At 39.3% G+C, this 261,446-nt stretch overlaps 1 protein-coding gene and 2 pseudogenes across 3 annotated transcripts; 2 read left to right on the forward strand and 1 right to left on the reverse strand.

The window, feature by feature from the left end:
* The first annotated feature begins 26,707 nt into the window (after window positions 1-26,707).
* On the forward strand, window positions 26,708-200,311 carry TAF4B (TATA-box binding protein associated factor 4b). 3 transcript variants are annotated; one of them, XR_011645958.1, is made up of 15 exons: window positions 26,708-27,575; window positions 56,780-56,925; window positions 58,147-58,254; window positions 62,474-62,632; window positions 62,727-62,849; window positions 66,486-66,575; window positions 69,770-70,384; window positions 80,916-81,051; window positions 81,390-81,495; window positions 105,403-105,572; window positions 110,697-110,827; window positions 117,529-120,322; window positions 128,029-128,085; window positions 163,899-164,009; window positions 198,459-200,311. XR_011645958.1 is itself a non-coding variant. In XM_004465145.4 (15 exons), the coding sequence occupies exons 1-15, from the start codon at window positions 27,239-27,241 to the stop codon at window positions 198,624-198,626; spliced, it is 2,583 nt and encodes an 860-aa protein (XP_004465202.1). In that variant the 5' UTR covers window positions 26,709-27,238; the 3' UTR covers window positions 198,627-200,311. The 3 variants fall into 3 exon arrangements, 2 of the variants coding, with proteins under 2 accessions (XP_004465202.1, XP_004465203.1); XM_004465145.4 differs by having other exon boundaries at window positions 26,709-27,575; window positions 120,197-120,322; XM_004465146.4 differs by lacking the exon at window positions 58,147-58,254 and having other exon boundaries at window positions 26,722-27,575; window positions 120,197-120,322.
* On the forward strand, window positions 101,991-103,546 carry LOC111765734 (autophagy-related protein 101 pseudogene; annotated as a pseudogene).
* Window positions 200,312-226,632: 26,321 nt separating the features above from the next.
* On the reverse strand, window positions 226,633-228,021 carry LOC101414277 (tropomyosin alpha-4 chain pseudogene; annotated as a pseudogene).
* Window positions 228,022-261,446: the final 33,425 nt, after the last annotated feature.

Below are 261,446 nucleotides of genomic sequence, written 5' to 3' on the forward strand. Positions count from 1 at the left end.
GATCTCCTATACAGTAGACAGGAACCCAGTTGCTTGAACTACATCTGCTTCTTTCAAATTGAATCTTTATGCTCTCCCAGTGTCATGTTCCTTTTTTTTTTTTTTTTTTAATGTTACTAATGCACATTGTCTTTATTTTGTTTTATTTTCAGATTGGGCTTAAAAAAAAGAAAATTATAGTTTAAAAATTTTTCATAATTAGTTATCATGTCTTCATCCTTGTGTAATGTTTTTTCTTTTCTTTTCTTTTCTTTTTTTTTTTTTTTTGAGCACTGCTGCACCATGTGGATAATAGTTTGCTCTGTAGTTCACACTCTCCCCCAGTACATTCAGTGGGTTATGTCAGACTATATAATGTCCATCATCTGACCCTGCAATATCATTTAGGACAACTTCAAAGTCCCAAAAATGCCCCCTCATCACATCTCTTCTTCCCACTCCCTGCCCTCAGCAACTACTGTGGTCAATTTTTCCCCATCAATGATGCAATTTCTTCTATTAGTAGTCACGATAGTTTTATAGTAGAATATCAGTAAGTCCACTCTAATCCATATTTTATTCCTCCATTCTGTGGGCCCTGGGATGGTGATGTCCACTCCTCTATATTGAGAGGGGGCTTAGATTCCACATGGATGATGGATGCAATTCTCCTGCTTGCAGTTGTAGGCATTCTCAGTTCCCTGGTGTGGTGACTGATCATCTTCACCTCCCTGTTAGCAGACCTGTGTAAGTCCAATGAACCAGAGAGTAGGAGATGCAACTCTGCTGAGGCTCAGGGCTCAGCTAGCACATGGACAGTCCAGAGATTCAAGTCTCCTATGTATACAGCAATGCTAGCACCAACCAAAGGTTCATTAAAAGTGACAGAAGAGGCATATGTAGAAAGGTCACATCTGAATCGAAGTCCATCACACTCAGTGACACAAATTCCAAAGTAGGGTCCACTGACATGGTACTGAACTCCAGAGCTGTCTGCCATGACCATATTCCTGTGGGTCTCTGTAGCCCTCAGGAGAACCAGTACCTGGGATTGTATCCACTTTGGCAGTTTCTGGGGTCCTCCTGAGGAGTGTGTAAGCGTGACCCCTCTGATGACCTCCTGACTCTTTTTTTAAGACACTTAGCCATATAAACTCACTTGACTTTGTCATTTCCCCCTTTTATTCAAGGTCAAAAAGCAGTTTTTAACACATGATCCTACATGTGGGCTGACATATTCTGCTGCTCTGAGTTGACCCTTTTATTCAAGGTCTTTTTCTATTTATATCACCAGCTGGTGCTTGCTAGTAATCCCTTGGCACCAGGGAGGCTCATCCCCAGGAGTCATGTCCCATGCTGGGGGGAATGTAATGGATTTACATGCTGAGTTTGGCATAGAGAGTGGCCACATTTGAGCAAAATGGAGGTTCTCAGGCATTATCTCTTAGGAACCCTGCAGCTCTAGGCCTAGTTCATATTTCAGGCACAGAGACTCATAAGCATAGTCATCAGTGACTCCTTAATATCCTTTATTTCTTTAGTCATATTTTGAAATTCTTTGAAGTGATTTAGAAGAGTTATGTGATTATCACTGATTAATTGCATTAAATCCTGTATCTCTTCAGGATATTTGGTTAGTTCTTTTGGCTGGGCCACCTCTTCCTGTTTCCTGTTATGGCTTGTAATTTTTTGCTGATGTCTAAAGTCATCTGGGAAGCAGACTTGGCCCAATGAATAGGGCATCCATTTATCACATGGGAGGTCCACGGTTCAAACCCTGGGCCTCCTTGACCCGTGTGGAGCTGGCCCATGTGCAGTACTGATGCACACAAGGAGTGCTGTGCCATGCAGGGGTGTCCCCACGTAGGGGAGTCCCATGTGCAAGGACTGCACCTCATAAGGAGAGCTGCCCAGCGTGAAAGAAAGTTTGGCCTGCCCAGGAATGGTGCCGCACACACAGAGAGCTGCTGCACAAGATGATGCAACAAAAAGAAACACGATTCCTGTGCCACTGACAACAGAAGCGGACAAAGAAGAACACCTAGCAAATGGACACAGAGAGCAGACAACGGGGGGGGGGGGGGGACGGTGAGGGGGGAAAGGGGAGAGAAATAAAAAAAATAATAAAGTCATCTGAATAAGTTGATGTATTTACTCTGATGGCTAATTTCTCCCTTTTGCCTCCTCCTCCTCCCCCACCCCCCCAGCTCTTTTTTGATATTTGGCTCAACTTATTCTCAGTCTCTAAAATTTCTCAGTTGAATTTCAAAATTGGGCCAGGGACTCACTACTGGGGTGCCGATTTTCCCTCCCAAGCGTTGTATACAGACAGCATGAACAGTTTTTGTCTATGCCATTTCCAGACTGGCCAGCAGATGGCCTAGTCAGTGCATTGTTCTATGGAGGTGTTTCAGTCTCAGCTTTCCTATGTTCCTGTGTTGAATCTCCAGATGGAAGATTCAAATCGGTCTCTGCTGGCCTAATTCACTGAAGAAAAGCACCCCGACCTCCCCTATCTTTTCCTTTGAAACAGCTGACAGGAGGAAGATGTCTGTTCCTCTCTCAGTGAGCTACAGTGACCCAGGTGTTTTATTTACACTAGCTTAATAGCTTGGGAGTGGAGGGGGGAAGGCCTTCCTGGCTGCCACAGAGGCTTAGAAATTCATGTTTGTGGTTTTGGTTTCTTTGTCTCTCTGTCCTTCACCTTACTGGGAGTTCTGTAGCACTGTCTTGGTCTGCTGATCCCCAAAGCAGTCCCTTAGACAACTTTTGGCTCACTCTCTGTAGTTTCTGTGAGAACATTCAGCTCTGCCTATTAGTCTGTCACCATCTTCTGGTTATTTTTAAAGGACTAAGAAATGAATTAGGTATAATTTTCTCAATTTTAATTTCTAACACAGCGAATATCAATAGATATAATCCACATAAATGAAAGGTTTTGGCAGTCCTCAATAAGTTTTAAGAGTGTACAGTTTTAAGAAATAAAAAAGTCTGAGTACCGCTCTTTACTTTCTCACAGTTTTCAATATGCTAATGCACATTGCAAACCAAAATTAAAACCAAATCTAGCTTATTTAAAGCTGTAGGAGACAGTGAATTTAACAATTTTTAGGTCTTTAAAACTTGAAAACTTTTTTTTTCTCATATATATATATGTATGACAGAAGAACTTACCTTATCAGCTAACAATGTAATTAAAATATTGACAGTAAAGAGAAGACACAATGGAAAACTTGTTGAAACTTAGAAATAAGGTAGAGAAGAGCTTTGGAGGAGTGTTTGAGAAAAAGAAAAGAGAAATGATGGTAGTAAGAGGTTTTAGTCCAGTTTTGCCTAGGACCTTGACTTATTTCCTTCCTACAGCAAAACATCCTGATCGTGTGGTCAGAAGTTGAAGGATAACAGTCTTTCCATCAAGGAACTTATACTGGGGCAACAGGGTTAAAGTAAGGGATATACTAGGAGGAAAACAAACACAATGCAGGGTATTTGTTGGAGGGAGAACAAAGGAAGCCTTCCTTGGAGAAAGCTCTCTGCCCCTCACCTTCTCCCAATGCCTCAGTCTGGCAAGAGAAGCATGTAGAGAGATTGAGAAGTAAAGAATTTTCTTGTTTGTTTGTCTAGTTTTCATTTTTATTGTATTATTGAAATAATGAAAATGCTCTAATAATGATTGAAGTGATGAACGCACAACTATGTGATAGTACCAAATACCATTGATTGTACACCTTGGTAGAATTGTATTATTAATCTGTATCAATAAAATAGATTTATTTTAAAAATAAAAATAAAATAAAATGAAAAAGAGTAGCATGGCATTGCAAGGAGGTCAATATGGGGAAAGAGGAATAGCTAGAAATGATGCCAAGCAAATGCTGTGCCACAGTGGGACTCCTATGTTTGGGTTTTACTCTTGAAGCATTGGAGGAGAGGGATGCGGGTGAGGAACACTATGGAAAGTTTTTAAGTATGGAAGTAACATCAGATTTTTGTCTTAGAGAAGCAAGCATTGAACAATTAAATAACTTGAGAAATATTATATCAAGAACAAGACTAGAAAGCATACCATTATTATTGTTCAACATTTTCCAGAGGTTATAGCTAGTCAATGTAATAACACCACAAAAATTCATGAGCTACAAATCAGCTCAGTTAACAAATATTTATTAAGCACCTAGTATAGGCCAGGCACTGTTCCAGGCTAGAGGGATACAGCAATGAACAATGACAAGAACAAAAAAAAACCTCCCAAAACCTATCTAGTTTTCTTTCCTCTTTCCCCTCTGCAAGAATGCAAGTTACTCAGAAAATTATGGAGATACATCAAAATGGCACAGGAGTGAGCCATCCAAATCATGTCAGAGTAAGAAGCTCTTAGAGTCAGCTCCTGCTACAGGGCAGTTAGTAAACACCGAGAGCTACCTGGAGCTAGCTAGCTAAAGCACCTGTTTGGGGGTTCAGAAGAGCATCCTACCTCATCCTTGAAGAAATGGAAGGAGGAGACTGTCCATATGCAGAGAAGACTGGTAAGTAGACTGCTCCACACCACGGGGGATAGTGCCCATCCTTCACTGGAGGCACAAGCCGTTCCATGGCTGGAATTTTCAGCTCCACTTCCCAAAAACGGGGGAGGAAGAAACGGTTGGGCACCAACTGCAGCTACTGATGAGTAAATTCAGATAGCTAAAGTATAATCCTGAGAACAGCTGAAGTTTGAGCCTGTCCATGTCAGAAAGAGGCCAGTAAACGCCATCTTAACTCTGCACCTGGCACAAGGGGAAGCAGGGCAGACTGAAAATCCCAGTGCTGGTGGGACCGGCTTCTTTTCATCCAGATCAGATTGCAGCTCTAGCCTAGGCTCCAGCCCCACCCCCCGCAAAGAGGAAACTGCAGGGACCTATGCCAGCCTCTCTGGGAAATTACCAATCAAGTGACAGAGGCCGGTGATCATCGAACTGGTGGTTCAAGCCGCACTAGGAGCTATTCTGTGGCCATAATTGGAAGCTCCATTTCCCAAAAACAGGGGAGGAGGAGATGGTCAGCTGCTGATTTTGACTATTGATTGGTAGAGTCAGCAGGCTAAGGTATAACCCTGGGAACAGCTGGGAGGTGAATCTGCCCAAGTCGGAAAGAGGCTGGTGACCGCCATTTTGACTCCACCCCCAGCCTGAGGGAAAGCCAGGACCAAAAATCGCAGCGAAGGTAGAAACCAGTTTCTTTCACCCAGATCGGCCTGCAGCCTTAGACTAGGCTTCAGTGCCCTTCTGGCAGGGAGGAGGCTGGCAGGCCCTGCACCAGCCTATCCAGGTCACTGCAGGTACATTTGGCTGCACAGACTGAAAACTGGAAGTCTACTGGGGCAACTGCAGTCATCTTGGACCTGCACTGCATAGATTTCTGCACACACCTGCAGCTCCATCCCTGTTCCAGGCAGGGAAGAAGGGGGCATGAAGCTTCATCAGTCTCTCTGGGCAACAATAGTCTAGGTCTGCACAACTTGGATTATTCCACACAGCTGTGACTCTGTCCCTACCCCTGGCAAAGGAGAAAGTTGAGAGATGCTTCATTGGTCCCTGGCACAATGAGGGAACCTTGAACCTCCACAGCTTATAGCACCAATTATATCCTTGGCTCCTACTGCATATCCAGCAAGGCAGAAAGGACAGAAAGCCCTAAACTAAAGAGAAAAATTGCACCCAGAATACTCTAGTAAGCCAGATGTCAAGACACCAACAAAAAATTACAATCCACACCAAGAAACAGGAAGCTATGGCCCAGTTAAAGGAACAAGATAAGCCTCCAGATGACATAAAGGACTTGAGACAACTAATCATAGATGTTCAAACAAATCTCCTTAATAAATTCAATGAGATGACTAAAGAGATTAAGGATATTAAGAAGACACTGGGGAAGCAGATTTGGCTCAACTGATAGAGCATCTGCCTACCATATGGGAGACTGAGGGTTTAAATCCAGTACCTCCTGATCTGTGTGGTGAGCTGGCTCATGCATAGTGCTGATGTGCGCAAGGAGTGCCATGCAACGCAGGGGTGTCCCCTGCATAGGGGAGCCCCATGTACAAGGAGTGCACCCCTTCAAGGAGAGCTTCCCTGCATGATAAAAGTGCAACCTGCCCAGGAGTGGCACCACATACATGGAGAGCTGACATAGCAAGATGATGCAACAAAAAGAGACACAGATTCCTGGTGCTGCTGACAAGAATGCAAGTGGACACAGAAGAACACACAGCAAATGGACACAGAGAGCAGACAATAGGGGCCAGGGGGAGGGAAGGGGGGAGAAATAAATAAAAAATAAAAATAAAAAAAAGAAGACACAGCATGAGTACAAAGAAGAATTTGAAAGCATACATATAAAAATAGCAGATCTTATGGGAATGAAAGTTGCAATGAATGAAATTTAAAAAAACATTGGAATCATATAATAGCAGATTTGAGGAGGCAGAAGAAAGGATTGGTAAGCTTGAGGAAATGGCCTCCGAAAGTGAACATACAAAAGAACAGATAAGAAAAGAATGGAAAAAATTGAGCAAGGTCTCAGGGAAATAAATGACATCAAAAGGCATACAACCTGTCATGGGTGTCCCAGAAGGAGAAGAGAAGGGAAAAGGGGGAGAAGGAATATTTGAAGAAATAATAGTAGAAAATTTCCCAACTCTATTGAAGGACATAGATATTCATGTCCAAGAAGCACAATGTACTCTCATCCAAAAAAATCTGAACAGACCAACTCCAAGACACATACTCATCAGAATGTAAAATGTCAAAAACAAAGAGAGAATTCTGAGAACAGCAAGAGAAAAGCAATGCATAACATATCAGGGATACCCAATAAGATTAAGTACTGATTTCTCAGCAGAAACTACAGAGGCAAGAAGACAGTGGTCTGATATATTTAAGATACTACAAGAGAAAAACTTCCAGCTAAGAATCTTATATCCAGCAAGACTGTCTTCAAAAAATAGGGCAAGATTAGAATATTCACAGATAAACAGGAACAGAATTTCTAAGCAAGAGACCAGATTTTCAGGAAATACTAAAAGGTGTGCTAGAGCCTGAAAAGAAAAGACAGGAGAGAGAGACCTGGAAGAGAGTCCAGAAATGAAGATTATATTAATAAAAATTACTAAAAGTGCCAAAAGAGTGGTGAAAATAAAATATGACAGATAAAATTCAAATAGGAATAAATTTAACCAACTATGTAAAGCACTTGTATTCAGAAAACTGCAACTCAGTTAAAAGAAATTTAAAAAGTCCTAAATAATTGGAAGAACATTCCATGTTCATGGATTGGAAGACTAAATGTCATTAAGATGTCAATTCTACTCAAATTGATATACAGATTCAATGCAGTCCTGGTAAAAATTCCACCAGCATTTTTTAAAAAAATTGAAAAACATGATCATCAAATTTATTTGGAAGAATAAAGGGTCCTAAATAGTCAGAAACATCATAAAAGGAAACGTGAACCCTCATCTCTAGACTTTAAATCATATTACTGGGAAGCAGACTTGGCCCAATGGATAGGGCGTCTGCCTACCACATGGGAGGTCCACAGTTCAAACACCCGGCCTCCTTGACCCATGTGGAGCTGGCCCACGCACAGTGCTGATGCGCTCAAGGAGTGCCCTGCCACACAGGGGTGTCCCCCATGTAGGGGAGCCCCATGCACAAGGAGTGCGCCCCATAAGGAGAGCCACTCAACACGAAAGAAAGTGCAGCCTGCCCAAGAATGGCACTGCACACATGGAGAACTGACACGACAAGATGACGCAACAAAAAGAAACACAGATTCCCGGTGCCGCTGATAAGGATAGAAGCGGTCACAAAAGAACACACAGCGACACAGAAAGCAGACAACTGGGGGTGGGGGTGGGGTGAGGATATAAATAAATAAATAAACAAATACATAAAACATATTAAAAATCATATTACCTATCTACAGTGGTAAAAACAGCATGGTACTGGCATAAAGACAGACACATAGACCAATGGAACCAAATTGATGGTTCACAAATAGACCCTCACATTTATGGTCAAGTGATTTTTGACTAGCTTGTCAAATCCACACAGCTTGGGCAGAACAGTCTATTCAACAAATAGTGCTGAAGGTATTGGATAGCCATAGCTGAAAGAAGGAAAGAGGACCCTTACTTCACACCTTATCCAAAAATTAACTCAAAATGGATCAAAAACATAAAAATAAAAGCAAGAACCATAAAACTTCTAGAAGAAATTGTAGGAAAATATTTTCAAGACCTGGTGGTAGGTGGTGGATTCTTAAAGGACATAAGATGATGACTGTGATGGACTACTGACATTTAATGTATGTAGAAGTTTTAATTGGCTTTACTGTAAAAGTGTGGAAATGTATAGAGTGGATGGTAACACATAGTGAGTAACAGCTAGTTTATACATGGGGATGTTTCTGAAAATGATAGTCTAGGTATGTAAATGCCAATTGACAGAATGCTAGAGAATAATCTAGGAATTTAATAGCATAGTAAACCAAGAGGTGGATGAGAATTGTGGTTGATGGTACAGATGCAAGAGTGTCCTTTGTGAGCTAGAGCAAATGTACATCACTTCTGCAGGGTGTTGAGAATATGGAGAAACATGGGAAAAATAGAACTGGAGTGACCTACAGACTGTGGTTAGCAGTAATAATATAATATTCTTGCATCTATGTGAAAGATGTACTGTGTTGATACTGAGGCAGTATGGAAAATGTGAGCCAAATGTACGCTATGGACATGGTAACAATCAGATGATATTACTTTTTTTTCTGTCTATTTTTTTAAATGTTATATTAAAAAAATATAAGATGTTCCCACATACCCCCCTCCCCTCACCCCACTCCTCATAAATCAACAACCTCTTTCATCATCATGGGATATTTGTTGCATTTGGTGAATACATTTTGGAGCACTGCTGCACCACATGGATAATGGTTTACATTGTACTTTACATTTTCCCCCAGTCCAATCAGTGGGCCATGGCACGACATACATTGTCCAGCATTTGTCCCTGCAGTACCACCCAGGACAACTCCAAGTCCTGAAAATGCCCCCACATCATATCTCTTCTTCCCTCTCCCTACCCTCAGCAGCTACCATGCCCATTTTCTCTACATCAATGCTACAACTTCATCCATTACTAATCACAATAGTTCCATAGTAGAATATCAGTAAGTCCACTCTAATCCATAATCTATTCCTCCATTTTGTGGACCCTGGGATGGTTATATCCACTCCACCTCTATATCAAGAGGGAGCTTAGACTCCACATGGATGATGGATGCAATTCTCCTACTTGCAGTTGTAGGCACTCTTGGCTCCTTGGTGTGGTGGTTGACCTTTCTTCACCTCCCTTTTCACTGGCCGGGGTAAGTCCAATAAACCAGAGGGTAGGAGATGCAAGTCTGCTGAGGCTCAGGGCCTGGCTGTCACATGGACAGTCCAGAGATTCAGGTCTCCTGAGTATACACTAATCCCAGCATCAACCACAGGGCCAGCAAAAGTGACAGAAGAGGCATGTGTAGAAAGGTTACATCTGACTCCAACTCCATCTCACTCAGGAACACAAACTCTAAAGAGGGCCAACTGACATGGCACTGAACTCCAGAGCCATCTGCCATGACCATAGAACCTGTGGGTCTCTGTAGCCCTCAAGAGAACCAGTACCTGGGATTGTATATACTTTGGCTGTCTCTGAGACCCTGCTGAGGTGTGCATAAGTGTGATCCCTCTGATGACCTCCCAACGCTTTTTTGGAGACTCATAGCCATATAAACTCATTTGTCCTTTCCATTTCCCGCTTTTATCCAAAGTCAAAAAGCAGTTTTTAACACCTGATATTACATGAAGGCCGAGATATTCTGCTGCTCTGAGTTGACCCTTTTATTCAAGGTCTTTTTCTAGCTACATCATCAGCTAGTGCTTGATAGTGATCCCTCAGCACCAGGAAGGATCATCCCCAGGAGTCATGTCCCATGCTGGGGGGAAGGTAATGCATTTACATGCTGAATTTGGATTAGAGAGTGGCCACATTTGAGCAACATGGAGACTCTCAGGAGGTAACTCTTAGGCACCCTGCAGCTCTAGGCCTAGTTCATATTTCAGGCACAAAGGCTTATAAGCATAGTCATCAGTATCAAGAGCTCATTGTTAGACCATCCTTCTTTATTGGTCTTTGCCATTGCAACTGGGAGATTGTTGCTGTTCCATTGGGGAATGTGATAGAGCTCCCCTGGCTAGGAACTCAGCAGTCCCTCAGTTGTCGTTTTTAACTGTAACCACTATGAAAATATCCAAACATTTTTATGTCCCCTGTATGCATGCCCTGGAGAACTCCCTCCCAACCGTGTGCCTTCCATCAATAACATCCCACACCAGTGTTCCTCCCCTGCCATAGTCGAACCTCTCTGTGGTCCAAAACTTATTAAAAAATGAAGCCTAATACATTGCTAGGTTGCATTAATAGTGAAGTAGAATATAGTGATGGGTTTAAAGGTTAGATATAGAATACATACTAATTTAGAAAAATTAAATAAAATAAAAATAAATTGGGGTATCAAAAAATGAAAAAATGAAAAAGCTTTGTCTTTGACTTTTGCCTTTCATCACTGCAATAAATGTTGCCCTGTATGTACAGTGGCAAGGCAATTTCTTTCATTTCTTCCTCAGTGTCTACATCCTTTTTTTTTTTCCTAATTATTAGTTTTGTCTTCACAAAAGTTTTAGATCACAGTAATTCACATATATAATAGGGTACTCCCACATATCCAACATTAAACACTTTGTCCCTTCCCCAGCAATGATATTTTTATATGTTCATATTATATTTGCTGCCGTTGCTATACATATATTGAAAGATAGCTTTCAACCAAGGTTCCATTTTGGTTTACATTATGGTTCATATTTTAGACTATACAATTTTCTAAATTTTTAGTTATCTTATATTTTACATTATGGTTTACAATTTAGCCTATAGACTTTTATACATTTTTGGTGTAAATCAGCATGTCCTCTATCCATCATTGCATGATCTGTGGATTGCCCATTGCCCCATAGTTACCCTGATTCCATCTATTCAATACATCTCTCCCCCTCCCCACAGCGCCCACAGTGTCAATCAATCTTCATTACTTGAAGGACCATATTGACAGATACTTGCAACAATGTTGAGGGCTTGACATACTCAACTACCCTAACACATTGGGAGTCACCAATTCTCTCGAGAGACACAATTTTCTCTGTTTGAGGACATCAGTCCTCCCCAGGATGTGGGTATACCTTCACCCTCATTGTATGGGTCGCCACCCAATGATATAACCCACTATGACAGAATGAGCACTCACACACTCCCTAGAAGCCTGCCCTGTGTCAGATGCCCCCCCTTAAGAATCTTAAACAGGTAAACTTCCTTATTATATTTTCTAATGAGTTTTCTCAACATTATAATGTCTACCACATACCTGATAATCTTCTATGTCCAAATGTTCCCCCACCCTCCCCCCAATTTCTTGGGCCACCTGACCCATCCTTCCATCCCTAGCCCCCCTCAAGCCCTCAAAGCTCCACCCAAAGGTATCCCTATATCCCCATTTTATCCCTTCCCTCTACAAATACTTACCTCCTGCTTATCATAGATTTCACCCATGTAGGTGTCAGCTCACAACCTTCCTCTCCCTGCAACTTCCTTGAAGCCTATCATCCGGTCTCTAGCTCTCTGAGACAGCTTGATTTATTTATTTCATATCAGAGACGTCATGTGGTATTTGTCCTTCAATACCCGGCTTGCTTCGCTCAATATAAGGCTCTCAAGATCCATCCATGTTATCACATGTGTTTGTAATATAGTCCTTCTTATAGCTCAGTAGTATTCCATTGCATGTATATACCAATTTTATTTATCCATTCATCTGTTGATGGGCACCTGGGTTGATTCCAACTTTTGGCAATAGTGAATAATGCTGCTGTGAACATTGGTGTGCATGTATCAGTTTGTGTCCTTGTTTTCAGTTCTACGGGGTATATACCCAGAAGTGGAATTGCTGGATTAGATGGCAAATCTATAGCTAGTTTTTTGAGAAATTGCCAACTGTCCTCCAAAATGGCTGGATCCTTCTGCATTCCCACCAGCAGTGGATGAGTGTTCTCATTCCTCCACATCCTCTCCAGCGCTTGGAGTCTTCTGTTTTTTCGATAGTTGCCAGTCTCATGGGAGTAAGATGGTATCTCATTGTAGTTTTGATTTGCATTTCCGTAACAGCTAGTGATTTGGAGCATTTTTTCATTTGCTTTTTACACACTTCTTTGGAGAAGTGTCTGTTTAAGTCTCTTGCCCATTTTTTAAATGGGTTGTTTTCCAGATGATATTATTTTATCTGTAGCAAATGTTCCACTACAGTGTGGTATGTTGATGGAGGGGTGTTGTTTCTGAACATGAGCATGATTGTTTTATAAGTTTACAACTTCTGTCATAAAAAATATATTTAAAAAATAACAATAGGGTGTGTTGGGGGGAAAATACACCAAATGTAAGATAAGGACTATGATTAGTAGTAAGATTTTGACAATATTTTTTCATAATTTGTAACAAACATCTCATGACAATGCAAGATGTTGGTGGAGGGTTGATGTATGGATCCCCTGTATGTTGTTTTAGATGTTTGCTTTATAAGTTCACAACTCTTACTATGCACTTAATTGTTCATGTATGTTTATATATAAATGATATAAAGAAAATAATAATAGGGTTGGTTGGAGGGAAAATACTTTGGATGGTAGTAATATTTTGACAAAGCCCTCTAATCATTAGTTTAAAAAGGTTTAACAACAATACAAATTATTGGCATTAGGGTAAGTTATGAGAATCCTGTCTGATGTTATATATGTTGGTTTTGTAAATTCACAACTATTATTATACACTGATTGCTTATGTAGGTTTATGTATGAGTGATATACTTCAATAAATTAATTTTTAAAAAGGCACAGAAGTCAAACAGAATCCTGCTGTCCAAATGTGGGGCAATTTAAGAATCAAAATAAATAATAATAATAATAGGTCATAACCCATTGACCAAGAATAGAATGCATGGATTAATACTGATACATAAATAAGAGTTCTTCCAGTAGAATGTCAGATGAATGCAGAAGAAATAGGGGTTTTGAAAATTACCATTTTGCAATCGTGCTAGTAATAATTGATTGAGCCAAGTGTCATTAATGGATGCTGTATTAGCCAAAGGGGTGCTGATGCAAAATACCAGAAATTAGTTGGTTTTTATAAAGGGTATTTATTTGGAGTAGGAGCTTACAGATACCAGGCCATAAAGCATAAGTTACTTCCCTCACCAAAGTCTATTTTCACGTGTTGGAGCAAGATGGCTGCCGACGTCTGCGAGGGTTCAGGTTTCCTGGGTTCCTCCCTTCCAGGGTCTTGCTTCTCTCTGGGTTCAGGGTTTCTCTCTTCCCAGGGCTTGCTTTTTCCTGGGCTCAGGTTTCCTCTCTTCCTGGGGCTTGCTTCTCTTTCTTCTGTGAACTTACTTCCCAGGGCTCCAGCTTCAGACTTCAGCATCAAACTCCAACATCAAAAACCCTCAACTCTGTGCTTTGCCATGTCTTTTATCTGTGAGTCCCCACACCCTAATGATGTGGCCCAGTCAAAACCCTAATCATAACATAATCATGCCCAGCTAAAGACCAGATTACAAACATATCCAAAATCTATTTTTGGAATTCATAACTATATCAAACTGCCACAGATGCTAAAAGTAATAGGTCAAAGGTTGATGAACAGAATATTTACATAGTTGCAAAGTATCTCCCACACATTACTTACTAATTGCAAAGAGAAAAAGTAGTAACTGTACAGTGAGAAACTTGGCAGACAGCATCTTAAATGGGTGATAAAATGTAATACCAACAATAATAAGACAAATCTACACTATGTGGCTCCCAATGTGATATAGAGGATACAACATCAGTTATGTAGTATTACTGCCAAAATGCATAATCTGAAGCTAATCTTGAGGAAACATCAGACAGACCAAAACTGATGATATTCTACAAAATAAATGGCTTGTTCTCTTAAAAAATGCCAATATCATGAAAAATAAAGGTTGAGGAACTTCCAGATAAAAGGAGACTAAAGAGATAAAGCAACATATGCAATGTATGATTCTGGATTTTATCTTGAACTAGAAAAAAGTTGGTACAAAAGACATTATGGAACAACTGGCTAAAATTTATTAAGATCTTTTGATTAAATAATTTGCATCAATGATATATTTCCTAATATTAATTTATTGTTATGTAAATAAACATTCTTGGTTTTAGGAAATGTATATTGATATATTTGGGCTAAAGGGGAGGGGAATTTCTGCAACTTAGTTTCAGGTGATTCAGGAAAAAAATTTAATACATACATGTACACCTATACACACATAGAACAAATCGTAAAATAAACGAATCAAAATGGTAACAATTGGTGAATCTAGATGAAGGGTATATGGGGAGTTGTAAGTACTAAAGCTTGTAACTCTTTTCTAAGGTTGAAATTTTAAAAATACAAAAAATGAAAAATGTAGATAAATTCATACTACTCCTCTTCCGTAAATCCTTCAATTGCTTTAATTTACACATAGCATGACTTTTAAGACCTGGAAGGATCAGGCCCCTGCCTACCTCTCCAACCTCATTTCAGGCCTCTAGCTCACTCTGCACCAGTCTCGCAGGTATACTTTTAATTCTTGGAACACTTCCTTAGTTCCTCATCTAAATTAGATTCCATCCATTACCCTCCTTCAAAGCACGTGGTTTGGTTCTTTCACAGCACTTATCACAATTGTAATTATACATGCAAACAATTATGCTTTCTTGTTAACCAATATTATGCAAAAATGATAATTATAAGGACTTTTTTAGGAATATGGAATAGTTCAAGTGACCCAACTTAAATGTTTACGCATGGAAGATTATTTATGTGAAGTTAACTACTGAATTATATACAAAAGCATAGGTACAGTTCACATAAGAGCAAGCATATAATGGACAGGAATTAGAAAGTAATATTAAAAAATGAGAAGTCAGCTAAAATTATCGGGATATAAATAGATAAAATTAGAAATTGTTTTCTTTCTAGATTTCTTTCATTAAGAAAGTAAATTGAATCTTTGTCAAGAATGATCATTTAAAGGGAAACGGACTTGGCCCAGTGGTTAGGGCGTCCATCTACCACATGGGAGGTCCACGGTTCAAACCCTGGGCCTCTTTGACCCATGTGCAACTGGCCCATGCGCAGTGCTGATGCGCACAAGGAGTGCCCTGCCACGCAGGGGTGTCCCCGGGTAGGGGAGCCCCACGCGCAAGGAGTGCACCCTGTAAGGAGAGCCACCCAGCGTGAAAGAAAGTGCAGCCTGCCCAGGAATGGCGCCGCCCACACTTCCCGTGCCGCTGACCAACAGAAGCGGACAAAGAAACAAGACACAGCAAATAGACACAGAGAACAGACAACCGGGGGAGGAGGGAATTAAATAAATAAATAAATCTTAAAAAAAAAAAGAATGATCATTTAAAAATGTTAACACTTAAAAGAATGTTTTTTTTTAACAGTTCAACAAGAAAATGACAAAACAAAGTCAGTTAAGAAATAGGCAAAGGACTTGAAAAGATATTTCTCCAAAGTAGATACACAGATAGCCAATGATGCTCACCATAATCAGCCACTAGGGAAATGCAAACCAAAATCTCAGTAAGCCTATCACCTCACACCCCCTAGAATGTCTATTATTAAAAACAAACCAAAACAAAACAAAACCTGAACAAAATATTAAAACAGAAAATAACCAGTGCTGGCAAGGATGCAGAAAAATAGGAACCTTGGTACTTTGTCGGTGGGAATGTATAATGGTGGAGCCACTGTGAAAAACAGCTTGGCAGTTCCACAAAAAGTTAAACAGAAAAATACCATTTGATCTGGCAATCTCACTGTGATGGTTAGGCTATTGTGTCAACTCAGCCAGGTAATTGTGTCCAGTTGTTTGGTCAAGCAAGCACTGGGCTAACTAATACAAGGGAATTTATGCACTTTAGTCACCATTGACTTTACTGCAGTGGTAAATCATAGATAGCTGGTTATAATTATATCAGTCAGTGAGATTGCCATCAGCAATGAGTGAAGCTTAACCCAGTCAGCTGAATCCCTTAAAAGGGGAAGTGATTCCAGCGTTGAGTGAGAATTTCCTAGCTTATCTTTGGACAGGCTACTTCTCCCAGAACTTGTCAAGAACCTTCATTGGACTTTCTTTGCAGCCCCAGGTTGCAGCCTGGCTGTGGAACCTGGACTTGTGCATCCCCACGGCTGTGTGAGAGACTCTTATAGAATTGCATACTATTGACAGATATCTCTTATTGATTCTGTTTCTCTAGAGAACCTTGTCTAATACAGCTTGGTACCGGAAATGGTCTGGAAGGACAGAGTCTTAAACATGGGGTGTCTGAGGTGGTTCCAGGAGTTTTGCAATTATCTCTCTACCCTAATGGGACTCAAGGGTACTGATGACTCCCTTTCCAATAATGAAGAGGCTGCTAACAGTCCATTGCACAAGTTGACAATTGAGATACAAAATAGCATCACTGAATCCCCCTACTTCCACACTTATAAGAAGCAAGGATCTGGGTGAGAGTGTTTTCAACACCATAACAGCATGTTGTGGAGTTGAACGGTATAATGATATTGGCTGGCTCCTCCTAGATACTCTGGATACTGTTACAAAAGAAAGAGATGAGTTAAAGCCTTCAAATTTGAAACTTAAACATTGAATGGATGTGAAAGTTTCTATGTGAGCTCTGAAAGAAAATTTTGTCTCCTGTAGCCACAGGCTTGAAGTATCTGAGAACTAAACCCAGACTCTCATTGTATGAGTGGCAGAGTTACAAAGGAAACTAAAATCTCAACCCAGCAGGGTTTCTGCACTTAAGGTAGAGGCATTGATTGGAAAAGAGTGGAATCCAGAGAATTGGGATGGAGACATATGGGATGATGATGATATTGATGGAGACATTGGAACCATGAATTCTGCTAGGACTTTACCAGATAAGCCTGCCATGGCCTGCCCTCTCCAGACCAAACATTGTCAACCTTGTATCATTCAGCCTCCAGCCTGCTCCAAGGAGTCTGAAACAACTTCCAGCCCTGAGGCACGTACCAGCCAAACTCCAGCATGTACTGCACAGTGTCCAGTCTGCCCTGAGGAAATTGCCTTCCAACCCCTGCCTGAAGAGATTAATCCTGTTTCACCAGAAGAAAATGCAAGGGAATACCCTGAAGTCAGTAGCTTGCAAGACATTTCTAATCTTTCTCCTTACCCACCCCCATCACTTCTCTTGTCTTTGAGAACTATTACTAGACTAAAATCACAACAGGCTCCCAAAGGTGAAATACAAAATGTGACCCTTGAGGAAGTAAGGTATACTCAGAAAGAACTGCATGAGTTTTCCAACTTATATAGACAGAAATCAGGGGAATGTGTGTGGGAATTGATCCTAAGGGTATGGGATAATGGTGGAAGGCATATAAAGTTGGATCAGGCTGAATTTATTGATATAGGCCCACTAAGCAGAAATTCTGGGTTCAGCATGGTAGTTCTAGGGGTTAGGAAGGGCTCTAACAGTTTGTTTGGGTGGCTAATTAAAACATGGGCCAAAACATGGCCTAGTGTGTCTAAGGTTGAGATACCTGATTTGCCCTGGTACACAGTAAAAGAGGGAATTCAAAGACTTAGGAAGATTGGAATGCTAGAATGGATTTACCATTTGAGAGCTGCCCACCCATGCCAGGAATGTCCAGAGGACACACCTTTAACCAGGACTGTGGGGAATAAATTTGTAAGACTAACTTCATCTTCCTTGAAGAGCTCTGTGGTTGCTCTTCTCTGTAGTCCAGATATTACTTTAGGGAGGGCTGTGATGGAATTAGAATTCTTAAACATTATAGGGATGATTGGATGTTGGTCTGGTAAAAGTCAGGTATTGGCAGTTAATTGCCAAAGTCAAGGTGGGCCTGGCTACTGCAATGAAATTCAGATTCCAAAAAGCATTCAAAATAGTCTGAGTCATGTAGAGTTATGGCATTGGCTAATACCTCATGGGGTACCTAGAAGTGAAATAGATGGACAGCCTACTAAATTTCTTCTGGATATGTATAAACAGAAGAGTTCTGGGTTGAGTGAACAAAACCCTAACTCAAATTACAGATGCAGAGAATCATGGCCCCTTAATCAATTCCCAGACTTGAGACAGTTTACAGACCCAAAGCCCCATGAATGATGAGGAGGCCAGGTCTCCTTGGTGAAGAATCCTTTTAAACTGCCTGTAGTAGTCAGCCAAAGGCGTGCTGATGCAAAATACCAGAAATCGGTTGGTTTTCATAAAGAGTATTTATTTGGGGTAGGAACTTACAGATATCAGGTCATAAAGCATAAATTACTTCCCTCGCCAAAGTCTGTTTGGAGCAAGATGGCTGCCAACATCTGCAAGTGTTCAGGCTTCCTGGGTTCCTATGTTCCTGTGGCTTGCTTTTCTCTGGGTTCAAGGTTCCTTTCTTCCTGGGGCTAGCTTCTCTTTCCTTGGTCAGCTTACTTCCCGGGAATCTAGCTTAAGTCTTCAACATCAATCTCTAACATTGCCATGCCTTTTATCTGTGAGTCCCCACCGCTTGGTGGGTGGGGACTCAATGCCCTAATCATAACTCAATCATGCCCAGGTACAGATCGGATTACAAACATAATCCAATATTTCCTTTTGGAATTCATCAGTAATATCAAACTGCTACACTGCCCAAAATTTAGACTGTTAATCTTCCTCCCACCTTTCCCCAAGAAGATCTACGGCCTTTACCAGAGTGTGCATTGAGGGAAAGGAAATTATCAGACATTTTGAGGATTATTAGACACTGGCTCAGAAGTGACATTAATTCCAGGAGACCCAAAAAGTCACTGTCGTCCACCGGTCAGAGTAGGGCTTATGAAAGTCAGGTGATTAATGGAGTTTTAGCTCAGACCCATCTCACAGTGGGTCCAGTGGGTCCCCGGACCCATTCTGTGGTTATTTCCCCAGTTCCAGAATGCATACTTGGAATAGACATACTCAGTAGCTGGCAGAATCCCCACACTGGATCGCTGACTTGTGGCGTGAGGACTATTATGATTGGAAAGGCCCAGTGGAAGCCACTAGAACTGCCCCTATCTAGCAAAATAGTAAACAAAAAGCAATACTGGATTTTTGGAGGGATTGCAGAAATTAGTGCCACCATCAAGGATTTGAAGGATGCAGTGGTGGTGATTCCCATCACATCCCCATTCAACTCTCCTATTTGACTTCTACAGAAAACAGATAGATCTGGAAGGATGACAGTAGATTACTGTAAACTTAACCAGGTGGAGCCTCCAATTGCAGCTGCTGTCCCAGATGTGGTATCATTGTTTTTGTAAATCAACACGTCCCCAGGTACCTGATATGCAGCTGTTGATTTGGCAAATGCTTTTTTCTCAATTGTTATTAGTAAGGACCACCAGAAACAGTTTGCTTTCAACTGGCAAGGCCAGCAGTTTACCTTCACTGTCCTGCCTCAGAGGTTTATCAAAGCTCCAACCCTATGACATACTCTAAACTTATTAGTAAGGCGTTTGCATGTGAGAGGATGGGAGATAAATCCAACTAAAATACAAGGTCCTTCCACCTCAGTGACATTTCTAGGTGTCCAGTGGTGTGGGGCATGTCTAGATATCCCTTCTAAAGTGAAGGATAAGCTGTTGCATCTGGCTCCCCCAACAACCAAAAAAGAAGCACAACACTTAGTTGGTCTCTTAGGATTTTGGAGACAACACAATCCTCATTTGGGTGTGCTGCTCCTGCCCTTTTACCCAGTGACCAGAAAAGCTGCTAGTTTTGACTGAGGACAAGAACAAGAAGAGGCTCTGCATCAGGTCCAGGCTGCTGTGCAAGCTGCACTACCACTTGAGCCATATGATCCAGCAGATCCAATGGTGCTGGAAGTTTCTGTGACAAATAGAGATGCTGTCTGGAACTTTTGGCAAGCCCCTATAGGAGAATCACAATACAGACCCTTAGGATTTTGGAGCAAAGCCCTGCCATCCTCTGCAGATAACTAATCCACTTTTGAGAAATAGCTTTTGGCCTGCTACTGGGCCTTAGAAGAGACTGAATGCTTAACCATGGGCCATCAAGTTACCATGAGCCCTAAGTTGCCTATCATGAACTGGGTATTGTCTGACCCACCAAACCATAAAGTTGGGCATGCACAGCAGCACTCCATAATAAGGTGAAAGTGGTATATATAAGATAGGGCTCAAGTGGGTCCTGAAGGCAAGAGTAAGTTACTTGAGGAAGTAGGCCAAATGCCCATGGTCACCACCCCTGCCATGTTACCTTCTCTTTCCCAGCCCACAGTTTTGGCCTCTTGGGGAGTCTCTTACAATTGTTTGACTGAGGAAGAGAAAACTTGGGCCTGGTTTACAGATGGTTCTGTATGATATGCAGGTACCACCCAAAAGTGGGTAGCTGCAGCACTGCAGCCCCTTTCTGGGACATCCTTGAAGTACAGTGGTGAGGCAAATTCTCCCAGTGGGCAGAACTTCGAGCAGTGCACCTGGTTATTCATTTTGCTTGGAAGAAGAAATGGCCAGAGGTGCATTTGTACACTGATTCATGGGCTGTTGCCAATGGTTTGGCTGGATGGTCAGGGACTTGGAAGTAACATGATTGGAAGATTGGTAACAAAGGTTTGGGGAAGAGGTATGTGGATTGACCTTTCTGAGTGGGCAAAAAACATGAAAATTTTTGTGTCCCATGTGAGTGCTCACCAGAGGGTAACTTCAGCAGAGGAAGATGTTAATAATCAAGTGGACACGATGACCTCTGTGGCTAATGCTCAGCCTCTTTCCCCAGTCACTCCTGTCGTTGCCCACTGGACTCATGAACACAGTGCCCATGTAAGTAGGAATGGAGGTTATGCATGGGCTCAGCAACATGGACTTCCCTTTACCAAGGCTGACTTGGCTACAGCCAATGCTGAGTGCTCAGTCTGCCAGCAGCAGAGACCCACACTCAGCCACTGATATGACACCATTCCTCGAGGTGATCAGCTTGCTACCTGGTGGCAGGGTGGCTACATTGGACCACTTTCACCATGAAAGGGGCAGCTATTTGTTTTAATTGGAATAGACACATACTCTGGATATGGGCTTGCACTTCCTGCATGCAATGCTTCTTCTAAAACTACTATCCATTGGCTTACTGAATGTCTTATCTACCACCATGGTAATCCACACAGCATTGCTTCTGATCAAGGTACCCATTTCCCAGCAAATGATGTGCAGAAATGGGCTCATGCCCATGGAATTCACTAGTCTTACCATGTTCCCCATCACCCTGAAGCAGCTGGATTGATAGAACTGTGGAATGGCCTTTTGACGACTCAATTACAGTGCCAACTAGGTGGCAACACCTGTCAGGGCTGGGGCAATGTTCCCCAGGAGGCTGTGTATGCTCTAAATCAGCATCCACTCTATGGTGCTGTTTCTCCCATAACCAGGATCCATGGGTCCAGGAATCAAGGGGTGGAAATGGGAGTGGCACCACTCACTGTTACCCCTAGTGACTCAGTAGGAAAATTTTTGCTTCCTGTCCTTGCAACCTCAGACTCTGCTGGTCTACAGGTTTTAGTCCCCAAAGGAGGAGTGCTGTCACCAGGGAACGCAACAATGATTCCATTAAACTGGAAGTTAAAACTGCCACGTGGCCACTTTGGGCTCCTCTTACTTCTGAATCAACAGCCAAAGAAGGGAATTACTGTACTGGCTGGGGTGACTGATTCTGACTATCAAGGGGAAATAGGACTGCATCTACATAATAGGGGTAAAGAACAGTTTGCCTGGAATACAGGAGATCCTCTAGGGCATCTCCTAGTACTGCCATGTCCTATGATTAAAGTCAATGGAAAATTGCAACAACCCAATCCAAGCAGGACTAACAATGGCCCAGAATCTTCAGGAATGAAAGTTTGGGTCACCCCACCAGGCAAAGAACCACGGCCAGCTGAAGTGGTTGGTGAGGGTATTGGAAACATGGAATGGGTAGTGAAAGAAGGTAGTGATAAATATAAAATTCGACCACGTGACCAGGTACAGAAACAAGGACTATAACGGTCATGAATCTTCTTTCCTTGTTTCATTATGATGATGATTGTATATGTACACAAAACCAATTTCTTTGTGTTTTTCCCCAAACTTTCCCCTTATCATATAACACATTGTATTTGCTTCATGTTATATTTGAGGATGTCAAGTTTGAGGGTGGATATTACCCAAGAACTTGCACCCTATTCTGTATGGAATTAATGCGTTTCCAGTTGTATGCAGGAGAGTTGAACATTGTTAGACAGAAATATGTATGTCTGTTATTGTTTTTACTTAGAGGCTAAGTATGATTTAAGGTAATGTGTATGGTTGCTGAGTTGACAAGTAGTGGACTGTGATGGTTAGGCTATTGTGTCAACTCAGCCAGGTAATTATGCCCAGTTGTTTGTTCAAGCAAGCACTGGGCTACCTCTAATACAAGGGCATTTATGGACTTTAGTCACCATTGACTTTACTACAGTGGTAAATTATAGATAGCTGGTTATAATTACATCAAGCAGGGAGATTGCCATCAGCAATGAGTGACGCTTAATCCCATCAGTTGAATCCCTTAACAGGGGAAGTGATTCCAGCATTGAGAATTTCCTACCTTGTCTTTGGACAGGCAATATCTCCCAGAACTTGTCAAGAACCTTCATTGGACTTTCATTGCAGCCCCTGGTTGCGGCCTGCCTGCGGAACCTGGACTCGTTCATTCCCATGGTTGCATGAGAGACTCTTATAGAATCGCATACTATTGACAGATATCTCTTGTTGATTCTGTTTCTCTAGAAAACCCTGATTAATACACTCACTTATAGCTATATACCCAAAATAATTGAAAGTAGGGACTTGGATGCACATTTGTACTCCAGTGTTCATAGCAGTGTTCACTATAGCCAAAAGGTGGAAGCAACCCAAATGCCCATCAGTAGATAAATGGATAAGCAAAAAGTGGTATATACATACAGTGAAACCTTGTTCAGCCATAAAAAGATGGCTACAATATGGATGAAACTTGAAGACATGCTTTTGAGTGAAATATGCCACAGACAGTTATTGCATGATTTCACTTATATGACATATTAGAACATGCAAATCAATAAAGACTGAAAATAGATTAGAGATTACTAGGGCATGGATAGTGGTGGGGAATAGGGAGTCAATGCCTAATTGGTACATAGTGTCTGTTTGGGTAATGGAAAATTGTTGGTAATGGATTGTGGTAATAATGGTAGCACAATATTGTGAGTGTAATTACCACTTCTGAATTGTACACTTGGAGGCAATTAAGATGAGAAATTACATGTTGTATATATGTTACTACAATAAAATTTTTAGAAAATGTTAAATGAAAGGAAATGATCACTCCCAATTGTTAGAAAATGGCCCATCTTCCTAGGTAAGGCAGTATTTGCAATAAGCTGCTTAGCACAGTCCTTGAGCAGGCCACTGTACTTGCCCAGCTTTATGAAGTCTATTGACATTTCATATGGACTGCTGCACTTTGATGGTCTCTAAGAATAAACATATATATATATTTAGTATATGTTAATTTTTTATTTAGTAAATATAATACATTTATGGTTAGAAAAATTAGAAAATACAGAGAAGCAAAAAGAAAATGATCTTTTAGAATGCCTCCAGAGAGATCCTCTCTTAACAGTTTGTTGTATAATTTTCTAGATTTTTTTTCTGAGTATGTATCTGTTTATTGGTTTAAAGGTTTTTTTTTTAATTTACAAAAACATGGAATCATACTTTACATACTGTTTGATAACATTGCTTTTCACTTAACAATATATCATGATCATTTTTCCATGTCAATATATATACCTTTACAAGTGTAAATCTTAATGGCTGATTAGTATTCCACCATATGTATACATGATAATTTAGGTAATTAATCTATATATGGATCTTTCAGTTGTTTTGATTTTTTCTAGGAGTATTACTCTTAAATATTTAAAAAAATTTTTTAAGTGTCTCAGTTTATTAAGCCTTTAATGGAGGCATCAATAATGGAAGTCACGAATGAGGTAAAAAGTTTAAGAGTTTAAGCTGCATTCCTTTAACGGGAAAGGAATGACAGTGAATAGTGGTGGTGTAGCAATGTGTTTTGTTGCAGAAAGTATTTAAATGCTCAGTTGTAAAAGCAGGCAGAGTGGATCAGGTCAAGAGAACAGAACTTGAATTACTTTGAGGTTGAGGCCGTAACTGTCTTAGCTGAAAAGTTTTTTGTTGTTTTTTTTTCAGGCACATTTTTTCAGTTGGTCTCATTTCTCAGATAAACAAAGCTTCCTTCTCTAAATTTTACAGAGCCGTAAACTTTTTCATGTTTCTAAGACACTTTAAACACTTGGAAAATCAAATGGACAATAAGAATCATTTAATTTGTCCATCCAATAACTGTGACCTTAGTTTTTTGTTCAAATTAAATTCTGTTCGTGTGTGTATAAAAAAAAGTGAAACAGTGAACTATGAAGCAAGCCTTTTATATTTGTTTAGTTTTCTTCATTACCTGAATTAGTGAGCAGAAAATTTGGATATTTTATGGCTTAGTTTCTCATTTAAATTAGTATTTTTTTCAAGATCTTTAATTCTACAAATATTTAAACATACAAACATAATAAAATTAAATTATCTCTCCCCTCCATGTTTTCTTTCCTCACATAGAAAAATAAAATGCATTATTTTTACCCCTAAAGTATCCTGTTTTATTAGTAAGTTTCTATAGAAAGGAAATGTAAACATAATCATCACTCCAAATTCAGGACCTATGGTGGGTAGAAAGGAGTATGCTTTTTGGAATTAGAAAATTAAAATAAGCATTAGTGAGAAAAATCATAAAGCAAAAATAAACATTTACAAATGTGCAAGGTCACTTTAAGGAGAAAATGTGGCTCCTCACTCAAGGCTTTTTTTAAACTTGTTTGAGGCTAATTGCATATCCATAGAAAGTATGTGAGTTAGGGTTGGGGTCTGAAATGACGTTTAGAAAGGCAGCATCACTGGAGCAAACTTCGAGCCTTCTTTCAAGTATTTATTGAACTCACTACGTGGAGAGAGAAAAACCCAGACTAAACAAGTTGCTCAGCTAGTACAGACCAGATCTAAGATTCAAATTCCACTACCCCTTTTTGCTTCACTGAAAATGTTGCATGGCTCCATTCAGTCCATTCATTTAGCAAATATTTACTAAATACCTTTTATGTGCAAGGCATTTTGCCAGGGGTAGTGTGGGGTATATGATGAATCAAACATTTGTGGAGGAGTGAAAAGAGTTGCCCTTTGGCATCATAGAGACCGGTTAGAATCCCAGTTTCTTGAATAAATTACTCTTTTAACTGCTGTTTTTAAGTCAGTAAAAGGAGGTGGTTGTTAAAAATTTAAAAAGAAATAAAGGAAATACAGTTTTTAGTGACCAGCATACAAATGGTACTCAGTAAATTTAGTTGTTTCCCCCAACTTCACTTTGAGGAATTTGCAAAAGGTAAGTGGTCAGGTGGATCGTAAAGGGTGGGTTTTTTATTTGACTGGTTGCAAAGTGGGGGACATGAAGTTTGGAGGGACTGTGAATAGATTCTGTTATTTGGAGTTTACAGGGAAGGAGAAAACTAGCAGTTGTAAACGTCAGGATGACTGCCTATGGCAAAACCTCCTTCAGTATAAAGCTGGTTCCTAAAACAGGGCAACAGCCTGATATCAAGGCATCTTCTCTACTAGATCACTTAGGGTAAGTTTTTCCAAATTGGACTGTATTATTGATTCATTCAAGAATATTTCTTACTTATACAAAGAATATCTAGAATTGTACTTAAGAGCTAAGTGTTAAAATCTGAGCAGGTAGGTATCAAAACACATTGTCCCAGTTTTCAAGGACATAAAAATGTAAGTTAAATATTTCAATAAGATTAAAAGTGACAGAGACATCTATATTAGCACCGTGGAAGAAAGGATTTTTCTCTTGGGGGCAGTTCAATTCTAAAATTATATGAAAATAGGCATATATCGCAGACCATGAAACTGATATTAAGATTATTTATCTTAACTATTTAACAGGAAAAAGAGAACATTTTTTCTTTATTTTCACGTCAACTGTAAAGCTAATTTTAATGACGTTTTAGCATAAAGTTCGCAAACAAAACAAAAACAAAAACCACTAAGGAAGAGTGACGAATATTTTCTCGAGTTACCATTCTCCAAAATCAGTCTTCCATATTTCTTCCCTAAAAAGTAGAAACCTGGGGAAAATCTAGTCCTAGCTTTTCAAAGAACGTGCAGCCGGAGACACCAAGGAGAACACGGTTGCCGCAGTTTTCCGAACGCAGTTTGCCCTTCCCACGTGGTAGGCTTTGGCAACTCGCTCAGCCCTCCCTCCCTGTTCCGGGCAAGATTCTAACGCCCTGCGGAGTCGTCCCTAGTGACGTCAGGAACACGATTCCTAGCCTAGGCCAATCACACGTCTGGATTCCGGGGGAAGCCCGGGGCGGTGGCGGCGGTAGGCTGGGCGCATGCGCAAGCTCTCCGCGTGGCTATATAAACATGGCTGGCGCGGTCGCTTGGCGGAATAGTTTCCAGCGCGCTGAGGGGTCTTCAGCGTTCTCTAGTTTTGAAGTTTCTGGAGGGGTAAAGGTAGCATATAGTTAGGCTCGGCGGTGGGTGCAGAAGCGAAGCCTTTCTGGGAGCCGCACGACCAGGCTCCGCTCTAGCGGGGCGGGTGGCTGAGGCGCCTGACAGAGCCCGCACACGTGTGGGTGTCGCTGAGCAAGCGGCGGGCGCCAGGGCAGGTGGTGCCGCCCGCGAGTCCGCACGAGCCCGGAGCGCGCCGCACAGAAGGGAAGGAAGGTCCGGGACGCGGGGGACCTGCTGCCCAGCCAGCACCGGTCCCCGACCTCTCTGTCGCGGCCCCCGCGTCTCACCTTAGCGATGCTGTGGAGCCGGAACTGCACAGGAGTCGGCTGCCGCCTGCAAAGCCTCTCCTCGCCTCTGCTCTCGGCTCGGCAGCCCCGCGGCTGTCGCTGATCCTCCGAGGGGAATGCCCGCGGGCCTCACAGAACCGGCGGGCGCAGCTCCCCCGGCCGCTGTGAGCGCCTCCGGGACCGTGACCATGGCCCCCGCCGGGGCTCTCCCGGTCCGGGTGGAGAGCACGTCGGGGACCCTGGGCGCCGTGACTAAGGCTCCTGTCAGCGTCTGCGTGGGGTCCACGGCGTCCCAACCTTTGCTAAAGGCGGTCCCCCTGGGGACCAAAGTGGCTTCCGTCAGTGCTGTTCCTAAACTCAACAGCGGCCCTAGGATGCCTGCGCCCCAGATGGTCACTGCGAAAGCCACCAACACAACAATCCTGTTGCCTGCTAATTTTCAGCTTCCTCCAGGTATGTGGGGGTCTCTATCCTTATCCGTCGGTCCAGTCAGCCGTGACCCGGAAACCTCTCAGCCCGGGATTGTTCATTCCCACTGGTCGTTCTGCAAGACTCAGAGCCAAAGTTCTAACTACTAAACCTTTCATAATCTTTATTTTCCAGGGAGCTTACGGGAAGCAACCTACTGGACAGGGTTTTGGCTTTACAGTTAATACGCCTTTTGAGTCATTACTGCCTAATTTTTCTTTTCGTACTTCTGGAAAATCTTTTCACCTAAGAGAACACAGTAAAAGCTAGAAAGCGTTATATTCAGGAGGGCCTTTGAGGCAAAGTCTAGGTAAAGTTTAGTTTCATGTGGAGAAAGGACTGGTTTGTATTTCCACAGGCTTACATCGCGATGTAAAAAAAAAAAAAGTGTATTTAAAAAGTTCTTTTGTGTTAACGGAAAGAGAACATTAAATTTAAGCAAGACAGGATAAATTTACAGCTCTCCTTCCCAGAAAAGAATCATGTTGCTTCCTGCTCAGTCTTTAGATGTGTAATGATTGTAATTTTCAGTTAGAAGAAACAGGGAACAATTGCCAGAGTTGACAGATTAGAGGCATGCGATTGGATTGCTGGATTTGAAGGGATTGTGATCTTTGAAGTGGTATTTGAATGCTGCAGTTAGTGAGTCTTAGACTCCTTTTTATCCTAGTGTTTACTCTGTTAGTAACATGATTTACACAAAGAATTTGCTTTTTGACTATTTACATATGGTAAATACGCTGAATAATTTGAGCACTGCTATCATCTTTTTTTTCTGAGGTGAAAGTTTTTTGAAATTCCATTTGGGTGGTGGAGGGAAGAAGCACATCTCACGTTCTTCTTTGCAGTAAACAATACTCATGGTTATATTGTCTTTACTAATTTTGCTTAGCAATAGTTGAAACACTGATCTGCAAAGGTGGTATAAAAGTGGAAGCATTGATTCAATTCGAAAGATTCATTATCCTCTAACAAAAAATGACAGGGGCTTTTGTGTAGCTAATGTTTTTTGTCATGAACAATTGTGGAAAGATTATGTTCTTCATTTTTATGAAATTTTTCAGTTTTGTACAGTGCATATACAGTACACATACACTTGTTAAGGCGGTGTGTACCAGTGAATACACTATTTGCCAGTTCTAAGCTGTCATATTGCACAGTCTTTTAATACATAAGTGTGTTTGGAGGAAGTTACTCCTAAATTTGTTTTAAAAAACTCCTGTCCAGTCAGTTACGTTTGTTCAGGGATAATCAAAAAAGTATTAAAATAGAAGTGTCAAAACTGAAACTTGCTAAGTGGAACCTGATCACTTTTTGAGAGCTTACCATGTTAGACACTTTTTTACACATTATTTATATTCTTTTATTTGTTGATTATAATAGATAGCGAAGAGTCATTAATGATAAGTAATTAGCTCAATGTCAGACAACTCAAAGGTGTCAAAGGGAATTTGAATCTAGATTTATCTTTAGTAATCTTTCCACAACACTATGCTTACTACTTAGTGGTGTGTGTAGACAGTATGCCTCATTGAATATTATTGCTGAAATGGGGCTTTAAAGTTTTAGACCATAATCTTTTATTTTATACACAAAGAAATCACTCTCAAACTTTGCTGAGCTAAATAGCAGCAAACTAGAACCATAGTCTAAGTATGTTCATAGCACTGCACTAAAGCATTTTATACTATTGACCATGGAGGAATTCCCACTAAAGAGAGTATATTGCCTTTAGGAATTAGAAGAGGTGCTCTGGAGAATTTCTGCCCTTGTGTGGCAGATGCACATACTAACACATTTGTGTGCAGAATAAGATAGACCCTTGTACCTTAATCCCAATAATTGAAGGATGAAATGAAAACATTGATTAAGGTAACATTTTTAAAAGGTTATTATGAATTTGAATGTTCCCTTTCTTTTATTTGCTCATGATGAACAGCTGATTGCTCAAGGATATATAATATTTATATAGAAGTCAGCTCTTGATTTCCTAATATAATGAGTACTGTAAGTATTTGATTCTCTTACGTATTTTCTTTAAGAACAGTGTTTGTTTAAAAAAAATATACATATGCACCACAGATTTTTCTAGGGAGCAGAGGCTGTATATAAAAGTGGGTTTGGAGGGGGAAGCATTGTGAGGAAATGAAAGAAACTACAGTGAAGCTATGAAAATTATTCTGTCAGTCATCTGCAGTAACCATTTCAGCCTTCTCATTTGTGAACATGTGGGATTTTAGCCTGATTGGTTCATTTGGTTTGCAGTATTCTGCATCTCTTCTATTGCTTGTTTGTGATGAGCAAATACATGACTACTTCTTTTATGTCATAAACTGTGATAAGTTCTACTTGACATCAAACTGTACAAAAGTTTGTGAAAGTTACTTGTAAAACACTTGAGATCCTTTTTCATCAACTCCTTCATACAGAGACAGGGCAAAGATTTTGCATTTCCTTTCTCACATTCCTGAATTTATCTCTGGATTGGCTAGTCTTCTTTGTTTCCTCTCTGGCTTTATCTGAGAGATAGAATTTACATGATCATCAGCCTTCACAGTGCTGCTGGGCTTCCTGAAATGGGAGGCAATTGAGGCATGTTCTCTCTCTTCCACTGCTCACCATATGTCATCCTGTGTTTGGGTTCCAAAAGCTGTACAGCCAGCTCAACTTGATAGCCTCATTGGCATTATTCTGTTGGAGTAGTCATCTCTCAGGAGAACATGCTGGCACTCCTTTCCTGCTGCTCCTCCTGACAGCTAGATTAGGTACTTCTGTTATGTGCACCCTGTGCTTTCACCACCGTATTGCTTTCTTTTTTGATGGTAAGTTCCACAAAAGCAGGGGCCTGTGTTGCTTTTCTTAATATCCCCAGGGCTTGCATTATAAGTGGAGGAAATAGGGCGCATTGGGGTCTTAAGGGATTTAGAAGCTATCACATGAATCATTGTGGTAGGTGGGTTTTTTGGTTTGTTTGTTTAGCTTTTATGGTTTTATTTAATACAAATAAAACTTGCAAATGAGATACCTTCTCGTTTTCTTTGCTGCATGGCCAGGTATTGGGACTGGTGATTCTGATGCCAATTGAGCTGCTCCTTCCACTATTGCTTTGCAATTCTTGAAAGAAATGTGAGCATTGCAGCACAAAACAAGATTTGTTGCACATCAGCAGCACTTCCAGCTCCTTGACATTGTGGACCAGGAATTTTTAGAAGCCACTTGGCATCCTGTCCTTTGTTTTCTTGTTGCTCCCTTAAACCATCTTAGACATCAAGAGCTGCCCTTGAATCTTCTCTGTACCCTGTTGTCAGGGCTCTGAATTTCAGCCAGTTAGGCTTAATTTATTTTTAATTTTTGGGGGTACCTAGGATTGAACCTGGGACCCCGTACATGCAAAGCAGGCACTCATCCACTGAGCTTCGCCCACTCCAGAGCCTTTACACTTAATTTCAACATATTCATCTGACTAGTGCTGGATGAACTTTCGGTTTTCTTTTTGATGAACTTGGGGCTTTGTGAAGAGTCTGAGGGCAGCCTTGATGCTGAGTAGGAGATTATTGCTACCTCTGTAGGTAGAGCTGAAGAAAAGAGCTGTGTATGTTCAGGTTTATTTTAAATGTCTTTGGTTAATCTCTTACAGAAGTGGTATATGCTTATGTGAGAATAAAAAGCATTATGAAATACAATCCTCATTTTACCAGACTATTACAAGTTTGTTGTATCTTCTTCATGTTAGTACTTGTAAATCTTTCTCATTCTTTCAGCTACAAAGTAGTCCATTATTTTGGACATACAATCATGTTTTTTAAACCACTTTCCTGTTCATAGACATTGATATTGTTTACTGTCATAAATGATGCTACATTTAACATCTTTGAACGTATATTTTTGGGCAGTTATATAAACATAGATTTCTGTACAATGAATTGCCAGAAATTGAATTGTTGATTCCAAGCTAATTAATATTTTCATAGATATTGCCAAATTTTACACCCAAAGATTGTATAAAATCACAGCCAACAATATTATTATTTAATTTTGAAAAGCTACCCGTGGAATGTAAGAAGTCATTTTCCAGACATGACTTTAATGGTGTGAAAAGATGAGCCTTATTATTTGAGGGGGTAAAGGTAGGCTTTGAAGATAAAAAATGTGGACTGGGTGATACTACTATTAAACCTAAGAGGGCTGTTGTTAGCTTGAAATGAATCACGGTAGCTTGGAAGGTTTAGCCAAGGCCAGAGAGGAGATACTAGGTATGCTGATCAAATGTAAGTAGTAGGGGGCTTAGAGGGTTAGCCTTTTGTGGAAAGTAGGGATATATAGCAAAATAGAACAGAATGTTGGCCTCGGGACCAAACAGACCTCAATAGATTTTGGTCTTGGGCAAGTTTATTAACGTTTTTCTAAAGAGCAGTTTCCTTATCTCTAAAATGTGGATCGTATCTTAATAGAGCTATCATAAGGATTAAATAAAATCAGAATATAGAATCTGCATGTCTCAGAACTCCAGGGAACACCATTCATGTTAAATACAATGTTGTGCAGCAGGAATACGTTGAATATTTAAGGTACCTGTATAACATTTGACGTGTAGGTACTCCATAGTTGCTATTTATCTAATATTAGCTTCTCCCAAATTCTTACCAGTCTGAAAGGATGAACCTTTAAATAACTTCAGTGTCTACCCACTCCATACTTTTTATTGAGAGGAGGAGAAATGATAGAAATGTTATTTTGTTGTAGAAAATTTGGGAAATGTAGAAAATCACAACATCAAACAATATTTTGGGTGTATTTTTTTAGTATCTTTTATAAGAATTTTATTGAAATATAAGTTTTTGGAGGAAAAAACTGAACCCACTTATGGTGTATTTTGACAAATTGATGATGGTGTAAGTGCTACCACAATCAAGATATAAAACATTAAAAAAATTTTAAAAAAGAATGAATAGAGCAGATATATAGTGGTTGAGCACCTGCTTCCTATGTATGAGGTCCTGTGTTCAGTCCCTGTACCTGCTTAGAAAAAAAAAAGCTATAAAACATTTCAGTCACAAAAGTTTTAGTGTCTTGTGAAAAAATGTTTTTATGCCTCTTCTATTTTTACATAATTGGGATTCTATGATACAGTTTTTATAGCCTGCTTTTCACTTATCATTATATGGTGACATTTTTCTAAGTTATAAACTCAATTTTAATTTTTAATGGCTTTGTAATCCATTATATGATTCTCCTATTGTCCATTTAGGTTGTTTATACTTTTTTGTTATTAAATAAATTGCTTACAAATACAGGTAAGCCGAATGCCCATCACCCTAATACCAAAGCCAGGCAAAGATACTTCAAGAAAAGGAAATTACAGACCAATCTTTCTAATGAAAATAGACACAAAAATTGTCAACCAAAAACTTGTAGGTAGAATCTAACAGCATGTCAAAAGAATTACACACCATGACCAAGTGGGATTTATTCCTAGTATGCAAGGATGGTTCAATATAAGAAAATCAATTAACGTAATACACCAAATTAACAAATCGAAGGAAAAAAACCACAGGATCAACAACTAGTCTTGGTCAGTAGGGAGGATGATTGAGAGGGTCTGATCTCTTTTTCCCATGCCAGCTCCCATGGCAAACAGTGACATGGCCCTATGGCCTAGAAGTGCTTGTGGGGCACAGCAAGCCAAATTTGTTGGCCAAAAGCTGAATCAGCCTTAGGTTGTGACCTTCTTTCTCCTCTTTTTTGGGGAGGTGGACCCCTGCAGCCCTGTCTATAGCTGTAAACCAGAGGCTGGGGAATTCAAAGCTGTTTGCTTGGAGTGTGGGGGGAAGGGCACCAGCGGTTGCAGTAGCAGCTTGCAATCACAGTCTTTCCATTGATATTCTTTTACTCTGCCCCTCTCTCTTCTGGGTGGTGTCCACCCTTTGTCTAGTGTTCTAAGCCCTAGAACATTTTTTCCCCAGGCTATTTCTGCCTGTCTAGCTATTTTTCTGGGAGAGAAGTGAGTCCTGTGTCTCTCTAATCTACCATCTTCTTCCAGTTTTTAAAATAATAGTCATTCTAATGGGTGTCAAGGGATCTGGTATATTTTTAAATGTAATTGCCTTTTTTAACTTGAGAGTCTCCAGTTGGTTCTATTTCATAATATCTATCTCTTTAGTAGTGATATTCTTTATTTGATGAGACATCGTTATCATGCTTCCTTTACTCCATACATGGTTTCCTTTAGTTCTTTGAACATATTCATAATGGAGACTGAAGTTTTTATCTATTAAATCTGATATCTGAGCCTCCTTCTCACAGGCAGTTTCTGTTGCCTGCTGTTTTCCCTAGGTAGAGCTACCAATTTTCTGTTTCTTTGTATGTTTATAATTTAATGTTGAAAATAAGCATTTTAGATAATATAATGTAGCAATGATGGATACTGAACCTACCCCCTCCATATGTTATTGTTGTTTGCTTGTTTGGACAATTTTTGTAAATTCTGTTTCCTTCTCAACTAGAAGTCTGATGTTTTGCCTCAGAAGGTTCAGCATTTTGGGAGAGCGCAGTCACTCTCAGGTGACAGTGGTTTCAGCAGCTTCTCTTTGAGAATCTCTCTCCTTGTTCTCTCTTTTAATCACTTATGTCTGTTGTATACATCCAGTGGTTAGGTTCCACTTATTCCCAGCTGATTGCTCTATTGTTTTTTTTTTTTTTAAAGATACATAGATCACAAAAAATGTTACATTAAAAAATTTAAGAGGTTCTATTGTTTTAAAAGATACCCAGGAGCCTAAATGGCTGCATAGTTCTATCATTTTTATTTACCATTTTAGACAGTAGTAGTTTTTGAGATTAGTGTTTGAAATTTGTTCTCACCCCACCAGAGCTCTTCCTAGTTGTTTCTTTGCCTTGTTATCTCTGGTAAACTAGCAGGCCTATGATTTAGCTGTTTTGTGTGTGCGTGTGAAAACAAATCAATTTTATTGATAAATAAAAATAAAGTACAAATCCAGCCAAAGTGTGCAAACAATGATATTTGGTATAATCACAGTTGTGCATTTATCACTTTAGTCATTATTAGAGCATTTTCATTCTTCCAAAAATAGTAATAAAAAAACACACACACAAAAAAACCTCATCACGTCTCAATCTCTCTATGCTTCCCCTGCTCTAAATAACTGTTATTCTATTTCCATCTCTCTAGTTTTCTAGTTTATTTGTATTTACATTTTGTAAAAATAGTCTTATATATGCAATATTACTCATTCATATGTTGCATGAGGTTTCACTATGTTATACAGTCCCATGTTGCATCCTTTTTTAGCTTTCCTAATAATATAAATGTCCTTATAGAGTTTCCCTTTTTGCCACTGTCATATCCATTTAATAGCTTTGCTACTTACAAATATTATGATGTGTTTTTACCATTTCTTTTTTTTACAGATTTATTTTATTTATTTCCCTCCCCCCCCCCCCCATTGTCTGCTCTCTCTGTCCACTCACTGTGTGTTCTTGTCTGCTTGTATTATTAGGTGGCACCAGGAAACTCCATCTCTTTTTGTTGTGTCATCTTGCTGTGTTAGCACTCCGCATGTGTTGCATCACTTCTGGGGAGGCTGCCCTTTTAAACGTGGGGCGGCTCTCCTTGCGGGGCGCACTTCTTGTGTGTGGCGCACCCCTACGTGGGGGTGCCCCTGCGTGCTTTCACCATTTCTATTCATTTTCAAAGATTTACAAATGGTCTTTTTACCAGTTCTGCACAGATTAACCCTTAGCATTCCATTCTCAGACCTCATTCTATTTTCTGGTGAGCTAATTCTAATTATTAACTCCATGAGATTACACAATATATTTAGTTCACAGTAGTGCAATCATACTGTATTTGTCCTTTTGTGTCTAGCTTGCTTCACTCACTCAACAAAAATCCTCTAGGTTTATCCGTGTGTCATATGCTTTACGACCTCATATCTTCTTCCATCTGAATAATATTCTGATGTCTGAATACACCACAGTTTGTTTATCCATTCATCAGTTGATGGGCACCTGGGTTGTTTCTATCTTTTGGCAATCTTAACACCAGTCTGAACATCGGTGTGAAAATGACTGCTCATGTTACTGCTCTCAGTTCTTCTGGGCATATACCCAGTAGTGGTCTTGCCAGGTCGTGTGGCAAATCTTATATTCAGCTTCTTTAGGAACTACCAAACAGTTCTAGTTCTCTGTCTTTTAATAGTGGCCATTCTAATTTGTGTGAAATGATATCTCATTGTAGCTTTGATTTGCATTTCCCTAATCTCTCGTGAAGTTCAATATTTTTTCATGTGTTATTTTGCTGTTTGTATTTCTTCTTTGGACAAATGTCCATTCATGTCTTTTGCCCATTTTTAATTAGACTGTTTGTCTTTATTGTTGAGTTGTAGCGTCACTTAATATATATCATGGATATTAAACCTGTATTGGATATGTGATTTCCAGATATTTTCTCCCATTGGGTTGGTTGACTCTTCACCCTTTTGACAAAGTCCTTTGAGTTACCAAAGTATTTAATATTGAGGAAGTCCATTTATCTATTTTTTCTTTTCTTGCTCGTGTTTTGAGTTTAAGAAACTCAGGTTTAAGAAACTACCACCTACCACAAGATCTTGAAGATGTTTTCCTACATTTTCTTCTAAGAGTGTTATGGTTGTAGCTTTTCTACTTAAGTCCTTGATCCATTTTGAGTTAATTTTTGTTTAATGTGTGAAATAGGGGTCCTTTTCTTTCCCTTTTGATATGGATAGCAAGTTCTCCCAGCACCTTTTGTTGAATAGACTTTTGTGGCCCAGCTGGGAGGGCTTGATGGCTTTGCGAAAAATCACTTGACTGTGGATGTGAGGGTCTATTTCTGAGTTCTCAGTTTGGTTCCATTGGTCAATCTATCTTTATGCCAGTCCCATGCTGTTTTTGTTGTTTTTTTTAAGCACTGTATCTAAGTAATATGCTTTAAAGTCAGAAAGCGAGAGTCCTTCAACCTCGTTCTTTTTTTTTTAAAGACATTTTTGACTATTCAGGGCCACTTACCCTTCCAAGTAAATGAGATAATTTCCTTTTCCATTTCTGCAAAAAAATGCTGTTGGGAATTTTAGTGGGATTGTGTTGAATCTGTAAGTTAGTTTGGGTAGAATTGACATCTTAAAGATATTTAGTCTTCCAATCTATGAACATGGAAGATCCTTCCATTTATTTCAGTCTTCTTTGATTTCTTTTAACAATGTTTTGTAGTTTTTTGAATACAGGTCCTTTATGTCCTTGGTTAAGTTTATTCCTAAATATTTGATTCTTTATTATATGTGGAATTTTTTTTCTGACTTGCTCTTCAGATTGCTCATCAGTAGTGTATACAAATGCTGTTGATTTTTTTTTTTATTATCTTATATTCCAGCCACACTGCTGAATTTGTCTGTTAGTTCTAGTAGCTATCTTGTGGATTTTTCAGAATTTCTAGATACAGGATTGTATCATCAGTGAATAGTAAAAGTTTTACTTCTTCCTTCCCTATTTGGGTGCCTCTTCTTTATGTAGCCTAATTGCTCTAACTAAAACTTGTAGCACAATATTGAATAACAGTGGTGACAGTGGGCATCCTTGCCTTCCTTATCTTAGTTGAAAAGTTTTCATTCTTTCACTGTTGAGTACAGTGGTAACTGTAGGTTTTTCATATATGCACTTTACCATATTGAGAAAGTATCTTTCTATTCCTGTCCTTTGGAGTGATTTATCAAGAAAGGATGTGGTATTGTCAAATACCTTTTCTACATCAGTCGAGAGGCTCATCTGATTTTTCTTTTTCAATTTATTAATATGGTTTATTATACTAATTGGTTTTCTTGTATTCGACCTCCCTCACATGTTTGGGATAAAACCCATTTGATTGTGGTGCTTAATTCTTTTAATGTGCTTTTGGATTCATTTGCAAGTATTTTCTTGAGGATTTTTTGTATCTATATTCATTAGAGATATTGGTCTGTAATTTTCTTTTTTCATAGTATCATTATCTGGTTTTGGTATTAGGGTTATGTTGACTTCATAGAATGAGTTTGGTAGCATTCTTTCCTGTTCAATTTTTTTTGGAAAAGCTTGAGCAAGAGTGTTATTTTATCATCTTTGAATGAATGCTAGAATTTACCTGTGAAGCCATCTGGTCCTAGGCTTTTCATTTTGGGGAGGGTTTTGATCGCTATTTCAGTCTGTTTACTTGTGTTTGGTTTGATGAGGTCTTCTGTTTCTTCTACTGTCACTGTAAGTTGTTCATGTGTGTCTAGGAATTTGTCTATCTTGTTTACATTGTCTGTTTTTTTGGCATATAGTTGTTCATAATATTCTCTTATGACCTCTCTTATTTCTCTGGGGTCAGTGGTAATGTCCCCCTCTCATTTCTGATTTTATGTATTTGCATCTTCTTTTTTTCTTTGTCAGTCTAAGGGTTTGTCAATTTTGTTGATTTTTTCAAAGAATCAACCTTTGGCTTGTTGAATTTCTATTGTTGTTTTGTTCTCAATTTCATCTATTTCTTCTCTGACCTTACTATTTCTTTCCTTCAGCTTGCTTTGAGATTAGTTTGATGTTCTTTTTCTAGTTCTTCCAGGTGTGCAGTTAGATAATCAATTTTAGCTTTCTCTTTTTTAATGTACGCACTGAGGGCTATAAATTTCCCTCTCATCACTGCCTTTGTGGTGTCCTACAGGTTGTTTTTTTTTTAGGTCAAAGCTAATATTTATCAACATGCATATGTGTACATAAAACATTGCAACCAGCAGAATACACATTGTTTTCAAGCATGAATGATACATTCACAGAAATGAACCCCATGACAATCCCAGAAGAAGCCATAACACTTCCCATCACCACCAGATCAACATTAGACTGTAAGCTCTCTGACCATAATGCAGTAAAATTGAAAATCTGTTATGGAAGAATAGCTTTTTAAAATTCCAAAGTGCCTGAAAACTTACAATTATAAAAATTTGAAGCATTTCTTATCTAAAATTTATGACACACAGTATAGCAATTGTTAGAAGGAAACAACTTTAAATAAACCTGTCAGAAAACAAGCAAAACTGAGAACAAACAAGTTAAACATGGGTAAAATTGCATGTATAACACTGTTTTTCCTTGGAGCTGAAATGTTGTATGTCAATACTACAAGATGTTAATATTAGGCAAACAATAACAACAACAACAAAAAGCCAAAACTGTCACATTATACTGAGTGAAAGAAATCAGGCACAAATACTACATACTGTATGATTCCATTTATATATAAAGTAAATATAAATCAATTTATAAAGATGAAATTAGATTAGTGGTTATGTATTGCTGTGAAAGGACCGCTAAGGGGTGTAGAGTTTTTATTTTTGGAGTAACCAAATTGTTCTAAAATTTTTATGGTGATGAATGAACAACGTTGTGATTATACTAAAAATGCATAGGTTTTGATACGTTGTGTTCTTATTTTCCTTCATCTCAAGATATTTACTGAATTCTCTTGCAATTTCTTCTTTGACCCACTGGTTATTTGAGTGTGTTGTTTAGTTTCCATATATTTATGAATTTTCTCTTTTTCTGTTCATTACTGATTTCCAGCTTCATTCCATTATGATCAGAGAATGTGTGCTGTATAATTAATCTTTTGTGACCCAAACTATGGTCTACCCTGGAGAAAGATCCGTGAGCACTTGAAAAGAATGTATATCCTGCTGTTTTGGGGTATAATGCTTAATAAATGTCTGTTAGGTCTAGTTCATTTATTATGTTATTCAAGCTTTTTGTTTCTTTATCCTCTGTCCAGACCTTCTGTCTAGTACTGAGCGTTGTATAATTTAAGTCTCCAGCTGTTGAGACAACTATTTGTCCCTTCAGTTTTGCCTCATGTATTTTGGGGTACCCTGGTTAAATGCATAAATATTTATTACAGTTATTTCTTCTTGGTGAATTGCCCCTTTTATTAATATACAGTGACCTTCTCTGTCCCTTTTAACGGTTTTGTATTTAAAATCTATTTTTATCTGTTATTGATATTGCTATCCAATTCTTTTTTGGTTACTGTTTACGTGGAATATCTTTTTCTAGCTCTTTCACTTTCAACCCAGTTGTGTCCTTACATCTAGGTGGATCTCTTGTAAGCAATATACAGATGGCTTATATTTTTTTATGCATCCTGTCAATCTGTGTCTTTTGATTGGGGAGTTCAATCCAGTAACATTTAATGTTATTACTATAATGGCATTACTTATTTCAGCCACTTTGTCCTTTGGCTTTCTGTTGTCATATCTTACTGTAGTCTGAGTTTTACCCTGTAATTTACCCTTCCTAATAATCTTCATTTCTACACTTGTCTCCAAGTTTCTCACCCTTGTTTTTTCCTTTCAGGCTTCAACACTCCCTTTGGTATTTCTTGTAATTCTGTTGTTTTGTAACATACTCTCTGTTTTTGTTATCTCTGGTGACTTTAAACTCACCCTCATTTAAAAAAAAAACTTATCTGCCCCTTCTGCCTTTGCGGCTTGCTTGTTGTTTGCTCTCTGTGTCTATTCGCTATGTGCTTTCCTGTGTTTTTTTTAAATTTTTTTAGCTTTTCTCCCTTCTTGTGTTACCTTGCTGAGTCACTCTCTGAGGCGCTTGTGGGCTAGTGGCTCTCTGTGGCATACGGGCAAGCCTGCCTTCACAAGGAGGCCCCAAGATGCCAACCCAGGGCCTCCCATATGGTAGACCGGAGCCCAACTGATTGAGCCACAGCTGCTTCCCTCTCACCCTCATTTTTATTTTATTTATTTTATTTTATTTTATTTTTTAAAGATTTGTTTGTTTATTTATTCCTCTCCCCTTTCCCCCCCCACTCCACCCCGATTGTCTGCTCTCTGTGTCTATTTGCCGCGTCTTCTTTGTCCGCTTCTGTTGTTGTCAGCGGCACAGGAATTTGTGTTTCTTTTTGTTGCATCATCTTGTTGTGTCAGCTCTCCGTGTGTGCGGCACCATTCCTGGGCAGGCTGCACTTTCTTTCGCGCTGGGCAGCTCTCCTTATGGGGCGCACTCCTTGTGTATAGGGCTCCCCTGCATGGGGCACACCCCTGTGTGGCATGGCACTCCTTGCGTGCATCAGCACTGCACGTGTGCCAGCTCCACACGGGTAAAGGAGGCCTGGGGTTTGAACCGCGGACCTCCCATGTGGTAGACGGATGCCCTAACCACTGGGCCAAGTCCGCTGCCCTCACCCTCATTTTTAAAGGACAGTTTTGCTGGATACAAAATTCTTGGCTGGCAGTTTTCCTATTTCAGTACCTTAAATACATCAGACCACTGTCTTCTCGCTTCCTTGATTTCTGATGAGAGATTGGCATTTACTCTTATTGAGGTTCATTTTATGTGATGCTTTGCTTTTCTCTTGCTACTTTTAGAATCCTCTCTTTGCCTCTGATATTTGTCATTCTGTATAGTGGGTGTCTCCAAGTAGGTCTATTCAGATTTATTCTGTTTGGGATATGTTGTCCTTGGATATTGGTATTTATGTCTTTCATAAGGGTTGGGAAGTTTTCGGTCATTATTTCCTCAAATATTCTTTTTACCCCTTTTCTTCTCTTCCTGTTCTGAGACACTGATAATGTGTATGTGTGCGTTTTGCATTATCATTCAGTTCTTTGAGAACCTGTTCCATTTTTTCCATTCTTTTCTCATTCTGTTCTCCTGTCTTTTCCAGTTTGGATGTTCTGTCCTCAAAATCATTAATTCTGTCTTCAGGGAAAGCAAATCTGCTGTTATGTGTCTCTAATGTCTTTTGTTAAAAGAAATCAATTTTACTGGTACATATTAATAAAGTATAAATCCATCCAAAGTATACAGTCAGTGGTATTTGGTATAATCACATAGTTGTATATTTATCACTTCAGTCATTATTAGAACATTTTTATTATTTCAATGATAATAATAAACAGACTAACAAGAAAATTCTTCACCTCCCAATCTCTCTGTGCTTCCCCTGATGTATACAGCTGGCTATTCTTGCATAATTTATTTTTTATTGAGATATTCAAATACCATACCATCTATCCAAAGTGTATAATCAATGGCTTTTAGTATAACCACAACATTGTGCATTTATCACCACAAAGACTTTAGAAAATTTCATTACTTCTCACCCCTTAGCAGTTCTTCCCCAGCCCTACATAACCACTAAACTAATTTTATAATTGTAAATTTATTTATATTTACATTTTGTATAAATGGAATCATATAATATGTAGTACTCTGTGTCTGATTTGTTCCACTCAGTATGTTTTTTGTTTGTGTTGGATATTAATATCTTGTAGTAGTAAGATAAATTTGTTCAGTTTGAAAGAAAGACAGTCTTATATATGCAATTTCCCCCATATTCATATTTCACATGCAGTTTTACTATGATATACGGTCCCATGTTACATTTTTTAGCTTTCCTTTCTGTAACGTTCATGACCTTAGAATTTCTCTACAAACCACTTTCGTACATACATAATAGTACTGCTATTATGTATGATGCTAACTTTCACCTTTTCTGTTTACTTCAAAATATTAACATACCTCTTTTTTACCATTTCTGCCCATGTTAATCCTCAGCTTTCCATTCTCTAATCTCATTCTATTTTCTGGTGACCTGTATTCTAATTATTAACTCTGTGAGATTACACAATATATGTAGTTCATAGTAGCACAGTCATACTGTATTTATCCTTTTGTGTCTGGCTTGCTTCACTCAACAATAATCCTCCAGGGTTATCCATGTTGTCATGTGCTTTATGACTTCATGTCTTCTTGCATCTGCATTATATTCTGTTGTGTGAATATACCACAACTTGTTTACCCATTCATCAATTGATGGACACCTGGGTTGTTTCTGTCTTTTGGCAATTATAACATTGATATAATCAATGTTAAAATCAGTGTGAAAATGACTGTTCTTGTTACTGCTCTCAGTTCTTCTGGGTATATACCCAGTAGCACTATTGTCAGGTCATGTGGCATATTTATATTCAACTTCTTTAGGAACTGCCAAGCAGTTCTCCACAGTAGCTGTACCATTCTACATTCCCACCAACAGTAAGTAAGTGTTCCTGTCTCTCTACAGCCTCTCCAAAACTTGCATGTCTCTGTCTTTTTTTTTCCACTGAGGTTTTTCTTTCTTTCCTTTCCCCTCCCTGCTGTTTTTTTTATTGTCTTTTTTAAAAAAAGATAAATATATCACACAAAATGTTACATTAAAAAACATAAGAGGCTCCCATATACCCCACTCCCCAACCCCCCACTCCTCCCACATCAACATCCCCTTTCATCAGTAAGGCACATATTATTGCATTTGGTGAATACACCATGGAGCACTGCCACATGGCATGGACCGTAGTTTACATTTTAGTTCACACTCTCCCCTGGTCCATCCATTGGATTATAGCAGGATATACAGTGTCCTGCATCTGTCCCTACAGTATCATTCGGGACAACTCTAAGTCCCGAAAATGCCCCATACCTCACCTCTTCCTCCCTCTCCCTGCCTTCAACAACTCCCATGGCTACCGTCTCCACATCAATGATACAATATATTCCATTGTTAGACTTATAATAGTTCTATAGTATAATACCAGCAAGTCCACTCCAATCCATATTATATTCTTCCATCCTGTGGGCCCTGGGTTGGCGATATCCACTCCACCTCTAAATCGAAAGGGGACTTAGATCCCACATAACTGATGGATGTGATTCTCCTGCTTGCTGTTGTAGACACTCTCAGTCCCCTGGTGTGGTAGTTGACCATTCTCACTTCCCTGTTAGCTGACCTGGGTAAGCCCAGTAAACTGGAGAGTAAGTGTTGCAACTCTGCTGAGGTTCAGGGCCCAGTTGGCATATGGACAGCCCAGAGGTTCAAATCTCCTGAGCATGCATACACAAACCCCAGCACCAATCACAAGTGTAGAGAGATCACATCTGAGTCTAATTCCATCACACTTGGGAGCACAAATTCCAAAGTAGGGCCCACTGGCAAGGCAGTGAACTCCAGAGCCATCTGTCATGACTGTGGAAGCTGTGTGTCTCTGTAGCCCTCAGGACCACCAGTACCTGGGGTTGTATCTACTTTGGCTGTCTCTGGGATCCTGCTGAGATGTGCGTAAGCGCAACCCCTCTGATGACCTCCTGTCTCATTTTGAAGTCTCTTAGCCATATAAACTATTTCTTTACCATTTCCTCCTTTTATTCAAGGTCTTTTGCTAGTTGTATCACCAGCTGTTAGTAGTAATCCCTTGGCACCAGGGAGGCTTATCCCCAGGAGTTATGTCCCATGCTGAGGGGAAGGTAAGGCATTTACATGCTGAGTTTCAGCCCTGCTCTTATTCCTGTCTTTGTCCATTTGCTGTGTGATCTTCTGTATGTATTTCTCTTTTTGTCTTCTCTTCTTGTCTTTCTCCTCTGGGATTCACCGGGATTCAATCCTGGGGACCTTTGATGTGGAGAGAGGTTCCCTGTCAATTGCACCACCTCACTTCCTGGTCTCTGCTGTGCTTTACCTTCACTCTTCTCTTTGTCTCTCTTTTGTTGCATCATCATCTTGCTGTGTGACTCACTTGCATGGGCACTGTCTCACCGCATGGGCACTTGGCTCACCATGTGAGCACTCAGCTTGCCACATGGGTGCTCACTAGGGCACTTGGCTTGACACACAGGCACTCTGCTCACTGTGTGGGCAGTTGGCTCACTGTGAGGGCACTTGGCTCGTCACGCGGGCACTCTGCTCACCTTATGGGCAGTTGGATCACTGTGAGGGCACTTGGCTTGCCACTTTGGGCACTCATGTGGGCACTTACCTGCCATGCAGACCCCCACATGGGCACTTGGCTCGCCACATGGGCACTTGACTCACCATGTGTGCACTCGGCTCACTACTTGGGCACTGGCTCGCCGTGCAGGCACATGTTCTCTTCTTCTTTTTCACCGGGAGGCTCCAGGGATTGATCCTGGGTCTTCCCATGTGATAGGCAGAGGCCTCACCACTTGAGCCACATTTGCTTCTAGTTCTGTCTTTTTTTTTTTTTTTAAAGATTTATTTTTTATTTATTTCTCTCCCCTTCCCCCCCCGCCAGGTGTCTGCACTCTGTGTTCATTTGCTCTGTGTTCTTCTGTGTCCACTTGTATTCTTGTCAGTGGCACTTGGAATCTGTGTCTTTTTTTGTTGTGTCATCTTGTTGCATCAGCTCTCCATGTGTGCAGTTCCACTCCTGAGCAGGCTGCACTTTTTTCACACAGGGCAGCTTGCCTTACAGGATGCACTCCTTGTGCGTTGGGCTCCCCTTCGCAGGAGATACCCCTGTGTGTCACAGCACTCCCTGTGTGCATCAGCACTGCGCATGGGCCAGCTCTTCACACAGGTCAGGAGGCCCTGGGTTTGAACCCTGGACCTCCCATGTGGTAGACGGATGCTCTATCCATTGAGCCAAATCCACATCCCCCAGTTCTGTCGTTTTAATAGTGGCCATTCTAATCTGTTTGAAATGATATCTCATTGTAGCTTTGATTTGCATTTCCCTAATCTCTTGTGAAGTTCAGTATTTTTTCTGTTTTTTTTTTTTTTTACCATTTGTATTTCTTCTTTGGACAAATGTCTATTCAAGTCTTTTGCCCGTTTTTTAATCAGGTGGTTTGTTTTTTTTAAATGTTGAGTTGTAGCATCTCTTTATATATCATGGATATTAAACCTGTATTGGATATGTGATTTCCAGATAGTTTCTTCTATTGGATCAGTTGGCTTTTCACCCTTTTGACAAAGTCTTTTGAGTTGCAAAAGTATTTTGATATTGAGAAAGTCCCATTTATCTTTTTTTCCCCTTGTTGCATGCAATTTGGGTGTAAGAAACAACTACCTACCACAAGGTCTTTCAGGATGTTTCCCTATATTTACTTCTAATATTTCTATGGTCCTGGTTTTTACCTTTTGATCTTTGATCCATTTTGAGTTGATACTTGTATCGGGAGTGAGATAATGGTACTCTTTGATTCTTTTGGTTATGGATATCCAGTTTTCCCAGCACCATGGCTTTGGCAGGTTTGTCGAAAACCAGTTGGCCATAGAAGTGAGGGTTTATTTCTGAACTCTCAATTCTATTCCACTGATTGATATGCCAGTACCATGCTGTTTTGACCACTTAGCTTTATAGTATGTTTCAAGGGCCTGCAGTGATTTCTTCCCACATCCCTCTTCTTTTTTAGAATCCTTTTCTCTTTTGGATTCACTTTCCCTCAAAATAAATTTGATGATTGTCTTTTCTCTTTCTTTAAAGTAGGCTGTTGGAATTTTGGTTGCTGTTGCATTCAGTCTGTCAATCAGTTTAGGTAGGATTGACATCTTTGTGATATTTAGTCTTCCACTCCATGAACATGGGATGTCTGTCTATTTCTTTGTCTTCATTGATTTCTTTAGCATTGTTTTGTCATTTTCTTCATATAAGGCCTGTCTTTCTTTGGAGTCATCTATCTAGACACTGTAAGGAGGGCAGACAAGCTCAGGAATTTGGCATCCTGTTAGTGGGCCTTACTTTGGAATTTATGCTCCCCAGTGTAACAGAGTTAGACTCATTTATGGTTTCCCTACATGTGGCTCTTCTGCCCCTGTCATTTGAAACTATAATTAGCACTATACTTGTTAAATATATGTCCCAGAGACTTAAATCTTTGGGTTGTTCCTGTGCTGGTTAAGCCCTGAATCTCAGTAGAGTTGCAACACCTACTCTCCAGGTGTTGGCAAATGCCAGGGCAACAGTTTACTTATCCATTCATCTGTTGATGGATGTTTGGGTTGCTTCCAAACTTGGCAATAGTGAATAATGCCACTATGAATGTTGGTGTGCATATATCTGTTCGTGTTCCTGCTTTCAGTTCTTCTGTTTATATATCCAGTAGTGGGATTGCTGGATCACATGGAAGTTCTATATTTAGCTTCTTGAGGAACCACCAAACTGTCCTCCACAAGGCTGCACCATTCTCCATTCCTACCTTTGCTTCCACATCCTCTCCAACACTTGTAGTCTTCTGTTTTTTTTTTAATAGTCTCCAGTCTGATGGGTGTAAGATGATATCTCATTGTAGTTTTGATTTGCAATTCTCTAATAGCTAGTGGATGTTGAGCATCTTTTCAAGTGCTTTTTAGCCATTTTTATTTCTTCTTTGGAGAAGTGTCTATTCAAATCATTTGCCCATTTTTAAAATGGGTTGTTTGTCTTTTATTTTAGAAATGTAGCATATCTTTATATATATGCTGGCTATTAGGCCCTTGTTGAATAGATGTACCAAATATTTTCTCCCATTGAGTAGGCTTCTTTTCCACTTACTTGACCAACTCCTTTGAAGCACAAAATGTTAAAATTTTGAGCAGGTCCCATTTATCTATTTTTTCTTTCATTGATTGTACTTTGGGAATAAAGTTTATGAAACCATTTCCTACTACAAGATGTCATAGATGCTTCTCTACATTATCTTCTAGGGGCTTTATGGTTTTAACTCATATATAGATCTTTGATTCTTCTTGAGTTAATTTTTGTATAGGACATGAGATTGTGATCCTCTATTCTTTTAGATATGGATACACCTCCCAGTTGAGTGGGCTTCGTGGCCTTGTTGAATATCAGTTAACCATTTATGCGAGGATCTATAACAGAATTCTCAGTTCTGTTCCATTGGTCAGTATATCTATCCTTGTGCCAATATTATGCAGTTTTGACCACTGTAGCTTTGTAGTATGTTTTAAAGTCAGGTAGTATGATTCCTCCCAATTTTACTTTTATTTTTCAGTATAGCTGTATATTTGTGGCCCCCTGCCCTTCCAAATAAATTTCATAATTATCTTTTTCCAATTCAGTGAAAATGCTATTGTAATTTTTATTGGGGTTCCGTTAAATCTGTAAATCAATTTGGGTAGGACAGATATCTTAATGATGTTTATTCTTCTGATCCATGAACATGGAATATTCTTCCATCTATTTAGGTCTTCTTTGATTTCCTTTCACTGTGTTGTGTAGTTTTCTATGTGTAAGTCCTTTTCATCTTTAATTAAGTTTATTCCTAGGTGTTTGATTGTTTTGCTATTGTAAATGGAATCTTTTTTCTTGATTTCTTCCTCACATTGCTTATTATTGGTGTACATAAGTGCTACTGCTTTTTGCTTGTTGATCTTATGTCCTGCCACTTTACTGAATTTGTTTATTGGCTCTAGAAGCTTTGTTGTAGATTTCTTAGGGCTTTCTACGTTTAGGATCATGTCATCTGCAAATAGTGAAATTTTTAGTGCTTCCTTCCCAATCTGGATGCCTTTTATATCTTTTTCTTGCCTAAGTGTTTGAGCAAGTACTTCTAACACAATGTTAAATAAGAACAGTGACAGTGGGCATCCTTGTCTTGTTCCAGATCCTAGAGAGAATGCCTTTAGTATTTCACTGTTGAATATTATGTTAGCTGTGGGTTTTTCATATTTACCCTTTATCATATTGAGGAAGTTTCCTTCTATACCTATCTTTTGGAGTGTTTTTATCAAGAAACAGTGCTATATTTTGTCAGATGCTTTTGCTCTATCCATAGAGATGATCATTTGGTGTTTTTCTTTAGATCTCTTAATGTGGTGTGTTACATTGAATTCTTACGTTGAACCACCCTTGCATACCAGAACTGAAACCTGCTTGGTCATGGTATATCATTTATTTGATGTGTTGTTGAATATGATTAGCAAATGTTTTGTTGAGGATTTTAGCATTCAGGTTCATTAGAAAGATTAGTCATCATTATACTTTCTTGTGCTGTCTTTATGTGACTTTGGTATTAGGGTGATGATGGCATCATAGAATGAATTAGGCAATATTCCCTCCACTTCTGTTTTTTGGAAGAGTTTAAGCAGGGTTGCTGTTAGTTCTTTCCAGAATGACTGGTAGAATTCACCTGTGAGGCCATCTGGTCCTGAACTCTTCTTAGTGGAAGGTTTTGTTGTTGTTTTTTTTTTAATTTTTAAAACATTTAAAATTTATTTTTAAAAGATACTTAGATTACAAAACATATTAAATAAAAAAATATAGGGGATTCCCATATGACCCGCTCCTCAAACCTCCCACTTTTCCCACATTAACAACTTCTTTCATTAGAGTGGTACATTCATTGCAATTGATGAACACATTTTGGAGCATTGCCACACAGCATGGATTATAGTTTACACTCTCTCCCACTCCATTCTGTAGGTTATGGGAGGATATATAATGTTCTGTCTTTGCAAAGTCATTCAGGACAATTCCAAATCCCGAAAATGCCCCCATATCACACCTCTTTTTCCCTTTCTCTGACTTCAGCAACTCCCGTGGCCACTGTCTCCACCTCAGTGATATAATTTCTTCCATTGCTAGAATCACAGTAAGTCTATAATAGAATACCAGTAAGTCCTCTCTAGTCCATATTTTTTCCCCATTCCTGAGGACTCTGGTATGGTGATGCCCATTCCAGCTCTAATTGAGAGGAGGCTTTGATCCCATATGGCTGATGGATGGGACTCTCTTGCTTGCAGTTGTAGACTCTTTTGGTTCCTAGGTGTCATATTTTTTTTTTTTCAATTTTTTTTTTTAAAGATTAATTTATTTCTCTCCCCATCCCCCTCCCCCACCCCAGTTGTCTGTTCTCTGTGTCTATTTGCTGTGTGTTCTTCTTTTGTCTGCTTCTGTTGTTGTCAGTGGCACAGGAATCTGTGTTTCTTTTTGTTGCGTCATCTTGTTGTGTCAGCTTTCCATGTGTGCGGTGCCTTTCCTGGGCAGGCTGAACTTTCTTTCGTGCTGGGCGGCTCTCCTTATATAGGCGGTGGGGCGGCACTCCTTGCACGCATCAGCACTGCGCATAGGCCAGCTCCACATGGGTCAAGGAGGCCTGGGATTTGAACTGTGGACATCCCATTTGGTAAACGGACACTCCTCCTAACCACCAGGCCTAGTCTACTTCCTGGTGTCATGGTTTTTGATGACTAATTCAATCTCGTTAGCTGTGATTGGTCTGTTGAGTTCATTAAAAAATTTCTTCTTTGATCAATCTAGGCTGCTTGTGTGTTTCTAGAAATTTGTCTGTTTCATCTAATTTATCCATCTTGCTGACATACAGTTTTTCAAAGTATCCTGTTAGGTTCTTTATTTCTTTGGGATCAGTGGTGATAGCCCCTTCCTCGTTTCTTATTTTGTGTATTTGCATCTTCTTTTTTTTTCTTTGTAAGTCTAGCTAAGCGTTTGTCAATTTTATTAATTTCAAAGAACCAACTTTGGTTTTGTTAATTTTTTCTTGTGTTTTCTTATTTTCTATTTTATTTAACTCTGCTTTAACCTGTTATTTCCTTCTTTCTACTTGCTGTGGGATTCATTTATTGTTCTTTTTCTCATTCCTCCAGGTATATAGTTAGGTCTTTGATTTTAGCTCCTTCTTTTTTAATGTCAGCATTTAATGTAGGCATTTCCCTCTCAGCACTGCTTTTGCTGTGTCCCATAGATTTTGATATGTTGTGTTGTCATTTTCACTAGTTTCAAGATAGTTACTGATTTCTTTTGCAATTCCTTCTTAACCCACTGATTGTCTAAGAGTGTGTTGTTTAACTTCCATATCTTAGTGCCTAATACAGTTCTCTGCCTCTTACTGATTTCCAGCTTCATTCCACTGTGGTCAGTGAAATTACTTTATGTAATTTCAGTCTTTATGAATTTGTTGAAAGTTGTTCTTGGCCTAGTATTTGGTCTTTCCTGGAGAAGAAAATGTATATGCCTGTGTATTTGGGTGTAGTGTCTGTTCCATTCTCTTTAAATGTGATTGGTTTGTTCAGTTCTTGTATTTCTTGTAGAGTCAATGTAGGTTGTATGTTTCTACGGATCTGTTTCATTTCGGTTGTCTAGTTTGTTAGCGTATAGTTTCTCATAATGTCTTCTTATGATTTTTTTCTGTGGGGTCAGTTGTAACTTTGCCCCTTTTATATCCCATTTCATTTATTTTCATCTTCTCCCTGATTTGGTTAGTCTAGCTTGGGGTTTGTCAATTGTATTGATATTCTCAAAGTCTCAGCTTTTTGTTTTGTTCATTTTCTCTTTTGTTTATTTGCTCTCAATTTCATTTATTTCTGCTCATATCTTTATTATTTCTTTCTTTCTGCTTGCTTTGGGAATGGTTTGCTGTTCTTTTTCTAGTTTCTCCAGTTGTTCAGTTAGAGCTTTGATTTTAGCTCTTCTTTTTATATATAGACCTTTATGGCTGTAAATTTCCCTCTCCAAACTGCCTTTGCTGTGTCATGTAAGTTTTATAAGTTGTGTTTCTATTTTCATTCATCTCAACATATTTACTCATTTTACTTACAAGTTCTTCTTTGACCCCTTGGTTGTTTAGGAGTATGTTCAGCCTCTACATGTTTGCCGTTTTACCTATTTATTGTCTATTATTGAGCTCAAGTTGTGTTCTATTATGACCTGAGAAAGTGTTTTGTATAATTTCAGTCTTTTTATATTTATTGAGACTTGCCTTGTAACCTAACATGTGGTCTACCCTGGAGAAAGAGCCATGTGTACTTAAAGAGAATGTATAACCTGCCGAGTTTGGGTGCAATGTTCTGTATATGTTTGTTAGGTCTGTCTCGTTTCATATTGTTCAAGTACTCTGTTTCCTTATTGATCTTCTGTCTAGTTGGTCCCTCTAATGATGTGAGTGGTGTGTTGAAGTCTCCTACTGTTCTTGTAGAGATGCCTCTTTCTCCCCTCAGTTTTGCAAGAATTTGTCTCATGTATTTTGGCTGGTTACGTGCCTAGGTATTTATGACTGTTATATCTTTTGATTAATTGTCCCTTTTATTAACAAATAGTGGCCTTCTGTTATCTCATAACTTTTTGCATTTAATGTCTCTTTTGTCTGATGTTAGTATAGCTACCCCTGCTCTTTTTCAGTTACTGTTTGTGTGGAGTATCTTTTTCCATCCTTTCACTTTCAGCAAGTTTGTGTCTCTAGGTCTATGGTGATTCTCTTGTAGTCAGAAGATGGATGGCTCATTTTTTTTTAACCCATTCTGTCAGAATATATCTATGTATATACACACTTTTTTTTTTTCCAATATCTTTTGATTGGCAAATTTAATCCATTCATATCCAATGATATGACTGGAGATGGATTATTTACTTCTACCATTTTATTCTTTGGTTTTCCTATGTCATATCTTATTTTTGTCTCTTTTTTACTTTTTGATTATTCTTTCTTCTGTGCTGTCCTCCAAGACTCTCCTATCGTTTCCTTTCAGGCTGTAAGGATTCCTTTAATATGTCCTCTAAAAGTGGATTCTTTTTAACAAACTCTCTTAGTTTCTGTTTTTGTGTGTGAATGTTTTAAACTTACCTTCGTATTTGAAGGACAGTTTTGCTGGATAAAGAATTCTCAACTGGCAGTTTTTCTCTTTCAGTGCCCGAATTATATCACACCACTGTTTTCTTGCCTCCATGGTTTCTGATTAGAAATCTGCACTAAGTCATATGGGCATCCCTTGTATGTGATGGTTTCCTTCTCCCTTTTGCTCTCAGAATTTTCTCTCTATCTTTGACATTTGACATTCTGTGTAGTATGTATCTTGTAGTATGTCTATTCACATTTATTCTGACAGGGATATGCTTTGCTTTTTTGACATGTAAGTTCGTTTCTTTCATGAGAGTTCAGAAATTTTAGCTATTATTTCCTTAGATACTCTTTTAACCTCTTTCCCTTCTCTTCTTCTGGCATTCCCATGACACATGTGTTGTTGCATTTCATGTTATCATTCAACTCCTTGTGCCCCTGCTGAATTTTTTCCATTCTTTTCTCTCTTTGTTTTTTTCTATCTTTAATTTCAGCTGCACTGTCTTCTGTATCACTTATTCTTTCTTCTGTCAATACGAGTCTGCTGTTGTATGCCTCTAATGTGTTTTTTGATCTTACATTTTGTGTCTTTCATTTCCATGGGCCCTGTTACTTTTTCATTCAGGTTTCCAAATTCTGCTTTGTGCTCCTTTAGGGTCTTCTTGATGTTCTTTATCTCTTTAGCCATATTATCTTTTAACTCATTAATTTGATTTTGGAATTTTGTATGAATCATAATTAGTTGTCTCAACTCCTGTGTCTCATCTGGGGCTTTGATATATTCCTTTGCTTGGACCATTTTCTCCATGTTCTTAGCATGGCTTGTAATTTTTGCTGATTTTTAAGCATCTTTTAATGATGGTGAATTTACTTAGATGCTAGATTTCTCTTTCATAGGGATTTAGTGTTGGTTGGCTCTTTGCTACTGCTGTTCTTTGATTCTTGGTTCAACCTATTTTGGGTCTTTAGGATTGTCCCTGTTAGTTGCTCAAATCTGGGTCCTTTCCCTAATAATGGATTATACACCAGCTTTGAAGGCCTTGCGGAGGGAAGCTGTAAGGTCTGGAAAATGCCTCTTATTTATCTTTAATTTTGTCACATACACTTCTTGGTCTGCCAGCAGATGGCTTTCTTTGGCGGCCCTTTCAGTTCAAAGCCTTGTGGGAATGTGTTTGTTGCAGCATGGTCTGTATCAGTGTGAAAGAGGATCCTGCCTGGATGCTAAGAGCCTCGAAATTTAAACTTCTCAGAGACAGTTCTCCAACCTTTTGCTGGCAATCCCCTCCCTTTCCCTGGGTAGGAACTAAGTCTACCCTCTCTGTGTCCCCAGTACCCAGTCCTTGTCAGTAGAGAGGGAGACTGAGGGTGTCAGTCTATTTAGTCAGGGCCAGCTCCTAAGGTGAAGAGTGGCATGGCCCCTCCTGGCCTGGTGGAGCTCCTGGGACACAGCAGACCAGATTGGTGGTTCAAAAGGTATTTTGTCCTTAGGCTGTGTGTGTCTCTCTCCCCTTTCCTGGTGCAGTAGATCCCTGGATTCCCTTTTGTCTGTAGCCACAGGCCTCGAGGCCTGAGAATTCTAAAGTGTCTATAGTATAGGGGAAGATGCCAGAAGTTTTAGGTCCCACTTTTAACTCACAGTTTTGCCATTGTGACTCTTTTCCTTTGTCCCCCTCTCTTCTGGGTTGTGTCCAGCCTTTTCCTGGTACTCTAAACCCTAGAACATTTTCATCCAGGTAGTTTCCGCCGGTCCTCTAGCTATTTTTCTGGGAGAGAACAGAGACCCATATCTTTCTAATCTGTGAAATTCCCAGAAGTGTCTCTAAAGTATTTGTAATCCTATCCCTAGTGCCTTTCATTCCCATAAGTTCTCTTACTTTGTTTTGCAGGCATCAAATTGTTCTTTATGCTTAACCAGTGTCTTCTTATTATCTTTTATCTTTTTCGCTATATTTTCTTTCAACTCATTAAATTGATTTAGGAGCTTTGTGAGATGATCATTGATTAGTTATCTTAAATCCTGTATCTTATCAGGATATTTGGTTTGTTCCATTAACTGAGCCATCTCTTTCTGTTTCCTAGTATGACTTGTACTTTTTTTGCTTATTTGTGGGCATTTGAATATGTTGGTGAATTTACTCTAATGGTCAATTATTCTCTTGTCTTGTGGTTTTTTAAAAATTTAATTTCATTAATTTTTTTCACAGCTCTTCTTTGACTTTTTTTGTTTCAATGCGTTCTGAGTCTTCAAAATTGCCCAGTGTAAGTTATCAAAGTCGGGCCACGGGAGTGGACGTAGCTCAAGTGGTTGAGTGCCTGCTTTCCATGTTCGAAGTCCCAGGTTCAACCCCAATACCTCCTAAAAACAAAACAAACAAAAATAAACACTTTATTGAGGAGTAGATGTAGCTTAGTGGCTGAGCTCCTGCTTTCCATGTACAAATTCCTAGGTTCAATAGCTGGTACCCTACTTAAAAAAATAAAATAGGCCCAGAGACTCACTAATGGGGGGGGGAGGGTCCAGATTTTCTCCCAGGGGTGAGCTAAAGAGAGACCTTAAAGCAGTTTTTCTCCTTGCAATTTCCTGGCTGGCCAGCAGATTGTGCATGTTGGTAAATGTTTCCACAGAGGTGTTTCTTTCACCCTCTGCTTTCCTGTCTTTCTGGTCTGGCCAGATCTGAGAGTGGGCTCTTCTGGCTGAATTCACTGAAGAGAAGCCCTCTGACTCACCCTTTCTCTTCCCTTTTAACAACTGATAGAGAGGAATACATCTTTTACTCTCTCAGTGGGTTGCAGTGAGCCAGGGGTTTTATCCAGGTTTAATGGTGAGGGCAGGGAATAGGGCCCTCCCTAGCCGCGGCAGGAGTTTAGTAACTCAGGTTTATTGTTTTGGGTTCTTTGTCTCTCTGTCTCTCACTCTCCTGGGATTTGTGCAGCACTGTCCTGGTCTGCTGACCCCCAAAGTAGGATACTCGACAGTTTTTGGCAGTTTTTCTGTTGTATTTGTGAGAGAGTTGAGCCCTGCCTGTCTACTCTGGAACTCCCCCGATTTAGCTTTTATCTTTCCTGAAACTAGCAACCTCTTCTTAATTTGCCATTGTCTTTTATAGAGTGCCTTTAGCCTTGAGTTCCTTATACTTTCTCTCTAATAAAGTTAATTCCTTTGAGGAGAGCTTTGAAGCAGGAGTCATAGTTAGTGTCATCTTTCTCTCTGACTGACTCCCTCACTTCAGTAGCCAGGAGCTAGACAGGAGCAGTAGCCGCTCATCTTTTCCATTTGCCTCTTCTGGGATGGAACATCTGCCCTACAAATGAGCTGGGGTAAAGTGAATCTGGGTCCAGGAATTTTCAGCATGCCTGACCTGAGGTAGTGTCTTCCCCTCTTGAGTGGGATTCTTTTGTCTGGAATTTTTCTTCTACAACATGTAGCTTGGGGCAGTGAGAAATGCTGGATGATACTATCCCTCAATTGGGATATCTCTGAGATCATGGGAGAGGAAGCCCCATGTTTTTGGCTACGCTATGGTGTGTGTCATGCTGAGCTTGGAGGGGAGAGGGAGCGAGCAGATTTTTGTTCAGATGCCACAGACTCTTGGTGTTCCTATTGAGTTTTAGTAGATTTTCTTGAATAAATATTTCTTCATTTTCTATTGCCTTTGGATAATGACTAGAGACTTTAAGTTGTCATATTTTATATTTTTCCTCTGTTATGCTTGCTTTTTTGGGGAATGGGTCTGTGGAGCTCCTCATCTACCATTCTGGAAGGGAAGCTTCAAATACTAATATTCTTGTATGTACTTCCTGTTAACATGGACATGAATTTCTTTAGGTTAGATGTACTGGTTGAAAGTATGCAATTGGAAACTAATTTGACACTTCATGTAAAGTTGAACAAACTGGTCGTACCTAATGAAATTACCCTGAGCAACTTGATTAGAGTTTTTACTCATGCATGTCTCTCTAACACTTAATATTGTCATTGGACTTTTCAATTTTTGCATATCTAGGTAGGTATAAAATAGTTTCTCACTGTTTTACCTTAATTTTACCTTTTATGCCCTTGGCATATGTGTTTCTTTTGTGCATTTTAGGTATTGTCCTTTGAATTAAAATCTATTTTGTGACTTGTCTTTTGCCAAACATAGGTTCATAATTTTAATGTAGTTGAAAGTATTATATTATTTAAGAAATTCTTTCCTAATCCATTACCAGAAAGATAGTTTTCTACATTCTAAATTTCTACATTGTCTAAGTCTTGTAAAATTTTACTTTTACTTTTGCATCTTAATGCATCAGTATTTTTTTGTATGGTATGAAATAGGCTTTCAGTTTCATCTTTCCCATATAGATAACTTATTGGCCCAGTCCCTTTTATTGAGTAATCTGTCCTCTACTCACTGATCTGTAGTGTCTCTTAGGAAAATTTAATATGACATATCTACACATCTATTTTGCAGTTCTTTAGTCTATTCCATTTGTCAGTTTTTATAGTGTTCTTCATCTTAATTACTATAATTTCATAAATAGTTTTAAGATTGTGAAAGAAAAGTGTTTCACCTATTTCAGGAGTATCTCAGCTATATGCTTAGACCTTTCATATTTTAAATAGTTTTGAAAGAAAAAATTTTTTCCGGTGTTATATTTAATAATGAGCATGCCTGGAATTCATTATGTGCTAGTCACTTATTCATTGCATTCACAATGTTGGAAAAAATGAGAGAAGAAAATAGTTGATAGTTTTGCTACATTTATTAGCTTAGAGGTTACTTGTTTTTTCTTTCTTTCAACTATAGGAACAGTTGTAATCAAAAGTAACAGTGGTCAGTTGATGTTGGTATCTCCTCAGCAAGCTGTGACAAGAACTGACACCACAAGTAACATAACTTCTAGGCCAGCAGTACCAACAAATACGAAAACAGTCAAAATCTGTACAATGCCGGTAATATACCTTAATTTTTTTCATCTTTCTTAGTTTTGTAGTCTGTAATCTTCATATTAATGTGTACATTTGTCTATAAAAATAACTGAGATGATTCTGTTCACCCTTTTGAATAACACTACATTCTTTGAATATGTTAATAAAGATTTTCAATTTTGTCATTTGGTAGTCACTAAACTAATAATTCAGACTTCATACTCATAAGATTTCATAGTCCTCAAAGCAAGGTTGAAAAGCTATTTGCAGTTGTTGATGTTGGAAGAGTGGGGTGAGGGGGGTGTGGGGGTATATGGGAACCTCTTATATTTTTTGAATGTACCATTAAAAATAAATAAAGAGATCGTAGAACCAAAAAAAATAAAAGGGGTGGGAGCTATTAGCCTATCTAAATGGAAGGAGAATAGCCATTTTGTTTCAGTTTTAATTTGTAATAAAATATTATGACTGTAGTTTATACAGTAGTTTTCATTTTTATTCATATCTTTTAGGAATTATTTTTAAGAAATACAGAAATTGGCTGTAATATTTATTAATTACATAAAATAATGACTTATTTTGCATACATGTTAGTCTCTGTGAGTAATTGAAGTTCATCTTGTATGCCAGAGTTAAAAATATATATTTTATAGACCTCTTCCTTTGCTTAAACAGACAATGCTGAATGTCGCTTAAAATTTTCTTGATGACTCAGCCTTATTTTAATGAAAGACTTTTCATTATATTATGTGGTAATACCGTTCTCTGCCAATTTTTCTTTTTCATTTTTTTGTTCTCTTAACTTGATTCTAGGTTCTCAACCAATGCTATCATCTATTGCTGTATCTATCACTAATAGCTGCTCCTTCCCTTCCTACTTTGCTTTATCTAATTGCTGTGGATTGAAAAGATAGAAGATTTTTTGTTTATAATTAGATATTAAATAAGAATCTGTATGATCCAGAAAGTAAAGTTCAACAATTTAATTCTGAAGTCCTTTGAAATTTATTTAATTTAAGCTTTCAGGTCACTGGGCTGTTTATTTAATCATTTTGCTTTCTTAAAAATATGAAAGGCTAGTCAATTGGCCAGTTAGGTTTGTAGTATGAAATGTGCATAAACCCTATAATAAGGTTATAAAATCAGTTATAATAAAGAATCATGCTATGGTAAAGTGTTTTAATGTTAGCCATAGTACTGATCGGTTTTAAACTACCAGTGTTCAGACTATCTTTTTGTGTTAAGAATTCTAGCTCACACTTAGTCAAGAAAGTGGCGGTAGTACCTGTTCAAAAATCAGCACAAATAGAAACTACTGTGGCAACCACTGTTCCGAAGTCTTCCTCAGTACCAGTAAGTTGTAATTTATTTGTGGCCATGTGTTCACTGGGTATTCAGTCTTCTTTCTTCATTATTTACCTCTTTCCTGCCACTCTCAAACTTCCTTTGCTATAAAAAGAGGTGAATCTTGTAGCATGTTTTGTGGAATACTATGTTGGGTCCCATGCTACAGGATCAAATCCTCTACTGGCATTATTAACCATTCTGTTCCCATTCTAAACTCTGACAGTGAATATGGAAGGTGGGTGTGTTTTTTTTTTAATGAACAGTTGTAGGTTTACAGAAATGTCATGTGGAAAATACAGTTTTCCTTATACCTCCCCCCTGCTGCTTCCCAGTTTTCCTTATTAGCATTTTGCATTAGTGTGGTACATTGGTTACAGTTAATGAACCAATATTACTGTAATTATATTGTTAACTAAAGTCCATAGTTTGCATTAGGGTTCACTCTCTGTGCTGTACATTTCTGTAATTTTGTGTTTGTTTTTTAAATTTTTATTGTAACATACATGCAACATAACATTTCCCATTTTAACTCCTTTCAAGTATACAATTCAGTGGTGTTAATTACACTCACAATGTTATGCTACCATTAGTACCATCCCTTACCAAAACTTTTCCACCACTCTAAACAGAAACTGTATCAATTAAGCATTCACTCTCCATTTCCTACCTTTCCCCTGGCCTCTGGTAACTGATATTCTAATTTTTGACTATGAATTTACATTTTCTAGTTATTTCATATTAGTGAGATCATAGAATATTTCTTTTTGTGTCTGACTTATTTCACTCAACATGATAACTTTAAGGTTTATCTGTGTATCAGAACTTCATTGCTTTTTTATGGCTGAATAATATTCCACTGTCTGTATGTACCACATTTGTTTATCCATTCATCCACTGATGGAGTGAAACCGATTTCATGTCATTTTGTTTTTCTACTAATAGCTGCTATTTATTGTATTTGATATTTTTTTTGGGTACTTTACATCTGTGATCTCATTTCATCCTTGTGAGTGCTCTATAAATTGTATTATCTCCATTTTATTTATGTAAAAATAGGCTTAGAGAGGTTAAAAAATTGTCTGATTTATGCCAATATATGGTAAAGAGGGAATTTGACCCTAGGTCTATCTCACTCTAGAAGCTCTGTTCTTAATGACTTCTGTATTGTTTTATGTCAAAGTCTAATTGCATTTTCTTAGGATAAATTCTAAGGAGATTATTGGGTCAATGGGTATGAATTTAGGGCTCTTGATATCTACTATCATATTTTTAAATGAAAAGTATTTATCACTTTAGATCATCAGTGCTTTGAGTATATCAGTTTTTTTTTCTTGTTAATATACTCAGCAACATTGGATGAATTTCTTAAAGATTTAGTGTGTGTACTAAAATGGTATATCTGAGTTGCTTGACTCCCCCCCCCCCCTCAGATTACTTCTCTCTCTCTCTATGTATATATTTCTTTATATATGTTTACCACTAATAATTCTTGTGTGGATTGTTTGTAACTTTTCCTAATATAGATTGATGCATATTTTAAGCTGAGTTTCTCTTGAGACCTAGCCTAGGACAGTAAAAGATATCTTGGTCTACTTTAATCAGTGAAGTTAGTAAATAATATCTGTGTATTCTTTGAGGTTTAAAGCAGCTCACTTTTAGGGATTTCTTAGAAATAAGGAGATAGAATCTAAAAAGGAGAGAAAATAAAATTCTTTGTATAGTTCTTGACTATTTGATTTTTTTCTTTTTTCTTTCTGTTACATTAAAAAAATAAGAGGTCCCCATATACCCCCACCCCCTCCCCCTACTCCTCCCCCCATAACAACATCCTCCTCCATCATCATGAGACATTCATTGCAGTATTTGATTTTTAATGTAAATATGTATTAAGAAATTTGAAATTATTTTTCTTTTAACAGCTATTAATATTTTTAAAAAATCACTTGAAACATAGCCTGATCTACTAAACATAATGCAGAACTAGTTTGAAATCTGTGTTCACTTTTATTTTATATTTGATGATGAAGATATAGCCCAGTCTTTTGGTTAGATTGGAATCTAATGTGCAAATGATTGGATTTGGAATTAATATTTCTGGTTAAATATGAGCAAAACTAAAATCCTAGCTCTTTTAGATAAGTTCAGAAAATGATCCTGTTTGAAGTACAGTTTTGTCTAAGTTTGCATGCATTTCATTCCACTGGATCTACATTTGCCTGATTTTCACACAGATTTATGTCACAAATACTCCAGCCCTTTTCTCTCTTGCTCCCCAGATATGCCTATTCAGTGTCAGGGCAGTCTTGAAAAGTATAGAACTACCATTGGCTAATCTAGAATATGGAGTCTAAGAAGAGTCATGTTTGAGTTAGAGGGCCCTTCAGCACACAAGGGGGTAAGTAGGTAGAGTAGACCAGGATTATATACCCCTGTGTATGTTCTAAGAGGTGAATTGGCATGGTAAGATAAAGGCTAGAAAGATTTTGTACTGGGCACAGAATAAAATATTGACAAAGAAAGCAGAAATGACAACAAATGCTCCCTCTACTCACAAACATTAGGACCTTTTCCTGAACTCACATTTCATTGTTTTTTTGGCTTCGTAATGGAGAAGGATAGCACACCCAAGCAACCCCTTCCCTCAACCCCAAAGAGCAGTCAGTCACTAGCTAAAGTTTCAGATTACAGTTACTTGACTATAGTAGTACAAAGAGCAAAAGGCATTGTCTCTGGAGAGCAGGACTATGGATAGGAAAAGGAGGGAAAGTTAATTTTCAATGTTGCTTTTGAAGCTTTGTCTATATTTAATAAAACTGTATTACTTTAGGTATGATTTAAAATTTGGCCTTTTTTGCTTCACTTTTCATCATTAGATAATCAGTTTTTTAAAATCATTCTCATTTCACCCTCAAACATTTTGTCTGATTCTAAAGTGGGAAATTTTGGTATGCATTACAATTCACATACCTTGGCTATTATAGAAGGAAGTTTCCTCGAAGGGAATAGCAACCTGACCTTTCTGTGTGTTATGCCTGAAGAACATGTGCATTTAAATTAAAATGATGGGGAAAGGTTCAGTATTGTCTGTGAATTAGAACTATTATCCTCCCTACCATACTTTTCTCATGTCCTGTAACTTTTAGTATTTGTCTTTTTCAAGTAAGATTGGTATCCCAATGTGGTTTTCTAAATTACTATTTGACTTGTATTTTCTTGTATTAAACTTTTTATCCTGAAGGTGGTGCTATAACCACACCTTATTTAATAGAGGGCCAAAAAAAAAACAATCAAAATTCTTTTCAATGTGAAAATAAGAGATCACATTTTGTAATAAATTTATGCCTACTCTGATAGTCTAAATAAAAGCATATGCTCTTAGTATAAGATAATCAGTAGATCTTTCTGCTTTTTTGCTTAATCAAAAATAGAAAATTACAGGTATTCTCCATTTCCATATAAAGACTTTCTGTTTCAAATTCTTTTTGGAGAAGTATTAAAAATATTTTTTTTTTAAAGATTTATTTTTTATTTATTTAATTCCCCTCCCCTCCCCCGGTTGTCTGTTTTCTGTGTCATTTTGCTGCATCTTATTTCTTTGTCCGCTTCTGTTGTCGTCAGCAGCACGGGAAGTGTGGGCGGCGCCATTCCTGGGCAGACTGCTCCCTCCTTCGCGCTGGGCGGCTCTCCTTATGGGTGCACTCCTTGCGCGTGGGGCTCCCCTACGCGGGGGACACCCCTGCGTGGCACGGCACTCCTTGCGCGCATCAGCACTGCGCTCGGGCCAGCTCCACACGGGTCAAGGAGGCCCGGGGTTTGAACCGAGGACCTCCCATGTGGTAGACAGACGCCCTAACCACTGGGCCAAAGTCCGTTTCCCTAAAAATATTTTTTGAGGACTTAGGTGCTTTGCACTATTTTTCACAAACAACCTCAGGATACTAAGTACTTTGCTATCCTTGTTTTTTTTACAGATAAGAATCAGAGAATTAACAATATTAAGTATCTTTCCTGAAATCATTTGCTCAGTAGGTAACAGAACTGGGAATGAAACCCAGATCTATTAGACTCCAAAACTCTTACAAATGCTGCATTGCCTTGGAGTTGTGAAGCATAACATGAAAGCAGAGATGTTAAGATATATTTGTAATCTGATGAGTGTGAAATGAGGCACTCACCACTATATCATAGTAATATATATCTAAAAATAAATCACTTTTAATTTCAGTCTGTGGCTGTGCCAACAAATGTCACAGTTACTTCTGTGAAGCCATTGAATACTTCCACTACCCTGAAGCCTTCAAATTTGGGAACATCTACTGTCCCCTCAAATGAGCCCAATCTCAAGGCAGAGAATCTAGCAGCTGTTCAGACTAATCTTTCCCCGGTGAGCTCTCACATGTACCTTACACATTTTCTCAAATTCTAATTCTTTGCAATATTTCTGAGTGTTTTGTTTGTGCTTTTATTCCTATGTTTAGACGATGCTAGAAAACGTGAAGAAATGTAAGAACTTCCTCTCAATGTTAATAAAACTAGCATGTAGTGGATCACAGTCCCCAGAAATGGGGCAGAATGTGAAGAAGCTGGTGGAACAACTTTTGGTAAGTTAGTAAATAAAATATTACCACTGCTGTAAAAATCCATAGAATATGTTTTAAATGGGAAATACATATTTTAAATGCACTTTTTGAAAACTTTAGTTTTTGCTTTTTGAAAGCTTTGTAATGATTATAAATCTCAAACAAGTAAATCTATATTTCTTTCTGTGTATCAGTCCTGTTTCCCTTCATTATAGAAATTCTAAATTATAAACCATATAAACAAGTTTTTAATTTAACTTTTTTTTTAAAAGATTTATTTTATTTTTATTATTTCTCCCCATCCTCTTGTTGTTTGTACTTGCTGTGTCTATTCATCTTCCTTGTTTCTTTAGGAAGCATCAGGAACCGAACCTGGGACCTCTGATGTGGGAGGGAGGCTCATAATCACTTGAGCCACCTCTGTTCCCTGCTTTGTTGTGTCTCTCTCATTGTGTTTTTCTTCTTGTGTTTTGTTACATCATTTTGTTGTATCAGCTTGTGGTGCTTCCCCATCGCATCAGCTTGCTGCCATTTCCATCTTCTTTAGGAGCCACTGGAAACCTCTACTCCCTGCTTTATTGTGTCACTCATTGTGTTTTTCTTTCTTATGCCTGTTGTTGCATCATCCTGTTGTGTCAGCTTGCTGCGCCTGCCTGTTGCACCAGCTCTCGGTCTTTAGGAGGTACCAGGAACCAAACCAGGGACCTCCCATGTGGTAGGCGGGAGCTCAATCACTTGAACCATATCTGCTTCCCTAATTTAACTTCTTTTTTTAAGGTTAATTTTTTTCCCCTTCCCCGCCCACTGTTTTTGTTGTCTGTGTCCATTCACTGTATCTATTTCTCTTTTTGTCTTCTTATCTTTCTCCTCTAGGATTTGGATGGATTAGATCCTGGGGACCTTTGATGTGGAGAGAGGTTCTTTGTCAATTGTGCCACCTCAGTTTCTGGTCTCTGCTGCACTTCACTTTGACTCTCCCCTTCCTCTCTCTTTTATTGTGTCATCATCTTGCTGCATGACTCACTTGTGTGGGCACTGGCTCACTGCATGGGCACTGGCTCACCACACAGGCATGCTTTCTCTTCTTATTCATCAGGAGGCCCCAGGGATCGAACCTGGGTCATCCCATATGGTAGGCAGAGACCTTATCACTTGAGCCGCATCTGCTTCCCCTAATTTAACATTTGAACCTGTTTTTAGAAGTAAACATTAGGATTTTGATCTTCCATTTTTAGGATATGATAGTTGTGAAAGGGGATCTGGTGGCTTCTTTCTCTGAGAGGCTATTCTCTAGACCAGGGAGCTTAACCATTTTTGTTCCATGGACCCCTTTGTCAGTCAGGTGAAAACCAAGGACTCCTTACTAAGTTCACACTATAGTGTATATTGTTTAATAAATATATCACACCTACACCAACATGTCCCCACAAGAATAATGTTTTTTTGAATTTCAGTTGAAGCTCATGGACTCCTTGTTAAGAACCCCTGCTCTAGATGGAGAGACATGCTAGAAAGGAACATTCATCTAATAAAAGTTTTTAAAATTGCTAAGCACAAAAAATTCGTGTGAACTTTGCAAACAGATAAGAGTGGATTGGAATTAATCAAATGCCCTTTCTAGCTTAACAAGGTCTATTTAGTTTAGTGCAGCAGTTTTCAGACAGATATCCAGTTTGGTCCCAGGATACCTTTACATTCTAGAAAATTGAGGACTCGTAAAGGCATTTTCCAAAATTCTAATTTTGACTTGTGAGCTCCAGATTTTATTATTGACAACAAATACTATTTGTTTTTATTACAGTGAAAAAACTTTCTTTGTTTGTTTTTGAGAAAGTGGCTACAAATACCAAGTCTGAATAATCAGTTTATCATTCTTTCTGGTAAAAATGGTCTTTCATGGGAGAAAGGGAAGTTATTTCAGCTAGCAACTCAAGCACAAAGAGCGTCTTTGGTCTACTGCAGAAGTGCTTTATGTGTGGCTCTGGTTTTGTTACAGATGATATTAAAAGTCACGTACTTTTTAATCCTTCATCAAGGACATTTTTAAGTGAAATTGGCTGTATTTTTCTTGATCTCACTACAAGTGCATAGCAGTGTAGCATATGATGATGACTATTACAGTTTGTTGCCATTTATTGCCTTTCCTGCTAGCTCTTTTATCCACTTTTGCTTTTGTTCCATAAGTACAAATCTCAACACAGTGAAAAAAGGAAAAAAAAAAAAAGTATAAGTAGTAAAATGAAAATAAAATTTTGCCATCTGTTTTAGTCAGCCAAAGGAGTGCTGGTGCAAAATTCCAGAAATTAGTTGGTTTTTATAAAGGGTATTTATTTGGGATAGAAGCTTACAGTTAGTTACCAGACCATAAAGCATAAGTTACTTCCCTTACCAAAGTCTATTGCCACGTGTTAGAGCAAAATGGCTGCCAATGTCTGTGAGGGTTCAGGCTTCCTGGGTTCTTCTCTTCCTGGGACTCATTTCTCTCCAGGCTCAGCTTCTCTGTTTTCTCATACAAGGTCCGCTGTAGACTATGAGGCTCTCTAGGCTTTGCCTTTCTCCACAAGGCCAGCTGGAGATATCAGGATGTCTTTCTCCCCGGGTCTCTATTCTCTCGGGGCCCAGCTGCTCTGCTCTTCTGTATTCTTACTTCCCAGGCTCCAGCTCAAAACTCTCAATTCTGTCCTTTGTCATATCTTTTATCTATGAGTCCCTGCCTTGGTGGGTGGGGACTCAGCGCCCTACTGATGTGGCCCTAAACCAAATAACTCACTATTTCCTATCCCTGAAAACTGAGAACTCCTTCAGAGTTCTGTCAGATTGCAATAACATAGGAGCATTCAGCCAGCCAGATCTTCTCTTACTTACTGGGATCTTTTCTTCATACATACAACATAACATTTCCTATTTAACCACTTTTAAGTGTACAGTTCAGTGGTGTTAATTACATTCACATTGCCGTCCTACTGTTACCAGCTTACTAGGATACCCCCGTTCCCCCCAAAAAAGTAATTCTTCCATTGTATTCTCTGTGAACATAGTTTATGTTTACTCATTTCACAGGTGGCATGAAGAACATTGTCCCTGTTTAATGATGGATTTTACCAATTGTAAAAAGTTGCTGTGTCTAGGATCATGAATTATATACTTTGCTTCCTTTAAAATACTGTAGACCTACCACAGGATGGAGGAATAGAGTATGGGTTAGAGTGGACTTACTGATATTCTATTCATGAACTATTGTGATTAGTAATAGAAGAAAATATGGCATTGGTGAGGAGAAAGTGGCCATGGTGGCTGCTGGGGGTAGGGAATGGGAGGAAGAGATGAAATGAGGGAGTGTTTTCGGGACTTGGAGTTGTCCTGGGTGATGCTGCAGGGACAGTTACTGGACATTGTATGTCTTCCCATGGCCCGCTGGATGGAACGTGGGAGAGTGTGGGCTATGATGTGGACCATTGACCATGATGTGCAGCAGTGCTCAGAGATATATTCACCAAATACAATGAATGTCTCATGATGATGGAGGAGATTGTTGTTATGGGGGGAGGAATGGGGTGAGGGGGTGGGGGGTATATGGGGACCTCATATTTTTTGAATGTAATATTAAAAAAAAAATACTGTAGACCTAAAAGTGTTTTTCTTTTTCCCATTCCTTAGGATGCAAAAATTGAAGCAGAAGAATTTACTAGGAAACTGTATATTGAACTCAAGTCTTCACCTCAGCCTCACTTAGTCCCTTTTCTTAAGGTAGAATTATTGTTACCTTGAAGAAATTGTTTGTATTAGATTAAGTTAAAATAATGAAAAGCCTGAGTGTTTAGATATGATGGCATTTCAGGGTGATGATACTAGCAATGTTGGAGAATCCCCTCTGTACTGTTATATACTGTAGAGTATTTCATAGTCCATAATCTTTGTATTGAACATGTTGTGCAAACCAAAATGATATCTCATTCAGGAACGTAACAATGATTATACCGTTGAATTGCTTGTACAAGAATATACTCAAGGACTCTTGAATTTTTTAAAAATGGAGCCTTCAGTTTTTATTCTAATGACTCATGTTCTCTTAGAATAAGCCACATAGTATCAAATTTGATGGGAGGGCTATTATTTTTAAAGTTTTAATTTACCTTGTTAGTAGATATACTTTGAAATTTACTGAATTAAATAGGGTTTAATGGAGTGCAACTTTGACAATGAGAGTTTGTTTAGGCAGACTATACACATGCATATATACACACATATTCTTTTGATGCTCAGAAGCTAAAAAGGAATTCAGTTAAAATTTGTAAAGTCATTAAAGACCTGGGGCTATAGGGAATCAGAGACTCATCCTATGAATTTTGAAATAATGGAATGAGGAGTTGCCCTTAGAAAAGTTTGAATTAATTGTCTAGAGGAAATGAAAGAGGCTTCACAGTGGAAGACTCCTTTTGTTTCCCTCATGAAAGAAGAGTGAAAAGTGGTGGAGCACCACAGTTTCAGGATTTAAAATAGTTCCACTATTTAAAATAGTGGAAACTATCCCCAAGAGGGAAACTAGGTTGTGCTAAGAAGCTAAGAATGTTTTAGCAAGAGAAGACTTGGCAAGGGAAGGTTGAAGGATCAGGATAAAACCCAATATCAAATGTTTTAAGCACATCTCCATGAAAGAGATAAGACCTTTGTAGCTCTGTAGCACACAGAATTAGATATATTTGTCTAAAAATGTGATGGGCTGCTCTGTGAAGTAACATCTGTTGAAATGTTAGAGGCAATTCTTCCTGAGATTGAATTCAAAGTCTTTTTCAAAGCCAAGCTACTGTGAGATGTAGGTATTATGTGTAGCACTGACAGCTCTTTTGAATTTGTCATACTTACTGGAGACATAAGGAGAACAAGTGAAATTATCAGCAAGTACCTATTGTGTTTCAGCTGTTTTGCTAGATACTTTATACATTTAATTTGCCTCCTTGGCACTTAAATTTTCATTGAGAATAAGTGCTAGATAGTATAATACTCTCCATTTTAAAGATGAGAAAACCATTTAAATTGACACTTTTGACTAAAGTTACAGGTCCAGTAAGTCCCAGAATTTAGACTAAGTAGAATCAGATAGATAACACTACCCATAAGTTACCAAATACTACCATGAATTTTTTTAAAAAATCTGTTTCCTAAGGTCCTAAGCCTTGTGCTTTTATTTCTTGAGAGTTTTTGTTTCGCTTTGTTTTGTTTTTATTATCCTTGAGAATCTTTGGGTCTGGATATTGCATAGGTTTGAGAGATTCAGCATTTAACTTTACCCCTGGGCAGGTGATCAAGAGATAATTCGGAAACACATTTATATTGTTGTTTCTTTAAGTCTTTTTTACGTAAATGTTTCTTTTGAATTCTCTTTTTCTTAAGGATCCCCTCATCTTAGGTTTCTAGTTTAAACATATTTAAGTAAATCACTTCATTTGTTCTTATATTTCCAAAGCATGTATCTTGTATTGTTTTTAAACCTTGGAAAAAAGTTAATGGTGGATTTTCTGTTTCTTTCTTTCATTAACCTTTGTATTTTCTTTTTTCTAATTTTTATTTATTTCTCTCCCCTTCCCCCCCCAGTTGTCTGCTCTCTGTGTCCATTTGCTGTGTGTTCTTCTGTGACCACTTCTTATCAGCGGCACTGAGGATCTTTGTTTCTTTTTGTTGCATCATCTTGCTGTGTCAGCTGTCCGTGTGTGGCGCCATTCTTGGTCAGGCTGCACTTTCTTTTGCCCTGGGCGGCTCTTCTTATGGGGCGCACTTCTTGCGCGTGGGGCTCCCCTACACGGGGGACACCCCTGCGTGGCAGGGCACTCCTTGCGCGCATCAGCACTGCACATGGGCCAGCTCCACATGGGTCACGGAGGCCTGGGGTTTGAATTGTGGATCTCTCATGTGGTAGGTGGATGCCCTATCCATTGGGCCAAGTCTGCTTCCCTGTATTTTCTTTTTGAAAACCTTTTCAGATGAGAATTTTTTTCAATCTTTATATATAACGTAAAAGAAGGGAAAAAATAATTCTCATTTGTTTCTTAGTAGGAACTGTTTGTGTGTGGGTTTGCGTGTGTGCTTGTGTTATTTCTGCCTTGTAATAGGCAGTTTGACTGAATTTAAGTGTCAAAACAAGGAAATCTTCCAAAATAGTCCTTAAATTCCCCAAAAGAGAACTTACCATCTACCTACTTTTGCATCTTTTATCCTTACTTATAAGCAAAAACAAAAAACTCCAGTGATTAAAAGTCAGAACCTACTAGCTTTTAGTTTGAACTGTCTTTACTGTTTAATCAGATAGAGTGATAGACATAGACTTAAAATCCAGTCAGAAAATATTTTAGCTCAATTAAAAAAACTTTCAGATTTTAAAAATCACTTTGTATTAATTTTATGTTGGTATAAAATTGCTATCTAAAGTTTGAAGTTATTTAACAAAGAGATTTAGATTCTGCTGTGGTGCAAATAAACTTGTAGGTAACAGAGTTTCTATGCAAGGTTTGAAGTTATTTATCAAAGAGATTTAGATTCTGCTATGGTGTAAATAAACCTGTAGGTACCAGAGTTAATGATTTGTTATGGGGCTTAGATGCATACAAACAATATAATAATACAGTGTTTTATTTTGCCAAATTGATAAGTGAGGTGTGCAAAATAAATTTACTAATGAGATAAAATTTTGTATTAAAAATAAAAGACCTTTGGGCTTAAAATTTATTGTATGTTAGATACTGACAGCATATATAAACAAGTGATACCAGGTTTCCTTGACAGAAACTCTTGATATGCTTTTGATACATTTTTATATTGTATATTTTTTTATATTGATAATGTGTTTTTGATTATATTGTAAAGATATGAAATAAAACATTTTTTGCTTTACTAGCAGCTAATTTTAGTTACCATTGTTCTTTTTTCCCCTTTTCCTGTGTTTCTAGAAAAGTGTAATTGCCTTACGACAACTTATACCTAACTCCCAGAGCTTTATTCAACAGTGTGTTCAACAGACTTCTAGTGAGGTAGTTATTGCTACCTGCACCACTACAGTAAATTCTCCTGTGGTGACAACAGCAGTTTCCTCAATCCAGTCTGAAAAGTCTATTATTGTTTCTGGAGCAACAACACCCAGAACTATGTCCATGCAAACTCTGAATCCACTTGCTGGTCCAGGGGCAGCAAAAACTGGGGTTGTAACACTTCATTCTGTGGGTCCGGCTGGTGTACCAGGAGGAACAACAGCTGGAACTCTTTTGCTTCAGACTTCAAAACCACTTGTGACTTCTGTACCAAATACAGCTACAACAGTCTCACTTCAGCCTGAAAAACCAGTTGTCCCTGGAGGAGCAGTAACGCTGGCCCTTCCATCAGTAACATTTGGAGAAACTTCACCTGCAGCTATTTGTCTTCCGTCCTTTAAACCTGCTATTACTTCTGGTGGCACCACATCTGACAAGCCTGCCATTGACACGCCAGTCCAAATCAAACTTGCACAGCCGGGCCCCATCCTTTCACAACTTTCTGGTTTTCCACAGGCAGTTAAAGTTAAACACCTAGTAAGTAGCATTTGTTTTCTTATTTTTTTATTTTGAAAAATTTCAAACCTTTAGAAAACTGACAAGACTGGTAAAATGAACCCTATAGACCCTTTTCCTAGTTTGACTAATTGCTAACATTTTACCATATTTGTTTTATTTCTGTATTTCTCTCTCTCTTCACATACATAAAATTCTGAGCCATTTAAGGGTTAGTTATAAAAATCATGACAGTTCACCATTAAGAACTATGGATATCCTAAGGAATGGGGAGGTTTTTGTTTTTAACATGCTTATTTTCCCAACATATACCTGTAATAGAACGGTTTTGATTTTTAGTTGACCTTTTTCTCTTTTATAAACCTTAGTTTAAATGCTCTGTTTTGAATCTTTTTGTTTTAGTTTATTCTGTCCCTTGGAATAGTATAATTTATGTAAATTTCTCAGGGTTGCTGTGTGATCAGGTTAAAAGGTTAGTGTCTGTGGATGATTATCTTCAGAAACAGAAGGTTAACTTTGGGCATAGAATGAAAGGGAAGATTAAGTGACAAAATTGGGCAATACTAAACTTCTTGCGTTGGTAGGAAATAATAGTCATTTCCTGGGTACGGATCATTTTTCATCCCTTCCAAGTCTGATTTTCAAATGAAGAAATGTATATGCTTTGGAGGGTTTCTCTTGGGTGCCTGAGTTTAATCTCAGAGATAAAACTTTTTTTTTTTTTGAATAATTGGTCTTTACTTGTTCATCTTTTTATTTTAAAATAACTTCAGATTTACAAAAAAGTTGCAAAAATAGTATAAAGAATTTCCATGAGCTGAAATTTCACCCAGTTTCCAAATGTTAACCTCTTATGTAACCATAGCACAGGAACAGGAAATTAATGTTGATGCAATTCTATATATCTAATCTAGAGACCTTATTCAAGTTTTGCCAACTGTCTCATTATTATCCTTTTTTTTCTAATCCAGTTATTTTATAGCATGTCCCTCAGTTTGGGGTTCTTCTCATTAAATTCAGGTTATGTTTTTTTATGAAAGTATCACAGAAAGATGCATTCTTCTAGTTGTATCATATTAGGAGTCACAGGGTGTTAATTTTTCCCGTTACTGGTGATAACTTTGATCACTTGATTAAGGTAGTCTGCCAGATTTCTATTACAGTTAGTATTTTTTCTTTTGTAATCAATAAGTATCTCATTGGAGATAAGTTAAGACTAAATAAGTTTCTCTGTCTACTTGAGATGAAACATTTGTGGAAGTAGTGATTCTGGAATATCTGTCTGAGCTGCCAGGTTTGGGAACCACTGGAACAGAGTAATTGCCCCAAGGAAAGGCCTTTCTTTTTGGTAGCGTGAACCAGAATTGAAGTCCTCTTTATGGGTCATAGCTGATCTTTATTGAACATTGGTAGTGAATATGCCCCTGAAGTGAACTAACACTTAATAGCAGCATAGCATTTTAAACCTATTATGCATGTACTATGGATTTTTAAATTATGAAGAGGCAAGGTCAGAGAGAATCCAGACATCTTAAGTGACTCACCCAGTGCTAGTCAACCAGTAGTGGATCTGCCACTAGAACCCAGTATCCTTTCTAATAGGTTATGGTGCCTTTGGCAAGGACTTCTAGGTGTCTGGTGTGGCCTGAAACAGAAAACTATCTAGTAATCTCTCGACTCTTTATATTTTCTTATATGTACAATGTTTACAGTAGAAATAATTTCAACCAAAAAAAAAAAAAGTAATAGAAAATCTACCAGGAAATTTTAGGGTTATTTTACTTTCTGTTTTCATTCTTAAAAGAATTTAGAATATTTAAATTTTCCCTGTATATTCTTTCTTGTTTGGCCTTTGTTTCAATTTTAGTCAACAAATTTGATGCTGATAGTCATACCTAGTTTATTTACTTCTTTTTATTTTTTTAAAGATTTATTTGCTTTTTAAATTATTTTTAAAAATGTATCCCCTCCCCCTCTGCAGGAGGCACCGACAACTGAACCTGGGACCTCCCACATGGGAGGTGAGTCCCCAGAGGCCTAAGCCACATCTGCTCCCTGTGAGCTGTGGTGTCTGCTGGCTTGTGGCATCTGCTTGTTTAAGTGTCTGTTCATTGCGGCTGGTGTGTGTTTAGCTCGTTAAAGTGGGTGCGGTGTCTGCTTCTCTTCTTTAGGAGGCACAGAGACCAAATCTGGGACCTCCCATGTGGTAGGTGAGCGCCCAGTTGGTTGAACCACATTTGTTTCTCCCCTAGTTAATTTAAATGGCAAAAGCCAGAGCAGCCAGACACCAAAGATGCATTGTCTGTTTTACAATAGATTTACCTGAAGAACAACATAAACTGTTGTGTAGGGTAATTTCAGAGAGATAATTGAATAAGAACATTCTTTCAAATCACCTAATTTAGAAAACTAATATCACTTAAGTTTGTAAATAATTAAAGTATATCGTCAATGACTCCATAATAACCCGTAGTCTGCTTTAATCCTAAACCTAAGTGGGGAGCAAAATACTGCAGCTGATTGAAATATAAGGAAGTATTTTATGTAGCTTAAAAGAAATATGGCAAATAGTGATTTAAAATATGAGAATTGTCACATGAATCCAGTCTGTGATCCATGCAACTTGTATGCAGTCTCCAGCAGTAGTGCGAAGAAATACATGTATGTGTGTCTTGTTTAATGCCAGGTTTAAAAAAATTTGTAATTCATTTCCTTTAACAACTGATCATAGATTTTAAAATTCCTTCTTAGTATTTTATCTATTTCTAGCTTTCACTAGTTCTTATAGAGAATTGTATAGGTTTGCTGGCTCCTGGATAAGATGTTTTAAAAATTGTCTTTTCAAGTTATAAGAAGGATCTTGCAATCTACCATTCCTGGGTTAAGATTTTGTTTTATTTTTATTTATGTTTATGAAATTATACATTTTAATCCTAGATTGAAGAGTTCTTCCCTTTTAAAAAAAACTAGGTTTTTATTCACTATGTATTTTCTTTTCTACCTCATTGATGATTTTCTGTTGTCCTTTGAGGAGTGGCTAAAGCTCTCATTCAAGTAAATTGACTGGAAGTGCTCAGTTTCTTTAGGGGTTACCAACAGTAGTGCTGTGGTCCTCAAATGCTTGAAATATGGACTTAATTAGTAGTTCTCAGGATTTCATCTAAGAATCCAGTTCTTATAAATGGTTAATCAGTTCTGACAGAGTAATTTGTTATATGATGTCATACTCTTGAACTAAATGTTGAGCTTAATATTTTTACCTTTGACTTGTTTGTTTAAAAGTTAATAAAAGGAGGGAGACGGATTTGGCTCAATGGATAGAGCATCCACTTACCACATGGGAGGTCCAGGGTTCAAACCCAGGGCCTCCTGATCTGTGTGATGGGCTGGCCCAGTGCGGTGCTGATGCACATGGGGAGTGCTGTGCCACGGGGGTGTGTCCCCTGCATGGGGGAGTGCCACGTGCAGGGAGTGTGCCCCATGAGGAGAGCTGCCTAGCGCAAAAGGGGTGCAACCTGCCCAGGGTGGTGCCACATACACCGAGAACTTACGCGGCAAGATGATACGATAAAAAGAGATACAGATTCGTGGTGCCGCCGAAAAGAATACAAGCGGACACAGAAGAACACACAATGAATGGACACAGAGAGCAGACACCTGCGGGAGGGGGCGTGGCAGGGAAAGGGAGAGAAATAAATAAAACATCTTTAAAAAAAAAAGTTAATGAAAGACAAGTAGATAAATTGGGTTATAGACTACTGATGATGGATAGATGATATGTAGATGCTCTTCAGGAATCTTGATACTTGAAAGTGTTCCTTAGGAAATCTGTGAACAATTATTTTACTCATAACCACAAGCTAAATTAAATTTAATTTAAAGTTTTAAATTTTGACTGAATTAAATTTTAATTTTAACCAGTAAAAGCTAATTTTGCTTTAGAAAAGCTGAAATTTTATTTCAATGTGATTATTTTTAGAATTTAAATTTCAGTAAATTTTTTTGTTTTCAATAAATTTTTGATAACTATCTTTACCATTCAAAAATTTTAAAAAGCCCCTCAAATGTACATGTGGAAATAAAATGTATGAATGAGAACGCTAATTCAAAATACCTTATCTCTGTTTTTGGCAAAAAGTTGGTAATTTTGGAGAGTAAACTAAATGTTATTTTTGGTAATCTTGTTTTTGCTTATCACTTTATCTTTAAGAATAATTTATACTTGGAGATAAGGTAGAAAGTTTTAGAATTATAGCAGATACTGCCCTTATCTTCATTATGTATTTCCTCAAATGGATCCATTATTTGCATTTCTTCTTTAAAAGAATTGTAGGCACTTGATAAATAAATGGTCAAGTATGTTCAACTGTTACTCTCCAAATACTACTGCTTTGTAGGCTTAAGAAAGAACAAATAATAAGTTATTATTAATACATTATTAATATGAGAACATTCATAATATTGAAGCAAACCTAAATTCTAAAATAAATTGATGCAGAATGTTAAAAAAAAAAAGCTCACCAAAACCTTTGTTGTTATTGCATCATATGTTTTTTGGTACTTGTAGCTAATTTTGAAGTAGGAAAAGTCTTCCAAGAATTTTTAACAAATATATTTGTATGAAATAATCACTGCTATTGCCTCTGACTTCACAATTTTCCCTGGATAAGAAGAAATATTTTCAAGGTGTAAATTTATAGGCTTTTAGCATCCTGATGGCCAGTATTTTTGTTAAGGAAGTTGAAATAAAAATTAAGTGGGAGTAAAAAGAGGATCATTAATTAAATGTTTTATTTGCTTTAGTAGTTGTCCCTCAGTTTCTCACTGGACTGACTTACTAAGATTCAGATTTCCTTTTATCCCTTCTATTAATAGTGAGAGGAGAGGTAGAATTCAGATGTTTTATTTAATCTTACTTAAATAGGAGTAATGATAGGTTAAAAAAGAGGTTGAGTCTGTGTGAACCCTACCCTTTATTTACCATCTACCCTTTATTTACCATCTATAATTTACACAGAAAACTCTTCATAGGCTATAATTAATTGACATTTATATAATACTCTTTACTACATAGATTAGTTAACTTTAGTTCATTTAAATTTAGTTCATAAAATTTTTAGAAAATTTTAGTTTGGTAAGTAATACTGGAATTTTTGGAAAAATTAAACTAAACTATTTAAAGATAATATTTACAGTGTACATATCCTCTTATTTATGAATATTTTCACATATGGAAAAGTTGAAGTTTATAGTAAATACTCATATACCAACCACCTGTATCTACTATTTATAATTACTACACTTGCATTATTACATATTTATCAATCCATCTTAATTTTAATACACTTCAAAGACTTTCTTCTAAATATTTGTACCTGTTTCATTATAGTTCAATATTTGTTTACTCTTCTTTTTTTTGCTTTGAGGTAAAATTTGCATATAAGACAGACATACATAAAAAAGTCTTTTTTAATTTTTTTTTTAATTTGAGAAGTTGTGAGTTAACAAAACAACCATGCAAACAATGGAGGATTCCCATACATTGCCCCACCACCAACACCTTATGTTGTGACACATTTATTACAAAAGATAAAAGAACATAGTTATAATATTATGGCTGTCTATAGCCATAGCTTATATTTGGTGTGCTTTTCTCACAAAACATCCTATTATTAACACCATGTATTATTACTGTATATTTGTTATAGTTCAAGAGGGATTATTTTCATATTTGTACTATTCACCACAGTCCATCATTCACCTCAGCGTTCACTGTGTTATATGGTCCCCTGCTTTGTTTAATCCATCCAGATTTGTCACTCAGTGGCTCTCAGTTTCATCACAGAGTTGTGCTATCATTAGCTCAGTCCATTTCAGAATGTTTTCATTAATCCAAAAGAAAAAATCCCATGCCTGCCTTATATCCCCCATTATTGACCCTTAGGATTGATATGGTACCTTATTTGCCATTGCTGTAAAAATATTATAATATTACTGTTAACTGTAGTCTGTACATTAGATTAGTTATATTTTCCCCTTGTATCTCCATATTCTTTACACCTTGTAATAGAAAACATTCTTGTATTTGTACTATTAACCACAGTCATCATTTACCACTGAAATCTCTGGGTTATACAGTCCCTAGATTATCATTTTGCTTTCTTTCCATTGACATTGACCTCCCTAGACTACCCCTTTCAGCCACTACCACTTTTACAAATCATCAGTGTTGATTATACTTACTAGAATGTGTTACCATCAACTCTATCCATTTCCCCATATTTACAATCCCTCTTATTATTCTATATAAATTCAGCGTCACCTCCCCCTGCACAACCCACATTTTATTTCTTAGTAATCTATATTCTATTTCTTCTTTCAGCTGAATAATAGGCATGGCAAATAATTTTCAAATCTCATGGTAGGATTTTATTGGAGCTTTGTGTTAAGAAAGACTCTGGGGAAGCAGATGTGGCTCAACTGACAGAGCGTCCATTTACCATATAGAGGGTCCAGGGTTCAATCCCCAGGGCCTCCTGACCTGCGTGGTAAGCTGGTCCATGTGCAGTGCCCCCGTGTAGGGGTGCCCCATGTGCAAGGTGTGTGCCCCGCAAGGAGAGCCACCCTACATATAAAAAGTGCAGCCCACCCAGAAGTGGCGCCGCACACAGGGAGAGCTGACACAGCAAGATGATGCAACAAAAAAGAGATGCAGATTCCCAGTGCTGTCTGATAGTGGAAGTGGACGCAGAAGATCACACAGCGAGTGGACACAGAGAGCAGACAATGGGGGGAAAGGGGAGAGAAATAAATGAAGTCTTTAAGAAAAAAAGAAAGACTCTGGCTGGATGTGGGTTTAGTTAGTAATAGAGTTGGGATTTAGTGGTATATGCCATTATTCCAGAAGATGGAGAGTGTGACACAAAAATGAAACTTTGTTCCTGAGAAATACTTGGCAAATTACATGTATTTTTGGACTCCTATGTTACAGTTTATGTTTAGTTGAGACCCTCTTATTTTCTAGAATTCAGCCTTAGTGAGTGTATGTAAGTAATCATATATTAAATATTATTTGGAAATTAGAGGAGATATTACTCCCCACTCCAATAACTGTGTGCCTATACTACTTGAATTATTTAGAGACAAGTATTCGATTGTTTTGCATTTATGAAGAAGAGAGTGGGTGAGATTGAAAGATGCCTACTTGTTTAATCCATACATGTTTCTTTGCTCTCTTTCCTTATGGAACAGTTCTTATAAGAACAGTTCCTTGTCAGATATTCTGGATCATAGTTGTTAGGAATCATAGTTAATGTAAAAATAACTGTCCACTAAAGAATATTGCGTAATATTTCTAGACCCATAGTTCTATAAATTTACTTTATACTTTGATAAATTTGCTATCATAAATAAAATACCACTACATATCAAGAGAAAAAGGAAAGGTAAGTACTTTTTCTTTACTTTTCTTTCTTTAATTCTTGAGGTTCTTTGGAGGGAAAGTCAATAAAGGCCATGATTTTTAAAAAACAAAAATGATCTTTTGTTAAGTAGAAACAAATATCTCTCTAAGATAATTTCAGTCTCTAAGATGGAGTAATATTGTGGTTTTGGTTACTGCATGCATGGACTATCTTTTTCCAGCCTTTCACTTTCAGTCTATTGGTATTCTTGGGTCTAAGGTGAGTCTCTTGTATGATAGCATATAGATGGCTCATATTTCCTTATCCATTCTGCCAGTCTATGTCTTTTTGATTAGGGAGTTTAATCCATTAACATTCAGTGTTATTACTGTAAAGGCAGTTCTTATTTCACCCATTTTGTCCTTTGGGTTTTATCTATTGTATTTTGTTTTCACCACTCTTTTTACACTTTTAATTACTTTTACTGATATAATCTTCATTTCTAGACTCTCTTCCAAGCCTCTCTCTCCTGTCTTTTCTTTTCATGCAGTTGCTCTCCCTTTAGTATTTCCTGCGAAGCCAGTCTCTTAGTTACAGACACTCCCAGTTTCTGTTTATCTGTAAATATTCTAATCTTGCCCTCATTTTTGAAAGACAGTCTTGCCAGATAAAAGAGTCTTGGCTGGCCATTTTTTTCTTGCAGTATCTTAAATATATCATACCACTGCCCTCTTGTCTCTGGTTTCTGATGAGAAATTGGCACTTAATCCTATTGAATATCCCTTATATGTTTTACATTGCTTTTCTCTTGCTGCAATACTGTGGATTTTATTTTATTTAAATTTTACTTTTACTTTACTTCTTCCTTACTTGTACTTTATTTTACTTTACATCGGGGATTGAACGCAGGGCCTTGTATGTGGGAAGCAGGCACTCAACCACTTGAGCTACATCTGCTCCCTAATACTATGGTTTTTAATGGTACATTCTTTGAAGGAACACTAAACAATTCTCCTATGCTTTATCACTCACTATGTTTAATTTTGTTCAGCAGGTGTGCAGGAGTTTTTTAGATGAGGTAAATATGCAGCTCCAGGTGTTAAGATGAGGAATTATTTGGATCCAAGGTTGTTAAATTCCAACCCAAAACTTTGTGTTATATTCTGTATGCCCATCAAAAGTGATAGGAAGACTACCTGGTAAACAGTTTTCTAATACTTTATTACAATCTTATATAATTAAAAACTGAAAAGAATACCTAATAAAGGGTTTCAAAGAGGAAAATATGTGCAATAGGGAATAATAAGGAGATAATCTAGAATTGTTAGGAGTGTTTCTGTTAAATTTCAGTCTAAATAAATAAATGGAATCTTGGATGTATGTTTCTTTGTAGAATTTAAACACAGATTCCTAGGGCTTTATAATATACTACTATAACATCAACTTCATTGAAATGCTTCATTTTTCAAGAATTCTGGTCTATGTTCAAATATTGGTGGCAGTTAAGTTATTCCATTTATATTTCTTCTCTAGGGGCAGTAGTTCCTGTAGGCCTAGAACATTTTGTGTATCTTCTGAGTGACATTGTTTTAGTAATACACACTAGACTTTTAAATTGTATTTACAAAAAAATTAGAAAATCAGAATATGTTTTATTCAGCTAAAGGGGTACTGATGCAAAGTACCAGAATTCTGTTGGCTTTTATAAAGAGTTTGGGGTAGAAGCTTACAGTCACAAAACCATGAAGAGTCCAACTCAGGGTACCATAAGAGGTACTTTCTCACCGAAGGTCATTTGCCACATATTAAAGCAAGATGGTGGGCAATGTCTGCAAGTGTTCAACCTTCCTCTTTCCTCTTAAAGGCCCTGTGGTCCCAGCTTCTCATGTCAGCTGTAGGCTGGCATAAGGGTTTCTTTCTGGGCTCACCTGCTCTGGGTTCTTCACAAGTTCAACTCTAGACTGTCAATCAGGCTCATCTCTCTTCCTAGGCCTAGGCCACAGGATCCTGTCTAATGAGCTATCTGTCTTCTTCTGTGTTCTCCTTCTTCATGCATTTTCTTCCTTTTCTTTGATTGAGCATCTGTCTGTCTGTATAGCCCACGCTCGTGGGCTGTAGGCAGTGTCTCAAACTGAGTCCTAATGATGTGGTCAAATAAAAGCCCTAATCTTGATTTCATAAAGTAAAAGTGAAACCTCTGAGTTTAATACAATCTTATATGTCTGGAGGAACAGACCAGTTTACAAACACAATCCAATATCTATTTTTGGAATTCATAAACAATACCAAACTGCCACAGAATAAATTGTATCTCTAAAACTTTTTCAGAAGTTTATTTCCTGTCAAGAAGATGACTTATTTATATTCATCATATATAAGTTTAAAGAATACTAAATAGTTCATTGTCAGTAACTGGCTCAAATACTTGGTTACTGTTTTTCTTCTTTGAAATGGAAAAAAAAAAAATGAAGCTCTGCTATTGTTTTTCTTCTTTAGAGCTAAAAGTAAAGCCCTCATGTTAACTGTTTTCTCTTCCCTTATTCTCAATTCTCATACTGTGGATTTCTTGAACTGTATTATCTTAGAGAATGCTAACATTGCCACTCTCTAAATACTTTAAAAACAGACTTTTAAAAAACAGCATGTAAAACGTCTTTATCTTTTAGAGATTTATTTTTAAATATTTACACATAAAAAGATATCGGATTTGCTGTGAAATAATCGAGAATGGCAGGGAGGTGGGTAAGAGTATAGATGAAACAAGGTTGGTCAAGAATTAATTATTGATGCACTTATGGTGTAAGGGTTTTCATTTTATTCTTTCTACTTATGTATATGTTTGAAATTTCCATTATAAGTTAAAAAATGAAAAGAAGATCCTTATGAAAACTTAAATTTGGCAATGTGTGAAATGTACATTTGAAATTCTCTCTGAAAAATAATACATGTGAGATGGTCATGTTTTTCAGTTTTGTTACAGGATAATATTCTAATGTACAAATGTAAATTTTAAGTAGACTTTCTTGTTATGCTAAGATAAAGATATATTTGCAGTTGGATGAACAAAGTCTGTTGTTAAAACTGAAATCCTATACTTTCCCAAAGCAGTTACAGTTGAATGAATATATTGATTATTCCCATTGTTTCAGGTAGTCCAGCAGCCATTAGGAGGCATTCCAGAACAAGCGGCTACACTTTCAAATTCCTCAGCTTTGACCATTCAGAAATCTGGACAAAAGAAGATGCCAGTGAATACTGTAATACCTACCAGTCCGTTTCCTCCAGGTAACTAACCCATACCCACCCCACTTCCCTGACTTTGGAACATCATGGGGTTTTTATACTCTATTTTTTGGTTGTTATATTAAGAGAAGAAAGGTTTGATCTTTTAAGTTGGGATCTATGAAAGAAGACTGAAAGATAGCTACTTGTTACACTCTTTGTGCACACATAGTCACTTTTAACGCGTGTATGTTTTTTCATGTTGTTTTAGAATAAAAGAAATAGCTGTTCATGATATTTCTGTAATTGGATAACGTGATCTAGAAAATAAGTACCTTTTTAATTTGGAAAATTTGCTATAGCCCTATTTTACTACTTTCTTCCTTGTTTTATTTTTATAGCTTCTATTCTAAAACAGATTACCCTTCCAGGAAATAAAATTCTGTCACTACAAGCATCTCCTAATCAGAAAAATAAAATAAAAGAAAATGGAACAACATCCTTAAGGTAAAGAAAATAAATAATTAAAACTTGGGGTCAGAGATAATACCTAGATAGAATAAATATATTGATATATTTTTTAAAAACCAATAGTACTTTATCAAATATTATATATGAATAGTAAACAGCACAAATATTAAGTATACAGCTCAGTAAATTTCTGACAAACATGTATAATCATAATCCAGACCAAAATTCTGAACATATACATCACCCTTATGTGCCTTTCAAATCGATTACCCCTATTCTCTTTCCCCAGCAGCTACTACTTTTATGTTTATCACCACAGTCATTTTTGTCTGTTCTGGAATTTCATAAAAATGGAATGTTTACATTGTGCAATTTTTTAAAAAATTTATTTATTTATTTATTTCCCCTTCCTCCCCAGTTGTCTTCCTCCCCAGTTGTCTGCTCTCTGTGTCCATTTGCTGTGTGTTCTTCTCTGACTGCTTCTGTCCTTATCAGTGCCACCAGGAATTAGTGTTTCTTTTTGTTGCATCATCTTGTTTTGTCATCTTTCCGTGTGTGCGGCGCCATTCTTGGGCAGGCTGCACTTTCTTTCACGCTGAGTGGCTCTCCTTCTGGGGCACACTCCTTGCATGTGGCGTTCCCCTATGCGGGGGACACCCCTGTGTGGCATGGCACTCCTTGTGCACATCAGCACGGCATGTGGGACAGCTCCACACAGGTCAAGGAAGCCTGGGGTTTGAACCGTAGACCTCCCATATGGTAGGCAGACGCCCTATCCATTGGGCCAAGTCCGCTTCACACATTGTGCAATTTTTGCATCTACTTTCATTTAGTATGTCTATGAGTTTCATCCATGTGGTTTTGAATATTAGAAGATTGTTCTTTTTATTGCTTGGCAGTATTTCCTTGTATGAATTTAAATTTGCATATCCTTTTTCCTATTGATGGGCATATGGGTTATTTCCAGCTTTTGATAATTGTATATTAAATTGTATAAACATTCACATACATATTTTTTATGTCAAGATTTTTTATGTGAATATAAGTTTTCATTTCTCTCTAGTAAAGATCTAGGAATGTGATTGTTGGGTCATGTGGTAAGTGTGTGTTTATTTAAGAAATAACTAAACTGTTTACCAAAGTGACTATATCATTTTGCGTTTCCACCAACAGCGATTTGGGTTCCAGTTGCTTATAACTTTGTCAATACTTGGTGTTGAGTTCTTTTGGTTTTAACCATTCTTACAAGTATGCAGTGATTATATTATTGTGATTTCAATTTTCATTTCCCTAGTGACTAAAGATGTGAGCATCTTTTCTTGTGCTTATTTGCTATCCACATATATTCTTTGATTACATGTCTGTTCAAATTTTTTGCCCATTTTTCTGTATTGAGTTGTTTTCTGTGTGGAATGCTGAGAATTCTTTATATATTTCAGGATATAAGTCCATTGCCTATAAGTGACTTGCAAATATTTTATCTGGGTATATTTTTTTCATTCTCTTAACAATATTTTTTGCAGAACAAAAGTCACTGATCTTATTTCTCTTGAGGATTGTACTTTTCATGTGTTATCCAAAAAATGTTTGTGTAACCCAAAGTTAAAAAGATTTTCTCCTATGTTTTTATCTTGGAGTTTTAGGTTTTTATTGACATCCTTTAATTCCCATTTTATAGAAATAATATTCCTATATTAAAAAAGTCAGTTTTTATATATTTTACTTTATCTTCTCCCATTTTTAGTTGCATTATTTCTTTACCACGCCATGTAACATTGTACATTAGTCTTCCTTCATCCCCATCTATATTTTAGTTATAGGCCTATTTATATTCCTTCACCTTCTGTCCTTTTTTTTTTTCAAATGAGGTATCAGGATTGAACCAGGACCTTGTACATGGGAAGCAGGCACTCAACCACTGAGCTACATCCACTACCCAGTGAGAGTTTGGTGTTTTAGGTTTTTGTTTGTTTGTTTTTAGGATGTACTGGGATCAAACCCAGGAACTCACACATGGGAAGCAGGCCCTCAATCACTTTAACTACATCCGCTCCCCACCTTCAGTCTTTTTCCAAAGTGTTTTCAGTCTTCTCTTGGTTGGATGAAATTTATCTGCTAGCAGATACCTCAAGAAAGACTCATGGGGCTGGGGAAACAGACTTGGCCCAATGGATAGGGCGTTCGCCTACCACATGGGAGGTCCATGGTTCAAACCCCAGGCCTCCTTGACCCGTGTGGAGCTTGCCCATGCGCAGTGCTGATGCGCACAAGGAGTGCCCTGCCGTGCAGAGTTGTCCCCCACGTAGGGGAGCCCCGCACGCAAGGAGCACGCCTGGTAAGGAGAGCCACCCAGTGCGAAAGAAAGTACATCCTGTCCAGGAGTGGCGCCGCACACACGGAGAGCTGACACAACAAGATGACGCAACAAAAAGAAACAGATTCCTGGTGCCACTGACAAGGATCGAAGCAGTCACAGAAGAACACACAGCGAATGGACACAGAGAGCAGACACCTGGGGGTGGGGAAGGGGAGAGAAATAAATAAAAAATAAATCTTTAAAAAAAAAAGACTCATGGGTGTAGAATTCTTCTCTAATTTTTTATATGTTGAAAACTGTTTTTCAATGTCCTTGATACTTGAGGGAAAATAGAGTTGGATATGAAATAATTGGTTAAAACATTTTGTATTGCATTTTTTAAAAAAGTGCTGCTCCATTGTTGTCTTGATTTGTATGTTGTTTTTAATTTATTTGATCTTTTGTCTGAAGGCCTTGAGGATTTTTTTTCATTATCTTTGAAATCTAATATTTTTCACTGATCTCTGTTAAGTGATCACTCTGGCTTAATTCTCCTAGGTTCCCAGTTGACCCTTTCAATATGTAGATTCTGTTTTTTTGTGACTTATGCAGTTTTCTTTGATTATAGTTTTAAAAATCAGTTGTATTCCATTTTGTGGTTCTTCAGGGACTTTATTTGTTGTCTTTCTTTTCATTTCCGTTACTTTGTCTCTGACATTTTCACTTTGTTCTTTATTTCATCTTCATACCCTTGGCTGTTTTCCACCTTTCCTCAGTGCTTTTAAATAGGTTTTCATTTGCGTATACTTTCCCCTAGAAATGTGTTTGGTTCTCTGTTGTTCTGCAGCACTCTTAATTTTCCCCATTTTCATCTTCTCCCTGTGTATTAGTAAGCCAAAGGTGTGCTGATGCAAAATACCAGAAATTGGTTGGTTTTTATACAGGATATTTATTTGGGGTAGGCGCTCACAGATACCAGGCCATAAAGCATAGGTTCCTTCCCTCACCAAAGCCTATTTTTACGTGTTGGAGCAAGATGGCTGCTGACGTTTGCGAGAGTTCAGGCTTCCTGGGTTCCTCCCTTCCTCAGGCTTCTCTCTGGGTTCTGGGTTCTTCTTTTCCCAGGGCTTGCTTCTTCCTGGGGCTTGCTTCTCTTTCCTCTGTGAGCTTACTTCCCAGGGCTCCAATTTAAGACATTACATCAAACTCCAACATCAAAACTCCAACATCAGAAACCTTCAACTCTGTCTTTTGCCATGCCTTCTGTCTGTGCCATGCCTTCTATCTCAGTGCCCTAATGACATGGTCCAATCAAAGCCCTAATCGTAACTTAATCACACCCAAGTACAGACCAGATTACAAACATAATCCAATATCTGTTTTTGGAATTCATAACCATATCAAACCACTACACTCCACCCTCTGAATTCCAAAAAGACATTACAATATTAAAAAAAAAACAACACTAAATCAGTAACAATGCAAGTACTAAATCATACCACAATCAATTTGAAGAAATAGTTTGTCTTGGGGCAAAGTCCTGTCTGCTATAGACCTCTGAAATTTACAAAACAATTTAATCTGTTTCCAATACACAAATTGTCAGACAAAGGATAAACATTTTCATTACAATAAGGAGAACCTGGGAGGGAAACATGAGTCACAGGTCCTCTACAGTTCAGTAAACGTACAGGGCATCCTCCATTCAATTTCAGTCTGAGAGCCATTCTTTTAAGATGATGGTTTCTTCTCCTTGGTACCTTAGGGGAACCCACCCTTTCCACAGGCTTGCCCAATGGCCATTTTCTTGGTTCCACCCTCATCAAGCATCTGGGTGTCGACCAAGTTCCAAACCTCTCCCTCCAAGAGTGTTGGAGTGATTGCCACACCTTACCCAACCTTTGAGTTAGAGTCTTAACCCCCCTTACAGTGACATGAAGACAACATTCTCCCTAACCTTTGGCATGCAGACGCAACCCTCTCAGAGCAACGAGTTGTCCATCTGGCCTTCCCTAATCCATGGGCGACAGGTCCACCACTCTCAGATCTGTGGGGTGCTGACCTTAATCACCATAATCCTTAGGGAATATGTTCAACCCTCTCTGTACCCTGGGGTGGCAAAACTCTCTCAGAACATCGGGTGGGAACATCCACCCTCTTCAACTGATGGGGCAAACTCACCCTCTTTGTACACACGGGTGGGGTTCCTCTCTTGGCCCAAGGTGATGTCTTTTTTTTTTTTGAAAGATTTATTTTTCTCCCCTTCCTCTGCCCCCCCCCCCCCGGTTGTCTGCTGTCTGTGTCCATTCACTATGTGTTCTCTTCTGTGTCTGCTTCTATTCTCGTCAGCAGCACCAGGAATCATTGTCTCTTTTTGTTGTGTCATCTTGCCACGTCAGCTCTCTGTTTGTGCTGTGCCAGTCCTGGGCAGGCATGGCAGGTTGGACTTTCTTTTGCGCCAGGCGGCTCTCATTATGGGGCTCACTCCTTGCACGTGGGGCTACCCTACAGTGGGGGACCCCCCTGTGTGGCATGGCACTCCTTGCATGCATCAACACTGCACGTGGGCCAGCTCCACACGAGTCAAGGAGGCCCTGGGTTTGAACTGCGAGCCTCCCATGTGGTAGGCGGATGCTATATCTGTTGAGCCAAGTCCTCTTCCCCCAAGGTGATGTCTTAATTCCAGATCTCAGCTTCCATGATTTTCCTCATAAAGCTGTTTCTCCTTCAGGCTCTCCTTTCCATGTCCCTTTTAGTCCAAGCTGGTAGTGGTTTTGTCATTACAACTCTCTCAAAGACCTTGTTGGTTAAGCATGCAAGAAGCAGGTGTGCAAGCCGTCAGGCAATTAAGACTTTCCACAAGTCTTTCTGAAATAACTGCATCTTCAATCCTGATTCACAAGTTCCAGGTTTAGTTAAGTCCCCCAATGGGGCACTTTCATCTAGGAACTTGATTTCCAGAGACTTGGAATTTCCAGAATCAGTTTCTCTTTTCTTTGTGCCTGACAGTTCAGTTCTAAGTGTCTCTCTCTTGTCTAGCATTTTGCTATAAGCTGCAAACAGAAGCCAAGCCACATTCTCTAGGTTTACTTTGGAGATTTCTTCAGCTAAATGCCCAGGCTCGCCATTTTCAAGTTCTGCCTTCCATAAAACACCAGGAATTAATCTTCTTAAGTTCTATGCAACTTTAAAGCACGGATTGCCTTTCCTCCAGTTTCCAATAGTAATTTCATCATTTACTTTCTAAGGCATCATAAAAAGTCTCTTTAGCATCTGTATTGATATCAACAGTCTCTTCAAAGTGATCAAGGCCTTTTCCACCAGTCATTTCACAATTCCTCCAAAAAATACCCCTTACCTATTTATAAAACCATTCTAGCATTTCAGTAATTGCAAAAGCACTTCCCCACTCCTCGGTACCGAATTCTGTATTAGTCGGCAAAGGGGTGCTGATGCAAAATACCAGAAATTGGTTGGTTTTTATAAAGGGTATTTATTTGGGGTAGGAGCTTACAGATACCAGGCCATAAAGCGTAAGTTACTTCCCTCACCAAAGTCTATTTTTAATGTGTTGGAGCAAGATGGCTGCCGACGTCCACAAGGGTTCAGGCTTCCTAGGTTCCTTACTTCCTCATGCTTTCTCTGGGTTCAGGGTACCTCTCTTCCTAGGACTTGCTTTTTCCTGGGCTCAGCGTTCCTCTCTTTCTAGGGCTTGCTTCTCTTTCCTTTGTGAGCTTTACTTCCCGGGGCTCTAACTTAAGACATCAGCATCAAACTCCAACATCAAAACTCGAACGTGAAAAATCTTCAACTCTGACCTTTGCCATGCCTTCTATCCGTGAGTCTCCACCCACCAAGTGGGGGGGACTCAACGCCCTAATGACATGGCCCAATCAAAACCCTAATCATAACTTAAACATGCCCAGGTACGGACCGGATTGCAAACATCCAATATCATTTTTTTGGAATTCATAACCATATCAAACTTTTGCAGCGCTTTATCAGAAGATGCTTCTCTCTTTTTTGGCCTTTTCTCTTCCCAAGAAAGATCACATTTACAACACTGCCAATTTAAATCTTTTAAGTCATTTCTGTGCTTTGATATACCAGAGTACCTTTTGGTTTTTCTGACTTGAAAAGTACTTATTTTTCTGCCAATGATATGTTTCATCCTTATGCCCATCACTAGTTCTTTCATCTGCCTTGTGGCAGTTAAGGGTGGAGGTATGTGTGTATGGGGTGGTTGGATGCCAGAGGATGAGAGAGTGTACACTGGGATTATTTGCTTTTTGTGTTCATCTGTAGTTACTTTGAAGTTTGAATATTTATTGTCTTCAAGTTATGCTGAAGCTGTAGTTTTTCCTTTTCTGTATTTTTTTTTTAGAAAATACTGGAAGATGGTGTTCTAAGCAGCCAACATTGTCTTCCAGTTTTTTAAGCCTTGACAAAAGTTTGAATCAATTTATCAAGTACCACAGTCAAAATATTTAGAATATTTTCAAAACCCCAAAAGGTTCTGTTGTGCCTTCCCGGCCAGTCCCCAGTTTGCACACCAGACCCAGACAACCACCGATCTTCTTCCTAAAATGGAACCATACAACTGGTGGTCTGTGTGTGGCTTCTTTTGCTCAGTATGTGTTTGATAGACATCCATGTGATTGCCTATTTCAGTAGTTTCTCCCTTCTTATTGTTGAGTCGTATTCCATTACATGGATGTATTGAAGTTGTTTGAACTGCATTGTTTATGTTTTCACCTGTTGATGGACATATGGATTGTTTCCAGTTTTGGGCTATTATGAATAAAGCTGCTAGGAACACACTGTACAAACTTGTGTTTTCCTTCTTTAAATCCATAGGAGTGGACTTGCTGTATCATATAGGAAGTGTATTAAGAAACTGCCAAACTGTTTTCCTAAGTGGTTATACCATTTTACATTTCCACCATCTGAGTATGAGGGTTTGTTTCAGTTGTTCCATATTCTTGTGAACAATTGATTTTGTCAGTTTTTTTTCAATTTTAGCATGCCAATTGTTGTTTAACTGTACCTCATCGTTTTAATTTGTACTTCTCTAGTGACTAATGATGCTAAGATATTTTCATATACTCATTGGCCCACTGTGTAACTTCTTTTGTGAAATGTCTTCTCAAATATTTTGCCCATGTTTTATTTGAGAGATTTTATCATTCAGTAAACTTTTTCTCCATCTATGTAAGAGGAATCATGCATTTTCTTATTACTTGGTATTATGAATTACATTGATTTGTGTTTGTGTGTATTATAACATACCTTTGCTCTTCTTCTTTTTATGTATTGCTATATTTTATTTTACTGGTATTTTTTTAAGGGTTTTATGTTCATGAGGAATTTTGGTCTATACTTTTTTAATAATGTCTTATAATATTTTGGTATCTGGTTTATTATACTGGCCTCAGATAAATGAGTCAGAAAGTGTTTCTTAAAGCCTTAGTGTAGAATTGGTATTATTTTTTCCTTAAATGTATGAATGAATTTACCCTTAAAACTAAGTATGCTTTGTTTTCTTTGGGGGAAGGATTTTGATGAGAAAGTAAATTTCAGTAATAAATACAGAGCTATGTAGATTTTCTACTTCATCTCCATCAGTTTTAGAAAGTTGTATTTTTTAAGATGTATGTATATTTCATCTTAGTTTTCAAGTTTATTGGCATGAAGTTGTTCCTATTTTCTTTTATTGTGTGTAGATTTTGTGGTAGAAGGGTAATATAACACATTTTCCAAGGATTTTGTGTATTTTACCTAAGTTGACTTTTTTGGGCATAAAGTTCATTTTATTCCCATATTCTTTTAATGTCTAAGATTTATAGTGATATTTATTTTCACTGCTATAATTTTATCAATTTTGTTAATATTTACGAAGAATCAACTTTTTATTTTGTTAGGTTTTATCTATTGTTCATTTTTTGTCTACATTGTTTCTTTTCTTTCTCTCATTTTAGTACCTCTTCTTTGGATATTTAGGTAGATAGTTAGATCATTAAATTTAAATCTTTGTTCCTTTTTAAATAAAAGCATTTAAAACTATAAATTTACCCCTAATTACTGAATTTTCAACATCCAACTAATTTTAGTATTCTGCCTTCATTTCCATTATGTCACAATATTTTCTCCTTTCCTTTCTATTTAATAGTGCAAATATTTTGGACTTTTGTGGTTACTTTATTCTTTTATTTTCTGATTAATTTTGTTGTGATCAGAGAATATACTTTGTATAATTTCAATATTATTAAATTTATTGAGGCTCCTCAATGTGATCAGTTCCCTGGTGACCTCTAATTCACTTTGTGCCATTATGAATCTGTCCAGTCTAGATATTTGTCCTTTTGTGTCTGGTTTATTTCGCTTAGCATGATGTCTTCAAGTTTCAACCCTGTTGTAGCATGTTTCAGAAGTTCATTCTTTTTTGTGTCTGAATAACATTCCTTTGTGTGCAATATCACACTTCTACTTTTTGGCTACTGTGACTAATGCTGCTATGAACATTGATGTACAAGTATCTGTTTGCATTTCTTTTTTAAAATCTTTTGGGTATATATCCAGGAGTAGAATTCCCAGGTCATGTGATAATTCTTTGTTTAAATTGTGTGGAACTGCCAGAGTTTTCCACAACTACTGCATGATTTTATATTCCCACTAGCATTTCACAAGGGTTTCTATTTTTTCACATCCTTGTCAATTCTTGTTGGTTTTATTTAAAAAATAATATTAGCCATCGTAGTGAGTGTGCAGAACTATTTAATTGTGGTTTTGATTTTATTTCCCTAATAGGTAATCATGTTAAGTATTATTCAGTTTTGGGGGGTAATGTTTTGTAATTGTCAGTTTGGTCAAGATAGCTGATAGTTTTCCTGTCTTCAATATCCTGGCCCTTTTTTCCCTTCTATTTCTGTCAGTTACTGAGACGTAGGTATTAAAATCTCCAATTATGATTGTGAATTTTTTTTTCTTTCGTTTTGTACATTATGTTTTTGAAGCTCTGTCCTTAGGTATATACACAAATTGTTATGTCTTCCTAATGAGTTCACCTTTTATCATAAGTAAATGTCCTTTATTTCTGAAAATATTTCTTGTGCCATCATCTGTTTTATCTGTGCTTTAGTTTCCTTGGTGGCTCAAGCAAATAGCATACAATGGGTTGGCTTAAACAATGGGAATTTACTGGCTTCCAGTTTTGAAGCTAGAAAAAAGTCCAAGTAAAGGCATCATCAAGGTGATGCTTGATGAGATGTATACCTTTTCCTAAAGACTGGTTCTCTTGGACTGGCTGCTGGTGATCCTTGGTCCTAGACCGCTCTGTTACGTGACAGTGCTCATGGTGGCCTCTCATGGCCTTTCTTTTCTCTTCCTGGCTCCCTTGACTTTCAGCTTCTTGCTTCCCATGGCTTTCTCTGTCTGTATTTCATTTCACTTATAAAGAACTCCAATAGTAGTATTAAGACCCATCCTGATTGAGTTGGGCTTTTCCTTATCCGAAGTAACTTCATCAAAAGGTCCTTCTTACGGTGGGTTCACACCTATAGGAATGGATTAAGTTTGAGAACATGTTTTTCTGGGGTACATACGTTGTCAAACCACCACAGTCTGATATATACACAACTATTTCAGTGTTTCTGTACATTGTATCTTTTTCCTTTTTCTTCCCCCTTTGAAGCCTATAGGTGTCTTTGCATTTAAAGAGTGTTGTCTTTTAAAGAGAGCATATAGTTGGGTTTTTCTTTTTTTCTTTGTTTCTTTTTTTTTTTTTAAAGATTTATTTGTTTTTACTTCATTTATTTATTTTCCCCGCCCCCCCTTGTTTGCACTCAATGTCTGCTGTGGCGATGAGCTCTCTGTGGCTGCGCGGGCTAGCTTGGCTTCATCAGGAGGCCCAGGGAATCAAACCTGGGGCCTCCTGTGTGGTAGACAGGAGCCCAGGCACCTGAGCCACATCTACCTCCCTCTTCTCTTTTTATTGTCTAATAATTTTTCCATTTTAATTGGCGTGTTTAGAACTTTAATTATTCACATTGTTGTATTTAGGTTTACCTTTTGATGTCTTCTTCACTTATTCCTTCTTTCCTGTCTTTTGGAATAATTGATTATTATTTTCTATTTCATTTTAATTCCTTTTCCGGCTTTTTTTTTTTAAGATTTATTTTATTTATTTATTCTCCTCATCCTGTTGCTGCTTCCACTCATTGTCTGCTATTTGTATCCATTTGCTGCGCATTCTTCTGTGTCTGCTTGTCTTGTCTTTTCTTCTCTATAGGAGGCACTGGGAACCAATCTTGGGCTCTTCCAACATGGGAGAGAGGTGCTTAATGGTTTGAGCCACCTCAGCTCCCTGGTTAGTTGTGTCTCTCATTGTTTTTTCCCCCTTTGTCTTTTTTTTTTGTTATGGGCCTCTCTGTTCCCTATAAATTTAAGAATCAATATGTTAGTTTTCTCCAAAATCTCTGTTGGAGTTTGGACTAGCATGGCCTTGGGTCAGTAGGTCATTTGTCCTTCAACTGATTTCTTCATAATTTTGAGCCTTTTATCTATAAACATAACTTATATCTCTGTTTATGCATGCTCTCTTTATCATTTTTCAATAAAGTGATTTTTTTTCTGTATAGATTGTGCAATTTGTTGTACTTATCTGTTAGATTTATTCCTAAGCATCTTAACATTTTGTTGCTTTTATAAGGTATATATTTTTAATAGATTTTTAAATTTATTTCTCTCCCCTTCCCTGCCCCCCTGTTGTCTGCTCTCCGTGTCCATTTGCTGTATGTTCTTCTGTATCCGCCTGTGTCAGTGGCACCCGGAATCTGTGTCTCGTTTTTGTTGTGTCATCTTGCTGCGTCAGCTCTCCGTGATGCAGCTCCATTCCTGGGCAGGCTGCTCTTTTTTTGCACTGGGCAGCTCTCCTTATGGGGCGCACTCCTTGCATGTGGGACTCCCTTACGCGGGGGACACCCCTGCGTGGCACGGCACTCCTTGAGTGCATCAGCACTGCACATGGGCCAGCTCCACACGGGTCAAGGAGGCCTGGGGTTTGAACCTTGGACCTCTCATGTGGTACGTGGACGCCCTATCTGTTGGGCCAAATTCGCTTCCCATAAGGTATATTTTTGATAATTGTCTTTGCTCTACTGGGCTATAGAAGTGCAGGTTGATTTTTAAAATTATTATTAAATTCTAGCCACATAGTTAAATTCTTATTTCTGATACTTTAAAAATTATTTTGGGTTATTTATGTAGACATTAATGTTAGGAGTGAATAGAGTTATGTGTTAATGATTCCTTTTCTTCTTTTTCCTTCAGTTTTTAAAAAGGTATTATTCTATTGTTTTTTTGGCGTTTGTATATGTGTTCATAGTCAAAGATAAAACACAAGAGAAAATCACCGTGAGTCAAACTATGTAGAAGCAGCAACACCTTTGGAACTCCAGTGACTTTAAACACTGAATTATCAAATACTGAATATTTAAAAACTATTATAAAATGTTTAAAAATAAAATATGAAATCACAAAAATGAGCAAGCAACTGTTATCTATCAAAAAAATGAATCCAAAATTTGACAAAGAACAATTGAACATGTAGAAATGAAAAGTATAATTACTGAATTTAAAACCTTATTGGATGATTTAATCAGAGGTTAAACCTGAGGGCCTTAATTGAGTTTACTTTAATTCAGAGAGGATTTATGACTACTTCCATAGGAACCAGGGATGACTATTGACTTGGGACCATTTTAGCCTTGTTCTAGGGAACTTGAGTAATCCCGGGAGGCTCAGGTACTTTTTCCTAGGCATTTGCCTCTAAGGCAACCTTGCTTTTAGGGTGTGCTCATTGCTTATTTTTGCTAATAAATTTTTTGACAGCTTCTGTGAACTCAATTATGAAATGAAAATATGCTGCTCTCCTTACAATGTGGTGTAATTGCTCCTCAGTAAATCTAGTCCACTGAAACAAGTGTCACTGTTAGCTTATTCTTTTGGAAATGTTTAGCTTGTTACTTTTATTCATTTATATTTTGAGTTCTTGTTGTTCCTTCTTAGATTTATGTATATACTAGTAGGAGAGTAATTCTTTTTTGTATATGTTGTAAATACTTCTCTCTTAATCTTTTATTTAACTTGTAACTGCTTTTAGTTTTTAGTGTCTTGTTCCAGCAAGCTTTTTTTTTTTCCCTAAGTTAGGACAGTAAAAAGAATTTATTGAGAAATGGGGGAAAAGAACAGAGCTTGCTGAGAAATGGGAGAGAAGGACAGAAATACACACTGAGATTTGGTCAGGCTCCTCTAGGCAAAGAACAAGCTTTGGCTAGTGTAGTCACCTTTTAAGGTATTATTATTCCTCCCCTTGTTAATGCCAAGAGGAGGGGCCCCAGCTGTTATTGGATACCACACCAATGGTGGGGGCCAATAGCGAGACCTTTTTGGAATATCTGGGGCCTCCCCTAAGCCCAAGAAAGAGTTCCAATTGGAATCTCAAGGTCTTGGCAGGGTCTTCCAGCCATTTCTTTTGGCCATGCTGTCTGGCGAGCCAGCTGCCTTCACCCTTTCATGATACTAACCTGCCTTAGCTCTCCCTCAGAGAATTCAAGCCCTTATTCTTAAGAGGGTGCTGAAGGGTGGTGGTCATTCTTCTGTAGTACCTTCCTGCTGATTAGGGCAGTAGTTCCTGCCTGACAGGGCCTAAACCTCTCTGGCTATTCTTTTGTGGTTGAGGAAGACAGGTCCAGCACCCTGGTTGAAATCTCTGCATAACTAATAAGGCACTGATTCTGTAAGAAATAAACTTAATTAGAATTTTGAAGGTACGTGGTCCTATTAAAAGGCTAAAGAAGGTGGTGGTAGGTGGGCCCAAAACAGGTCCAACCATAACATACTAGACTATGAGAGTGAGAAAGGCCATGTGCCTTCAGAGGCTGCATCCTCCCAAAGTTGATGGAAAACAGCACTCTTCCTTGAGTTCTTTTATGCTGATTAACTATAGGGAGAGATTGTGGTAGACGTGCTGGGTTTGAATATAAACTGCCAACCCTACTTCCCACAGCAGTGGTTATGCTTAGGATAGCTAGGAGAGATATGAAGAGAGGCACTGCCCTAGAAATATATTTACAATAGCCAACAATAAGACAAGCATATGGCAAACAAAGACAGTGCTAAAAAGAGCCATTCCTGGGGAGCAGATGTGGCTCAAAAGGTTGAGCATCTGCTTTCCACATGGGAGGTCCTGGGTTTGGTTCCTGGTATCTCCTAAAAATAAAAAAAAATAACTACAAGCAAACAAATAAAAATACCAACTCAGTTGAGCCTGTGTGGCTTAGTGGTTGAGCGCTGGCTTCTCACCTATGGAGTCACGGGTTCAATCCCTGGCCCCAGAACTTAAAAAAAAAAAAAAGAGAGCCATTCCTTTATCTTATAGTCACGTTCATTAACTACTTAGAAAATGAATTAAGTTTACCAGTACTTAACATGTTCATTATCTCTCTGCATATGATCTAGAAGAGACGTCATCATAATCAGCAGGCATATAGGTATAGAACTTAATGCTAGTTAATTCCCAAGTTCCTCTTTAAGCTGTAGTTAATAGATATAAGCTCCAGGATTGCAGTACCATCTGTATTATCTCTCAATGGGAGTTGGACATAATGCCAGTTGTGTTTTAAGTTCTGCTCCCAGTACTCTGGTCATTGTTGCTCCACTTGGTATGTCCTTCGCCCAGCCAGCGAAGTTAGATTCCTAATCTCTCTATAGAGAGATTAGGAAGCTAAGGCTGCAGTGTTTCACTGGCCTGGTGCATAGCACCCTTTGGCACTATGAAATACAACCATGTCTGGAGACAACTTATCCATTGTACATTGGGCCATATTGAGCTGTTGCTGGCTGCTGCAGGAGTCTGAAACTGCAGTGTAATCTCCATCCACTTCAAGAACATGTTCAGAGATGTAGTAGATACTTTCATTATTTTAGGGGTCAGTGACCAACCTAGCCAATAACTCAAATGGAGATAGCATGCAGTGTACTGAAGGCCTGGTATGAATGTTTAAGAGAGTTTGACAATACCGAAAGTTATCTCTTGATTTTTATACACTTTCTAAACACTTCCAGTGCAGTTTATAACATATCAAATGAACTTAACTTTTTACTGCTTTGCTTTTTACTTCAGCACCTTTACTGTGATGATGTTAAATAATAGGTATTTTACTTTAGCAGCACAGGAAAAACTACTTTCTTAATTATTTTATGAAAAACTAAGATTCCCAATGAAATCAAGGTTACCTTTCCTTACCACCTCTTTAATATACAGACTGAGGTGGCCTCTGACATGTTTCCCTGTTAACAAAGTTACTTTTTGTTAGTGATTATCAGTTTAGTTTTCTAATTAATAATGGCTTCTTGGAGTTAGACATTCAAATACTTCAGTTTAGAAGATGCTTTTACAACCTTGTTATAATTAACTATAACCACATAGACTGGTTACTTTACCTTAAAATAAATTTATTAAATGACAATTCGTAACCAATGAAATTTAATTTATCCATTTAAGAGAGGGCAAATTTACATTTCCCTCTTTAACTTAATTTCATTAAACAGGAACTTACAACTTTCATCATCTTAACTATTTAATACATCTAATGTTTATTTAATTGGTATCTTATAAACTTAGGGAGATTACACCCAAGTTAAATAAAATTGAAACCATTATAGTTTATGTGAGGAATGTTCTTTTTCCTTCTTTTATAGGAGGCTAGAAGCTCTTTTCTTTAATAAAATTCTAAAACTGTGAATCATCTTAAAAGCATACTGATTATTAGGTTCTGAAATATATTATAATTGTTTAATTTGTTTTAATCATAATTCAGAAAAGATCTTTCCATAGCTTTCAAGGACTTTATCTTTACTTACTGAAATTTGACAATTGGATTATTATCCCCCCTTATTTTAAGGCTGATAAAAGGTTTAAAATGGGGAATTACAAGTAAACCGATTTTTTTTTAAAGATTTAACTGCATATTTAATTTTTAACAATTTGAATAGAGCTCTACTAAGAATTTTGAGATTTCTCTGTCTTCCCCTCTCTTACACAGGTTTACCTCAAATTCAGGGTGCCACACAGAGCCCACTCTCGGCCATACTGTGGCCATGTGGTGTGGCAGGAAAAGATTAGCCTTTTCTTTTTAGACCATCAGTAGACAGCTCATCCCAATTTCTGAGTAAGCACCCCACTGAGAGTCTGCTGGAATGTTGGAAGAGCTACCCCATTATCCTAGGGTAGGATAAATCACATTTGTCAGTCTGGATGACGTCCCACTGCAAAACCTGACTGAACGGATTGCTCACTGAACCAGTGTCCTGGAAATCAGGGCGCCCTACTTGCTGTCCCCACGTTCCAGGGATAGCGGGCCTTATGTCTCTGGGCATCCCCAGAGCCTTAGAGGTCTTGGAGGCATCTGGGTCCAACTCCCAGATGGAACACCCAAGCCCAGCTGACGCTAGGTAAGGGACCTTTCTTTTGCCTACTTTGCAGATAGCTATGAGAGAGCTCACCTCATGATGACTCCCAAGGTCTGAGTTCCGCAGTTAAACTGGACGTTAAAAGCCCAATAGGGCAAGTGGCTACGGCTCAAGCAAATAAGCTCCTGTTTATCATATGGAGGACTTGGGTTTGATCCCTGGGACCTCCTGGTAAAAAAAGAAAAAAGGTGTCCAAAACCTCTGCAGTGAGGCACAGGGGCCGTGTGGAGAAGGCACACACCAAAACGGCCGATCACACCATCAGTAAGAAAAAAAAAAGCCTATTAGAAGAATTAGGGACTAATTGTCCTATGACTTGTCAGCAAACAGCTTCAGGGACCACCTGAGAAAGTCTCAGGGCCTTCCCAGGGCTGAGAAGGAGCAAAGCCTCAGGGCACTACCCAGGGTGCGACTTGTGCCTCACTAACGAAAGCATTTTCAGGTTCTAAGGCATAAAGCATCTCACGGAGGCAAAATGAGGATAGCAGTAGTTGGAACATCAAAGGCAATTCTGGTTAAAAGGAGTTAACTAGTGGTGTAAGGAAATCATACAATTGATGATAACCATTCTGAACTCACAGAGAGGGCCTCGTTAAACTCCCGGCAGACTCTTGCTCGTCTTAGGCCACATGCCCAGTCAGGTCTCAAGGACGGTTTCACCTCCCACCCAGAATGTCTTTGAACCTTCACGGTGTGGGGGCTTGCCCCTACCACCTCTGAGAGGAAGCCGAAAGTCTGGGCAGACTGAATTTATGTCCTGTGGGAACCTATCTAGGAACACCCTTTAAATGGCAGAATGAAAAGAGGACACAGACAGGCCTTAACTAAAACTCACCAGCCTCCAGCAGGGATTGGGGAGCACCACTCACTTATCTGTTTCCTGGCAATGGCTAGCCAAATGAAGCTAGGGAAATGTTTGATTCCTTTAGGTTCTTGGCTGTGTTGCATAAAAGAATTTAAGAACATTCCACTTTAGGTAGGCCAGTAAAAATAATTTATTGGGAAATGGAGGAAAAGAACAGAGCTTGCTGAGAAATTGGCGAGGACGACAGAATTGGGGAGCAGTACAAAGATTTGGTTCAGGCTCCTCTGGGTAGAGAGAGCCCTGCAAACTTTTAAAACACAATATTAGATTTCTCAGCCTCTTCCTTTACGGCTTTGTGGCTTTATGGATTTTGAATTTTGCCTGATTTTAAGAAAATTTTCCCTATCCTGAGTTCATGATGATGTGCTTCTTTATTTTCTTCTGAGATATCTACACAAACACACACACGCCTCACATATGCACATTTACCTTAGGTAATTCTTTTTTTTAAAAAAAGATGTATTTATTTATTTATTTATTCCCTCCTCCCCATTGTTTTTGCACTTGTTGTCTGCTTTCTGTGTCCCTTTGCTATGTGTTCTTCTGTGTCTGCTTGTTTTCTCTTTAGGCAGCACCAGGAACTGATCCTGGGACCTTCCAGTGTGGGAGAGAGGTGCTCAGTCTCTTGTGCCATCTCAGCTCCCTGGTCTGCTGTGTCTCTTATGGTCTCTCCTCTGTGCCTCTTTTTCTTGTGTCGTCTAGCTGGGCCAGCTCTCCGTGTGGGCCTGCACTTCTGAGGGGACCAGCTTGCCTTCACCAGGAAGCTCTGGGAGCCCAATTGCTTGAGCCACATCTGCTTCCCTAGAATTCTTAATTTGAAAATTTCTGCAGTAAGGATGAATTTTTCGCAAATGGTTTGCTTATGCCAACAATATTTACTGAAGAATTCATCATCCTTACCTCTCTGATTTGAAATGCCACCTTTATCTTACAGCAAATTTCTGTTTTTATAAGGGTGCATTTCTGGAACTTCGTTTTGGTATGTTTTTGCTTTAGTTCTATGTTAATATTTTTATGTTTTCAGTTATTATAACTGCATTATTTCTCTATCAGATAGGGTAAATCCTCTCTCTTTCTTTTTATTGAAGGTGCCTTGTCTTTTCGTGTTGTCTTTCTTTTACACGTTAATTTTATAATCAGTATGGCAGCTCCATGAAAATTTTTTGTTGAAATTGTGTAAGTTAGTTAGTTTGGGGAGAAATAACCTTTTGATTATGTGGAAGATTCCTAACTGGCAGGGAAACAATGGTTATATTTGTTAGAATTCAGTAAGGTTTTAGGTAACAGAAAAATTCAAAACACAGTTGGAGGGAAGCGGACTTGGCCCAATGGATAGGGCGTCTGCCTACCACATGGGAGGTCCACGGTTCAAACCCCAGGCCTCCTTGACCTGTGTGGAGCTGGCCCATGCGCAGTGCTGATGTGCTCAAGGAGTGCCATGCCACATAGGGGTGTCCCCCTCAAAGGGGAGCCCCACGCGCAAGGAGTGTGCCCTGTAAGGAGAGCCGCCCAGCACGAAAGAAAGTGCAGTCTGCCCAAGAATGGCACTGCAACACAGAGGGCTGACCCAACAAGGTGATGCAACAAAAAGAAACAGATTCCCAGTGCCGCTGATAAAGATAGAAGCGGTCGCAGAAGAACACACAGCGAATGGACACAGAGAGCAGACAATGGGGGGTGGGGGCGGGGAGAGAAATAAATAAAAAATCTAAAACAAATCTGTCTTGGATAAACAAGATAGAAGATTATGATGAGGGAAACTGGAAGTTGTCAGAGTATTGCAGATATTGTGTTCCATGGTGATAGTAACTCGGGCTCCTTGTTTGCTTTCTTTTTTTCAGTCACGCTAGTTATGTTCCTACTGAAGAATTTTCAGATGTGCTATTCATTGAACCCTCTGTTCCCCAGTCTTTATATAGGTCCTTCATATTTCATTTCAAGAATTATTTCCTTGGAGAGGTTTTCCTTGGTCAACCAATGTAAATTAGCCTCCTCAGTCACATCAACTGTTTTGACTCACTATTAATTATCTTTTTAATTTTTTGTTTACTCTTCTGTGCATTCCCTGTCTCCTTTTAATTCTGTGAGTGTTTACAATAGCTGTTGTTTACTATTGTATACCTAGTGTTTACACAGTTACCTTCTTCATAATAGGCATTCAAATATTTGTTAAAATAATGAACTTCAAGAAAGATAACAAGAACACCCAATAATATTAAACAAATATTTTTAGACTAGATTTATTTTTTTGCATTAACATTTTCATTTGTTTCCTTTCCTGCATACTTAATACCACTTCAGTTGTTAAAATGAAACTTAAAATAAACCCTTGACACTGACATTTTTGTTAAATGAGAGGAAGTAATATGTGGCATTAGATTTTATCATGACTAAACTGGGTGAGGTTTAATAATATAGATTGATATCTGCCTACTTTTTCAAAACCACCTAATTAACTTAAAATTTGTTTTCATTCATTTGTGACTTTTTCCACTAGGATCTTCATATTTTCTACTCTGCGGGCCAATACACCTGAGGTGAATAAAGCTGTATAGTGCTTAAACACCAGAGGGTGCCAGAGTTTCATGTTTCATCCTTTGAATGTCAGAATCAGAAGTGACAAATATAGTACTGCTACACTTTTGTTAACCCTACTTAAATCTGACTTGGCTATTCGATGATAAGGGATTATTGTCAAATTTTTAAAGATGTAACAATGCTTTATGGTTGTTTCTTTTTACAAAAGTCCTTATATTTTAGAGTTTTAGAGATCCATAATAAAATGCTTATGAATAAATATGTGTGTGTGTATTTTTTTTTTCCTGGTAGTGAAGGTTTGCTTTTTTTTTTAAAGGAGGTACCTGGGATTGAACCCAGGACCTTGTACGTGAGAGACAACCACTCATCCACTGAGTTATGTCTACTCCCCAGTGACGGTATTTTAACAGCTGAGGGTTTAGTGTGATTTTATCATTTGCTTTAAAAGATACTTTTAGAAAATAATATAGGATAAGGATACATGCTATTGGATTAGATAGTATTACTCCATCAACTTTAATGCCCATTTTTTCATGTTGTGGAACCAGATTCTCTAGTGTTAAATAGACTAAAGATGCATTTTACTTTCCATATTAGTTAGGGTTCTCTAGAGAAGGAGAACTGACAGTATATAAATAAATAAATATTAAGACATTTGTTGCAGAAATTGGCTCTTATGACTGTAGAGTCCAAATTTTATAGTGCAGACCACAGGTTGGGAACGCTAATGATGGTTTTGATGAATTCCCCAGGAGAAGATGGCTGGCTGAAGTAGAAATAGAAATTCTTTTTGACTGCTAAAATCATCAGTTTTCCCTTTAAGGCCTTCAACTGATTGGATGCTGAAGACAAGATTATCTTCTTCCTTGTTGATTGTAGATGTAGTCCAGTCATAGATGCAGTCAATTGACTTTGATTTAAATCCACAAAATAGTCTCACAGTAACAGTCAGAGCAATGCTTAATTAACCAAATAGCTGGATATAACCTAGCTAAATTGACACATATTAACTAACACTGTCCACCTCTTGTCAATTTAACATTGATACACATCTCTAAATAAATTCAGTCACAATCAAACTTTCATCTAACCTAATTCAACTATCCTATATACAACCTTAAACGCACTGGGCCTTTCCCCAGAAGCGGCTGTAAGTCCTTGAGTGATATTCACTTAAAAAAAAAATTTTTTTTTCTTTTTTTTTTTTTGAAGATAAATAAGATCACACAAAATATACTCACTTTTAAACTTGATATCCTGAGGTGGTTTGGATCGCATATCCTTCTCTTGCAGCTTATCGCCCACATGGAGGTTGGGGCATACCTGCACATGAAGGAGGAAAAGGGGGCATGATCTGAGCCTGAGTGGCCTGCGCTGCAGTCTGTGTACACGATGGCCCTGAGTGGGGCAAAACTCCTCCATCTTTGTCCTCATCTCCCATCCTGGTGTTGGTCATTGGTGCAGGATGAACTGCCACTCAGAGGTGCTGGAGGTGTCGGTGGAGGAGGCCATGTTGGCTGTGCTGCACACAGTGCTCCTGCACTGCAGCACAGGCAAGTTCCAGTACAAGAAGGAGGGCATCTACTCCATCGGCACTGTGGGCCCCCAGAATGTGGACCATGACTTCGTTGACTTCACCTATGTGAATGTCTCCACTGAGGAGCTTGACCGTGCCCTGTGCAAAGTTGTCAGGGAATTCAACCATGCCCTGTGCAACTCTGATGGCAATGGGCTGGGGCAATTCTTTTAGAAGAGTTCTATCAGAAGAACTCTCTGGCCTTTCTCAGATGAGTGCATCCTGTGGGAACTGTGCACGGTCAGGGTGCCCAGGCCATGGAGCAGGAGCAGCAGATCTGCCAGGAGAAGGTGGATGAGAAGCTCTGCGTGAAGATCATCAACATCGTGGAGGTGATGCACTGACATGAGTACTGCTCAAGATGGCCACATAGTTGGAGGTAGACCACGTGTTTGACATAGGCTTGTGGAACGTGCAGCCCTACCTCTACAAGATCTTCCAAATCACTAATGCCCTGGGCATCTTGATCACCACCACCATGCACAGGCTCTTCAAAGACATGCTTGCCCTCTAGGCCTTGCTGGGGCCTGGGAGCCCCTGGATGGCACCCAGACCTCGGTTTCTGGAGATTGTACTTTTGAGGCCCTTTGGGCCTTGAAAACTTGTTGTGTGTCCTTGGGTGAGATTTGGAAGGAGCAGCTTCTGCTTCCTTTTCTGGTGGTTGCCAGCCTATGGTCTTCCTCTTAACCTTTGCTCATGGTCAAGTCTGGCCTTACACTGTCTCTCCACACCCCTGCTGGGGATCCTCCTTCCCTCTCCACTGTGCAGAAGAATCGCCATTAAGGTTGGTGAATAAAGTTAAGAATGTGGGGGAAAAAAGGCCATTCCACTGTTCTATCAATTCTGTTGCTTCAGGGTGATGGGGAACATGGTAAGACCAGTGAATTCTATGAGCAGGTACCTATTTCATGGGAACAGCTGTCCCCATGCTATTTACTGTGGCACATTTTTCTATTTCCTCAGTAGGATCCTATTCTGCCATCTGTAACCATGGCACCTGGCAGCTGTATTAGAGGGGGCTGTGTTTCACTTGGGACCAGATAGTAGGAGGAAAGACAGGCAAGAACAAGTCTTATTGGATAGTTCCCTGCTTATCTGCAGTGAAGGGCTACAAGAAGATTCTAAAAACATGGGACTGTCTCCTCTTTGACTGAATTCTATTCAATTCTAATACTGTGCTAGGTACTGGTAGCAAGTAGGCCTGGCACTGTTTTTTCTAGACGGTGTATTTCTCAGCAGGAGTTTGTAGGAACACTCCTATATCAAGACGCAGCTTACAAAAGCCTGTGTACCTGACATACATCTGAGAGTACATAGTGTCACATGTGTATATGTAAAGATCGTGTGTTGTGTACCTTGAATCTCATTTTGTTTTTAAGGGAATATGGTTTTGGGTTTTTAAATTTGAATATCATGAATCATGTTGATCTGGTGTTCAGTATTCAAAAGGAGGAAAGGGGTATAATATGGCTTAAAGTGTGTCTTTTTCTTATCCCTTCTTCTCTATTTCCTTCTCCAGAGGGGAATTTCTCATGTATCTTTCCAGAGATAAGTTATACCTACATAGGCATTCATATATTCAAGGTACAGTCTATTATGCAGATTTTCCCCCCCACTTTACCGTATACTTTGTTCTATATCAGTCCAAAGAGCATTGCCTCATTCTTTTAAGTGACTGGGAGGGACCTTAGAAAGAAGCTAGTCTTACTCATTTTTCAGAGGAGGCTTCTAAGTCCCAAATATATTCAGGAACCAGTAGGGTTCTGTTTTGGAGTGAACTGACTTTTCATTGATATGTTCTCAACCTTTTAAAAATGTTTTTTACTCAGGTTTTGATCTGTTTGTCGGTGTATGGTTTCCTGTGAATTGCATTTGGCCCATGCAATAAAGAGAAATAATCATGTTTGTGTAATTATGTTATGCATTGGAATGTGAGTTATTACCAATAATGTGTTATTGTGTATGGTGATAAGGATGATGAGAGGAAATTTCAGTACTTCTTTCCTCTTTATTCTATAGCCCCAAACATATATACTACTCTAGTACTGTAGTCATCTAGCAGTTCTGTTAGGTCAGGGGTTCTTAACCTTTTTTGTTCTACAGACCCTTTTGCCAGTCAGATGAAAACCATGGACCCCCTTCTCAGAATGTAACAGCGGATAGTTTTAGGACACTCAACTAGCACTGGGTCTAACAACTATCATAATTTCAAAGTGTAGATATGTGTAAGCCATTTTTTGAGATATGCAACAACTGTAATGTGATATGAAATGAATACTACTGTAATTTATTGTGTACATTATAAGTGAAGGAAATGCTAGATTTCAGTTAGAGGTCAGAAAATAAAGATAGTAAGTTGATTTTGTGAGATAAAAACAATTTTAATGTTGTTGATGCAAAGCAAGGAGCCCAAACATATTTTATATGTGTCTATACATGTATATTTTATGTATAGATCCTTTAAAGCCATTTACAGGAAAATGTGGTCTAATGAATTCCATTGGTATAGATGGAGCATACCAGGAGTCTGAAGCAGAAAAACAAAATGTGTTTTAACCATTTGATTTCAGAATAACTAGTCCATAAAGCTTCTTCTCAAGGACTTTTATATAGGTGTGGATCTTTCAGAACCTGGGAATTTCTGCTGTCCATTAGTGGAACAATTGAGTGTGCTGGGGAATTCTGAGGGATTGTGTGTGTGTGTGTGTGTGTGTGTGTTTTGAAGGACTTGTAACTTTTTTTTTGGATAAAAAAATGTCTTTTTACTGCAGGGGATTTGTGGATGAGCCTGTGTAACTTGTAAATCCCTCTTGGTAGATCTCATTCACTTAACAGAGAGGGATGGACAGGCACTAGAAGACAAAGCTGCTTCTGAATCATCCTTCCAATATTAAGTGTGCACTAGTGATTGGAGACACCAATTATATTTAAAAGCTTATGAGGAGAAAGATAGTCATTCTTCAATTCTCCGTGTTTAGATGACTGAGTAAAACAATGTCCTGTCGTTATAAGGAGAGTTTCTGTGACACTTATGCTGTCTTAAATCACTCATTCTCTTTCTTCCTCTCTTCCTCCACTCACCGCACATACACGCACACACACATGCACAAAAACCTATAACTTTTTTTTTTCTATTAGAGATGAAGATGACATCAATGATGTGACTTCCATGGCAGGGGTCAATCTTCATGAAGAAAATGCCCACATCTTAGCAACAAACTCTGAATTGGTTGGCACGCTCGTTCGCTCATGTAGAGATGAACCATTTCTTTTCATTGGAGCTCTACAAAAGAGAATTTTAGACATTGGTAAGTGCACAGTTATGATGACTGATATGATAAGAGTATTTGCTCTAGGGAATATGTTATCAAAAGAGACTGCCTAGACTGGTTATTCTCTTAATTTAAGGCTTAAATAAGGCTATGGGGATAATCAGGATTTCATGGCTATTATTCAAAGAAATATTTTATTTTTTTAAAAATTTAACGTAAGTTGTATAATACATGGTTTCTGGTTTAGAAAGTTAATAAAAGTTGATTATTTGTATTTCTTAATAGCAGATTAGATGTTTTTATGTGGATACCTTTGGCACATTATGGTTTTTTTCTGTCCCATTCCTCCCTTGTTTGGCTTTTACACATGTTAATATACATAAATGGATATTTATTGCTACATGTGTGAGTTTATGAAATATAGAAACTACCCCTGAGACTAAGGTCCTTTTTTATTTTTTCTAATAAAGCATACATTTCATCCAAATTGTACAATCAATAATATTTGGTATTCTTTATCCTATCCCTGAAATTTAAAGCATCCTTGCCTTAAAAAAACCAAGTTAGGGAAACGGACTTTGGCCCAGTGGTTAGGGCGTCTGTCTACCATATGGGAGGTCCGCGGTTCAAACCCCGGGCCTCCTTGATCCGTGTGGAGCTGGCCATGCGCAGCGCTGATGCGCGCAAGGAGTGCCGTGCCACGCAAGGGTGTCCCCCGCGTGGGGGAGCCCCACGCACAAGGAGTGCGCCCGTGAGGAAAGCCGCCCAGCGTGAAAAGAAAGAGCAGCCTGCCCAGGAATGGCGCCGCCCACACTTCCAGTGACGCTGACGACAACAGAAGCGGACAAAGAAGCAAGACGCAGCAAATAGACACCAAGAACAGACAACCAGGGGAGGGGCGGAAATTAAATAAATAAATAAATCTTTAAAAAAAAAAAACCAAGTTAGAATATTAGGGTATTCTCTCGGTCCGGGAATAGATGTTGGTTTTTTGCAGAGTATGGAAGAAAATGGAAGAGCGCATACCAATATTATTCTGGAGCTAAACAGCTTTTTTGTAGTTGTTGCTCAATACAAAATTTCCAGTAAGGTGAAAGACTGCAATCTCCACAGATTAACTGAAAGAAGAGATATACTGGACAGATATTTTGGTCGTGCATTATCCCTTTTTTGTGTGTCTTGACCCTGGTACTTACTGAGGCCAGCTTTTCTTTTTCACCCGTGTCACATTTTAGGGGGGCAGTACCCCTTAGTGAGTTTTAGTACACTTGAGTAAGAACCTTTAACTTTTATTTTGAATGCCAAATTTTCTGAGTTTTGATGTATTCATTGTGTATTTAAGGACTGCGAAGTTTATTACTGTTGGATATTTCCAGTCTACTTCAAAATGAGTCTGTAAGCATGTGAAGACCTATTATATGCTATGCAAATTGCAACTTTTTTATAAAAGCAGTTTTATTGAGATATATGCACATATGATACAATCCATCCAAAGCGTGCAGTCAGTGGCTTTTAATATAATCACTGTGTTGTGCATTCACCATGACAAAAAATTTTGCAATAATTTCATTACTCCAAAAAGAAAAACTCCACACCTCTTAGCAGTTACTTCTCAATCTCTGTATCCTTTCTCTGACCTACATAACCACTAATCTAATTCCATCTTTGTAAATTGATTTATGTTTACATTTTATATAAATGGAATCCTATAATTTGTGGTACTTGTGTTTGGTCTCCTTTACTTAGCATAATGGTGTGTTTTTTTTTAACCACTTTTTTCATCTTTAAATAGAGGTCTATTAAATCTGATGTTGGTACATATTATTTTTCATTATGAAATAACTAGCATTTATAAGTAGTCCAAAAGGATAGTAATTCAGGAAAGCTGATTGTAAAATACTTATTTTTCATTCGTTTATGTTTTGTTCAGCCTTCTTCCCTCCCTTTAGCCTTGCTTCCTCACTTCTTCCTTTGGATATGTATTTTATACAGTACAGGAGTCAGTTCCTTAATTTTGGAGCAAGCCTAAGTATTATTCCTTCCTACCATGGCTTGGGAAATTTACTGGTATTTAAACTTCTTATATACGTATAATTATCTGGAGCTTTGGTAGAGTAGAAGTAGATACTTATTTTATAAAGTCTTGCCCCCTACCACTTCCAAATTTTATTTCTAGCTTGATTTAAATCTTGCTTATATGATAGGAAAGCATTAAAAGAGCATTTTTGATCATTAGACAGGGATCAACCAACTTTTTCTGCAAAGGGTCAGGTAATTTTTGCCACTTTGCAAGCTATGTATCTGTCCCAACTATTCAACTCTGTTGTTAGAGTGCAAATGCAGCCATAGCCAGTATGTAAACAAATGAATGAGACTGTTGGCCATAGGTTGCTGACCTTTAATCTTGGAGAATTCTGAGGGCAACTACATATATTTTTATTTCTTAATGATGAAGCACAAACTTGTTATTTAATGTTATGGAAAGCTGTAACAATTGTTACTTCTGAATCGCTAAGGTTTTTTTTTGAAACCACAGAATGAAAGTAGTGAATGGAGTTATGTATTTGTAGGAATGTTTTCAATTTATAGTAAAATCCCATTTTTATAGAATAGATCAGGACTAAGGCCATTCCTTAGTCATTTACTGAAAGAATTTTTTTGGGAAAAATATTTTCTTCTTGAATAATGTTAGGAGTTTAAACATGCCAGTGTTCTTGCTTTTTTTCCCTTTCTTTTTCCTAATTACCTAAGTTAAATTGTACATGCATTCAGTAAAATCACGTAAGCCGACAAACACCAACTAGATTGCCTTAATCAGTTATGTTGACTTCGTTAAAGAATATTTTATTTAAAAATGGATTTATTTTTTTTTACAGTATTTAACTTTGTAACTTTAAATGTGTTTTATTACCCATTTAGTGGAGAAATTAGACCATTTGGTTATTCACTAAGCCCTGAAGTATTTGTGGATCCCAGCACTTATTTCTAATATTTTAGAAATACGGATTTTTTCCATAGCATGAATAACCTATTTAATAAACACATATATTATTTTCAAAGTTTTACTCCCCCCAAACTTAATATTTTTAAATGCCTATGTTCTTTCACTTAAGCTTAAAATAGTTGGGAATCGGATTTTGGCCCAGTGGTTAGGGCATCCGTCTACCACATGGGAGGTCCGTGGTTCAAGCCCTGGGCCTCCTTGACCCGTGTGGTGCTGGCCCATGCGCAGTGCTGATGCGCGCAAGGAGTGCCGTGCTACACAGGGGTGTCCCCCGCGTAGGGGAGCCCCACGCGCAAGGAGTGCACCCATAAGGAGAGCCGCCCAGCATGAAGGAGGGAGCAGCCTGCCGAGGAATGGCGCCACCCACACTTCCCGTGCCGCTGACGACACAGAAGCGGACAAAGAAACAAGGCGCAGCAAAAAAACACAGAAAACAGACAACCGGGGGGAGGGGAGGGGAATTAAATAAATAAAAATAAATCTTAAAAAAAAAAAATGAAAAAAAAAAAAAAAATAAGATAGTTTAGCATCCCCTACTTTCCCTGTGTTAAATTTTAATTTTAGTCATTGGATTGTTTTGAAATTTTCCTGGTGCTTCTTCAGAAGGCCCTCACTAATTTGTTTATTTTCAGTGTTTAGTAAAGTAGATTTGATTTTGTGATGCTTTTTCCCATGTAAATCTGAAATTGGAAATGAATTCAGTATTGCTCCAAAGTAATGAACTATATTTTGAAGACTTGATTTAGGAGAAGGGGGATAATTTTACATCATTTTTTCCCTATATGGTTTACTACAGACTGCATTTTGATATAAGTTTAAAATTTGTTTTATAATAATGTCATATCAGGCAATTAAGAATCGTTGACTTTTAATTATAATGTTTTATAAGAATACAAAAATATGTTTCTGATTAATCAGATTGGAAAATCAAGCAATAAATTTTTAAAACTTCTGTGTGTGTGCATATAGTAAAAGCATATTGACTACCTAATTACCTATATCTTTTTTTTTTTTTTTAAAGATTTATTTATTTATTTAATGTCCCCCCCCTCCCCTGGTTGTCTGTTCTTGGTGTCTATTTGTTGCGTCTTGTTTCTTTGTCTGCTTTTGTTTCTTTGTCCGCTTCTGTTGTCGTCAGCGGCACAGGAAGTGTGGGCGGCGCCATTCCTGGGCAGGCTGCACTTTCTTTTCACGCTGGGCGGCTTTCCTCACGGGCGCACTCCTTGTGCGTGGGGCTCCCCCACGCGGGGGACACCCTTGCGTGGCACAGCACTCCTTGCGCGCATCAGCACTGCGCATGGCCAGCTCCACACGGGTCGAGGAGGCCCGGGGTTTGAACCGCGGACCTCCCATATTAATTACCTATATCTTTAGATTTAAGTCTCTTGCTACAAGTAGTTTTGTTCTGCCCCAGAAATACTATTTTAATACTGGTAGGACTGATTTATAAGTGAGCTTCTGCCTTTGGGTATGTGCTTCAAATTGTTTTCCTGAAACTTTCTTCCTGGTTAGCATTAGGAAGGAAAGAAGTTTGGTTTACTTATGGAGAGGAGATGCAATGAAAGAGAAAATGCTCAGATGGGTAGATGAAATGGTGAGGTTTTGAACCCATTTCAATTTTTTTGATTCCCAGTCATTTTATCAGAATATGAAATGGTGTAAAATAAACATGACTGAAAATGGAATATAGGAATATCTTAGAAAACACAGCATTAACAGAGACTCACAATCTGAATTCATTGAAATAAATGTCATAAATTGTTAACAGTGTCCAACACAGTGAAATATAATTTTCTGTTTTTTAATTACTAAAATTAACAGAATACAGGCACTAATTTCTGCAGTTACCGTTTTCCTCCCTGAACACTAGACTTGATTTGTGTTCTTATTAACTTTGTCCTATAAATGACCTTGCAAGGAGAATGATTCTAGAGGCTAAGTGAAACAATGTCTATATTTTCTGAGGCTTCAGGCTAGGTTTTATTAATTCAGTGTCTAAGATCTTTGAAGTTTTGACTTTACCAGGAAAATCATAATCTCCAAACCCTTATTCATAATGGGTATGACTTCCAGGGGGAACAGAATACCTGCTGTGCTAATTATTTCAATTATCAGCCACTACTAAAACATGTAATGGATTTTCTCTGCTTCCACAGGTAAAAAGCATGACATTACGGAACTTAACTCTGATGCTGTGAACTTGATCTCCCATGCAACACAGGAGCGATTACGAGGCCTTCTCGAAAAGCTGACTACAATTGCTCAACATCGAATGACAACTTACAAGGTAAAGGAAATCATTAAAAAGTGCAAATTCCTGTCTCTCTTCTTTGTGGTGTTAAAGGTAGTTTTTTGGCATGGATTTACCTTCTAAATATATCTTTTAAAGGAAATGATTAAGACTTATATTTCTGTAGAAAATCAGAGTCTTGTCCCCAATTTCCCATAATTAGATTTGCTCACCTGACAAAATAACATTTTAATATGGTATCCAAATCTTCATTGTCAGTATAAAGTGAAATATGCATTTGTTCCAGCTCAAGATTCTCCTCCTTAAGCTTTTGATTGGGAAAGAGGATGTGTGAGAATGGAATGTTGGTTACTTATATTACTTCAGCATTCCTGTTCCTATTAATAAATTAAATTCTTGCATTGAGTGTTAATACTAATGCCATTCATTATTGTAATTGGATGCTTTTATGAAAAACAAAGTGCAGGAATAGCCTGTTTTGCCCCTAGTGATGTGAACCAAATGACTTACCATTATCAAGATGAAGGCACTTAATGTATTTGAATTTTAGTTTTGGAGGAAGGCAAATTGATTGGGTGATGAGAGACAAAAGATGATAACCTTTTTCTCCTATTTTAAGAAATGTTGGCAGCTAAATGTTGAGTTAGATGGTGTATGGGTAAACTTACTAGGTTTTGAGTGTGTACAAATGGCTCTTTTCATAGTGTCCGAGTTAAAGGTTAAAAGGAATCCAGGTTAATATTAGTTCCCACACCATTGGTAAGTTCCCTGGAGGAATTGTTCTTTTTTCTCTCCTTTCTGCTTCATTTAGAATGTTAGAAGAACAATATTTAATTGCTAAGGTCCTCATTTGTATAACTCTCTCTGGAATTTGCTGAACTGAACTAAAAATATTCAATCAACAGAAGAACTATGGGGGAAAATCAGTGTTTCTTTTTGTTTGTTTTTCTGAGTTTTTCCATTTCACTTAGATAATTTTTTAACCTATAATTGTTCATATTTTGCTCTTATAATTCTTTTTATTTCTGTAAGGTTGGTAGTAATGTCCCTTCTTTCATTTCAGAATTTACTATTTTGAGTCTTTTCTCTTTTTTTCTTTGTCAGCCTAGCTAAAAGTTTGGCAATTTTGTTCACCTTTTCATAGAACAACTTTTGCTGCTTCTGATTTTCTCTTGTTTTTCTATTCTCTATTTTGTTTATCTCTGCTCAAATCTTTATTATTTCCTTCTTTCCCCTGGATTTGTTTTTTATTAGCTCTTCTTTTTCTAGTTCCTTAATGTATAAAGTTATGTTATTGACTTAAGATCATTCCTCTTTTTTAATGTAGGTATTTACAGCTATTAATTTCCTTCTGAGCACTGTGTTCACTGCATCTCTAAGTATTTTCTAATTTCCCTTGATCCATTGGTTGCTTAAGAGTATATTATTTAATTTCCACAAATTTGTGAGTTTTCCAGTTTTCCTTTCCTTGTTGGCTTGTACATTTATTGCACTGTGGCCTGAGAAGATACTCTGAATGATTTTAGTCTTTTAAAATCTATTGTGAACTTGTTCTGTAGCTTCACATATGGTCTATTCTGGAGAATATTTCATGTACATTTGGTAAAAATGTGTATTCTGCTATTTTTTGAGTGGAACATTCATGTATGTCTATTAGGTCTACTTGGTTTATATTGTTGTTCAGCTCCTCTATTTCCTTATTGATATTTTGTCTAGATGTTGTATTATTGAACATGGGGCGTCTTCTCCAGCTACTATTGAAGAGCTGTTTATTTCCCCTATCAATTCTGTCAATGTTTGCTTTATGTATTGTGGGACTCCTTTTTTAGTGCATATATGTTTATAATTGTTATGTTGCCTTGGTGAATTGACCCCTTTATCAATATGTTATGTCCTTGTTTGTCTCTTTTTGACTTAAAGTTTATCTTGTCTGATATTAATTAGCCACTCCAGCTTTCTTTTGTTTACAATTTTCATGGAATATCTTTTTCCATCCTTTCACTTTCAATTTATTTGTGTCTTTGGATCTAAAGTTTGTATCTTTCTGATCATATACAGTTGTACCACTTATACATTTGTTATTGTACACGATGAGTCCACTTCTTTCTTCTTTCAAGATTCTCTCTATCTTTGACTTTCAGCAGTTTGGTTTGCGTCAGTCTGGATCTCTTTGCTTATATCCTACTTGGGGTTTGTGGAGCTTCTTGAGTGTTAGAGTTACATCTTTCACCAAATTTGGGACCTTTTGGTATGTTGATGTGTTAGGTGGTGTACCACAGATCTCTTAGGCTCTATTTATTTCTTTTTTTTTAAAGACTTATTTATTTCTTCCCTCCCCTCCCCCCATTGTTTGCACTTGCTATCTGTTCTTATTTATAGGAGGCACTGGAAACCGAAAACTCAGGATCTTCTGTGTGTGAGGGAGGCACCCACTCATTTGGGCCACCTCTGTTCCCTGCTTGTTATGTCTCTAATTGTGTTTCCTTGCTGTCTCTACATTGTGTCATCTTGTTGCATCAGCTCATTGCATCAGATTGGTGTCTTGCTCATCTTCTTTAGGAGGCACCAGGAACTGAACCCATGATCTCTCCTGTGGTAGGTGGGTGCCCAGCTTCTTGAGCCATATCTGCTTCCCTGTTCACTTCATTCTTTTTTCTTTCTGTTCCTCAGACTGGATAATTTCAGTTGATTCTTTCTTCCGTCTGCTCAAATCTGTTTTTGAATACCTCTAGTGAATTTTTCCTTTCAGTTTTTCTAATTTTCCACCCTGGGGTTTCTATTTGGTTCCTTTTTATGATTTCTATCACTTTATTGATATTCTTGTTTGTTCCTACATCATTTTCCTGGTTTACTTTAGTTCTTTGTCCGTGGTTACCTTTAGCTCTTGGCCCATATGTGATTTAAAGTCTTGTCTAATAAGTCCATGTCTGGGCTTCCTCAGGGATGGCTTCTATCAATTAATTTTTTTCCTGTGAATGGGCCATCCATTCCTGTTTCTTTGTATGCCTTGTAATTTTGTAGTTGTTGTTGGAAATTGGGCATTTGGAATATTATAATTTGCTAACTCTGGAAATCAGAATCCCTCATTTCTCCAGTTTGCTGTTGCTGATTGTTGAGGGCTGTGTTTGTCTATTTAGTTTTCCAAACTATTTTTACCCCCAAGACTGTATTCCTTGCAGTGTGTCGCTATTGAAGTCTCTGTTCTATTTCTTAGGAGTCAGTCTGTGTGTGATCTGGCAGAGATTTCTTTTTCCTTTTTTTCTTTCATTTGGCAGAGATTTCTTTAGCGTTTCCACGTTTAGGTTGTCTTTTCCTTGACAAAATGACTTGGTTGCCGCAAACCTTTGGCTGTTTGTGGAGCCAACCTTGATTCTGACAGTTTCTGCTTAATGTTTTTTCTTTTGTTTGTTTGTTTTTTACTTTATTTTTAAATAAGTTTTAGATTACAAAAAAGTTACATTGAAACTACAGGAGAATTCCCATGTGCCTCACCATCTGCCCCTCTCACATTTTCCACTATTAATATATTCATCTTCATGAGTGTGGTACATTTGTTACATTCGATAAACAAATATTGAAGCATTGCAATTAACCATGGTCAGTAGTTTATGTTATGGTTTATACTTTGTACTGTACAATTTTATAGGTTTTGAGAAAATGTATAATGTTCTGTATCTGTCATTACAAAATCATGCAGAATAATTCCAATGCCTTTAAAATGCCCTGTGTTCCACCTCTTCTTCCCTCCCCCTCTCCTCAGAACCACTGGTAACCATTATGTTTATATCAATGTTACAAGTTCTTCTGTTGCTACAAAAATAAGTCTACTTTGGTCCATGGTTGCATTCTCTTATGTTTTTTCATTCCGCAGTCTTGAGGATTTTGGGATGGTGATGCCTGTCTGCTTCAGAGGAGAGGAGGTTTAGATCTTATGGGACAGATGGAAGGAATTGTTTTGCTCACAGTTGTCGATTCGGGGAGGGGGTTGTCCATCATCAGTTAGTTGTCCTGGGCAAGTCCAGTGAACTGGAGAGTAGGTGTTGTCTGCAACTCTGCTGAGATTCAAGGCTCAACTGGCATGTGAACAGACTGAAGATTTAAGTCTTTGGAACATATATTTAACGGGTATAGTCCTGATTATAGGTTCAAATAAAAGGGGTAGAATCATGTATAGGGAAACTATAAATGAGCCCAACTCTATTACATTGGGGATATAGGTTATCATGTATTCCAAGGTAAGGCCCACCAATGGTGTGCTGATTTTATGGGGTTGTGTGCCTTGCCTGTAGTATTCAGAAGTCTCTAGAGTCCTTAGGAGCACCCCTGTTTGAGGCTTTGTTTTCTGTGGCAGTTAGTGAGAGCCACCTGAGACGTGTATAAGCATAACCTCTGGAATGACCCCCTGACTCACTTTGAAATCTCTAAGCCATAAAAGTTCTTATGTGTTTAATTTTTCTCCCTTTTGGTCAAGTTCTGTTTCCAAATACATTGCTGGTTGGTGCTTGGGAATAATCCCTCAGTGCCAAGGAGACTTATCCTGTGAATCATGTCTTACACTGGGGGGAAGTTAGTGAGTTTATTTGCTGAATTTGGCTTAAAAAGAGAGGCTACATTTGAGTAACAAGGAGGTTTTTAGGAGGTAACTCTTAAGCAATAGGTATTATTAGGTAAGTTTCAAAATTTTCAAGAATAAGGTTCAAAAGAACAAGCATTAATATCAGGGGTTTGGCTCTGCTTAAATTTTAGTTTCTGTGGAGTCATAGTCCTCCACGATTTTTGCTGACATGCAATATCAGTATTTCTTCAGTCATAGAGGACTATTTTCCCATCATATACTTTCATTCTTATTAGTTTTAGATTGAGTACTAGCAGAAGCTAACTGAAATTCTTGCTTACAAAAATTCATTAATGTTGAACTTTCTTCCCCTGTGTTACTGTTTTTTTGGGGGAGGGAGGGATTAAAGTCATCTTTTTGGCTTTTTATTGTACCTTTTCAAAGAATCTTATAATTTTTCAAAGCTGGAAACCCCCTGCCTTAATTCCATTATTGTTTCAGAGAGATATTAGTACATCTTTATTGATTGTAGGAGTTTTTCTTCAAATATCCCATATACAATTTAATATGGAAAAGAATTTTCCAGGTAATATTTAATATTTTGAGGGCCATTAAAAGTTCTGTTGTGTCCAGCCTTCAGGTGGCTTTCTTTTATTATTTATCAATAGCATATGTTCCAAAGATTTAGTTGCCTTAGGAAAAATGCATATCTAACCCACCTGGTGGAAGATCTAAGTAACTTAGCTTAAGGCAAGCTCCTTCTTTACCTTCTGCCTTGCTCACTGCCTATCCTGTTTGATTTTACCGTTTCCAACATTTCCCACAGTCATTCCATAATAAGTGCCACTATATGAATTTACACACATAAAAAGGCAGTTATGTTGTCCTATATTTCATTTCATCCCGGATTGGATTTCTTTTTATCTGTGCAGTGAGGGAAATTCTCCATAAATTTCGTAAAAGTGAGCTACTATTGTTAAGAGCAAAATCCCTCCATCTCATTCCACTCTTGACATCCATCTATTTTTCTTTCTTTTTTTTTTTAATGGGAATTGAACCTGGGACCTCATATGTTGAGCCGGCGCTCAACCCCGGAGCCATATCACCTTCCCTGAGTTGGTTTTTTCATTTGTTTTGCTGCTTGTGCATTTTAATTTTTTTAGGAAGCACTGGGGCCCAAACCTGGGACCTCCTATGTGGGAGGTGGGAGTGTAACTGCTTGAGTCACATCCATTCCCCTATTTTTGATAATCTTTCCCCTGGTCAGTATAATTCTTTAATTCTTTAATCACAGCTCCTAAAGTGAAATTTAAGTAGAAAAGCAGCAACTGACATTGATCCAGAGCTTTTGATATTATTGCTTCCTGTTTTGCAATGGAAGATATATTATAGTCCTCTGCATGCCAGTGCCCATGAATAAGTTTCATTTTTCCAGTTCACTGGTGCTGTCATGCTTTCTTTAGATGGGATTCATTCTATGAGTGCTGATACCATTTGTTCTGGGTTTTTATAGTTTTAGTGCTAGAACATGTTATATATAGTAGCCCTAACATTCCAAAACTTTACTCTGTTGGTGCATGTAGGCTTCAGTTAGTTAGGCCAGCTGGTTGATAGGAAGGAAGGTGATACTGGTTGGGGTTACTGTTTTTTTTTTTTGTTTTTTTCTGGGTTTTAAAATTTTTTATTGTGATATCATATGTGCAACATAATAGTATCCATATTAAATGCTTTCAAGTATGAATACTTTCAAGTATTCATTTACAGAATCTATCTCCCTCTGAAGTTATTTCCTGAAATCTTTTTTTTTTAAACAAATCTATTTCATCAATGCCTATTAGTAAAGCATACAATTCATCCAAAGTGTGCAGTCAGTGGTATTTGGTATAATCACGTTGTCATTCATCAGTTCAATCATTATTAGAGAATTTTCATTATTTCAACAATAACAATTTTTAAAAAACAGACAAAATTCTTCACCTCAATCTCTGTGCTTCCTCTGTTATACTTATTAGGTTGGTGCAAAAGTAATTGCGGTTTTGCATTTTTGAAAGTTGCTGTTTGATACTGTAATATATACTTAAATAAATGCGATTATGTTATACATCATTTTAATGTGCATTTCTCGCTTTATATTTTTTTGCTAATGACTTATTACTTGCTATTTATTCTATATTTATTTTAGACTGTGGAATTCATGTTAGACAAAAAGCATATTCGAGCGATTTTTTGAGTTCAAAACGGGTTACAAAGCAGCAGAGACAACTCAGAACATCAAGAACACATTTGGCCCAGGAACTGCTAACAAACCTACAATGCAGTGGTGGTTCAAGAAGTTTTGCAAAGGAGAAGAGAGCCTTGGAGATGAGGAGCATAGTGGCTGGCCATCAGCAATTGACAACAACCAACTGAACAATCATCAAAGCGGATCCTCTTAAACTACAGGAGAAGTTGCCGAAGAACTCAACGTTGACCATTCTGTGGTTGTTCAGCATTTGAAGCAAGTTGGAAAGATGAAAAAGCTTGATAAGTGGGTGCCTTGTGAGTGGACCAAAAAGGAAAAAAATTGTCGTTGTGAAGTGTCATTTTCTCTTATTCTATGCAACAAAAACGAAAAACGAACCATTTCTCGACTGGATTGTGACATGTGGTGAAAAGTGGATTTTATAAAACAACTGATGACGACAAGCTCAGTGGTTGGACTGAGAAGAAGCTCCAAAGCACTTCCCAAAGCCAAAGTTGCACCAAAATAAGATCATGGTCACTGTTTGGTGGTCTGCTGCCGCTACAGCTTTCTGAATCCCAGCGAAACTATTACATCTGAAAATTATGCTCAGCAAGTCAATGAGAGACACCAAGAACTACAATGCCTGCAGCCGGCACTGGTCAACAGAAGGGGCCCAATTCTTCTCTATGACAATGCCCGATCACATGCTGTACAGCCAGCGCTTCAAAAGTTGAATGAATTGGGCTACAAAATTTTGCCACATCTGACATATTCACCTGACCTCTCACCAACCGACTCCCACCTCTTCAAGCATCTTGACAACTTTTTTGCAGGAAAAACGCCTCTACAACCAGCAGCATGCAGAAAATGCTTTCCAAGAGTTTGTTGAATCCCAAAGCATGGATTTTTACTCTGCAGGAATAAGCAAACTTATTTCTCATTGGAAACAATGTGTTGATTGTAATGGTTCCTATTTTGATTAATAAAGATGTGTTTGAGCCTAGTTATAATGATTTAAAATTCACAGTCTGAAACCTCAATTCCTTTTGCACCAACCTAATAGCTGCTATTTCTGGCAGTTCTTGCACAATTATTTATTTATTAAGCAGTTTTATTGAAGTATACCTATACAAAGTGTATAATCAATGGCTGTTAGTATAATCACAATGCTTTTCAGATAACATATAGAGACTTAGTAGGAATAGCATAGGCACTCATTTGTTTAATGCTCTCTGGAAGAATAAAGAATACATTGTCAGAGACAGTTGTTTCTGAAAGAGAAGTAATGTCAGTATGAAATGAGATTGAGTTAAAATTTGGTAATGCTGTGCCCCCTTTAAATTTAGTCTTTTAAAAATTAAATCCTGTTAGTAAATTATCTCCAGTGTCTGAACACAAAAATGGTAAAGATGTAGTATTTAAGGAACCACTGGTTATTATGTTTATACCTTTGGGTGGCCTGTAATTTATTCTATAGTCTATCTTATAATGTTTAACTTTAAAAAGCATTTGGGAATTCTTCTTTGTATTTATTAAACATGTACTAAAATAGGTAGCACTAATAAGTCCTTGTCCATTAAACTACATAATGCTCTTTTGATCTAGTTAAATACCAACAATAAAAATTTAATTTAAAAAGAATTTTGGGCATATAAAATCTCTCTGTCCCAGTTAATTGAATTAGCTGTAAGTAGGGGATAAAACAAAGATGGAAGTGGTATTTTACCCAGGATATCTGAACCGGGCACTGACTGGTGTGCTATATGTTTAAAAATGTTCAATTTCTTTACTATAAAGTCTCTCTCCTATACCTCTGATGTCTGAATTAAGATGGCAGGAAGCCTTAAATATTGATCACTCTTCCATTTCCCCCAAACATACATACATAGAGAGGAAAGAGAGGTGATACAACAGATGAAGAGAATTAGAAAATATTTGGATTGGAAAAATGTTTTTATATTCTAAAATATTGGAATAAATGGAACAATTTGAATTTTATCATCTAATAGTATAATTAAGACAAATAATTATACCTCTCTGTTATGGCTTTTATATATAAATAAATTATATGCTTAATTTTTTGGAAAACATTTCTACCAAAATTCACAGCGTAAGGAAATTATCAAAATAGGGTCTCAGGATTTTAACATTTGGCACATTATTTTGCATTTTTATTTTGATAGTTGTTTACTTTTTAGGGTTAGACCAATCCACTAATGGAAACCAGTCTGATAATTTCCATCCTTGGTATTAATATATTTTTCAGTGAGGTAATTGTTTCTTGCTTTTTGTCTTTCAGAGGCCTAAGATTTAATTATTCATATTTAAAGCCTGTTGAGATGGAAAATAACTTAACTAAAAAGATTTAGATTATAGGTAGATGGTACATTCTTGCTTTCTCTTCTATTGTTAAGATCTGTTTGCCTTAATTTCTTACTGCCAACGCACCCCGTACCCGCCCCCCCCAATCTTACTGGGAAGGCGCTTTAAAAGCACACCTCCCAAATTTTAGTGATGATTACAGTTCCATTTTTTTGGGTCAAGCTTATTTAACCAAAACAAAAATATTATCTCAAGACCTATTGTGTTAATCAGGATCATCATAAGACTTTCTCTTTTTTTCTAGGCAAGTGAAAATTACATCCCATCTAGTGATGCCAGGTCACAGCTGAAATTTCTTGAAAAGCTGGATCAATTGGAGAAGCAGAGAAAGGATTTAGAAGAAAGAGAAATGTTACTTAAAGCAGCTAAGGTAAGGACCTTTGTGACTTATGAATGAACATGGCCTGGCAAATAAGGTCAGAATTGACTTTATTGTCAGTTGCCTTCTTGGTTTTATTAGGAATTCAGTTTTCTCTGGAGGATTTCTTAAAATGAAATTACTGTATCCAGGATGGTGTGGTTCAGTGGCATTCAGTTTAGTTAATTTAGTTTAATGAGCCATGTCTTTTGTCTCCTCAATCAGTTTCCTCTGTGTCTGACATTGTACCTACCACCAGGTAAAAATGTTTTCTGAAATTTTAGACTCTTTTTAGGGATATAATTTGATATGTGCCAAATTGAAGTTGAGAGAGGAAAATTTGAAAAATGGACAAAGTTATGGGTAAAATTAGGAGTAATTCAGATTTTATGGAACAAAATATAGGATGGACAAGGTTAGAGATAGAGAGTAAAACAGAATAAATGAGGGTTTTTTTTGTTTATTTCCCTTTACCCTTTAAACATTTTTCTGGATTGTTAGTGATAGGGTGAAAGTTAATTCCAGTAGTTTGTGTTTTGTAGCTCCACAGTTCTTCTCAGACCTGGGGTTGTTGCTATAAATCTTTTTAAACTCTTGGGCATTAGAGTCTTACTTTTTGTTTTAAACACCTATAGTTTTAATTTCTATTGTTCATGGTAACCTCTACTTTTAGAGAATTTATTCCTAGTCATGTCCCAACTGTTTTACTTTTTAATTAAATTTGTTTTGAAATGATTTCAGACTTGCAGAAAAGTTGTCAGAACTGTACCAAGAATGCTAATCCTGTTTTCCCAGATTCCCCATTTTTAACATTTTGCTGCATTTACTCAATCACCACCCTTTCCCTCACTCTCTCTGTACATGCTAATACATATACATGCACCCATTATCATTAATCTTCTTTTCTTTTTTTCAATTCAGAGGTTTTTAATATATTCGTATCCTCTACCACTACCTCTACCACTAAATAGTATTTTTTTGAACCTTTTGAAAATAAGCTTCAGACATGATATCCCATCACTCCTAAACATTCTAGTATATATTTTCAAAAACAAAGATAGTTTTTGCCAGTTGTCTCAACTATGGCTCTTTTTCCTTTTTGGTCCATTTTCCCATTCAGAAATATGTGTTTCATTTAGTTGTCATCTCTTTACAGAATCTTTCATTCACAGTTTCTCATTCTTTCTCTGTATTTCATGTTCTTGATATTTCCGAGAGTGTAGGCTCAGTAGGTGACCCTCAGTCTGGGTTCATCTGATATCATCTGATATTTCTCATGGTTATTTTGGTCATGCATTCATGACAGGAGTACTCAGAAATGAAGCTGAATTTTTCTCAGGATATCATTTCAAAAGACTTATAATACAAAGGTAGGTGATCACTTGGTCATATTGGTAACTACCAGTTCTTTCCATTTTAAATTTGTCATTTTCTTTTTTTGTAATCAATTAGTTTTTTTAGGAATGTATTCCAGGATATTATACCAATATCCCTTCTTCATCAAACCTTTATATATGACCCTTTGATCCACTGATGATTCTTATCTGAATCTGCCACCTCTAGGATGGTTGCCAAATGGTAATTCTTTATTTCCATCATCTCTTCTACCATTTTAGCACTTTACTATATAGAAGAGCTTTTTTTCCTCCCTCATTCATTCATTCATATTAGTATGAGCTCATGGATTTCTATTCTATTCAGCAGGTTATAATTCATTATTATTGTTATTTATTTTGATGCTCAAAGTGCTCCTGAATGGCAGACCCTTCCAGCTGGCACTTTTTGTCTCTGTCTCTCAGCATGTCACATATATCCCAGGCTCAGCTTTTACTTTTCCTGCTTCAGCTATGGAATCAGCCATTTCTCTAAGGAACCCTGGTTTTTTTTAGTTGAGGATACTATTCAGAAACCAAGATCAGAGCATACAAGATGTTCATTGCTACTGGATTGTCATTGTGTGCAGACTGTCAGCAGGCATGTCTAGGAAATGTATGTGTGTTTCTGTGTATATATACACACACACACACATATATATACTCATAAACATCTGTTATTATTTCTGTATGTCTGTATTATAACACCTTCAGTTCATATTAACACTTCTAATTCCAATCCAACACCTCAGGATTCTTTCTAGCCTTAACCCTTCCATGTTTATAAATACTTTCTCCAATACTTAGAAATTTGGCTCCCATTATCCTTGATATATTTACTTATGTTCTCAATCAATTTATTTATTTGATCAATTAAACTAATCTTCCAACCAACCATGCTAACCAATTCCTTTGTCTGCTACTGCTATTATCTACCTTCCTACCCTTGTTTTATTTCCCATGTATTGGCCACTATGCCCATTGTCCCATGACTTGGTGAAACTTCCCTACTGTTTTTTTTTTTTTTTTTTGCTTTCAGCTCATTTTATTGAGTTTCTATAGTAGGTGTAACCACTAGGATTTCAGCAAACAGAAAATTTTAAAAATCAATTAAATATAATTAAAAGCCACCCATAAAACTGATAACACTGTTGCTATATATATTTAATATTTATAAAATAGTTGGGAATAAGTTCCCAATGATACCATCAAACTTAGTAATTTGGAAGGCTGAGATACAGGAATCACACATTCTATATCAAAAACTAAGGCAGGAGTGAGTGTAGCTCAGTGGTTGAGTGCCTGCTTCCCACATATGAGATCCTGGGTTCAATCCCCGAAACCTCTTTTACCAGTTTTCTTTGTTGCAAACATCTTTAATGTTCTGTCCTTCATATTTAGTAAAAAAGACTTTGCTGCTTTCACTGCTACTTGAGTAGCTAGGTTTGAATTGTATCTTGACAAAATCTGGAGAATATCTTCTGAAATTATAGTTACTTCTGGTGGTGTAGGTGTTCTTAGCAGATTCTCATAAGAAGAAATCTTAGGAGAGGAGGGATCCACAAGATTTTCAAAGCATTCCTCTGAATTTAAAACTAGTGAAGTACAATCTTTCATTTCCAAATCATTTGATGAACTATTTATTTTTGATAATGGACAATTTGTGGATACCCTCAAGAAATGTCTGAGTTGCATTAGTCTAAGGTATGAAACAGACTAGTTCAGAGTCTGGAAGTAGTAGTGTTTCCCAGTCATTAGGAGAATGATTTGAATTTTCAGTTTTATGGAAATTTACCAAAGCTGTGCTGTCCTTTGTAGAAGGAATTTTCAATCCAGGGGTACAGAATGTAGGTGCCAAAGGTGAATTTGTATACTCGGCATCATTTTTTCCCAACTGCTGGATTATGGGGCCAGGAGTAGCAATTAAATTATCATGGGTCACTGGTTTTCTTTCTATGGCTTCTTCGCAGTTTCTTCTCCACTCAGTGCTAGCTGCAGCCACCCCGTCTCGCTATCTAGGGTGACCGCCAGGGACCGCGGTTTCGCGCAGAAGTTGCGGATTGCATCCATCGGCGGGGACCAGTAGAGCCGCGCCAGCAAGAAGACTCGTAGGACCCGGGAGTTCAGCCTCTTCCCTGCTCTTTGTCACTCTTTATTTTTCACCACTGGCCTACATCTTCACGTGCCCCAACCCAATCAAGGATGTAGGGCACCACATCCTTGGCTGCTGGGATGGCAGCACATTGTGTGATTCTCCAACTGTAGCCTTGTCTCTGTGCAGCTTCACACTGCCTCAAGTTCTCAACCTCCCTGCTCACTCCTCCTCTGCATTGGAAAGAGAAGACAGATGGGATGGAAGAATGCTCTTCCTTGAGCCCTCAAGTATTATAAGCACACAAACAGTCACTGTAATGAGGTGGTTTGTTGGTATTTTATTTCCAATTACCTTGTAGTAAATAAGGTGATAAACTATTAAATACTCATTTAGTTATTATTGGAAATAATATACTAACTTGCTCACTGTTTCATTTGCCTTTTTCCCCTTTAATACCATACTTAAAAAGGTTGGAGTATCATAGGTGTCAGTCCTAGGCTGCTTTCTCTGTCTGCATTCCCTCTTAAATTTGTATTTCCAACTCAGCCCACATACTGGAACTCTGGATTCATAGCTAATTACCTGTGGTTGGCCAATAGGCATCTCAAATTTAATGTATCCAAAAGGATTCCTAATACTACTCTCCTTTCAAAATGCCTTGTACTCTTATGGGTTCTTTAACTCAGTAAGTGACACTATCATTTATCCACATGTTCAAGCCAAAAAACCTAGTCATCTTTAATTCCTCTTTCCCTTCTCTTATACCACATCCAGTTCATTTCCTAGTCTACTTCCAAAAATATGTCTATCTTTTCTCCATCACCATTACCATTACTACTCTGGTATAAGTTGTCTTTTACTCAGACTATTATAATACCTCTTAACTGATCTTTTCCTCTTACAATCCATTCTTCTTATCATAGTCAGAATGTTTTCACATGTGTCTCTATTGCTTAAAATCCTTCAGTGGCTTTCCATTACACTTAAAAAATCCAAGCTTCTTACCACATTTAAAAGGCCTTATGTGATCTGACACCTACCTCCTTCTCTGAGCTCATCTCATAGCACTCCCTTCTTCACTCATTCTACTCCAGTCATGCTGACCTTTCTGTTCTTTGTGTGAGTCAAGCTTGTGTCCCACCTTAGGATATTGGTCTCATAATTAGGTATCTAAAACTGAGCATTGAGTTCCCTTCTCCTGAATCTACTCTTCCTTGGGTCTTTACCATCTCAGAAAGTTAGAATTACCATACTTTCAGTGCTTGTCCAGAATCTCATTCCTGGGACGCGGATGTGGCTCAACTGACAGAGTGTCTGCCTACCATATGGGAGGTCCAGGGTTCAAACCCAGGGCCTCCTGACATGTGTGGTGAGCTGGCCCATGCACAGTGCTACTGTGTGCAAGGAGTGTCCTGCCATGCAGGGGTGTCCCCCGTGTAGGGGTGCCCCCCTGCATAAGGGAGTGCCCCTCATAAGGAGAGCCGCTCCGCATGAAAGCGTAGCCTGCCCAGGAGTGGCATCGCATGCACAGAGAACTGACGCAGCAAGATGACACACAAAAAAGAGACACAGATTCCTGGTGCCGCCAGATGAGAATGCAAGTGGACACAGAAGAACACACAGTGAATGGACACAGAGAGCAGACAATGGGAGCGGGGGTGGAGGAGAGAAATAAATAAATAAATCTTCAAAGAATCCCATTCCTTATGTCTAGTCTATCAATAAATCTGGTTGACTCTACATCCAAAGTATATTTTATCATCTCTGTTTTGACTCTAGTCCGGGGATTCTTAACCTTTTTTGTTCCATGGGCCCCTTTGCCAGTCAGGTGAAAACCATGGATCCCTTACTAAGTCTGCACTATACTGTGTATTATTTAATAAATCAATCACACCTGTACCAACATGTCCCTACAAGAATGATTTTTTGAGTTTCAGTTCAAGCACATGGACCATTTGTTAAGAACCCCTGCCCTAGTCCAAGCCACTTTCATCTTTTTCCCAGTCTTTTATTCACAATAATTGTTTTTTAACAGTCTATTACTTGCTCTGCATGCCTGCAATCTTGGATATCTACAGTTCTCCCTACAAAACAGCCAGAGTGATCTTTTGAAAGTGTTGCATCAGTGTCACTTTACTCCTCTGCTCCAGACCTTCCAATCGCTTGTTCTTATAACTAGAGTAAAACCCCAACTTCGTGTCGCTTGCAGGGCAACACATGATATCCATCCTAATCTCCTTCAACTCTTCACTATTCTCCAACCATATTGGTGTTCTTTCTTACCTCACTTATGCCAGGCATGTTCCTAAATATTAAGACTTTGGCAATGGATATGCCACCTTCATAGAATATTTTCCACATAGATCTTTGCATGGCTTCTTCTTGTCATTCAGATCTCTGCTTATACATCTCTGCTCACGGAAGTCTTCCCTATCCTAGCTAAAGTAGTACCCCATACTCCGTTCTCTTTTTTCTATTACATTATCTTATTTTTATTTTCTTATAGCATGTATCAATATCAGCAAGTTTTACCATTCTTTACTATGGATGATCAATAAACATTTGTTTGTTTTTTTCATAGCAGTGATTGGATTGACTGCTAGAATTTTTTTAAATTAATTAATTAATTTATTTCTCTCCCTTTTCCCCCCACCCCGGTTGTCTGTTCTCTCTGTCTATTTGCTGTGTGTTCTTTGTCCGCTTCTGTTGTTGTCAGCGGCACGGGAATCTGTGTTTCTTTTTGTTGTGTCATCTTGTTGTGTCAGCTCTCCATGTAAGCGGCGCCATTCTTGGGCAGGCTGCACTTTGTTTCGCACTGGGCAGCTCTCTTTATGGGGCGCACTCCTTGCGCGTGGGGCTCCCCTACGTGGGGGACACCCCTGCATGGCATGGCACTCCTTGCACGCATCAGCACTGCGCATGGGCCAGCTGCACACAGGTCAAGGAGGCCCAGGGTTTGAACCGCGGACCTCCCATGTGGTAGACAGACACCCTAACCACTGGGCCAAGTCCGCCACCAATAAACATTTGTTGACTGACAGATTTGATACCCAAACGAGCCCATTTTGAACTGAGGCAAAAAATTATGCACACATGCATACAAATGTAGTCACAAAGACACATTTATATATAAATGCATACACCTACTTTCTGCTAATAATATAGATGGAATAACAAAGGGGTTTGTCTTTGGTCTGAAATAGAGTTGTTTTAGTAGATTGGAAACTAAAATGAAGCTCTGAGTAGAGTTTCATATAAGCTTTAAATAAGGTGTTTAAAATTAGAAGCCACTCCTCAGTCTAAATGGTGTTCACCTTGAACAAAAGTACTGACATCAGTAAATGTATCAGATAAACATAGTAAATAGGAAAATACTTTTAGCTTTTGTTTTGTTAGTCATTTTTAGCTTAACTAATGTTGCATTTTATAATAATAATCAGATTTATAAGGTGTTAGATAACTTTGTTTGGATGAGAAAAAGGATATACCTATCCCCACCATATTGTATCAGTGAGCAAATGTTAATGGTGTCAGAAATAGAGTCCCACCTTTTTTCCATCACAGCAGTACATATAGAAGGTAGCTCTTTTATATGATTCCTGTAAAACTCTTCATTTCTGGAGTGCTAAACTGGATTGGTATGGAAAGTGGCATTTAATAAATGTTTATTGAATATTTGTGCACAGCATCCAATTAAATGCTATCTGGGAACCAAAGATCTATACAAGACTCAAATGAAAACATTGGGATGGATTTCTTACTTATATATATATATATTTTAATTACACCTTTAAAGAGAGAGCTTTAGTTCAAGGTTAGGCCTTGTTGATTTTAATATTCCTAAATACCATGTTTTTCCAAAATGGTTTCACCTGAAGATCTGAAGATCAGCCAGTGTTGATAGTTTTCATTCCACTTGAGCCAACAATTCTTCTTCTTTTCCTTCATCTGTACCATCTGATTTTTTAGTTTTTAGTGTTCCAACAAGAACAACATCGTGCCTCAACTGGACTGACTGACATTGTTAGCATCATTTCAGTGTAAGCTTCCTCCAGGCTAGGGCTGCTGCAGCCAGCCCAGATGATGAAGAGGTGGGGGAGAGGCAGAGTGGCAGGACTGGAGTGAGGCATTTTTCCCTGGAGCTAAGATTTTCAATCACAAGTGAAAATTGTCATTTATTAAATATTTAATGGCAACTATGGTGTTTAGATGCTAGTAATTTCTATTAAAATTTTCTTTCCCTTTGATAGAGTCGTTCCAATAAAGAAGATCCAGAACAGCTGAGATTAAAGCAGAAAGCCAAAGAGGTAAGACTTTCAAGTTACCATGCTTGTCTTTGTGTTCGAAGGAAGGTTGGCAGCTCTCTCTTGGCAATTAGGTCAGGGTTTATTTTGTTGTTGCCTACCATTTGCAGAAGCCTTGGGGAAGGACAGGAACTGCTGAAGGCAAGGGCAGTACTTCAAATGAGGTCAATGAGTTATGTGCTTTCTTTTTAAAATTTATTTTCAAGGCTTAGGCCTGTCTAGAAATGGCCCTTTATAAATTACAGCGGTCCACTTGGTAGGATAATAATGTGGGATTAAAAAAAAGAGGGAGAAACTTTTGAGATTTAGCATCTGGGGTTGTACAATAGGCTACATTTTTCCAGGGTAATTGTTCGTTTTGTAAATCTGATACTGCTTATAATTCTTTGGCTGGGAGGCGGTACTGGGATTTAGTTTTAAATGGAAAACGCCTCTGGCTTTTAATTTTCTGGGCCCAGCAGTTTTCTGTTCTGGAATGGAGCCCTTGTTTCACACAGTTCATGTTTAGCTGCAGGGGTTTTAGTTTATAGCTTAGACTGGTTAAGCTTTTACTCCCAGAGGCCTCTGCATAGCAACTGTAGAAATCAACAAATAAGTTCATTTATGTCTGCAGCCTCCTCTCAGTAGCTGACTTTTTACATTTCCCAATATCCATTTCCTGACTTTTCTAGCCCCAGAGAAAAAAGCTCTACTAATTGGAGCTTATTTTAATTGAGCCTTAATATTGGATCTCACTGGAGTTGCCCCCAGAGCTGTTGGGAACAGAATGAAATGAAAGTACCTAAGGTTGAAGATGTGGTGTGTGTATGGGTGTATGTGAAATTTTTCACTTGACCTACAGATTCTTTTCCCTGCTGAATAAATCATCAAGCCTGTTCACATTTCTGATTAAGGATCTGACAGCAGATGATAATAAAGACAATTGAGGTGTGAGACGTGTGATATGGAGCTGAAGAAATTGGTTTCTATAGTTACTTGACTGATTTCATGCAATTTTTAAGGATCTTTGTGCTAAATAAGTGTGATTTCCTGAGCAACCTTTTTCCTTAACTGTGCCTCTTGAACTATGAAATTTGTTGTTGCTTAACACTGCTGCACTTGGCTGCTATGTGCCAGGAGCAGCAGGTTATTTATGAATGCTTTAAAGGTCCTTATTGTTTGGATTAATGTAGGAGCTGAGACAAAATAATGGAAATCTAGTAAGATTCTTATGATCAACATGGTGTATTTTCATTAAAGGAGAAGGAAATTACATAAACTGGGCAGAGGAGTTTCTGGATTGGGATGAGGAGACCTGGAAAGGGAGAGCATTGAAAAGGAATGAAAACAGAAATGTTTTATTTTTAACAAAAAAATTCTCATAATCATTTTTTCCAGTGAAGCCCTTATCTAAAAATTACTAATATGAGACTGGTGCCTAAATTGATTATAGATTATTTGGGAGTGGGCAGCCTATTGTTGCCCTGAGCCCTGGGTCTCTCTCTGTGTTTTAAGTAAGGACTTGATTAGATGCTTATCTCACTTTCTTCTAATTGCATATCCTTTTTGAAAAATAAGTGTAAAAAAGCTTGCCCTTTTATCCATAAAGATCTTTCCCTGTCTGTTCCTCCTTCATAAACATCTGGATCTTAGATTAGTTTTTCCTTCAGGTTAGTATAAGATAGTTTTGTTTGTTTGTTTTTGTTTTAATATTGTGTTTATTCCCTGAGGGACGAATAGGTGGACAGCATTTTTAAAAAAGGTTATAAGAGTAAATGTGCAAAAATGCCTTTCTTAATGAGAACAGGTGGTAGCAAACCTGGTGTTTCTTTCCCTTTGCAACTCCATTTATTTCTTTTTCCAAGCAAGATTTAAATAATAAAATATAATTTATTTCCAAAATATTTTGAAATTTTCTAGTTACTTCCTATCCTAAATCTACTTTGCTCAAGAAAGGAATTAAATTGCCTCCATCCCAAGAACAGAGCCCCTCGATATTAGTGGTATATGCTAGATGAAAGTAAAATATTGTTATTTTTTTCATCCCCCTGCCCTCTACTTTAATATTCTATGAGGCTCTAATTCAGAATCCTTGGCCCTATCTTAATGTGGAGTTGAATTGTCCTTTTGTATGGAAATTTTTAGTTACCATTTGGGATGCAATAATGAGTATAACACTAATACAAAGAAATTGCATTTGTTTGTGTATTTTTGTTATTTGATTGAGAAGTTTTCTTTGTTTAGTTGTGAAAATTAGCACAAATTCCTTCAGTTGATTTAGAACTGCATTGCTTTTGCTTTCTAATGAACTGCCTATCAAGTTAGTCACAAGAAATATATATTAGTCACAGTATCATATGTATGCAAAACTCCAAAGAACTGTTTAATTTAGAGAAGTTGTAGACTTTATTTATGCTGGGAAATGTGTCAGCAATGATGTTTGGCATATAAATATTAAATCACAGTCCAAATCCCCTTCATACATAATTTTATAATCAACATTTGCTTTTAACTATTAAGGACTAGAGTTTTGATTATGATCATTTTTCCTGTTTTTTTTTTTTTTTTACCTCTGATTTTTTATCAGCTAATAATGTCCCTTTTTTACATTCTGGGATTAATGAAAAATTGTGTTAAATTGGGCAGGTTTTTATACTGGCATCTAAGGTTTTCATTCCATCTTTCCTATTGACTTCTTCCAATTTGTCACTCTCATTTGGCACTTTAAAAATTTAACACTTGGGAAGCGTATGTGGCTCAAGCGATTGGGCTTCTGCCTACGCATGGGAGGTTCTGGGTTCGGTTCTCTGGTGCCTCCTAAAGAGAAGAGGAGCACATAGCAAATGGACACAAAGAGCAGACAGCAACCACAAACAATGAAGGAGGGGATAAATAAATAAAAAATAAATCTTAAAAATTTTTTTTAATACATTAGCTTAGTCTTTTACGTTTTTATTGACCTGACAGGTTATCTATGTGAAAATCCCCTTGTTGTCTAGCTAAAATGTCTGTTGTTATCCCTGTTATTTTAACATTTTATTTTAAACATCAGGGTTGTCTTTTTTCCTCCCTCTTTTTCAGTTTTTGCCTTTTAAAAAAAAGTCATAAACATTCTTTACATTGTTTTTTAGTCTTTTTTTTTTTTCAGAATTTTCCTAGATGCTTTTACTAAAATGTTTACTGTCATTCTTCCATTTTCATCACTATTTGTGAAAGGTTTTAAATAGATTTACTAATTGCAAGATTCTAACTTGAAACAAGCAAGCATATCTTTGTTTAGTGCAGCTCCAGACTTACTTGTCTAAGATGTGTGCTCTGTGTCCTAGATTAACATTTAGCCCTCAGTGTTTTCCTGTTTTACCACATTGTCCAAAATTCTGTGGAGCAAGCAACTCGACCTTGGAGTTCAAACATTCTGATTCCTTAAACATCTGTTATCTATGTTATGACCCTTATTTCTATTTGAATTTCTTCTTTCTCCTTTGAGAGATGTGAGTTCAGTGTATCTATGCATAGTGAGACAATTCATTTATCTTCTTTTTAGCAATTCCTAGCATTCCCACTTTTTTTATTGTGTTATCAGACAGAGAGAGGGAAAAAAAGGAAATTATATATAGGAATACAGACATGTATCTGCTGTCACATTAACTTTGCATGGACTCTTTAGGAACTGGGAAAATAAATGGGTATTAAATGATTGAGATGCCTAACAGAATAGAAAACTTGTACATGAAATAGGTGGGATTTTTGTTTACAGAAAATATAGGATATAAAAGCTTTAAGAAATACAACTTTCCATAAAGCATTATTGCTTTATGGAAATAAAATATTAATTTATAAGGCTCAGTATAATCCAATCAGATTGGAAAATACATTATTTAGGTGTCAGAAAGGAAAGCTATATTTTAAAAATGAAATTTAAAAAGATGAGTCAGTAAAACATGATAGTTAAGGCTGACTATTAAATTAGAGCAATTTGTATTTAAATTGAAGCTAGTACTGAATGGACCAAAAGTTAGGGAACAATGGGCAGGACAAAATGAAATTTGTCATTAAAAGTACATCCTAGCAATTAAATTAATATATTATGGAGAGGATATTCTTAAAATAACAAGGTATAAGGGAAACAGATGCAGATGTTTCAAAACATTGTCCGGGGAAGTTCAGGGAAGATGATGTTGGAGTAGGCAGGCAGGGCTCAAAGGGCCAAAAGCTGTCCAAAGGACCTGCTGTGGGGGTCAGGAGAGCAGGACAGTGCTGTGCAACTCCCAGGAGAGCGAGGGGCAGAGAGACGAAGAGCCCGAAACAGCAAACATGAGTTACTAAACCCACTGCGGCAGCCAGGAAGGGCACCCTCCCCCCATCCTCACGTCGTGCAACCTGGATAAAACCCCTTGCCCACTGCAGCCGACTGAGAGGGGAACAGACACCTGTCTCCCTGGAAAGAGGAAGGGTGCAGCAGAGGGCAGAGAATAGTTTCTCTTCAGTGTATTTCACCAGCAGAGCCCACTTTAAATCTTGGCTCTGGCCAGACCAGAAATAGGAACAAGCGAGGTTAAAAGAATTTTGTTTGTCTGTTTTTTCTTTATTATTATTGAAATAATGAAAATGCTCTAATAGTGATTGAAGTGATGAATACACAACTATGTGATTATACCAGATACCACTGATTGTACACTTTGGATGAATCATTTGCTTTATTATATGTATCTATAAAATGGATTAAAAGAAAAAAAAGAAGCACCTCTCTGGAATGGTTTGCCAGTGAATGCCATCTGCTGGCTGGAGCGGAAACTGCAAAGAGAAAAACAGCTTTTAAGTGTGTCTTTAGTCCCAATTCTTGGGAGAAAATGTGTACATGAGTGAATCCCTGGCGTGATTTTGATAACTTAAGCTGGGCAATTTTAAACACTCAGAATAAGTTGAGCCAAAAATCAAAGAAGAGACATGGGAAAAAGAAAAGAAAGCAAAACCATTAGGCAAGAGAGAGAAATTGACAGAGTAAATTTATCGACATATTCATATAACTAGACATCAGCAAAAAATCCCAAACCTTGTGGTATTCTTGAATTTTAGGTGAGGTAGGGGTGGTGATTTTTTTAAAAACTTTTTTTTGGTTCTTTTGTATAAGATTCATCTGTTAATAGGTTTTTGTTTGTTTATTTGTGTTTTATGTGTGTGTGCATTTGTGGTGTTTTTTTTTTTTTTTTTTAAGGAGAAACCAAGAATTGAACCCAGGACCTTGTACATGGGAAGCAAGTGCTCAACATCTGAGCTACACCCACTACCCAATAGAGTTTTGTTGTTGTTGTGTAGATTAGGATTTAAAATTGTTTTCCTCAATAAATTTGTTATTTCTAGTAGTAATTCAGAAGTGAGAATTTTAGAGTTTGGTCCATAAATTTTTCCAAAGCTTATCTAAAATTCTATTTAAATTTTACTATTCTTAAATCTTCTATTGTTTAATATTGTGGCTTTTAAATTTTATCTAGGTACACTTAAATTTTCATTGTCAAATTCTTAATTTTTTGTATGTTGAATTTAAAATCTCGTGTACTTTTTTTTTCCTTTAGATTCTTTCAAACATTCCTTTTTGGCAGCATTAACTATTTTCATTGCTACATTTATTTACCTTGTAGCGCTTCCTCCCATCCTTCCTCCTTTTTTCCCTTCTCCTTCCACCCTTCCTCTTTTTCTCCCTCCCCTCCCCACCCCTTTCATTCTCCCTCTCTCTTCCCTACTTTTCCACCTTCCCCCTTCCCCCCTTCCCCTTCCCCCTTCCTTTTCATACTCCCTTCCTCCTCCCTCCCTCCCTCCCTTCCTCTCTTCTTCCCTCCCTCCCACAGGTGGGGCAGAGATCGCTGGGATATATCTTTTGTTTTTTACTTTTGATCATCTTTCAGAGTTTTCCTTTTGTTCTTGAAAATTATGCTTAGCATCAAGAGGAACTTTTACTGAACTTTACCTCTGAATACTTATATGATCTTTAAGACAATCTATTAAAGTAATTTAGGTCTTTACAAATGTTACTACTACTATGTTGTAATTCAGAATGAACAGAGACAGGCTTAAACATCAGAGATAAAAATAATCTCTAATTACTCTTGCTCTATTGCTCTTTAGAGCACTGATTTGAATTTCAGGCAACCCCCACTTAATATTAGAGAGACTGTGATAAGAGAAATGAAGGTTTCTGCCTTTTTCATTAGCTATAAAGGAAGGAGTGAGGGTACTACTAAAAGAGAAACTGCCAAGCCTGTTTGATCTCTTTAGACCAAGGTGTGTAATGCTGATGTTGGTATGCAGGTAAGCTTAAGTTTTATGAAACAAAGGCTAGTTGAATTATACAGAAACTTATTGTCAGAATTTGGTTTAAATTAACTTTTAAGGGTTACAGTTAAGATGGATTGAACATGTGTCACACTCTCTCTCCTACTGAATACAGTTATAAAACATGGAGCAGCTATTAGAGGACTTTGAAAAGTAAATAGTAGGCAGCTTGGGGAAGAAGTTGAGAATTGAAAATACCACTCAGGCAGTGGTAAGTTTGCCGTTCTTTGCCACCACTGCCACTCTCGCCATGCTGCCACCATGTTTCCTATAGCCTAGGGGCCCTAGACACGAGGAGAATCATAGAAGTGTATGGCAATAAGGGGTAACTAAAGCCTCAGCTTTCTGATCAGAGAATAAAATGGAGAGCATCAGGAACTAGAAATTATTGGGAAGAATGCAGAGAGGGACAAACTCAGGAAAGCAACCCCATATCATTGTTAATTCTCAGGCCCACCCTTGACATACACATAAGCCATATGTGGCTCTCATTTCAGTCAGCATATGAAAGACTTTATGAAATGAACTAACAGACCACTGCTAGGACCCACACTGGCCACTGGCTGGTACACATGAGGGGCAGATCCAAACAACATTGCAGAACCTGAAAATTGAACTGATATTGGAGCCTTAGCCTACAGAAGACATGTTGGAACTTGTGGTCTGAACCTAACTGGGTTGATTATATGCTAAAACAAATATATCAATGTTCTCCAAAGGATTTAAACAAGACCCAGAGTCTCATAATAATATTCAAAATATTCAGAATACAATTCAAAATTACTTGGCATATGAAGAAGTAGAAAAATCTCAACTCTCATTGGAAAAGACAAATCAATAGAGGTTAACCCCATGATGACATAATTATATAGGAAACATATATAGCTATTATATAAAAATGCTTTAAGAACCAATTATACACACTCTTGAAATGATTGGAAAAATACATTCCCAACAAAGAAGTGGAAGATATAAAGAATAAAATTATCAATTGGAAATTATGGAACTGAAAATGACAGTAGCCAAAATAAAAAACTCAATAGATGGATGGGCTCAATAGTGGAAGAAAAATGACAGAGGAAAGAGTCAGTGAATTTGAAGATGGATACATATTAGGCTGGTACAAAAGTAATTGTGGTTTTGCGTTGTTGAAATTTGCCAGTTGATATTGGCACACATTCTTAAATATATGTGGTTGTGTTATACATCATTTTAATATGAATTTCTCGCTTTATTTTTTTTGCTGCTTATTTTATATTTATTTTAGATTATGGAAATATGTTAGACAAAAAGCAAATTCGAGTGATTGTCCTATTTGAGCTCAAAATGGGTTGTAAAGCCGCAGAGACAACTTGCAACATCAACAACACATTTGGCCCAGGAACTGTTAACAGACAGTCCAGTGGTGATTCAAAAAGTTTTGCAAAGGAGACAAGAGCCTTGAAGATGAGGAGCATAGTGGCCAGCCATCAGAAGTTGACAACGACCAATTGAGAGCAATCGTCGAAGCTGATCCTCTTAAACTACATGAGAAGTTGCTGAAGAACTCAACATTGACTGTTCTATGGTCATTCAGCATTTGAAGCAAGTTGAAAAGGTGAAAAACTAGATAAGTGGGTGCCTTGTGAGCTGACTGAAAATGAAAAAAATTGTCGTTTTGAAGTGTTGTCTTCTCTTATCCTGTGCAACAACGAACCATTTCTCAATCAGATTGTGATGTGTGATGAAAAGATGTTATACGACAACTGGCAATGACTAGTCTAGTGGTTGGACTGAGAAGAAGCTCCAAAGCACTATCTAAAGCCAAACTTGCACCCAAAAAGGTCATGGTCACTGTTTGGTGATCTGCTGCCACTTCAGCTTTCTGAATCCCAGCAAAACCATTACATCTAAGAAGTACACTCTGCATATCAATGAGATGCACCAAAAACTGCAATCATTGAAGCTGGCATTGGTCAACAGAAAGGACCCAGTTCTTCTCCACAACAATGCCCAGCCACATGTCACACAACCAATGCTTCAAAAGTTGAATGAATTGGGTTTTGCCTCAATTCATTCAAGTTTTGCCTCATCTGCCATATTCACCTGACCTCTTGCCAATGGACTACCACCTTTTCAAGCATCTTGACAACTTTTTGAAGGGAAGATGCTTCCACAACCAGCAGGATGCAGAAAATGCTTTCTAAGAGTTGGTCAAATCCCAAACCATGGATTTTTATGTTGCAGAATAAGCAAACATTTCTTATTGGAAACAACGTGTTGATTATAATGGTTTCTATTTTGATTAATAAAGATGTGTTTGAGCCTAGTTATAATGATTTAAAATTCACAGTCTGAAAATAAAATTCCTTTTTCACCAAGTTTAATAGAATTTATCTATTACAGACAGATTTTTTAAAATGTTTTTTAAAAAAATAGTGCCTCAAGAGACCTGGGGGACAATGACAAAACTTCTGGCTTTTGTGTTGTTGAAGTCCCAGAAAAGCAAGAGGAAAATTGAAGAAATTTTAAAATAATGATTGAAAACTTTAAGTCTTTGGAGAAAGATATAAACCAGATTCAGAAAGCTCAGCGAATCCCAAACATCATAATCCCAAAGAGACTGTGACTTGGTAACATAATAATCAAGTTCAGAAAACGAAAGACATAGAAAAATATCTTAAAGAGCCTGTGAAAAGGACCCATTTCTAATAGGGGAACAGTAATTTGAGTGACTGAAATTCTCATCAGAACAGAAGGAAGTGGCAAAACATTTTTAAAGTTCTGGAAGAAAAAAACTATTAACCTAGAATTATATCCAGTGAGAATACCCTTCAGGAATGAAGGTGAAATAAAGACATTCTCAGATGAAGGAAAATTAAAAGAATTTATTGCCATCTCCAAAATGGCAATAACTTTTAAGGAAGTTCTTCAGATAAAAAAAAAAGAAATGATACCAGAAGGGAATTTTGAACATCAGCAATGAAAACACAGTGGACAAATGAAAATAGAATATTCAAAATGTTCATATAACCCAGAATTTAGGAAAGGTGAAATAGAGAATTGGAAAACAGAGGGAACAAACAAAACATATAACAAAATGTTACTTCTAAATCCAAACAATATAAACAATTACATTAAGTGTAAACGGTCCAATCATGCCCCTTAAAAGACATATTGTCAGAATGAATGGATTAAAAAACCACAACTGAACCTTTAACTGCTACAAGAAACTCACTTCAAATATAATGATATAGGTAAGTTAAAGTATAACAGTAAGAAAAGATGTACCATGCAAAAACTTAAAAGAAATCTAGAGTGGGTATAATAATATCAGCAGCAGATTTAAGAGCAAGGAAAATGAAGAGGTATAAAGATTACATGATAAAAGGGTTAACTCATCAAGAAGATATAATCATCTTAAGTATGTATGCATCTGACAATAGAGCTTTAAAATTCATAAAGCAGAGACTGACAGAACTTAAAGGAGAAATAGACAAATCCACATTTATAGTTGGAAGCTTTGATATTCCTTTCTCAGTTATAAATAGAATTGATGGACAGAAAACAAGCAAGATTATGGAGGGACTAAACAGTACCATCAGCTAGTTGGCTCAAATTGACATTTATAAAACACTCCACCTAACAACAGAAGAATGTACATTCTGTTCAAGTTCACGTGGAATATTCACCAAGATCATATTTTGGATCATAAAACATCATCAAATTTAAAAGAGTTGAAAACATGCAAAGAATGTTTCTCTGACCATAATGGAAATAAACTAGAAATCAATTACAGAAAGATAACAGAAATATTCAAATATCCAAACATTTGGAAATCAAACAATACACTTCGAAATAATCTTTGGGTCAAAGAGGAAGTCTCAAAGGAAAGTAGAAATTATTTTGCACTAAACAAAAATGAAAATACAATATGTCAATATTGGGGGCATGCTAAAGTAGTGTTTAAAGAGGAATTTATAGCATTAAATGCTTATATTAGAAAAGTGGTAGATCTCAAATCAGTAATCTAAGCTTCCATCTTTCTAAGCATCCACCTAAGAAACTAGAGGGGGGAAAAAAAAGAGCAACATACCCCAAAGCAAATAAATGGAAGGAAGCAATAAAGATAAGAGCAGAAATCAATGACTTCAAAAATGGGGGGGAGGGGGCAGTGGGAAGTAGAGAAGATCAATGAATCCTAAAGCTAGTTCTTTGAACAACAGCATGTATAAGTCTCTAGAAAGACTGACAAATCAAAAAAGAAAGAGGATATAAATCGCCAATAACAGGAATAGAAGGTGATGTATCATTACATAGCCTGCAAACATTAAAAGGATAAAAAGAACACAAAGAACAACTCTATATACATAGTTCAGTAATTTAAATGAGAGGACCAATTTCTTGAATAGCAAAAACTACTAAAATTTAGCCAAGATGAAATATACCTCCATAATTCTGTAATTATGAAATCAGTTGAATGTGTAGTTGAAACCTGCCAATACAGAAATCTTTAGGCACTGATACTTTCACTTCATGAATTGTACCAAACATTAAAGAATTAATACCATTTCTGTATTGTCTCTTCCAGAAAATAATAGAGAATTATTTCTAGTTCAATTTATGAAGCCAGCATTACCTTCATGCCAAAACCAGGAAGGCATAAAACAAAACTACAGACTAATATCCATTATGAACCTAGATATGCAAATCCTCAATAAAATAAAATCTAACAGTACATAAAAAGTACATAAAAACCCATGACCAAGTGGAGTTTACCCCAGGAATTCAGGCTGGTTTAATATTCAGAAGTCAGTCAATATAATCCACCATATGAACAATCGGAGAAAGAAACACCATATTGACCATATCAATTGATACAGAAAAAGCATTTGACAAAATTCAACATCTATAAATGATTTTTTAAAAAACCTCAACAATCTAATTATTGTGAAACATTTGTTACAAACTATGAAAGAGTGTCATCAAAATATTACTATTACTTAAAGGGGTCAACTCAGATGGGCAGAATATCTCAGCCTACATGTAATATCAGGTGTTAAAAACTGCTTTTTGACTTTGGATAAAAGGGTGAAATGGAAAGGACAAGTGAGTTTATATGGCTATGAGTCTCCAGAAAGAGTTGGGAGGCCATCAGAGGGGTGATGCTTATGCACACCTCAGCAGGGTACCAGAGACAGCCAAGGTAGATGGAAACCCAGGTGCTGGTTCTCCTGAGGGCTACAGAGACCCACAGGTTCTATGGTCAAGGCAGATGGCTCTGGAGTTCAACTGACATGGCCCTACTTTGGAGTTTGTGTTTCTGAGTGTGATGGAGTTGGACTCAGATATAACCTTTCTACACATGCCTCTTCTGTGACTTTTATCAGACCTGTGGTTAGCGTTTGGGTTGGTATATACTCAGGAGACCTGAATCTCTGGTGGACTGTCCTATGACGGCCAGGCCCTGGGCCTCAGTAGACTTGCGACTCTTACCCTCTGGTTTGTTGGACTTACCCTGACCAGCTGACAGGGAGGTGAAGAGGGTCAACCACCACACCAGGGAGCCAAGAGTGCGTACAGCTGCCAGCAGAAGAATTGCATCCATCATCCATGTGGAATCAAAGGTTCCTCTTGATGTAGAGGGGGCCTGGGCATAATCATCCCAGGGTCCACAGGATGGAGGAATAGAGTATGGATTAGAGTGGACTTACCGGTGTTCTGCTGGGGAACTATTGTGATGAGTAAGGGAAGAAATTGTAGTAGTGATATGGATAGAGTGGCCACAGTGGCTGCTGATGGTAGGGAGATGGAAGAAGAGATATGGTGTGGGAGCGTTTTCAGGATTTGGAATTGTCCTGGGTGGTGCTGCAGGGATGGATGCTGGACATTGTGTGTCCTCCCGTGGCCCACTGGGAGAGTGTGGACTACAATGTGGACCACTGTCCATGTGGTACAGTGGTGCACCAGAATGTATTCTCTAGGTGCAGTGGATGTGCCGTGATGATGGAAGAGGTTGTTGATGTGGGAGGGGTGTGGTAGGTGGGTGGGGGGGTATATGGGACCTCATATTTTTCCAATGTAACATTTAAAAGAAAATAAAGAAGAAAAAAATTTAGTTGCTTAAAAAATATATATTACTATTACTAGTAATTATAGCACATATCTTACATTTGGTGTATTATCCCCCAACCCACCCAATTATTAACATCCTGTATTGGTGTTATATATTTATTATTGTTCATGAGAAAATGTTCTCATTTGTCCTATAACCACAGTCCATCCTCTACCACTGGATTCCCTGTATTATAGAGTTCTGTGCTTTGTACAGTTCATTCAAAGTGTATACTCCGTGGCTCTCATTTTTATCAGAGTTGTGCTGTCATCACCTCAGTCAATTTTGGAGCATTTTCATTACTCCAAAAGGAAAAATACCATACCTCCTTATACAACCTTATTGTTGTCAAATAATATTGAAATAATATCTTCTTGCCATTGATCCAAAATATTACAATATTATTATTAACTGTCATCCACACAAAAAATTACAACTAATGTAACTTATGGATGATAGTTAACAGTAATATTGGAATATGTTTTAAACCACCCCACAATGATGAAGTTAGTGATGAAAAAAAAGAAAAAGTAAGCTGTGGAGACCCAGGGATCCCTGCTGGCCCCCATACTCAGGAGGGCAGGTAGCTGACCGACCAGTGCCTGAGACTGACCTACAGCCACCCCCGTGGCACCTGCTCTAAGAGAAAGCCTTCTGTTGCTGCTTGTTCTTGACAATCCCAAGACTTCTCACTTTCAGCAGAACAAAACAACACCCAGAACAAGCCAGAGAACCAGGGATTCTAGATACTGCTCACTGGCAACAGAAGAGAAGGAGGAAATCAGCAGCAGATCCTGGAAGCTTGATGGGGAAGTAGAAAGGGAGAGCTGTTGTTTTCTTTGATATATTTTTTATATTATTTTACTAACCCTTTTCCTTTTCCTCCTGTTTTTGGTAGACAATATCTTAAGCCACCTGGAACTATGCCTCCTCCAGTTTTGGTACAAACCAGACATCCCAGTCCTGGGTGCTCCCCTCCTACCACCTGAACTCTGAGACCTCTCAGGATTCAGTTTAGATTTAGTTTAGAAATCTTTTTCCTACAACCTACAGTCATGGTTGCTGCCATGATTTGTTTCAGATATTTTTTTACCACCTTAGTTAGAATCACCAGAAATGTTTTTTAAAGGATTAGGTCTGCTGTAATTTTGTTTTATTTCCTCCCTCCCTAAAAATTGATTCCTAAAGAAGGGTAGAAGCCACCCTTCATAACTCACATTGGGTCAGCCCCATGTGGGTACCTGGTATCACCTGGTCCATGCCTGCAGGCCCCTATACTGTGTGGAGATGAGGGTGACCCCCATTGCCCAAGGCAGCCTCAACCCTGGCTTCATACTGACTGCAGTTAGAGAATTAATTTAAAATTTCTATTTTGTAGGGCCCCCTTCAAGCACAAGTATCAGAACGTTCTAAGAAAGGTTATTTAACCCCTTAAATTTTTTTGGAAATTTTTTAAAAAAGAAAAAAAAAATTCAACTAGGAATAGAAGGACCTTTAATCTGATAAAAGTCTGCTCTAAACAAACAAACAAAAACTACCACTATCCTTCTTAATAGTGAAAGACTGAATGCTTTTGTCCAAAGATTTAAAAAAAAAAAAAAAAGGAAAAGATGTCTGCTCTCATTACTATTATTCAGCATTGTACGGTAAATCCTAGCCAGTACAATAAGGTGAGGAAAAGAAAAGGCATATAGATGGGAGAAGAAGAAATATAATATTTATATTTGCAAATGGCATGATTATCTACATAAAAACTCCAAGTATCTGCAAAACAAAAAGAAAAACCCTCCTTGCACTAGTAAGTGAGTTTAGCAAGGTTGTAAGATACAAGGTCAACACAAACAATTTGAATCATCCTTAATTCCATTAAGGTACAATTGGTAACTGCAAAATTTTAAAGTGTCTCTTACGATCTCTCTTTCCAAAATGAAGCACTTAGGTATAAATCTAACAGGTAAAATTATATGTATGTTGTAAACCACCAAATGCTGATGAAAGAGATAAACAAAGACATAAATAAATGGAGAGACATACTATATTAATGGATTACAAGACTCAATATGATAAAGATTTCAGTTCTCCCCAAACTGATCTACAGGTTTAACATAATCCCAGGAAGTTTTTTTTGTAGATATGGACAACCTGATTCTATAGTTTATAGAAGGGAACTAAATAACTAAATCAATTTTGAAAAAAAAATTGGAGGAATCATACCACCTGATTTTAAGACTTAGTATAAATCTGCAATAATTGCAATAATGTATTTACAAAGGGATAGACATATAGCTCAATGGAACAGAATAGGAGAATCCAGAAATAGATGGCCAATTGATTTTTTTTTTTTTTTGAGGTATTGGGCTCGGGTTTGAACCCAGGACCTCTTATATGGGAAGACGGCACTCAACCACTGAGCCATATAGGCTCCCCTGAGTTGGTTTTTTCCATTTGTTTGCTCATTGTTTTTTCTTTAGGAGGCACCGGGAACCAAACCCGGGACCTCCCATGTGAGAGATGGGCGCTTCCCGCTTGTTTTTGCTCTTCTGCTTGTTGTCTGTTTTCTTTTGGAGGCAATAGGAACCGATTCTGGGACCTCCCATGTGGGAGGAAGGCACTCAACTGTTTGAGGTACATCCACTCCTGCCAGTTGTTTTCTTTTGTTTTTTACTACCATGCTACTGCCTCTCTTTATTTTTAAAATATTTTATCATCACTTTCATTAAGTAAGGAGATAAATATTGTTTCACAGTTTCCCATGATCCTATTTATCAAAATGTTAAAATCTAACAACTTTGACAGTTTCTTTCCAAAAATTGAGCCATAAATAATATCTTATTATACTCATACTCTTGTTGGGATTTTCCAGAGGGTCCTTGGAAAATTACAAAGGATTTTTCTCTTTCACCTTAACCATGCATGTCCACTTTCAGGTTTAAGGTACTGGATGTGATATTTTTCTCTTTGTTCAGTTCATCATTTGCGGAGTCCTTCTCCAGTCTCTACCATCCTCCAGAGTCTACCAGTTGATTTTTGATCAGGGTATAAAACAATTCAGTTGCGAATTCATAGTCTTCTCAACAAATGGTGTAGGAACAATTGGATATCCATGTGCAGAATATGAATCTTGACCTAAACCTCACACTTAATAGAAAAATTAGCTCAAAATATAAATGTAAATATAAAACTGTAAGTTTCTAGAAAAAATGTATAGGAGAAAATCTTCTTGACTTAGAATCCAATAGAGTTGTTAAACATGAAACCCAAAGCATAAACCATAAAAGAAAATAATTGGTAGATTGGACTTCATCAAAATTTAAAAAGCTTTGTGAAAGATACAGTTGAGGAAGAAAGGACAATCTACAGACTTGGGGAAAAGCTTGTAAATCGCATATTCAGTAAAGGATTTGTGTGCATAATATATAAGGAACTCTTAAAAATCAACAGAAAGGAAACAAACGACCCAGTTTTAAAATGGGCAAAATACTTAAAACAGACATGTCACCAAAGAAAATATATTGATAGCAAATGAGCACATTAGAAAATATTCAATGTCATTTGCCATTAAAAATGGGAAATTAGAATCACAATGAGATACTACTGTATACCCATTAGAATGTCTCAAATAAAACATGATATATCAACTACTGGCAAGTATGCAGATTAGTAGGACCTTTCATACATTGCTGATGGGAGTGAGAAATGGTACACCATCTTAGAAAAACAGTTTGGCTGGTTTTTTACAAAGTTGAACATATACCATGTGACCCAGCAATCCTGCCCCTGGGTATTTACTCTAGATAAATGAAAACTTAATTTTCACATAAAACCTGTACGTGAATATTTTATTATATCAGTTCTGTTCATTATCACCAAAAACTGGAAATAATCCCTAAGTCCTTCAAGAGGTGAATGGATAAACATACTGTAGTACATCCATACAATGAGATATGGCTTAGCAATAAAAAGAATAAACTGTTGTTATACACAACAGTTCAGTTGAATCTCAAAGATGTTCTACTGAGTGAAAGAAGTCTGTTTCCAGATGTTACACACTGTATGATTCCATTTATATGACATTCACTAAAAGACAAACCTATAGTAATGGAGAAAATTCTGTGATTGGCAGGCATTAGGGGTACAGAGAGGGTGCGACTATAAAGGAATAGCATGTGAGGGTTTCTTGGGAGTGATGGAAGTGCTTTGTATCCTGACTTGTGGTTACTCAAATATGTAAATATGTTAAAATTCATAGAAAATATTGAATTAAAGAAATAGTAAGCTAAACTTTGATCAAGCCCTATTATTTTTATTTTTTTCTTAAACTTTTTATTTTGAAATAATTTCAAATTTATAGGACAATTGCAAAAATAATACAAAACTCTACAGAAAACTCCAGCATACCCACAGATAACCAAATCTACAGGTTTTAATATTTTGCCATTTACTGTATCATTCTATCTAGCCATCCATCCATCAGTCTGTCTGTTCTAAATATCTATGCTTATTTTTCTAAATTTTTGAGAATAGGTTGTTTAAATTGAAGAATCCAAGAGAGTTGATTGCAAAAACACTGATATGCCAAAATGATGGGGCAAATGACAATGTTTCCACAGGCAAGCCTCTTACTTAATGGATAACTGTTTTTACTGAATTGAAGCATCCTTGCTGTCATCTTCACCCATTGTATATGCCAAATCTGCATTAATACTCAGAAAGATCCTCCAGTTCCAATTAAAAGTACTTGGTTTTGCTGTATTAGGCTATTTTTTGTTTTGTTTTGTTTAGGCTAGTTAAAAGAATTGATTGGGAAATGGGGGGAAAGAATAGAGCTTGGTGAAAAATGGGAGAGAAAGGTGGAAATATGCACCAAGATTTGGTATGGGCTCCTCTAGGCAGAAGAGCGAGATTCGGCTTGTGTGGTTACGTTTTAAGCTAATGCTAAGGGGAGGGGTCCCAATTGTTATTAGTTGGGGGCAAATGGTGAGGCCTGTTTGGAATAGTTCCAAGTGGGACCTCAAGGTCAAGGTCTTGGCAGGGTCTCGCACCCATGTTGTCTGTTGTTGGCCATGTTGTCTGTTAGCCATGTGGTTGCTTGTTTTCTTCCTTGTTTCCCTGTACTAACCTGGCTCAACTCTCCCTTCAGAGAGTTCATGCCCTTATTCTTAAGGGGGTGCTGAGGGTCCATGATCATTCTTCTGTAGTTACTTCCTGCTGGTTAGGGAAGTAGTCCCTGCCTGACAGGGAGTAAACTTCTCTGGCTGTTTTATTGAGGTTGAGGAAACACGGGCCAACACCATGGTTGAAACTGGGTGAAATCCCTGTATAACTAATAAGGAGCTGATCCTGTAAGAAATAAACTTAATTAGAATTTTGAAGATACATGGTCACACTAAAAAGATAAAGAAGATGGTGTTAAACAGGCCTGGAAAGGGGGCCAGCCATGACATACTGGACTATGAGAGTGAGAAAGGCTTGGTGCCTTCGGAGGCTGCATCCTCCCAAAGTTGATGGGAAACAGCATTCTTCTTTGAGTTCTTTTTTTTGCTGTTGGTTATTTCTACGGAGAGATTGTGGTAGACCTCCTGGGTGGGTATAAACTGCTGTCCCCACTTCCCACAGCAGTGGTTATGCTTAGGACAGCTAGGAGAGGTATGAAGAGAGGCACTGCCCTAGACATAAACTCAGAAAGACAGTATAGGCAACAACAAGACAGGCATATGGCAAACAAAATAAAGACAGTGCTTAAGAGAACCATTCCTTTATCTTACAAGCGCATTTGTTAACTACTTAGAAAATGAATTAAGTTTACCAGGACTTTTAACATGTTCGCTATCCTTCTGCATATGATTTGGAATAGAAAATACATCATCATAATCATTGGGGATATAGGTACAGTACTTAATACTGGACAATGTACAAGTTCCTCTTTGAGCTGCAATTGATATATCTAAATTTTTGCAATACCGTATATGTCATCTCTCCATGGGAGCAGGCCATAATGCCATTTGTGTTTTTTTAAGTTCTACTTATAGTACTCTGGTAATTGTTGCTTCGCTTGGTATGTATGCCCTTCACATCGCCAGCATGCTTTAACCCAAAAGAGAGACTAGGAAGTTAAGACTCTGTGTTTTACCAGCCAGGTACATAGTACCCTTAGACACTACAAAACAAAGCCAATCTGGAGGCACTGCCCATTGTACCTCTGGCCATATATAGCCATTGCTGGCTGCTCTAGGAGTCTGAAACTGCAACATACTTTCCATCCACTTCAGGGGCATAACCAGAGATGTAATAGATACCTTCATTATTTTAGGGGTCAGTGATCAACCTAGCCAATAATTCAAATAGAGAAGTAATATGCAAGGTATTTTGGCCTGGTTTGAATGTGCAGGAGAGTTTGACAATACTGAAATCTCTCTTGATTTTTATACACTTTCAACACACTTCCAGTGCCATTTATAATATACTAAATATACTTAACTTTTTAGTGCTTTGCTTTTTAACTTCTGTACCTTTACCATGATGATGTTAATTAACACTTATTTTGCTTGAACACTACAGGAAAAACCTTCTCAATTATTTTATGAAAACTGAAGATTCCCAATGGAATCAAGGTTACCTTTCCTTACCACCACTTTAAGATACAAACTGAAGTGACCTCTGACAGGTTTCCCTGTTATGAAGTTACTTTTTGTTATTAATAACAATTTAGGTTTTTAATTAATAATGGCTTCTTGGAATTAGGCATTCAAATGCTTCAGTTTAGAAGATGCTTTTACTTCCTGTATTAGTCAGCCAAAGGGGAGCTGATGCAAAATACCAGAAATTGGTTGTTTTTTATAAAGGGTATTTATTTGGGGTAGGAGTTTACAGATGCCAGGCCATAAAGCATAAATTACTTCTTCCCTCACCAAAGTCTGTTTTCACATGTTGGAGCAAGATGGCTGCTGATGGCTGCGAGGGTTCAGGCTTCCTGGGTTCCTCTCTTCCAGGGTCTTGCTTCTCTCTGGGTTTAGGGTTCCTTTCTTCCCAGGGCTTGCTTCTTCCTGGGCTCAGGGTTCCTCTCTTCCTGGGGCTTGCTTCTCTTTCCTCTGTGAGCTTACTTCCCAGGGCTCCAGGTTAAGTCTTCAGCATCAAACTCCAACATCAAAAACCTTCAACTCTGTCCTTTGCCATACCTTTTATCTGTGAGTCCCTTAGTGGATGGGGACTCAATGCCCTAATGACGTGGCCCAGTCAAAGCCCTAATCATAACTTAATCATGCCCAGGTACAGGCCAGATTACAAACATAATCCAGTATCTATTTTTGGAATTCATAACCATATCAAACTGCTGTACCTCCTTATAATTAACCATAACCACATAGACTGGCTACTGTACCTTAAAATAAATTTATTAAATGACAATAATTAATGAAATTTAATTTATCCATTTAAGAGAGGGCAGATCTACATTTCCTTCTTTAAATTAATTTCATTAAACAGGAACTTAAAACTTTCATCATCATAAATATTTAATACATATAATATTAATTCATTTAATTGGTATCCTGTAAACCTAGGGAAATTGCACCTAAGCTAAATAAAATTGAAACCTGTGAGAGAAACTGGGACATGGAGACTGATGATTGCAGGCAGAATGTTTATTGGGACGCTCTCCCAATGGAAGGAGTCTGATGATTAAACCAGCATGGCAGGGGTCTGAAGAGAGACTTCATTCTGCCCCTGGAGGGTGGTAGATATGACTTTATACAGTACATCAATAGGCGGAGAAACTGAGTACATACAGCCTGGGGCCAAATGGCTAGTGGGTAGTGGGCTAGGGCATTCTTGGAATGCAGGAGGGGTTGGTGGTGCCTGGGCTGGGAGTGGGTGAAGGCCCTTATCAGCTCCACTTTGTTCATTGTTCCAGAGGGGATGGGCTGCCTCCTAGACTGTAGGCTATGGAGGTTATGGCTGGAAGCTGCCTTTCTTCAATTTTATGTCACAGGGTAATTGAGTCAAGGTCTTATGACCTGTTAATCATTGCAAACCTTTTAAGGGGGAACCTGTAACAAAACCATTATAGTTTATGTAGGGAATGTTCTTTTTCTTTCCTTTATAGGAGACTGGAAGCTCTTTTCTTTAATAAAATTCTAAAACTGAAGAATCTTAAAAGCATACTGACTGCTAGGTTCTGGAATATATTATAATTTTAAAATTTGTTTTAATCATAATTTAGAAAAGATCTTTCCATAGCTTTCAAGGACTTTTACCTTTACTTACTTAAATATGACAATTGGATTATTAACCACCCTTATTTTAAAGCTGGTGAAAGGTTTAAATTGGGGAATTACAAGCAAACTGATTCTTAATTCTCCAGTCTAGAAGACAAGAGTTTTAATCTGCCACACTTAGCCCCTCCCTTAGAGCTCTTGCAAAGAGAAGGCCCTGGGGGCTGGGCATGTCAAAAAGCTCAGGAAAATCTTTTTCCCTTTCTCAATAGTTTCTAGGTACAGATTTCTATGTGACTTTTCCATCCTGCTTAGCCTAATTTGAGCTCCAGGAATATTCATTCACGTATATAACAGCATATTTAATTTTTAACTATTTAAATAGAGCTCTTTTAAGAATTCTCATTTGTTAATTTGATATTACCATCCCGATATATGAAGTTATACACTGAGCAAATAGGAAGACACAAATAGAGAGTTAGATACAAAAACACAATTCACTAAAGTTACTTAAAACTCTGTTTCTTTTACAAAATAAGTTTAACTGTAAAATAACATTTACAAGATTTCTTTGAAGGCTATTTCTAATTACTGTAATTTGCACTGTGACCATGCAGTTTTGCACAAGAATTTTCATCCTTTTAATTATTGGCTCATAAACAAATTGTTCTCAAGATTTTAAAATACAATTTACAACATTTTACTTTGCTTCAGAGCTTTGCTTATTTCCCCTTTTGACTTTGACAGACCTTGGATGAGCAAGACTAATTCTAGTACATATTCACTGAGGTCACTGAAGTCTCAGGGAAACCAAGTATTTCTCATGACTTGCTGCTTTTAGGAACATCAGCACTCAAGGTGGGAGGCCTGCTCCACTCTCCCATCCTCAGAGATAACAGGACTCCTGCAACCACTGGACTGGAAGAGAGGATGTTCAACTCCGAGGATTGAAGAATTCCACACCTGGAGTCACAAGAGACAGCAGGGATTTTGGCACCAGTGGATGGACAGGAGACAGGAGGGTGTCTCTAGTCTGTTTTCCCCTGAGCCATGGGGGACAGAAGTTGCCAGGCTACAATTTGGAGAATGGAGTAGTTACCATCAAAGGTGAAGCCAACCCTGAAATAACCATAAACAAAGACAAACTCAGTTTAGAATTCTTTTACTATAGTATATACTGGGCATAATTAAGTTCAGTTTATAATTACCATTACTATAGCTAAATCCACACAGTTACAGCAATTTTAGATATTATCCTTCTGCTGTTTCATAATATAAAGGTATCTATATAATGATAACTTTCAGGTACAGTTTCTAGTACGTTTGTACTTTAAAGCAAATCTGGCACTTTTACTAACCAAGCCACAAGAATTTTATTAGTAACAATTTTGCTAAGTTTTTTATGCTTTTCTAGCAGTTGAACCAATTCGTCTTGTGATTTATACATCAAATCCAATTGCAGGACAGTATTGACCTTTAAAGATCATTTTTGGGTTACCTTTCACTGTTGTCCAGTTTGTAGCAAGCAAACCCCAAATCTGATTTCCTAGGTAAAGGTGACTGACAAAGTTAAGCAGAGGTTAAAAGAGAACAGAGAATTTTATACCCTTATCATAGAGAAAGAGCTGACAAAACCATTTTCTAGGAACTTTTTAATCTTAATTGATGGCATATGAGGAGGTTCCTTATTTTACAGGGGAGAGATTCAGTAAAACAGCCTAGATCTTGATTCCCCATTCACTCCTCTTATTAGGCACAACCAAGGTTAGAGAGGTCTGGAGTGCAGACTAGGACCAAGTGGTTGGCTCCCATGTTAATTAAGAAAATCAACACTCTTACCTGCCAGGTCAAGGGTCACCTGGGGCTACTCTAGTTGATGGTTCACACATGGCTTCAGGCCCCTTCCATCCTTCCCCCGGACAAGTTCTCAGTGGACAGCATGGTGAGGCAGCTTGGGTCAAGGTTCCTACTGACAGGGAGCCTGTATTCAAGCAACCGTGAGGCCACTGGTGCGTTTAATGGCAGCAGTTAAAAGATGAGCTTGTCTCAGCCCTGTGCCCATCCCTCGTTACAGTCTCCATCTTAGCAGCATGGTCTTGATTGCTGAAAAGGCTGTTCTAAAAGGGAGTTAATGGAAGTTTGGGGGCCCAGGGAAAGTTTCTGCAGCTTTCTACGGATATCCAAGGCAAACTGGACTTCCTAGTAGGATCTGTCCTTCTGTAGAGTTAGGATCTACCAAGAGGGTTTTTTTATTGCCTCTGCGAGTGATCTTCGAAATAAGGCTAGTTTCTAGGTTCTGCCTCTGAGCAAATTTCCCTGAGCTTATTTAAAATCATCTGGTTTGTTATTACATTTCCTTATCCCTCTAAGGAGACATGACCACATGGTCTTTGCCCTCAGATCTGTCTGTCCTCTCCTTCTCTCTTATGCAGGTTTAATTGGAATTCAGCGTCCCATATAGAGCCCACTTTTGGCCATACTGTGGCCATGTGGTATGGCAGGAAAAGATTAGCCTTTCTTTTTAGATCATCAGTATACAGGTAGTCCCAATTTCTGAGCAGGCACCCCAATGGGGAGTCTGCCAGAATTCTCAGTCTGGATGGTGTCCTACTGTAAGATCTTGCTGAGCGGATTGTTCCTGAGCCAGCATCTTGGAAATCAGGGTGACCTGCTCGCTGTCTCCACGTTCCAGGGATCGGGAGCCTTATGTCTCTAGGCTTTCCCAGAGCCCTTAGAGGTCTTGGGGGTATCTGGGCCCAGCTCCAGGACTGAACACCCAAGCCCGGCTGACACTAGGTAAGGAGCTGTCTAGGTACCTTTCTTTTGCCTACTTTGCAGATGGCTATGAGAGAACTCACCTCATGGCGACCCCCAGGGTCTAAGTTCCATAGTTAAACCTGTCATTAAAAGCCCATTTAAAAAAACTAGAGGGGAAGCGGATATGGCTCAAGCAACTGGACTCCCGTCTACCATATAGGAGTCCAGGGTTTGATGCCCAGGGCCTCCTGGTGAAGGCAAGCTGGCCCATGTGGTGAGCTGTCCGTGCAGAGTGCTGGCCCAGGCAGAGAGCTAGTGCAGCAATATGATGCAACGAAAAGAGACACAAAGGAGAGATAATAAGAGATGCAGCAGATCAGGGAGCTGATGTGGTACAAGATAGTGATCTCATCTCTCCCTCTCTGAAGGTCCCAGGATTGGTTCCCAGAGCTGCCTAATGAGAGTACAAGCAGACACAGAAGAACACACAGCAAATGGACTGAGAGCAGGCAATGGGGTGGGGGTGGGGATGATAAATAAATAAATAAATATATTTTTTAAAAGAGCAAAATATCTTCTAAAAAAAAATAAAGACTAATTGTCCTGTGACTTGCCAGCAAACAGCCTCAGGGACACCTCCCCCCCACCCTCACCCCCCCGAGAATCTCATGGCTTCCCAGGGCTGAGAAAGAACAAAACTTCAGAGAACAACCAAGGGAGGGACTCAGGCCTCACTAACACATGCATTTTCTGGTTCTAAGGCATTCTAAAGAATCTCACAGACCCAAAATGAGGACAGCAGTAGTTGGAACATCAAAGGCAATTCTAATTAAAAGGCGTTAACTAGTAGTCTAAGGAAATGATACAATAGGTGATAGCCATTCTGAACTCACAAAGAGGGCCTGGTAAACTCCCAGCTGATTCCTGCTCATCTTAGGCCACATGCCCAGTCAGGTCTCAAGGATGGTTTCACCAAGAACATCCTTGGACCGTCACGATATGGTGGCTCGCCCCTACTACCTCTGAAGAGGGAGCCAGAAGTCTGGGCCAACCAAGTTTATATCCTGTGGGAGCCTATCCAGGAACCCCCTTTAAATGACAGAATTTAAAGAGGGCATAGACAGGCCTTAATTAAAACTCACCAGTCTCCAGCAGGGGTCAGGGAATGCACCTGCCTCTAGACCTGGCTGTCGCTTTGCCAAACAAAGGCCAGGAAATGTTTGATTCCTTTAGGTTCTTGGCTATGTCACATAAAAGAATTTAAGAACATGCCAGTTTGGCTAGGCCAGTAAAAAAGTTTATTGGGAAATGGGGGGAAAGAACAGAGCTTGCTGAAAAATGAGAGAGAAGGATGGAGATTTGGTGCAGGCTCCTATAGACAGAGAGCCAAGAACAAAATTTTTTACCCTTGATCTCTCTATGCTTCCCCTGCTGTACATACCTGCTGTTCTGACAATTCTTGCATGGTTATTTATTTATTAAGCAGTTTTGTTGAAATATATTAACATATCATGATCTATCCAAAGTGTATAATCAATGGCTTTTAGTATCATCACAATTTTGTGCATTCATCACCACAAAATATTTTGGAACAATTTCATTATTCCAAAAAGAAAAACTCCACATCTCTTAGCAGTCCTTCCCCAGCCCTACTAATCCAATATCATCTTTGTAAATTGATTCATATTTACATTTTATTTAAATGGAGTTATACAATATGTAGTATTTTAGTCTGGTTTCTTTCACTTAGCATAATGGTTTTTTTGTCTGATATTAACATCTTGTGTTTTCATACGTTTGTTCAATTTCAAAGAAAAACAGTCTTATATATGCAGTTTTACCCATATTCGTATTTCACTTGTGGTTTTACTCCGTTATACAGTTCCATGTTACATTTTTTAGCTTTTATTTAGTAATACACGTGACCTTAGACTTTCCCTTTAAACCCTTTTCATACCTACATAATAGTACTGCTACTTTCAGATCATGTTGGGCTTTCACATTTTCTTTTCATTTCCATAGATTAACATACATTCTTTTTACCTATTCTTCATAAGTTAACCCTCAGCTTTCCATTCCCTAATCTCACTCTATTTTCTAGTGACCCATACTCCAATGAACCCCATGAGATTACACAATATATTTAGTTTATAGTAGCGTAATCATACAGTATTTGTCCTCTTCTGTCTGGCATGCTTTACTCAATGTCTTCCAGGTTCATCTATGTTGTTACATGCTTTATGACTTCATTTTTTCTTTCAACTGCATAATATTCCATGTGTACACCCCACAATTTGTTTACTTGTTCATCAGCTGATGAATACCTGGGTTGTTTCCATCTTTTGACAATTGTAAATAATGCTGCTATGACCATCAATGTGCAGATGTCTGTTCATGTCACTGCTGTACATTCTTCTGGGTATATACCTAGCCATATGATCTGTCTAAATTGTATAATCAATGGCTTTTGGTATAGTGTTGTACATTGATCATCTCAAAAATTTTGCAACCATTTCATTACTCCAAAAAGAGATACCACACAACTTAACATTCCTTCCTCAGACTTATATAACCACTAATCCAATTTAATCTTTATAAATTAATTTATATTTACATTTTATATAAATGGAATCATACAATATATAGTACTCTGTGTCTGGTCTCCTTCACTTAACATGTTGTTTTTTTTTTTGTCTGATATTAACATTGTGTGGTATTAACTTATATTTGTTCTGCTTCAAAGAGAAATGGTCTCATATATGCAATTCTACCCATATTCATATTTCATATATTTCTATATCACATAATTTATTTAGTTTATATTAGAGCAATCAACTGTATTTCTCCTTTTTTTGTTTTTTTTAAACTTTATTTTGTACATTTACTAGTTGAAAATATAAACAATTAAATACGAAAAACAAAACAGTTTAATGAAAACATACATTTCTCACTTAAATGTAGTGGGTACATATACACATATATTACACAATATATTTAGTTCATAGTAACACAATCATATAGTATTTGTCCTTTTGTGTCTGGCTTGACTTCACTCGACATAATGTCCTCCAGGTTCATCCATATTGTCATAGATTTTACAACTTCATTCTTCTTACAGCTGCATATTATTCCATCATGTGAATACATCACAATTTGTTTATCCATTCATCAGTTGATGGACACCTGGGTTGTTTCCAGCTGTTGACTTTTGTGAATAACACTCTTATGAACATTGATTTGCAGATTTCTCTTCATGTCACTGCTCTCAGTACTTCTGGGTTTTTACCAGGCAATGGTAATGCCGGGTCCCATGGCAAATCTATATTCAACTTCCTTAGGATCTGCCAAACAGTCCTCCAATGTGGCTGTACCATTCTACATTCCCACTAACAGCGAATAAGCTTTTCTGTCTCTCCACATCCTCTCCAACATTTACAGTTTTCCAGCTTTTTAATAGCAGCCAGTCTAATAGATGTGAAATGATATCTCATTGTATTTTTGCTTTTCATTTCCCTCATTTCTAGTGGCATTAAACGTTTTTTCATATGTTTCTTCCCCATTTGTGTTTCTTCTTTCATCAGTTGTCATTTCAAGTCTTTTGCCCATTATTTAATTGGATAGTTTGTCTTTATATTGTTGAGTTGTATGATCTCTTTATATATCATGGACATTAAACCCTTATCAGAATTGTGATTGCCAAATATTTTCTCCCATTGAGTGAGTCGGCTGCCTTTTCACCCCTTTGACAAAGTCCTTTGAGGTTCAAAAGTATTGTTGAATTTTGAGGAAGTCGCATTTTTTCTTTTGTTGCTTGTGCTTTGGGTGTACAGTTTTAAGAAATTACCACCTGCCACATGAGCTTGACGCTGCTTTCGTACATATTCTTTGAGTAGTTTTATGGTTGTTGTTTTTGTATTTAGATCCTTGGTCCATTTTGAGTTAATTTTCATATAAGGTGTGAGACAGTGTTTTCTTTCTTTTGGAAATGGCTATCCAGTTCTCCCAGCCCCATTTGTTGAATACACTGTTCTGGCCCAGTTGGGTAGGCTTAACAGCGCATCTAAAATGGCTTGATTATAGATGTGAAAGTCAATTTCTGAGTTTTTAACTCAGTTCCATTGGTCAATCTGTCTGTCCTTATCCAAGTAACATGCTGTTTTTACCACTGTAGCTATGTAATATGCTTTAATGTTAGGAATTGAGTCTTCCAACTTAGTTCTTCTTTTTTAAGACATTTTTGGCTATTTGGAGCACCTTACCCTTCCAAATAAATTTGCTTATTGGTTTTTTGGTTTCTGCAAAAAAGGCTTTGGGATATTTATTGAGATTGTGTTGAATCTGTGAATCAGTTTGGGTAGAACAATATTTAGTCTTCCAATCCATGAACATGGAAAGTCCTTCCATTTATTTAAGTCTTCTTTGGTTTCTTTTAGAATGTTTTGTAGTTTTCTGAATACAGGTCTTTTTGAATTGATTCTTGTATAGCAAGTGATATGGGGATTATTGTTCATTCTTTTGGTTATGGATATCCAGTTCTACCCGCACCTTTTGTTGGAGAAGAGACTGTTTTGTCATGTTAACATGGCTTTGGTAGTTTTGTCGAACACCAGTTGGCCATTAAAGTGAGGGTTTATTTCTGGATTCTCCATTCTGTTCCACTGCTCAATGTCTATCTTTATGGCAAAACCATGCTATTCTGATCACTGTAGCTTTGTAATGTTTTTCAGGATCAGGCATTGAAATTCCTCCCTCATCGCTCTTCTTTTTTTAGGAAGCTTTTGGCTATTCAGGTGCTTCCCTTCCAAATGAGTTTATTAATTGCCTTTTCTCTTTCTGTAAAGAAGGCCTTTAGAATTTTGATTGGTATTGCATTGAATCTCTAAAGCAGTTTGGGTAGGATTTATATCTTCACAACATTTAGTCTTCCATTCCATGAACCCAAATGTCTTTTGATTTGTTTAGGTCTTCTAAAAATTTCTTTTAGCATGGCTTTGTATTTTTCTGCATGTAGGTCCTGTACTTCTTTGGTTAAATTGATTCCTAGGCATTTGAGTCTTTTTGTTGTTATTGCAAATGGAATCTTTTCCCCTGATTTCCTCCTCAAATTGTTCAATACCTAGTGTACAGAAACATTCCTGATTTTTGTGTGTTGATCTTGTATCCTGCCACTTTGATGAACTAGTTTAGTAGCTCCAGGCGCTTTATCATAGCATTTTAGAATTTTCTAAATATAGGATCATACCATCCACAAATACTGAAATTTTACTTCTTCTCTTCCTATTTGGATGCTTTTTTTTTTCCTTGTCTAATTGCTCTAGCTAGAATTTCTAGCACAATGTTCAATAACAATGGTGACTGTAAGCATCCTAGTTTTGTTCCCAGTCTTAGAGGGAATGCTTTCAACCTTTCCCCATTAAGTACAATCATGGCTGTGGGTTTTTCATATATGCCTTTTATCATATTGAGGAATTTTCCTTTTATTCCTACCTTTTGAATTGTTTTTATCCAGAATGTCAAAGCCTTTATGCACCATTTGTTAATATGGTGTGTTATGTTTATTGATTTTCTTAAGTTGAACCAACCTTGCATACCAGAAATAAATCCCACATGGTCATGATGTATAAGTCTTTTGATCTGCTGTTGGATTCTATTTGCAAGTATTTTGTTGAGAATTTTTGCATCTATGTTTATTAGAGAGATCTGTAATTTTTTTGTGATGTCTTTATCTGACTTTGGTATTAGGGTGATATTGGCTTCTTAAAATGTGTTGGGTAATTTTCCTTCTACAATTTTTGTGAAGAGTTTGTAAACATTATTGGTTTGAATTCTTCTCAAAATGCTTGGTAGAATTCACCTGTGAAGCCATCTGACCCTGGACTTTTCTTTTTTGTGAGATTTTTGTTGACTGATTCAATCTCTTTAAATGTGATTGGTTTGTTCAGTTTTTGTATTTCTTGTGGCACCAGGGTAGGTTGTCCCATAAGTTTTTGTAAATTGTGTTCTCGTTTTCATTTATCTCAATATATTTACAAATTTCAGTTACATTTTCTTCTTTGACCTCCTGACTATTTAGGAGTTTGCTTTTCAGCCTCCACACTTTCGTGAATTTACCTGTTTCCCATCTATTATTGATTTCTAGTTTCATTCCATTATGATCATTATGATCATTATGAGTAAGTGCTTTGTAGAATTTCAGTCTTTTTATATTTGAGACTTGCATTGTGATCTAACATGTGGTCTGTGACTGCTTGAAGAATGTATAACCTGAGTTTGGGTGCAACGTTCTGGATATGTCTATTAAATATGTTTCATCATATTGTTCAAGTTCTCTGCTTCCTTATTTGATCTTCCATCTAGGTGTTCTATCTAATGAGACGATTGGTGTGTTGATGTCTCCAACCACTATTTTAGAGATGTTTATTTTTCCAGAGTTTGCCTCATTATTTTGGGGTTCTCTTGTTAGGGGCATCGATATTTATAACTGTTATGTCTTCCTGGTGGATTGTCCCTTTTATTAATATATAATGACCTTCTGTACCTAACTTTTTTGCATTTCAAGTATTTCTCTTTTTCGGTTACTGTTTGTATGGATTATCTTTTTCCAACCTTTCACTTAGAGCAGGTTTGTATCCCTGGGTGTGAAGTAAATCTCTTGTAGGCAGCATGTGGATGACTTGTGGTTTTTTAATGCATTCTGTTAGCCCGTGTATTTTGTTTGGGGAGTTTAATTCATTCACATTCAATGATATTACTATAAATGCATTATTTACTTCCACCATTTTATTCTTTGGTTTTCATATGTCACAGCTTGTTTTCTTGTCTTTTTATTCTTTTGGTTATCTTTTCTGCTATTTTTTTATTCTGTACTCTCCTCCAAGCCTCTTTCTTCCTTCATTTCCTTTCAGGGTGTAAGGTTTCCCTTAATATTTCCTGCAAGTTGGATTCTTTTTAATGAACTCTCCTAGTTTTTGTTTATTTGTGAATATTTTATACTCACCTTCATATTTGTAGGATAATTTTACTGGATAAAGAATTCTCAGCTGGCAGTATTTCTCTTTCAGTATCCTAATTCTATCATACCACTGTTTTCTTGCTTCCATGGTTTCTGATGAGAAATCCACACTAAGTCTTACTCGTCATCCCTTGTATGTGATGGTTTTCTTCTCCTTTGATGCTCTCAGAATTTTCTCTTTATCTTTGATGTTTACCATTCTGAGTGGTAAGTGTCTTGGAGTAGAGCTATTTGAATTTACTCTGATTGTTCACTTCTTGAACATGTAAGTCCATATCTTTCTTGAGAGCTGGAAAACTTTCAGCTGTTATTTCCTCAAATACTCTTTTTGCCCCTCTTCCCTCCTCTTCTCCTAGAACTCCCATGACACATATGTTGTTGTATTTTGTGTTATCATTCAGTTCCCTGAGCCCCTGCTCAATTTTTTCCCATTCTTTTGTCTCTGTTTTTTCCTCTCTTCAATTTCAGCTGTTCTGTCTTCAGTGTCACTTATTCTTTCTTCTATCATTTCAAATCTGCCTTTGTGTCCCTGTAATGTGTTTTTTCTATCATGTCTTTCATTCCCATGAACTCTGTCTTTTTTTTTGTTCAGGTTTTCAAATTCTTCTTTGTGCTCCCTCAGTGTCTTCTTGATGTTGTTTTTATCTCATTAGGTATATTGTCTTTCAACTCATTAATTTGATTTTGGAAATTTGTGTGTTTCTCCTTGATTATTTGTCTCAAATCCTGTGTCTCTTCTGGGGCTTTGATACATTCCTTTTCTTGGGCCATGTCTTCCATTTCCTTAGTATTCCTTGTAATTTTTTCCTGATGTCTAGGCATTTGATTAGGATGGCACATTTACTCAGATGCTTACTTTCTCTCTCTTTCATAGGGATTTAATGGCAGGAGCTGTGTTACTGCTGTTCTTAGATTCTTGGTTCAGCCTGTTCTGGCCTTTGTGATTATCCCTATTAGTGTCTCAAAACTGGGCTCTGGAATCAGTAATGGTTTGCAGACCTGCTTCCTAGGGCCTTCGGGAGGGAGGGTGGAATGGCCGAAAAGAGCCTTCTTTCTTATTTCCTTTCAATTTCCTCATGTGTACTTCCTTGGTCTGCCAGTAGATGGTGCTCTTTGGCAGCCCTCTCAGTTCAGTGCCTGGTCGGAGTTTGTTTGCTGCAACATGGATAGGATAAAAGTGATAGAGGTTCCTGCCTGGAGGCTAAGAGCCTCATGTTTCAAACTTTCTCAGAGGCAGTTCTTGAACCTTTGCTGGTAGCCCTCCCTTTTTCTGGGTAGGCAATAATTCCATTGCCCTCTGTGTTCTCAACAACCAGTCTCAGGCAGTAGAGGAAGAGATTGAGAGGGTCAGATTGCTTTAGTTCCAAATCTCTTTAGACCCAAGTTGGCTCGTAAGGCAAAAAATGGCACAGCCCCACCAGGCCTGGAAGGGCTTGTGAGACACAGCAGACCATATCTGTGAATCAAAAGCTGAGTAATCCTCAGGCTGTGTTTCTGTCTCACCCCTTTCCTGGAGATTTGGATCCCTGGAGTCCCCTTTGTCTGTAGCTGCCAGCCCTGAGGCCTGAGAATTCCCAAGTGTCTATAGTGTGGTGGAGGTTGCTGGCTGTAGCATCTGCAATTTTTAACTCACAGTTTTGCTGTTACGATTCTTTTCCTTTGCCCCTCTCTCTTTCGGGTGGTGTCCAGCCTTCCCTTGGTGTCCTAAACATTAGAAGATCTTTTCCCAGGCTGTTTCTCCCTGTTCTCCAGCTATTTGCCTGGGAGAGAAGAGAGAGCCCCCTTGTCTTTCTAGTCCACCATTTTTCCAATGTCAATACATTGTTCTTGAGAAAGTTTTTTGTAATTACAGTGCAACCAAAACTATGCCAATTCCCATTTTTGTTAGAATTTTGCAAAGTATTGTAGAACATTGTGTCTGATACTTCAGAAAACCAAAGTATAGTTTGTAGAGTAGGAGAAAATATTTTTACATAGATAGGAAAATTTGAAAACAGAGGTCAATTTAAAAACCAATCACTTGGTATAATTAACTTGCAGATGCCATTTTTCTCTACAGGAAAGGACTTAAAACATAGCTTGGTGCTTGATTTGTGCCACAGGGTATATTAACTATTACGCTGGTGCAAAGGAATTGCGGTTTCAAATCATGAATTTTAAATCATTGTAACTAGATTCAAACACATCTTTACTAATCAGATTAGAAACTATTACAATCAACACATTTTTGCCAATGAGAAGTTTGTTTATTCCTCTAGCATAAAAATCCTTCCTTCGGGATTCTACGAACTCTTGGAAAGCATTTTCTGCATCCTGCTGTTGTGGAAGTGCTTTCCTGCAAAAGTTGTTGAGATGCTTGAAGAAGTGGTAGCTGGTTGGTGAGTGGTCAAGTGAATATGGCAGATGAGGCAAAACTTCATAGTCTAGTTTGTTCAATTTTTGAAGCATTGGTTGTGCGACAAGCAGTCTTGCATTGTCACGGAGAAGAATTGGGCCTTTCTGTTGACCAATGGCACTTGCCGTCATTGCAGTTTTTGGTGCATTTCACTGATTTACTGAGCATACAGTGCTTATGAGGCACCCACTTATTGAGCTTTTTGACCTTTCCAATTTGCTCCAAATATCGAACAACCAGAGAATGGTTGACATTGAGTTCTTCGGCAACTTCTCGTGTAGTTGTAAGAGGATCAGCTTTGATGATTGCTCTCACTTGGTCATTGTCAACTTCCAGTAGCTGGCCACTATGCTCTTCATCTTCAAGGCTCTTGTCTCCCTTGCAAAACGTCTTGAATCACCACTGCACCGTACATTCATTTGCAGTTCCTGGCCAAATGTGTTTTGATGTTGCAAGTTGTCTCTGCCGCTTTATGACCCATTTTGAACTCAGATAAGAAAATCACTTGAATTTGCTTTTTGTCTATAACATTTCCGTAGTCTAAAATAAATATATTAATAAAATATAAACAGCAAGTAAGAAGTCATTAGCAAAAACACATAAAGCAAGAAATTCAGGGAAACGGACTTTGGCCCAGTGGTTAGGGCGTCCGTCTACCATATGGGAGGTCCGCGGTTCAAACCCCGGGCCTCCTTGACCCGTGTGGAGCTGGCCATGCGCAGTGCTGATGCGCGCAAGGAGTGCCGTGCCACGCAAGGGTGTCCCACTCGCAAGGAGTGCGCCCATCAGGAGAGCCGCCCAGCGTGAAAGCCGTCCAGCGTGAAAAGAAAGTGCAGCCTGCCCAGGAATGGCGCCGCCCACACTTCCCATGCGGCTGACGACAACAGAAGCGGACAAAGAAACAAGAGGCAGCAAATAGACACCAAGAACAGACAACCAGGGGAGGGAGGGAAATTAAATAAATAAATAAATCTTAAAAAAAAAAAGAAATTCACATTTAAAGGATACATAGCATAACCACATTTAAGAATGTATTTCAGGGAAACAGACTTTGGCCCAGTGGTTAGGGCGTCCGTCTACCACATGGGAGGTCCGCGGTTCAAGCCCCGGGCCTCCTTGACCCGTGTGGAGCTGGCCCATGCGCAGTGCTGATGCGCGCAAGGAGTGCCCTGCCACACAGGGGTGTCCCCCGTGTAGGGGAGTCCCACGCGCAAGGAGTGCACCCATAAGGAGAGCCGCCCAGCGCGAAGGAGGGAGCAGCCTGCCCAGGAATGGCGCCGCCCACACTTCCCCTGCCGCTGACAACAACAGAAGCGGACAAAGAAACAAGACGCAGCAAAAAAAAGACACAGAAAACAGACAACCGGGGGAGGGGAAGGGAATTAAATAAATAAATAAATCTTTAAAAAAAAAAAAAAAGACTGTATTTCAGTATCAAATGGCAAATTTAAAAATGCAGGAACCACAATTACTTTTGCACCAATCTAATAAAATAGTTGTTTTGTTATCTAAAAATTCTGGATTGTGATAAGTGTGCAAATAGTTTAAAAGAATGACTTATACACTGCAATTTGTGGAGCAAATGGAAAATGATCCTCAGTTCACTTTGTTTAGTTAACTGTTTTCTGCTTTAGTAAAGAGTCCATTACCTATGGCTTATTCTGTACCTTTCTTCTAATGTTAAAAAAATAATCTGAAGTATTCTTAAAGTCGGGTTTCATTACTCTGTATCTCCTTGATGCTGATTAATTCACTATGAAGTACTTCTCTTTTCATCTTGCTTTTTTCTTAACATGTGTTAAAAACTTCCTTAGTATACTTTGAACATAATGTTCTCAATATAAATCCCCAAGTGATTATTTTCAGTTGACTTTCTTGAAATTTGGACTTTTTAAAATATTTTACTGAACCCCAAGTTCTTTCCTCCTTTTCCTACATGATAATAAGATTTTTGCTTGATTATATGTTTTAAATAAGTTTTTCATGGAAATTAAATACTTCCTCTTATGGAAAAAGTTATGATCCTAGCCATGCTTTATTTTGACTTTCTCACCTTTTTTGTTTTATAGAATGCCAGTTGACAGTTACCTGCCTTGAAACAATCCTAGATTTCATGTATTTATTTTGCAATTTTACTATCTTACTCATCTGTCTTTTCATAAGTCCTCTTCCATGAGTACCTCTTAATAGTTTTGCCTATGTGCCTGGATAGTAACTGAAAAAATTATACTTTAAAGCTTTGGGCTTTCCTGGTTAAGTATGATGAAACCCATACAACAAAATAGTACTAAATCATTTTGTATTTTTGCCATGAAGATGTAGAGCCAAGACCATGACTTTTATTTGCAAGTGAGAAAATAAATGTATTTTAATGTGTTGAGGTTTGTAATGAAGCACCCTTGGCTCTGATTTCTGTTTCTACCACTTACTACTTGTATGGCCTTCATGAAGTTTTCCCCTCTTAGAGCCTCACTGTCTCCATTAACTAAAAACAGAATGAGCTGTGGGAATGATTTTCATGTTATGTAAGATTAACATGTATCTTTCAATGTAGTTGTGATAGTTAAATGAGTTAGTTTCAATGTAGTTGTGATAGTTAAATGAGGAAAGTGCTTTGTAAATCATACAGCATAGAACTGTTTACTATAATGTATAAAAATTTTGTTTCAGAGTAAATTTTTCATCTGAAAGGTTGGTGGTAGTTTGCCCAGTCTCTTTTCAATTCACTGTTGAACTTACTCTTAAGGAATGTCTTACCTGTATTTAAACTGGGCAGAGATTCTGCTTTAGGTATCTTTCATTTCTTCTGTACTTCTCCCTTATCTAAGTTTGGCCCTTCTCTTTAGAAATACAGGATTAAAAATAATATGACAGAATAAAGAAATCAGGAAATGTGCCATTGACTGCTAAAGGAATCTAATATTTATTTTACACTCTAACCTTATTTGGTGAAAAACACAGAAGTAGGCTTAGTGATCAGTTTCTTTCCCCTTCTGAGCATGACTGTGTGTAAACATTGAATTCTTTTTTTCCATCTAGTTACAACAGTTGGAGCTTGCACAGATACAGTATAGAGATGCTAATCTCACAGCTCTTGCAGCTATTGGACCAAGGAAGAAGAGACCACTAGAATCTGGATCTGGAAGTGAGGTATTGAAATAATCTTTGTTAATTAATTAATTTTAAATATTTTTTTCCCATTGAGTAGACTGGCTTTTCACTTTCTTTTCTTTTTTTGTTTTTTTGAAGTATGCCTATATTTATTTTGCTCAAATTGTTCCAGCTTTACCCATTGCAACCTCTTTTTTTGTGTGTGTCCTGTGTGTATGTATTTATTTTTTATTGTCTTTTTTTAAAAAGATACGTAGATCACAAAAAATGTTACATTAAAAAATATAAGAGGTTCCCATATACCCCACCCCGCATCCCACCCCCATTCCTCCCACATCAACAACCTCTTTCATTATTATGGCATATTCATTGCATTTGATGAATACCTTTTGGAGCACTGCTGCACTGCATGAATTAGAGTTTGCACTGTAGTTTGCACTCTCCCCAGGTCAATTAATTGGGTTATGGCAGGATATAAAATGTCCTGCTTATGTCCCTGCAATATCATTTAGGATAACTCCAAGTCCCCAAAATGCCCCCACATCATAAGGAAAGACATGTAAATAATTTAGCTTACTATCTCAATTATGTATTTCGGTGCATTCTTTCTAGCAGTTTTACCTAATCTGCTCGCCTCTAACGTAACTAAATCCTGCTCATCTATTAAGACTGTATCTGCCATCTTATTTCTTTTATGAGCCCTAACGGTTCATTCCCACAATGACTTCTCCTTTTATGAGCACATAATGTGTTTGCATGGTATTTGTGTTCTCAGATTGTTCCTTGTATGTATATTTTTTCTTCTGTTAGATTATAAATTTCTGGGGCAGAGACTATAATCCTGTTCCTTTGTATTCTTCACAGAACTGGGCGTGTATATGCTCAATACATATTGTTGTTTAACTCCAAGGAAGGATCTTACATCTTCAGAGCAATTATTTGTTACCATGTTAGATTTTAGGATCAATCATTAGGGCTGAGAGAGAGGTGGGGTAAGAGCCCTGGATGGGGACAGCAGTAGAAAGGCCAAGTATTCTGCTCTATGAAATTTAAATGCGCTTTGAGGGGAGCCAGTGTAGCTCGGTGGTTGAGTGCCTGCTTCCTATATACCAGGTCCTGGGTTCAATCTTCATTACCTCCTAAAAAAAAAACAGGAAATGCACTTTGAGGCAAGAATCTCACCAACATTGACCCTGAACATTGACATTTCCTAAATGAATGACAATCACTTTAAATAGATGAAGGATTTTTAAAATCCAGCTCTTTTTCATTATAAATATAATAATTGAAATATGTTCACATTCTAAAAAAAACAAACTAGGGAAGCAGATTTGGGCCAACTGATAGGGCATCTGCCTACCACATGGGAGGTCCAAGGTTCAAACCCAGGGTCTCCTGACCCATGTGATGAGCTGGCCCATGCGCAGTGCTGATGTGTGCGAGGTGTCCCCCGCGTAGGAGAGCCCATGTGCAAGGAGTGCACCCCGTAAGGAGAGCCGCCCAGCATGAAAAATGTGCAGCCTGCCCAGGAGTGGCGCCGCACACACAGAGAGCTGACGCAGCAAGATGACGCAACAAAAAGAGACAGATTCTGGGTGCCGCTGACAAGATTACAAGCAGATGCAGAAGAACACACAGTGAATGGACACAGAGAGCAGACAACTGGAGCAGGGAAGGGGAGAGAAATAAATTAAAAGTAAATCTTTTAAATAAATAAAAAATAAAAAAAGCAAACTACTTTGCTGTATAAAAATATATGGAAAAGTAAACGTTTCTCCTCCCAGATTTCCAGTCTCCACCTCCTGCCCTGTGTTTTTACTTAAATTTGATCAAACGATACCTACTGCTTTGCCCTTGATATTTACCCCTTCCATAGCCTGCATCATATAGGTTTACCTCATACTTTTTAAAGGTATATTACAGTATTTAGATAAATCATAATTCTTTCAGCCAACTCTTTATTGGGCATTTATGTTGTTCCCGGGTTTTTTATATTATTGCTTCAGAGAACTTCCTTTTACTTACATTGTTGTGTGCTTGTATAATGCAACTATAGGCTCAGTTCCTAGAAATGGAATTCCAGAATTAAAGGGTATGACACAAAAAGAAAAACTTTATTGAAAAATTCAAACGCATACAAAAGTAGAAAGAATAGTATAAGAAGCTCCCTGTGGACTTGGCCCAGTGGTTAGGGTGTCCGTCTACCACCTGGGAGGTCCATGGTTCAAACCCCGGGCCTCCTTGACCCGTGGGGAGCTGGCCCATGTGCAGTGCTGATGCATGCAAGGAGTGCCCTGCCACGCAGGGGTGTCCCCTGCATAGGGGAGCCCCATGCACAAGGAGTGCTCCCCGTAAGGAGAGCCACAGCGCAAAAGCCACACAGCCTGCCCAGGAATGGTGCCGCTCACATGGAGAGCTGACACAACAAGATGATGCAACAAAAAGAAACACAAATTCCCGTGCTGCTGACAACAACAGAAGCAGACAAAAGAAGATGATGCAGCAAATAGACACAGAGAACAGACAACCGGGGTGGGGGGAGGGAAGGGGAGAGAAATAAATAAATCTTTAAAAATAGAAAATTAAAAAAAAGAAGCTCCCAAGCACCCTGCTGCCATCACTATTGATTTATGCCTAATCTGCTTTCATTTATAACAACTCCCCCCACCTCAGGTTATTTTGAAGTCAATTCCAATCTCAATATCATTTATCCATAAGTTCTTTTGATTTTTAGTAACATTAAAATATTACCCCCTGAATAAGTTATATCAGTTTTTACAACTGTCAGTAATAAATAAGAATGCCTGTCTCCCATGCCGTCATTAACACTAGGTATTATCTTTGCTACCGGGTGTTTTAAAACAGCAATTTTTGAATAGAATATTTAAATTATGAATAATGTGCAATTTTTCATGTATATGTTAAAATTTACTTTTTTCCCATTGAGTTATATTTTTAAATAGATTACGGAAACGAGGCCTTTCCCCACCTTTTCCTTTCAGTGTGAGCTCATCTAAAAGCTTTTATTTTCGTAAAAACAAAATAAGCCTTTTATTTTTATCTCTGGCCTTGTGTTCTATTCTGAAAGCCCTTTCTTATTTAGAATTTTGTATTAATACTTCTAAAAAAAACCTCTCTATTTTGAAATACTTTCAATCTTATAGGACTTTACAAACTCCAAAGAGAGTACTGCGGCATACCCATATTCACCAAGATACCTAGTTCCACCAATTTTAACATTTTGCCATATTAGCCATGTCATTCTGTCTGTCCGTCTGTCTGCCTGTGTGTCTGCCTATCTATCCATTTTCTGAACACTTGAATATAGATTGTATCATCATGCTCCTTGAACACTTAATACTGTCATGTATATTTTCTAAGAATAAGGATATTCTCTTATATAACCACCTTAAGTGCAGTTATCAAGTTCAAGAAATTTAACTTTGATATAAAGCTTATAGTCTACTTTCTAGTTTTTTCATATGTCCCAATAATGTTCTTTTGAGCCTTTTTGCCTCCATTGTTAAATCATGTCCAAGATCATGTATTACATTTCATTGTCCTTGTCATTGTCTTTTTTTTTCTCTTAATCATGGGAGCATATATACAACAAACTTTCCCATCTCTACCATTCCCAAGCATACTATTTAGTGGGATTAATCGCATTTACTATGTTGCAGTACCCTTACCACCTTCCATTGATAAAACTTGCCCATCTCCCCAAACAGAAGCCCTATACCCATTAAGATTAACCCTCCATTCCCCCTGTCCTCCATCCCTGGGAACCTGTACTCTAAATTCTGATTCTTTGAGCTTGCATATTCTCCAATATATTCTTTGTAGTTACCATGGGGCTTAAATTTAACATCCTAAATCTGTAATAATCTTATTTACTTTCATATCAACTTAATTTCAAAGCACACACAAACTATGTTCCTATACCCCTCTGTTCTCCCACCTTTATTTAGTTCTTGTCATAAATTACATGTTTATTTATTTTGAGTCTCAATCCACTGATTTATTATTACATTTTATACATTTGTCTTTTAGATCCTGTAAGAGGTAAAGAGTAGAGGTACAAACTGAAAATACAATAGTATGGCATTTTTATTTACCCATGCCGTTACACTGACTGGAGATCTTTATTTCTTTAGGCAACTTCAAGGACCATTGTTTATTGCCCTTTTTCTTCTTCCTGCAGAACTCTCTTTACCATCTCTTATAGGACCGTTCTAATGGCAGTGAACTCCCTCAGTTTTTGTCTATCTGGGAATGTCTTAAAAATCTCTCCCTCACTTTTTTTTTCGGAGGTCCCAGGATTTGAACCTGGGACCTTATATGTGGGAAGCAAGTACTCAGTCACTGAGCTACATCTGCTTCCATCTCCCTCATTTTTAAAAAAATATTTATTTTATTTATTTCTCCCCACCCCTTCATTGTTTACACTTGCTGTGTGCTGTGTCTTTAGGAGACACTGGGAATTGAATCTGGGGCTTCTGATATGGTAGGGAAGAGCCCAATTGCTTGAGCCACCTCTGTCCCCTCCCCTCATTTTTGAATGACAGTTTTGTCAGAGAATTCTTGGTTGGCAAGCACTGTAAAAATATCCCATTACCTTTGTGTCTCCATGGTTTCCATTGAGAAATCAGCATTTAATCTTATTAGGGCTCCTTTATATGTGATGTATTGCTTTTCTCTTGCAGCTTTCTGAATTCTCTCTCTTTGGTTTTTGACAGTTTGATGATACTATGCCATGGTCTGGATCAATCTAGATTAATCTTGTTTCCAGTTCATGAGCCTTTTCGATGTGAATACGCATGTCCTTCTTTAAATTTGGAAAATTTTCTTTATTCTCTCTGACTCTTTCTTTTTTCTTCTTCTCGTACTCCTATAATGCATATTTTCGAATGGTTAATGGTGCCCCACAGGTTCCTAAGGCTCTGTTCACGTTTCTTCATTCTTTCTTCTTTCTGCTCCTCAGACTAGAAAATTTCAATTAGTTGATCTTTTGTCTCCAATCTGCTGTTGAACCCTTCTAGGGAATTTTAAATACCTGTTATTGTAGTCTTCAGCTATGTTTAGTTGTTTCTCATAATTTCCGTATCTCTGTTGATATTATCTTTATGTTCATCTCTTGCTTTCCTAATTTATTCTTAGTTCTTTGTCCATATTTTCCTTTAGCTCAATAAGAATATTTAGGACCATTTTTTAAAAGTCTTTCTGATATGTCCTAGGTCTGATCCTCCTCATCAGTGGATTCTAATGCTTTAATCTTCTCCTTTGCCAGGGCCATCATTTCCTGTTTCTTTGTATTGTTTTGTAATCTTTGGTTGAAATTTGGGCATTAGACACTGAGGGATCTGTTTCTTATGATTTTATCCAGTTAGTGTCAAGATAGAGCTTTGCTTAAATGCCAGGAGCTAACAATAAAAATATAAAAGAAGGAAGAAAAAAAACATCTTTCCAAGTCTTTGCAAATTCACCTCTGGGAGTACTCTTCTTTAGGGCTTACCTTTACATGAGTTTAGAGAATACCTCCATGCCAAAGTCTGGTGGCCTCCTTGATTCTTTCTGCACATGTGTCTCACCTTGGGTATGTGTGCGTGGTTCTAGGAATCCTCCCATTTACACAGATACAAATGTCCCCTCTTCTCTAGGAAACAGCTCCCTCAGTGTCTGGGTACTGCAGTCCTGGGCATTGAGTTGTTTGTCCTAAAGCTTTCAATCCCTTGCCCCAGGCAGCCACAACTTGATGGCCTTCCCACAGTGTTCTTTAGGAGAGCTCTGCCAACTTCCTTTTACACTCAAGACAAATTCTGGGATGGTGAGCCTATGATGGGTATCCTGGTTCAGTCTTTGTGGCTTCCACAGGTCAGAGTGTGTCAGACATACGTGTTCCTGGTATGTACAAGAGGAGGTTATTCTCCTGCTTCTTGAACTGGGAGCATGGGCTACTCTGCACCTAAGGCAGTTAGGGATGGAGGAGGGACCAGCCAGGATGCCACTATATCATACCACTTTTCAGTGGCCTTTAACTTTTTTCTGGAGTTTTGAGACAAGTATTTCTGACAGCTCTTGCTGGTTGTTTAATACTTCTGTGGCAGCACAGAGGCTTCTCACAGTGCCATACTTGGTGGGGGTGAGGTGTATTAATACTTTTGTTGCTTCACCATTTAAGTATAAATCTTTGATTTATCTGGAATTTCTTTTGAATAAGAGTTGAGATATGGATTTAGCTTTATTCAACACCATTTACTCAATAATTCCTTCCCCAATGCTTTGAAATGCCACTTTATCACATACAATTTTGTATGGAATAAAAATTCCCACATGTATTTGAGTCTGTTTCTGTACTCTCTGGACCAGTGCTGTCAGACCTTTCTGTTCGGATGAAAATGTCCTGCATATGCGCTGTCCTGAATAGCCGCATATGGCTGTTGAGCTCTTGAAATGTGGCTAGTGTGACAGAGGAAATGAATTTTTAATGTTTTAAAATTAATTTAAAATTGAATAGCCACATGTGACCAGTAACTACTATATTGTAGAGCAAGACTCTTCTACTAATATAAGTCTATTTACAATATGTATTAGTACCAAATCTTGGTTACTATAGTTTTTTAATACATTTTAAAACATGGTAAACTAGTCCAGTATAAAGTTTTTGTGTTTTCTTTTCCTCTAGCACAGCACAACCCACTGCCCTTTATTTTTGTTCATTTATTTATAAATGAGTATAAATATTTAATTAAACTGGGCATTACTATTTCATTGTTAGCATGTCCCTGTAAAATATGCCTAGTTATCATGCTTATTTTCCTGTGCTCGCAAAGAATAGTTATTTGTAGTTATTTTTTTCATTCCCATATTTAAGTTATTATTTATAGTATCATAACTGCTTTGAGAAAGAGCTACTGGGATGTTTAAGTTCCTGAGCAACCTTTCTATCATGGTAGTATACAATAAATTCTGTTCAGAGTTTGCTTTGTGGAGAAGCATTGTAACACATAGGATAATTACCTGTGCTTTGGATTCAGACATATCAGAATTTGGTTCTTCACTCTGTTAGGCTTTATATCCTCTGTCCAGTTCTTTCAACTCCTTGCCTAATTTTCCCCATCTGTAAAATGGGTATAATGTTTGCCTCATAGTCTTTAAAAGATTGGAATATATAAAGTACTTAATTAGTTTCTCATTAAGTCTTGAGTAATTGCTTGTCATCATTGTCATCATAATAAGTTATTACCATTATTTCAGCTTTTAATAGTATTTCATTAGTATTAATGATCCTTAGTGGATTTGAAATATTAACCATTAATCTCTTCAGAGCTTGGCTTTTGTGTGATGTTTTCAGTTTGTCAAAAATTTTGGAGATATTAAATATTTCCTGATTTATAATAATGAGAGGTTTTTAAGTGTTTTTCGTTGATTCTGTAATTGAATGTGAGAACATCCTTAGGTTGAGAGTGGGGGTACCTAATGTGGTATTTATATTCAAGACAGTGTTAAGAGTCAGTTTATGGGGAAGCCAATGTGCCTCAGTGGTTGAGTGCCAGCCACCCACATATAAGGTCCCAGGCTCAATCCCTGGCCATGGGAACCTCAAAAAAAAAAACAAAACAAAAACGAATGAACCAAACAACAACAAAAGAGTCAGTTTGTGAGGCTCTCCTGTCGGCATTAAAATGCAAAATTATTTTTAAATTTCAAAATAAAAGTTTTCTACCTTGGATGTAAATATATTGAATTGTCTGTTTATATTTGGTGGTTTTTTTTAGTTTTGAGAACTTGAGGCATGTGTATTTTCTCCTGTATTTTCTGGACTTTAAGCTTAGATAGTTGTCGGATTTTTACTGAATTAATCAGTAGCTCGTATTTTAAGTGATGCCAACCTGGACTGAAAATATCCATTTCTTTAATTAGCTGGTGACACTGTTAGTGCAATACTTATTTTGAAATTAGCTAAAGATTACTTTCTTTTTTGTGTTTTTATTCATGCTGTTTTAATTTTAAAGCCTTTTTTTTTTTAAAGGGAATTAAAACCCTGTTGCATGCTCCAATGTTTAAATATACTGCATATTTGTTTCCCTTTCCAATAACTTGTATTGTATTAGCCAGGACTGTTAAAAGCACCCTTTATTTATTTGTTTTATTGCCTCGCAAATAATACAAAAAAGATGTATAAGGTAATTTTCATTTTTAATATTCTGTACCTGGAAACTTGAGTCTTTACTTTTTGTTTTCTTCTTTGTATATAGATGGGCACCTGAAATCTTACCTGTTTGATTTAAATTTGCTAGAATAAGCATAGAATCCTAGCTGGAAGAAGAGTTAGAGTCTGATTCTTAGAAAAATAGCTCCTCAATTCAAATGCAAGATTTCTCTAATAAAGGGGAAAGCTTTCAATTTGGAAGGTTGAAAAGAGTGACAGTGGCTTTCAGAAGTTAAGCTTAGTACCTTTGACATGCAGAGATTACAGTCATTTTTGTTTTTAATAAATTGGAGAACTTAGTTTAGACCTTTGTGTTTTAGGATTTTTTGTTATGATAAAACAAAACAAAGCTGCCTTGTTATTCTTAAAAACAATCTTTCTATTTGTACAATCTGTATATTAAACTGACCTCTCATAGATTTACGTTTAATTTTCTCAGATGTCTTTAGTAAAGTTGAAGAGCATTAGCTACTGTCTCATCATGTTTTCCTGGCAAAGAACAGCAAGTGAAAATTAACATTTTGAACCAAATATTTATATCATAAACATGTTGATTTTACAAGAAGGAAAGTATTAATAGTAAAATTTACTACTTGGGAGTATTTGTAATTAGCCTTGTGGTTTGAAGTTTTATAAGAATATATATATACGAAATTACTGGTTTTGGTTTTTTAAAAAATATATTTTTATTACCAAAGTTGTGAACTTGCAAAATAATCATGCACATTTGTAGAATTCCCATGCAGCACCCCGTTCACCAACACAACACACTGTTGTAGAACATTTGTTACTCATTATAAGAGAGTATCATCAGACTGTTACCACTAACTATGGTCCATATAGCATACCTTTGCAATATTTTTTCCATATCCACTTATAATTAACACAGTACATCTTTGGCATTGATGTTGAAATTCGGTTTTTATTTAATTTTGACTCTACAGTTATTTTACAGTAAATTAGAACCTACTTTAAGATTTGGAGTGTTTGCGTTCATGTATTATATATGTGCATAGGTGATGTGTTTGGGGTCCTTTGGAATGTTATATATGACATTAATAACTTTATTCCTTGTGTTAATTAGAGACTTTGAAGTAGACTTTGAATTAGAAAGAATCTATCTTTTCTATTAGAAATAATTTAAAATAATTCATGTGAGATACTAATGATCCTACATGAATAACAGTGCTTCTCAATTTTTGTTGAACGTGAAAATAGGTTTTATTTTAACCTTATGATCACATATCTTAAAAATCACATCATTATATATGAAACAGACTTTCTGAATTATGAAAGTGAAAATTATGAAATGTCAACCTGGATTTTATAATAAGTGCTTTTTTACTAACATAAAAAATGTGACCTCTTATGAACATTGAATTATTCAGTTGCCTTGAAAATGCTGATAATTCTGTAAAAATGAAATGGTTTACAGTACCAGTATAACCACATGGTGGTTATATTAGCATGTCTAATATGTTTTGCTTAAAACAGTGTTCATTTGCTAACCAAAATGAAGTAACATGTAGATAAGTATACGGACATATCTCATTTTATTGCCCTTCACTTTATTATACTTTGCGAATATGCATTTTTTACAAATTGAACCCCGTGTTGAGCAGGTATATCAGTGCCATTTTTCTAATGGCATGTGCTCACTTCATGTCTCTGTGTCACACTTTGGTAATTCTCACAATATTTCCAACCTTTTCATTGTCTGCGATTGATCTTTGATGTCACTTTTCTAATTGGGGCACCACAAGGCATACCCATATAAGACAGCAAACTTAATTGCTGTATGTTGTATGTGTTTTATCTGCTCCACCGACTAGCCATTCCCAACTCTCTCCGTATTTCCTGAGACACAATATTGAAATTAGGCCAATTAATAATACTACAACAGCTTCTAAGTGTTCAAACTAAAAGAAGAGTCACACGTCTCTCACCTGAAATCAAAAACTAAAGATGATTAAGCTCAGTGAGGAAGGCTTGTCGAATGCTGAGATATGGTGAAAGTTAGGCCTCCTGTGCTAAGTAGTTAGCCAAGTTTTAAGTGCAAAGAAAAAGTTCTTAAAGGAAAAATACAAGTGCTACTCCAGTGAACACATGAATGAAAAGAAAGCAAAAAACATTGTTGATGATACGGAGAAAGTTTGAATGTTCTAGAAAGATCAAACCAGCCATAACATTTCCTTAAGTCTAATCTAGAGCAAGGCCCTAACTCTCTTCAATTTTGTGAAGGCTGAAGGAGGTAAGGAAGCTGCAGAAGAAAAGTATGAAGGTAGCAGAGGCGAGTACATGAGTTTTAAGGAAAGAAGTTGTCTCCGTAACATAAAAGTGCAAGGGGAAGCAGCAAATGCTGATGTAGATGCTGCAGCAAGTTATCCAGAAGATCTAGCTAAGATAGTTGGTGAGGGTAGCTAGACTAAACAACAGATTTTCAGTGTAGACAAAATAGCTTTCTATTGGAAGAAGATGCCATCAAAGACTCTGACTGCTAGAGAGCAGAAGTCAGTGCTTGGCTCCAAATCTTCAGAGGACAGACTCTTTTGTTAGGGGATAATGCCGCTGATAATGAAGCCAATGCTCATTTCCCATTCTGAAAATCCTAGGGCCATTAAGAATTATGCTAAATCTTCTCTTCCTGTGCTCTGTAAATGAAACAGCAAAGCCTGGATACAGTATATATGTTAACAACATGTTTTATTGAATATTTGAAACTCACTGTTGAGACCTACTGCTCAGAAAATTCCTTTCAAAATATGTTCGGGAAGCAGATGTGGCTCAACCACTTGGATGCACGCCTACCACATAGGAGGTCCCAGGTTCAGGTCCTGATGTGTCTCCTAAAAGAAAATGAGCAGGTGCTGCCTTCTGCTGCAACAGAGCTAGATACCACCACAACAGAGCTAAATGCCTCCTCCTGCTGCAACAGAGCTACACGCTGCCACCACAGAGCTAGCCACTTCTCCCACAGCATTGAGCTGGACTCCACCCCCACTGCAACAAGCAGAGACCACAAGCCAGCAGATGCCACAGCCCATGGGGAGAAAATGTGGCTCAGTCCTTTGGGTACTCACCTCTCATGTGGGAGGTCCCAGGTTTGGTTCCCAGTGCCCCCTAGAGAAGGTGAGCGAACAATGAGCAGACAGACAAGAGAACCATCTGGGGGGGGGGGGGGGGGTGGGGAGGGGAGGGAAGGAGGGATAAATAAAAATAAAGTAAATTTTTAAAAAAGTTAACTTAAAAAAGAAAGGACTGTTCATTGACAATGTATTTCCTCACCTAAGAGCTCTGATGGAGATATACAATGAGAAAATATTTTATTTTTATTTCTTATAAGGATAATTATATGGAAATATTAAAACCAGAGTTCTTTGGGATATAATATTTAGATTAGATTTCAAGAATAACTTCCTGACAGTGTTTAAACTATAATGAATTGACCTAAATATGTAATCTCTAAAATCCTTTGCAAAGCCAGTGTTCTGTAAATCTTTTAAGTTTCTCTGAAATGACAGTGAATCTCCTTGAAAGGAAAGGTTGACTAATATGCTGATGGATCTGGTAAGCAAGAAATGGCAACTCCTCTACTCATTTTGGTAAGATGTTTGCATGCCAGAGGGACATAAAAATTAGGGGCCTGCCCTTGGTGATCTTTCTAGGGATCCACTGGTTTGGAGTATGTTGAGATATCCAAGATGAAAGACAACATGCTGGATCTGGTCACTCTCCACAAAGAAAGAGGCCTATTTGGGTTTTAGAGGAAACATATCCCTTTTTTTATCTAAAACACGATGGCCTCCCTTTCCATGAGCCTTATTCTGCTCTTTTGCCCTAATCAGGGGTTCCAGAACCTACCCTTGTCTCTTCCATTTAGTGTCTGGCATCTATTTTGTCTACTTTTTTCCCCCCCACTTAAAAAATTTATTGAAGCATATCACTCAAACATAAACAGACATAAACAATAAGTGTATAGGAAAAGTTGTGAACTTACAAAGCAAACATGCATAGCATCATACAGGGCTCTCAAACCTCACCCTACCACCAATACCTTGCATTGTTGTGAAAATTTTTTTTTTTAATTTCTCCCCCCTCCTGCCCCTCGTCTGCTCTCTGTCCTTTCGTGTGTGTTCTTCTGTGTCTGTTGTATTCTCGTTAGGTGGCTCCGGGAACCCATCCTGGTTCTCCCATCCCGTAGTGGGAGAGAGGTGATCATTCTCTTGCATCACCTCAGCTCCTAGTTCGTTGCATCTCTTACTGTCTCTTCTCTGTGTCTCTTTTTGTTGCATCATCTTGCTGCATCAGCTCTCCGTGTGGGTGTCACCACTCCTGTGCGGGCTACATTCCTGTGCAGGACGGCTCTCCTTGTGCGGACAGGCACTCCTACGCAGGGTGCACCCCTGTGCCGGCAGCACTCCTTGCACACAGCAGCACTCTGCATGGGCCAGCTCGCCACACAGGCCAGGAGGCCCTGGATATCGAACCCTGGACCTCCTATATGGTAGGCAGAAGCTCTATCCCTTGACTCATATCTGCTTCCCTGAAATATTTTTAACAAATGATGAAAGAACATCCTCAAAATACAACTACTAACCAAAGTATCTGACATTTGGTGTATTTCCCCTCTAACCTAGCCTATTACTATTATTATTTTATTTCATTCATATATGAGCATACATAAACAGTAAATGTATGGTAAAAGTTTTGAACTTACAAAGCAAACATGCATAACATCATAATAGGGTCCCACACATCAGTGAGACATTCGTTACAAATTATAAAAGAATATCATCAAAATCTTACTACTAACTATAGTCATATCTTACATTTGCTATATTTCCCCCCAACCCACCCTATTATTATTTTCTTAGTATATTTTTATTACAGAAGTTGTAAACTAACAAAGCAATTATGCTTATATGCGGAATTCCCATACAGCACCCCTCCATCAACACCCCACACCGTGGTGGAACATTTGTAACAAATTGTGAGATAATATCATGAGACTATTACCACTATCCATGGTCCATAGCATACATTTGGCACATTTTTTCCATACTCCCGCATTATCAGCAGTTCGTCTTTGGCACAGATGCATGAATATTACATTATTACTGTTAACCACAGTCCATAGGTCATTCGAGTTATGTTTTTCCCATGCTTCTCTACATTCCCACCACCCTGCAATAGCGACGTACATTTGCTCTAGCTCACAAAGGACACTCTTGCATCTGTACCATCAACTACAATTCTCATCCTCCTCTGGTTTTACTGTGTTATTCAGTCCCTAGATTATCCTCTAACTTTCTTTCCATTGATGTTTACATCCCTAGACTACCCTTTCCAGCCACATTCTGATTTGTAAACCAGGTGTTACTCACTATAATATGTTACCATCAACTCTATACATTTCCATGCCTTTGCAGTCAAGTTAAAAAAAACATCTACATACATTAAGCATCAGTGGTCCATCTCAGTCCTCCTCTTACCTCCTTTAGGAATCCACCATTTACCTCCAGGTCTTGAAGATGTTTTCCTACATTTTCTTTTAGAAGCTTTATGGTTCTTGCTTTTATATTTAGGTTTTTGGCCCATATTGAGTTAAATTTTGTATGTATAAGGTGTGGGATAAGGGTTCTCTTTTTCTTTTGGCTATGGATATCTAGTTCTTCCAGCACCATTTGTTGAATGGACTGTTCTGCCTGAACTGGGTGGTTTTGACAAGCTTGTCAGAAATCACTTGACCTAGATGTGAGGGTCTGTTTCTGAATGATCAGTTTGGTTCCATTGGTCTCTGTGTCTGTCTCTATTCCAGTACCATGCTGTTTTTACCACTGTAGCTAGGTAATATGATTTAAAGTCAGGAAGTGAGAGTCCTCCAACTTTGCTTTTCCTTTTTAAGATGTTTCTGGCTATTTGGGACCCCTTACCCTTCCAAATAAATTTGGTAATTATGTTTCCTATTTGTTTAAAAAATGCTGGTGGAATTTATATTGGGATTGCATTGAATCTGTATATCAGTTTGGGTAGAACTGACACCTTAATGATATTTAGTCTTCCACTCCATGAGCATGGAATGTTCTTCCAATTATTTAGGTGTTACCCCTCCCCCCAAGATGGCTCCCTTGTCTGTTTGCTCATTGTTTTTTTGCTCATTCTGCTCATTGTCTGTTCATTTCTCTAGGAGGCACCAGGAACCGAACCCAGGACCTCCCATGTGGGAGGCAGGAGCCCAACTGCCTGAGCCATATCTGCTCCCTAGGGTTTTTTAAAATTTCTTTTAACAGTGCATTGTAGTTTTCTGAATACAAATGCTTTTTTTTTTTTTAAAGATTTATTTTTATTTATTTAATTCCCCTCCCCTCCCCCGGTTGTCTGTTTTCTGTGTCTTTTTGCTGCGTCTTGTTTCTTTGTCCGCTTCTGTTGTCGTCAGTGGCACAGGAAGTGTGGGTGGCGCCATTCCTTGGCAGGCTGCTCCCTCCTTCGCGCTGGGTGGCTCTCCTTATGGGTGCACTCCTTGCGCATGGGGCTCCCTTACGCGGGGGACACCCCTGTGTGGCAGGGCACTCCTTGCGTGCATCAGCACTGTGCATGGGCCAGCTCCACACGGGTCAAGGAGGCCTGGGGCTTGAACCGCGGACCTCCCATGTGGTAGACGGACGCCCTAACCACTGGGCCAAAGTCCGTTTCCCCAAATGCTTTTCATCCTTGGTTAAGTTTATTCCTAAATATCTGATTTTTTTAGTTGCTGTTGTAAATGGAATTTTTTTCCTGAGTTCTTCCTCAGATTGCATATTACTAGTGTCTTTTCAAGTCTATTTCATCTGCTATAAGTATATATAAGTATAACTACTCCAGGCTTTTGTTTTTCATTTGTTTGTTTATTTTGGTTACTGCATGCATGGAATATCTTTTTACAGCCTTTCACTTTAAATCTATTAGTATCCCTGGGTTTAAGGTGAGTCTCTTATAGACAGCATATAGATAACTCTTATTTCTTTATCCATTCTGCCAGTCTATGTCTTTTGATTGGAGAATTTAATCCGTTAATATATAGTGTTATTACTGTAAAGGCAGTTCTTATTTCAGTTCATTTTGACCTTTGGGTTTTATCTGTCATTTTATTTTCACCACTCTTTTGAGACTTTTACTTATTTTTTTTTTTTAAAGATTTATTTATTTTATTTCTCTCCCCTTCCCCCCCCACCCCAGTTGTCTGTTTTCTGTGTCTATTTTGCTGCGTGTTCTTCTTTGTCCACTTCTGTTGTTGTCAGCGGCATGGGAATCTGTGTTTGTTTTTGTTGCGTCATCTTGTTGTGTCAGCTCTCCGTGTGTGTAGCTCCATTCCTGGGCAGGCTGCACTTTCTTTCGCACTGGGCGGCTCTCCTTACGGGGTGCACTCCTTGCGCGTGGGGCTCCCCTACGCGGGGACACCCCTGCGTGGCACGGCACTCCTTGCGCGCATCAGCACTGCGCATGGGCCAGCTCCACATGGGTCAAGGAGGCCTGGGGTTTGAACCGCGGACCTCCCATGTGGTAGACAGACGCCCTAACCACTGGGCCAAGTCCACTTCCCCTTTCACTTATTTTTAGTGATATAATCATGTCTAAACTCATCTCCAAGACTCTCTCTCTCTCTTTTTTTTTTCAGACTCTAGCACACCCTTTAGTATTTCGTACAAGGCCGGTCTCTCGGTTTCTGTTTATCTGCTCTAAACTCACACTCATTTTTGAAACACTGTCTTGCCAGATATGAGAGTTTTGGTTGTCAGTTTTTGTTTTGCAGTATCTTAAATATATCATACCACTGACTTCTTTCCTTCATGATTTCTGATGAGAAATCGGCACTGAATCTTACTGGGTATCCCTTATATGTTATGCATTGCTTTTCTCTTGCTGCTCTCAAAATCTCCATTTTTGGCATTTGACATTCTGATTAGTATATGTCTCAGAGTTGGTTTATTCATTTTGACAGACCTCTTTCCAACTTGGACAGGTTCAAACGTTAGCTGTTCTTAGGGTTATATTTTAGCCAGCCTTATTTACTAATCAGTTGATGAAGTCATTGGCTTCCTGTCTCTTTCTTTCCTCTTTTTGGGAAATGGAGCTTCCAACTCCAGCCACAGATTAGCTCCTGAGGCGACTTGCGCCACCTGAGTAGAATGATCACTGGCCTCTAAGGCATGGTCTGTAGTTCCTGGAGAGGCTAGTGCAGGCCCCCCTAGCTTCCTCCTGGCTGGAGGTGGGACTGGGGCTTAGGCTAGAGCTGCAATCTGATCTGGATGGAAAGAAGGTGGTCCCTACCAGTACTTTTATTTTCAGTCAGCCCTGCTTTCCTTCATGCCAGGGGTGGAGTTAAAATGGTGGTTATGGGAAGCGGACTTGGCCCAGTGGTTAGGGCATCCGTCTACCACATGGGAGGTCTGCAGTTCAAACCCCGGGCCTCCTCGACCCATGTGGAGCTGGCCCATGCGCCGTGCTGATGTGCGCTAGGAGTGCCGTGCCATGCAGGGGTGTCCCCTGAGTAGGGGAACCGCATGCACAAGGAGTGCACCCCGTTAGGAGAGCGCCCAGTGCGAAAGAAAGTGCAGCCTGCCCAAGAATGGCGCCACACACACGGAGAGCTGACACAACAAGATGACACAACAGAAAGAAACACAGATTCCCGGTGCTGCTGATAAGGATAGAAGCAGTCACAGAAGAACACACAGCAAATGGACACAGAGAGCAGACAACTGGGGTGGGGGAGGGGAAGGGGAGAGAAATAAAAAATAAATTAATTAAAATAAAATAAAATGATGGTTACCAGCCTCTTTCTGACTTGGAAATGTTCAAACTTTAGCTGTTCTTAGGATTATCCTTTAGCCTGCTGAGTTTACTGCTGAAGTTGGTTGCCAACCATCTCTTCCCCATTTTGGGGAAATGGAGGTTCCATTTCCAGCCACAGAATAGCTCCCGAGGTGGTTCGTGCCACAGTGGAGGTTGGGCACCGGCCTCCGTGGTGTGGAGTGCTCTACTTAGGAAAATTCTCTGCAGGTGTGCAGTCTTCTCCTTCCATTCTTTCAGGAATGTTGCAGGATGCTCTTCTGGTCTCCTGGAGCCCCAAAACAGGTGCTTTAGATAGCTCTGGGTGATTACTTACTGTCCTATAGCATGAGCTGACTCTTGGAGCTCCTTACTCTGCCGCCTCTTGCTGTTTGTCCCTGAGTGTCTTTTTTTTTCTTTCTTTTTTCTCTTTTCTTTCCCTGGTTTCCTCCTCAGATTGTTGAGTACTAGTGTGCAAAAACATTACTCATTTTTGTGTTAATCTTATGTCCTGCCACTTTGCAGAACTCATTTATTTGCTCAAGTAGCTTTGTCGTGGATACTTCAAGATTTTCTAAGTACAGGATCATGTCATCCACAAACAGTGAGAGTTTTACTTCCTCTTTTCCTATTTGGATGCCTTTACTTTTTTAATCTTGTCTAGTTGCCCTAACTAGGACTTCTAGTACAATATTGAATAACAATGGTGACAGTGGGCATCCTTGTCTTGTTCCCGATCTGAGAGGGACAGCTTTCAAACTTTCTCCATTGAGTATAATGTTGGCTGTGGGTTTTTCATATATGCCCTTTATCATATTGAGGAATTTTCCTTCTATTCCTATCTTTTGAAGTTTTTATCAATGAATATGCTCTAATAATGATTCAAGTGATGAATGCACAACTATGTGATTACAGCAAATACCATTGATTGTACAGTTTAGATTAGTTGTATGTTTTTATCAAAAAAGGATGCTGGATTTTTTCAAATGCCTTTTCTGCATTGGTTGAGATGATCGTGTGTTTTTTTCCATCAATTTGGTAATGTGGTATATTACGTTGATTGATTTTCTTTTGTTGAACTAGCCGTGCATACCAGTCATAAATTCCACTTGGTCATGATGTATAAGTCTTTTAGTATGCTGTTGGATTCGATTTGCAGGTATTTTGTTGAGAATTTTTGCATGTATGTTCATTAGAGAGATTGGTCTGTAATGTTCTTTTCTTGTAGTATCTTTATCTGGCTTTGGTTTTAGGGTGATGTGTTGGGTAATTTTCTCTCTTCAGTTTTTTGGAAGAGTTGAAACAGATTGGTATTAATTCTTTTAGAAATGTTTGGTTGAATTCACCTGTGAAGCCATCTGGTCCTGGATTTTTCTTTGCTGGGAGATTTTTGATGATGGTTTCAATCTCCTTAAATGTGATTGGTTTAAGTTCTTGTATTTCTTGTGGTGTCAGTGTAGGTTGGTTGTGCACTTCTAGGAATTTGTCCTTTTCATCTAGGTTATATAGTTTGTTGGCATACAGTTTCTCATAATACCTTCTTATGATTCTTTTTATTTCTGTGCGGTCAGTTGTAACTTCCCCCCTTTCATTTCTAATTGTATTTATTTTCATCTTCTCTCTTTTTTTCTTTGCTTGTCTAGCTAGGAGTTTGTCAATTTTATTGACCTTTTCAAAGAGCCAACTTTTGGTTTTGTTGATTTTCTCTTTTTTTTTTTTGTTTTTTGTTTTTGTTTTGTTCTCAATTTAATTTATTTCTTCTCTAATATTTATTATTTCTTTCCTTCTCCTTGTTTTGGGATTGGTTTGCTGTTCTTTTTCTAGTTTCTCTAGTTGTTCAGTTAAATCTTTGAGTTTAGCTCTTTCTTCCTTTTTAATATAGGCATTTAGGGCTATAAATTTCCCTCTCAAGACTGCCTTCACTGTAGCCCATAAGTTTTGATATGTTGTGTTCTCGTTTTCATTTGTCTCAATATATTTACTGATTTCACTTGCAATTTCTTCTTTGACCCGCTGATTATTTAGGAGTGTGTTGTTCACCCTCTACACATTTGCGAATTTACTTTTTTCCTGTCTATTATTGATTTCCAGTTTCATTCCATTATGATCTGAGAGGGTGCTTTGTATAATTTCAATGTTTTATATTTGTTGAGAGCTGTATTGTTCCCTAACATGTGGTCTGTCCTGGAGAAAGATCCATGGGTACTTGAGAAGAAAGTATAACCTGCTGAGTTTGGAATGCAGTGTTCTGTATATGTCTGTTAGGTCTAACTCGTTTATCATATTGTTAAAGTTCTGTTTCCTTGCTGATCTTCTGTCTAGTTGTTCTAATGATGTGCATGGGATGTTGAAGTCTCCAGTGATTATTGTAGAGATGTCTATTTCTCCCTTCAGTTTTCCCAGAGTTTGTCTCATGTATTTTGGGGCACCCTGATTAGGTGCATAGATATTTTTGACTGTTGTATCTTCCCAGTGGATTGTCCATTTTATTAATATAATGGCCTTCTGTATCTCTCATAACATTTTTGCATTTAAAGTCTGTCTTGTCTGATATTAGTATAGTTACCCCTGCTCTTTTTTGGTTGCTGTTCATGTGGAGCATCTTTTTCCACCCTTTCATTTTCAACCGGTTTGTATCCCTAGGTCTAAAGTGAGTTTCTTGTTAGCATCACAAGGCTGGCTTGTGTTTTTTTTACCCATTCTGTCAGCCTGTATCTTTTGATTGTGGAGTTTAATCCATTCACATTCAGTGATATTACTGTAAATACACTATTTACTTCCTCCATTTTGTTTTTCATATGTCATATCTTATTTTTGTCTGTCTTTTTACTCTTTTGGTTATCCTTTCTGTTATTCTTTCTTTTATACTCTCTTCCAAGCCTATCTCTCCTGTCTTTTCTTTCAGTTCTAAGGCTTCCTTTAATATTTCCTACAAAGATGAATTATTTTTTGCAAACTCTCTTAGTTTCTGTTTGTTTGTGAATATTTTACACTCACCTTCATATTTGAAGGACACTGTTGCTGGGAAAAGAATTCTCGGTTGGCAGTTTTTCTCTTTCAATATCCTACTTGTATCATACCACTGTCTTCTTGCTTCCTTGGTTTCTGAAGAGAAATCTCTGCTAAATCTTACTGGATGCCCCTTTTATGTGGTATGTTTCTCACTTGCTGCCCTGGGAATTTTCTCTTTATCTTTGACATTTGACATTCTGAGTAGTATGTGTCTTGGAGTAGGTCTATTCAGATTTATTATGATTGGGGTACGATGTGCTTCTTGGACACCGAAGTTCATTTCTTTCATGAGAGTTTAGAAATTTTCAGCTAGGATTTCCTCAAATACTCTTTTCTGCCCCTTTTCCCTTCTCTTCTCCTTTTGGAACTCCTTTGACACATATGTTGTTGTGTTTTGTGTTGTTATTCAACTCTGAGCCCCTGCTCAGTTTTTTCCATTCTTCCTTCAATTTTAGCTGTTCTACCTTCAGTATCACTTACTCTTTCTTCTATCATTTTGAGTCTGCTGTTTTATGCCTCAGATGTGGTTTTTGATCTCACCTACTGTGTCTTTCTTTCTCATGAACTCTGTTACTTTCTGTTCAGGATTTCATATTCTTCTTTGCGTGCATTTAATGTCTTCTTGATGTCATTTACCTCTTTGACCATATTGTTTTTCTTTCTTTTTTTTTTTAAGATTTATTTTTTATTTATTTCTCTTCCCTTTCCTACCCACTCCCCCCCCCCCCCACCTCCCAGTTGTCTGCTCTCTGTGTCCATTTGCTGTGTGTTCTTCTGTGTCTGCTTGTGTCAGAGGCACCCGGAATCTGTGTTTCATTTCATTGCGTCATCTTGCTGTGTCAGCTCTCCATATGTGTGGCACCATTCCTGGGCAGGCTGCACTTTTTTCATGCTGGGCAGCTCTCCTTACAGGGCATACTCCTTGTGCGTGGGGCTCCCTTACGTGGGGGACACCCCTGCATGGCACGGCACTCCTTGCATGCATCAGCACTGCATATGGGCCAGCTCACCACAAGGGTCAGGAGGCCCCGGTTTGAACCTTGGACCTCCCATGTGGTAGGCAGACACCCTATCCATTGGGCCAAATCTGCTCCCCCATATTGTCTTTCAACTCATTAATTTAATTTTAGAAATTTGTGCGCATCTCACTGATTTGATCTCTCAGTTCTGCATCTCTTCTGGGGCTTTGATATATTCCTTTTCTTGGGCCATGTCTTCTATTTTCTTAGTATGGCTCATAATTTTTTGCTGATATCTAGACATCTGATTAGGATGTAGTTTACTCAGATACTCAATTTCTTTCTCTTTTGTAGGGATTAAGTGTCAGGAGACTGTGTATTACCACTGCTCTTTGATTCTCAGCTCGACCTGGATTGTTAGGATTGTTGTGCTGGTTGCTCAAAACTGGGCTCTGGACCCAGTAATTTGGTTGTAGAGTCACTTTGTAGTGCCTTGGTCAGGGATGCTATAGAGGCCAGAAAAAGCCTCTCCTACTTATTTTAATTGCACTTCCTTGGTCTGCCAGCAGATGGTGCCCTTTGACAGTTCTCAGTTCAATGTCTGGTGAGAGTGTATTTGTTGCAATACAGACCCGATCAATGTGATAGAGCTTCCTGTCTGGAGACTGTGAGCCTTGTAATTCAAACTTTCTCTGAGATAGTTCTCCAGCCTTCCTGGCAGCCCCCTCCCTTTTCCCAGGTAGGAAATAATTCCATTGTCCTCTGTGTCCTAGACTATCAGCCCCTGTTAGTAGAGGAGGAGATTGGGAGTATTGTATATCTTTAGCCCCTTGCCCACTCCAAGGCAAACAGTGGCCACCTGGAAGGGCTTCTGGGACACAGCAGACCAGATTTGTGAGTCAAAGCCTGAGTCAGCCTTAGGCTGTGTCCCTCTCTCTCCCCTTTCCTGGGGTAGTAGATCCCTTGAGGCCCCTTTGTCTGCAGTGGCAGGCCCAAAGGCCTGAACATTCTAAAGTGTCTTTAGTGTGGGGAATGGTGCTGGCAGCAGCAGCTGCTGGTTTCAACTTACAGTTCTGTCATAGATTCCCCTCCTTTGTCCCTCTCTCCTCTGGGTGGTATCCAGTCTTCACCTGGTGTCCTAACCTTAGAAGCTCTTTTTCTGGGCTGTTTCAGCCTGTCCTCTCTCTATTTTTCTGAAGGAGAAAAGAGACCCATGTCTTTATTGTATTGCCACCTTAACCATGTTAATATATCTTTCTATTTGGTCTTTAATTTCTGACAAGAAAGTTTTATAATTTTCACTGTATAAGTCTTAACACTTTTTTTGTGAAATTAATTCCTAAATATTTTATTCATTTTGATGCTATTGTAAATGGAATGGTCATCTTAATATCACTTTTGGATTACTCATTGCTAGTGGTATAAGAAATACAAATTATCTTTGTATATTGATCTTGTATCCTACATCTCACTGAATTCATTTATTAGCTCAAATAGCTTTTTGTGTGAACTCCTTTGGATTTTCTACGTACAAGATTATATCATTTAGGGGAGTGGATGTGGCTCAAGCAGTTGGGCACCCACCTCTCACATGGGTTATGGGTTCAGTTTCCAGTGCCTCCTAAAGAAGACAAACAACCGCAGACAGCTAACAGACATCGAGCAAAAACAACAAACAGCCAATGAGAAAAAGCAAGGAACAAGACAACAAGCAAAGAGCAAAAACAAAAACGAATAGGAGCAGATATGCAGATGTGGCTCAGGCAGTTGAGCACCCACCTCCCACATGGGAGATACTGGGTTTGGCTCCCAGTGCCTCCTATAGAAAAAGCAAACAGCCAAGCAAAAAACAATGAGCAGACAATGAACAAACAGATGAGGGAGCAATCTGGGGATAGGGGGCAGATGATATCATCTCCAAGTAGAGGTAGTTTTATTTCCTTTCAAATCTGGATGCCTTTTTTTTTCCCTTCTATTTTCTTGTCACATAGCCCTGGCTAAAACTAAAATTACAAGTTGAATAGAAATGGTGAAAGCAGACATTCTCTTGTTCTTGGTCTTAGGGGAAAAGCTTTCAGTCATTTAGTTTGATATTAGACATGGGTTTTTCATTACTTATTCTGTCAGTGCAGTATTACCCTGATACCTTACCCAGACAGTGATATCACAAGAAAGCTATAGACCAATATTCCTTATGAATTTAAGTCTGCCATTTTGCTCTCATTTCTGTTTGTCTTCTCTGTTTTCTATTTCTCCTTTCCTGTCATCTTTTGAGTTCCTATCTGTTGTTGCTATCTGTTTTACCTCTACATATGTTATAACCTCCATCGTATGTTATTATTACTTGGCCATATGTCTTTTTTTTTTTTTTAGAGATTTTATTTATTTCTCCCCAACCCCCATTGTTGTTTTCTGCTCACTTTCTGTTCTCTGTGTATGTTCATTTTGTGCTCACTTTGTGTGTTCATCTTCTTTTTAGGAGGCACGGGGAACCGAACCTGGGACCTCCAATGTGGGAGTGACATGCCCAAACACTTGAGCCACATCCATTCCCTGCTAGTTGTGTCTTTTGTTATGTTTCCTCATTGTGTCTCCTTTGTTGCATCATCATGTTGCGTCAGCTTGTTGTCTTGCTGATCATCCTTAGGAGGCACCGGTAACCAAACCTGGGACCTCCCATGTGGTAGGTGGGTGCCCAACTGCTTGAACCACATCCGCGTCCCCATATGATCTTTTAACTAACTTAAAAATATAAAAAAGTTTTTAATATATATCCCCGTTTACCATTTCCAGTGCTCTTTCATTTTTCCTGGAAATCCGTATTTCTTTTGAGTATCATATTCTATCAGCCTGTATGCAACTCACCAACTATAGAATTACTAGAGTTTTAAACAAAGCTGCCCATACATTTAAGTATTTAAATATCTTAATAATTTCACCTTTAGTTGCAAAGTGCAGTGACCCTTATTGATTGATAATATTTTTTTACATTCACAATTTTCAAGGATAAAATTAGAACTGTTCTGAAAGAAAAATCTTTAGCTTAGTTTTTTGAAGATGTTTTAATAAAATAATAGATGAAAGTGATCACCAGAAGTAATTTACTTGAGTTTTCAGAGGACTTTATAAGTGTCTCAGGGGAAGATTAAAGAAAATAACCAAAGTTATAAATAGCAAAGTCCTAAGATGGTCTTTTCAACTTGGGTGTAGGAAGCAAGCACATTTCTCCTTTTCAGAGTTGACTGTGTTGCATTACTTGTGGGTTGAAGCACTTTCTCAGTGTTTGGAGAAGGTGGCAGAAAATAGCCTTTTGAAGAGATCTCATCTGGTGGCCACTGCTTGGTGGATAAGTGAGGTAAGTTGTTAGAGGACTAGGACTGGATAATGTATAGGATAATAAAGTCTATCAGCTGGCTTTACCTTTAAATTTTCCTTCCATATTTATTTGGCTTAGCACTAAGAATGGTAGCAGGATCTTGAATTATGCACCTCAAAGCCCATAATGTGTTATTATATAACCATTGTCTACTATCCTGTAGAAAATTTTATGTAAAACACAGTCCCTTTCCTAGCCTTGTTTCCCTTCACAGGTTTTTAAAGTAACATTTCACAAAGACATTGACTTGTAGCATAATGAAAAAATATTTTTCTGTACTTTTCAGAGAGAAATAATAAGATTATTAACATAATGGTATTTACAATAGTAAGTTTAAATATGTTAACATATATGTGCCTATGCCCCAGTGGCCCAGCCGTCTTCATCTCTTGGCTCTTTCCTTTCCGTTAACTCTTCCAGGATCTGCCAAGATCTTCTGAAAGTTTGAAAAGGAGAGAATTTAGGGATCATACAATGATGGAAGGATTAATTTTCTTGTCACAGTTATACCAGCATAGTGATAGAGCCTGTTTTATTTGTTAAATACCCCTAGAAATGTAATCTTTAAATTTTGTAAAAGTATATATAAAACAAGAAGTGGAAAGCAGACTTGGCCCAGTGGTTAGAGCGTCCACCTACCACATGGGAGGTCCACGGTTCAAACCCCAGGCCTCCTTGACCCGTGTGGAGCTGGCCCATGCGCAGTGCTGATGCGTGCAAGGAATGCCGTGCCACACAGCGGTGTCCCCATGCAGGGGAGCCCCATGTGCAAGGAGTACACCCTGTAAGGAGAGCTGCCCAGCACAAAAGGAAATGCAGCCTGCCCAGGAATGACGCCGCACACACGGAGAGCTGACACAACAAGATGACACGAGAAAAAGAAACACAGATTCCCATACTGCTGACAACAACAGAAGCAGATAAAGAAGAACACGCAGCAAATAGATACAGAGAACAGACAACTGGGGCAGTAGGGGGGCGTGGGGGGGAAGAAATAAAATAAATAAATCTTAAAAAAAAAGAAAAAGAAACTCAGATTCCCAGTGCCACTCATAAGGATAGAAGCAGTCACAGAATACACAGTGAATGGGCACAGAGAGCAGACAACTGGGAGGTGAGGGGTGGGAAGGGGAGAGAAATAAATAAAAAATAAATCTTTAGAAAAAAAAAAAACAAGAAGTGATCAAATATTCATGATCAAATATCTGCTTGTCTTCTTCTTCTACCTCAAAGAGTTTTCCTCCATTGTGCATCATTTTTAGAGTAGAAAAGTTATGATACTTTGAGCTTTAGTTTTGGGATCATTAATTAAGCATTTATATTTTCAAAGTGTTTTACAATAATCAGTCACAAAGAAGATAATACGATCTTCCTGTCACAGAAAAACTAAACAAAAGCTTGTCAATGGTTTCTCTATAGCTCTCATAATTGCAGAACTAGAATTAGAATTCAAAACCCGTGATTCCAATGTCATATTCGTCTATGTAAACACATTACTTCTGTAGAAGACTATTGAAACACTACAGTGTTGTGACTTCTCTCAAAATGCTAGGACAGAAGTTAACATGCAATGTTGTGAAATAACTCAAAAGGAATAAATCGAAGGTGAAAACGTGCGATCTCTTATTTCAGATTTTGCTTCTTGACCAGCAGAGGGCGTTCAGTCTCAAAGCCCAATATTTTTTTGGTCTATGCTTCCCTTAAGGCCCAGAAACTTAGGTCTTTTGAATAGAGATTTTCAATGTTTTTGTTATACTGGGTAAGGCATCCAGGACTTTTATTTAATCCTTGCTTCCATGACTTAGAAAACTTTGATTTTTGTTCTGGAGCCAGATCTTCATTCTACCTCATGTTCTACATGTCTAGTCCTTGTTTACTCCTTCAAGTTTAAAAGACTTGACTCATCCCTTAAGAGCTGTCATATCGTATGGGGTTAGAACTTAGTATAAAATCTGGTCCAAGAGTCTGAGGAATGTAGTAAAACTTTGCCTCTCAGCTCTTCTCTTTATTTAAAATGTCCCAGTTTTTGTGCTTGGTTAACTATTAAAATTCAGGGACACATTTGTACTTTCTTAATTTTATGATTCTGGTTGACTTTAGCTTCTAGAAATAGTATTTATAAGCTTAGGTAGTACTGTAAAGCAACAACCTCTTCCACTACTTGATTTAAGGGAACTAAGAAAAACTTAGTTATATTTATCCTGTCCTGGCATATAGCCTTCATCTGCCTGCTACATGTCTAAGATAGCCATTTAGTCTTCCTTTTAGCTATAGGCATTCAAGGCTCCATTAAAATTCGAAAACTTCACTGGAAGGAACAAGGTAAGTGTGCCAGCACAAATCATTTCTTTGTTAGCCAATCAGCAAGAACTTGACAGAATAGGACATGGGCAAGAAAGTTTAATTAGTTTTAAGTATTAAATAGAAAGAAAGATCTGAAAATAGGAGCACATTTTTTCCGTTTAAAAGTCTTCAATGCCTCCTAACTGACTAATGAATTAATTATGATAATAAGGGCCACACCGTTGAGAGGCCATACTATAAGTCAGGCCCTATTCTCATTGAATCCTCAAACCAACCCAATGAGAGAATTACTATTACAATTCCTATTTTGCCTATTAGGAAATTGAGGCACAGACAAATTAAGTAATTTGCCTCAGTTTGGTATTGGACAAGACAACCATTGTTCACTACTGTTTGATTCTTATGTATATCTTACTGCCTAGCACAGTTCCTTGCTTATTGCAGGTGCCCAGTACCCTTTAACTTTTGAATTGAAACAGGGTATGGACTAGCATGAAGCTAAATCACTTTGGATGGTGGCTCTTAGAAACAGAGATCTATATGAAGTCACTGAGAATCTCGGCACAATTCATAAAGCCACTGGGTTCATAAGGTTGTTTCTGCTTCTAACCTATATTGCAGAAATCTAATTCACAAGGAAATGTGGAAAAAGAGGTAGAAGAGCTTTTATAGGTTTTACTTTACAATGCCCGCTCTATTAAGTTGAGCGGATAAAAATTTAGAAGGTTGGTTCCTTTTAATCACACAGTGTCATTCTTAACATGGTATTATTTCTCTGAATTCATACTGAATATTCTTGTTTTTTTCTTATTAAAGCAGGAGAGTTCCTGAAAAGTTTCATTATAAAAATAAGAAACATTGTTTAGTGCTACAATTTAACAAGTTAATATGGGCTACCTTAATTGATCTGGCAGTTTTAGAGTATGTTATTATTTCAGTTTGATTAGGTTTCCTAGAACATCTGTTGTACACATGGTAAGTGAATTATTTCTTTCATATTCGTTGGATTTCGTTTTCCATTTAATTTACCCTCTTTTCAACCAGGCGAAGAACATAGATTAAAGAATATCCTCACATAGAAAAACCAGTAGGAAAACCCTCTGTTTCAAAAATAAATAATACATTGTCCCAGGATCCTTTTTTGTCTTCTTAAAAATTCTGAGCTCTCAGCTACATTAGTGTTCTTTGGCACTGACCATGTAGTGTGACTAGAAGGCAGTCCTAGTCAAATTGAGGAAAGCAACTGGTGGGGCAGAGAAAAATTGAACTGATGGTGAAAAGGCAGGTTTGTTTTTTTCTGGCTATAAATAATCCATGTACCTTATATCCTCTTTACCACGTATAACTGACAGGTAAGCAACTGATTATACTTGCCAGATCATGGTGAAACTGATGAATCAGAATTGTGGACTTGTTCAAATCATAAGCATAGAAATAAAAATGCTACGTACTTAGTGTAGCAGTTTGCTATTATTGATGAATCCCAAAAAGAAATATTGGATTATGTTTGTAAACTGGTCTTTTCCTCTGGGCATATGAGACTGTACTGGATTCAGAGGTTTACTTGATTAAGGAATTGTGTCAGTAGGGCCTTGACTCCCTGCCCCTTGGTGGGTGGGGACTCACAGATAAAAGGCATGACAAAGGACAGAGTAGGAGCGTTTTTTCTGATGGAGTTTTGATGTTGGAGTTTGATGCTGAAGACTTAAGCTGGAGCCCTGGGAAGTAAGCTCACAGAGCAAGGAGAAGCCAGCCCCGGGAAGAGAGGAATCTTGAACCCAAGAAAAGCAAGCCCCAGGAACGTAGGAACCCAGGAAGCCTGAACCCTCACAGACACTGGCAGCCATCTTGCTCCAAATAGACTTTGGTGAGGGAAGTAACTTATGCTTTATGACCTGGTATCTGTAAGCTTCTACCACAAATAAACACCCTTTATACAAACCAACCAATTTCTGTTATTTTATATCAGCACCCCTTTAGCTAACTAATACCCTTAGATTTCAAGGTTCAAGAAAGATTGACTTTCTAAATTCAAATCAGTGTTTGGGGAAGAAAATGCTATCACCTCTGTAAAGTTGTGAATTATGAAAGACATTTCTGTCGGGTTACTAAATGTCCCTTGGGGATCGTTTCATTTATAACATTGCCTCGGGCCTTCTACTGCATCCTGTTAGAATGACCTCGTTTTCAACCCTGTGCAGGCAGCTGTAGTATGACTCTTTCCCTTGGATCCTTCAGGCTTGTCACATGACAGACTTGATCTGTGACCCCTTTGTCCCTTCCCCAGATGATTAGGTCTCTTTATTTTTTCTGTTTAACAAATTTGCCTTATTTTCTTTCCTCTTTTTTTTCTCTTATTCTCCCCTTCTAATTTCCTACCCAGATAAGATTTAGAGCAATTTATTTTTTATTATAGTATAGATGCAGAAAAGTACACAAATGATAAGATTCCTGAGTTTTCATGTTATGAACACACCCATGTAGGCAGTATTCAGATCAAGAAAGAGAATATCACCAGAAACCCAAAAAACCTCTCCAATCCCCTTCTTGTCCCTATTCCTCTCCCCCAAGGGAAATCACTATCCTGCTTTCATTAACTTTGCCTGCTTTTGAACTTTATAGAGACGGAATCAGACAGTATGTGCTTCTTTGTATCCTTTCATTTAACATTTTCTTTGTGATATTTACCCATGTTTGCAATTAGTTATTGTTGTATAGTATTCCATTGCATGAATATACCACAATTTATCCTCCTTTTGGTGGTCATTTAGATTGTTTCCATTTTAGGACTATTATGAATTGGAGTGCTGTAATATTCTTGTACATGACTTTTGATGAACATATATATTTTTGGGTATTTCAGTGGAATTGCTGAGATATGGTATATCCATCTAGCCATTTAATTTAAAAATTTATATAAAACACTAATTTCAGGCAAACTCTTAGTAAGAAACATTTATGAACATAAACAGATTCAGCTTTAGCATAATTTATCTGATTTATAGCTAAAGAAAGTATCTCTTGTTAAACAAATTGTAGTTTTAAATAGATAATAGATACACAACAAAATTGCCACTCACTTGCAATGACAAGCATTACTAACTTTCTTCCAAAGCTGAGTTGGTTGGGTCCATTCTGCAAAAATTGTATGAAAATAAATTTGATGGCAATAATTCACAATAGTTAAGCTCACATCTGAGTTATACTCCAGGTAGCAAAGCTAGCAGGAAAGAGTGCTAGTAGTGCTTGACTGCCAGGCTTAGCTGACGTTACAGAGGCCGAACACTTGTACAAATAACATTCATTACCAAGAACTCTGCAGAATTGTTAAGAGACTGGCTCTATACCGTAGACAGGCTCCAAGACAAGTAGCTAGGCAATTGTGCAGCCAAGACTAATCTTGTTTTTCTCTTCTAAAATGTGGACATTTCAAAATTTGCTCCATGGATACTTGTGAACAAGCTTAACCTAGTGTGAGTATAGTAATATGATTGTGGTATCATATCAAAAACTGGGTAACTTCTATTAAGGAAATTTTATTTGACCGTCACATAGATTGTGTCCCCAGTCATTCTGTGAACATGTATGGAATTGACAGTGTTTTTTGACCATAATGTTTTAGAGACCTTAAAGTATTTCCCATCAAGATGTTTTTGTTTTTGAAACAAAGTATGTTTTTTTAAAAAAAAGAATTAGAGTATAAAAGGGTTTCACTTACAACATTTATAATTTATGAAATTATTCTTTCAGAGTTATTTTTCTTTTTAATTTTATTTTTTAAACAGTAGTATGTAGACATATTGAAACTGAGAAATAGAAAACTCTTAAGAACTCATTCTTCCCTCCCTACACACCTAGTAACCACTATTCTGCTTTCTGGCTCTATAAATTTGCTTGTTCTAAGTGTTTCATGTAAGAGAAATCATACAATATTTTTCCTTTTGTGTGTTTGGCTTTGCTTTAAGATCATCCACATTATAGCATGTACCATCCCCCCTTTTTTATGGCTGAATACTATTCCATTGTTTGGATATATGACATTTTGTTTAATATTCATCTGTATGATGGACACTTAGGTTTTGTCTGCCTTTTGGCTATTGAGAATAATATTGTGATAAACATTGGTGTACAAATATCTGTTTGAGTCATTGCTTTTAATTCTTTGGGGTCCACAGGCTGCATCATTTTACATTCCCAGGAACAATGTACAACAGTTCCTGTTTCTCCACATACTTGCCAACACTTACTTTCTTTTTTTATTAATAACTGTCCTAGTGGATATGAAGTGGTATATCATTGTAGTTTTAATTTGAGTTTCTTTAATGGCTAATGACATTGTGTTTTTTCTAATGTGCTTACTGGATATTTGAATGTCTTCTTTGAAGAAATATATATTCAAATCCTTGGTCCATTTTTTAAAAATTTCCCCCTGCTCCCCATTGTTTGCACTCGCTGTCTGTTCTCTGTTCATCATCTTTTTTAGGAGGCACTGGGAACTGAACCCCAGACCTCCCATGTGGGAGGGAGGCACCCAATCACCTTGGCTCATTGTTTGTTGTGTCTCTCATGTGTTTCCTCACCATGTCTCTTCATTGTGTCATCTCGCTATACTTTCTAGTTTTGTCAGGTCAATGCACCAGCCCATCGCATCAGCTTGCTCTCTTGCCATCTTGCGCATCTTCTTTAGGAGGTACCAGAAACAGAACCCAGGACCTCCCATGTGGTAGGCGGGCACCCAGCTCCTTGAGCCACATCCACTTCCCAGGCTTGGTCCAGTTATAAGTTGGGTTTTTATCTTTTTATTGTTAAGTTGTAGAGTTCTTTATATATTATGGATATACAGTCTTGAACTGATAACAACTTAGTTTGACTAGTACCAACCTAGTTTCAGTAGTACAAACTCTCTTCTCATATGTATTTCTGTCTCTCACCCTTTATAATTGTTATTGACTCGGATTGTATCTTTATATACATTACATGCCCATTAACATTAGATTCATGTTATTTTATTCATTTACCTGTGAAGTCATTTTGAGGGGAAAATGGTTACAAATCAAAAGTAAAATAATATAGGATTTTATATTTACCTAGGTAGTTATCTTTACCATTGTTCTTTATTTTGTTTTCTTATGGCTTCAAGTTACTGGCTAGTATCCTTTTATTTCAGCCTGAAGGACTCCCTTTAGCCTTTTCTTTTTTTTTCAGGACATGTCTTCTGGTAATGAACTCTTTCAGCTTTTGAATATCTCTAAGTGTACTAATTTCTCCTTTATTTTTGAAATATAATTTTGCCAGATATACAGTTCTTGGCTGGCAGGAAATTTCTTTAAGAACTTTTAATATGCCATTCTACCTGTCTTCTGTCCATAATAGTTTCTGATGGGAAATCCATAGTTAATATTATCTGGGATCCCTTGTATGTGACAAATCTCTTCCAGCTCCCCTCTTTGTCTCTGGATTTTGACAATTTTGCTATAATGTGTCTTGGTACAGATCTCTTAGTGTCTGTCCTGCTTGGAGGTTGTTGAGCTTCCTGGATGAAAGATATATATATATCTATAGATATAGATATAGATATAGATATAGATATATCTCTTTCATTAGATTTGGGGTGGGGGTCGACCATTATTTCTTCAAATCCTTTTTCTACCCTTTTCTGTGTCTCTCTCTCTTATCCTTCTGGGGCTCCAATGATGTGTATTCTGGTATGCTTGACGGTGTCCGACAAGTCCCTCAGACTCTGTTCCTTTTTCTTCCTTATTTTTTCTTTCTGCTTCTCACACTGGATTATTTCAATTGTCTTCAATTTCACTGATCCTTTCTTCTGCCTGTTCATACCTGTTGTTGGATCTAATGAGTTTTGTTTTTTGTTTTTTGTTTTTTTTTTTCATTTCAAATACTGTACCTTGCAGCACCAAAATTTCTATTTGGTACCTTTTTTATAATTTCCATCTTTTTATTTTGTTCAGACAACATTTTCCTAATTTCCTTTAATTTATATATTTGTATTCCTTTAGCTCATTGAACATATTTAAGGCAGTTGATTTAAAGCCTTGACTAACAGTTCCAGTCCATGAGCTTCCTCAGGGATGGTTTCTAGAAAAAAAAATTTTTTTTCCTGTGAGTGGGCTGTACTTTCCTGTTTCTTTGTATGTTTTGTAATTTTGTGTTAAGAACTGGACATTCTGAGTATTGTGTTGTTAGAATTCTGGAAATCCTCTGGGATTGCTTGGTGTTTGTGCTGGTGGTGGTGGTTGCTGTATTGAGAGCTGGAGCTGTCATTGTGACTTTTTCAAACTAGTTTTGCTCCAGAATGGGGAATGGAAAAAGAAAAGAGGGGGGAAATAGGTATTGCTTCTTTAAGACTCCTCTGCCACTTTTGCCTGAGGAAAGTTGGAATAGTAATTGCTCTCAGAGCTGGCTCCAAGGATCAGAAGTAGCTGATCAAATACAATGATCAGAAATCAGACCACACAGACCTGGATTTTGGAGGACAAGATCCTTATAACCCACCGTGGCACCAGCAAGCTGTACCAGGAGCCCAAATAGTAGTCCCCACTGCTGCCTGCCATGTGCTGGGATGTATTTACTGTACTTTACTAGTCTTTTCCTCCACTTTTTACCTGGATGCTACACAGTGTTCCACTACACTTCAGATTTTCAAAATAGTTAATTTAGACTAGTTCCAAAACAACCAGTTCAATAGTTGTTTTGGTTAGAGAGACTGATTCCTGGAGCCTCCTATTCCACTATCCTTCCACAATCCTCTCTGGTTGTTCATTATTGAACCAATACATTCAAACCAAAAAATATTACTGATAATCTATTTTGTGTTGTGTACTGATAGAAATGATAGCCCCTTTCCCAAAAAAACCTGTGTTCTAGTGGGGATGTGGCAGTGAGGTCATATACTCATTACTGTAATACAATGTAAGGTAATTGCCGCAATGAAAATTCTGTGGTGGTCGTGGTGGTAGAGCTGGTAGAGGAAATTGGTCTTAGGATGAGGGATTGGCCTAGAATGCTTCTTCGCACATCACCTATTGGCAGAGGAACAGTGAGGCTAAATTTAAGATGCTTTGTAAAGGAGTAATAGGAAGTAAGGCTGGAAGGAAGCCAGGGTTATGAGGTTTATACCTGATTTGGTAATATTACAGTGATTAAGGCCACTCTCTTTAGATCAAATTAGAAATTTAGTTCTAACTTAACTTTGCTAAGTGGCCATGAACAGATTGCTTTACCTGTCTGAGCTCGTTTTCCTCATTTGATAAATGGGGACAGCACCCATATAACTTGACTGCAGTGTTATGTGAAAGAAAAGAGATAATGTGTGAAAAGTGATTAATTTAGTTCTCAGGACATACATTCTCAGGTAGCTACTATGAAGCCATTGAAGATTTGATAGGTTTTTTACATGTGTGTATGCCTGTGCAATCATCACCACCATCAAAATAATGAACATTCATAATTCCCAAAGTTTTGTATAAGGCTTTTAAAGAAAGAAAGTCTACCCCACAATGTGTGGGAAAGATTGGAGTGAAATAGAACCTGGAAATGCAGAAATCAGTTAAGATAATATTGCCATGGTCCAGGTGAGAGAGAATGAATAAATGAATGTGGTCATGTACTAGGTATGGTGGCAGTTTGCTTACCCCAAGAAAGGCCTGCTAGAGGATAAGGTTGGGTCTTCAACATTATGTCATCTCCAGCACCTAGCCCAGTAACCAGACAATAGCGGGCTCTTCAATACTAGAATTGACAGATTTTTGCTTTATTAGATAGTCCATATTTTAAACTGTTTCTCCCTTTATTCTATTTAGGGCTTAAAAGACAACCTTCTTGCTTCTGGGACATCCAGTCTGACAGCCACCAAACAGTTGCTTCGTCCAAGAATCACAAGAGTCTGCCTCAGGGACTTGATATTCTGTATGGAACAGGAAAGGGAGATGAAATATTCTCGAGCTCTGTATCATGCCCTATTGAAGTGACCACTCCACATTCTCTTCAGAGCCTTGCTATTTACTGCCAAAGAAGATACAAAAAGCATCATTGCACTCCTGAAATTTCAATTTTTGGAAAGTAATCACCAAAATGGAAGACCACTGTTTACAGTTATAAACTTTTATTAAATCTTACCTATCTATCCCATAGATTTCTTAATGACTATAATTCAGTATTGTCTTCTGAAAACCGGTTATAAGATAAAGCTTATGCAGAAGTAGGCATAGGCCTAACTCTGCATTTAATTACAGTAATTTAAGGCCCTGTCTGTAGCTACCTGCTTTTTTTGCCAAACTCTTTTTAACAGGTGAAATGTCTTTCCCTAATACAGCCTGCATTGGGATATAGCAAAAAGAAAGGAAAGGTCACTATAGTACTTATCAAGAAAAATGTATTTAATTCTATACTGATCTTGTCTCAAAATACTGTTTTTTCTCAGTTAGCATCAGAATTTCCTTAGCTAACTTTGACAGTCACTTTCTGTAGCTGAAGGTGGGAAGCCATGGGGCAGGGCCTGTGCTGGCTTTGGTTGGCTGAGTCCCAGTTCTGTCAAAACAGAGACAAATGGGGATAGTTTGTGCGTAAGGTTGCTATTCTGTGGTTCACATAACCACATACTGCTTTTGATACCAAGTGAGAGGGCATCCTTATCAGGAAAAACTTAATATTGAAGTTGCTGAATACCTTGTTGAAAAATGGAATTGGTGGGTAGTATTGCAAAGAATAGTGAGGCATTGAGTTCAAACTGGTAATGTAAAAATGAAAATGGAATCATAGAATAGGAAATGTGCTGCATATGTCCAAGGAGGGTGCATGGGGGCCAGGGGTGGAATTGGAACTCGAACGCAACTGATATGTGTTTGGTTGAAGTGGAAAAAAAAAATCACAGCCCAATCCAAAAGGAAAATGTATCACATATTTTCAAATGGCAGCATTTCAAAAGTAAGATGTTATTTTTTGTTTTATATTGTTTTAAATCCCCAAAAGGATAGTTTTTGTAAGTTGGAGCTTTTATTGTTCCCTCTCTTACAAAATCTTAGTTACCCTAAGTTTTAAACATCTTGGTGCATTTTAAAAATTCTAATTAGTGATTAGAAAATTTTGACAATAGGACTCATTTTGGATTCTGTACTTAAAAGTTAACATCACCCTCTCACTTTGGGGATCTTAGCTCTAAATATACTATGACAAATATGTTACATATATTTATCTGAAGAGGAAGCTGATTTTTGCAAAACAAATCCTCTGTTTTTTGTTTTTAATTCCACCTGTGTAGAATGTGGCAGATGAAAAATATAGCTATAGGTAGAAACACATACATAAAGAATGATTAAATCCTCAAAGAAAGTTTACAAACAGTGAAAAGCTGTACTTCTTAAATAAAGAATCCAGGAAAAACCCTCAAATATGTTATTCTTTATCCTGTTCTTCCCACTGGGACTCTTTTGGCCATGTTTTTGTTTCAGCAAGTTGTTAGGTAAAATGCTATAAATTATGTATATGTTAAGAGTATTTTGAGCAGAGATATATACTCAAAGTTGTTTTTGTATATTTAAATGCTTAGCTTTATTTTTTGTAAAGTGCTGCATACTTCCATATTTGTGTATAATCTTATTAATCGGATGTTTAAAATTATTTCAAATACTTCATTAAAACAATTATTTTATTATAAGAATAACTTGATAACTTTACTCAGTCACTGACTTCACATACCATTGTTATTAGTAATGTCAGCCCCTGAGTGCTTATATCTGCTGGGCAGTGGATCTTCCTTGTTTCTGCTTGTTACTTTGGAGTGTGGGCATTTGGGTTCAGAACCTTACTTCAGAATTAAGTTCACATCTAAGATCCAAAAAATCACTTCCTTGGAAATAGTTGTAAATTTATTTGCTATGTGACTCACAAAGAAACCTAAGCCTATTCATTACAAATCTTTTCTTGGCCCGTCAGAGGATACAGTAAAGAAGTCATACCATTTCTTTCTTACAGGCATTTTTTTCAAAATATAATATACATTTAAAAATTTTGTATTATAACATGTATCTTCCACACAAGCTCAAGTTACAAAATGGTGGCCTACCAAAAGCACTCTCTTTGACTCACACAATGTTGCCAAAGTTAATTACAAATATTCCACTTTCTTTGCAATTTCTACTTTTTTGGAAAAATTAGATCTGGAATCACTTCTTATTCAATTAGATCTGGAATCAATTAGATCTGGAATCAATTAGAAGTGGAATCACTTCTTATTGTTGCTCCAGTGGCAACAATCCACTGGAACCAAACAGTAGCAGTCCACTTTAAACACAGGGCATAAGTTTACCTTCTCTTGTCTGATCCCTTTAAGCACTGGAGTTTGTGATCATCTGCCTTCAACATTTGTCTTGGGTGATAAACAAGAAGAGGGGCAAGTATCAGAATTCTCTATTGCCTTTCCTTTATTTTCTAATAACTTTTAGGTATATTTTACATATCAGAAGAGTCACTCATTTTATCCATTTTTTAAAAATCTTAATATTTTATTTTCACATATATTCATATTTTCAGAACAATTTTGTTTGCGGTCCCCAGGTTATTCTGGCAGACTTGCAATGCTTGAATTTTTCACAAGACAGATACAAAGGAGCTTCGTACTTTTGAAAAATTTTTTATATTAAAGGATACAGTGACTCAGAAGCAGAAATCTTGGAAATTATGAATATTTGGGATTCATCTCTCACATAAAAGGAAATGTCTCCCTGTCTATATCCAGGAAAATCCCCACTTGGGGGGATTCAGGTTTCAACAGGAGGGCAGTCTCAGGAATAATGCTGGCAGAGAAGTAGCTTTCATTTCTTTAATTCACAGTATAGAATCCAAGTTCTGAAGAAATTTGGAACCTCCCTTTTTGATTAACAGATCTTTTGCAAATGCTCAGAGCCCATTCTTTGCTTGCCCGCACATCCACCTTCCAGTAATGGGAGCCAGAGGTGAAGCGAGAGGCACCCAGGACACACAATACATAGTTGAGTTAGTATGCTTCTGTCATTTCTGTTTGAACACTCCTCAGGTCATCAGAAATGTGAGGAATTCATTGGCTGGGTCAACATCCATTGTCACATCCACTTGGAACGTCAGCATCCTTGGGTTCATCCGAGAACTCTCATTTGGGGCTCCAGATCCTTGACCTTGGAAACCAACCTTCTAAGGTTCCGAATGGACTTAATCTCACTCTCCTGACAGATCTCAGAGCAGTTGGGGCACAATACAATACCCTCGTGCAGATTTTTCAGCAGCAAATTGTTGCATGGGAAACAGCCCATGTATCCACACTTTAATACTTTGGGTTTCTCAGGTTAGGACAGGCAGATAGGACATTTGCTCACTTTTAGAAATTGTTCAGCCATGGCCACTGTCTTTTCAGTTTGGGGATTCTCCTCTGATCTCCAAAAGTTACACAGGTATCTCAGTTATGGCCTCATTCATTTATATATACATATATATATATATTTTTTAAAGAAGCTTTAGATTACATAAATTTCACACCAAAAATTTAGGGGATTCCCACATACCTTACCCCTTCCCACAATTTCCCACATTAACAACATCTTTCATTAGTGAGGTACAGTTGTTATAATTGGTGAACACATATTGAAGTATTATACCAACCAAGGACTATATTTTACATTATAAGTTATACTTAGCCCTGCACAATTTTATAGGTTTTGACTGAATGTATAATGCTTATATCCATCATTGCAATGTCATGCAGGACAATTCCAATATCCCAAAAATGCCCCCATCTTGCACCTATTTTTCCCTCTCTGTTTATTTTTTTTAAAGACCTTGGAGTTTGTTTTTTTTTTTTAAGATTTATTTTTATATATCTCTCCCCACCCCCTCATTGTTTGCATTTGCTATGTCTGTTAGTTGTGTGTTGGTCTTTTTTTAGGAGGCAGTGGGAACCGAACATGGGACCTCCAATGTGGTAAGTGGGAGCTCAACCGCTTGAGCCACATCTGCCTCCCTATCCATTTATTTTTAATATGACTGATCAACCTTTTAAGTTTTCTCCTCCTGATTATCTTTAAGAGTCTTGTTTTTTTTAAAAAAAAGCAAAAGTTTGTAGAATTCTTTTAAAGTCTGTATTTCTTAAACCTGCATTTGAGGTAAATTTTGTTTCATTAGCATTTTGGCAAAACTTTATGTAGAATTAAGAACATTTATACTAGTTAAATCATAGTTGCAGCAAAGAACACAGTGTTAGGCATATTCATTAGAAAAATATGGAACCAAGATCTCAGACTGATTAGATTGGACTTTATCTCTGTGCCTAGTTATATGATGTCCAAGTAAATGTTTATAAAATTTTTACCTTGACAAGACTTGTGATTCTGTAAGCGATAAAAGTATGTGTCACCTGTTTGTACATGACCTGGTGGCCATTTTTAATTTTGTTGTTTTTTAGCGTTACTATAATTTCAGCAATTTTCATGTGCCTCTCGGAACTGACACAGCTGGTTTTTTTAAACTTGTAGGCAAGATTTACATCTGACATCAGTATCTGTTTTTAAAAGTCCTCCTCAATGATTTTTTAAAAAAATACCTCTTAATTAGTATTTTCATATGTATTCCAGTTGTATTGCATTTGTGCATTTGCTCTTTCACTGACGTTTCACTAGTTGGAAGTTGGTCCTCAATAGAATTTATTTGTTATATTTTTTATTTTAGGAAACAAGAGCAAGACTTCCCAGATCAGTTCAGTCTCTTACCAGTTGTATGACTGAGCAAATTATTTAACTTCTGTGCCTTTGTTTCCTCATCTGTAAATAATAGTGCCTACCCTGGGATGGTTGTGAGAATTTAATGAGTTGTCATAAGTTAAGCACTTAGAAGAGTATATCACATGTAGTAAACACTATGTGTTTATAATGGTTGTTATTGTTTGATAGATTATGAATGGCATAACTCTACTTTCTGCCACCTCCAGTACTGTAGTACTGATGAAAGCCTCTAGTTGAATGTATGAACCTTAGGGTCTTATTTAAATAGAATAACCTAAGATCATGCAAATTGCATATATGTTGCATTGGGGATTGAGGATGGGAGGATAGCAATAAGGTATGATTCTGTAGTGGAGCCATTAAGTAGAGGAATTCTTATATCCATGGCTTTGCCTAATAACTTTCTTGTGGAGTTGGAAGCTATGAAAGAAGCCAAACTGTTACTTTCAAATTTATAATTGAAAACATTATAGATGCACATAGTGAACATTCAGAGAGCATAAAAGGATGTGCCCAAAGTAATTCCCTTACTTCCCAGGTCCCATGATCTCCTCTTTAGATTTAGTCACTTTCACCATCATCATATATATAGATCTTTCCAGTCATATTCGGTATATATATATTCACATAGTTGTATATTCCCCCATTATTTGCAAATGGCAGCAAGTCTTCTATCCCTGGACATTTTCACAATACCATTATTCTTAACTTATACTGTGTTCCAGGCCAGAAGGGGGGAGGGAGGAACCATCAGTCATTTGAGACAAGCATTGAGTATTCCAGTTATAATTTTAAAGTGGTCTTTGGCAGAACCCTCCCATCAGGTACATTTGGATCCTGGAAACCAATCTGATTTCAGGATTGCCCTGACCTCTTTCGTGTGAGATTTATTTTTCTCTTCATTAAAATTTAATGAATAAATATTGAAATAATGAAAATGCACTACTGATTGAAGTGATAAATGCACAACTATGTGATTATATAAGTTACCATTGTATGAATTGTATGATTTATTAATATTTATTAATATGTATCAATAAAATCAATTTGGGGGAAAAATCTTTGAGGGGAACAGATGTAGCTCAGTGGTTGAGCACCTGCCTCCCATGTATAAGGTCCTGGGTTCAATCCCCACTACCTCCTAAAAAAAAAATCTTTGAGACCACCTAATCCTAATAAAATAAAAATACAGGCTTTAAAAAAAAAGTAATGACTAGATCAGAATAGGGATGATCTAAGTTTGAAGATCCATGGAGTGATCCCTGATAGGATGCCTGATCTCCAAAATACTCACTTAGCAAACTTGTAAGAACTTCCTGTATGCTGAGCACTATGGGAAACAAACATGTATAAGACACAGTTCTTGTCCTGGAGCAGTTCTCTAGTCAGAGATGGAACATATATATAACATTAATAACGCCAATTAGCACATACTGTGTTCCAGGAAGTGGTGTAAATAATAGGTTCCCATAGTGTCCTAGGAAAAAGATACTGCTTCCAAATGGAACAATCATTTTAAATACCTCACAGAAGAAATTAAGGTTGAGCTAAAGAAATTAGATATAAAGAATGGGTAAGATTTTAAGTCATATTCTAAGGCCTTCTAAGGCAAAAATTTGAGAGATAAAAAAGGATAAAATAGGGAAGTAGATGTGGCTCAACTAACAGAGCATCTGCCTACCATATGGAGGGTCCAGGGTTCATATCCAGGGCCTCCTGACCCATGCGGCTAGCTGGCCCACACGCAGTGCTGTTGCACACAAGGAGTGCCATGCCACAAGGGGTGCCCCCACATAGGGGAGCCCCATGTGCAAGGAGAGCGCCTCTCAAGGAGAGCCACCCCCACGTGAAAAAAGTGCAGCCCGCCCAGGAGTGGCGCCACACATACAGAGAGCTAACAGAGCAAGATGATGCACAAAAAAGATGCAGTTTCCCATTGCCACCTGATAATACAAGTGGACGCAGAGGAACACATAGCAAATGGACACAGAGAGCAGACAATGGGGTTGGGAGGGAAGGGGAGATAAATAAAAATAAATCTTAAAAAAAAAAAGATAAAATAGGGGAGCAGATGTGGCTCAAGTGGTTGAGCACCTGCTTCCCACATGGGAGGTCCTGGGTTTGGTTTCCGGTGCCTCATAAAAAAAAATAGACAATGAGCAAAAACAACAAGCAAACAGGTGAGGGAGCCATCATAGGGAATAAAGAAAAAAATAACAGAAGTCCCAGACATGAAACAGAGACCAACATTTATTTTTTTTTAAAAATGGATAAAATATGTTCAGGGAAACATTCAGTTTGGCTTGGTTATGAGATTGAGATTGGCATATGGAAGAAATGGAGGATAATTTTGTAAATGTAAGGTAGGACAATTAACATTCATGCTGTCTAAAATTTAAAGAGTACAAAGGAATATACAGTGCAATCTCCCACCTTTGTCTTCTAAATGAGTTCTTCACAATTTGTATTTCAAATAAATTACAAGAAAAGCAGAGGGCTGCGAGTTGCCTGCAAGTTTCCCCCCAGCCCCCAAAGATTTTCTCCCGATTATAAAAGTAATATATCCTCATTCTAGAAAATTTTGAAAATGAAAGTATAAGGAAAAGGAAAACACATGGCACTTAATATTTTGGTGCATATCTTTCTACCCTTTTTTTTCTGTGCTTATGTAGATGTTTTAGATCATACAGTTGGTTGTACTTTATCTCCTAACATTACCACATACTAGGAAAACATGGGAAGAAACACAACTAGGAGAATAAACCACCACTTTTGAATTCTATACCTCAAAATGACATCTAGGTCATGTTTCTCTTTTCTTATTATAACATGGTTTATTTTAAATGATTTCAGTGTTTTGTCCTTAGTGGTGAAGTGAAAAAACCCTTTTAGATACATCATTATTTACACGGGTCCTTCACATGATAAGGTAATGGGAAAGAAAAATAGTCATAATTCAGTGTAAACTATTTAGAAAATTCAAAGTAGTATAGAAATGTAACTCTTGAGGGTTAGGCTATAGGTCTGATAAATGTTCCTTTCTAATATAAATGGAGGCTTTGCCTGAAAATGAGGGGAAGGTAAGGACCTGCAGGTTGGCCTCTTGAAATTCTGGCAAAATCTCACCTCAGGTCTCCACTTTTCTAAATGGGAGTGTGACGTCATCGTGCTGGGCAACCTCCAAGCGCTGTTTTAAACTTCCAGTTGGCAATATGAATATCTCACTGGGCACATGGTAGCAATCTTAATTCGTATAAACATAGATGGTGGTTGCCTCCAATGCTAGGAGAGCAAAACAATTGAATGAGTGGCTCATCATGTCTTTTTCATGCTTTCTGCCATTATCAAAAAGCACAAATGGTGTGTGGGACTGGAGCAGCCCCCAATCAAAGAACAATAAAAGCATTGTTATTGATTTTTTGGAACTGTATTAATCTTCTCTCCAGGGAATTCAGGGGATTATGGTCCTCCTGAAATAGGAATGTGACAATATGTGGAAAATGTCTGTAACTATTTTCCTCACAATCTGCTTCCAAATGCCACATGGGGAACCAGTTGTACCTAATTAAGGGCATAGTTCGATTGATTTGATACTGGTAAGCTTGTTTTTGAGGCAGAAATCTGTGCTATTGGAGAAGGAAAAGAAGGAGCAAAGCCCATAATTACTGGGGAGAGATGTGTCACCGAGACTTGGAAATTGAAGAAACATCAAGAATAGCTTAATTGACTTAATCACAGATGCCACCTTTGCAAGGAGCACCCTTCGCATTGTTTGGAGCGAGGCTCTCCCTAGCAAGCACACGCTACCCTCACTGCTCAAAGTGTCATGTCACACCAGCGGTGTGGGCATCACCTGGGAGCTTGTTAGAAATGCAGAACCTCGGCCCCACCCCAGAGCTGCTCAATCAGAAACTGCATCTGAACAGATCACCAGGCAGGAGGCGGTGCTTTACCAAACTCCCTTATTGATTTTTAATAAATCTGGACTTTTCTGTATGTTACGTTTGCTTCAAATTGCATGCTTCTGTGTGTCAGATGAGATTCAGGCTTAGGAATTTTAAAGCTGTCTTGAACCTTAAAGTCAAATTTCAGAACAAGAAGTTGAAGCCCAGAGAGATTAGATGGTTTGCCTGAGGCTATAGCACCACACTGCATTTTGACTGATGCACAATTTTCTAGGAACACTAGTAATGTAAAAAAAAATGTTTTTTTCATATGTAACCTGGCAATGCTGAGTCAGTTTCTGAGCCAGACAAATTTAAGAACTGGGCCTAAGGTTATTAAAGCAATGGAAGAATTAGCTGACTACATACATTAACTGCGTTCAAAGGAGTTAGTGTGATTGGGAGTGGGAAAGGAGTTGGAAGGATTGTCTGCTAAAGAGAAACACTCCTGTTCCTCACTCAGAAGCACTAACTCTCGGTGGTTCCCTCTACATAGATGGTCTTATTCTCTAGGGGGAGATCATTAAAATCTGTCCCGTTTTTAAACAGATTCCCTCATCTTTTAGATCTTGAATTTCCATTGTGATTCCCATCAGAATGCCTTTGGCCCACACAAGTTTTTAATCCAAATCAGACACAATGGTAATAAAAATAATGGTAGTAGCTCTGATAGCAATAATAGTAACTAAAGCATTTTAGGTCTATCTATATAAAGGAGCAATTTAAGAATGTATTTGAAACTGATGTTATTCTAAAAAACCATGCCATTATGATCTTGAGGGTTTTCTCTGCTGAATTTTCCATTTGATTCATCCATTGATCTCGTATTTTATAACATTTTTTCTTAGGATTCGTAATAGTCATTCTTCATTACTATTTAGCAACAGAATATCCATTTTGCAGAGCTTCCGGAGTGGTGAAATCAAACACATGAATGCTCAAATGCATTTTAGAGATTCCAGAATAGACCCCTAAATCACAGGTGAGGAAACTAGCATCCATAAACGGTCAGTGGCAAAGCCAAAACTGGTACTTGGGGGACAGTGGGTTTGAATTGTCCCAGAGGTAAAGCAGGTATCATCTGTGGTCATGAGCCTGGGCTTGGGAAATGCCTGCGAGTCTGACATTCACGTGTTTGTTTAGGCTACCTAGGACAATATTTATCCCCATGCCCCAACAATGGGCCTTACCTTTGGCTCTTCCTTCCAGGTCTACAGGTTTTTTGTTTGCCGGTTGGATGCATTTCAATTCACTCTGCCATTTTCCCTCAGTGTGTCATACTACTGCTCTTACTCTATGGATTGATTGTGTTCTGTTGTTTTGCCATGTATCCTACAGACATATATTTGGTCCTACTATGTGCCAGCCACTGCATGTCATATAGTGGGGTTTCAAAATAAATAAGACACGTGCTTCCAGGAGCTCCCTGTATCATAACTTGAGGCATACGGGTAAGCAGGTGGCTTGTGCAAAGTATGCGCCAAGTTGAATGTGAGATTTTTCATCGTTCTCTGCATCAAGTTTTTGTTCTTTCATGTCCTGCCTTTTCTTTCAGTCTCCTTGTAAAAGAATACATATCAAATAGCTCAAGGATAATAGCACCTTTTAAAATTTTATTATGTATCCACTGTGCACCAGGCACCGTGATGGGTACTCGGAGATGAACCAAGTGGGGAGACAAACTTGTCAGTTGACAAATACCTACATGGAATGTGCTGCATGGTGTCACAGAGGGTGTGCCGGGTCCCGTGGGTGACAGAGGACAAGGTCTTAATCTGGAACACATGGGTTTCTGGGGAAACTTTACACTGAGACTGGAAGAATAAATAGGAATTACTTAGGCTGGAGAAGAAGGTTTCCCAGGCAGAAGGTAAAAGTGCCAGAGTGACAGGACATTCCTTCCGTGGGGAACTGTTAGTTTGCTAAGGTTGGGGCATATCAGTACAAGGTAGGGGCGGGGGTGACAGCACAGAGGGCCTTCTAAGCTAGGGAACACCAGAGTTCATCAGACTTGTCGGACCACGCAGGTTGTCGTGCAGAGCAGGTATCCAAACGCGCTCGACTCTGGATCCCTTTAAATTATAATAAGCTGCGGGTCCCCGCACAGGTCTCATATAAGGTAACGCCTACTTGAATTAACGTACAAGTGGCCTTCAGCTTTCTACACATCTACTCGACTCACCTTTCACGCACATGCCAACCCACGTTTCACCCACTGGACTTGCTCTTTCATACATCACAGGGCCCAGGAGAGGGAATCGCTTGGTGGCCCTGCTGCCAGGTGCCCTTGCTGATAGAACAGTCAGGGAGTGGGTGGCAGCCCTGCGGCCTGAGCCAACATTTGAAGGGAGGGGCCTACTGAGGCCCCCAGTCCTGCAGAGCCCTGGGCTCTCTTTCTGGGACCCTTGCCCCCCATCTTCGCCTCCTCCATGCTGGGATTGGTGGGCTAGATTAGAGTGGGGACCCAGCATTGGGTTGTCTATAGGCAACCGCACATGGAGGGTTGGTCCATGGAGGCCGCTCTTGACTTGTGCTTAGAAACAAGCAAAAGAAGTGCCCCTTCACTGCAATGTTGCTTCAGGAGAACCCATGTCTGGCTTTGAAGATTTACGAGTCAGGGCTGCTCGGTGTGGAGGAGGCAGGGGAGGGGCTGTGGGCCTTGGCTGGATGGGGGGTAGCAGCCCTGCAGGGGCCCCCTCCCCGGGCACTTGGCACCTGGGATGATTCTTAGCTGCCTGCCAGGTAGCCTGGGGGCCTGAGGGAGGAAGTGCCTACAGAAGCCATAATTAAGGATTTTATCATCTTTTCTTAGCTCTCTGGAATGGAAATTCTGGAAGTCAGCAGGAGCCAAACCGGCTGGGCAGGACTCTGGCAGGGGTTCACCTGACTGTTGGTGGCAGCACAGCCTGCCCTTTGAGTCACAGGTATGTTCTGGGCTCTTCCCCAGGGGCGAGGAGACAGGGAAGCCCCAGCCAGCAGGTCTACTTGTGCCATTTAAGTCATTCCCCTGGTTAAGCAGTTCGTGATGTGTTGTATAATAAAAACACCCCCACCTCACCCCCAAGCCTTCTAGGCGTCTGTCAGCCAGCCTCAAGTGTTCCTGCAAGCTATCGATCGTTCTGACCCAGAGAAGAGCTTCTCTTCTCCCCCTTTCGGTGGCTGAATTCAGCTTCTTAGTGTGCCGTCCCACCCCTTCTCCCCAGAGCATCAGATGGCTGTCTCTCCTGTCAGCAAGCCTGCAGAGAAGATGGATGCGTTCACCTCTCATTGCCTATTGTCCCGCGAGCGATGCCACGGGCTCCAACATCAGGTGGACAGACTTGTTTTACTTCCAAGCCCTTCTCAGTTGGAGCCCCAAGAATGCTTTGGCACCAACTAAAGGTTGTCATTTCTCCAGGGGACCTAGTTTATGGCCCAGTAGTGTACCCTGTCAGTTGTAGGAATGGGTTTGAGAGAAGAAATTCCTTCCAAGCATCTCCAGCTTGAGCCTCAAGGAGGCTGGGCTGTGCTGGTGTACATGGGTGGGTGTGAGGGAAAGGGTGGTCTCGCCAAAGACCCAAGCCCCTGCTGCTGTCACTGCCTCTGTCCAGCCAGGAGGAGAGACTTCTGGTGTTGGTGGCTTGAGTAACACCAGGTCTGAGGGACATCCCTGTGGGTTGTGGGGCAGGGCACAGGGCCTCCGCTCGGCCCCTTGTTCTCTACGCGGTCCAGACCCTGGCTCAGGGACCTTGTCTCCTCGTGGCTCAGAAGCTTGGGGCTCGGGAAGCACATGTGGCTCAAGCGATTGGGCTCCTGTCTACCATATGGGAGGTCCAGGGTTCGATTCCCAGGGCCTCCTGGTGAAGGCAAGCTGGGCGGCACGGTGAGCTGACCTGAGCAGAGTGCTGCCCTGTGCAGGAGTGCTGGCCCACATGGCAAGCTGGCCTGAGTGGAGAGCTGGCACAGCAAGATGACATAACAAAGAGACAGAGGAGAGCCAAAGAGACAGAGCAGACCAGGGAACTGAGGGGGCACAAGAGATTGAATACCTTTCTCCTACTCCAGAAGGTCCCACGATCGGTTCCCGGTGCCGCCTAAAGAGAAGACAAGCAGACGCAGAAGAACACATAGGGAATGGACACAGAGAGCGGACAACAGGGAACAAGGCAGGGAGGGGGAGGTAAAAATAAATCTTTCAAAAATTTTTTAAAAAAGAAGCTTGAGGCTGGCAGTCAGGGACAGATACTTGTTCAGCACCTCTGTGGGATAGAAGGCAGGTGATGTCTGAAGCACCCTGGGAGCACATTTTCCTACTTGAAACCTGGGATGGAGGATCTGCAGCTTTTATATTTGTAGTCCCGCAGCCCAAGGACCCAACAGGGTCTGTGTGCCTCCAGATCGGTTCATGTCACTTGGCAGGGCACGCCTGTGTCTCCTGCCTCACCCGTCTGTAAGAGGGAGGGTTGCAGACGGGGTAAGGTAGGAAAGCGGCAGGCTGGGGCATCAGGCCCCCGGCAGTTCTGCCCTCCAGACCCGAGGACCCACCAGCCCAGGGTTTTGGGCTCCTTACTCTCCTCTCCCAACCTCTGTGGGTTGATCTGCACAAAAGGGATGCCTGGGGAAGCGGATGTGGCTCAGGTGATAAGGCTTCCACCTACCATATGGGAGGACCCAGGTTGGATCCCTGGGGCCTCCTGGTGAAAAAGAAGAAGAGAAAGTGTGCCTGCGTGGGGAGCCAGTGCCTGTGTGGTGAGCAGAGTGCCTGTGCGGTGGGCCAAGTGCCCACGTGGGTGCCCGAGTGGCGTGTCGAGTGCCCGCATAGCAAGCCAAGCGCCCACGTGGTGAGCCAGTGCCCACGCAACAAGTTGAGTGCCCGCATCATGAGCCAGTGCCCACGCAAGTGAGTCACGCAGCAAGATGATGACACAGTAAAAGAGAAATGAAGGGGAAAGTCAAGGTGAAGCACAGCGGAGACCAGGAACTGAGGTAGCGCGATTGACAGGGAACCTCTCTCCACATCAGACGTCTCCAGGATCAAATCCCAGTGAATCCTAGAGAAGAAAGATGAGAAGAGAAGACAAAAAGAGAAATAGATATAGAAGATCACACAGCAAATGGACACAGACAGCAAAACAGCAGGGCGGAGGAAGAGGAGGGGAGAAAAATGGGATGCCTGCCTTGTGGGATAATTGTGATGAGTAAATACAAAAATGCCTGGGAGGGATGAGGTCATATGAATGACTTAGTAAAATAAAAGGTAAGCAAACAAACTTCTTATCAAATCTGACAGTCTAGATTTTTCCCCTTAACACTTTGCCCCCCAAATTACAGGTCTACAATCCAAGTATCCATCAACAGATGAACAGATAAACAGCATGTGGTATAGACACACAATGGAATATTATTCAGCTGTAAAAAAGGAATGAATTTCTGAATCATGCCATAATATGGGTGAGCCTTGAACACATCACGTTGAGTTTAATAAGCCAGACTCAAAAGGACAGATATTGTTATGATTCCACTGATATGGAATAATTAGATGATGCAAATTTATAGAGGCAGAAAGTAGACTGTGGGAAGCTGCCTCTGGCACTAGTATTGTATCGGCCATCTTGTTACCGAACGCCATCTTAGATACTAACCCAGTTAGGTTTCTATTCCCCCATCCTCACTGAAGTAAGTTAAGTTTCTATTTCTCCTTACGCCACTCCCCCGGGCTCCGATTGGGCACTCCCTAAAGTGCGGGAAAGTTTTTCCAGGGACGTTGCCAAACAACCATCTGTGCATGCGTGTGGCGCGAAAACCGAAAATCTAGTTACCCAATCACTTACCGACACATGCACTGTCGTCAGTATGTACTACCTCCTTCCTTCCTGGTTATAAATACCCCTGACCAACCCTCAATAAACGAGACTTGATCAGAATCCTGTCTTGTCTCCATTCTTCGTGTCTCTTGTCCCTGTCTTTACAGCGTCATTTGCTTTGTTCTAGATTCCCCCCATGTTGGCCCGGGCTGCGGGCGGTCCGCGTCAGTAGATCACAGTTTCTGTTCAGGGTGAAGAAGTTTTGGTAATGGATGGTGGTAATGGTAGCACAGCATTGTAAATATAATTAATACCACTAAATTATACACTTGAAAGAGGTTTAAATGGAAAATCTTAAGTTGTATATGTATTACCATAATAAAAAGTTTTTAAAAAGAAAAAGAATTGCACCTTTAGGGAAGTGTGATGGAAAATAATTGTGAAAGCTTGTGCCGTCTTCCTGGTAGGAAGCCTATAGCTTGGAAATCTGTTTTAAGAGGCTGGTGACTAAGTTTGAGCAGGGAAGAAGGGGTGGGAGTGGGCTGCCCCTCTGCCACGCTCCCTGTCCCAGTGCTGAACACTGCTTAATGCAATAAGTGAAACCAGAACCGCGTACATTTCTTTTCACCCTGTACTTAATTTCTTTTTTTTTAAGATTTTATTTTATTTATTTCTTTCTCTCCCCTGCCCCCCCCCCCCCCCGTTGTCTGTTCTCTGTGTCTATTTGCTGTGTCTTCTTTGTCCGCTTCCTTTGTTGTCAGCAGCACGGGAATCTGTGTTTCTTTTTGTTGCGTCATCTTGTTGTGTCAGCTCTTTGTGTGTGCGGCGCCATTCCTGGGCAGGCTGCACTTTCTTTCGCGCTGGGTGGCTCTCCTTACGGGGCGCAATCCTTGTGCATGGGGCTCCCCTATGCGGGGGACACCCCTGTGTGGCAGGGCACTCCTTGCGCACATCAGCACTGTGCATGGGTAAGCTCCACACGGGTCAAGGAGGCCCGGGGTTTGAACCGCGGACCTCCCATGTAGTAGACAGACGCCCTAACCACTGGGCCAAGTCCACTTCCCTTGTATTTAATTTCAAACTTGCATCTGATGTTTGTTTAGGGGAAGAGGTTCTAGCTCTTAAAAAACTGGAAAAAAAAAACCAACAACCAACAGAAAACAACAACCAGACCATACTGTCTTCCTTCAGTGCTGGACCTGAAGCCTTAGAACTCTAGGAGTTCATTGTCAATGTTAGTTAAGTCCAAACCCCACAACCGATTGCTGTTGCTGGAGAGTGGGTAGGCGGATGAACTTTTTTTCTTCAATTCTGCAAGTAACTTGGCTTTTCTTTGTGTCTTTACTCTGAATTTGCCCAGCTGGTCAATCTCTTTTATAAGTAATATGTGCCCATTTTATTAAAACAAAGGCCTCTTAAGATGCAGATGGTCGGCTCCCTGCTTGCTAGTCCTCACAGATTCCTCGTTGCAACTGAAGCAGGCATGTTACTTTAATAGTAGTATGAAATAGCCTTCACTTTGCCTGGGGATATTTATAACAAAACATGCAGAATTATTGCACCATAAAGCCTGCTTCACTGATTCTTGCTGATTAAAAACTTTAAAAAAATAAAAAAAAATAAAGTAATAAAAACCAAAAAGACCCAACAGCTGGAGCTCGGAAGACAGCTGAACTGGAGCCACAGACTCTCCCACTGCCCTTTGATATGTACCCTGCGCTGGGAGCAGGGCCAGCTCGGCCGCCCCTTCCCTGAGGTGCTTCATGCATCACCTACCTTCCCGCCCCAAGCTGAGGCCAAGAATGAATGGCCTGGGAGGGACGGGCTTGTCTCTCTGCCACGCTGGAGGCCAGTGCCAAGTTTTGCTTTAGGAAAAATTAAGGCAGAGCAATCCCTGGTATTAGGCGAGGCAAATGTATTCCACCCTGTCCCCTGGCAGACAGGCAGAACAGGACGGAGGCCCTTTTAACTGATGCTAGACCTTGCGAGGCTAAGAAGTTGGCAGGAACGGACATAACCCTTTATTCCTGCTTCCAAGGTGTCCATTCACCGGGCACATCCTTAAGGGCACTGTGAAACCAGCCCTAGTGGGGTTTTTTCCCCTGGCTTGTGGCCACAATCAAACTGGTTTCATCAGGCCCCGAGGGCAGACGCATATGCATTAATTGGCACATTCAGCATTAATCCTCATTTTCTCTGGGTGCTCTAACCTCTCCCATTTGCGCTCCCATTTGGGCCCTAACTAACACCACCACCCTGTTTTCTTTTCTCACTTTCCCTCCTCCTTCAACCCCTTCCCTAGTCCCACACACATTCACATACACATCCCTAATCCTTCCTCCATCAGAGTCAGAAACTTCTCTCACTCTAGCTCAGGTGGAAAACCTATTTTAGAAAGGAAAAAAAAGCATTTTCTTATTTCCCCAAGGGCGACCGGAGCATGCGTTTCTCCTAAGGCGGCGATGCTCAGGCTAGTGTGGGAAGTCCCTTCCTGATAGTGGCTTCTCTGTGTTCGTCACCAACGCTGGCTGGCCCTTACCAGTTTTTAAAGCATGTTATCTTTTATTGTTGTTGTTGTTGTTGTTGTTATTTTGCAATGGGGGTAGGGGAATGAACCTGGGACCTCGTATGTGGGAAGCCGTTGCTCAACCACTGAGCCACGTCAGCTTCCCTGAGTTGGTTTTCTCGTTTGTTTTGTTTGTTGTTTGTTTTTGTTTTTTTAAGGAGGCACCAGGAACCAAACCCAGGACCTTCCAAGTGGGAGGCGGGCGCTCAACTGCTTGAGCCACATCTGCACCCAATTATTTTTAATAATAAATTAATAACAATAAATTAGTAAAGTATATATCAAGTCTAAAGAATAATGATTCAGTGGACACCCAAGTACCTAACATTCACTTTAAAGAAAAGAGCACCACTCTTCTCCTGGGGGTCCCCTGGGTCCCCCTCCCTGATCCAGCCACTTTCTCTCTCCATTTAGAAGTAACCACCAGCCCAAGTTGTGTGTTCACCATTCCCTTGCTTTACTTCCTATTTTTATCACATATATTGGTGTCTCTAAGTAGAATATTCAATAATCGTATGGGGGGTTTTTCAGGTATATTTTAGGATTTTTATGTGAAGTAATTATACAATACATATTCTGCAACTTGCTTTATTATGCTCAGCCTTAGGCTTGAGAAGCACCATTTTGAATTATCCATGAATCATTCAGTTTTGCGGCCGCACAGGGTCCCATTGTATGGAAGTATTGATACTGATGGACATTCAGGTTGTTTTCAGGTTTTTACTATTACAGGAGTCCCTGCTATGCTATGCACATTCTAGACATATCTCTTTGTTCAACACTTTCTCTAGAAGTGAAGTTGCTAAGATATAGCATATGTACATCTTCAATTTTTCAAAGTGACTATGTCAGTTTATATTCTGACAGACAGTGGTTAAGTGTTCTCTTTTTTTCATATTCTTACCAGTATGATACTGTTTTTAATGTTTGCCAGTCTGGTGGGTGGGAAATGATATCTCGTTGTGATTTCAATTTGAATTCCCCTGTTTGTTAATGAGGTCTGGTATCTTTTCATATGCTAATTAGCCATTGTGAAACACCTATTCAGATCTTTTGTCTATTTTTCTATTGCCTATTTTTCTTACAGGATTTGTAGCAGTTCTTTATAATTTTTTGGATACCGATTATTAGTCAACTGTGTATGTTGCAAATATATACTTCCAATTTTGACTGGTATTTTTGCTCTCTTTGTGGTGTCTTTGGTGAAGAGAAGTTTTTAATTTTGACTAGGTAAATTATTTGATCTTTCCCTTTATCAGTTAGTATCATTGTATTTGATTTAAGGAATCCTTTCCTACTACAGGTTCATAAAGATAGCCCCTTATGTTGTCCAAGTTTGATAGTTTTCTTTCACATTTAACTCTTATCTTACCTGAAATTACTTTTTTTTATGGCATGAGTTCAAGGTCCAATTTTAGTTCTGTCTCCATATGCATAAGCCACTGTTCCATTAATTTATGGTCCATCTTTCCCACTGATTTGTAATTCCCAGTTCATCTGCAAATGCTGCCAATGTCCCAAATATAAGGATTTCTTTGAGGCTTTCTATCTCTTGATCAGTTTGTTCCAGTGCTGCACTGATTTAATTATAGCTACCATTCTAAACTATAATTTTAAAATAAATATTGATACCCTCTGAGGGAAGCCTCTCCACCACCACCACCCTGCCCCACCGTTCTTCAACCGTGTCTCGGCCTCTCAGCTGTCCTTGCCCCTTTGCATTTCCGTGTGGTCTTAGAATCAGTGTGCCAAATTCCACAAAACTCGGTTGGTATTTTGATTGGAATTGAGTTAAATCTGTGAATGGATTTAGGACAACTGATATCTTTACTAATTATAAAATTTTGATGTTAGTCTAAATTTGTGGGGGTGGGGGTATCAGGACCAGGGACTGAACCTCGAATGTGGGAAGCCAACGCTCAACCGCCGAACCACATTGGCTCCCCTGAGGTGGTTATTTTGTTTGCTTGTTGCTTGTCTTTTCCTTTTTGGAGACACTGAAACCGAACCCAGGACCTCCCATGTGGGAAGCAGGCGCGCAACTGCTTGATCCACATCCGCTCCCTAAATCGTAATCTTAAAATTACATTTTCTGGAGTTTGTTGTGAAGGGATGGATATACAATTGATTTTTGTATATTGATTTTATATCCAGCACTTTTAAAATTCCACTAACATTAATGATCTTGTGTAGATTTTTAAAAAATTGTTTTTGAAGACTGTTGTATCATCTGCAGATAACAACAACTGTTTCTTCCTTTGCAATCTTAATATTTTTTTGTTTCTTTTTCTTCCCTCCTCTGTTGGCTAGAACCTCTAGTACAAAGCGGATTAGAAGTAGTGATCCTGGACACCCTCGTCTTGTTCCTGATATTAATGGGAATATATGCGGCATTTCACCACGGAGGATGACGTCTGTGGATACACTTTATTAGGCTGAAGAAGTTCCGTTCTATCCTTAGGTTGCTAAGAATTTTGGTATATTTGTATAAATATAAAACATGTTATTTTTAAAAATCATGAATGGATGTAGTATTTTAACAACTATGTTTCCTGCTTTTATTGAGAGGATGGCTTGACTTTTCTCCCTTAATCTGTTAATGCGGTAAATTACATTAATTGATTTTTGAATGTTTCTTACCAACTAGGTCATAATAATTTTATACAATGCTGGAGTTTGTTAGTGTTCTGGTTATCTATTGCTTTCTAACAAACTACCTTCAAAACTTAGTGACTTAAAACAACATCCATTTTATTATATCTGCAATTTTGCAGGTCAGGGATTTGGACGGGGTTCTCCTGCTCCACGTGGGCTCACTGAGGTCACTTGGTAATATTACACTGGCATATGGGCTGGGCTGGTGGGTCTAAGACAGGCTTATTGACATGCCTGGCACATTGATGGAGATGGCTGAAAACTGGAATTACCTGGGATTGTCAACTGTGATTCTTTTGTGTGGCCTTTGCAGTCAGCCTTCTCAGGGTAGTCCGATTTCTTACATTCAGCTCAGGGCTCGCATAGAGTGTGCCTAGAGACTAAAGTAGAGGCTACAAGCATCCTCTCACTAGCTGTGGAACCACGCAGTATTGCTTCTACCACATTTATTTATCAAGCATTCTAGAAAAACCCAGATTCAAGGGGGAAAGAATTAGACCCTCCAGCTCAGTAAGAGTGGTAGGAAAACTTTTGCAATCATCTCTAATCTCCCATAGTTACTTAGAATGTTTCATTTATATATATATATATTTTTTTTTAAAAAAAGATTTAAAAAATTTTTTTATTTATTTCTCTCCCCTCCCCTCCCCCCAAGTTGCCTGCTCTCTGTGTCCATTTGCCGTGTGTTCTTCTGTGATTGCTTCTATCCTTAACAGCAGCACTGGGAATCTGTGTTTCTTTTTGTTGCGTCATCTTGTGTCAGCTCTCTGTGTGTGCAGCGCCATTCCTGGGCAGGCTGCACTTTCTTTCGTGCTGGGCGGCTCTCTTTACGGGGCACACTCCTTGCGCTTGGGGCTCCCCTATGCACGGACACTCCTGCGTGGTAGGGCACTCCTTGTGCGCATCAGCACTGCACATGGGCCAGCTCCACATGGGTCAAGGAGGCCTGGGGTTTGAACCTTGGATCTCCCATGTGGTAGGCAGACGCCCTATCCATTGGGCCAAGTCCTTTCCCTCATTTATATTTCATAAGTGAGATTGCAATTTTTCTTATCTGGTTTTGACATCAAACTTATGTTAACCTCATTCAAATGAAATGATGAATCTTACCTATTTTTCTATATTTGGAAATAACTTGTTAAAGAGTAGTTCATTTCTTGAATATTGCTAGAACTTGGTAAAATCATTTGAGTCTGATGTTTCCTTTTTGGAAAGATTTTAAACTATTAATTCAATTTTTTAATGATTGTGGAACAATTTGAGTTTTCAATTTTTTCTTAAGTTGATATGGAAAATTATGTTTATCTAGTAATTTGCCCATTTCATCTAAGTTTCAAATTCATTGGCATACAGGTAGTTATAATAATCTCTTAAATATTTTTAATATCTGTAGAATCTGTGGTTATGTCTTACTTTTCCATTTCTGATTTCATTTGCATCTTTCTGCCTTTATTTGTTGATCAATATTGCCAGACATTTATCCATTTTTATTAGTTTCTCTTCTGGAAAGAAACTTTTGGCTGTGTTGATGTTCTCAGTTATTTGTTTGGTTTTTTATTTCATTAATTTCTTATCTTTATTTCTTTACTTCACCTTTCTTTTAAATTTTCTTTTAATATATCCAGTCATTAGGAAATTATCTTTCTGTAATTGAGTTCTCATTGTAGTTTTTTTATAGTCAGAGAATGTGGTCCACCTGATACCAATGCTTTAAAATATGTTGAGACTTTATGTTGGGTTAGTGTGCGGTTACTGAAAATATTCTATAGTTGTTGGGTATAGTCTTCTGTAACTATACTTTAAATTAATCTTGTGGTGGTGTTCAAATCTTCTGTGTTTTTACAGATTTCTTTTTCTGCCTGATCTTTCAATTACTGACACAGCTGCAGTAAAATCGCCTACCATGATATTAATAATAGGGTGGTTCGTGGAAAAAAATACACCAAATGTAAGCTTTGGACCATAGTTAGCAGTAATACTTTGGTGATGTTCTTTCATAATTTGTAACAAATGTTCCATAACAGTGCCAGGTGGTGGTGGTAGGGTGATGTATGGGAATCAGCATGTTATGCATGATCATTTTGTAAACTCCCACAACTACTCTAATTTTAAAAATGCAATGGTATATCCTCTATTCAAAATTAAAAAATTGACTTTAATAGAAATAGTAGTTTTAATTGTATTTAAAATAACATTGGATCATTTGTGGGCTAGTTTCACAATAGTGTATCATCTGAAATAAACTTAAAACTGACTTGTAAAAAAAATAAAAGCAAAAACAAAAAACAAAACAAAACAAAACTCCTACCAATAGAGTAGATTTATCTAGTTCCCCTTGTAATTGTATCTGTTTTTGCATTATGTATTTAAAGCCTTTTATTATTAGGCACACAGGTGTTTAGACTTGTTATATTTTCCTGGGGAACTAAAACTTTAATCACTGTGTATTGATCCCATTTATTTCTAGTAATGTTTTCTGCCTTAGAGTCTATTTTGTCTGCATTTAATTTTGGTACATTAGATTTCTGTGGTTAGCATTTTCCTGGAAAATAATTTCCCATCCTATTCACTCTCAACATTTTATATTCTAATGTTTTAAATGTATCTTCTATAGAGCATAAAGATGTATTTTTTCAATTTATTGAAGGATATCACTCATACATAAACATACACAAACAATAAGTGTACAGTAATAGTTGTGAACATATAAAACAAACATATATAACATCATACAGGACTCTCATAACTCACCCTACCTCCAATACCTTGCATTGTTGTTAAACATTTTTAATGATTATATTAAATTTAATGATTAAAGAGCATTGTCAAAATCTTACTACTAAACAAAGTATTTTCTCCTAACTCACTCTATTATTATTATTATCTATCGTTTATATATGAACATACATAAACAATAAGTATATAGTAAAAGTTGTGAACTTGCAAAGCAAACATACATAACATCATACAGGGGTCCTATACATCAACCCTCCACCAATACCTTGCATTGTTGTGAGGCATTTGTTACAAATTATGAAAGAATATTGTCAAAATCTCACTACTAATTATAGTCCTTTCCTTCCATTTTGTGTATTTTCCCCCCAACCCACCCTATTATTATTTTTTAAATATATATTTTTTTACAACAGAAGTTGTAAAATTATAAAACAATCATGCACATGTGCAGAATTCCCAAACAACACCCCTCTATCAACATACCACACTGTGGTGGAACATTTGTTACAGTTTATGAGATAATATCATCCAATTTTTACCAGGTCCATAGTGTACATTTGGCTCACATTTTTCATACTGCCCCATTATCAACACAGTACATCTTTCGCATAGTTGCAAGAATATTATATTATTACTGCTAACTACAGTCCATAGGTCATTCCTGTTGTATTTTTCCCATGCTTCTCCACATTTCCACCACCCTGCAGTAGTGATGTACATTTGCTCTAGCTCACAAAGGACACTCTTGCATCTGTACTATCAACCACAATTCTCATCCACCTCTTAGTTTACCGTGTTATTCAGTTCCTAGATTATTCTCTAGCATTCTGTCAGTTGGCATTTACATTCCTAGACTACCATTTTCAGCCACATCCCCATTTATAAACTAGCTGTTACTCACTATGTGTTACCATCCACTCTATAGATTTCCACAATTATACAGTAAGGCTAATTAAAACTTTCACATACATTAAAAATCAGTAGTCCATCTCAGTCCTCCTCTTATATCCTTTAAGAATCCACTGCCTACCACCAGGTCTTGAAGAAATTTTCCTACAATTTATTCTAGAAGCTTTATGGTTCACGATTTTGTTTTTAGGTTTTTGATCTATTTTGAGTTAATTTTTGGATAAGGTGTGAGATAGGGGTCCTCTTTCCTTCTTCTGGCTATGGATATCCAGTTCTTTCAGCACTATTTGTTGAATGGACTGTTCTGACTGAGCTGTGTGGATTTGACAGGCTAGTCAAAAATCACTTGAACTTACATGTGAGGGTCTGTTTCTGAACCATCAATTTGGTTCCATTGGTCTATATGTCTGTCTTTATACCAGTATGCTGTTTTTACCAGTGTAGCTATGTAATATTATTTAAAGTCTGGAGATCAGGTTTCACTTTTCCTTTTTAAGATGTTTTTGGCTATTCAGGATACCTTACCCTTCCAAGTAAATTTGATAATTGTGTTTTCCATTAAAAAAAATTCTGGTGGAATTTTTATCAGGATTGTATTGAATCTGTATATCAATTTAAGTAGAATTGACATCTTAATGATATTTAATCTTCCAATCTATGAACATGGGATATTCTTCCAGTTATTTAGGCCTTTTTTGATTTCTTCTAAAATTGAGTGGCAGTTTTCTGAATACAAGTGCTTTACATCATTGGTTAAGTTTATTCTGACTATTTGAGTTTTATCTGTCATATTTTATTTTCATCACTCTTTTGACACTGTTAGTTACTTTTATTGATATAATCTTCATTTCTAGACTCCCTTCCAGGTCTCTCTCTCCTGTTTTTTTCTTTTTAAGCTCTAGCACACCCTTTAGTATTTCCTGAAAATCTGGTCTCTTGGTTAGAAATTCTCTCAGTTTCTGTTTATCTGTGACTATTCTAATCTTGCCCTCATTTTTGAAAGACAATCTTGCTGGATATAAAATACTTGGCTGGAAGTTTTTCTCTGGTAGTATCTTAAATATATCAGACCACTGTCTTCTTGCCTCCATGAGAAATCAGCACTTAATCTTATTGTGTATCCCTTACATGTTATGCATTGCTTTTCTCTTGCCATTCTCAGGATTCTCTCTTTGTCTTTGGCATTTGACATTCTGATTAGTATGTGTCTTGGAGTTGGTCTATTCAAATTTTTTCACATTTGAATACATTGTGCTTCTTGGACATGGATATCTATGTCCTTCAATAGGGTTGGGAAATTTTCTACCATTATTTCTTCAAATATTCCTTCTGTGCCTTTTCCCTTCTCTTCTCCTTCTAGGACACCAATGACATGTATGTTTGCACATCTTTTACTGAGACTTTTTTCAATTTTTCCATTCTTTTCTTCATCTGTTCTTTTGTAGGTTCACTTTCAGAGGTCATCTCTTCAAGCTTACCAATCCTTTCTTCTGCCTCCTCAAATCTGCTATTATATGATTCCAATTTAAAAAAAAATAATTTATTTTGCCTTTCATTACCATAATATATGCTGTTTTTCTATGTATGCTTTCAAATTCTTCTTTGTGCTCATCCAATGTCTTTTTTTTCCTCCAATGACTTCTTCTTAATATCCTTAATCTCTTTAGCCATCTCATTGAATTTATTTTTTTTCCCCTTGAGTTGTTTATTTTAATTTGTTTGGCTTGTTGTTGTTTTTTTAAATTTTTTGTCTTTTTTTAAAATAGTACATTAAAAAAATATGAGGTCCCCATATACCCCCACCCCCCTCACCCCACTCATCCCCCCATAGCAACAATCTCGTCCATCATCATGAGTCATTGAATTTATTAAGGAGATTTGTTTGAACATCTATGATTAGTTGTCTCAACTCCTTTTTGTCATCTGGAGGCTTATCTTCTTCCTTTAACTGGGTCATATCTTCCTGTTTCTTGGTGTGGATTGTAAGTTTTTGTTGGTGTCTAGGCATCTGGATTACTAGAGTATTTATTTTGGGTGCAGTTTTTCTATTTAGTTTAGGGCTTCCTGCCCTTTCTCCCTTGCTGGTTGTGCAGTAGGAGCCAAGGATGTAGCTGGTGTGGTAAGTTTTGGAGGTGCAAGCTGCCCTTATTGCCACAGGCACCAATAAAGCTTCTCCCAGCTTTCTCCTTTGCCAGGGCTAGGGACAGAGTCATAGCCGTGTGGAATAATACAAGTCATGCAGGCCTAGACTGTAGTTGCCCAGTGAGACTGATGAAACTTCACTACTATGACAGTTTGAGATTATTTTATGAATCCCCAAAAGAGAAAGATTGTGTTTGTAAACTGATCTATTCCTCTGGCTGTGATACCCTTTGATTGCATTAGATTTGGCTAAGATGTCTTGATTGGATTGCCTGTTAAGATTAGGCTATTAGATTTGACTACATCAGAGGGCATGACTCAATAATATCTGGCAACACTCTGGGTTTCAGTAAGAGTAGTGGACTACTACATACATCAGATCAGACAGAGTCATTGAGTCTCTGCCTTCTTGCTGGGTCTGATATAAAATGAACAATCACTCAAGAAGACAAATGGGAAGAGAGCTCTGTAAATTTTTTATCCTGGGGCTCCAGGGGGAGATGAGAGATTTGCCTGATGATTTGCAGCTGACCTTGGGAAGAGACCAGAAGAGCTGAAACTGATATAGAAGGCCTGGAAAGGAATGAGCCCTATGCCAGCCTGCAGCTGAAAGAGGAAGCCGCACAAAGATCACCCTCCATCTTATTTCAACATGTGGCAGCTCACTTTGGTAAGAAAGTGTGAGTTGGGCTTTCCATGGCCTTGGGACTGTAAGCTCCAAATAGAAACTTGGCACACATTAAACATTAACTCCCCATTCCTTCTCCCTCTCCTCTTGGTAACCTTTAATCTACTTTCTGTCTCTATGAATGTGCATATTTCAGTTATTTCATGTAAGTGAAATAGTACAATATATTTGTCCTTTTATATCTGACTTATTTCACCTAACACGATGTCTTCAAGGTTCATCCATGTTGTAGCATATCAGCATTTTTTTTTTATGGCTGAATAATATTCCTTTGTCTGTTTATACCACATTTTGTTTATCCATTAATCTGTTGATGGACACATGGGTTGCCTCATCGTATGGCTATTGTGAATAATGTTGCCATGAGATTGCTGTACAAATATCTAAGTCCCCACTTGTAATTCTTTTGGCTATACACCAAAATAAATGGGATTGCCAGGTAATATGGTAATTGTGTTAGTCTGCCAAAGGGGTGCTGGTGCAAAGTACCAGAAATCTGTTGGCTTTTATAAAGGGTACTTAAAAAGCTGGAATTTCTCCTTTCCCTTGTCAAGGCTCTGCATCTTTTGCCAATCATATTCTTGCTAATTTTCCGAGGTGAAATCTAATACTTTATCCTTTGTGATGCCTTTTGAGACACCCTTTCCCCCTTTACCCCCAATTTCCTCTCTGAGCTTCAACAGTACTTGATTGTTAATATTAACACAAGATATACACCGCCACACAGTATCACTATGTACATGCCTGCCAGCTTCCTACTAGAGTGTAAGCTCCTTAGACAAGGCACCATTGTCCATTTTATCCTTACTATTTTTTTATTGTGTTGAGCACCAAACTTTGCATTTAGTAGGCTCATTGATAAATGCTTATTGAATTAACAAATGAATCCCTTGCCTTCTCTAGAAATCAGCTTCTTCAATTTTATCTCTTTTCCTTCCTCAATCTTCATTTGTCTTCACTAGATCCCTCCTTTCCATGATCAAACATACTCAAATATTTAGAATATTGAAGTGTGTGTGTGGGGAAACAACTTATCTTTGCTGGATGATCCTGTTTCTTTGTTTTAAATCTTTTCTCTTTTAAGTATCTCAAAAGTATATGAAAAAAAAAAGTATATGACTTCTGCCTTTCTTTACCTTTCTTTTTTTAAGATTTATTTTATTTATTTCTCTCCCAGCCCTCCACCCCCCCTACCCCATTTCCCCAGGTATCTGCTCTCTGTGTCTATTCACTGTGTGTTCTTCCGTGTCTGCTTATATTCTCAATAGGCAGCTCCAGGAACCGATCTGGGAACTTCTGGAGAGGGAGAAAGGCAACTATTCTCTTGCACCACCTCAGCTCCCCTGTTTTACTACGTCTTCTTATTTTCTCTCCTCTGTGTCTCTTGTTGTGTCATCTTGCTGTGCCAGCTCTCCTTGTCGGCTGGCACTCCTGCACAAGGCAGCATTCCCATGCAGGGCGGTTCTCCTGCACGGGGCGCATTTCCCACATGGGCCGGCACTCCGTGTGGGCCAGCTCACCGTGCAGGCCAGCTTGCCCTCACCAGGAGGCCCTGGGCATCAACCCCTAGACCTCCTATATGGTAGATGGGAGCCCAATTGGGTGAGCCACATCCGTTTCCCTTGATTCTTTTTTTTTTTTTTTGGTGCTCAAAGCTTCTCTAATACAAAATATTTGGTCACATCGTCATAATGTGTTTGACGTTTCCGGCAAAGATAGAGATGAAATAACAAAAGAAACTTCTTACAAGAGAAGAAAAGATAGGGCGCTCTGGAGCTTCTGTTGCAACAGGACTCTTCTGCTTTGGTTATATACAGTTAAGTCCATTTAGTGTCTGTTCCAGGGTCGGATGTAAGCCACGTTCTCTTCTTTGGCCTGGGCAAGTTTTTCTTCCAGGTCATCAATGGTCTTTTCCAGTTTTGCCACCATTCCCTCTGCAGAGTCTGCGCGGGTCTCAGCCTCCTTCAGCTTGTCAGACTTTCTTCTTCGTATTTATCCTCCTTTTCAGATACTTCTCGGAGGCCGCCTCAAGCGATCTGAGGTTGTTGGTGACGTTCTTGAGCTCTTCCCCCCAGGTCACCACATTTGAGCTCGGACACCTCCGCGCGTTCCTCGGCTCCCTCCAGCTCGCCCTCCAGAATGACCGACTTACGAGCTACCTCTCCGTGTTTGCAGTCGGCCTCCTCGGCGCTGTGCTTCGCCTCCTTGAGCTGCATCTCGGATCTCCACCTTCTCCTCGTCCTTCAGGGCCGGGTTCTCGATCACCTTCAGCCCCTCTCGCTCTCGCCGGCCTCCTCTCGGCCTCCGCCAGCTTCCGCAGGGCGGTGGCCGGCCACTCCCGGGCGCGGTCCAGCTCCTCCTCCACCGGCTGGACGCGGCGGTTGAGGGCCCCACATGGCCCTGGGCGGTCACTGCCGCTCGCGCCGCGGGTCTGCGCGCGCTCCTCGCCTGTGCACCTGCTGCGGCAGCGCCTGGACCTTGCGCTTCGCCGCCTCGGGCGAGTTGAGGCCAGCCAGGGCGCGGGCGCGGCGCCGGGCCTCCCTTGATTATTTAGCCACTTGCCACAATCTGCGGCAATCTGACCTCCACCTCATGACTCTCTCGAGACTACATCGTCTAAAGGAAAGGGTTCCCGCTGATGACCACCACGTCAGCATTCGCTGCCCCGTGGCCCTGCCCAGCTCCTCCTCCTGCCCTCCCACCGCTCTCGACTCCACCCCTCCACCCGAGCAGGTGCTCAGCGAGCAGCTTTCCTCTGTTCTGAGGGATCCCCCTACCTTCTCGGGTTTAGCTGTTATCAGCGTGGCAGCTTCTCACACCTTTGTTCTCCATCCCAAATCTCTTCTAAATCTAGGATCTTGTATACCTAAATTCATTTCAGACATTTTCAGTTTTTTAGAGTCCTATGATCAGGATGGCTCTGTTTCCTAAAGATTTTTTGTGTTCATTTCTCTCATCACTTCCTGGATCATTTAAGTTAAAAAATCTCAGTTTGAGTTGGGTCCCTCTTATTTTCTTACTCCTCTCGCCCTCACCCCCTGAACAAAGCAATATCCCAAACGAGTTGGTTCCGCCTTCACGCCATCTCTATCCATTCCAGTTGTCTGTACTCTGCTTCAGGACCTCCTACCCTGGGTTACTGAACCAGGCTCCCTGCCCGTGCTTCTGCCATCGGTCTCCTTTCTTCCTCATCCATCTTGCACTTCATTGCTTAATATTCCAGAAATTCCCCCCAGGATGTTACTTACACACAGAACTCTTTGTGGCCACCAGAGCATGGATAAAGGGCACATTCTTCACTGTGACATTCAAATTTCTCCCTAAACCCTTTCTTTGAGGATTATCCATTATTCCCCAACATGATTCACTTTATTTCTTATCAAATACACTTGGTTCACATTGCTCTTTCTCCTGGAAGTAGTTTCCTCTTCCTTTCTCTTTTCGGCCTTTGTATGTCTATTTCAATCCTATTTCAATCTTCGCCTCTTCCAGAAGCCATTCTCAACTATTTAAAGACATTATAATCTCTCCTTTCAAATTCTTACAATACCTGTAGATTTGGTAACTGAAACAACATTGTATGACTCAATGTCATGGATTTTTACTTATGTGAACCATGACATATTCTCTGTACTAAATCAAGGTATATTTTATCCAAATTAATTCCCTATCCCTCTGTTAAATTGACATGCCAGTCAAATGGAACTGCTTGTGCCTTCTTACATAAACTTCATGCTTTCCTGACTCTGCTTTGGTTCAGATTGTTCTCTCAGCTTCCAACATCCTCCTTGTCCTCAGTTATTTTAGGTGAAGAAACTGGGAAGCAAAGCGTCTATGGCCAAACCAAAGCCCTTGGTTTAGGAGTTGACAACCGGGCGTGCATGACCTGGGGCCAGAGATAGAGGCGATTTTTGCCACTGCTCCCGGGTGCTCCCTGTCATTTCTCAGGCTTTTCACGAACAAGTCCCTTGGTAGGAATGTTGCCTCCTGAAGTTCCTAGCTGGCTTCCCAGACTTTCTCCTTTTTCTTTTCTTTCTAGCCAATTCATTTAGTACATTCCCAGCATGTTCAGTCACATGACTGGACAGCAGTTCAACTAGCAGCCAGCACCTCCTGTGGACAAAGTGCACCAAGAAAATTCAAAGTCTAGAATATTTATTGAGGGAAGTGGATTTGGCCCAACAGATAGGGCATCCGCCTACCACATGGGAGGTCCACAGTTCAAACCCCGGGCCTCCTGACCCGTGTGATGGGCTGGCCCATGCACAGTGCTGATGCGCGCAACGAGTACCGTGCCACGCAGGGGTGTCCCCGGCGTAGGGGAGCCCACGCGCAAGGAGTGCTCCCTGTAAGGAGAGCCACTGAGTGTGAAAAAAGTGCGGCCTGCCCAGGAGTGGGGCTGCACACATGGAGAGCTGACAGACCAAGACACTGCAACAAAATGAGACACAGATTCCGGGTGCCGCTTTCAAGAACACAAGCTGACACAGAAGAACACACAGTGAATGAACACAGAAAGCAGACAACTGGAGGGAGGGGGGGGCGGGGAAGGGGAGAGAAATAAATTTTTAAAAATCTTTTTTAAAAAAGGTTATAAAAAAAAAGAATATTTATGGAAAATCTACTACGTGTCAGACACTAGATGTCAGCTACATCTTCACATATGTAATCTCCTTTATACTTCATGAGGGCCTTGCAAGGTGTATGGATATGTTGGAGGTCTATGAAAAATAAAAGACTATAACTTTTAGAATCAGACAAATCAGGATTTGAATCCCAACTCCACAAGTTGCTGGCTAGACAGCTTCCATTTCCTCAATTCCTATAAGGGTAATATCACTTGTCTCACAGGATTTAGTGAGTGTTAAGCCAGATGAGATAATGAAGTTACCTTCATACACACACAGTTGTTGTTGTTTTAAAATATATTTTTTATTTATTTTTAAAAGATACATAGATTCCATAAAATGTTACATAAAAATATATAGGGGATTCCCATATGCCCTACTCCCCACACCTCACACTTTTCCCACATTGACAACATCCTTTATTAGTATGATACATTCATTACAATTGATGAACGCATTTTGGACCATTGCCACACAGCATGGAATGGGTTATAGTCTACATTGCAGTTTATACTCTCTCCCAAACCATTCTGTAGGTTATGGCAGGATATATGATGTCCTGTATCTGTCTTGCAATGTCATTCAGGACAATTCCAAGTCCTGAAAATGCCCCCATATTATACCTCCTTTTCCCTCTCCCAGCCTTCAGCAACTACGGTGGTCGCTGTCTCCACATCAATGATATAATTTCTTCTTTTGCTAGAATCACAGTAAGTCTATAGTAGAATACCACTAAGTCCACTCTGGTCCATAGTTCATCCCCCAATCCTGAGGATTCTCCACATCTAAGTAAGGGGGACTTTGATCCCATATGGCTGATGGATGGGACTCTCTTGCTTGCAGTTGTAGACTCTTGGTTCCTTGGTGTGGTTGTCCATCCTCACCTCCTTGTTAGTTGTCCCGGGTAAGTCCAATGAATTGGAGAGTAGGTGTTGCAACTCTGCTGAGGCTCAGGGCCCAGTTGGCACATGGACAACCCAGGGATTCAAGTCTCTTGAACGTACACCTACCAACTCCAGCGCCAACTATAGGTTCAATAAAAGGGACAGAAGGGGCATGACACAAACTTTTTAAACAGATGAATAAGCAGTTTCAGAGCACTTAAGTAACTTTTCCAATTACGCAGTCTATAAAGCAGCGCGGGATTTTTTTTACATGTCGCACAGGTCGAGGTGACTATTAGGTTTTAATTAGCCTATATTAATTATTGTTAATGTCTGGAAACAAATTCTAGATTCACCGGGAGCCAAGAGAAGAGACTAGCCACGGCTGAACTGGAGCAGCTCCAGGACTGAGCCAGAGGTTGGGGCAAGGAGTGGGCGACCGGGGGGTGTGGGGTCAGCGCAGGGGCCAAATGCATCAAGGGGCCGCAGGGAGGATGTGGGGAAGAGAATGAAGCACATGTCAGAAGGACCCTTGCACAATCTGCCTATCACCGGGATGTGAGAAAGGGTGTGTAGTTCATTTTGTTCTTTTATGATGTTGAGGGGATTTAATCCTTCTCTGCCCAGGGCAGTTTGCTCTTCATAAGGGTCTTGGGGATTTGGCCAATAGTGAGAATGTCCGTGGTGATATTAAAACTCATTTTATGAGGTTGGCAGCCATTACTTTCAAACCATAAATTTCATCCTTTAAAACAATGAGAATGACTCCTTTAAAAATTTCCATTTGGTGATAGAAAGTACAGCTGTAAAGAGCACCCACACAACGCTCGAGACTCCCACTCTGTCCCAGTCCTGGATGTGGGCTGTGTCTCGGGTCTCAATTAATGCTGGGGAGGAGGACAAATACATCCAGTAACTAAACTCTAAGAAAGAAGGTAAAGGAAAAGGAAGGCAAATGGACCTCGGTCCCTGACAACCCACCCTTTGCTTTGTTACTCAGGGTCCTGCGTCCAGCTTCTTCATGCAACAGAGGTACGAACGTGACTTGCCCTAGTGCACACCTGTGGCCTGCGGCCATGTCTTCTCTCTGCCACGTGCTGGGCCACGTCCTAGGCCAGACGTTTTCACATCCACTTCATGAGGACCCTGCGGGGTATTTGAGTGTACGGAGGTGCATGGAAAAGGGTATGGATTTTGGAAACCGACAAACCAGGATCTGAATCCCAACTCTACTGCTTACACCGTCTCAATCAGTGGCTTGGGTAGCCATTCAGAGCTCCTAAATAAAAGCGTTTTTACGGAATTTTGTTTGAGAAATGCAGTGAACATCACCAGCTGTAATTAAGACTCCTTTTTTCAGCAAATACCCATCAAAGCCAGCTTCTTCAAACCAGGGTGGTAATTCTTGGGTTATTCCCGGGACAGAAGCCATGCCCCATAAGAGTGGGGCTTAAAGAGTTACAGCACTTCCTGTTATCTCTGTAGAGTTCCACTCTTTCTGTTATTCTTTGGCTGAAGCTCACAGCAGAGCCTGTTGGAGCACATTGTAGAAACGGAGGCAGGGGTGGGGGAAGTAGAGTCTCCCCCTCCACCCTGCTAAGGACCCAAAAGGCTCTTAGTCATACATATCTAAAAACCCAGGAAATGACTTTCTTCCCCACTCATTCTTCTCTATGATAGAAGGGGGGAAATTCACTTTTATGTGCTGATGAACATTCTATTGCTAGTTTAATTACTTGAAATATGATGTAGGGATTTAAAAACCTGAAACGGAGCTCTTGGGAGCAACTGAAGGTATTTGCTGGTGTGCAGAGGGCATGGGCATGGGGGCAGGGTATAAACATGGGTTAGGCCCTGTCCAGGGCCATTACTGGAGGCCAAAGGATGCAGATAAGACCTTTGGCAGGTGCATTCACAGGAGACAACTGTAGCCCCTGGGCAGGCATCCCAAAGGGGATCTGGGGAAATGAAGGCTAGTGATTTTATGAAAAATCAGTCTTGCACCCAGATCGCTGTGTATTAGTCAGCCAAAGTGGTGCTGATGCAAAATATCAGAAATTGGTTGGTTTTTATAAAGGGTGATTTATTTGGGGTAGGAGCTTACTGTTACCAGGCCATGAAGTGTTAGAGCAAGATGGCTGCTGACATCTGCCAGGGTTCAGGCTTCCTGGGTTCCTCTCTTCCCCGGGGTTGCTCTCTCTGGGCTCAGCTGCTCTGGTGTCTCCACAAGGCCAGCTGGAGACTATTAGGTAAATGGCTTGTTTCTCTTCCTGGGGCTTTCTCTCTTTCCTCATGACCAAGCTCCTCCGTGGTATGCTTACTTCCTGGGGCTCAGGCTCAAAACTCCTCAGTTTGTCCTTTGCCATGTCTTTTCTCTGTGAGTCTCCACCCACCAAGGGGATGGGGTTGCAACGTCCTACTGACATGGCCCAATCACAGCTTTAATCATTATTTGGACAATTATGGTCCCCATTTTGCGATGAGGAAACTGAGGCTTAGAAAGGCTGAGTCATACACCCTGAAGTTAAGTAGGGGCCCCAGCCTGCATAGCGCCCCGTCTCGGGGTATGCTGCTTCCGAGGACAGCTTTGAGTCTTCTGGGAGTCATCTTGGCATGCCAGGCAGAAATTTAACAATTTAGGAACAAGAGGCTAATAGCACCTCCCTGGCAAAGCCTGGCCCCTCCCACCCTGCCCTCTCGCTGCCCAGTGGGGTGAGAACACGGAGAGCCTCCTCTTGGCAGGGCCGATGGGGTGGCCCAGGGGGAGGAGGAAGCCTGTAGGAGCCTTTCAGGGCCTCGGCCCTTCTGTGAGAGGCAGTCTAGGAGCTGGGGGAATTCTGCAAAGCTGGGAGAAGACAGGGCTGCGAGCAAAGGGGAGCTGCCAGCCATCAAAAGACCGGCAATCACCTAATCAACTATTGTTGTCGTTTTTATTAATGAGATTTTTTTTTTTCCCTCTCCAACTCTTCTTTCTCCTGGGTTGTGGTGAGAGGATTGCTTAAGGAATTTTTAAAATGAATTTGGCTGGCTTTGCTGTCGGTTATGGAGGAGAATTTCATAACTTCTCTTGTTAGGACTTAAACCTTAATTGTTGCTAGGCTGTTTTTGTTTTAATTGAGATAAAAATCACCATTTTAACCATTTTTAAATGTGCCATGCGTTTTTAAAGGCAAAGCTCATGCCTTCCTTTCTAGGACACAGGGAAGAACCCTGGATATTTACTTGGGCTGAGGCAGCGGGTCTCACTGTTTTGGGAGGAGAGAGATTCTGGAAATGTCTCTAAAATAAGTTTTATTAGGGTAAAATAGTTATAATATAAAATCTGCCTTTTTTTTTTTTTTTTTTTGAGGTACCAGAGATTGAACCCTGGACCTCATACATGGGAAGCAGGCACTCAACCACTTGAGCTACATCTACTTCTGGCTTTTTTTTTTTTAAGATTTATTTTTTATTTATTTCTCTCCCCCCACCAGTTGTCTGCTCTCTGTGTCCATTCACTGTGTGTTCTTCTGTGACCACTTCTGTCCTCATCAGCAGCACCGGGAATTTGTGTTTCTTTCTTTTTTTAAAAATTTTCTTTATTTTCTTTTAAATGTTACATTAAAAAAATATGAGGTTCCCATATACCCCCACCCTACCCATGCCACCCCTCCCCTATCAACAAACACTTCCATCACTGTGGTTGCGTCATCTTGCTGTGTCCGCTCTCCATGTGGGTGGCACCATTCCTGGGCAGGCTGCACTTTCTTTCGCACTGGGCGGCTCTCCTTACGGGGCACGGCGTGGGGCTCCGCTACGTGGGGGACACCCCTGCGTGGCAGGGCACTCCTTGCGCGCATCAGCACTGCGCATGGGCCAGCTCCACACGGGTCAAGGAGGCCCAGGGTTTGAACCACGGACCTCCCGTATGGTAGACGGACGCCCTAACCACTGGGCCAAGTCCGCTTCCCTACTTCCGGCTATTTTAATAACCATTTTTATTGTTGTTGATCTTCTCTATTTTCTTTTGTTCTGAATTTCATTTATTTCTGCTCTAATCTTTATTGTCTTTCCTTCTGCTTGCTTTGGGATTGTTTTGTTGTTTTTCTAGTTTCTCTAGTTGTTCAGGTAAATCTTTGAGTTTAGCTCTTCTTTAATAAAGGCATTTAGAGCTATGAATTTCTCCTCAAGACTGCCTTCATTGTATCCCATAAGTTTTGAGAAGTTGTGTTCTTGTTTTCATTTGTCTCAATATATTTACCCATTTCACTTGCAATTTCTTCTTGACCCACTGATTATTTAGGAGTGTCATTGTTTAGCCTCCACACATTTGCAAATTTACCTTTTTTCTGTCTATTATTGATTTCCAGTTTCATTTAATAACCATTTTTAAGTGTGCAATTCAGTGGCATTAATTATATTCACAATAGGTGCTGCCATCACCACTAGTTCAAAACCTTTTCATCATCCCAAACAGAAACTCTGAACCCATCGAGTCATAACTCCTCCCCTCCTCCTCCCCCTGGTAATCTGTAATCTACTTTCTGTCTCTGTTTTATTTCATATAAGTGGAATCATCTGGTATTTGTCCTTTTGTGCCTACCTTATTTGACTTAGCATAATGAGTTCAAAGTTCATCCATGTTGTAGCCTGTATCAGAACTCCATTCCTTTTTATGGCTCAGTACTATTCCACTGTTTGGATGCACCACGTTTTGTTCATGCATTCATCTGCTGATGGAGGCTTGGATTGCCTCACCGGCTCCCCTTTCCCTGCAGAATGAAGCTGAGGTCCTGGGACCAGCCCCCCCCCCCCATTCTGTTCCTTGTCTCCCACTAGGTAGCCCAGCATGGGGACCCCCGGGCCCTCCACACAGGCTCCCTCCTCTGCCTTCGCTCATTTGACCCTGGGTTGGCCCTCCCATCCCTGCAGCCTCTGGCTCGGAAGGTGCAACGGCTTGCTCGGTCGGTAGAGGTGGGGTCTGGCTGCGGACGAGGGGTCGGTCCAGCTCTGGACGAGGGGTCGGTCCCGCTTGGGACGAGGGGTCAGTCCCACTTGGGACGAGGGGTCGGTCCGGCAGCAGACGAGGGATTGGTCTCACAAGGGGTTGCGCGGTTCGGCTGATGGGGTCGCCCGGTGAAGCCGGCGACGAAGGGGTCACCCGGAGAAGCAGGCGACGAACTGGGGACAAGGGAGGCCAGGCCCTTGTCGGGGGCTCTCAGGACTGGAGGGCGCACGGCAGAAGAACTACCGCGGAGACAAGGTAAACACGCAAGTCCACTTTATTGAGGGAGAGGCAACAGTTTTATAGGGGCTGGGGAAGGCTGATTGGTCGAAGCCACGCCCTGTTCTGATTGGTTGCCGGTGAAAGGTCAGTGGGCAGTACTGGACGGGGGAGGGGTGGTGGTTAGGGATTGGCTGTCGCTGTTGCTGGGGGAAGGGGCAGGGTTTAGGGATTGGTGGCTGCTGTTGCTGGGGTGGAGGGCAGACTTGAGTTTCCCGCCTATGCCTGGCTGTTGCTGCTGTGGGGGGGGAGGGAAAAGGGCAGACTGGATTTTTCCATCCACGCCTGGCTGTTGCTGCTGTCGGGGGAGGGGAAAAGGGCAGACTGGAATTTTCCGCCCTGCGCCTGCGCAGGGAGAAAGAAGGCATCGTGTGGCGCTATCTGGGAGGAGGGGCGGCCGCGGAAGCATGGCTGCCGAGAAGGGGAGACCCGAGGGCACTCTGCGCCCATGCCGAGCTCCCTTCAGGGGTGGCGGTGAGTCCAACCAGCCACCCTATTATGGGGGCAGCGGCTTGGCCTGCCGCGGCTGCTCCCCCGCCAGGCCAGCAAACCACACTTCAGCCCGAGGGGTGACCGCAGGAAGGCACCCCCTTAGCATCCTCAGGCCTTTGCTGGTCTGGCTAGAGCGCTCACACCTCTAAGCCATGTCCGATTGCACCTGGCGTATTGTGCTGACAGCTTTCCACACCTGTTTCCTCCTGGCGGCAGGCACTGCAGCCTACTTACCTTCAGACCCCTCACCCCCAGGCCCCTAATGTCTCCTCAGCCCCTGTCAGCAGCCAGCGTTGAAGACTGAAGGTGCTTTGTTCTGTGCAGAGCTGGCCTTTACTAGAAACTCTTCAGAGGGGCTTGTTTTCCATCCAGATAAGATGGAGGCTCTTTCTATCTTCCCAAAACATTCCTTTTTTAAACTGAACTTATTTCCTAGCTAAAAGCCATTATCAAACGCTAGGGCAAGGTTTCTTAACCTTTTGTGTTCCATGGACCCCTTTGCCAGTCAGGTGAAACCATGGACCCCTTACTAAATCCACACTATTCTGTGTTTTATTTAATAAACGTATCACACCCGCACCAAAATATCCCCACCAGAATGTTTTTTTTAATTTCAGTTCAACCTCATGGACCGCTTGTTAAGAACCCCTACACTAGACTCTCAACTCAGAACTGTGTGTATGTTTTAACTAAGGCTCCTAACAGATTAAAAACCCTTCTTCTTCCATGTCTCTGGGTATTATCCTTAAAGTAGAGCATTGTTTTTGTTAAGAGTCCATCTCTAATTTATTATATCAATATTTATAGCCTTTTCTCAAGGAGGGTGTCTTTTTTTTAATTTTGTTTTTTTAAATTCTCTTTTTCTTAAAGATACATAGATCACACAAAATGTTACATTAAAAAAATATAAGAGGTTCCCATATACCCCACTCCCCAGCCCCCCACTCCTCCCACATCAACAGCTTCTTTCATTAGTGTGGTACGTTCATTGCATTTGATGAGTACATTTTGGAGCACTGCTACACAGCATGGATTAAAGTTTATGTTGTAGTTTACACTCTCTCCCAGTCCATTCAGTGGGTTATGGCAGGATATATGATGTTGTGCATCTGTCCCTGCAATATCGTTGAGGACATCTCCAAGTCCTGAAAATGCCCCAATATCACACCTCTTTTTCCTTCTAAGAAGCTTCAAAATGAGTCTAGAGGTCATCAGAGAGGCCACGCTTACACACATCTCAGCAGAATCTCAGAGAAAGCCAAAGTAGATACAACCCCAGGTAGTGGTGCTCCTGAGGGCTATGGAGACACCCAGGTCCTACAGTCATGGCAAATGGCTCTGGAATCCAGTGCCTTGCCAGTGGGCCCTACTTTGGAATTTGTGCTTCTGAGTGTGATCAAGTTGGACTCAGGTGTGACTTCTCCATGCATGCCTCTTCTGTCACTTTTACTGAATCTGTGGTTGGTGCTGGGGTTGGTGTATACTCAGGAGACTTAAATCTCTGGATTGTCTACGTGCCAGCTGGGCCCTGAGCCTCAGCAGAGTTGTAACACCTACTCTCCAATTCACTGGACTCACCCAGGTCAGCTAACAGGATGGTGAGGATGGTCAACCACCACACCAGGGAACTGAGAGTCTACAGCTGCAAGCAGGAGAATTCCAACCATCAGCCACGTGGAATCTAAGTCCCCTCTAGATTTAGAGGTAGAGTGGACATCATCCCAGGGTCCTCAGGATGGAGGAATAGAATATGGATTAGAGTGGATTTACTGGTATTCTACTATAGAACTATTGTGACTCTAGCAATGAAAGAAATTGTATCATTGATGTGGAGACAGTGGCGGGGAAGGTGTCTTTTAATCGACTCACTTGTTATCTCAAGGTGAATGGCTGGCGCCTCTGAGGCGGCCGCGTCCTGTGGGCTGTGAGCGCTGCTGGGCTCTTATTCTCAGCTTCTCCGTGGGCAAGGCCAGCGCAGCGCCTAAGGCCTGCGATGCTCTTAGGGGCCCTCGAAAATGTTTTAATTTTAATTTCTTCTAAAGTCAGAAGCAAAAAATGAACGTAACCATAATAAACATAAAATACCTCAGTCTAGCCTGAAATAGATTCATCTTTACGCCAAAGGGACGGCAACATAATTTTCAATTTTTTTAGGGAGGAAGAGGCCCCCAAAGGCAAAGGTGTGTCAGGCTCCCAAAACTCAGAGAGTAGCCCTGCATTTCTGCCTGACCAGTGCTCTTGGGTGCCTCCCAGCACCTGTCCTCAGGTTCTAGCACGAGCAGGAAGGGAAGCCGTTTCTGAAGGTTTGGTAAACCTGGGTGGGAAAAGAGCTCTGTGGTTCTCTCTCCCCAAAGCACCCTAAGAGAACACGGCAAGATGGTACTGGCTTTCAGGAGGCAGGGCGGCTTCTCCGAGGAGATTGCTGATTGAGCAGGGGGTGGAGATGACTCGGCTCTGAGGCCAAAGCCTGGTTGGGTATCCCCTGGGTGAGCTCACTCGGTGCCCCCCCAGCCCTCCTGGTGAGGCATGGGGCAGGGCGCACACCCTCAGGCAGCTCCCAGAAATCCTGCCCCGAGTGGGTGCCAGTCATCAGAGACTCATTTGTGCCTTTATCTTTTCTCGGGAAAATTCCATTTAACCCCAGATTTGGGGAGTGTGTATTGAGTAGTGAAGGTAGCCCCGCTGCACCCTAGAGCAGTGCATGTCTTGTGACAGATGCACCGCAGGGTAAGTCATGAAACTCGAAGTGCATGGAGCATCGAGTGCGGTGGGAGAGCTAGGTGTCACTGAAGGGACCCTGGATTAAAGTCCCAGCTCCCCCCCACTTCTAGCGCAGTGGAAAAGACCGTGCTCTTCCAAGCCCTGGCCGAACCCCAGGTGCTGGGCCAAATTCTCCGCTTGTGTTTTCATTTTAACCTCATCACTACCCTCTGAGGGAGGTGCTGCTGCCCTCATTTTGCAGATGAGGAAACTGAGACTTGGAAGGTGGCGGAGAGCCGACCCGACTCACTGGATGGCCCACACGTGGCCCGGGTGCAGGGTCTCTGGCCTGGGCGCTCCCGCCCGCGGAGGCAGGGGCTGTGCGGAGGCCTGGTCTCGCCTCACCGTCTCCAGGTCCCGGCAGCGGCCGTTCCCGGCACCGCCCTGACCTAGCCATGCTCAAACTTCCAGGTGCCCATGCCTGAGGGCTCCTTTTATGCCCCCCGAAAGGGAGAACAACAGGAGGGCAGGATGCCCGCCCTGGAGCACCTCCTCGGGGCCGGGGCCGGAGCGAACGGAAGGCCGAAGGCCGCGCCGCTGACGCTCCCGCCTGAGCTCAGCCTGCCCGGGGGAGGCGTGGCCGGCAGTTTGGAGATGAGAACAGGAATGGTCGTGTCTAAACGGATGGGGTTCAGGTGACTTAAAGAACTTATTTCATTCGGTCCCGTCTTCAGAACAGGATTTGTGCCCAAGTCCGCAGACGTTGACAACTCAGTGGCCGGCGGTCTTGGTGACTCTTGGGTCCCAAACATGGAAGTTTCTTTATCAATGTATCTGGTGAGTGGTTGATTCTTTGTCTTGGTATCTAGCCCCGAGGCTCTTCCCCTGCCCAGGTGTGGAAGGCGTTGTTCATCTTGAGTGAGGAATTTACACTGCAAAGAAAATATTGCTATTAGGCAGGAACTGGGGGCCGAGGATGTGCTCCCCAGTCTGTTTCTCTATGAAGTCGCCTAAAAGGCCTTTTCTGAGGGGTGCTCTGCTCCCCTCTGCCTGCCTCTACCTTAGGATAAAATTATACATTTCCAATTACAGGGCCGGTTAAAAATCAATACGAAGGTGGGAGAAAACAGATCATTTTTCTTATGGAAGTAACCGTTTTCATTAATTTTTCATTAGTGCTGCCTTTGTTTGCTATCCATCACCGGCAGAGCTGTGGATTGCATTCCAGTGAGTGTGCATGTTTCTTAGATTCAGGAGATATTGGTGAATAAAGCCAGTGGTTAATGCCCCTGACTGCCCCTGGGGAACAGGCTGAGGTGATTGTTTGAGATCAGCATGTTGGTTAAAATGTGCTTAAAAACAGCAGGTTTCCACTCACCGAGGCCCAGTCCTAACTCTACGGTAGAAATTCTATCTGTAGATAAGCACACGTTGAATTCCCACCGTACGTATTTTCGGGGGTGTACGTGAGATGCTATCTTCTTGGGGACTGTCGGTGCTGATCTCTGTTATGGGCGCGTTTGGCTGGTGCGCTTTGTTGCGGGGTGTCTGGTTCCTGCCTCTGGGATGCAGGGTCTTGGGGAGGGAAGGGCAGTTTCCATGTCTTGGCGCACGCACCTGCCCGGGCTTTGACTGCAGGTGTTCTTTCCTTAAATTCCTCTCCTCAGTTCCCCAACCTCAGCCCCCCTCATTCTCTAAGAAGCTTAAACGTCTCCATGAAGGCTTCTCAACTCGCCTCCTTTGCAGAGTTGCTTGAACCCCGCTTGTGCCCCCGGTACGCTTTATACCAGCCCTCGCACGGCACGCCGTTCAGACTCTAGTCTGGCCCCTGTCCACAGCTGTCTGCCCTCACCAACCTTGGGCTCTTTGAGAACAGAGGCAGGGGCTTTTTTTTTTGGATTTTCAGCACCAAACAGAGCCTGGCAAATGGTAGGTGATTAATGAATATTTGTTAAGTGAAAGAGGAAAAAACCCAAACAACACATTCATTGCTTTGAGTCACTAAGGGTCAGGGCCTCTTAGCAGTGCTTGACGTCAGCGGGGGGGGGGGGGGGCACCTGACACTCCCCCATTACCTGATTTATCCTATTGACTTAAGCATGTGCTGATCCCAGCTCTGTAGCTATATGGGACCATGAATAAGTCACTAACTCGTGAATTATTCAGGACAGGAGGTGGGGATGGGGTTTCCTTCCAGCTCTAACATCTTTAGCCCCCTGAACCTCTGCCCTTGGAAAAGAACCCTCCCGTATGCCCACCCTCCAGCCGAAATGGCTCATTAGCCTTTTTAAAAAAAATTTTAATTATTTTTTATTAAATTGTCTTTTTTATAAGGTACATACATCCCAAAAAATGTTACATTAAAAAATACGAGGTTCCTTTGAGGCCAAGTTGCTCGGCTGCCCAGAGGGAAGGAGCCGGCAGGGGCGGTGGAGGGTACTGGCCTCTCACCCCAGGAGCCCTGACGTGGCCAGCCTGTGAAGACCACCCTGCAGCGTCCCCGGCGGTCCTGGGAGGCCACCATCTGGCTGGGCGCCAAGCTGACCTGCAGCCCCCAGGCCCCCAGCAGCGCCGGCCGCCCAGCGGCCGCCCAGGCCAAGTGGAGCCCGGCGGGGCCCAGTCGCACCTCCTGCCCACCATGCCGCGCTGGTCGTCCCCTTGGCTGCCACCAAGACCCCAGCCCCCAAGATTATCGTCACCCCCACCCCCACCCCAACCCTGTTCTTGCCCAAAGGCAGCATCTTGGATGCTTCAGCAGAAGCCGAAGTCAGCCGGCCGGCCCTGGAGGTCCTGGAGACGTCCAGCCAGGAGTCCTCGCCGAGAGTGAGATGGACAAGGAGGACGACATCTGGGGTGGGGGGTGCGCCTGCCCCCTGCCTGGGCCCACAGCCGGGCGGGGGCCAGGCGGGAGGCCCTCTGGGGGCTCCCAGTTCCCACGCAGCTGCCCCCTTCTGCGGCATCCTCCCCCCCCACTGGGTCAGGCCCAGTCCGGGGGGAGCCAGTCTTAGCCAGGTGACAGTGTGCTGCTGGTGACGGCACAGCAGCGCTGGCCGCCTTCTCTATGACATGGTGACTTCGTAAACCTGCCCACACCTAGCCTGAGGGCCAGGTCCACAGCCTGCCCCGGGGAGGGGTCATTCAGGCCCGGCCCACTCCACACTCTGTTTTTTTTTTTTTTGGGGGGGTGGTTCTTTTCTAATAAAGATGGAACAGTTAAAAAACAAAACAAATAAAAACAAACCCAACTGGCCACTGTGCCAACTTTCTCTCCTTCCCAGGACTTAGAGGCAGAGAGGGCTCCGCTCTTAGCTGGAACAAACCGAGCATCTATGTTTGCTGGTCTAGCTTCCCAGCCTGCGCCTTGAACTTCCTCCATCAATTGTCTTCTGACTCTGTCCTGTTTTCTAAAGTTTATTTACATACGATTACATGTGAGACTATCACCAGTTGTAAAACATTTTTCATTACCACAGCAATTTCCCTCAAGTACCTTTCTAGTGCCCAGAGGTTAACTGCTCCTCTGACTTCTATCACTGTGAACTACTTTTGGAATCACACAGTGTGTATTCCCATTGTTTCTTGCTCTTTTATTCAAGGTAACTTTTTTTGTGATTCGTTCATGTCCTTGCAGTATCAGTTCGTTCTTTTTTACTGGTGAGTAGTATTTCATTGTTTAAATAAACCACAATTTGTTTATTGATTCTCTTGTGGAAGGTCATTTGGTTATTTCTGGTTTGGGCCCCTTTTTAAAATTTTTAATTTTATTATTGTAGCATATATGTAACATAAAATTTGCCAGTTTAGCCATTTTGAAGTATGTAATTCAGTGGTGTCAATTACTTTTGCAATGTTGTGCTACCATCACCATGCTTTTGTGTTTTTAACCTCTCCTTTTACATTTGGCCATTTTCCTTTAATTTCTAAATATAATAAAGTTAATTAAAAAAAAACAACCCTTACTCCACTTACCAGCAATAAGACCTTGGGCAGACTGCTTAGACTTTCCATGGTGCAGTTTCCTGAGCTCTAAAATGGCATAATAATAGTATCTTTTTCATAAGATTGTTTGGGGTATTAGATGAGTTCATATATTGAGGCACTTAAGATATTGCCTGGAATATAGTAAACACTATAAATTTTGTGTATAACATTACTGAACTATTCCGAGGATTAAATGGGTCACACCCTATTTATAGCAACGTGTCTGTGATGCCAGGGTAACCCAAGGAGCACAAATTGAACCTCGTTCTTATCACTTCCATCCCTTGTTATAAACATCATGTACCCAGACGTGTAATCCCGGTACTAATGGTCATGTATGGTTATTGCAAAAAATATGAGATGACATGAATGGATATGGTTGTTCCCAAATATTCATACTGAAAAATGTATCACCCTAATATGCTGGGACTTTACCATCTGCAAATACATTGTTAGGAATTGCTGGGATGATAGTACTTGGTCCAGAGACTGCAGGAAATACTAACTATATCAAATGACTCACATCAAGTCATGCATTTAATAAAGTGAAAAGTCAAAAAGAAACACGTATTTCACTCAGCCATTTCTATCTGGCTGCTACCCTGATTCTCTTTTCGTTCATGAATTGGTAAAAGAATAGACGACAATTGCTGTCCTTACTTCCTCACCTCTGATTCATGTCTCCCGTGGTTGCAGTCTGTCTCTAGATCCCAGCTCTTCAGCACAATTGCTTTCCCCGAGGTTAGCAGTGATCTTGAAATTGCCATCCCCGATGGCCACTTTCCGGTCCTTTCCGGGTGTGACCTCTCTCAGGCATTGGACTCTCATTCTTTCCTCCCAGTGTCCCACCCCCTTTTTCACTGCGCTTCTCCTCTCCGCTGTTCCTTCTGCGTCTCCACCTACCTCATCCCACTGTAAATAGTCTCCCTGGGGATTTTGCCCAGATCTAGGAGTTTATACTTGGCTCTTACCCCACTGTCCGCTTCCAGCTGCCCCTGCCTCCTGCACATCTGCTGCCTGTCCACAGGTATCTACCCCATGGACGTGTGCTCAGCGTCAGACTCTGCTGAGACTTCTCTTCACCTGCCCTCCAGACGCAGAGTTTCTGCCTGGCTTTCGTCCACTCCTTCTTTCAAGGGCTCCCCAGCCATCTGGGAGCATTGGGACAGACTTGGGAAGCACTTTAGACCCTTGTCTCTCCTTCACCACCTGCATTTAATTGCTCATCAATTCTATTGTTTCCACCTTAGAAATATTTTCGTGAATTCACCCCCTCTTCTACCTCCCAATTGCTTTAATTCATCATAGTTCCATGAGACAAATGGAATAGTCTCCTAATTTATCTCCTCTTCAACTTCTGTCTGCTCCACTTCATTTTACAATCTGCCCAAAAAATCTCATTTCTTAAAAACAAATCTAGTTACATCGCTCTTTTGCTTGAAAGTGTCGGCAATCCCTTGCCTGTCACTGCGTCCACATCGGGCTGGGCCTCAGGCCACCTAGAGGTAGGTTCCTGAGTCAGTGGGTGGGGCCGGGAAATCTGCATTGAAAGAGCTCCCTCCCAACAACTTGGGGTGGATCTTCCACCTGCCCCGCCCCACAGTTTGAGCAGCCCTGCGCTCGTCTCTATGGAGAACACCCCGTGCTTCGCAACCCCCTTCCCTCTTCTTCCTGGTTGGGTCGCCCTTTCTAGATTCTGCACCAGGTCCCAGGTCCATGGGGCCTTCCCGGGCTGCCCTTGGACGAATCAGTTGCTCCCTCCTTGAGAGTCCCAGAGCAGTCTGAACATAGTTCCACTTAAGCATCTGTCAACTCTTCTGTGACTACTGTTTTTCTGTTCGGCTCCCCTTTGGTGGGGGCACCTCATGCCTGCTCCTTGGCGTCCAGCACAGCTGTGGCACGAGACCCCACTCAATGCGCGGCCAGTGGGTAACTTGAATACTGCCTCCAACTTGTTACTTTCTTATTTCGAGCACGGCTGGTGAGATGGTGTGGTTGGCAGTATTAACAAAGTCGGCTAGAAGCTAGGGAATCAAGACTTAGAGCTGGAACCTGGCAAGAAGTCCACATGGACGTCGATACCCCAAGATGGCTGCTGGAAGACACCCCCAAGATTCTGCCACACAGAACAAGATTTGCTCTGGAAGCCAGGAGAAGCCCTGGATATTCCCCAAAGACTTTATTATTGGGTGCTCCTGGTGGATTGATGGGTGGGGTAATCAATCAAAATAGCAACTGGAACTCCTCCCCAGCCATTAGCACAGAGGTGGAATAATTAATGGTTGAAAAAGCAATGGTGGGCAAGCAGATGTGGCTCAAGTGATAAGGCCTCCACCTACCATATGGGAGGACCTGGGGTCGCTCTCTGGGGCCTCATAGAAAAGAAGAAGAGAAAACATGCTGCATGATGAGCCAGTGTCCACGTGGCAAGCCAAGTGCCCGTGCAGTGAGTCGAGCGCCCATGCGGTGAGCCAAGTGCCCGCGTGGCGAGCTGAGTGCCCACGTGGTGAGCCGAGTACCCGTGTCATGAGCCAAGTGTCCGTGAGAGAGCCCTGTGGTGAGCTGAGTGCCCGCGAAGTCCAGTGCCCGCACTAGTGAGTCACGCAGCAAGATGATGACACAACGAAAGAGAGACAAAGGGAGAGTCAAGCGAAGGGCATCAGAAACCAGGAACCTAGGTGGCACAATTGCCAGGGAACCTCTCTCCCCATGAGAGGTCCCCAGGATTGAATCCCAGTGAATCCTAGAGGAGAAAGAGGAGAAGAGAAGACAAAAGGAGAAATAGATACAGAAGATCACACAGCGAATGGACACAGACAGCAAAAACAGCAGGGCGGGGAGGGGGAAGAGGAAGGGGAAACAAAAAAGCAAGCGCCAAGGTCTCTTGCTCTCTCTTTCCTTCGCCCTGTCCCTGTGCCAGTCCTGGTGCTGTCCATGTCCCTGTTCCTGCCCTCAGTGCCTTGTTCTCACCGTTTTCTTCTCCTGCCACCATCCCCACACAAGTAACACCTGGGCATTTATAATCTATAATGGGAAATTATAATCTGTAAATCAGCCTACTTTATCATTGTTCAGCCCCTTCCTCTCTGCCTGGGACCCATGATCTGTTATTCTCTCCCATTTCTCTTCCCCCCCGGCCTTAATAAATTACTGGTCTAACGCACCCGACACACTCTAGGAATTTATTTCTGCAGCGTAGTCAAAAACCTAGACAAAATCTGGTAACTTTAATAGTTACAGCAAGATGACGCAACAAAAAGACACAGAGGAGAGACAATAAGAGACAGAGCAGACCAGGGAGCTGGGGTGGCTCAAGAGATTGAGCGTCTCTCTCCCACTCCAGAAGGTCCCAGGATCTGTTCCTGGTGCTCCCTAAAGAGAAGGCAAGCAGACACCCAAGGACACCCAGAGAGCAGACAGCAAGTGCAAAACAAGGGGAGAGGGAGTAAATAAGTTAAATAGACCTTTTAAAAAAACGAGAAGTGAGTGCTGTCTTGTAAAAGCTGCTTTCATGAGGACCTTCATTTTCCCTGTGCGCGTGTGGGCAGATTTCATTCCATTTTTCTTTTATTTCATTTGAAGAAAGTTAAGGAGAGGCTGAGGAGGGGCAGTGAGGATCCAGAGACTCCAGCGTTAGTCTTCTCAAGTCCGACAACGCTGCTGTATTTGGTGGTCCTGAGAAACTTCCTCGTTTCACTGTTGCAAACGTCAAGTTGAAACCCCCCGCCGAGGGGTCTCCCTGATTAAAGGGAAATTGCATTAATTTTTTTTTATTGACTTTGTAATAATATTACATTAAAAATATATATGTGAGGTCCCATTCAACCCCACCCCCCCACCCCCCCTCTCCCCCCCCAACAACACTCGTTCCCATCATCATGACACATCCATTGGATTTGGTAAGTACATCTTTGGGCACCTCTGCACCTCATAGACAATGGTCCACATCATGGCCCATACTCTCCTCCATTCCATCCAGTGGGCCCTGTGAGGATTTACAATGTCCGGTGATTACCTCTGAGGCACCATCCAGGGCAGCTCCATGTCCCAAAGACGCTTCCACCTCTCATCTCTTCCTGCCCTTCCCCATACCCATCGTCCACCATGTCCACTTTTCCCAATCCAATGCCACCTCTTCTATGTGGACATTGGATTGGTTGTGTCCATTGCACCTCTATGTCAAGAGGAGGCTCAGATTCCACATGGATGCTGGCTGCCATCCTCCCATTTTCAGTTGTAATCACTCTAGGCTCCATGGTGCGGTGATTGTCCTTCTTCAACTCCATCTTAGCTGAGTGTGGTAAGTCCAATAAATCAGATTGTAGGTGCTGGAGTCTGTTGAGGCTCAGGACCTGGCTATCACATTATCAGTCCAGAGATTCAAATCCCCTAACTATATCTTAAACCCCAACGTTAACTGCACCTCCAGAAGATTAGTATGAAAGTCTTATGAAGGGAGATCCCATCTGAGTCCAGATTCATCACACATAAACACCATTTCCAGAGAGGGGCCATCTGCCCTGGTAGTAAACCCCATTGGCCATGACCATAACTCTCATGGGTCTCTTTAGCCTTCATAGGAACCAATATCTGGGGGTTGTATCTGCTTTATCTGTCTCTCTGACTCTGCTCAGTTGTGCATGAGGGCAATCCTTCTGCCAGCCTCCAGACTCTTTTTTAGAAACTCGTAGCCATATAAACTCATTTCTCCTTTCCATTTCCCCCTTACTTTAGGTCAAACAGCATTTTAAAGTCATGTTGTTTTATGTAGACATGGATATTCTGCTGATCCGCATTGAACCTTCCATATAAGGTCCTTTTCCAGTTGCATCATCAGTTGGTATTTGATAGTGGTCCCTCGTTGCCAGGGAGGCTCATCCCCGGGTGTCATGTCCCACGCTGGAGGGAAGGCATTGCATTTACATGCTGAGTTTGGCTTCGAACCTGGCCACATTTGAGTAACATGAAGGCTGACAGGAGGAAATTCCCAGGCACAATGTTGCTCTAGGCCTTGTTCTTATTTTAGGTTTATCAGCTCACAAGCATAGTCATTAGCATCAGGGGCTCACTGTTGAACCCTCACTCCCTCCCGGTCCCCGCCGCTGTACCTGGGAGACTATCACTGCTCCCCTAGGGACCACGACAGAGCACCACTGGCCAGGAACCCAGTACCCCCCCTGCTGGGTTTTTAATTGTTGCCACTATGAGTATATCCAATCATTACCATGCACCCTGGACATATGTTCTGTACAGCTCCCTGTCAGCCATATATCACCTAATTTTTCAGCCGGCAGGGGCCGACTTCCCGCCTGACTTTTTGCATCTCGAGGAGGGCACACGGCATGGGGGAAGGTAGCAAGCGGCGCCCCCATCAGGCTGAGGCTGGGGTCTGGACGAAAAGAACCTTCTGGAAAAGAAATGGAGCATCCAGCACCCACTGGAGGAATGGGTTGGGATATTCTAGGAGTGAGTTTTCTTAATGTTGGGTTAGGCCCTTTAAATTAGTACTTTGACCTGGGTTTCATTTTCTCACCCACAAGAAAGCAGAAAGATACCAAGCAAAAAGAAGAACACATGAAAAAAATGGCAAGAAGACTAAAACTGAAGCTCCTTGAAACTTTGAACACCCTGTTCTTTAGTCAGAACAGGAAGACATTGAGCTAGGCCCTGTCCTGTGTTTATTCATTTATTTGAATACACACAAGAGCCTGTGTGGTAGCACCGACATTATCCCTAGTTTTGAGAAGAATCTGAGGCACAGAGAGGTTATGTAACGTCCCGAAGGTCACACAGCTAGTAAGTTTGCGGCAGGCCTATGAGCCCACATGCTTATCAATCATGCTGCACCAGGACAGTATAAGGTTAACCTGTGGCCCAGGCAAGGCAGATCCACTTCCCGACCTCAGAGGATGGATTTCAAATGGGCAGGACTAGAAAAAGAACAGTGAGGAGGGAGCAGAGCATGGCTGGCTCCTGGCAACTTTAGATTCAGTGCTTTCTGCCTATATGAAATGCATTTCCAGGTAAGGAAGGGGCTTGTGGATGTGTTTCTTAGTGAGATTTTGCAGAGAAAGAATGGGTTTGGAGTGAGGTAGGTGAGGCGTAAACATTGAAAATCAATAAATGCGCCAACTATCGAAAGGAAAAGGATCTAACAAATAGACTGTGATGGTATGTTTTCTGTATTAAGGAGGACTTTTTAATTGCAAATAATAGAAACCAATTAAAACAGCTTCAATTAAAAGGCGAGCTTATTTTAAAGACGCAGAACTGGCTCCCAGAACTCAAGCCAGGATCTGCAGTTCTCAGGAGTAAACCCAAAGCAGGGAATCCATTGCTTTTATTCCTGCTTCCACTGTGTACCTGCCACCAAATACTCTCTTGGCAGTGAACTTGGCAGCTTGCAGAGGCCAGGTTGATTCTTTCTCTCCTCAAGAGCCCAGTCAGCAGCTGATGTTCCTACGTCACCGTACAAAGACCTGGCAAAGACCAGCACCACTGGTAAGGAAATGGACGGGAGGGCAGGAGGACAATGGAGCCCTAGCCTTCAGTGACTGCACCGGTTCCAAATGAGCTGCTCAGAAGGATGATTTAATGAAATAGCTGCTTCAGCCTTTTGGAAGAGTTTATACTCAGGGCTTGGCTACAAGAGTCATTATTTCTGGATTAATTGCAGAATCGGGCTTTCGTTTATCTGAGACTTACTAATCAGTGGGAGTGACAGATAGAACAGACACATTTAAAGTGGGTTAAAAAGTGTTGAGCAATATGATAACTAAATGCAACATGTGATCCTTGCCTGGTTCCAGAATTAGTAAACAAAACCAAACTCATGAGAAAAAAAAATTTCTAAAGGAAATTAGTGGGACAATTGGGCAAATTTGAACATTGATAGTATGTGTATGCATGTGTAGGTATGATATTATGGTATCATAGTTAAATTTCTTGAGAGTTATGCAGGCACGTACCCTTGTCCTTAGGAGATTCATGCTGAATATTTAAGGTGAATTGTCATGATGGCTGTAAAATGGTTTGGCAAAAACAAAACACAAAAAGAGAAAATGTGGCAAAATGTTAATTGATGAACCTAAGTAAAGGGATATGGATTTTCTTTGTACTATCGTTTCAACTTTTCTGTAGGTTTGAGAAAAAAGTGATTAATGCTCAAATAAAGACAAATATCAGGAAATAGTTTTACTGCATTGTGAGCCTAAAAATTAAAAGCTTCAGTTTAAGTAGGCATGTCAAGGCAAACCATCTCACCTCTTTACTTCTCCAAACAGTGGCAAGCCAGTAAGCTACGGCATAAAACAAAGGCTATTTTGTGCAGTAGATGAACTCATTCATCAGCTCTCACTCAGACTGGAGAGGTATTGGGAGAGTTCAGCCTGTGAAGTTTCTTTTCTCCACCCTCTTCCCATCACTCTTGATTAACCCTATAATTACTTCCTAATGCTTATAAAGAAGAGGCAGCTCTACCTAAGACTCTGTGAGCCCGGATTCCAGCATGGTACCTGGCATAAAAAATCTTTGAGATAGAAGCTGTAATTTTTGCTTTTCTGGCATATAGTCTTTTACTTTGAGAGAAATACAGAATTTAAGGATTTAAAAAAACATATGTTTAAAGATCAGGTAATTTACCAACCAAAAAAAGTGTTTTAAAAATTCATTGGAAATTCTTCATTTAGAGAACAACAAATTACAAAATTCTTTTAAAAAAGCTGTTGCTGGGGAGTGTTAGGGTTGCAAATATGTAATTTGTTATTTAACTTGTTAGAGGAACTGTTAAGACTCAAGAAAATGTTCTACAGGCTGAGTTCAACCTGCTTGTCCATCTGGTACGCCTCTCCAAACTCCCAGAAGTCTGAATCCTGACATGGAAATGGCAGAGGTTGGACTGTTGGCCAGGCCTTGGTTTGGGGTTAGAATCTCTTTGTTCCCCACAGCGATAATTTACTGTTTGATTCATTCCTGATATTGATTATTTGTGTCTTCTCTTTTTGTTTCCTGTCTGGCTAGAGGTTCATCAATGCTACTGATTTTTCCAAAGAACCAGCTTTTGATTTCATTACTTTCCTCAATTCTTTTTTCTTTTTTTTTTATTGTAATGATTTCTGGACTGATGTTTATGATTTTTGTTCTTCTGCTTACTTCGGGTTTGATTTGCTCTTCTTTTTCTAGTTCCTTAAAAGTGAAAACCACTGAAACCTTTCTTCTTTTTTAAGATGGATGTTTATGCTATAAATTTTCCCCTAAGTACTGCTTTAGCAGAGTTCCACATGTTTTGATAGGCTGTATTTTCATTTTCACTTGGTTCAAAATACTTTGCAGTTTCTCTTTTTTGATCCATTGGTTATTTAGAAGTGTATTATTCAGTTTCTAAATATTTGGGATTTTCCAGAGATCTTTCTGTTAGTGATTTCTAATTTAGTTCCACCGTAGTTAAAGAACATACTTTGAATGACTTGAATTCTTTTAAAACTGTTGAGATTTGTTTTGTGTTGTTAGGGTTTTCAGGCCATCTATTTCTTTACTGATTTTTAGTCTACTTGTTCTATCAAGTTGAAATTTCTGGCTAAGATTGTATATTTGTCCATTTCTCCTTGCAATTCTATCAATTTTTAGTTCCTGCTCTATTATTCTGTTCCCCTCCCCTAAAAGGTTAAGGTTGGAGATTATGTCCTCTTTTAAAAAAAAAGATTTATTTATTTATTTCTCTCCCCTCCTCCCCCGCCCCTCCCCCGCCCCTCCCCCGCCCCAGTTGTCCTTTCTCTGTGTCCATTTGCTGTGTCTTCTTCTTTGTCCGCTTCTGTTGTTGTCAGCAGCACAGGAATCTGTGTTTCTTTTTGTTGAGTCATCTTGTTGTGTCAGCTCTCTGTGTGTGCGGCACCATTCCTGGGCAGGCCGCACTTTCTTTCGTGCTGGGCAGCTCTCCTTATGGGGAGCACTCCTTGCCCGTGGGGCTCCTGTATGCGGGGACACCCCTGTGTGGCAGGGCACTCCTTGCGCGCATCAGCACTGCGCATGGGCCAGCTCCACATGGGTCAAGGAGGCCCGGGGTTTGAACCACGGACCTCCCATGTGGTAGACTGACGCCCTAACCACTGGGCCAAGTCTGCCGCCTGATTATGTCCTCTTGACTCCTTTATAATTCAGAGATAAACTTCTTTATTGCTGGTAATTTTCTTTAGTCTGAAATCTACTTTACCTGATATAAACATAGCAACTCTAGCTTTCTTTTAATTAGTGTCAGTATATTGTATCTTTTTCCATCCTTTTACTTTTACCCTATTTTTATATAGAAAGTGGGTTTATTGTAGGCAACTTATAGTTGGGTATTACATTTTTTTTCCAATCTGAAACTCTTTGTCTCTTAATTGAGGTGTTAGACAATTTTTATTTAATGCAATTATTGATATGGTTTGGTTTTCATCTACCATCTTGCTATTTTCTACTTGTCCTAGCTGTACTTTTTTTCCCTGCTTTCCTTTGGATAAATGAGTATTTCTTTTCATGATTTCATTTTATCTCCTTTGTTGACAGAATAGCTCTAACTCTCTGTTGTGTTATTTTAGTGGTTGCTTTAGGGTTTTAGTATCATCTTGAACTTGTCACAGTCTGTCTTCAAGTGATATTATATCATTTGACATATAGTATAAAAACCTTATACTCCCATTTCCCCCTTTCAATACTTTGTGTTATTATTGTCATACATTTTACTTCTACATATGCTCTAACCCCTAGAATATGTTGTTGCTATTTTGGCTATAAACAGTCATTTGTCTTTTTGGTTTTTTTTTTCCAGTTGATACCAGGGATTGAACCTGGGACTTCATGTATGGGAAGCAGGTGCTCAACCACTGAGCTACACCCCGCCCCAGTCAGTTGTCCTTTAAAGATATTTAAACAATAAGGAATAAACTCTCCTATGTTTACCCATGTAGTTTTCATTTCTGATACTCTTCATTCTTTGTGTGGATGCAGGTTTCTATCTGGTGTCATTGTCCTTCTGCCTAAAGGACTTCCTTTAACATTTTCTGTGAGTGAAGTCTGCTGGTGATGAATTCTTTCAGCCTTTGTATGGATTCCTGCTTTGGATGAAAAAGTATTTATTTTGGCATAATTTTTGAAAGATGTTTTTGTATCAACATCTTCTGGCTTGCATTGTTTCAGACAAGAAATTGATCATCCTTATCTCTCTTGCTTTGTACATAATGTGTCTTTTAACTTTTGTCTGCTTTAAGATTTTTTTCTTTGTAACTGCTTTTAAGCAGTTTTATAATGATGTGTCTTGGGTGTGGTTTATTGATGTTTCTTTTGCCGAGTTCTTTGAGCTTCTTGGATCTGTGGGTTTATAGTCGTCATTGAATTTCAAAAATATTTGGCCATTATTTCTTCAACTATTTTTCTGTACCTCCCCCATTCCCTTAACTCCCCTTCTGGACAGATTCTAATTACATGAAGTTGTCCCATAACTCAATGATGTTCTTTTTTCACTTTGTTTCAGACTTTTTTTTTCTATTTATGTTTCATTTTAGCTCATTTCTATTGCTATATTTCCAAATTCACTAATCTTTTCTTCTTTAATGTATAATCTGCCTTTAATCCCTACAGCTCTATTTTTCATCTCATACATTGTTGCTTCCATTTCTAGAAATTTGGTTTTGTTCTTTTTTGTATCTTTCATGTCTCCATTTAACATGTTCAGTCTTTAATTTAGGTCCTGGAACATGTGGAATATAATTTAATAAGTGCTTTAATGTCTTTGCCTATTTAATTCTTTTATCTCAGTCATTTCTGGGTTGGTTTAGATAGTCTTTTCTCCTCATGATGTTGTATTTTCCTGCTTCTTTACAAGCCTGATAAATTTTTATTGGATGCCAGACATTGTGAATTTTACCTCACTGGATGCTGGGTATTTTGTATTACTATAAATATTCTTGAACTTGGTTTTAGCATGAGGTTAAGTTACTTGGACATAGTTTGATCCTTTTGGGATTTGCTTTGAACCTTTGTTAGGTGAGATCGGACCATGTTTAGTCTAGGTCTCATTTTTCCCTATTCTAAGGCATTATGAGTACTCTAAACAAGGTCCCATGAATCATGAGGTTTTCCACTTGAGCTGGTGGGAACAGGAGCTATTGCTGGACCTGTGAGAGCTCTAAGATTGTTTTCTCGGATCCTTTTAGGTGGTTGTTTCCCTAGCCTTGGATAGTCTCTTTGGGCACATGTGCTGATCAGTACTCAGCTGAAGCTTCCAGGGAGGCTCTGTCTAGTTCGTTGGTCTTCTCTCTCCTTGCATAGCTCTCTCCTTTCCGCTACTCTGCTCTGTGAACTTCAGCTGCCTTGACTTTCCAGGTCTGTCTCTTCAACTCAGGGAGACCACCCGACTCTGCCTGTGCTAATCCTCCCTGCACCTGCTCCTGGACACTTTCTCAAGGCTCACCTTGTTTGTTATGCAAACAAAGTCACTGTCCTTTGTTGCGTAGTATCCAGTGCCTTGAAGACTATTGTTTCATATATTTTGTGCAGTTTTCTGTTTTTCAAGAGGAAGGGTAAATCTGGTCCCTGTTATTCCATATTGACCAAATGTGAAAGTTCGTCATGTATCTTTTAAGTGTGAAAATTCCAAAGTAAACTTCAAAAGACCAATTGTGTTTGAAGGATTTATTATTAATAATTTATTAAAAATTATTAATAATTGAGTCCCTATTCTGTGCCAGTTGCTTTACAGTCTTATTTAATTTAATGCTCATGGATATTTACAAGTTCTCCAAGTGATGGAGTTAGTAAAATGAAACCCTACTCTGCCTAGTTTTAGGAATAAGATTTCATTTGTGTATTTCACCTGTCATCAGCAGATGTTTATTTAGCACCTAGCAGGCATTGGGGACATAAATATAAATAAGTCAGATTTCCATTGTTGAAGATCTTAAGCTCTGCCATTAGATGCAGACATGTAAGTAGATATTTCATTATCATGTGGTAAGGACCATAGGTACCATATGGTAGGACCATAGAGAAGAGGTCACTTTGTCCAGTTAAGGTCCACATGGGAAGGTGATTGATAGGTGAATAGGGTCTTGACAATGAGTTGTAGATGGTTAAACAAAGAAGAAAGATAAATACATTCAAAGCAGGGAAACTTCAACAATACATATGGAGCAGCTGAAGTCATTAAGTAGGAGGCAGGTGAGGTTAGGACTAGGAAGATTAAATCATGGAGGACCTTGCAGGCCACACTAGGGAGGTGAGACATTCTGAAAACAATGAGGTAGACTTTTTTTTTTAAGGAGGTACTGGGGATTGAACCTGGGTCCTTGTACATGGGAAGCAGGCGCTCAACCCTTCGAGCTACATCTGCTCCCAGAAGCACTATTTTAAACAGGGGCATGAACATGCTGCAATGTGGAAGATGGATTTTAGGGGGAAACACTCCCAAACCTCAGCAGATAAACTACTTAAGACCTTATGGAAATGGTCCACATAAGAGGAGTCAATAATATGGCACTAGGAAGGGATAGTGAGGATGGAGAAGAAAAGACTGGTTTGGGAAATGTCTAGGAGGTACTCTCTGTAGACCTTGGTGATCAACTGGATGTGGGAGATGCAGGAAATGGAATCTTGCTTTGGATGGAAGGCAGCCTCCTGAATTGAAATAGGGAATCTAAAAGAAGAAAGGAAAGGCATAGAGGCCCAAATAAGTTCTTTTTTTGATAGTCAGATGGTGATGTTTTGCAGACTCTACATTTGTCATTGCTTATTATACAACATATTAAATTACTGGATGATTATGTGTCACTCTTCGGCTAGACTACACGTCCAATGGCAGGGCTGTATCTTCCTTGTCCTTGTATCCTCAGTACTAGGCTGCCCCTGTCAGAAGCTCTGGGACAGGTCTGGCCTGAAGCACCAGGGGCGGGCAAGCCATGAGATTGATGAGATGAGCCAGGGAGAGATAGCAGATGACAAGAGCAGGGACACACAAGAAAAAGACACCACACCTGGTGGTGGGAATTTGAGAAATGAGTGACCTGCTGGCCTCACTCTGTTATGTGGCTCTTCAGTGGCCCCATGAAATACCACCTGGATGCAGTCCTGCTGCTTTGTCAGTGTTTTGGTTAAGTTAGTTATTTGCTTTTATATTTTTAGTATACCGAATTAATATGAAGCCTTTTAGTAACTGTACAGAAATCCTTTAGATCCATCACTTGACTAGCTTTGCTTGGAAGAAAAGTCAGGATTCACAGCAGACTGTACAGAAGTGGAAAGCTATTGGAAGGAAGGGGTTACGTATATGTGCACACGTGTGTGTAGGTTTTTTACCCCACATAGGAGCTATGAGAAAATAACTCTGCTTTAGAAATTACAATGACAATGCGGAAAAGACTATACAAGTACATATTCCATTTTAGAAACACACATATTCCGTTTAAGGTCAGAGAGTTGTAACTGAATTATTTTTATGAACTTGCAATCAACAACAGAATTTCACATTTTCTGGTATTTCTATATTTAAGAAACCAAATATTTGAGAATGTAGCTTATAGAAAGAACAATATTTTAAATAGTAAAACAGCATTTTTCATAAAGAGCAATTACGAACTAAAAATTTAAGTTTCAGGGCTCATGAGCAATTACCTCCCACCATTTCCTCTCGCCAGTTCAGTCGCCCTCTCCTGCCGACTGAGAGGAAAACCGGCTGCATCAAACAGATTGCTCAAGTTACAGACCTTAGACGGTCCTTCTCAGACTGCATTTAATAAACCGCTCCTGCTGGTCTTGCTTCTTTTTCAGCTAACGTGATACTTCTGCATCAGGGATTTGGTCTTCAGCTTCCAGGCCAGGCCTTCCTAGTCAAGCTTCAGCGTTTAAAAGGAATGCACAGCACGAGTTTCTCTGGCTTTTTTGACCCTGTTATTCAACGGTGTAATTTAATACCTGTACTGTCTGTTCCTTTTTCTGACGAGCACAATCTGACAGACAGATTGGGAGGAGTGGTGGAATATTGTGTGATTCACACTGAGAGTGAGGGAAAAAGGAGAGACGGGGAGCAAGAGAGAGAACCTGGAAGCATGTGAGGTATTGTCCTATTGAGCCCTGTGGATCAAAGCATATGCAAAGAGCTCTGCGGCAAGTGGCTCAGGTCATAGATAGGCCCGGCCCTTCAAAGTCTGAAGGTCTGAAATCCCCAGTTAAGGCTTAAAGAAACTCACATCAATTAAAATATATGAGAAAAGGTGGATTCCTGCACACCTTTAATAAGCTATTGTCACAGGTGGTAAATGCTACTGTAATTATTTCTGTGCCATAAGGTTTCAGTCCACTCAAACTCCTGATAGCTTTTTTTTTTAAGGAGGTACCAGAGGTTGAACCCAGGACCTTGTACATGGGAAGCAGGCGCTCAACCACTGAGCTCCATTTGCTCTACTCTGATACCTTTGAAAGAGGAGGAGAAAGAATTCTGTAGCAGGTGGACTATTGTCACAGGACTGGGCTGTTCCTCACCTAATTAGGAAAGGCGCAAGGCCTTCTGGTTCAATTACTCTTGAGTTCTCTGTCCCCACCCCCATATACACTAACTCCATTTGAAGAATTCAACCATGCCTTCAAAAGAACAGGAGACACTTGCTATTGTTTAATAAACCTCCATGAAATCATAAAAAGGCCCATCACAAATGTTCCTCCAGAAGATACCGGTCTACTGTTCTCAGCCAAGTTTTGGTGGGGGAAGGGACATGATGATATTACCCAGCATTTTCTCAACCTGCCTGATTGAGCAGGCACCTGTTGTGGGCGTTGTTAAAACACACACACTCCTGGACTCCTCACTTAGAGACTGGGATTCAGGACATCTATGGGGGGGACAAGATGGAGGCAGTGGTGGTAGACTGGAATCTATAGTTCCAACAAGCACCTCACAATGTGTCTTAAGACAGGCACATTTGGGGAACACTGATGTAAGCCCTGGTGAGTCTACTTGAGATACCCTCTTGACTGTCACCGAGTCAGAGACAGAACGTTTTCTCAGGGCTTTATTCTATATATTCGTGTTAGGTGGGCATGACTGTCATTAGTAATTTCTACTTCTAACCAATGAGTTACTGCTGTGACATTTTATAATGAAGCACACTGCAGTTGCAAATGACTAAGCAAAATCATTTTCTGCATGGGTGGGAGAAGACAGTTGGGTCTGAGGCATTAGTCAAACAAATTCATGTTTTATGTGTGTGTGTATATGCATCTGTTTTTGTGAAAGTATGTTCCAAGTTTCTTGTGGACCTTGGCAAAAATTTTTGACTTGCCAATTTTCTCTTCTGTAAAACTGGGCTAATAATGGCAACTTTCTAGAGTTGTTCTGAGGATTAAATGAGACAATATCTGCAAAGCCCCTAGCACAGCCTCTTGCACCTAGTTAACATCACTAGGTGATGTTACTCTTGTCAGTTCTATACCAGGATTTCTGTCTTTATGATCAAATGATATTCCAACTAAAAGTTTGCATCAAATTTTCAATTTTAAATAAAGTTATGTCTTTTTTTAAAAGATTTATTTATTTATTTCTCCTCCCCCACCCCAGTTGTCTCTTCTCTGTGTTTATTTGCTGCGTGTTCTTCTTTGTCCGCTTCTTTTGTCAGTGGCACGGGAATCTGTGTTTCTTTTTGTTGCGTCATCTTGCTGTGTCAGCTCTCCGTGTGTGCAGCGCCATTCCTGGGCAGGCTGCACGTTGTTTCGCGCTGGGCGGTTTTCCTTATGGGGCGCACTCCTTGGGCATGGGACTCCCCTACGCGGGGGACACCCTGCGTGGCAGGGCACTCCTTGTGTGCATCAGCACTGTGCATGGGCCAGCTCCACATGGGTCAAGGAGGCCTGGGGTTTGAACTGCGGTCCTCCCATGTGGTAGATGGATGCCCTAACCACTGGGCCAAGTCTGCTTCCCATAAAGTTATGTCTTTACACAATTTAGTGCTTGTGCTATCACATTCAATTCCACCCAAATGGAATTTTTCTGTAATGGCAGAAACTGCTTTATTATTTCAGAACTCTCAGAATTACAAACTGTTCATCTGCAGATGTCTTGTTTGGCCTGCAATTTTAAAAATGAGTTCGTGCCAACATTTAAATATCTAGAGATTTCACTAAAAAATCTCAATTTTCAGTCACCACTGCATCCAAGGTTCTGTCATTTTTTTTCAGACATCTTTGTATTGCCAGCTCTTAGCCTGGTTTATAGATCATGAAAGGATGTGCTGGCAAAAGAGCCCCTTAACTGCCCCTCCCACAACAGGCAGCAGACCCTTAGATTCATATCTGAAGAACCCACCTTCTGTGAGTGGCTCCTGAATGCACTCCAACCTCGCCCGCTCCTCCAGTCCAATCCCACCTACCTTGTCCAGCGCAGGTTTCACTCTGCCCTAAGTCACCCCGGCTGGACCCCATGTGATTCTCTGAACTTACAGGCGATTCCCCAGCTTGGAGCCTCTGCCCTCCCTCTCCAGCCCTGCCCTGCACGTGCCTGTTCACCTTTCAAACACCACTCCCCCTACGGTGCTTTCTCTCATGTCCCCCGCTAGATGAGCTCCCTTGTTATGGGACACTCTTTGGATGCTGGGTGGTAAGTATGAAAGGACACTATATCCTATAGTGCCTTGACTGTAGTTAGCTGTGGTACGTGTCTTAATTCTGTCACTAGTTATGCAGAAACCCTGTTCCCCGTGGCAGAAACCAGGTCATGGTCATGCTAATATTACCCAAATCCAGCAGAGTGCCCAGGGTATTGTAAGGGGTGCTCGGAATACTTCAATACAGGAATAAACTTCCATTCTAAAGAGAAAATGTAATAATTATTAATCTAATTTCTTCCTCAGCTCAATGCCATGAAAAGTTCCTTTTTTCCCCCAAATAGTATGTTTTGGGCTCTCCTTATAAAGTTTAACTGAGCATTAGCCTTTATCATATCATGTGCTTGATGTCTCAGAGCTTTGGCTTCTTGAACTGAAAAATGGAGTTTATTCACCTCTAATGTGGTCTTAAGAATAGAAGGAGTTAGGGCTGTAATGTGCTTAGCACTGAGTCTAAGCAAACACTAAGTGGATAGCTACTATTATTACTATGTGGAAGCTCACCTAAAATTTAGAGAACAGTGCAGAAGTGGCTTGTTTCATTCTATTTTTCCAAAATACTTCTTAGAAAAGAGCAGGTCAATGATTATAGCTTGTGTAGCCTGGACTAAAGAAATGTATTTTTCTAAAAAAAAAAAAAGTGGAGGGTAGTTTGATTACCCAACAATTTGGAAAATAATAGCTTTTTTTAAAAAACGTTTTTATAACCACCTAGGTAATGACTGCGTCAGGAAAAGATTACGTACCAATGGATGTGGAAACCACTGGGTGAAAATGTGCTGAGGAACAGGATATTTATGCTCTCACAATACCAGCCCACAAATCACTTATTAATTACAAAGGGAAAAGCTGCTTGTTCAGTGGAAAGATTTGGTGGACATTCAGGTGGTCAGAACTGCCACCATCAAAACATGCCAAACTGACATTCACGCCAGGTAATGTGATGCAATGAAAGAATAAACCATTATTTCTGTAGCATGTTTGCAACTACAGAAAATTAACCTGATTGGAACAATGAGAGAACAATCGGACATATTCAGATTAGGCAGCAACCTACAAAACAGTTGACCTAGACTCTTCAAATAAGCCAATGTCATGACAGACCAGAGAGTGAGAGAGAGCGAGAGATAGAGCGCAAGGATAGAGTTAAGGAAGACTTTCTAAAATAAAGGAGTCTAAAGAGGTATTACTAGTAAATGTAAACATGATTCTTGATAGATTCTTTAGGGGACAAATAAGGACAGCTATAAAGATCATTATTGTGACAACTGGTGAAATTTGAATATGAACTGTATATTGGATAGTACAAAGCGGAGACAAAAATACGATGTGACTCAGTTATATTTGAATTAACGAGCTCTTTCCTAAAGTACTTTGGTATGTGGGAATCTGTATCATGTAAGACCTAAAAACCTGTACAAATGATATGTTTGCCCCATTGAATTGGGTCAAAGTTTTTGTAGGCCTGTAGTTGTATACATGGGTATAAGGATTTATATAAAACAAGAAAATGGGTGCTAATCGATAAGGCACACAACTCTGAGGAGTATTTGGTTGGGACAATATTGACTGTATGTATAGTTACTCATGGCAATAGTCAGCAGAATGTCCCCAAGTGGAGCCGTATTTTATTGATTTCAGGAATGTTTGCCTAATGAGAATGGATGACTAGTAAGATCAGAGAGCAATTTTATTCTCCCTTCAGGAGGATGTGGTGACTGAGCAGCTGGCGGGGGCAGCGCAGGCTGTCTGTGTCTGGGCCAGTGGTGTATTGTCTCAAATAAGGGAAAATTAAGCAACGATGTGGGCGTCTGGCTTGCCGTCATCAAAGTAATTCAGTGTTGGGGCTGCCTCTGTGTTTCAGGGAGTGATTGGAGCCATTAACTGCTTACTGTTAGTTTCGGAAGCCAGAGATATTTTCATTACTAGTGTCCTCGGGCGCAGACTTTTTAATTTAAAAAAGAAAGAAAGTTCAGGATGTAGCTAGCCCATCACCACAGGAACTGTCTCTGCCTCAGAAACGCATTATAGTTTACCTGTCAATCTTATCA

The sequence above is a fragment of the Dasypus novemcinctus genome, chromosome 16 (genome assembly GCF_030445035.2).
Source record: "Dasypus novemcinctus isolate mDasNov1 chromosome 16, mDasNov1.1.hap2, whole genome shotgun sequence".
Lineage (NCBI taxonomy): Eukaryota > Metazoa > Chordata > Mammalia > Cingulata > Dasypodidae > Dasypus > Dasypus novemcinctus.

Bases quoted from the DNA above. Each gene is read 5' to 3' on its own strand.
- TAF4B (XM_004465145.4), top strand. From the start codon at position 27,239: ATGCCCGCGGGCCTCACAGAACCGGCGGGCGCAGCTCCCCCGGCCGCT. The intron at 56,926-58,146 runs GTAATATACCTT...TTTTGTGTTAAG, and splicing joins TCAAAATCTGTACAATGCCG to AATTCTAGCTCACACTTAGT. The intron at 58,255-62,473 runs GTAAGTTGTAAT...TTTTAATTTCAG, and splicing joins CGAAGTCTTCCTCAGTACCA to TCTGTGGCTGTGCCAACAAA.